General features: G+C 36.6%; 1 protein-coding gene and 2 long non-coding RNA genes across 5 annotated transcripts; 2 read left to right on the top strand and 1 right to left on the bottom strand.

The window, feature by feature from the left end:
• Positions 1-18966: 18966 nt before the first annotated feature.
• On the top strand, positions 18967-20630 carry LOC107079360 (uncharacterized). The gene is made up of 3 exons (XR_001480316.2): positions 18967-19221; positions 19366-19402; positions 19760-20630. It is a non-coding gene; the product is annotated as an uncharacterized lncRNA (long non-coding RNA).
• A 35724-nt stretch (positions 20631-56354) lies between these two features.
• adgrb3 (adhesion G protein-coupled receptor B3) lies at positions 56355-238233 on the top strand. Of its 3 annotated transcripts, XM_006638700.3 has the most exons (31): positions 56355-57197; positions 59705-60470; positions 130167-130277; positions 133247-133408; positions 137565-137729; positions 138928-139092; positions 140414-140578; positions 141558-141659; positions 142529-142635; positions 145154-145348; positions 146802-146870; positions 158288-158396; positions 170775-170921; positions 171017-171092; positions 178009-178111; positions 179814-179857; positions 193009-193135; positions 195149-195252; positions 195616-195718; positions 216434-216584; positions 219275-219344; positions 220254-220320; positions 223670-223755; positions 224051-224149; positions 224518-224689; positions 225774-225869; positions 227351-227390; positions 233419-234050; positions 234268-234303; positions 235437-235541; positions 236871-238233. In XM_006638700.3, the coding sequence occupies exons 2-31, from the start codon at positions 59720-59722 to the stop codon at positions 237057-237059; spliced, it is 4548 nt and encodes a 1515-aa protein (XP_006638763.2). In that variant the 5' UTR covers positions 56355-57197; positions 59705-59719; the 3' UTR covers positions 237060-238233. The 3 variants fall into 3 exon arrangements, with proteins under 3 accessions (XP_006638763.2, XP_015218393.2, XP_015218394.2); XM_015362907.2 differs by lacking the exon at positions 130167-130277; XM_015362908.2 differs by lacking the exons at positions 130167-130277; positions 133247-133408 and having other exon boundaries at positions 56356-57197.
• LOC138223901 (uncharacterized) lies at positions 195012-198116 on the bottom strand. Its single transcript, XR_011182329.1, has 2 exons — positions 197940-198116; positions 195012-195289 (listed from the first exon to the last, which is right to left on the bottom strand). It is a non-coding gene; the product is annotated as an uncharacterized lncRNA (long non-coding RNA).
• Positions 238234-243793: the final 5560 nt, after the last annotated feature.

The following is a 243793-nucleotide window of genomic DNA, read 5'->3' on the forward strand; positions in this document are numbered from 1 at the left end:
TATACAATGAAATTGAGATAGTTGAAATAATATTATCTTTATGTATAGTATGTAGATGGAGACTTCAATACTGACAATAATACTGTTCTACTATGTAACAACTAAGAATACTAAAGCACTAACCCATCATGGTGATCATAAAAACAATGTAGCTGTATAGTGAAAGAACAGCACATTCATGGAAAATATATCAGGCTAAACTAGTATAAATGTTCATTGAAAGCACTTTAGTGAATTTCTGTTTGTGCTACAGTTTTCATTTTAGTAATTAACATTTTATCATATAGAAAATTTGTATGTTTTTAAATTTGTAACTGGAATTCATAATTGCACAAAATTAAAGTTTCTACAACTGAGCAGATTCTTGAAACTTTCACTCTATTGCTCCTCTGAGAAATATTGCAAATCACAAAACAAATGTAATGCTGGTATCCTGTCTGAAAATTCGAACCTTTAGCAATATCATTGCAGCAAAAGCTGAGGTTTGCATGCATAAATACATGTGCTCTTCAAAAGCAAATTTGCACTTCCTTGACAGCCAAGGTTCTTCAGAGCCTGCAGACTGTAAGTGGGTAGGAAGCACATCTCCTGGACAGCAGTCTGAGTTGTTTGGATGAAATACAGCAGAGAATAATGGAAGAGAACCAAGACATCTACCTATGTTGGAGTTCTAGAACCCTTTTCTCATTCCAGAATTCCCAGGTTAGTCTCCTATGCAATAAAACAGGAGGAAAAAATGGGTGTACATTCTGTCTTTCTGTTTATATGATCTTACATTTACATGTTTCCATGTTTCTATTGCATCATCTTTCCATTGTTGTTTGTTTTTTTATGTACATAACCAAAATTTAGGAACATATGAAGGAAAGAAATATTATTATTTATGCTATTACTAAATATTATTTAAAATGTTATTTAATAAAATAGTATAATGTTAAGGAACAAGTAATTCCATGCTGAAAAGAGAAGACAGAAAACACAAGATTTTGGCTGTGGTGCCTTCTTTGTTGACGCAACTACCCACCTGAACTAATGTTATTAAATATTATTATATGCATATTTATTAAACAATCATGTTTTATTGCATTTGCTTGTGGAAAAGTAAATGATTACTAGTCATCCGAAGCCTAAGATTTGAGGCACACTTTATTTACTCTCATTAACAAAACTACTAGTCATAGATTGCTCATGGTAGCCTATATCCCCAGCATGGAAATCATAGAAAACATTAAGTACTGATTCTCACAGTCCAAGGAATTTCTTTTTAATGATCTTAACGTGTATGTGTAATACTATAGCCTGTGGCATGGTGCATTTTGTACATGCTGTTTATCTCTGTGTAAAGCTCTGGACAGAGTTCAAATTAAATTATCACCTGAAGGAAAATAAAGGTAAATTATAACAATATGTCCATTTTTAAAAGGGTCAACTACTTCAAATAAAAAATCATGATTTCTAATCCATTTGATTTCCTGCAGCTACTGTATGTGCAAGAATTAAACTCTACTGACTTATTTCTTGATAATACATTTTTCTTTAACACAAGATGTTAAAGATATACATAAACATTTGTTTTTTCCTAAAACAGAGTTCATTTTTCAGTACTCTTTGCTCATTATTACATGTTGTTAAATGCAAATGTATTTCAGACATTGTAATTTTGGACCTGAACAGTCTGTGATTATGTTCCTTCATTGTCCTAAATTGTGTTGTGGTGTCAGAGTCATGTTTCTGTGGCCACTCTGATGAGAACAAAAGAATGTGGACTAAGCAATTTGAAATTTAAATGGACAAAGACCTTTGCACTTTATCAGAATACAATTACATCATTAGAATTTAAAGTAGTAAACAGGCTTTGCTGGTAAATGGTAATTCATGTAAATTTCATTTTGTCATCTACCATAGTTCTCTAAATTAACATAAAAGAATGAACATAACAGAAGCATTGATAACAAGATTACTAATACATACAAATTTTAGGAATGATCAATCTAAAATAGGGAAATGCATTTTCATTAAATAACTAAATGAGAAGCCAATTTCTGCTCAGCTATGCCAACATCCTCATTTACAACTTTTAACCTGTATAAGATTTCCTTACACAATCATGGCCTGTCTGAAATTATCTGAAATTCTCAAATGAGAAGCACTTCCTGGAGAATACAGAAACATTTGCTATTTATAATAACCTGACCCATCTGTCAAAGTGTTTACACTGTTCTTGTTGACAGAAAACGAAACAAGTTTAATTATAACTACTGTATCTCAATTGTTCACACAATTTGTTATCTCAGGATGCAACCATAGTTAAGAACACCAGTCGTGTTATAAACATCTTTAACTACTGTATGTATATCAGATCTTGAGAACACACATCTGTTGTCACAGTCTCAAAGCCTGTAGTAAACTGACAATCTGCTCTCTGTAATAGAGCGGAGAGAAACATTAGTGCTTTAACTAGCATAAAACATACAGTACAGTATAAGCAGGCAAATACATACAGTAATTAATGTAAAAGTAAAATAGGAAAACCTGTAAAAAGCTGTAGAAAACCTAAATTAATTAAGGTGCACAAATGGCAATTACCGTAACAAGCCACACAATTAGTTGAGTGGGCTCTGTCTTATAGTTCTGCACATGTTTCTGGAATAAATACATCTATCTCTATAAATTTGCTTTGTTAGGCCACGCATTTCAAGAAAATATTCAATCATGAAGAGAACGGAGATTTCAACACATCTGAGAGACAAAGATGTATAAACTAACAGATCAGGAGAAGGGTATGAAAACATTTCGAAGACCATCAATTTCTCTGAGCATTTAAAACTCAATCATTCAGAAAGGCATGGGGCATTTCAGAAGGCATTTCAGATCATGACTTCAAACTGAGCATCCAGGTAACTGGTCAAGGATGCAACTGTGAAGCAAACAATGACTTTTAAAGAGCTACAAATTTCAATGGCTACACATAAGAGTCCCACATGCAGTTTGCAATAAAATGCTTAAGGTTACAGTACTTTAATTGCAAAATTGTAACTTTTTTATCTAAATGCAAAGCATTACATCAGACACAAGACCAACAGAGTAACCCAAATTACAAAGTCAAAGTTAACAGGAGTGGTTTAAGAAAAATGAATGTCCCTGAGGATCCTAAGATGAGTCTTACTGAGAATCTGTAGAAAAATGTGAAATCCGTTGTTCACAAATAATCCTCCAGCAACTTGAGAGAGCTTGAGCAAATCTGCCAGACACAATGGGCAAGAATAGTACTAAACTGGTATGCAAAGTTGACACTTAACCCTTTGAAAAAATGTAATTTTTTCCAAAAGTGTTTCCACCGAATTTTATTTGCATGTATCTAAATGCTTATGCAATCATTATATTTCAGGTTTATGTTTTATTTAGTTTTGTAGTTCTAATTAGACATTTACTATAAATGTTCTTATTCTTACAAGTCTTCAGTTTGAACATACATGTTTGAATAAAATATTAATTTGACAAAATGTGTATGAATCATTTTTTTAATTTCACAAAATGTGCGACCATAGGAAGGGTATGAATATTTTTGCAAGACATTGAAGGTATAAATATAGTCTGACTTCAACATTCCAAAACAGGTTTTATTTACACTGAAATGTACATAAAGAAGTAGTTATCAGGGAAGATTTAAATTTTTCTCACATAGAATAGTGAAAATCATCAGGGATGTCAACTGCTGAGACGGAAATGGTACCATTGAAGCACTTGGAAGAAATATAAACAATAACATTAGACATCAGATTTAGAGATATCTGAGTGAATATTGCTTGGTCTTAAATAATGCACTACTTATAATAGCAAAAAAAGAGCTGAACAGTGTTTTAAATACTGCAAGCAATGAAAAAGGATATCAGATTGATGAAACAAACTACTTCAAATCAAGCCATACAGGTTGAGTGCAGCTCCTGGCTCTTAAGTGTATCTCTTTCCTGGTGACAAAATTAGTTAAAACACCTTCCATTACTGACAAAGCGGAACATTAAATTTCAGACTGAGGAAATAACCGCATTAATGTTTTTTTCATTGATTAAAGACTAAACAAAGTACTGAATGTGTCACCACATTAGTTAATGCTACTGTAAAATGGTAACCACCAAAATCAATTAAATATGATATTGTTTACCATATTCATTAAAAGAACAAAATATTCTGTTCTTGTCTGGTATCAAATCAATTACGGAAACTTCAGCACTTCATATATACTGTATAAATATTGTTTCCATGAGCGTTGTACAGGAAAAGCAACCAGTGAAAATTGCCTGAGGGGAGGGAATCACACAATGCTGGAGGCAGGGTTTGTAAATATCAGATTTAAAGTAGCCAATCAGGATATGGCTGACAGGAAACTGTAATGTCTTTTTGTGAAACCGATAAAAAGCATGAACACAAAAATTAAGTTTGAGGTAGCTGTACAACAATGAAATAATGTTAACAAATATTAGAAGCAGTGCGATTGAACCCAGGTCCCCAGTGCAGCAAGACTTGGAAAAGTATAAAATATTGCAATTACAGATAAAATTCTGATATAAACCTGATTTCTTTCTGTGTATAAATAATTTAATGTTGAGTTTTTCTTTTCCTTAGGAAGTCACAACTCATCTCACAGCTGTAACTCTCAATATTCTAATTCCTTCTGTGTAAACATTTCTTTAACCTTTTTCACACTTTGTTTATAATCTGTTCATCACAATAAACCTATCTCTCAATAAAACAATGCAATCATGAAGTGCATTTTGATTTTCTTGTGTTAAGTATTGTGCTAATTATCATATTAGCCTTATCATTACAGAATCATTTAAAAGGTGGTGTGGTAATTATCTCTAGACTGCAGGACCATTATCATACCAGGTCTCTGTTTAAATTGGTTTTCAGTGTCTGCATAGAAAACCCCATGATGTAGTTCTTGTGTTTGAAAATGCTTGCAATGGGATTTAATGTTCTAATCAAATGTGGTACCCCCTAGAATATGTAAATAATCGACTGCAGATTCAAGCCATTCATTCTAAAATACATCAGATCCACAGTAACCTGAAAAGAGTTTTAATCCCAAAAGAATCAGAAGAAGGCCAGCTTTCTCTGTTGCAAAATTTAAAGTCAGTAGTGTTGATTTTGATCAAAACTGATAGTGCACCAAAATAATCAAAAACAGGATTAGAAGACTTTGAGAACATATAACTGAGACAGTTTATAGATATGCAATGTTGAGTCTGTTCAATGAAACAGGGTTAGATTGAGAGATAATTTAAGACAGTGGTTCCAAAGACAAGGCAAACAATAGAGTTGAAACTGCAAACTCAAAAGAACACTTTCTGTTAACCCAACTGATGAAGGATTTTCTTAAAGAATTAAGTCATAGTAATGAAACCTGATCTCAAGTCCATATAATCTAGAAAGAGCCTTAGGTATTCTGATTTACCCAATGAAAAGCATTTTTAGAGTCCAATGAAATGTCCTTTAATTCCTGAAGTCTGTCTGACTATGGTGTGCTTACGAAGGTCTGCTGTCAGAATGATATCACCTTAAGATACAATTAGGTGTCATATCAAAAAGACTAAATATTATGTCAATAATATAATATGAAATAATATTATTTCAATAATATAACAGTATATTAACATTCCTCCAAAAAGAGCTTTCATTGATGATCATATATACTGTATCACTTCAATAAATCAGACTAAACAGGGCATAATAATCAGCTAAAAGTCAGGAAGAATACCATAAATACAAAGAGATGTATATGATATTATATATATATGATAATATATATGCTAATTTCTAAATCAGTAGCATCAAAGTGAGTTGTTGAGTACATGTACTGTATGTTCTAAGAATGCCAAATTGGTTTAAATTTCGATTATTTTACTAGGATGTTAATCCTAGATTACATCCAATAGAAGGCAGGGGGCAGAGTATGAGCCATGTTAAAAACAGGAATCTCCAATTTGGCTTGAAACTTGCACAGGAAATGCCAATATGTGTACTGTATGGCACAATAGTAATAGTGAAATGGGTTGCATATCTGTGGATAAAATATGTGTGTCAGAGAAATCTCCAGTGAGATGGTCACTCTGCCTATATACTCTTGTTCATAAGACCTGAACAAGACAGGCAGTGTCACTCCAAGTCTCAGGTGAGGCAACACAAGAGCTACTCAGAGTTACTACCCCTGTCTGTCATCCCGACCTTACCTCGCTGTGCCTTCCCTGATGTCATTCTCCAGATACTTCGGGTTATACCGTCACGCATAGGGTCCTTAAGAACAGGCTCCACGGGAGTCGCATTCGGCCCTCGTGAACAGGTGAACTGGCCCTCACCACCTTCATCACAAATGGCTTTCAGAAAAGCCGGAAGACAGGCATAGTGTTGCTGGAACTCTGATGTACAGCAGATGATCCAAAGTTCATCTCAGACAGGAAGCTAGTGCATGGAAAAAACAAATGGCTCTCATTCTGTTTAATCTGCACGTCTGTCCGACCTCTCAGAATTTTTTTTTCTGTCTTGAAAGATAATTTTTTAAAATGTTTTGGGTCTGCCAAATGGATGAGAATGCTTCTAGGCCTTGCCCTAGGTGTCTACTAGCTTGGATAAAAATCTGGGACAAATTGATTAATTTTTTAAAAGTTCTACATAATTTTTTGTGAGGACTGAACATGGAATGAAATTTCCCCCCTTAAATTTTAAAAAATATTGAAAGTCAATAAAAATGTGTAAAAGCTATTGCAATTGCTATAAAAGACTTTAGGCACTGCTAAAGAGCCTTTTCTGCTGTTACGCATTGACAAAAAAATGGCCTTCAGGTGTGAAAAAATGACCACTGATAAGAATCTGATTGATTACCACCTGCCGTGTCAATAATTGACAGCGGGATTACAGCCAGAACAGAGCCAGAGGCTCCCAGAGGAAGTCCCATTCCTTAAGGGCTCTGAATGGTTGAAATTATAATGATTGACAGCGTTTTTCACCAATCAGACCAGCCTTTTCGAGGCGGTCCGTTTCAAAGTTCAGTTCCTATAGCCCATACCTCTCGGTTTCCTCCAGGTCTGGAGATGAGTAAGGTTGGCGTTTTGTGGATATATTTCTGGTCCTGCGGATGCCCCGAACAAGGTAAAAACATGGGATGTATTTTTTTTTTTTTGCTGGTTTTTGCCTTTTTTGGTCATGTTTTGCTGGGTTATTGATTGCTTATCGACGCACTTTTGGAGTTTGCTGAAGTGTGTCATCAAATAAAATACTGTTATTGTGATCGATTGCCTCGGTGGATTTCGGTTCTGAAAATGGTTTTGTGAAGCTCTGGTTGTTTTTTTTTCGATTGGTATAAGGTTTTCTTTTTGATTTGTGGGTTTTGTTGGTGAAATTGTATTAAATATGCATGTTGTCTTAAGTAAATATTGACTCGCCCCGTCCCTCGGGCGGGTCCTGGGACAGCTAGGAAGAACCTTCCTCTGCACTATAAAATAATATGAGACATAAAGGTTTATAGATCTGTAGCTACAGTAATTAATTAATAATATTTACTCAGACTGCCTACAGGATTCACATAAAAGTTGTTGCTGGTGATAAGGCAAAACGACTCAGGAAAGCAAACCTGTAAAACAATTCTGTGAAAAATTCCTTAGCCAATACAGGCATATACAAACAACGTACACACTTCAAGACACTGTTTTACTCAAATCAATAAAAAAAATGCTAAACGACTGCAAATCATACTCTGAAGCGGCCAAATGTAAGAACAATCTTCAAGTTTGTGCTGACATGAAAGGTGAAACCATTGTCCATGAGACTAATGTTTAAGTGAAAACTAACTTGAACTGTGCCTGAAGGAATAAAAAAGTACAAGAGAGACCAAAAACTCATAACTCAAGCAAAGCTAGATCAAAAATAGCTCATGTATAGCATTTTGTGAGCTTCCCTGCTGTCCGCACAGCCTCTTAAGAGCAGAGTGTCAGCACCACCGAAAAGGGAGCAGCATGGTCTGAGCGACCCCAGCCATTTGTTCACCTTTAGCAATATCACTGTCACTAGATTCTGTGCTATGAATGGCCGCTTTTTCTCTTACATTGATGACTGAGTGGAGTGTTTTCCATCTGCTGTAGTCTGAGGGGAGACAGTACCTTTTATTCTTCAGGTCATTGTGCAGTGGAGGTAAGCGAAAGAAAAAGCCATCTCCCATTGCACATCCTGTGACTTTTTCAAAGAAATGTTTGTACATAACATTAACTAATTTGTGCCTGAGTTATTTCTATATTCCTACTGATTTGTGTTTTTTGAACTTTGATTGATTGGAGAAGTAATTCTATGTTGCAGACTCAAGCTGCCAATACAGTGCCATTGTAAATGAAACATCCCCCAAAACTGTTTGGGTGGAGCAGTGGCTCTGTGGCTAAGGATCTGCGCCTGTGGCTGGAAGGTTGCCGGTTCAAATCCTGCAGCAACTCTACTCTGTTGGGCCCCTGAGCAAGGCCCTTAACCCCAACTGCTCCAGGGGCGCTGTACAATGACAGACCCTGCGCTCTGACCCCAGGCTCTCTCCCTGTCTGTGTGTCTCATGGAGAGCAAGCTGGGGTATTCGAAAAGACAATTCCTAATGCAAGAAATTGTAAAGAGTTAATAAAGTGATGTACATTATATATAAATTATTATTATTATAATAATTATTATTATTAATCAGATAAAAAAAAGGAAAAATTAAGCAAGAAATGTGCTAAAAGGCATTGATGTAGGCAATAAACTATTTAAACTGTACAAGGCAGTAGCTTCACCTTGCAGAACAGGACTTGTCCTGATTAAATGCACCTTTGAAGCAGAGTTCTGTTTGTACAGTAGTTAGCTCTAGAAAGATAAATGTATATACTGTAGGAAGACTTTCCTTTTTGCTGACCATAAAATTTTGGGAGTACGTTTTGCAATGGCTGGAATTGATAATTAGCTGTTTTGGGGGCAAAAAAGCTATAAAAAAATAGTATCCCATTAAAATATATGGGGATTTGAAGAATTAAATCTAATTTAATCAGTGACAACTTTTTAAATTGAAATTTAAAATATTTTCAGAAAAGGGTCGTCTTAGTAATTCTTTAAGGTATACCTGTCTTGTTAATCAGAATTATCCATTCTAATTTTGAAAATACTCGTATCGCCTTTCAGATGTCTGTCATGAACTTATTTTAAAGTTCTGTGATGCCTATATATTCAACATTTGTTGAACTTTCATTTGTTCAAATATGTCGATTGTTTTTATGTTTTCTTTTGCAGTTTGTCTAGGAATTATGTATAAACCACATGGGTGTAGACATTTTTGCTACTAGAAAGATAAAGATATTCTGATTTTACAACAGTATGTTTCCTAATTTTCAAGTACTATTGACCATCTGTATCCATAAAATGATAAATTTCAGGAAACATTATTATTTTTTTGATATTATTTCTGTTCATAAGTAAAAAAGGTTTACATGCATATTTTATTTGCTAGAGTCTCACTGATAATGTTGAAAGCGTCTGTTAAAATAACTGAAAAATAGCTGATGGATCTCAGCTAAGATGGCAACAAAGTTAGCATGTTTTCACACTTTTTAATTTCTTTTGTAATTAAACTGAAGTTCAGTGTTCATGGCTGAATTGCATGATTCAAGTCTGTGAGAAGTACAGTGTGACTCGCCAGCAGTAGAGCCCGGTGTCCCTCCCTCCAGGGCAGTTCTCACCTCACAGACACTGTAAACGCAGACACCATGACTCACGGGGGGAACTACCCTTTCTTATTCACAGTTCAGCTCACTGAGGCATTTTATCTCCCGTTGCCTGAGGGACTCTGAAAACTCATGTCTTTGCTGACATTAAATCTATGCGTACCACTCTGGGGACCATCCAGCCTTCCCTTCAACAGTTGGAGGGAGGATTGCAGCTGCCCTGTCGTCAGTTGACGACAAAGCAAACTGGTGTCTATTCTTCAAGTGACATACAGTAGCACCAGACCCCTGAGACCATCGGAGTCAGAGGAGCTCCTGGCCCAGGCACCTGCTACCTAAGAGGTGAAAAGCCATCAAAATGGCTTCTACTGTATGTGGAGACCAGGCATAGGTTGCAGAAGAGGACAGTCATATTAATGGCAAGCCTTACTGGCCAGCTCCAGGATCTCTAAAGTCATTCATCTATAAACTATTTTTGCATTTTAAAATTTCTAAACCAGTGACAAAAAGAGTACAATTTAAAGCGGTCCTGAAAACATGCCTCGTTATTAATGCAGGGTTACTAAATGGTTTTGTTAGCGACTATGTATTGCTTATGCTTTAAATCGAAAGAAAAACATACCATAAGATATACCACAGGTCCTGCTAAGAAACTACTATTCTGCAGTTAGACAAAGAACAAAAATGTAACTTCCAGATGATTAAGACTTGATATATGGCTGCTCTGAAATGACAAATTAGATCCTCATTGGTGTTGGTGCAGAGTTATTAATGCACAAAACTGTAGCTGATCATTTTTGCTCTGCAAACCAATACAGTGTATGAGAGGTGTGCCAGGTTACAGAATGGAAATATGACAGTGTTGTAAAGTATATTATATTTTTTACCTGTGATTTCTGGTAAGCATTGTGGCAACTTGAGAAACCAATTGGAGCCAATCTGGGAAGCAAGGGGCTCAGATTAGTCCTACATCCTTGATAGGACATCTGTCTGTTGCTGGGTAAGAAAAAACAGGTTTTCTCTAATTTACTGTTAGTAAATTAAGCAGGTAAAAATTGATATTTTGGGGCAGTATTCAAGCAATTAGCAAACATGCTGAAACCACATTTTTCACTGTAAAATCATTATATTACATAATCTTTTGCAAATTATATTGCACTTTTTCCTTGCAAATTGTGAGGTACCCATATTGAAGTCATGTCAGATAAGCACCCAAATGATTTTATTATCCATCCATCTATTTTCTGACTGCTTTATCCAACACGGGATGAGCTGGAGCCTGTTCGGCAAACAACAGGTGCAAGTCAGGGTACACCCTGGACTGGACACCACTCCATGGCAGGGTACAGACAGAATTAAACATGCACACACTTACTCCAGGACGCCAGTTAAACTACAAGTCTGTCTTTAGACAGTTTGAGGAAGACAGAAGCACCTGGAGGAAACACTTGAACACAGGTAGAATGCAACCTCAACGGAGACAGCACCCCAGGATGAAAACCCCAGAGCTGCAAGGCAGCAATGCTAACCACTGTGCCACTGTGTCTTAAAGTTTGTGTTTAGTTACTGTACAATTAAGTGTAGGGTAATAAATGAATACAGGTTTTATACATTTGTTAAAAGTTAACTATCTTTCACTAAGATTTAATGTGCTGTGTATTTTTATGTGTATTGTACTGTATGTTTGGTGCAAATGAACAAGTAAAGGTTTCTTCTTTGCTGAATATTCAGCACCCGGATGAACACAAGTACTGTTAAAGGTTCAATAAACCCTGCTGAACCTTTTGCTTTCCTGTTCCTCCTTCCTACCTCAGCAACGCGTTTAGGGAATAAGGGAGGATGGCTGCAGTATCATGAGTGGTAATCCTCTGCATGTGATCGCACAACGGCTTAGAAAAGGTGACTTCAAATGCATGTAATATTCAGGTTATGTAAAAACTTGCAGAACAGAACTCTTATGTAACCCAGAAGTGTGTAAATTAACATTCTCTAATATGGATCTTCTTTTTTTAGAAAGAGCAGTATTTCACAAAATTCAGGCAGCACCACCTCAGGCATGATCATTGTGTTCCGTCTTCAGCAGTATTTGTGGGAACATTGCCTCTTCTTTACATTCCAGGCATTTTGAAAATACTTTAGCAGAACATAAAAAGGTGATAAAAACCTTGCTAAAAATGTAATTATTTTGATCTGGTTTTCATCAAGGGACAAGAGGGACTTCTAGTTCACAACGTTTTGCAATGATTGCAAGTCATGGTTATTTTTCCCAAAGCACTGCTGTAGGAATTCAGAATAAAACATCTTGCCAAAACAAACTACATGGGCAGCATAATTACTGAGATGAGCATTTGAATCATTGGTACCTTACTGCTTGTAAAGTGAAGCATAAGCTACCTAAAAGAGAATTTGAAATATTCTTCCTTTTAAACACGTGAACCTATACAATATCACTTAAATGAAAAGAACCCTGCTGAAGATGTTTTAATTACAAAACTAGTTTTTCTGCCATTAAATTAATTTTCACTCTATGTGTTATTTTCAATGTAGTCACTGATGGGAGAACACTATATGATAATGAGAAATTTAACTCATCACTGGGGAAGCTGTCACTGTTTGTTTCTCTAATGGGATACTGGAATTGAATCTTTGTATTTAAACGTGTTTACTCCAAAGTTGCATTTTCACATTGAAACAACAAGCAAAGAAATCTCTACTCCATGATCTGGGAACAGGCAAGACTCGGATGATCAAGCCAGGACACTAACATTACTGACCTTGAACTTCAGAAAAGGCACACATTCAGAGATTGTTGTGCTATCCAAAATGTAAAAAGATGTATTCTTAGGAACACGGCGCCTCTAGTATGCATCACGGTGTTGAGAAACATCAGCATGCGGTTTCCTTGAAGCTGAGGTGACTGACATTGTTTGACAGGTTGTATAGGCTCCTAGTGTGATGGTACAACTCTGCTTATTATACCAGCAAAACAGGAAATCTTGTCAGATTCAAACAGTTTGAAAACAAACTTAAGAATAGGGCATATGTGGTCTTATAAGGAATCCTAACTGTACATTCCAACAATAAATGTGTTAATTCATCAACACAACTCATAGCTTAGGACATGGTGAGTTAAAGATGGCTTCAGCTTTCTTGTGCACAGAGGAAACCTTTCTACAACAGATGATGGATTGCATCTAGGTGAGGAGAGCAGTAATCTGGGGAGCTCCTAAACCAACACCACGATGCAAAAGCGTTTAAACTAGAATGGAAAGAGAGAAAATCCAAAGAAAAAAAATTCAAAGATTTCCACAGAATAAAGCCTAAAAAGAGCCAAAGGAGAACATATAGGACCTGATAATGTCCCACAGTAAATGCGAGGACTTTTAAACAAAATACATGAGATATAAGTGGAAGAAAGACTAACAAAGTGATGGTAAAAAAATACAATATTAGTGGATACACTGTTCTGGAGAGACGGGGAAGATGGAGACAGGATTCAGTAGCATTACACATAAAAATGAGTACTCAGGCACAATAATTAATACTAGAATTAAACACTCAAAAGGTACAGTGTTAGGAATATGCTGCAGGACTATGCTATCAAATTGAGATAATGCATTTAATTTAGAATGAAATTAAGAAAATATTTTAAAGCCTCAAATGCCAGAAGCAGAAACTGACATGGCAGGCATGACTAAAGACTGCTTGTTTGAACAGTTTCTCAGAGTATCTACAAGAGGGAAAACTTGTATTGATCTAGTCTTTTCAAACATAGAAAATAAGAATAGTTCACAGACATTGCAAACGTCCTGTACATTTAGAGGAAACCAAACTACTTTCAAAACAGACCGCTGGCTCATAGAATGTGCACAAGCCAGTATCGGCCAATACTGATGCAGATTGTTTCTGGTCGTCTCTGTCACAGATGCGTGTTTTGGGAGTGTTTTGATTTCTAGAGTAGTTTTAGGTATGAGTTAAGTAATGTACTTTGAAATATGAGTGGTGTCACTGTGCTCGTTTTTATTGACAGTTCCCAGGTTAATATGCAATAATCTTCAGGCAAAACCTCTCTTGTGCATGAATTTTTGTGGATTCTTTGTATGTTAGATCTTTCACAAGGGTGATGTTTTAACTGCATATCCTTAAATTTGCCCTTATTTGCATTTGTCTACAAAAAATATCTTATGGAAACAGTGTCTGGGCTAAATTTTGGTATTGAAAAATGTTTTCTCATTTTTGGTACTTATCCCTTTTTTTATGTGTCAGCACCCCCTTGTCTTAAAATGTAGATGAGAAAATGTTAAAATTAGTCTCTTTGTTGTTAAATTGTTGTAAATGGGGAGATTACATTACAAATAGTAATGTAACTTCTTAAGTGTCAACCTTGTTCCAAATCTCACAGTATGTAGAGCTATAAAGAATATCAAAACTAAAAGAAAAGTATCTGAGTACTTCTCGTCTTTTGAAGCAAGGTACGCCCTACTGTAGATGGGAGGCCAATCGGCTGCAGTGGTGACGTATTGTTTAAGCTAAGTAAAGATGTAAGGTTTAAGAGTGCATGTGAAGTATGTTTTTGCACAACTCTAATCCTGTCGTTGCTATACAGTATGTTAGCACAAACTGCAGTTTTCCTTTGAAAAAAAGAAAATTAAAGATTTGTTCTAATGAGCGAATAGCGCACTAGTATATACGACAGGTGTTGCATTGTCTTGGCAAATGAAACTGAATCTTGCAAAGCAATCTGTGCCCAAGGTGCTTAGAATGCTCAAATGTATGCCATATGTTTTACCTGCTGCATCTCCAGTTGTTATAGAAATGACCTAAAATAAAAGGTTTAGCCTCCTACCAATTTATTAAGAGTTATACAGCTGTCCCTGGCTGGTTGCTTAGAAATCCAATTATAATAGACTATTAGAATATAGGCTCTTGAATGCAATTTATTGAGCATAGTAGTATCTATCACTGTAAGAGTAAATCCTCACCATCACACATGTATATTAAAATAACATTTACAGTCCTTTTACTATTAAAAACAATAAGTAAAATGGGGTACCTTATCACTATTAGCATTAAACTATGAGTTTAGCTTAAATTGAGGTTAGCTTTACCTTCGCTTCTTTACAGAAAACAGCTGGATGAGACTTTTTAATATTTTGGATTAAGTACTTACTAGCAACCAGACAAGCAAGTACTGTAATCTTTCTTTTTCTTTGTTCTTACATATTAAATAGTCTGTACAGAGAGCAGAGATTATCTATTTTTTCAGTATCCTACAAATAAAAGCTCTGTAATCTTATAGAAAAGTTGGAAGAAGTAGAGAAAGAATTGTGCATAAAATATAAGGAACATGATTTGGAAAAATTATCTGCTGATAAAACATTAGATAATAAAAATACTTGGAGGCACAGTGGTTAACATTGCTGCTCAACAGTGCTGGAGCCCTGGGTTTGTTCCTCCCAGTCCCACATGGTCCAAAGACACGCTGGGAAGTAAGTTGGCTCATGGGAATTTGGTATGTGTCTGTGCGGGACTGGTGTCCAATCCAGTGTGTCCTGCCTTGGGCCTGTTACTTGCCAGGATAGGCTCCAGCTCCCCTGTGACCATATAATGGATAAAGCAGTTAGAAAATGGATGAATGGATTTTATCCACATGCATTGCTTTTGGATGGATATAATACACCTCATTTATTAAGTGCAATTTTTTTGGTCTGAATATAATCAATTATTTCAGAGTTTGTGTATGTTGGTTGATGGTGAAAAACAACAAATGTTACTGGTTCCAATACTGATCTGTTGCATTTATGTCACTTCTCAGCATATAAGCATTCACAGCAGTCAATCTGATTTTTTGCATTTGTTTGTAGCAATGTTTATAGCAAAAGGAGTATACTTACTAATACTTCCCTTGACCGCCCTCAACAACCATCCAGACCAGGCACTTTCCCTTGCAACAGAGCTCGCTGTATCACCTGCAAGTACATAGCCACCACCACACTCATTCAAGGCCCCTCAGGACAATTCCGGATCACCCAGACAGCATCTTGTACCTCCAGCAACCTTATTTACTGTAGCTCTTGCAATAAATGCCCAGCCATCTACATTGGAGAAACAGGAAGGAGACTCAGAGACCGCTTCAGAGAACACGTCAGGGCTGTGCAGATTAAAGATCTCTCCAAGACCATCGTTTCTCATTTCACCTCTGACGGCCATGACCACTCTAATCTCTCCGCCTGTGCTCTCAAAGACGGTTTTCCGAACTCATACATCAGAAAGACCACCGAAACCAAAATTATTCTGCAGCTAGGATCACACATTCTCCCTTCTCTTAACGACAGGCTACTGTTCTTTTAAATTTTCTCCATTCATTGGAAGTTTCATTTCACACCTCTCTACACCTATTCTGACTTCACACCTCTTGATTGGCCTCTCTTTCTGTCCCCTGCTCCCACCTCTCACTCCTCCTCCCTCCCAACCTTTGTTCTCCTGCTACTTTACCTTTGCCTACTGCCCTGTCTCTCTCACACCTGAAGAAGGCTCCACGGCTGAAACGTTGTGTTCTCTTTCTTCTTTTTTTCAGCATGGAATAAACCTATTACTTGTTCCTTTGCAGCCTACGCATGCTGACGCAGCTACCCACCTGAACTTCATAATAATATAGTGCTTTACTGGACCCTATTACTTGTTCCTTTACTTACTAATATTTTCTGTTCCTATTTGACAAATTAACATATTAGCACCTGTTAAGATGAATTCACCGAACTGAATCCCAGGACTTCCCTGAATACAACAAGGACTTCTTATGATTGTTTCAAGCTGTTAGTGTGTATGATGGGTGATAATTTTCTCCTTCACTCTTTTCAAACTGATGAGTAAACACATCAACATCACCTTAAGGCTACATTACATCCCTGTAGAGTAAAAACCTTTCATTCCTTTGTTTTATTATTAAAACATTTATTCATTTAATGTTGGAGGGACATTTAACATTATTATTGCTTGTTGTGTTAGTCTGTTAAAATCTGGTCAAGGCTGCAAAAGGCTGGTCTTAAATAACATAAGACACTAACTGTTTACATTACAGTTCGGATTGTGAATGAGATATTGGCAGATTGTCAATGCCAGTGTTTTAAATTATTCATAAACTGCTCCTAACAATGAATATATGGTTGATTCTGAAAATCCATCATTTACTAGTGACTGATGCAATAACTGTATGTCTCAAACAGAAACTACATCCATGACATCACAAATCTACAGACTTGCCATTTTACCAGCACAAACTGAAATGCAACATCATATTGTTGTCCAGCCCCAGAAAGGCTTTATAGGGGTATTTGACCAGCAGATGAAAATCACATCTTAATCTTAATTGATTAAACCCATAATTTTAATTGAATAACTGTGAGACTGGTTAGAATGAGAACCAGATGACTCTAACTCTTCAGCATCAGATCTACAGCCCATACTGGATAGAGTGACAGTGTATTTTTAAAAGCATCTTAAAAACAGCATTGTTTTTAGACTCAGGTATTCACTAGTGTCTTTATTACAGTTTTCCTTGGGTGATTCTTTTTCATTAAATAAAATTACACCTTTTCACAGCTGTACATGGATACTGCTGACTCAGTGCAATAAGATAGACTGACATGAAAAAGGATTAACATCACACATTATTTGACTCCAAAGAGATTGGATTCTTAAATGCTGACTTGTTTTCTTATCTGCTAATTTGAGTAATTAGAATAGCAGATTTTCTTAGTATTGTGTGCAGCTGAAACTAATTATTTTAACATTGGAATTTTAATTAGCTATATCCAAAAATTTCACATACAGCTGCAAGTTTCTTTCAGTAACTTCTTACTGTTAATTAGATATTTGTATCAAAACCTGGAGAGAAAAATCTTTGCCTCTAAATATTTATCAATATTTAATCTTCACACCTTTGTGTACTTGTACTTGTAGAGAATATCTAAGTATAGAACCCTGTCCCTGTCAGTCCTGCGCCAGCACATATGACAGGTGTAGTCAGATAAGAGATGTTTAAATAAATGTTCAAATGAATTTCAGTTCAAGATTTTGGAACAATCAGCTCTTTTGTGATTTAATTCATTGATCTGTTTCAGACAGTTATAGCATATAGTCAAGCAGATGGATGTAGTACTGATCTGCACTAGAATGGATCTGATATTTGACTATGCACACCCTATGTGAGATAGACCCAAGGGAAGTTGGTCTGTAATATCCTGGCTCAATTTAATTTTCTTTTTTACAAGCGAGTAGCCTAAAATGTCTGTGAGGGTCCATATTTATATCCCCAGACATCTGTGATTTATTAAAAACACGTCATTTTTTGAAGATACGAGGTGAAATCTGCAATATGTTTAATATGTTTAACACAATATGCTTGTGTTTTTGATCTTGTGTGATCACTTCCAATCCTCTTTTAAGATAAAACATTTCATATTTGATTATTTTACAGCGTTGTCTCAGGCTTCTACTCTTTAAATAATTACTTTGTCCTGTAAATGATGGGTTACAACACACAAATGCTAATCAATCTCCATTGTGTCCACATTAAATATCTGTTTATATATTCACAAATGTACTTGATACTCATTAATAGATTTATTTATGCTCTACCCTACTTTCTGTGATGGACTGTGACTAATTGGACAGCCTAATTAATCTTTTAATAGCCTCTAATGAGAAGGACTAATATCCCTCAAATTAATATTTTACCATATACATGCTTGTTTTTAATTTTATTGTTTCAGATTAGTTTTACTCCAAGTTCACTTAACATGAAGAAAAACTATGGATCATCTTGACATTAGAGTTGATTTTGGAATATATTATCCAATGCGGGGTCGCAGTAGCCTGGAGCTTATCCTGGCAAGCATCTGGGACAAGGCAGGATACACCCTGGACGGGGCACCAATCCATCACAGAATAATATGAAATGTGGGTAAAATATATAAATATATCACACTCTGTCATTGTATTTTTTATGTTTGTTTATGTTGTTTCAGATGGTAATGCAGTATTATTCCACATGGGATGTTCTTCAGGACAAGTTCCTCCCTGTTTTCAGGCCAGTTTATTTTATTCTCTAGGTCTGATTGAATTGAGATTCAGACTCTTTGGAAGCCTCAGCATTAATTTTAATTTTTCACCCTCCATCTTGCTTATTGTTGAATAAAGAGTACTTCCCATTATGTCATAGTGCTTTGAATTATTGCAATTTTTAGTTCCTGTGGGTTTAAGATATGAAAGAGTGTCAATACCACACAATAGTGAATCATGCACTGCAACTTTCTCTCCAATAGGTCTCCAAATAACATCTACTTTTCCCCAACAACTCCTAGTGCACTTCCCCCCTTCTCCCGGCAACAGTTAAAACAGATCATGCCCATAAAGTTAACAGAAGGCCTCTCATGCTTGTTAAGGTCCCACCAATCATGGATTTCCTTGTTATTATTTAAACCTGAAGCAACCCAAGGTCAGTACCATTGACATTACAAGACTTGATCATTACTTTACCAGTAAAATAACACATCAATGGGGATATGTTTGTGTACAGGTGCAGTTTTTATGTCACTGATTATGTGCCTTCCTCCTTTTTTCCACACATGGCATCTGCCAGCAACGAATCTGTGATGACAGTGTGACTCAGGAATCAGGTGAGGATGAATTTATTCAGGTGTTTTTCTAAACTTTACTCATATTTCCCCCTTTAGGTAGCTCAGCCAGGGAGTCCGTACATAGACTTCACCCTCAAATGGAGGAGATAACACGGCCCAGGAAACCGCACGATGTTAATCCTTTTCACTTTCTGTGCAGCGGTTGAAGTCCCCAAGCTTCTTGGGGGGCGAGCCGACATTGAAACGACCGAGGCTGTTACTGGACTACCGAGCTGTGTTTTTTCCTTGCGTTTTATTAAGGATCTCACCCTGAGATCTTTTAAGAGCTCACTACCTAAAGTAGCTGTGAGGGTCTTCTTAGACAACCACTTGACTTTTTCCTTCATGCTTTTATAGGGAGTTGGCGTCCCCAGGTGCAGCCAATTTCCTAATTCCCTTGTGGAAATGCGAAATGTGAATTCCTGGAACTGGCCCAATGTCGCCCTCTGGCGGTTCGAGCTGGTTATAACCCTTCCGGCTCGTTCGCTTTGCTGCTAAGTATCTTCACATTTCTACTACTTGAGAAACTGTATCTTAGATCCATCTGCCCATGGGTCTTCATTTCAGGCAGAAATGTATGCATTTTCTCATACAAGTTTATAACCCACCCATCAGGCCTATGAAATGGGTTCTTCTCAGCATGACTATGTTGTCCAGTTTCTTTTAGTCTATAATGAACTGTAAAAGCAGATGTCGCGGTTCCATTCAGTCAGATAATTTATCAAACTCTTCTGAGTTTCCTTCTAACTTTGAAACTTAAAGCATTCAGAAATTGTTTTTGAGATTTAGTGGGTTTCCTCAGGCTTTCATCTTTATGGTAATGCTTCAGGATGAGACCATGACTTTAAAAGAACATTTTCTGTTTTTTTTTTTGACAACTTTGCAACTATGCAATGTTCATCTATAAGGTTTTATGTCTCCATAGCCATTTCTTCACTTATTTGACTTTGGAGCCAAGATTCTTATAGTCTGGAAAACTTTTACTTTAAAGCAACAGTTTGTGTTGAACCTGATTACCTTATCTGACTTGTTAGTTGTTAATTGTTAAGTAATTATTTGTAAGCATTCCATTCGTTACCAATTGCTCATTAATTTTTATCCAAATAAAATTTAGCTCAAAAGCTCATTTTCTTTTGTAATTAATAAAGGATGGCTATTTGATCTATGATCTATGTTCCATGCTGACAGGAGGGCCAGAGTGTGGAGGAGGAGGTGTTGCGTTTTGTTTCCGCCATCTATGAAAATTGATTTCCATGCTTAGTTATCCTGTCGTTGGTAAATAATTTCTAAGCACTTTCTTTTTGCTGTACCATATATACAAGATTATTAGGCTTTGCTTTCCTTTTACTTTTACTTCTCTGTCATGGAAAGAATAAATTATAAAAGCTAAAATGAAAGGCTGGCATGCGATTTGTCGGAAAGATAATTTGTTATTGTGTGCATCCTGAAATGATGATCACAAAGGTGACCTCTGATCTCCTTGATTAACAAGAACCTTCATTTTCTTCAGCAAGCCTGCCGGCTGCCATAACGATATTTCAAACTACATGTTCAGCATAAATCGTGTGCCCTTCAAAAATGCCTTTTCTAAACGCTGAGAGTAAAGAAGAAAATTGACAAAACCTGGGTTGTCCAACACCTGATTTTTTTTTTAGTAGTAATGCATCATAATTCATAATTCTTTTCCACAAGATTGTGTAATTCTTGTGTTTTTTTTTGGCAATATTACCACATTAACTAATTAAATTAAGCCAAATTCCCTTTTCCTCTTCATAAATACATTTATAACCCAATAGATAATTAGGGAATTATATTTTCTCGTGTAAATTTTAATGAGATTGTGTTAATGATATACATCCATTGCCATGTAATGATAAACACATTCAACATGATTCAACACTGTTTGATGGCTAACCTTAGCAAAATGTTCTGCTGCTTAATATGCCATTTTCAAGTCTTTATAATCAATTTTTCAAAAATTAACAGAAATATGTGGGACTGTCTGCAAATAGAGAGGAGCTTTGGGTAACAGATTTTTTCTAGTTTAATAGCCTTTTTTATTATGATTTATTTTTTTCTAGTACAAAAAGTGAAATACAAAATTGAGAACCTAGACCATAGTACTAAATTGAGAACAATACGCTAGCTACTAATAATATATATATATAATTCTAAATAATATCATATTTGTAGAAAATATGCCTTTAATTTTTGATTAATTTGAGCAGATTATCCGTTTCCTAGAAAACGTCATACAGTTACAGAGCTTTATATTTTCTTAAGTGTAAGGTTTTAAAGCATATTGCATGTGTAAGGCATTAAAAGCAGTCAACGTGTATTTGTATTGAATATTGTGACAAGTTTAGCCATAAAAATACGATTTAGTTTTACTTTGTGAAGTTTTTTTAGTGACTGAAAGGTCAGACTTATAATCAGTGAGCTTGTAGAGATTACTTGTCTGGGGAAACATGACCTCTCTGATGATCAGTCAAAGTTTCAGCCATTTGACTGCAAAAATTTTCATTTTGTTACTTCACAGAGAGAAATGTCCTTTCTTTTTTCTCCAGCTTTGTGATTCTTTTACTTCTAGTCCCATTTGGTCTGTCTTAACAAATCCCAAAGTAAAAACTGCCTAAATGTAGAGGCAAAAACATGATTTAAAGATTAGTTCCACATTTTGAGAGTTAAGCTGTCTAGTAATGGGTATGTTCCTATTTGAGTCTGGAAGAGATAATGGACTGGCGTTAACTGACTGTAAATCGGAAGGATGGGATGATCTTACCTCAGCATTTCTAGAAAGTCATCCACAAAGGTCTTAGGACATATCAAGTCTGAAGACTTGTGTTCCATACAATGAAACATTACAAAATGGGTACATTCCATCAGGTTTGAGAATGAGGACAGGACTAGAACAAATTTCATCGGCAAATTTAATCTTGTTTAGCTTCCCATTTCTCAGTACAGTGGTACATAAAAAGGGCAGTCTAGGTGCAGTCTCAATATGATCCTCAGTCATTCAGGTAATGACAGTATGTCAGTATTGTGTTGTAAGAAATGGAGGACCATCTCTCTTCATCCAGCAATTGTGGTAATACCTCCGCTGCTACTACTACAAGGACAGCCTAAGTACGGAGAGGTGAGAATTTGGTTTTGTTGTTGGATTAGAATCTTTCAGGAGATTGAAGTGGTTGATTTCTTCCTTCCTATCCCGTTTCTGCCATCCTTGATCTTAAGCATATTGCTAGGAATTCCCGGTCTTGAGAAAAGCTATAAAAGCTCCTTACAAATGTTTTGCTATACATGTTCTGAATAGGGAGAATTTCAGGATAGTTGTTAGTGTAGAATAAATGTATGACATTGGAGTGTTTTCAGTAATTGACCTACCACTTCTATGCTTATGTTAGTACATTTTTCTCAATAAGTGGTGGTTGGACAGGATGGCACAATTTCGGTTTTTGGGCAGGTTCTACAGTACTCCTTTATCCTTTTCCACACAAAATAGTTTTTTACCACAGTACAATTTAACCCTTTAACTTCTCTGCTTTCCTGAAACCATTAAAATGCTTTTAATGATTTTGAATACTTTCTCCTAGTTTTCTCTGTGTAAGAGTAAAAAGGTTCAGTTCATTCATCCTATCAATTATAGGACATTTCCTTAAGCCCCATAATATCTCGTTGTTCTTCTCATTTTTCTTGGGGCAGGGCAGCTTCTTCAATACTCCGGCAACACTGGGTCGAGAGCCGACTATTCTTGGATTTAAATATACTTCGATTTGTTTTCCTTCATCTAGACACATCTGAACTTGACAGCTTTCAGGGGAATTAAATCTCTGTCACTTTAATGTGAATTTTTAATAAGTAATTTTAATTTTTAATTACTTTCTGCTTTGCCCTTCTCTGGAGGAGGTTCCCTGAGCATGAGGTGGCTTAGGGTGTGGTTTCCTAATTTGTTCCCGTAAAAATGCCTATGACAGGCTGAACAGAGAGGGATCAGTATTGCATTGACTCTCTTCTGTTGTTGCCAAGATTAACGGGTGTCTTTTATTGAAATTTATTAAAACTCACAGACTGGGAAAAAAACAGAGGTTTTGTCCCAAGCTGTGGACTGTCTGGCTAAACCTATCTGTGCAGCATTTCTGCTCCCCTGCATCCTCACAATGCAGGTAAAGCATGTGTTTTAAGTAGACGAGGGCCCATCTTTGGCTTGTCAGGGGGCTTTAATTACCCACAGGTGTGAGGTCACAATGCCCCATAAGGACTCCCGTCTCCCCCATCTCCATGGGTTAAAGAGTGCTGTGGTTAGCATTCCTGGAGTCTGATGCACTGGGGAAACAGGGCCACGACCCTTTGCTGGCAGTACAGACAGGCATATGTCTCTGGCTAATAGTTGCCTTTCCAGAAGCAACATAACTTTATCAGCTCTTTCCATCTATTTGGGCAACACTTAGTCTTGGTTTTGCTGGAAAGTGACACAAATAACAATGCAATTTCAACCCTTCCAGAAATTGGGCAGATGTCTGATTTAATCAATAAAATATAATTTAATAGTAAAAATTTTACACAATGGATACTTTCTTTCTATCAGATGTTTTTGCTTTACACTATTTTTGAATACCTATAGCATAAGTAACATAACTTAATAGTTATTTATTCTGCTCATTTTCAGATTTGAGTATATTGTCTATCTTTATATAAAGCACAACTATTCAATTGACACATTATATGTATGTTTCTGATTATTATTTTATTTCCACATTGTCTGTGTTACCATTAAATAAAACAGAAGTGTGATTAAGTTTCAATAGCCATGCTAACATACATTACTGTTAATCTACATGCTTATGCACGTACATTGTAGTAAAGAACTGGATAATTGAAATAATTAAAATATTGTAATGGGATGATTGTTTAATAATTATCTTTAGATGATGGTATATTGACATCTTGTCCTGGGGAGACTGGAATACGTGTTAGAAAATTGTCAAGAAAAACTTCAAGCCCTAAATGTAATAACATTAGAAAGGTTACATATCAGAGAAGGCCATTAAGCACATCTCGTTTGATTGGCTGCTAGTAGTTGACAGGAGGATATCATCCAGGTTTCTTTCAATTTTTCTTGAAGTCTGATTCAGGTACTTCCCTTTACTGTCTATCTGTCTACAATATAAAGAGCCTGTTACAGGCTCTCTCATCAGATTGTTTCAGGAGGTGTGGGCAGAGGAGAAGGAGCTTTGTACAGTGAAGACAGAAAATGAGTTATATTGACAGGTCACTTTTGGGCGATGTTTTTTTTAATCTGTGTTACTATTTATTTTGTGTGGGTGGGGTTTTTGTTTGTGCTGATTTGTTTTGTGTTTTAGTAGAATAATGGCCTTTTTGAAACCTCAAACCTTTTACTGATGCTTAGCCAGCTGTTTGGGTAGTATGAAAACTAAGTGCACATTCAACAAATCTTTCTTATTATGGTAAACATTCATTTGCTGAAGGCACAACCAGAGCAGTCAGCTGTAGTCAATCGCTTGCAGCAATCTAAAAGAATGTGCTGAATCCAGCAGTTTGTGATGCAGCAAGAGCAGACATATTGATTGTAATTGAATCTGACATTTGTGTCTTGTAATATTTCATTAAAACAAATATGTTAAAAAAGGTTTATACATTGTTTTATAAACTGGGTCTGACTTTGCAAAGCTCTATTTTTTATTCACATTGCTTCAATTGATAGTTTGGTTGGTATTTTGTTTGCGCCAGTTTCCTTTTTAATTTACAATATTTTATTTATTGAACTTAACATAAACCATTCATTGCTGCTTCTGATTTCGTTACTCTCAACAAACATTGTCTGTTGCTTTTTGGGTTGTTTGAATTTTGTGTATTTTATGTCTGAATTAAAGGTCCATCTATGTGTTAATCCTATTTGCATATGTGGGTTAAATTTGTTTTATAAGGCACAGGGGTAGTTTTTCATTTGAAATTAATCTCCTTAAATCTCCTAAACACCTCAAACAATTTTCACTATTAGCTTTCTTTTTGAAAATACAATTTCATTTTTCATGTAATGACAATTGTTCAAACATATTACAGTACAGTTTAAGGTGTGATTTAAGAACCAAGGGTATGATTATGAATAAGATTTTCCTCGAATCACACAGCTACAGGACACAGCTTTAAATTGCTCCCAACTTTGACTTATGTGCAAGAATGGAGAAAGAAGGTGTAAGGTAGTTCAAACACCTGTAACATTGTATTTGGACAAAGAACTAATTCAATTTTACACCCATGAAAGATACTCCAATGTGTTTGCGATCTTTTCTCTTCATGTTCTAGGAAAGTTTCGGATTACCTTTGGGAAGATTTGAATGGAATTAAGCTAATAATTGTCTAACACTTATAAGATGATGGTTTCCCTCCAAAACGAACATTTTTTACTGTTATTTATTATATGAATATGCTGTACTAAAGAAGCAAGCAGGTTACAACTCTTTCAATGCTACACACTCAAGGAGAAATATCAAATCAAGGAATTAGTTATTCTAAAGACAAGTGACCCTCAAAAAAGAAATGGAAAAACAATTAGTCTTCTCCAGAGGAATGAGAGTTTTCAGTTCTTTATTCTGATGTGCTGAAATAGATCTACACTACTGCAGGTGTAAATTTAAAGACACCAACTTATAACTGATCATTTGTAGAAGTGTGAGATTGATCAGGGTATATAGTGACTTTGGAAATGACAGCCTCTAACAAGGCACAGTAACTATGCCTTCTTTTTTATTGTGATTGGAAGATGGCTAATTAAGAGTTAGAGAGGGGAAACAAAGACAGCTTCAGACAAATGCAGGGAAATGTTTTATGAGGGAAAAAAGTAAATACTATTACAATTCTTTACAGTGTAAGACCTAAATAACTGCAGGATCACATCATTTTAATCTAATGCCACAAATCAGTGGATATGCAAATTAAGAATGCATCCCACTCTATAGTCTTTCTCAGTCATGTTCATTCACATTCCCACATCATGATTCTGTTTGTTTTGTATTATTTTTATTATATTAGCAGAAGTAGCACTACAGTCAATCCCATGGTCCACAATCCACCTGAATTCAAGGATTCATTCTAAATGTAAACTTGAAAATAAAACTTTAATCTTTAATCATAGAGCACAATCAAATATGTATGTTAAAAATGTTGGTATTGGAAAAGAGTCTCTTGGAATATTTACAAACCTGAAGAAAAGGGTCTGGAGAAAGCTGGGCTTTGTAAGTTTGCATTGTGATCAAAGGCAAAAATGAAGGCCCATGGGATTCACACAGGGCAATGCAACATCCTTTCTGAGAAAGAAGCACTGCTAGGTATGAAACACCTTGATTTAAAATTCAGTTATTCATTCTCAGGAAAAAAAGCAAGCAGAGATGCGAATGGAATAAAAGGGAGGATTGAAGGAAGTCTGCTTGATGAACAAGATGTCTTTATTAATATATTTGCGTAGGTCAGAAATTATGTCAGAGCGAGGAAAGGCCATGGGAATGTAAATTGTTGTTACAGGTGACAGTGACTAGGTACTAATTATTAATATGAACAGTGAGGAGATTAAAAGTATGTTCTTTGAATTGAGCAAAACATGCATCACAGTGAGCAACATCCTTGAGAATTTCAAAGGCTACAAGTGGTACAAAGAAGATGGGAAAATTGGAGGGGGATAGTGATGTCAATGATAGTCCCCATGGTACTGCTCTAGCTTCTAGAAGGACTCGGCAACCATTTCTAACCAGTTTGGATTTTTGGTTTTATTATAATTATCTCTGAATGAAATAGCAGAATCTGTATGTGATTTAGACTAAAAATAAGTAAATTATTCTGAAGATATAATAAAGTACAGGAAAGTAAGGTGCGCTACCCTTATCCGTTCTTCACTGGAAAAGCAAAGTATGAGCATTGCTTTTTCTGTAGGCAAATGTTCATAATAGCAGTAGTATTTAATTTAATTTATAAGAAACATCTTGAAAGAACTTTTTCTACACCTTTTGATAAATACTGTGTCCAGTTGCTTGGGAGACAACTTTACCCTATTTTTATTGCAACTGTGCATCCATTTCTGACATAACTGCTTTAAATTTGTGATACTCTTTGAAAACTAAATATGTGTAATATCTTTGTTAAAGATATCACTTCTTTTTCTGATATTCACCAGGACTAGCAGACCAATCTAATTGTTACAGGTTGGAGTTACAACACCTTAGATATATTTTAAGAACAGTTACAGGGTAGCTATACTCTTTTTAGTTTTGAATGAAGAGAAAAACAATTAAGTCAAATTACTTTTGTACAAAAAAGGAAGGTTTCCTTATCAGTCCTTGATCGATGGACTGTGGTCACAAAATGGATCTTTTGTCATGCTCATTGATCTCAGAGGTTCAGTCTCCATCTCTAGAACTCTGGCTCTCCTGCAGAGTCCTGGTGTGAGGTCTCACTGCGGTCTCTTTGGCTACCTGACACACCTGCTGAGAAGACTCAAGCCATTTTAATAAGGAGGAGCTCTGCTGTCAGTTATCAGGAACTTGACTGGAAGCTGGCTTCTCTTAGGGAGTGACACACAATTTATAAGCATTGTAAGTTATTAATTACAAGAGCAACCTGTGTTTATTGTAGAAGACTCCCTAAAATCGATATTCATGTGAAATGGGACACAATGTTTCCGTCCAAACTGCAAGTGTGACTGCTCTAAACGACACACAGAACCATCTGTCAAGACAGCCTGCTTATGAAAAGTTTTGTGTCCAAGTAAAGTGAGTTTGATTGTGTGCAAAATTCGCCTATAAATTGGGAAAAGTTTCTGATCCATTAAAATGTTTCCGCAAATAAGTTAATAGCTTTAGAGAGGCCGAGATAGTTTGGTTAGCACTATATATGGAATATGAAAACAGGGAGTTAGAAAATAGAATTTTACCCTCCTGTATGAATGACCTTGATCATACAGTATGTCATTGTTTAAGTAATGCAATAAATACAAGAAATTGTATTTAGTGAGAAATAATTTTCAATGACAGTAGTTTCAATAGTGAAAATATCTGACAGTGTTTTTTATTAATTGTATGTTTTTATTTACCTATATTTTTTACTTACTGTATAAGCAGAAAAACAAATGTCAGTCAATTTATATAATTTCTGCTGGAAAGTCTGGCTTCGCATAAGTTGTTAAAAACTATGCTTTGTAAAAAAACACATTGGAAAAATGATTTAAAAGATATGCAGACACGCTACAGAAATGAGAAGAGAGTTGAAAGTGGTATCTTAGTATTCCTTTCTGAAGTGGAACTGTAGCTGTTGCTTTATGGACTTTTCAATATGGCTGTTTGCTGTATTGTATTCAAGTTAAGCAGTAAGCAACAATATTGCTCATTAATTCCAAAAGGGAAAGAGGTTAACTGTATGAATATACTGTAGGTGCATACATTCCTGAATGAAACAAACTCTCCATTCACATTTCTGTAGGAACAGAGAGGCATGAACAAAGGGTTTCACAAAGAGCTGAAAGGCTGAAAACAATAGAAGTGAGGGACACAAATTCCAGAGGCATGAAAGCACTTCAGATAAAGGGAGGGTGCTGAGAATGTATCCACAACGCTAGTGGCAAAACAAGTCAAGGTAGCTTATTGTTGCACTTGAGCAGGATAACAGTGACTGTCACGAGCACACTGATGGCATGTGGGGCTGCTCATCAGGTATCATCTGTATCCAAAGGCCAGACGCAGCGCAGGGCTGAGTCAGTGTTCTTCATGGCACAATGGGCTGACAGCATGTGTGCTGGTGTGGACAGTGATGACTGTGAATCCACTTGCGAATTGTGCTTGTTGACTAAACCTAGACTGGTTGACCATATTTTAAGTTACAGCTAGTGGGATATAACAAGAAATAAAGGTTATACAGTTGTGTGAAAAAGTGTCCTGATTTCTTATTTTTTTGCATGTTTGTGACACTGAAATGTTTCAGATCATCAAACAAATTGAAATATTAGACAAAGACAACACAAGTAAACACAAAATGCAGTTTTTAAATGAAGGCTTTTATTATTAAGGAAAAAAAATCCAAACCTACATGAGTTCAATTTCTCTAGCCACACCCAGGCCTGATTACTGCCACACCTGTTCTCAATCAAGAAATCACTTAAATAGGACCTGCCTGACAAAGTGAAGTAGACCAAAAGATCCTCAAAAGCTAGACATCATGCTGCGATCCAAAGAAATTCAGGAACAAATGAGAAACCGAGTAATTGAGATTTATCAGTCTGGAAAAGGTTATAAAGCCATTTCTAAAGCTTTGGGACTCCAGCGAACCACAGTGAGAGCCATTATCCACAAATGGCGAAAACATGGAACAGTGTTGAACCTTCCCAGGAGTGGCCGGCCGACTAAAATTACCCCGGGAGCGCAGTAACAACTCATCCAAGAGGTCACAAAAAAACCCACAGCAACATCCAAAGAACTGCAGGCTTCACTTGCCCCAGTTAAGGTCAGTGTTCATGACTCCACCATAAGAAAGAGACTGGGCAAAAATGGCCTGCATGGCAGAGTTCCAAGACGAAAACCACTGCTGAGCAAAAAGAACAAAGGCTCGTCTGATCTGAGGCTTGATGATCCCCAAGACTTTTGGGAAAATACTCTGTGGACTGACGAGACAAAAGTTGAACTTTTTGGAAGGTGTGTGTCCCATTACATCTGGCGTAAAAGTAACACAGCATTTCAGAAAAGGAATATCATACCAACAGTAAAATATGGTGGTGGTAGTGTGATGGTCTGGGGCTGTTTTGCTGCTTCAGGACCTGGAAGACTTGCTGTGGTAAATGGAACCATGAATTCTGCTGTCTACCAAAACATCCTGAAGGAAAATGTCCGGCCATCTGTTCGTGACCTCAAGCTGAAGCGCACTTGGGTTCTGCAGCAGGACAATGATCCAAAACACACCAGCAAGTCCACCTCTGAATGGCTTAAGAAAAACAAAATGAAGACTTTGGAGTGGCCTAGTCAAAGTCCTGACCTGAATCCGATTGAGATGTGGCATGACCTTAAAAAAGCGGTTAAGGCTCGAAAACCCTCCAATGTGGCTGAATTACAACAATTCTGCAAAGATGAGTGGGCCAGAATTCCTCCACAGCGCTGTAAAAGACTCATTGCCAGTTATCGCAAATGCTTGATTGCATTTGTTGCTGCTAAGGGTGGCCCAACCAGTTATTAGGTTTAGGGGGCAATCACTTTTTCACACAGGGCCATGTAGGTTTGGATTGTTTTTTTCCTTTAATAATAAAAACCTTCATTTAAAAACTGCATTTTGTGTTTACTTGTGTTATCTTTGTCTAATATTTCAATTTGTTTGATGATCTGAAACACTTCAGTGTGACAAACATGCAAAAAAATAAGAAATCAGGAAGGGGGCAAACACTTTTTCACACCACTGTAGTTTATTATCTGCAAACTGTGTGTGTTCTATTTTACTAAAATAGTATGAGGTAAATTGGAGTTTAAATTGCAAGTGCTTGGAGAAATCTATTTGTTGATTTAATTCATGCACACATTCAAAATCAATGTGAGATGTGATCTAAAGAGGTCTGGTACACAGCATGTTGTTTTTATCTAATACACCATGTAATCTAATGTTCCAAACATTTTACAAATGAGTTAATAGTTATGTTTTATTCTGTCTTGAAAGCTCTGTCTGACTTTTCAAATTGTCATAAGTGTTTTATGGCATGTTCTGTTTCTTATTTTATTTATACAGTATGGTTTTCCTTCACATGACAATGATGCTATATAGTAGCTTAGCTGGTGATAGACGTTTGTGTTGTACATCTAAATAAAGACACCTCAATTGTGTTTTTGTAAAATAAACTATAGCCTACATCTCTCCTTTATTGTACTGAGAAATAATAAAATGGTCTGTCAGAATAGTTTGCTCCCTTGTTCAGACATTCTTATTGCACTGGCAGCCTTTGCTTCAGTGTAAAAAACAAAACCATTGTTTTAATGGATAAACCTTAATATTTAAAGACAGAAAAATACTGTAACGCAACGGGGGCTCAGGTGGGCGCCCTTGCCGCATCTGGTCGGCCCAAATTATAGGTGGCTCGAACCCGGGACTTCCGCGTCTCTCTGCAGCGACCTAGCCCCGTGAGCTAAAGAGAGATCTCTCCACAGCCCAGTAGCTGTGGTCCTGCTATCACAGGGAAGGGCGGTGACGTCACCTGCTCTGGTACGCCGGCTCTTACACACACTGCTTGTCGGCCGTAAGCGTTACACTCTCCCCCGCTTAAATCGCCGTCCCCGGCGAAGGGCTATCCCATCCCACTTCTGACACCAATGTCACGCAACGGGGGCTCAGGCGGGGGCCCTTGCCGCATCGGGTTCGAGCCCCGGACGGTGCAGGGGCCGACCAGATGCGGCAAGGGCGCCCGCCTGAGCCCCCGTTGCGTTAAAATACATAATCACAATAGCAAAAAAATGAAAAACACTTCATTTACAATGTGAAACAAACAGAAAACTTACAGAAAAAAATTACTTACTACAGAAAAAAAGTAGTCAAGAATGAATTTGTGCTGATAAAATAAATTTTAATAAAATGTTTTTTTCCAGTTACCAAAACTGAAGAAAAACCATTGATCCGTATGGTAACTTTGGGGTCTATCTCAAATATTAAATTGTAAATTATATTTTAAAACATTGGATACGTTCTCAAACCACTTATTTCAGATTAAGAAATAAACTAAAACTCAAGTTAATGTGTATTCTGTGCACAGTCTTAGTTTTACGACTACAAAATTCTCCTTTAAGATGAAATCACTGTAATCCACTGGTTGTCTTTATCCACCTGTAGTACACAGAAACAAATTGAGTATTGTAAATAGTGTGTACTTGCTAGATTTTATTTGTATTAAGTCGGGTAAATGCTGACTTATGAGGCAAAAGTGATAAAAAGCAGTCCATTAAATGAAGTATACCTAAACATCAGAATACCCCTTTCTTTGAACTTGACCCTGTTTTGAAAATCATGTGTTTGAAGTTTAACTGTCTTGCTTCTATTGACCACTGCTTTTCTAAAATTATACAGTATAACTGAATTTTCAACTCAGTCATTAAAGGTTTAAAGGATATTTGAAAAGTTAATTTATTAAGGTCACAATCACACAATAATTCTATTATATCTATTCCCTCAATTTTACCCAGGTTGTTTGATACTATCTCTCAAACAGGATTAAGTAATCTTAATGCATTTTAATCCTATTACTTCCAGGTTCTGTACTTTCCATTGCAATACAGTATCTCAATTTGTGTGGATAAATGAAATACGCTAATAGTATTATGTAATGTTCGATACATATAGTAAAGCATTTCATCATCTTATAGTAAACTATTATGCCTAATTTCCACTATGAACAAAATAGATTCTAAAGTGCTTCTACTCTGTTGCTTAAATTCCCCATCTTGCAGGTTATTTTTGACGTATAGACATACCCTTACCTGTAGCAGCAAAGCATATTGTCACACTATAAATAAAGTAATATTAAAGATTTCTGATGCTCTTGCTTCAACCAAACAATAACCCAAGCAGGTTAGGTCTTTGTGAAAATCAATAGAAATGCAGCTGAAAGAGGCCTCTCTGATGAGCAGCACATCCTGGTCGTCTGTAACTCAGACTCCCACAAGATGGAAATACTAAACCATAACAGATACGCCACCATGTTTTAGGAACAGGCAGTGTGGGCTGAAGGGTTCCTTTTGCTTTCTTCAAACATAAACCAGTCCAGATGCAGGAAAGAGTAAAAAAACTATTACTCATTATACCAGGACTGCTGCTGCAGTTTGACCTTAGTTAAAATTGGTTTCTGAATGGCAGCCCTACCATAAATACCAGCTTTGTGAAGCTCACGATATACTGTTTTTGTTGAGACTGAATCACAAAGCTGTAGATTATTAGTTAATTCATGTAACTATTGTTTTATGGTTTTATCCACTATCCTGCTAAATGGTTTCCCTAATGATGAACTTGTGACCACTCTTGCTGTTTTCCCTTGTTTGGCATATGTAATGTCATGATTCTCAACAAGTCACTGACCCACCTGCACTTTAGGGCACCAGCTATTTGATGTTTTTCCAAATCTGTTCCATCTCTCATGTTGCTTTAGGAACGTGCATTTTAAAGTGTTGATTTTAAGACAAATTAAATAGTGAAAACATAGTAATCAGTTTTAATATGAAATGCATGGCATCCTTTCAAATGTCAATTTATCCACCCATCTATTTTCTAAATAGTTTATCAAATACAGGGAACTGCAATTCAGTTACTTCAAAATATGAGTCCCTTTTCCATAGGTGTTTGTATCTTTGTGTCCACCTCCTGTGAGTAACAAATAAATCAGTATAACTTGGAGTTATAGAGAAGAAAACAACACCAAAGATGCTGCTGTAAATCTAGAAGAAGAGAGTGTTGTTGCTGTTATCATTATAGACTGCCAGCTTTACGTGCGATCTTTCTCCATAGCAAAAACAGTTCAGACAGAGAACATGGACTAGCCTTGTCTGGCATATAATTCATGACTGATCTTTAACTTAATATTTGTCTTTGACTAAAGATCAGTTTTAAATCAAATTAAGACCATCAATGGTTCACTTTGATGATGAAGCAGAAGAACCCAACTGAATACATTTATTAAGGATTGCAGTTTTTCGATTTGATGTCTAATGGGTATAGGCAGAAGGCTATAATTGTACATTAATTGGTAAGTGGTGTGCTGTTTTTTCCTTCCTCCTTTGTTTTCCTCTGTCACTCTATTTCAGTATTCACTCTATATCTGCCCTGTACCCCTACTCAGCTTATGCACCACTCCTGTTTCTGTATTTAATATCTCAACTGTGAGAGCACAGAAGAGAACACAGGAATGTGAAAGAACATAGCTTGTACAACCCTAAGAACAGGCATATAATTTTATCTTTGCTTTTTTCCTGGAACAAGTGTCTTTTGCTAAATAATTTTCATTCAAGTATCACTGGGAAACCAACAAAAAGACCCTTTTGCAGACTGTATGGGATATCCTGGGGCAAACATGTACATGGTAAATGTACATGTTTGCCCTCTACTCTGCAAAGTGCTTTTTAGGTCATGGAAGTAGGCCTGTTTTAGATTTGAGAGGTTTTATCCGTATTTAGATGTCATCTTTGTGAGATTGTTAGAATTATCTTTATCTGATGTTTATTGGTACTGTAGTACATTTTATTACTAAGGCAATATTGGTTTACACTCATGTAAAATTATCTGTACATTTTTTTTTCTTACTGGAGAAAAATGCCTGTGGGTCTGAATGCTTTGTTCCTTACCTGCTGATGACACCAAATAGTAAGATGACACTGATACATAAATCATGAATTGCAGTTCTTAGCCAGCATAACTTTGATTTTTTTGTGTTTTAGTGGAATAAACCCCTGTGGGTGCCTAGATCTTCCAGTGATCTACTTTCAGGAGAACCTGCCGGGTCCACTGTTTAGCTGTTCTTCACTCAGTTTTTCATGTTACCTTGAAATTTACTTAACCTTTTCATACTCACCTTCCATAATGAAACAATGGAGCATAATACCCAGGTTCAGCAAATCACTTTATCTTACTTTCTTTAATTGCTTCCTAATCATAATCCTCACTAGTCTTGACTCTTGACACTAATCTGTCTTCCCAAAATCAAGATCTTCAAAAGATCTTCAAAACCACCATTTACTCATTCGACTACACCTGCTGATCCTGTTTAGCCAAGGACACAGTTTTTGGACTTCATTAAAAGCCAGTTGCGCCCCTGACACGGCAGTAGCCAGTCTGATTGCTCAAACATGTCACACTTTCTCCCCCATAGAGGGTTCAGACCAGTCAGCTGGTGCTACAGTACAGGGAACAGGGAACCATACTATCAAGACTATTTACTCATTACTTTCTAGAGCCTGGTCACAGACCCATTACCTGTTTACTGCTTACTGCTAATATACCATACACCAGCTCACTAATCCTTGTATGGAAGTACACTAACTCGGGTTACCAGTTATTTAATTACACCAGGTATGTCTCATTTCAACCTACTTTTGTTTTGACATGTCTCACAGCTGCTGACAGCCATGTCTCAATGTTTGCAAGGAATCCAATTGGAGGAGCCCTGTGTTTTCTGGAGGCAGGCAGGGTTTGCCGAGGAAAAGTGAGATGGCTAGCCAGGAAAATACTGACAGGATCAAGAGACAGGGCTGGACAGGCAGGTAAGAACACTACAGGAAAGGTTCTGGTAGGACAGGATGCAAGTAGGTTTTGGTCTTCGGATCTTGGGTTTCACATTTACAGCAAGTGTCTTAACTGGTTGAGGCACTGTAGAACTCTTTTATTATCAGTTTTCATGTATCAACAAATGTCTAATTTCCATTTTGTTGAAATGCCTGACTATCAAAAGCTGAGTAGTATACAATTTCCTCCATCTTGGTATACATTTAAATGTGCTGTTGGGTAGCATGGATGTGTGAAGATTAGTACAGGTGCTTCACAACTCCAGGGTCATGTGTTTTTTTTTCCCCAGTTGTGAGCATCTATGCAGAGCTTGCATGTTTTCTACAAGGTGAAACAGGTTTTTCTGTATTTCCAAAGATATGCTAACTAGGTTTAATTGGTTATACAGTATTATCTCTCTCTCTCTACAGTCTTGCAACAGACTAATATCCTGTCCAGGCTGAGAGCAGTTATGTGCTCATAGTCCCACCTTGCATGTCTGGGATAGACTGTTTCATTTAGACACTATTCACGATAAACTGCTTACTGATAAAGGATTATTAATTAATAGGATGTTTATTTTAATCAAAGTAGTGTACATTTTTAACAAATTATTAAAAAGTGTTTGCTCAATACTAAATATGAATACATGTCATGTATTTCAAATGGTTACACTAATTTAAATGAAAGATCACATTCAGTTTAAATACAAAATGATGTTAAGTTTTAAATACTAGTTATTTTTCTCTTATAACCCCCTTTAGTTTGCAATATAGTTTACAGTTAATCCATTTGAACAATCTGAACACTGCAAAGACCATTGTACAGCATATTTCCAAAATGTGCCTCTTGATAACCTTTCAAATTCCAACAAGACACAGGGGTCTGTATGATAAACCAAAGCTAAGTCACTGGACTCCAATTACGCTTGGAAAATTCTGCCACGCCATCTAGGGAATCCTGGTCAGTCTGCTTATAACAATACTCCGACTGCACCATGGGGTCAGCCTGAAATCTGAATGACCAGCTTTACTGGTTGAACAGTTGGAGAGCACAAGGTTAATACTTTGTTTCTGATTCCGGTTCTTGATCTCTACATTCGTTAATGGATATCTTTCACCTCTTGAGAAATCTTACAGGTTTTCACTTTGTAATAAGAATTGTGTAAGCAAATGTTTTCTGTTAATTGTTGCACTAAATTGCTAATACTCAGACTAATGTATTTTATAATTGTAACCCTGACTGCATTGGTAAGTGTGTCAACAAGTCATTAACGGAAGATAAATGATGTACCTCATTCCCTTTATTATATTGAAAACAAATACTTGAAAACATCGATTCCCAGGAATGTGAAATAGTTGCTGTAAGCTGGACATATTACCCTTTTAATTAGGACTGCCTTTTTTTTCCCCACTGTTTGTGTTACAAATATGCTGAGGTCCCACGTAGACCTAAAAATAATGTAAGAGAACACATTTTTAAGATGCAAATCTTTGAGCAATGGAAGATATAAAATTAGTTAAAAGTACAGTGCACAAAAGTTTCAATCATTGGCTTTTGAGATGAATAACGAAAATGTTATATCTAATTATTTCGTGCTACTATACTATTTCATATACATGAAATTTTTCTTTGTGATTGGTAAAGAAGTCAAAACCAGTCTGAAGCAAATGTACCAACACTATGTGTTATTCACATAAACCTAATTTAAATCGGTATCTGTGAATGATTTCTATAACAATCAGATTACAATAAGATGCGTTGCAGGTAGCCACTGAAAATAAAACCAAATAATATTTTTTTTCTTAGTATTGTTTGGTTAATTTAGATTGGGTTTCTCTATATTGTAACACAATGGGGTTCAGGGGGGCGCCTTTGCTGCATTAGGTCGGCCCCGCACCGTCGGGGGCTCGAACCCGGGACTCCCGCATCACTCAACAGGGACCCAGCCTGGTGAGCCAAAGAGAGATCTCTATACAGCCCAGGGGCTGTGGTCCTGCTATTACAGGGAAGGGCAGTGACGTCACCGCTCTGGTAAGCCGGCTATTACACAGTGCCTGTCGGCCGTAAGCGTTACAATATATAACTGGCTTTGCTTTATTTTTGTGTTCTGCTTTGAATCGTCTCCAGTATGTCTGCATCGCGGCAGCTGGTGACGTCATCGTGAACCCGTCTCCCTTTGCCGCCCGCTGCAGAATCTGATCAGCGGGAGAGCCGGAGCACCCAGAGTCAGTTTACGAGCTGTTCCAGGTGCTCTTCAGAATAAATACTAGGACCTGAGAGAGTCTGGGGCTCTGTCATTGAGTTTGAGCTCTGGGCCCTTCGAGCCTCGTCTCCGGGTTTGTTCCTGTGTTTAGCTTTGTTTGTGACGCCTGCTTTGAGTCATGACGGTGTTCCCAGGTCACCCCCTCAGCTTCGTTGCTGTGTGTCTCTCAGCTTCGACCCTGGCTTTGAACTTAGACCGGCTCTCGACCTGTCTCCCCCGACATCCCTTTGTGCATTCCTACAGTGTCTCTCCAGTTACAACCCTTGCTTGTTCTGGATGTGGACCCTGGGCTGTGTTTACTGCTACTAGTCCCCAGAGTGCGTGTCCCCCACTCCCTCCGGTTTCAGTAACGCACAGCTCGGTGCAATTCCCTGATTTCTTGTGTGCTGTTTGGCAGGCTCCCCAACACACCTGCTTTCTTGTCCAGCAAGTGGGTTTTCTGACACTTCTGATGCACGTTTTTGCATCATGCAACATGTTTGTTTTATAAATTAAGCATCTCCCCAGTGCTTTATGAATGTTAACATGATGTATAAATTGCCATGCAAAATACTTATTTTGTCTCTCCACACAGTTGTAGATTTCCCAGTGCCTTTATTTTAAAATAAAGTTTATTAAAGGTTTGTGATATATTTAGCACCAGTTTTATTAAATAAAAATTGTTTAATTGTCAACAAAGAATGAGCAATTCATCCCATCTCCTCTGAAAAGCATCAAAGTGTCAGAGATAATTCTGCAGACATCCACAGAGCAGGAGAATTAAATCACAGAGAACGAAGCCTCAGGTGAGAGCCCAGTAGACATCCTTCTGCAAATAAGGCACAGATATTCATGTCTAAGTACGTTATATGCTTTGCTAGTACAGATGATGGTTTTACTCTCATGGAAGTCACCCTATGCTGAGGTGTAATCTCTGACTGCAGTTATACATCACTAAGGTTGTATGATTAATTGTTGTTTAAGTTTGTGTTGTCCTTACTGTGTAGTGCTGTAGGAGGCAGTAAAAACAGGTTACCTTTTTTTTAATTGCTCGCTATCCAAAGAGCCACAGCATCTTGCCCTGACAATCACAATTAACCTTTTGACTGTAGAAAATGATCAATAATCTTGATAAAATATAAATTGTCAAAGGCATTGCCATATCTTTTTCATCTTATTTTTGTTTTTTAACATTGATTGTGTTATGTAATCAGGAACAACTACAGTATATACCTAAACAATTAAAAAGACACTACAGTTTCATATCTTATTTCTTAGCTTTTTACAGATTTTCCTTTCATATTTTAATTTCATATGAAACTAGCTATTCTTACACTGAAATGGCTGTGACCAAACTGCCCATCCAAGCAGATCTTTTTATGACTGTGATGTCCATTCACCATTAAGGCAGCTTGCTTTGTGAGCAGAAGTTTTGCAGTCAAGAGAGGCAATGCAGTGAGTGCAGTTCTTTCTTCGAGTCCTCACTTCATTGTCTAAGTGGCTATGGAGTAGCTTTTGTGCATTCAGTGACTGTCAGGAAATTAATTCCACATGACTGAATCGCCACTGAAGCTTGGGAGGCACTTTCCCTTTAACACTTATTTGATACAATGATAAAAGTAACAATGCTAGAAAACAAAGGCAGAAAGTCATTTAGTTATCCTTTTTTTTGGACAACCATTCCCTTGCTTTTCCACATGTATACTGTTCTTTGTGTCCATAGCTTCTGATCACTTTTATCTGCTTTCTGAAGAAATACCTATCCATGTATCCAGTAAATCTATCTATCCATCACAAGTCTGTGTGTCCACCTACAAATCTGTCAGATGTGATTACAAACATGTAGCAGAAGGCTGGAAGTACTTCAGTGGAAGAATGTTTAATGAGTGACTTGTCCAGATCTTGAAATGGTGTTATCAATCAATGCATGCTGATGTCGTGGGAGCTCAGCCTCACTGAAGCATGAACAACAGAAGTACACACAAGCATTGTAGGCGAACATATTGGAAAACTCTGCAGTGAAGAGTTCATAAATTTAATCTTTTACTGCTTATTTTATAACGTGTGTTTTTGCTGTATTTTATTATATCCCAGAAGAAAACCTGAAAAGGGGCAAGGAGCTTTTAGGAATAATAAGAAAATCGTTTTTAAAAACTGACTTCTGTTGAAATAATAAACAAAAGTTTACTTGAAACAGAACCTCTTTTAAATAACAAACCATAACAGTAAGAAAATGCTTCTTTCAGACATGTTAATTCTGCAGAAAAAAGGCAATCATCACATTGTAATTGGTCATGTTTTAAAATTTACAACAGTGTAATTTAATTGGTTAATGTTTTGTTTTAAGTGAAGAATTTGTTTCTATCTGCTGTATTAATAAAATCAAGTGTAATCAATTTAAAGGATAACCCAGTGGCAGTAAAAAGCTGTGCAAGAGGCTCACAGAGGTTCAGTACACCACATTGATTGTGTTCATTCATTTACAGAGGCAAGTCCGACAGCAGTAATAATTAATCTTTTCAGACACCAGCTCATTCTTTATTTCACAACCCGCTTTCTTCCCATTGGTCTACACAGTGTATGCTGGAATATTATCTCAAGCAGAGCTGTGATGGAATGTCAAAGTTGCCCTTACATTGACTTCACTTAAATGCATTGCCGGTCCCATGTATGGTGCAATTTTCATTGTAATTTTTTCACTTATTGGACAAAGAAATCTGCAGGCTGTTTAAAATGATTCATCACTAGATGCTATAACCTATTAATATGTTAAGAGAATTAAGCCACAGTGGAAGGAGAAAACTAACAAAAGTCTAAACAGCCTGTTGTGATTCAGTCTAGAAGATTTTCAAGAGCATGAGAAGGGAAACAGTCCCCACTTGAAGGTAATATTCAAGAAGATGATTTCTCCTCACTATACACCAGGTGAGAACTACCATAAGAAATAATCTGTCCAGGAGGATCTGCCTCTGATGCTCTCACAACCGTATTTATTCATAATTATTATATATAAATAGGCTACATAACTCTGTAGCACAAAGGATGACAAAGGTTTTTGGGTCTACTTAGCATTAAGACCTTGTCAAGATGCTTTCAATATTTTCCTTATTTACCCTGCAGTGTCAAGGGTCAGATACAGAAGTTAAAATCTTTCATTTGAGTCTCCTGTAGAAGTGGATAGTACTTGGGGAGTGCACTCTGGTTTGATTCTCTCTGCATGAGTATCCACAGGGATAACATGAATACAGTTGTAAACAGTTTTTTACAGGTTATCTGGACAGTAGAAAAGCTCATTAAATCCTTTTAGTTTGGAAACCTGGTAGACCTTCACTGTGCTTTGCATTTTAGAATCAAGGGATGTGTAAGACTAGCTGGATTGGGGCTCTTCCAGATCTCAGATGGAGACTCCTATGTTATTGTATTGTTCATTTCCCCATGTAAAAAAATCAGAGCTGCTTATAAATCGATTGTTCATTAATCACATTTCTTAATGTAAAATAAAGTTCTTGATGTGAAGGCAAAAACTGATACAAATGTAATTCATACATAAAGCTGTTCGGTGAAGTTAGTTATCTTATGTAAGCCATAACTCCAGATAAGCATCATTATGTTTTCTTTCAATAAGGAAAAAAATGGGTATTAACCTATATATCCTAATTTAGGTTGCCCTTTCTATTCATTATCAACATTGAATACAAGATGTAAATATCAGCATAAGCACCTAAGCTTTTCTCATAAGTAACCTATTGTAGCACAGCATTTCCAATTTGTATTTTTGCTACCTGAATTCAAAACCAAAACCACTTGTCTGCAATAAGTCTCCTACCAGGTGTTTACATAGCATTGAATGTTATCTAAATCATTTTGAATTTTATTGACTTGTTTTAGTGTTTGCTAATACTTCTGTTTTCATATCTTCTGCAAACTTGAGTCAACTATAGGAGCTATGTCAGAATCCAAATAATATATATACATCTATACAAATCAGGAAGACTAGTGGTCCTAGTACAAATACTGTACCTCTGGTACTCCAGAACTAAATCACCAAGAGCACAAAACCCTTATCTGTGATCTCTCTCCAAAAGCCTTCTGAAAATCTGCACCATATTGTGTGGGTACTCTGTGTGTTGCTTGTTTAAAGAACTATGACACATTATTTAAGCAAAATCTCCATAAAGGGTGTTATTTTTATTAATCCGATCCTGTAGTTTAGTTCTGATTATATTTCAATAACTTTACATTATTAGTAAATTTGAAGTCAAACGTTTTGGGCTATAATTATTTATTTTAGTTTGGCCACCTTTTTTATGGATGAGTACCACATTAGCAATTTCCCTATTCCATGGATATTTCCCCTGTCTTGAGTGACTTTTGGAAGAGTTACTTCAATGACTTAAAAACATGTCTTCTTTACTTCAGTGGAACTGGTAAGATACCATCAGGCCCCTGGGATTTATTAACCTTAAGTGCTTAAATGCCTGAAACACTTCTGCCTCTTCTATACTAATGCTATTTTCTAAGGAACTTTGTCCTTCCATTGCCTGAGGCATGTTGTTGACTTCTTTCTTAGTGAATACCTGAGTGAAATACTCATTTAGTATATCAGTCATTTCTTTGACTTTACTGTCCTGGAAACTGAACAGATGCTTGTGTACTGCAACTCATGCAAACAGGGAAAATGTAGAGATACCAGGTAACCTAACTGGCATGTCTTTGGAAGGTTGAAGTTAATCAGACCACCCAGTGGAAACCCATCCAATGTGAATGAACATGCAAACTCCACACCGAACACAATGTACCCAGCCTGGAATCAAATCCAGGACCATTAGACCATTCAGAATTGAGCACTGTTCAAAGGAGAGGATGGATGTGTTCTTAAGACACAGTACAATGCAAAGACACACTAACATAACAGAGTGAAGCTATTTTTGCTTGGAAGTTAAACGTATGTTTTGCTGGGAGCCTGAATGCAGTCATGGCCTAAGATCATGTGATTAATGGTCTTTCACCCTTGAAAAAAGAGACATTATTATGAGGCAATACAAAGCATGTTGGCTCTTTTACAGTCTGAGAAGCTCTTTCATTCATAAAATCAGGATAATTCTCAACACCCAAGTAAGATTTTAAAATATTGATTTCATAATACTATTTGACTATTTTAATACTATTTAGGTTTATTTTAGATGAAAAAAAACTACTTCAAGAATGGGAACTTTTGTTTGTCTAGTATAATCATTTGAAATAATTTATAATTTGTTAAATATTGTACAAACAGCTAAAAGATAATTAATACCAGGATTTTGTCTAAAGTAGGTTATGGATTATCATATTTTATTGTTGCGTTCTCTTCCTTTTTTGAGATGAGGGCCTCCAATAGCAGACTAGAGATTATTTTGGTATGGAAATACACCATGTTTATAAGTAGCTGGTTATATAAAAGTGACAGTCGCAGTTTATAAAGCAGGGCTGAAGCAAGGAGACTGTTATTTGTTTGAATATGATTTATTTAGCAATGAATAATTCAGCAATCATGAACTCTAAAATGTCACATTCTTGAGATGTCAGATTGAAAATCTACTGAAAGATCAACTGTGTTGCTAGGTGGGAGACATGACTAATATATTAATTTATAGAACTTGTCTTAATAGAAATCAATGGTCAGTAGTGTATGCTTTAATTTGTATTTGGAAATATTCAAATTGTCATTTTTGGTTGGCTATGTACACATAGGTCTGTTTCCTTTGCAAGCTCTCAACAGGTAACAGATCAACAAGTAACATGTCTTGTGGGTCTTAGTTCAAAAGAGCAAGAACTTGTCATGATGAAGCAAGGGGCTTAGGTAGTGATAGAATACACTAAATTAAATTATCTACTGTAACTGTTACAGTTATTAAAATCCAATAAGTATTTCAAAGTCAGTTACTGCCATATTACATCATAATAATTAAATATAATTTGTTTCAGAATATTTTGGTCAAAATTGGTCAGAAGGAAATGTATACACATAAAACGTTTAAAAATTACCTTAACATGAAAGATTCAGGTAAACAGACACGTTACAGTAGATAATTTAATATGGTAAACACAGCTGCTAATTTTAACATCCTGTATGAAGGGAAGGAGACCTCTGTCCAGAGTCAGCCATACAGTACCACTTACTGTACAGGGAGCTCATAATGGTCTTTGAACGGAGTCCACAGCTGCTCAGTGGGACTGCATTCGGTACTTTGCATCATACATCTCCATTATCCCTTGCCTAATTCATGTGGATCGAAGACACAACTAGACAGGTAATAGAAAAGAGGAATGTAACCTGCACAATATGCTTCAAACACTGCCCAGATAGGTAAGGCAGCCATGAGAACCACAAGGTGTTTTCCCCACAGTATGACACATACTGTATGTGAGACCCCAGATGAGAGCCTGTGCAAAGAGTATCTTTATCTGAACACCTACCTTTAGACCACTAATTTTAACTTTTATAAGAATGTAAGGATAGATGACACTACTATGTTAGAAGACAAGGCCACTGTGCTCATTATATTGTTCGGTAACTAGACAATTGGTAAGTCTCATACAAAGTATACAGTAATTCAGCATTTCAGTGTTGTGTGTGGTTCCCAAATAAGACCCATTTCAGTTTTTATTTACTTAAGTCAGATGTCTGTGTACATAAAGCCACATGCATTAGAAAAAATCTGAGTTAAATGGAATTCTATGCACATATCTGCAAACCAACCACACTCTAGAGCTCTGCTCCACTGTGTGTGAGACACACTGTTCACAAGGGGAGGCTCAACTGCAATTAAACGCCTGTCTTCCTGCAGACGAAAGGCAATATCCTGAGACCTCTTGGTTCTGACTCTCTGGCCCTTTCTCAGCGGTTATACCACATTTACTAGTAAATCACACCAATAAATATCAGGAGTATCGGGAGAGTTTTCAAAAATAAAAAGGGCAATTTTCAAGAGAAATCTGCCCACAGGTAACATTATTGACCCCAGTCTTCTGTAGATTTAAAGGGAAGGATAAACTTGTTTAACTTCACATTTTATCTGATCTACTTAGAAAGAAACCACAATAACCTTTAATGTATTACTAATTAAACGTAAGCATAGGGAATAAATAACTATCAGCAGCAATTAGCAAGTTTTGTGATCAATAATGCATGCACTATCCTGGAAGGTTTTTTTTAAGAGACTCATTAAAGAAAATGAAAATATAGTATTTTATAATAATTTTCAAGTCAAACCCTGAGTTTCACATAGCTTGATTCAATTTTGAATATTTTAATTTTGCTTTTTTCATTTACTTCCATTCTTTCATATTTTGAATTGACTAATTCTCAGTTAAATTGCTTTTTATATTTATGATTTGTTCTAAAATTATAGAACTCCTAAGGCCTTAATCAACCCTGCAACATCTCTGGATCCTGATCTTTTAACTTTTGCTTTTCATCTCGAGGAGTACTGACAAGGGTGAAGTTGTTAGAAGTAAAATATTTTGCCTTGTGCAAGAGAAGATCATTCATTTTCAAGAGAAACGAAGTGTAATTCTGTTGTTGTTTGATCTTTTGTGGATAAGTAAGTGTTCAGAGTTGTTGGTGAACTTTTTATGGACATTTTTTTTCATATACTCAAGAAGTCTTATTTTTAACAAATTAATGACAAATAATATACAATAAATATGGAGTTTGCAAAATCTCTGAATCATAGTTCTGCTTTTGTAAAAATGTTTTTAGTTTTAATGTAATGAAACCTGCCATATTTTATTTGAAGTTGATCAGTTGACTTAATTTGAAGTCTAGCAGTTGCTTATATCACAGGACTCCATCATCACAGTCAGGTATCCGTCTTGGTCTCAGCAGGAGCTCCTTTTCTACATACTGTATGCCTATGACTATGTATGGTAATTACATATTGTCACTACTTAACTGACACATTTTTGTAGTTAATTGACCAAACAGTTTTTGTACAGATGTTTTTTGTTATAAGGGATGTGTATCAGGAAAAGAAGACAATGGTGATAAGGCACTAATCCTGGGATATTTCACTATGTTGTTATTAAAATGATACCTACCAAGTTTGGCTTTATTTGGCCAAACAGTTTTTAAAGAACTGAAGCTAAAGGGTGGGCATGTTTCACATAGGCAGCGATGATCTAGTGCTGCTGTACAATTCTGGATCAGGACTGGGTGTAAGAAAACTTGCCAAGACTTGCATCAACTCCCAAGACAATGAAAGTTTAAATTTTTAAAACAAAATGGCAGCCTTTGTTGTCTTGTGCAGCAAACACATGTGAATATGCATTGTCACTATAAAACTAGTTTTGGAGCTAATTTGTCAAACAGATCTTTAACAGGATGCTGCTTTTACCAAGAATTCAACCCAGTGTGTGTTGGAAAATTATTATGGCATCTTGTGAGCTTGCAAATCAGAGGTAGATCTATGCACAGTCCATCTTCAATTTAGTCAGTGCAGGGGTTGCCTAGTAATCTTCATATATTCAAAAAAATGAATGCTATTTAAATCTAATGTTAAAACCTACTGAAATTGGTTAATCTATCCACTCTTACACCCACATCACTTACACATCACAAAAGTAAGGATGTTAAACAATCAATAAACTAAATTCCAAGAGTCTTTTCAAGAATGTTGGGATCTGGCATTTTCTTTGATGTCTTGATGAATCATGGCAACCTCTTTGTAAAGATTCATGTGGGAAAGTTCAAAGAAATCTCTTCTGTGATAATTATGCAATTGTTCTTCCTGAAAAAATAAAAAATGGGACAGTTTCTTCAAGAATACACAAACTATGAGTTAAACTCTTTACAAGCTTTAAGATTTATTGATGCAGATTTAAATTTAGATGGTGAATTTAGTGGCAGACTGTTAAAATAACATTTCTACTGATACTGTAGTTGTTCTCCCGCATACCATGCATCACTAAAAATTAGAGCAATGTGTTCTGTCTATTGCTTTTACACAGTTACCATTGAAAGGAAAAAAATAAATTCAAAGAAGATTAATATCTTGTCTGACATCTGAAATGTGAAAGAAAATTGGGTGTAAAACTTTTAAAACCACATAATACAGTATAATGTTTTATATGACACAAGCCTCATCTACTTATGTCACTAATAAGCTTTTAATGAATGAACTATTTTTAGTAATATTGTTTGTGTGTAATTGATTGGTCTTACTTGACTTTGAAATATGACATGATGTAGCCCCAATTGATTCTGGAAAGGGAATAACCAAAGGGCTACCCAAACCTCCAATCAATCATCAAGCCAATTTCTGCCCTATAATGTTAACTAGGTGATAATTAATATGAATCTCACAAAATAATTTTGGCTAGAGGTAGGCTATCGCAGGAGTGGAATAAAATTGAGGCTCCGTGTTTGGAAAATTCATGAAGTAAAATATGGTTATTGAGATTATATGCAAATATAACATGACAGCCTATTTATTTCTTCTTATGAGTACAGACAATTACTCATTTTCCATACAGATTACACTATGTCTCTAAATTAATATTTCATATTTATATTCCATTTGGGTTTCAAGAGATTGACCCAATTTATTCAGCAATATAGCGTTTATGATACACTGAAAAAATGTTCTACATCTCTGTCTGTTTCACTTCATTTTAGAAACCATTTGCTCAGTTTGGTGAAGACGTCTACAGTTCATCTACAGTGCCTTGCGAAAGTATTCGGCCCCCTTGAACTTTTCAACCTTTTGCCACATTTCAGGCTTCAAACATAAAGATATAAATTTTTTATTTTATGTGAAGAATCACCAACAAGTGGGACACAATTGTGAAGTGGAACGAAATCTATTGGATTTTTGAAACTTTTTTAACTAATAAAAAAATGAAAAGTGGGGCGTGCAAAATTTTTCGGCCCCTTTACTTTCAGTGCAGCAAACTCACTCCAGAAGTTCAGCGAGGATCTCTGAATGATCCAATGTTGTCCTAAATGACTGATGGTGATAAATAGAATCCACCTGTGTGTAATCAAGTCTCTGTATAAATGCACCTGCTCTGTGATAGTCTCAAGGTTCTGTTGAAAGCGCAGAGAGCATCATGAAGACCAAGGAACACACCAGGCAGGTCCGTAATACTGTTGTGGAGAAGTTTAAAGCCGGATTTGGATACAAAAAGATTTCCCAAGCTTCAAACATCCCAAGGAGCACTGTGCAAGCGATCATCTTGAAATGGAAGGAGTATCAGACCACTGCAAATCTACCAAGACCTGGCCGTCCCTCTAAACTTTCAGCTCAGACAAGGAGAAGACTGATCAGAGATGCAGCCAAGAGGCCCATGATCACTCTGGATGAACTGCAGAGAACTACAGCTGAGGTGGGAGAGTCTGTCCATAGGACAACAATCAGTCTTACACTGCACAAATCTGGCCTTTATGGAAGAGTGGCAAGAAGAAAGCCATTTCTCAAAGATATCCATAAAAAGTCTCGTCTAAAGTTTGCCACAAGCCACCTGGGAGACACCCCAAACATGTGGAAGAAGGTGCCCTGGTCAGATGAAACCAAAATCGAACTTTTTGGCCACAATGCAAAACGATATGTTTGGCGTAAAAGCAACACAGCTCATCACCCTCAACACACCATCCCCACTGTCAAACATGGTGGTGGCAGCATCATGGTTTGGGCCTGCTTTTCTTCAGCAGGGACAGGGAAGATGGTTAAAATTGAGGGGAAGATGGATGCAGCCAAATACAGGACCATTCTGGATGAAAACCTGTTGGAGTCTGCAAAAGACCTGAAACTGGGACGGAGATTTATCTTCCAACAAGACAATGATCCCAAACATACAGCAAAATCTACAAAGGAATGGTTCACAAATAAACGTATCCAGGTGTTTGAATGGCCAAGTCAAAGTCCAGACCTGAATCCAATCGAGAATCTGTGGAAAGAGCTGAAAACTGCTGTTCACAAACGCTCTCCATCCAACCTCACTGAGCTCGAGCTGTTTTGCAAGGAAGAATGGGCAAGAATTTCAGTCTCTCGATGTGCAAAACTGATAGAGACATACCCCAAGCGACTTGCAGCTGTAATCGCAGCAAAAGGTGGCTCTACAAAGTATTAACGCAAGGGGGCCGAATAATTTTGCACGCCCCACTTTTCATTTTTTTATTAGTTAAAAAAGTTTCAAAAATCCAATAGATTTCGTTCCACTTCACAATTGTGTCCCACTTGTTGGTGATTCTTCACATAAAATAAAAAATTTATATCTTTATGTTTGAAGCCTGAAATGTGGCAAAAGGTTGAAAAGTTCAAGGGGGCTGAATACTTTCGCAAGGCACTGTATAAGCTTTGTAATATAAAGATTTCTAACAAACTAACATTTTCTGAATGTTCCCAGGTGCTGATAAAAATCCTAATTGTGCTGCAATTGGAACATTTTAAGTTGTACTAGACTTGTGCCCAAATAGCACATTCAACAGATGCACTGCACTTGCAAATATTTTCACAAAGGACAGGCACACAGTATCATTTTTAAAACAATTTGGTAGAGAGGTACTTAAAGTAATTTAATTTCTCAATAAAGCTTACCAAGCAGATAGTGCTCTCGTTCCAATTTATTTGGCTAAGCCGAGCAGTCCCTGAGCACCCAGCCCTTCATTATGGACACAGCATGTGGGATGCCTGTAAGTCAGAGATGCTCCACTGTGAGAGTGAGGCAAGAGATTCTGACACAGACCATGCTAAAATAATATCCTGCAAAGAATGAATAAGATAGTCAGAAATATCTTAAGCACTATAAAACTTGCATGATTTAAATTTATACACTTTCATGTATAAGATTTTAATGATATTCTCCAAATGAAACATCAGCTGCAAAACCAACTACAAATAATGCAGACATTTGTCCCACTGAAAAACCTTTCCAGTGAACCTCTGACTATTTCAGCCTAGATATACAGTATTTTAAAGAAAAACCTCATCATGGTTACAAAAGCATTGAATTAAAGTTCTTCATCCAATCGCATTTCTCTACGTGGAATGCAAAGTTGGTAAGAGTTATATTTGCATGTTTTGATCAGATAGAGTTAATATTCAAACATTTATTAGGCTTGAATTCTAATTGAATGTTTTTTTGCTGTTGAAAAACATTTAGGTTTAGAAGCATTAGTATAGCTAGTTAGATATCTCTAAGCATAGGCCTTGTACACTTGTTATGCTTGCAATTGCAAAATGTGATGTTAGTTGACTCTGATGACTGAAAAAACAGGCTCATGTGTGGAATGGTCTGAGTCTTCTGTCTTTTGTGACTGTGGGATTTGGCATTGATTTCTGTATTTTTTTTAAAAGCCATCATAACTGCCAACTCATGTTCTCTGTTTTGTGATTCAATGTGATGGACCAGTGCTGTTCAGCCTTGTCAGGTGTTGCACTCCAGCTCTGAATAATGACAATTGGAGACACAGGCGCTGTCCTCTGAGGCATGTTATCAGTTCTCAGACACAATGTAAAACTACCTTTTAAAAATATATTCAAATGCAATAATATAAATGTTACGTTATTTATTAATGTTGAAAACATGGTAGAAAATAATGTGACCATCAAACAGAGTAATAATATTTTCCTTTACAATACTTAGCATAATTGGCTCCTCATTATCCTCTACAGTCATGAAAAGTGAATCTGAAAGATGAGAATTTCTAAACTGTCTAAAGGTGTAACAGCCAGCTACTGGAGTCACTGGAATCTGGCAAAACAAGGAAACCCCAGCTAACACCAGTCTGCTGGATGTCACCCCTTCTGTCATTCTTGCATAATGACACAGACTCAATTCAATTCAATGCACTGAACTGCAGGGCTTAGCTCCTGTTCCTTTTAGAGAAAACACATCCCATATTACATACATACATATCTCAGTACTACAGGGACTTCGTTCTCAAGGCTGGACCACTTTCCTGAGAACAAACATTTTAAGGATTTTAAAGATAAATTTTGCAAAATTATGTTGCACAAAATGATTTTCTTGCTGAATAAACATAAACAACCAATATTTCTTATTGCATTGCTCTGATTACTAAAGGTGTACATGCTCCAAGGGTCTGGATGAAATAAAAAATATATTGGTGGCGTAGCATTATTAAGTATCAACTTTACAAAACGGTTAAAATCAAATGTCTAAATTATGTTTACTTTGTACAAATTAACCTTATTTGTAGAGATAAGTGAAGAAGGAAATGTATTTAATTTGTTTTTTTTTTACTGAGACTATAAAGAACAATGGTGACTGGACATTGGAAGATGGATTTTAGATACCAAATTTACAATACCTTTTACTTTGTTTGTTTCAGAGTTTCTTTCACAATAAGTAGTATTCCATACATGCATTACATTATAGATACACCTTCAAACCATGAAAAAAGTCAAACTGAGGGATAATAAATATTTAAACTTGCTTGGTAGTCAAACAATAAATCCCAGTCCTGTTTGGCCTCTAGCCCTGGTCTAGGAGACATATGTGATCTTATAGTTTTAATCTCAATCCATTGATTCCAGGCTCAAAACATGAGGAATTGGGGCTCTACTAGGGTTGAGACCAGTTACAAACTAAAGGTTTGTCAAGCTCCCTGACAAATCTTGCTTGATGTTTCCTTTTTCAGGCAACTGAGACAGAAATCCTATATTTCTGTCTGTAAAAGGATACAGACATAAAAAACACTTTTTTAATTTTTAGAGTCACTACTTTGTGTTACAGAACCCAGTTTGGAATTGCCTGTTGTGTACTTTCCATGTCTTGATTACAAACCTGCAACCACACACTGGGGAGAATGAAGAAGAAATCAAGAGTTTATATAGAGTTCTCTGACTCGCCCATCTGTGATCGGGCCATCGGGCCGTGACATTAGCAGGCAGCCATATCGCCCTGCAACTCACAACTGGCAGCCCACTGAAGCTCAGCAGGTGTGAGCCTGGTCAGTACCTGGATGGGAGACCTCCTGGGAAAAACTAAGGTTGCTGCTGGAAGAGGTGTTAGTGGGGCCACGGGGGGGCGCTCACCCTGTGGTCCATGTGAGTCCTAATGCCCCAGTGTAGTGATGGGGACACTATACAGTAAACGGGTGCCATCCTGAGACGTAAAACCGAGGTCCTGACTCTCTGTGGTCATTAAAAATCCCAGGGCGTTTCTCGAAAAGAGTAGGGGTGTACCCCGGCGTCCTGGCCAAATTTCCCATTGGCCTTTATCAATCATGGCCTCCTAACAATCCCCCTCTATGAATTGGCTTCATCACTCTGCTCTCCTCCCCACTGATAGCTGATGTGTGGCGCACTATGGCTGCCGTCGCATCACCCAGGTGGATGCTGCACGTTGGTGGTGGTGGAGGGGAGTCCCCATTACCTGTAAAGCACTTTGAGTGGAGTGTTCAGAAAAGCGCTATATAAGTTTAAGTAATTATTATTATTATCTTTAAACAAGCTACACAGCCCCATGCAGGAGGCTCCTCAAACACTGGAGGTGACATGCAGCTCTGAGCTGCAACACTGCGAGTCTGCAAACGCCAGGAAGCCACAGGTGTTGCCAGGAGCCAAGAGAGCCCTGGCCAGGTAATCCTACCCTATCCTTGGTGCCCAGCCAGTTGTGATGACTGTGCTGAACTGGGGAGTCCAGTCATGATCAGGCAGTGACATGACCCGGGCTCAGAGCTGTGATATCTGAATCATAAATCTCAACTTGCAATCGAAAGAGCACCTTCACTGGTTGAGCTGCTCAGGAGCCATGAATGAAGTGGTTTCTAAGTTACATGCTATACCCACCAATGCATAAATGGCATTCAGTTATATCATTTTAATACCAACTGGAAAACACTGGCATGTCTATTCATTGTCCACTAAGGATGTTTTAGATCACTCTCATTAATACGCCACAGGGAAAGGTTTTCATGTACCATACTTTTCTTCATTGGTTTTACTCAGATCTTAGATTTCCCTAATTAATTAAACCCAAGATTATCTGCAAAATACTGTATACACAGTATCTGAGGAAATAACTCTTGTTTACAAACATATATTACAGTATTATTAATTTACCCTAACTCTAAAAATAAAAATGCATTTTTGTTTTGCTTATTTGATCAACAGCTATGCAAATCAAAGTGTGCATGTTATTAATTTGTTTAAAGCCGGATAAATAAAAATATTGTAGCTACCTCCCATTATGACTTAAAAAATGTTTAGACTACAAGTGGTATGCTGTTTACTTGCCAAACATCTGTAGTCAAACCTGCCAGAATAATGCAGTACAGTCAGTACTGAAACAAACACAGACATGTGTTTGATCGTAGGTGCAACATACTGTATGTCTCTTACTGCACATGTACTGTAGGTCTTCCTTGTAGTGTGGTTCCTGCATTACCTCAGCAGATCCTGTACTTGATTACAGCCTCAAAATGAAAGACATCTCCAGAACCATTTTCCCCAAATCTCATAGTTTGAAAAAAGTGCATGAATCTTTAGCATAAATCCTAGAAAAATATCAAAGACCCATTAGATATGCGATTCCATATTACATTAGCAGAAAAGCTTAAAACTACCACTTTTTTACACGCTTTTTCACATGTTAGTTAAAGACTTTGATGCTTAAATGTTTAGGGAGAAATGGAATACTGGTGTGTATTTTTTCTTTCAAGTACTGATTCCTGGAATCTGACTGGCTGACACCCTTCTGAAGTGGTTCCATAATATCTGGTATACGGAAAAGAAAGTGTAGATCTGATACAAGTATCTTTTAATATAGTCTTTGTTGTGCTCTTGAGGATCCTTGTGATATTTTGAGCTCTGGTTGAATGATAAGTGTCGCAGTTTAAATAATTTTCGTAGTTAGAAATTATGAAACGCTCTGTTAAAAGCAAGGGAGTAAATGTGCTAAAGAAATTAGCAAAAAAAAAGTCATTCCTTTATCGTATTGGCTAGCTAATATCCTGTCCTCGTTAGTTAGATCAACGAAATGCTGTCGTGTTTGTCCAAGAAAAAACTAAAAGTATTTTCGTTTAAAATGACAGTTAGAAAGAATGTGGACCAGCGTAATATTTTGAGTTTACAGCTTGTCCAAAGTCATTCATTATATATACTATTAGTAATATCTTCGGTAAAGGCTTTGATGCATTAAATATTTCTGCATAATTAAAATATTTCTGATAAAGGTAGGTTGTGTACTTTTGTCCAACTGAGCAATCTTGCTTTCATAAAATATACCAACTTTTTAATGACTGATGATTAACATGCTGTAATACACAGTTTAAATTTAAAAGCTCAAATGCTGTACATGAGAGGTTAAGCTTTATTGGCTCCTCCTGGCGGTTTTACAAGGTGATTCTGGATACTTTCCGGCATGGTGTCAAATGACGCGATATGCATCTGTATTAATACATAAGCATTTAAGCTTGTATGAAAATGTTTATGTTTTGGAACTATTCACAACGCTAGCAGAATGAAAAGACTGTAATACTGCACTACTGCAATTATGCAAAGCAGCAATGAGTTCACAGATGATATGACAAACAAACACAGTCTTTGGGATGGTAGGTCATATTGTCACGATGTGTGCATGACAAAAGTCAGGTCCAAGGGTATGGATGGAGGTACTGACCATGGCCCAGGTAACCCGCAGGACTGGTAATTAAACCAGTAAGATTACTGGTACATAATCTCTAGACTACGGTGAAGACCAGAAAACCCTGTATAACCTTGACTCTCTATCTAACTTTGTACTGCACTGGCAGTGTGAGTTAAGGGTATTGTCTCCCATAAAAATACTGCCCTCTGTGGATGGATGCCAATAGGCACATACTGTACAGATAGAAGCCCCTTCTAAACTACCTAGATGTCCTGGGCAGAAATAATGACTTTCCAATGGTCCCATGATAGATCAATCTGTTCTGTAGGGAGTACAGATATTTTATTCACAATTCTTACATATACTGTATGCGCTTCTACATATACAAAGACAAGCATATCTACATATCAATCATTTCGAAAATGCACAATTTTGGAAAAGCACATGTGGTAATGAAAACATGGAAACGCAGGTGTCATTAATAGTGTTTAATGTCATGTTATTAGGTCACCGTTAGAACAATAAATTCGCGACTTGAACTGCTGTAATGACTTATGTTACTTGAGAAAGCGCACAAAAAGAAAGGTTACGAGTTCATTCATTAATACAAATTAAATGGTCACTTAATACTAAATTTAATACTTTCGATATTTAAGTACATTGTAAGTGAAGAATGGAGGACATAGCTAAAGAGAAGCAATACTTGCGAACGACAGTAAACTGTGTCGTTCAGATAAGACCTCCCCATGCATATAAAACATTCTGTTTAAAAACTCCAACTGAAAAGCATATATGTACACATTTTGAAGAAAAGAATCAAGATATTTATAGGTTTTCAAAAATGTAACAGCTCATGACACGACTAATGTTATTCCAGATAGAAGCAGCTATCTGGAACAATCACCGGCACGTATGTGACGGCTTCTGTACGAGGAGAACACCGATCAGCAATAATCAATGCCATTGTTCCGTGTTACAGGATTTCCAGGAGCAATCAGTATTTCGTGACTGATATTAATGCACGGGTTGAGCCTCAGTGTTACACACTCTTGACTAGACAGGCAGTTACACGTTTGCCAACCGCACAGCTGAATGACAATTTTGTTTTATACTGAATCAAGAAAACTGGAAAAAGCGCTAGAATTTGGTGAAGACAGTACACGGTGAGGATATTTTGCACTGAGTTAATAGCATTTGACTGACTTGTAAACTATTTCATTTTCCACAATCAATGTTATTAAAAATTAAAGTTTTATAAGTTATTTATTTTGTACAAATTCCTAAATTAAAATAATTATCATCTTGGATTGTAAGTATTCCACATCTGTTCTAGCACAAATTAAGCTCCTTTTCGCAGACCAAAGTGTTCTTTTCCGGGTGCACCAGCACAGGGGAATGAGATAAAACCTTCATGTCTCACCCTTTGCTAACCTCATGTCTCACCCTTTGCTAAAAACTGTACAATCTACGCGTAACAAATTTGTTTGTAAGCCTGTGTTTCACATATTCTGAGATGCGTAAAGTGCAAAATAAATAACATCCGTACTATTTTATGGGCATGGAAAATTTCACGTTGAGATAAGCAAAGGAGCTCTCCTTTCGTGGCATAAATCTGCTCTTTCCAATTGAGAAGTCTACATACCTTGTCACAATGTCAAAATGTATAAGACCTGCGTTGAGCAATGTAAACCTGCCCGACATTAAACACAGCAGCACAAATATTCATATTTTACTCACAGAGAACACTGAATGCTGATAAAGCGCAATGTGGAATAAAATTAAAGTGACATTTTTTAAATTAAAGCCTTCTTCACGAAATTCCAACAAAACGGGAAAAAACACATAACCGTAACCTTTGCCAAGTGAACTGAGCCTTGAATCCCATTCCAGGTCTCATTAAAACTGAAGGATATCACAAATCCCGCACACCGACTGCAAACCTTATCTGAAATACTGTACACCAAAATAGTCCAGTCCTTTAGGGCGACCATGAAGGTACCGATGCTCATTTAGGTTCCAGAACTGGCAGGTCTGAGGGCGCATACCTCTGCCTTCTACAAAATAAAATGAAAACGCTGAATGAGTGGCAAAAGGGGGAAAAGAAGTACCAGACGCAGCAAGTAACGTCCATGCGTGCTTTATCTCACTGGCTGTGACGTGATATTGCAGCCCCGGTCCCGGAGCCCGGAGAGCGAGCTGGCGAGAGCGGTTCCCTGTCTCACTCCACACCACAGCATTCAAACATCTCCCCTCCGTCAGCCAGGGGTTTCTCCTACCTGCTGCCCGTCTCCTCATTTCTCTGGAGAAAATCGGAGAGAAAACAAGCGGGGATAAAAGGTCCATCCCTTTTAGTTTCATATCATTGTCTGTATCTTTTGGTGAAGCCGAATGATGTTCTCATTCTAATCACTTTTAATTCGAGGCGCAGGTTTTTTTTTGCCTTTTTTGTGTCGGGTGATTCCTATTACTTGTGTTGGTGGCGTTTTGGGTGAAAACATTAAAGGAAATGTGCCAGACTGGAGTCTAACGCATTTTTCGCCTCCTGACCGTCTTCTTGTTGGCACTGGACTTTTATTGTGGGCAATGGGAAGTATTCATTCGCACGAAGGCTGCTTATTTTGTTTTTATTTCTGAAGATTGCGTGCAAGTATGTTGGAGAAATAGCCATAGCTTCCGGAGTGCAAGGTAACATTATTATTATTATTATTATTATTATTATTATTATTATTATTATTATTATTATTATTATTGTCGGCCGTATGCGTTACATTATTATAGAAAGCGAAAACCTTAAGCTTCAGACAAATGTTTAGGCTCTCAGTCGTGCCAGTAGATTCAGACGTAGTTTGAAAGTTCAAAGTCTGCAATAAAGGAAAAAAACACCTTCAGAAACTGGACCTCTTTCTTCTCTGTGCAGATAGTTTAAAACTAACAACTGCGATGCAGCCTATGGTCACAAAATGTACTCAGGCTAATGGGAAGTTAAGAGGTGAAATTCTGTGCGTATTCTGTTCAGAATTCGCTAAGAATGGAGTTATGGCGCCGTCTAGGTTCCATTCAATCCTCCTCTGCCAGGCAGGAGAAATTATCACTTTTATTCTTGTGATACAGTTTTCTGGAAACTTACCTTCGATTAACAACTCACCATAATTTTACATTAGACTTTTTTTCTGCATCGGTATCACAATAGACTTGTATTAATGAAGTAAAATATTTTAAAAAATGAACATATCTTTATTAAAACGTAACTACATCTAAATGAAGCTAGCCGAATCTTTTTTAGATTCCGTACGGGATATTGTGTGCTGCGTCCCAGATAAACTAACCTCGCAATACACGCAAAAAAATTGTCGGCCTTATAGTGTGATAGTAAATGCTCTGCCCGTGCTGTAGATGATGAAAGCCAGCTCCTTCCAGTAAAGATAAAGATGCAATTTTGAGGATTTGACGAGTCTCAAGACACCATCTTCTTTGCATTGGATTTCAACGCCTACACACCACTGTGACACTGCATACAACTGCATTGCCTGCAGGATTAATGCAATCAGGGCATCGCATTACTATTTTTTTATCCGGCCAGATTTGTTTTTTTTTTTACTCAGAAACATTGTTGAGCAAATATGCACATATGGATCCAGCTAAATGACGATGTCCAGTGACAACTAACACAACGAGCTTCACAATCCGAGTTCCTGGTTATTTAGCGTTGGGCGTACTCCGGGGCCCGGCGGATTAAAACGTGAAGCTACTGTATCATTGAACTCTTCCCACTGCAATCATTTCCATTATCTCAGAAATAAAACGAAATTAGACAACGTTGTGCTGCGACATTGAACCAGACAGTCAAGCTGTGTTATTTCTTGAGTTTTCTCAAAGATACATGTTGCGGGGGCCTCAACATTTGTTATGCATCATGGAGCAGTTAACAGCTGTTTAGAAACCCCATCTCTTAGCTCCTAGAGGCAGTTTTAACATTTTTAACAGACAACTCATTTATATTATTACTTATTAGTTTGGATGCGTTCACTTACAGACTTCTAGAATGTTTCCTGTACGTGTGAATGCTGTATGCGTGTGTCTGTACAGGCACCTTTCCATTTTTACCTCGTGCGATGTTCAGATGAAGTTCTCTAGTCCGAGAATGATTCAAACTGGAATGCCCTTTTCAGCAAAAATATGGAAGCAGTTCGTAAAAATTCTTATTTTAATGTGTGCGAGCTCGTCCCATTCGATTAAAATTCCTCACAGAATGATATCCTATACTTAGACTGATTCTCAGTGCTTCTGTCTAGCGTATTATCAAGGTTAAGAAACACAAGTTGTTAAGATATTGACATGTTTTTGAAAAGCAAAGTGATAGAGTACGTGACCAGTTTTCCAGATTACATAAACCATTTCTGCTGGAACCTACAGATACCTCGTTACCTGCCGATTTTTACATTCTAGATTTTGCTCCCTGCGCAATCTAGTCTATTCAAAAACTCTTAAGCTCCTAATTACTTCACGGTGATATAATGCAATTGCAGATTCATACTCGTTCTGGTCTATTTTAGGCAGTGAAATGAAAGGTGTTAGAAGTCGGGATTAATACAATAGCAGGACAAAAACAACCCTCAAATGCAGCATTTTTAAGCTAAGCAAATCACACATTTTAACTCGGATGCTTTTGATTTATTTAAATATATATTTTTAACCAACGCATAACAACCAATATCTCATTAAAAATTTACACAACTTTCCGTATGTGGTATTCGGAGACTGATGTTTTAAATGACAAACCTAATTTTACATTTTTTAAATTAATTATAGGGAAGCTTACATAACAAACATTTAAAATGAGTCTCATGGATCTTTTAAATCAAATTCTTTATGAAGTGATTTTTTAAAAAATAGGGTCCACGAGGTGGCACTGCTTGCCCAAAATTAGTTTTATCTTTTTGAAAAAAATCTATATTAAAATAGTGTTCAAACATTGTATTACATTGGAAGCATTCGGGGAAGATAGTTTTTTTGTTGTTGTGTTTTCCTGGAATGAAGCCTAAAGATATTAGCTCTCTTAAGGAAATAGGATGCTCAGCAAAATAAACTCCAATCTGAAAAAAGGACCAAATATTCCGTTTAGTGCGATGTCTAAGATTAGGTTTCTTGAAATCCGTTAGTGTGTTACTTGCATTTTTATTTCCATCTTGCAGGCCAAATGACATAGGATGAAGGCTATTCGTAACCTGCTGATTTATATATTTTCCACCTATCTCCTGGTTATGTTTGGATTAACTGGTGCCCAAGACTTCTGGTGTTCCACTTTGGTCAAGGGGGTCATTTATGGATCTTACTCTGTAAATGAGATGTTTCCCAAGAACTTTACCAACTGTACTTGGACGTTGGAAAACCCAGATCCTACCAAATACAGCATCTACCTGAAATTTTACAAACGCGACATGAGCTGCTCGAACTACGCTCTGTTGGCTTATCAGTTTGATCATTACTCGCACGAGAAGATAAATGATCTTTTGAGGAGCAACGAGTCTATCGTGTACCTTTGCGATTCCAAGAATATCTACATATTTTTGCAGTACGACAAGAATTTTGTCCAGCTTCGCCGGGTTTATCCTTTTGATTATCCTGGAGTGACACACAAGAGAGCGGAAGATCAGAGGTCAGAGCTGGAGTTTTTGGTTTTGAACAAGGTGAGCCCCAGCCAGTTCGGCTGCCAGGTGTTATGTTCGTGGCTGGAGAACTGCCTGAAAGCGGAGAAGGGAACCGTGGAGTCGTGTGGGATAGTGTACACAAAATGCAGCTGCCCTCAGCATTTAGGAGATGGCGAGTCGGAAAATGCACTTGTGCTGAATAACGTGGTCCTGCCCTTGAACGCCCAGACTGAGGGGTGCCTCACTCCGCAGCTCCGAACTGCGCAAGTTTGCAACCTTAGCGCTGAAGTGAAACGACCGTCTAAGGAGGGTAAGTGTGATTACGTTGTTATGTTCAACATCAAGTGAGAACTTAAGTCATTTTTTAATTTATATTAATACATAAGCTTTGTTTTTCTTTTAAATATACAGAACACAATCTACTAGTATCTGAACGCAAAGTTTTATATTGCTGTTTTTCTTTCCATCTCTACTACCCTTCCTGCCGCCGAGTGTGTGCTGAGTGCTTTTGAAAAAGAAAAAATGCGTCATTGGTAGAGCAGATCTGTCGCTGAGAAGAGGAGCAGATCTCAAATTCCTCCTGTTTCCTTACACAGAAACCCAATTGGAATCGAACAAGATGAATTCTTTGGTGTATACAGAAGAATGTCACGACGTCTCAGTGTGGTCTTGAAGCTATGCATCCTATTCAGTGTAGCTGGACTGATGTTGTTGCACCTCCTCAAAATGATGATGCCCGCTGTGCCTTTTGAAAGAGTTTTCTTAAAGTAATTATTTGTATAAAGGGTCATTGCGGTGCATGGCTTTTAGATCACATTAACATTATCATTTAAAATGGCAACAACAATTTAACAAGCCTCTCTCTCATGGATTTGTTGTTGTCTTATTTTAATGGCTTGTTTCTTACAGCCTTCATGCTAGAACATGAACATGAAATCTAAAAAATATGTATGCAAACTTTCTATTATAAAAGCCTTAAACAAATATACAGTATTTGATAAAAAAATATTTTTTGCCTACCAAAGATATACTGTAGAATACTCCCACTCTGTCAGAAATGTTGGAAAATAAGAGGATTTTAGACTATTATGATGCATTCTTTATTATTAGCAGTTACTCATTCTTTCTGACTATGCAGACACGTTTATTTTCTATTTCCCCCGATAAGCTCATCGTTCTCTTGCTGCTGTTGAAAAAGGGCAAGCCACCATACTGGAACAATACAACATGCCACTGACCTCCCTTCTAGAGGAAGGCACAGTACAATAGGCGGTAGGACTGGGACTAATGCTTTGTTATATAATACCAGATTTAATTAAACCATTAAGACCGAGTTTATGAGGTAGAGCCTGCGAAAAGTCCAGACCTGTCTGTCCCCACCAGCTGTGCTTTCCCCTCTAGCCTGAGAAGCTCAGGGAGTCTTTGGACATCACATTAGCATCTTCCCTCCCTTTTCATTTTGTTTTGGAGTATCCTTTAAGCTGAACCGGTCAATTTAAATTAGATTTAAAAGCACTTTATTACTTTTTATTAATTGGTTCCAAGAATTCCTTCAGAGAGACAGATGGAAATGGCGTCTCATTTAATGATGTGCACTCTTGAGTACTTGTGCTTGTATCACCTGTAACCACTTCCATGCTCTAGAATGCGGTTTAATAAGCCCAAAATGGAAGCCCACATATATATATTTTAAATTCCAGTACAATCAGCCTTAGATAATAAAACACTTAATTACTTGCTGCCAAGCAATGACTCGGGAATTGTGTTTCCATTCATTTGCTCACAGTTGTGAAATTAAGGCACTCTTGGGAGTAGTTCAAGTCCTCTGATCAGATGGAACAAGGGCATCACAATTACTCAGGTTCACTTGAGCTTAGCCTCCTAAGCTTTCTCTGTATGTGTCACATTCAAATTCAGTATTTAGAGTGACTGGCAGAATGAATTATATTTTCAGAAATACCCACAGCAAACATCAATCCAGGGTTTGGAGATTTTCACTTTTTTTACAGTAGAATCATCAGATATAATCTCTTTTCATTCTGTGGTAGAGCTGGAGTTAAAGTTAACATTTTGCAGTCTTTTCCATAATGCTATCAGGGTTTTAAGAACAATCTGTCATGTGATGTGACATACAGTATGAATGTAAGTGATGTAGCTTTTGATCGTGCATTAAAACTATGTGTTGGAAAAAAACAAAACAAGATACCTGAAGGCCTCTTTTTTATCATTTTCACTGTAAAATAACTGTAAAATAGTAATGTATTTTCTAATATGGAGTATTGTTAAAGCATTCTTGTTCATATGCTACTGGCAGCTTATGAGGTCCAACAGTAGCTTATTTATTTTATAAAGACTTTACTCCAAGCTTCTATTTTTAGCTGAAGGTTTTAAATCCTTGTTTTTATCTGGATAACCACTAGATCACCAGCAGCTGAAATGAACACTCTATCTCTTACTGCATCACAGTTTCAGCATAGAGTTTTTCTGATTAGAAGGCTGTGACTGCTAACAGTTCACAGGACTGCTGCTTGATAAAATGGTTGACTTTGATCTCTGTTAAGCATAGCAACAGAACCTGCCTTCAAAAGCCCAACAACGAGATCACCATGGGTCACTCAAGTTTTTTTGCATGTGAAATCCTTATTTAGGCAATCAAGATTTAGCCTTAAAATTTACCAATGTCTTACGAGTGTGATTTGAGTAAAAAATCAGTCACAGCCTTTTGTTTGTACTCTTGTGTTCAGCTGCAGGCGAAATGCAACACAGTGACCAGTCCAGCCAAGCGTAGTTCAGCCATTTTTCATTGCTACTTTACCTTTGAGTTCTGTATAATTTATTTTGTGTATAAATGCATATATAATATGTACTGCAATTATACACAACTGTACTCAGTTATTATTAATAATTGTGGAGTTGCTTTCACTAACAGTAAGCATGGATTTAGTCAAACTATGACTTAATATGAAACAAAACAAATTAAATGAAATATGGGAAGTTATAAAGCAAATTAATAAAAACCTACATTACTACTGAATAAATCTACCTTGTGATGAAGATCACAAAAGCTGTTTGTTCTTGTGAAAATAGTCCATTTATTGACAGAGATGGGCCTTTATGAGAAATGAAGGCAATGCATTTCCATTTTGGACATTGGTGTCGGTGACTGGATTTTGAATAACATTAAGTTAATTAATTCCCAAGTATTCAGGATTTTTAATGGCTTTTAAAATGCATATTTTGTCACATTTTATTAAATCCATTGTGACTTTTCGTGAATTATGATCTTAAAAGGCGGAAATAATTTTAAATAAATTTATGATAAAAACACAAAATTCCCCATGAATTAATTTTTGTTATGTTAGTAAACATATTTTTTTCTTTTGAGTTTGTAGCCACAGTGTTTTAAATAAAGCTAAAAAACATGCTAAAAAATTTTTTTAGATAATGACTTATAGTAGCGTCTTTCAGCAGTGTGATTTGGTCTTGCAAATACCATATTGTGGAAAACTGTAATATTCAGACATGTTTTTGACTTCTTTGGCAAAGCACATGGTATACAAGCAGGGGATCTCAAGTCAATGTTAATAAACCTTTAAGCAGACACACCTACACCTACAAGCTGTACCTTATGCTGTTGTCTCTAGCACTGCATTGCAAGAGGCAATTATTCAATTACTTGGCTTGATAGCCCAAAGGTAACCAGCTCTGACACCAGTCTGGAGTTCAGTGGAATTGACTTCTGTTTCGAATTGGTATTGATTCCTGACAGAAGGGTTTGAAGAAAAGATACTATCCTGTGATACATGATTTATTTATATAAAGTTTAATATAAAATTGAGACAAAAACCCTACTGAATTTTCAAACAAACAAAATCACCAACTCACTGAGTTGCTTTCAATATCCATAGAATTTGTATCAACACAGTGAACCCTGTCTTGCCCCAAGCAGGAGTTTATATTCAACAATTATAAAAGTGTTTGTGTAGTAATGTTTTCAGCAAGCAGATAGAGCAGAGGTGCTGCTGTTCTTGCATTATTATTTAACGCAGCTGGTGCAGAGCAGCAGTCAGAGGATCACTGTTTATTACTGCTCCCCTCAAGTTCCTCTCCGATGCTGCCCAAATGGATTTAATCATTGCTGATAGACTCTGACGATCGATGTCTTGGAGCAACCTAACAACATGACTGGCCTTGTTAGTCTGCCATCTGCAGCATTATCATTTCTCTTCTGAACATTGTTAGACCCTCGCCTGTCGCTCTGTCTCTTAAACCTGTTTGTTTTTGAGGATTACACTGCTTTATCATGCTGGATTGACATGTCACATCACATGATCAGTGCTATTTTCATTAGGGTTTTGCCAGACTCGACAGGAGGACAGGCCGTCCTTATAACATCTAATTTCTCTGGCAACGCGTGGTTTGGGCAGGAGCAGGATGGGTCTTTCCCTGAAAAGTGTTTTGTTTTAGCAGGCAATGTAAAAGGGTGAATATTTAAAATTAACACATAAACTCAAGTCCCGTATAAAACCTTTTTTTTAATTACAAGCCATGAATTATCTTTTCTATTGTGTTTTATGTATCAAGGAACTATTTTACAAGTCTTAAAACAAGACTGGTAAATGATTTTGAAGGACAGTTATGCATTATGCAGGGTTCTTCTTATTATATTTTTTTGTTCTTTTGCCTGGTTGCAACTTGTTAAAAATATAGTCTTAATGGAAAACTAAAGTGCACTGCATTGCCAAATGAAGAGTGTGATCAGATTTCTGATAGCTTGTCACATAGTATGGACGTTTCCCTATTGCGCCTTGCACAAAGTCAGGGCTTGTTTTCAGGCTATGTTTTCAACTATGGTAAGCCCATAGTTACACTGCATTAAATACAACCATATTGACTCAGAGGCCATCTTAGTTTCATTAACACATTCAGGAGAGGAGGAGGTAGTTGATATTAAACGCTTAGTGAATGGGACATTTTTTTGGGGTGATTTTCTTCTAGACTTGCCACGGATGGTTCTTTTCTCTTAAAAGAGTGACTGTTATATTACATGGCCTTTTTTACTTTTAAAATTATTAGAACAATTAATATTATACTGTATATATATTTCACATCCTGAATTTCTTGTGATTGTCTTTCTAGAGTTGTAGATGAAGGCTGAGGTTAAAGTAATTTCTCAAGGCGTTAGATTCCATTACAGCACCAGCCTTATCTTGGATGCTTTTGATTAACATGTCAGAATTACAGAACTCCATTCATTATTTAATGAATGTTGTATAACGTGTACAGAATTTACAGTTTCATTATGTGCCCTGAAATCAATTAGTTGAATTCACAAGCACATTTATGAATGGCATGAAACCTATGCAGATCTGTGTTGAAATATGACACTCCATTACCATAACAAGCATTTCTGTTTATTCTTTGAGCCATGCAACACAAAGCTCATTTACAAAATCAACCAGTTGTGCACTTTGTGAATTGCTTAATGTATGCACAGCGCAGACAAAGCCTGCAGTGCCTTATCAATGTGATTCAGCCCTGTCCTGAACATACCGCCCAGCAGGGAGTTATAGAAGATCCATTCCTTGCAGTTATTAATATTTGAAAAAACACAACTGAAGCTGCCCCAGTTCACTCAAATGTGAACTGCTTTCTGCAGTGGTGAACTGTGTCTAGAGCTAAGATGGGAGCACTTAAGTCATTTTGCCAGTGACCTTAAGTACATTTAAACCATTTATGCAAGTTCAAAGAATTAAATGGATAATGAGCTCAACAACAGGACTATGTTAATCCTTTCCAATGTGCTTTCTTTTTATGTTTTCTCTCAAACACCTAGTTGGATATTTGGTCTCTATCTCATCTCTCGTTTATTGTATTTTATTTTAAGTATGTGGAATGCAAATTAATTTAAAATATTCCCTCTTTAACAATAATTGTATGTAGTACCTGTTTATGCAAATCTGTCACAGAGGTGCATCTCAGTTATCTAAATCCCCAGCTGTTGGGTAGATAATAGTGGTTTATTTTGTTGAAATCCTCTTCCAGATTACATAATTTCTCAGGGGCAAAAGAACGGCTTTTACTTCTGTGCATGACAAAACATGAAACCTACTGTACTTTACCTCTGTGACTGAATTCATGGAGGTTATTATTATCCTTAATAATAATAATAATAATGCATTTTTTAAGTTATACCAAAACTAAATCTAGCATACCTCAAAATGATTTGGTTTCAAATACCTTTGCTTGAAAAAACAAATCAACTTAAATATGAATATTAAGATGGGTTTTCACATTTTTGTAGTTTTTTTTTTAGTTTTTCATTTTCTCACTATGAGCTAAAAATGCAATGCACATATTTTTGTGACTCTCTTGGTAAATGATTTAAATTACAGTAATTTAGCAGTCCAGCAAAGAAAATACCAGAACTTGCTCTGATTCACCCAAAGGATGTTCTTCTGAGCCCTGGGTGTTTTATAAACATTTCCATTAACAGGTGATTACAGCTTAGTGGAGTGACGCACTGTGTTTGATCATTTTTCTGTGGATACTGCGCATTGTGGGTCTGTTTGTGCCAATACATTCCAGGTAGATAAACATGTTTAAATGTCAATTATGTTAAAGGGGAGTTACATGTCTCTTGAAGAAAGTTACAGTTACATATTACACTGAACGTGTAATGAAGTAAATGTTTTAAGTAAATGTTTAACAGATGACTGCTATCAAACAGCATGCTCTTTAAATCTGTCAGCTGCCCAGGACTGAAATTGTGCACTACTGCACTGTGTGTGCATGCATAGAGGTGCTTTAATTTGCAGATAGGGGTGGTATGTATCTGCAAAGTTGAGCATTGTGATGTGATTGCTACCTGCTTCTACGGATGGTAGAAAGGAGCATGCTTCTGCTTTGTCAGATGATCCAGGTCTCCTGTTGTTAACAGATCTTTGAAGGCAGTCTTTGAGGTTGCATTTGCTGGCTTAGACTACCATACCTATTTCTCTAGCATTATGTTACTCTTGTACTGACAAGGATTGCTGTCATTCCTGTAACCAAAATATCTTACACACATACAATACGTAATGCTGTATGTTTAAAGTGGCATGTTGGTTTTCACAAACTGTTCTTTATTCTTCCATGATCTTGTATAAAACCGCACATTAAAATACAAACACGGTACTAGGAGTTGCCGTACTTTGAGATGCTGAACAGTATGTGAGAGCAGAGGTGTAAAAGTTGACTAAATTCTAAATCGTGTGTATACAATCTGGCATTCCTAAATTTCCCCGTAAATTCCAGGAGTAACGTCACTTTACAACCTGATCTGCTGGGTACAGGGACTGCTGTAGAATAAAAGCTGCTACATGCCATCTAAGTGGGTGCTGTACCTCATTAGTAGTTGAAGTAGATTCCTTCATAGACCTCAAAGACTCTGTGATCTTTTGAGATAAAAAAAAATCAAATCACACTTTATAGCACAAGGTATTTATTTTATAATGGAAATGTCACAGCGCAGAATCAGCGGTGTTGAACAGGGCCAACATCTGCCATTAGTGGCTTATGACCTGTAGTGTGGTGCTTAAATAGGCCAAACAAGCAGGAAGGATAGATCTGCACACCAGTCACACAAATTGAATCATCATTATTTTCTGATGACAGATTTAATATGTTAACTTAAGAAAGGTTACAAACGAGAAGAGGCCTTTCAACCTAACATGGTTGCTTGGATGCCAGTAGTTTATTCAACCAAGAACCTCATCCAGTTGTTTCTCGGTGCATCTCAGGGGATCAGCTTCAACAACATGATGGCAGCTTCGTTTTCTGAAGGGATGTTTTCCACCAAATGGCTACAAGTTACAGCCAGTGGAACTGTAGGAACTCCCACTGCCTGCTTTGGCATCATGAAAATTTGCTGCTGGGTTTTGCTAAGGTTTTCTTAGTTCCAATTCTAGTTGTATGCAAATGCATTTCAGCCATTACCTTTATTGTGGCTCATCTGCAAATAGAAGAACATTTCGTTATTTGTAACAATCATACCTGCCACCCTTGATTGATGGTTCACTTAGGAACACTGCATGGCACAAACTACAGGATCAGTTAGAACACGTTTTCGCAGCATGGGCACGGATGACAAAGTATTATGAATAGCTTCCCTTTTGTGAGTTTACAGGTGATTTTTCTTCTGAGATGTTCTCTTCGCAAGAAAATATTTATTAATTCCAAACTTTCTCCGCACATCCGATGTAGATTTTATGCTCATTTAAAATTAACCTCAAAGTATGTGATTCAAAATTTGGATTACTCTAAAAAAATAAGCCTACGTAAAAAAGCATTAATGTCTTTATTTTTCTTTTCTTTTTTTTTTTACAGATTTATAGTTTGATTTAAAAAGCTTAGATTTTGTGGGAGCACAAAACAGAAAACCCAGACAAACACAGGGAGAATATGTAAACTCCTAAAAATGCCCATCTAATGTATTTACTGTGGAGTGTGAAGCTAGCCCACTAGTAAGAAAGAATAATTCATGAACAACACTAAGCAGTAAACAGATACTGTAAATAATAGTCAAAAATATTTGTTTTTAGATTTTGTTTTTACTGTTCTATATCCCATGGCTTCAGGAAGGATTTTTTTGTGCATATACATTGAAACGTATATCAGTAGCAAAATAAATGCATGTGATCAGAATATTTGTGTTGGCACATAAGAGGGTTTCTGACATGCCTGCATTAGCATGAGTTATGTAAACAGTATGACAGTTACTGTAAATACTGTACTGTATTAATACAGTGTATGTTTTTCTGTTGTATCTCTATATGTAATAAATGTGAAAGCGATTCTGGTTTCAGTGATGTTACAGATAATTTCTCTTTGGTTGGTATCTGTTGTGTTATAACAATTACAACAGTTTTCAAAATTCAGATATATTGGTCAATCAGTCATTTCTATTAGCAGAATCTGAAAACATTTTACTTGTTGTGTATGTGAAGGTGGAGCTTAATTATCAGTGTAACAACGTACTAATGTATGAAAAAAAGGAAATTAAAAAGACTGAAATATTCAGTAGTTGTACGAAAAGAAAACTTCTAAATTATTTTTCTTAGTTATGATCCAATAAAAATCAAATCATCAGATTTTAAGCTTGATGCATTTACTTTCAATGTTATTTCTGAACAAGCTATCATATAAGTAATTCAAATTAAAAAATGAATAAGCACTAGAATTCCTCAGATATGAAAGAAAATCCTGTATTGTATGTATATTGCTACAGTTTGCTATGAAGGCAAAGTGCGGACATAGTCAAATTCTAATACTCTCTATTTACATTTTCTTTTGCTGAAGAAAGATAATGGTTTACAGTATATTAAACAGTAGAAGCATAGATGATGCAGCTGTGTGACGCCATCTAGAAGCACCTTAGATAAGGTTGTTCTTGATGGTATTCTGTTAATTATACTAAATTATAAAGGGAATGGTATTTATAGACAAACTCCCTGCAAGAGACACTCTAGATCAGGGTAATATTCATAGACTTTCAATTTGCTAATGTATCACCCTTCCATAAAAATTATATGAAAATTAAACCAACAAATCATAGACCAATAGGTTCTATAGTCTTGAAGAGACAATAATTAGAATCGAACTAGAGCATTTTATGTACTGCAATAGGATTGTAGGGGATGCATAGCATGGATTTAGAAAATGTACAGTAGGCCTTGCAGCAAAGATGGATACAAACAATATATTTCATATGGATTATTTCAAATTTAAGAAGTCATTTTATACAGGATAAAAGGTATTTGGTCTGAGAATTAGGTAATGTAGATTAGAAAGAAAAAGGGGTGAATGCTTAGATTGTGGTGAAGTATTCTTCCCTAATTTGTTTCAATGATCTAGATAAGAATACAGTTAGTAACTTAACTTTTCTAATGAACAAAAATAGGATTAATTAATTGCAATTACTTAATATGTTTTATACAAAAATAATTGTTCCCTAATACTTCAATGTCTTCTTTTGTAGGCCATGATATCACATTGTGACTGACAACCAGTGACATTGTTGCATGTTATTTTAACTGTATTGAGTAACATTTAATTTAATACAAATGCTATTGATTTATGATGCAGAATTTGTAATGTTATACAAAGTCTTTTTTTTTGTCTCCCTAACTTTTTCCAAAACTGTTATGCGATGTAAGCAGACTTTCAACTTCTCACAGATTCACACTCAATTTTATGTCTCAATTAGCTTAAATACATTTTGAGAATGTTATGCATTTGCTACTGTTCTGGTGTGAATCATAGTTCTGGGTCAGATGAAGCTGGGGTTATTCCTTTATATGAATTATTCAGTTTGCAGAGCAGTACAAGAGATTACAGTAATGTATAATTTAATAGGTTAAACATTTTTATTCATCAATAAATAAAATATATGAACCAGATGTGAACTCTCTGTGTTTTAAAATGAGCTTAAGTTGGTTTGAGTTCGCTATCCAATTGATAAACTATTTTACTGATTTAAAAAAAATGTTGTATTCATAAGGTAGCTCTTGTATTTCTTTCTTCCATGTGTCTTTTAAATATAATTAATGTTTAAATTAATATAACCTATGTCTGATCATTGTTATTTGTTTGTTCAAGGACATTGTTTAAATAAGGCTTGTCAAATTTGATTTTTGTTTCTCAGTGATATTTTGGAATTTTCTAGATTCATTAATTTGTTAAAAATAAATGGTAAAGATGTTTGAGACCTTTAATTTAATTTATAGACCGTTACTTTGCTGTAATTGATGCATTTGGAAAGATTACCTGTTTCTAAAGCAGAATTAAAGATGCCCCCACAAATACTCCAATACTTCGCTGTGTTGCTCATCTGCTATGAAGCACTATACTCGGCTGATTGATTTGTGGGTGTCTTGGTTGTTATTTGGGGATGTAGATCTACTTTTAGCACTGTTTTTCATTTCCAAGAAAATCTCCTACTGTTAAGCAGTTAGTACTACCCTCTAGTCTTGCTTTAGATTGAAACAATGCACCCATGTGGATTTCACCAACGTGGTATTTGAGTGTTTGTTGGTGCAAAGCTCTGAAGAGGTGCTTTCAATCCTTCATGTTTATTTAATACTGGAGCTGTGCTTCAAAATATTTAAGGGTTTGTCTATTGAAACATGTTCAAACATTTTAATGCTATTAGAATTGCTAGAAATGTTAACATAACAACTTGAAATGTTAACATAAATATGAGATAAAACAGCATATAATGTCTTAAGATACCAAAAATATACATTTCAGTGGAAATATACTGGGAAGCACAAATTAGAAGAGGAATGTCATGTCACTTGCTAAACTTCTTTAGACCATATGGTGTCGTGGGAAGCCAGAGCCTACCCGGCAAGCAACGAGGGCAGGGCGGGGTACACCCTGGACAGGATGCCAGTCCATCGCAGGGGAAATACGAGCCAGTCACACATAGGGACAATTTGGAGGCCACAAGGTTGAGGGGGGAAATTTGGCCTGGACACCAGGATAACTCCCTCACTCTTATTGAGAAATGCCCGGGGATCTTTAATGACCACAGAGAGTCAGGACCTCGTCTAACGTCTCATTTGAAAGACAGAACCCACTACAGTATAGTGTCCCTGCCACTATACTGGGCCATTAGGACCCATACAGACCGCAGGGTAGGTATCCCACTGGTCCCAATAGCACCACTTCCAGCAGCAACCTTAGCTTCCCAGGAGTTTCCCATTCTGGTACTGACCAGGCTCAACGCTACAGCTTCAGTGGGTCCAGTTGAGAGCTGCAGTGTGATGGCAGCTGAGCAGATGAGGAATGTAATCTAATCCCTGTGTAAAACTATGGAAAAATGTAAAACTGATCCCTAAACTCCAGATGTGCTTTATCTTTCATCAGAAATACATGTCTAAGAAAAGACCCAGCTTTGAAACAACACTGAATTTTTTAAAAATATTTGTTAAAACTAAGGTGTTAAATTCTGTAAATTAACATCACAATGACATTACAATGATGAGTTAGTGCTGTGATTTTTTAAGTGACTGGGGCTGATACAGTGTGTGAAGTTATGGATAAGTGGACATTCAGAATCTAAGCAACAGTCAGGATTGCTGTGTTCTCATTTGTTTCCTACTTCAAAGACAAAATGGAGTGAATATATTCAATTCAATTCAGTTTATTTTTATATAGCTCCTTTCACAACAAGGTTGCCCCAAGGCGCTTAACAATACAATTGATGATACATTTTGTCAATACAGAACAGAAGTCCAGAAGACAACGGAGGAGAGGCACCAAAAACTCCTTATTTAGGAGAGAAAAAACCTCTAGGGGTCCAAGGTCAGCTGGTTGCCCAACCCCTTTGGGCATGCTAACATTATATAATTTAGAAAAGGAAACGATGAGGGTATTAATCCATCCAGCCATCATGTCTTCTGTGTGCAGATCTCTGTAGACCAGTAAATTCCTCCTAAATGATAGGTATATCCACGATGTCCCTCTTGGATCCATGGCAGTTATGCAGCATCCAACTCAGAAGGTGCCCGGACATGTGGGGAGGAGAATAGGATAGTATACAATATACAATCATTTATAGTAATCAGGCTTCTGCTTCTTTATTATACAAGTAACAGTTTATACCATAAGGTTCCTAACATAAGGGAAATGCCCTTCCTATGTATTTAGCTAAATATATGTATATATATATCACTTTTCCAAACAGGAAAGATAAATATAAAAAAAAAATAAGGAATCATTTATAGAATTCTACAAAGGCCACTGTCTTTTTTTTGTATCTTTTGCATGAGTTACAGGTTTTTTAAATTCCTTAGTCACGAACAAGTTCTCATTTACAATGAAGACTCACTGGACTAGAGACAAATTTATACAGAAGGGCATTTACTGCGGCAATTGGAGTGAACTACCTTGCTTAAATGCAGAACAGCCGAAGCATCCCTCCCACAATGCTCTGGTCATGGTCTGGCCAGATCCCCAATCACTACTCTTCATTGCTGCCTAAAGCTAGTTTTCACAATACAGTCCTGTTAGTTACCTCTCTCCTGTGCAAGCCACAGTTGCAGTGTCTGTTGATTCAGCTGATCCATCAGAGGTGGATATGCTGCAGAGAACAGGAAATATTGTGATGGTCTCTCAAGCTGTTCTCCTTTCAGATAGGTGGCTTGGGGTGTTTGTCTTGGACACTGCACTAGTCATTGTGACTCCACTTTGTGTGAAGTGAGCAAGGAGTGGTCTGTATAGTATAGATATGCCCTTTTCAATTGTTGCCTCTTTACACTCTTAAAGACCATATCATATGTATCATATGGGTATCATATGTTGCAGGGCAGGATACTGTGTATAAAAGTGCTACAATTTACAAAATAATTGTAATTTATTCTTCTAGATTTTACACGTTTCCAGTTATTTCAGGACCAGTGTGCCGTCTTAGTGGAAGTCACACTTTCCAGTTTCAGGGACAAGGGGATTTGGCTGAATGCTATCAGGCTTTACTCAGATCTTGTGACATTTGGTAAGGATCATGTTGTTTGTGGTATACAATATTCATTCTGCTGCAAGAAAACGCATTCCTACAGTGTCATTCACTTAAGTTCATACCTAAAGTGAACTTCAAAAGTCTTGAGCCAGAAGCTGGAAAGATATGTGTGCAGTGATGTAGTAGCAACACTCTGTCCCCCACCCCTGTAAAATGTGTAAAATGTCTTGGGAGTGTACCGCAAATGAGTTATTGATGCTTTATGTCCTTTGAATACTTCTGGAGCGGTACTGCAAAATTATGTATTATATTCACTCTTGCCATTTTGCAGATTTACTCAGTAAATAGTGTGAAATAGGTAAACATTAGTAACAGGAGAGCATGTACACAATACTTGTAGCAACAGAAGGTTTTTGTGTTTACATCTGTTGATTTCTTGAGATACAGTACCTTTTTGATAGTGACTTAAAACTGCAAAAGATACTAAATAGTGTATTGCACGTCTGCTGTTTATACTGTATGAATTTATAATCATGTATACAATTTTTAATCAAAAGCTTCTTAAGATTGCTAAGGTTATGAACTAGATGTGACCATTTATTGCCTTTGATGAGCAATGTGTCAGGCAAAAGCATTCCACACAAAAGATTTGAGTGTTAATTTTTTTATGTGATCTGTAAGTAGTAATTATACAAGCTGACAACAGTAGAAAAAAATGAATAGTTCTCCTAAGTGGCTTGTCTGTACTTTAATTGGCATCCGAACAATTTAGAAACCGTATTTGTTAATATAATATGAGATCTTGGAGGAAAACTGAAATGGACATAAAGTAATGAATACCATATAGATATTGACTTTCATAACAGATAAGTTTAGTATTAGTGTGATTTATTATTTTTTTATCACAAAAGCAGCAAGAGCTCATTCTGTCTCAAGCTTATTTTGTTACTTTTTTAATACAGTATGATGTCCACAATGAGGACAACCTACCAAAAAAACAACAACACTTGAAACAGTTTCACCATTAATAAAGGAAGGTAAAAAGGGAAACTAAAAAATAAATTGGGTCTGAATTTATATTCATATTTTTCATAGATTTACAAGTATACCTTTCTAAAAATACTCAATTCATCTGCATAAATATAATGCATACATATTCATAACGTTTACAGTGTATTGTGGGAGTCATAATAAACTAAACCCAATAATTAAATTAAAGCTACAACACAGGGACAGACATACAATGCAATTCTTCAAGCTCTCTGTTGCTATAAACTTCAGAAAGGATAAGCAACTTACTAATATTAGATTAATAATTATATATACACTGGCATATGTAAATTTACATATATAAGAAACATCTCAAATATATGAGTCATGCAGAATATAACAAATATAACCGTGAAAAACATTTACATAATATGAGAAAAATCGCAAACATTTTATAGCAGATACATTGACATTTTGTTGAACAGACATAATACAGGTTCATTATACTTAGTAACATGATCCAAAAGCAGTGATGGGGGTCTACAGTAAAAGTCACAGGCTGGAACCATGTATTGCCACTGTTTGTCACAATTGTCATCCCTCTAGAGGACGCTCCTACCCTTTTTCGTTGTGTTCCCAGCTTTATTTGTCCCAGCTGTGTCCTTTCCCCTTTTCCCTGTTTAAGCCCGGCGTCTCCGTAGTTCTAGGCTCAGCTTTGGAAAACGGACGCCCGGAAGCCCGCCTACCACCGGACACAGGAGTGGCCCGAGGGCACAGGCTTCACCAAGGCGTCCTGACCTACTGAGTCCAGGGCTCAGAGCGCCTTGTCCCGTCAAGCTTTTAACTATCCATGTTCCTAGTTCCCTTTTCCCGAGTTCGTCTTGGATGGATCTCCCGGCACCTGGACCTTGGACTGCGCCCTGATTTTCCCTATTGGACTTCCTTTGGACTCGTTCACCCGCGCTCCCCCCATGCACCAGTCCACTGCCGTCACCACCCCAGTGTTTCTACCTGACCCGATCCTGCTGTGTCTTCCCTGATGTCCTCCTCCAGTCACTTCTGGATCATACTGTCTCGCATAGGGTCTTTAAAAACGCATTTCACGGGAGTCAGAACCGGCTCTTGTGACTCTGTTGGCTGTACATCTGTGACACATAGTTTGGATCAGGTTGTAGATGCTGTCTTGTGAGGTTCTGTGCCATTGCTCTCATACAGCCTTTTCACAGCTCTCTGAGCCACAGTCTCTACATGCTGTTCCATCTTATCTCACCTCATGGAAACCTGTCGTAACACAAGCAGCAGGAGGAAGTGTGCTGGCCTGCAGGAGGGGCAACGAGTGGGCGAGTTGGATTAATGTAGAGCTGTGCAGTCAGGTTGCCATCACTACGTCACTACAAGTGCAGTTCCCTCCCAGTCCTGCCCAGTCCAAACACTTGGACCAACTGATTGCTCTTTTGTAAAGAAGAAACAAAAATGGTTTTGAATGTCCATGCCACGCTTACTGGTGTCCATCAAGGTCTTGATTCATCACTGATGGAGAATTCACCTTTCATATAGATTGTAATAGCACATTAACCAGAGTTTCAAGGTCATTGCTGGGGACACAAATTAGGAAGGATTGGAAAAATACATGCAGCATTATTGTGACCCTAATCTGAAACAAGCCTCTAAGAATGTCTTTGGACTGGGGGAGAAAACTAGAGCACCCGGGAGAAATCCATGCAAACACAGGGAGAACATGCAAACTCCACAAGAATTGAATCCAGTGCCCCAGTGCTGCGAGGCAGCAATTCTAACCACCCCCTGCATGTACAAGTGTGTTTAATAAAATACCAGTTATTTATTGAGATGTGCTATATATAGATACTGTATGTACCATTCAATATCTTGTATCAGAAGATGGTCGTCACTGCAGCTAACTCAGAGATATCACCCACTGAGCATTTTTTCATGCACCTCTTCCTCCACCCAAAGTTCAGCCTTGCATTGGATCTCTTTCCCCTCAAAATTACTTCACATAAAATTTAAATGAGCTGTCCTAGAATCCCAATAAATCTCACCGCTCCGATTAATGCTTGACCAAGCTACTGAACTCAAAGTTATTATCAGGAGAATATATGGTTACAGCATGACCACATTCAACTGGACACAATGTCAGGATGGGATTTTAAAACTGACCTTACATTGAAGAATGTTAATTTGTGAATTTCAACACCTTTAATGATTGGCAATTGCCTGTCTAGTAAATGTGTGATACTGATCAGCTGTTCGCTCTCAGTCCCAGCTAACAGGCCATGTGGGCAGCTGAATAGTGTTACTCATTGGTTTGAAAAAGTTTCATAGTTTTATTGTATTAGGTTTCATAGAGAGCAGTAGATCAGAATTACAGCATATTGCCAATAATGACTATTTTAAAAGCTTGAAGATAAGATTACAGATTAATGCAATTTAAGGACTGTTTTAAAATCCAGTCCTGTTTCAAAGTCCCAGTGAGAACAAAGTCATTTTTGTAGAACGTACAAGGACATTTAAACAGACGTGACATGAGTGAAAACATTCTGCTGATTAACATTTTTCATGGACAGGTGGACTAATGTGAAAGTAAGACTGGGGCTGCCATAGGGAGCAATGCCAACAAGACATATTTTTCCTGCAGGAATATAATCTCATTGGGATAACATTCTAGCATGTAGAAAGGCCCCAGAACATGTAGGAGTTTGCAGTCAGACTGCAGTCAGTCCTACAAGTACAGATCTGAAGAGACTAAAGACTTCTGCCGAGACTGGCACACTTATACCTCGTCACTAAGTGGTCTTGTACAAAAACAATTAGTGTTTCATTCTGCAGATCTGTGCCACCTTCAAGTTCCATCAGGTTGGTCTACACAAAAGCTTGATTCATTCCTGTAGAGCTGCTGCTGAACCTACCTGAGACCATGGTGTCAGTGAACATTGGTCAGTAGTTGTCATCTAGACTGTAAATGACCATTTAGCTGCCTCCTCAAAGATTAAATGCTGATGCAAGGATTGTTGTAACTTTGTGTTTCTGATAGTTGAGCTGGCAGTGCAAAAACAATCACAAAGATGGAACATGATTATGTGTCAATCTTGCTTATGTGTCACAGATTGTAGCTTACTGTATATTGATTGACCATTTGGCTACAACATCTTTCCATTTTACAAATTGTTAGCTGCGAACACCCTAGGTAGTGAGTGAGGGTGCACAAATTTAGCCCAGCCTCTAACACATTATTGGCACAAAGGCATTGTTCTCTTGTTAAGCAGGGAATATTGGTTCCTTTCTACATTTTTAACCCTTTGAATGGTGAAATTACTTCATCACCTCTTAGTACTTAGACATACTTTATCATGGTCAGTCATGATCAATTTATGATCAATTAATCAAAATTGTGCCAAACATTGATCAATATTAATGTTCTGAATTTTATTTTTCTGGGAACATCGCTATTTATGTATGTACAAGTTTTTTTTTATGCCGATTATATAACAATACATTAAAAACCTAAATTAGCTTTGAAACTAATGACACTTATTGCATTTTTTATTCCTCTCAACATATATAATTGTTCTGTTTTCTTTTGGAGTCTCAGAGGAGATTATGATAAGCATTAGTAACAGGTTCTCAATATCATTTAATATATTCACATTTTCTTGGAAAGGGTGAGAGATTTTAGGTTACAGTTCCCCAGAGATGTGAAAGGACAGAACCTCAAAAACAAACCCAGCTGCAGGTAAACCAAAAAAACAAAATCCTAAAATTAGTGGTGTGAATCTCTGGTTAAATGACACCAAAAATGGCACAGAAGCTAGCTCCGTTACAAATGTATTTAAAATTCCCAAAGCACTGATAAAATCAGTCTAGTGGACTTCTTTAGAACCTAACATGAAACAAACCAAAGGATACAAGAGAAAACTATGTGGGAGTGAATTTAAAAATGGGAACAGGAGGCGCTTACACAAAAGCTTTTTTTATGTTTTAATGGAATGATAACCTGCAGACAAGCATCCCTTACATATTTGTGAAACATAGTACAGATGTTTTGCTCAACATACTGTATATTAAAGAATTCATAATAACCCATGTTGCTGTAATCTACACTTTTTATGTAATCTGGTGGAAAAGCTGTTACTCTACCGCAGACTATAAAGTCACATGCTTAAGCTCCACCTATTGGTACAGTAGTTTGGCCAATAAATGTGAAGACTTCTCCTAACTCCATGACTGGCATTAATTAAATTGGAGTTAATTCACTTGGCTGAGGGAACAGTTGTAAAGACGAGGCTGGCAGAACACCAGATTGTGTGAGGAATGAGCTAGGGAGCAGCTGCAAGGGTGGTAATGGTGTGGAGGTAAGGGTGTAAGGGAAGATGCATGAATGGGAACTCTGCAGTTGAGATATTTTTGAGCAAGTGCAAGAAGGCAAGATTTAGGTTTGGCTACCTCCTGAACTTTTATTTAAAACTCCTTGAGTACCAATAAAACATGAAAAGAAGATTTTTTAATTGCGACTTTGGATCAAAGAATCGGATACATTGCTGAATATTATAAGTTCTTTTTTAAATAGGCAGATAATTACATTCAGAGACTTCAGCAGTTGTAATGTTTTTTTGCTTTTAAATAACTCCTATATTTATAGTACTTACATTTTTGTAATATATGCTATTGAAGTCTTAATCACCATTGACAAGTATGTTGAGATTTGGTAAACTCATTTTAATATTCTGAGATGGCAATGTTAAGGTGATTTTTATACAAAAATATCTTTTTGTGGAAAGGAAGTGAATTTTTAGAGTAATGTAACAGAGCAAAACATTGAAATATGAAATATTTTTACATAAAATGTTCTATAGCCAGCAATTGCTTAACAGAAATTCATCTGATGAAGTATTTTATTGGAAAATGATTACAACATTGACTTATTAATGGAACTAATCACTAGTGATAATGACATAGTATTTGCTTTTTTCATCTGCAAATTAAAAAAACCTTAAGCACCCCAAATCCTGGCTTTCTCAAAACTGTCTTTTACAATTGTCCATTGTTAGTAGTTCAGACAACCCTGATTAATGTTTCAGTCTTATACATCTCTAGATCTAGTCATACATATCAGCATCCACACATTTATTGAGTTTAATAAGCCATCTTTGGAAACTAAATTATATTGCGCACACTTTATTTTAAAGAATAATTTCCTATTTACATTTTTTCCTGAAAGTGTCTGTTTTTCTAAACTTTAATTAGAGGAAATTGAAAGTGGAAGGCTCTACCTCATAAGGCAAAGTTGCCTGACACAGAGCTGCCTTTCATCTACACCACTTTGTATCTCTTGTTTCACTGCATAAATGAGTTTGAATTTGAAAGGAAGTGCATTTAATTCTCTGCTGTGGTAATCAGCTGCCATTTGAAGTGAGAACAAACAGATGTAGCTTTGATTACTGTTCTCAGATTTATGAAGTACAATATTTTATCCATTCATCAGGCTTTCTCATCTGTTGTCCCCCTGTGTAACACCAGGGAGTGCAGTGTAAAGACATGCAATTTGAGAATCAGTTAAACTAATCAGATTATTTGAAATAGTTTGTTCCAAATTACATATTCTGAATTTTCTGTATTGTTAATACTAAAGACATGCATGTTATAACAGTTTTGCAGTGTTCTGCCAAAGTCTGTGTTCTGTAGTCCTTTAAATGTGTAACTTAAAATGGCTAAGGAAGTCTTCATTCACCCATTTATTTCTGCAAATCTGAGTTTCTTCACATGTACATGAGGTTTTGTTTGTTTTTTAAGGTATTGGTTTTAAGTAAAGTGTTGATCTTAAGTAGAATATAGAGTTGCTTTACTATTATAGGATTTAATCTGTTTAAATTTTGTTCTCAAAAACTTACTGTATGTACAGTATGCTGTATTCAATAAAGTTTTTTTTAATTATGTCACATGAGGTCCAAAAAGCAAAGGCAAACAAATGCATATATTTTGATTATTCTCATTTAATAAAAGATGCCCTGTAGCTTGTTATATATGGAAAAATATCATGATCTTATTTTTTGCCTTCCTTTTATTTTTCCATTAACTTTTTTTAAATTGTTTATTTTATACATTTTGCTAAGTGGAATACTGGTCACATCAATAACTCTTGCTTTGACAAGTCTCTGCACAGCTAGAAAAAGCCTTTACCATAAAAGCACTTCAAGTCTTGAGGCAGTATAATATAAAGTACTGTGCTGTGCTGAAACACCTTCCCTGTTCAGCATTCTTTTTCAATTCTTCAGCAATTTCAATTAATAACTTAAAGAGGTGTTATACATCACCTAAACTAATGCTGTTGCACTGTGTGTTATCTGTTGTCATGTCCTTTTTTCTAAAAAGCTTTTGTAAATATATACAGTATGTACTCCTTTTAGTCTGTATGTGTGCTGAATGTGTGTGTGTGTTTGGTGGGGGTCATATGTATTACATGTATTGTTTAAAGGCCAGTGATAATCTAGCTTTTGCTACTGCTTCTTATTTAAAAATATTTCTTTACTCATACAAGCTGACTTTCACCAAGAAAGTAATGTCTATTTAATGTCCCCATTAAATTTGCTATCTATCAGTTAATAGATTGATAAATAAAAGTATAAAGGAATTAAAACAGAGGGTGTGTTGATGGATATACATGGATTGTAGTGAATGTGTCCTGCAGCAAATGCCTGGTTTTATATACACTATGATATTTCGGATGCTTGCTTCCTGCCTGATGTCATTTAGCAGGAGTTTATTTAGTTGGATGAAGCTATATTTTCACTCAGACCTCCCCTGAAGTCCTGGCTGGTATAAATATCCACATGCCCAGCTACACTGTAAGGTTTTGTAATTATTTGCATAGAAATAAGAAGAATGTAGCTGACAGCCTGTCTAAATTGACTGAGAGTGACAGAAATATCAAGCAGTTTCTTGTGCAGTATTTCGGCAGAGTGCAAGATGTTTCCAACAAGAAAATGTAATGTAATGTGACAGACAACTCTGAAGTATTCTGGAGGTGGACCCAGCCCACAGAATCAATATGGTACCCCCCCTCCCACCCCCAGACTGATGCTATTCTTTATGCCCTTAGCCTTTGCATCCTGAAAAGGATTAAACACTGTATATAATGATTTCCTTTGAGGTGTCTGGGAACTGTAATTACTTTGTTTGTCAATGTGTGTTGTCATGCTGTGTTTCTGTAGGTCGTATCTGTTGCTTTACATAACCTTATGAATCTGCAGGTTTCACAGCTTTTTTCAGGACCTGTTAATAAATTTAAACATTCCTTTAGAAATTCATTATTAATAATCTCATTAAATTAATTAGATTAAAAACAAGCCATTCCCTTCGTAAGATTTACCGATACTAACTGTAACATTTTTAAATTGTTACATCAGCCAATCCTTGGCTGACTGGCTTCAGAGAAAATGCTTGTGGTCACTACATTCCTGATGCACATGACTAATTAGAGTACAGGAGAAGGCATTTGGATTGAAGAAGATGGTCATGATAATAACCACAAGAACCATACAAAATGGAGGAGAGAAAAGCACCTTTTAAAAAAGGCAGTTAAGAAGATATTATATTTATTCCTTAGTGTTGCTCTTCAGAAACACTTTGAAGTATTTTCTAGCCTGGTACTGTATCTGCATAGTTCATTGTAGTGACCAGAGCTGTCATAAAGAATTAAAACTTGTCATTTTTGTCAGTAGGGGGATTCCAAGGACAAGATAAATGATTCATTTAAACCGCATTTTCACCTAGAAAGGGACAGAGGGAGAGCACTCACAGAAAATATTGCCAGTCTATGAGGAAATACCACAGAAAAAATGATTGACCAGGATAACTGCATTTTATTTGTGGCATATTTTACTAAATGGTTTCTCTATTTTTAAAGATTCTTCAATTATTCTGATTTTGAAAATTAAAAATGCTTTCCAGTTTCAGATTGAGTGTTTTCTCTCAGTTATTCATGTTATTGTCAGCCTATGCTAGATCTCTTCCTTAAAGACATGTTTTATGCTCAATTGTTTTTAGAGCTGGAATATTCAATCTCATTGCTGCATTACTCCCATTCTGTTTTCCTCTAAACCTCAAGTGACAACTCATTAAAAATAAAAGATGAGGCTGCTGAGAAAGCCTAGTTGCACAAAGATTGACAATATTTTTTTCTAATTTAACCCCGTTTCACATTAATGCAGCTCCATTTCACCACAAGAGCCACAGTTAAATAGCTCTGAGTTACTATTAATATCCGTGTTTGATATACTGATAGAATTCACTGAGATTATATTGTAAGTTATTACAGCTCTCAATTTTGTGTGTTGTAAAGATTGTTAAACGTGCTAAGCATTTTATAAGTTGGTATCTAAATTTAGAGTATTTTCATTTGATGTGCCTTTTATTTTGTTGCTGTGCTGTTGCATAAATGCTCACTTCAAGCTCACATCATTTCTTCTTTCAAAAAATGGCTGGCCGAGATCAATTAGGTACAAACAACCTAACGTGCCAGATGGGCTGAATGCCCTCCTCTTGTTTGCAGCTTTTCTTATGATCAAAATGTTGGGCCCCTGTGGATCATATCAGAAACAAGATCTGTAGCAGTTATTTTTCAGCCAATGAATGTGGCAAACACATCAATCAGTGTTGTGCCGAAGAGCTTTTAATAAACTCAAAAGTATTTTCAGAATAAGCAAGGACACAAGAAAATATTTATTTTTTGAGGACACAGTAACACAACCTCATAGCAGCTCAGTAGCAGAGGGCTGCTACAGCCAGTGTGCAATTATGTTAACAGCAGTTTAATTTGCAGCTCCTATCAATCCATTAGCACAGGGCGCAAGGCAGGACTGCACTGTGGATGGGTCGCCAGAAGAGCACAGGCACCATGTAGACATATTGATTAACCTAACTGGCATGTCTGTGGTTGGTGAGAGGAGCACTCTGCAAAACTGCTTGCTAACACCTTGTACCCTAGTTCACACTGAAAACCAGGACCCAGGAAGTGTGAAGCAGCAGTGCCAAACCCAAGCCACTGTGCAGCTCTAATCTGCAGCCTGCCAGCTACTGTAAAAATCCATCGATGATGCTGAAGGCTGGCGAAACACTGCTGATCCCAGGTGCTCTTCTACTGTGCACATCTTGCGAGGGGTATTTTATGCTATATTGTCATTCTGTCTTGAAATGCAGTCATTCGCATGTCTAGGGATCGGAGGCTTCTGGTGTGTGTGCTGCTCTTCATCATTGAACACTTCTGCTGCCTCTCTGAATATATGCTTTTCAATAACAAAACAAATTGTCAATGTCTTTGAAGCCAGTTCTTCTACATTTTATTCAAATTCTTTTAACTATAGAAGTTACTCTAGCAAAGACTCTTACCTCATTGGCATTCACTGTCATTATGAATTTTCTTAACAAGTCTACTTAGTTATATGTACATTTGAATTCAGTTCTACATAATGCTGTTTTTTACTTCTGTAATACAATCAACACTTGAATTTGCTATACACTATACATGGTATACATGTTCCATAATGGTTTCGAGTAATAATTGAGTATGAGTTAAAAGAAATATAACCTAAAGCTTCAATGTGAATTTCCACATAATTATGATTCATTTTATTAAACAGAATCTTCTTAAAATCCATCTGTGTTTTATTTCACTCTATAGAGATGTGTAATTTATGGTTAGTTTATTATCAATTTCTGGTGGTAAACATATACAATCGAGTCAAATATCTTTTCATCATCTAGCTACATAGATATAAATGTGTGGAGATAAATATTTTTAATTATATTAAATATATTTTAAGACATGCCACCATGTACAGTAGCTCCTTGCTGTGGCATTAGATATGAAATACATTATGCTCAAACTGGTATAGCTGAACAGCAAAACAGGCTTTTTTCATCTGCTGTTCCACACTGCTGCCCAGAAGCTACAAAATTAAGTAGAACTGCTCTTCAATGATTCAAGAGTCTGGCAACCTGGCTTTCCTACATGTGCAAGAAATCCAAGAACGTCAGAGCCAGGAGAGAGAAAGCTCGTTGACAGTGTCTGGAAAATCACACAGGCGTGACGAGAAAAAGAGAAGACAATGAGGAGGAAAAAACAAAAGAGTGATAGTTAAGAAAATGCAGATAAAAGCAATTCCATGTGTATTTTGTGCACTTATCAAGTTACTGAATAGTGGTAAGTGGTTACTTTTAAACTTAACAGGAGAACCAGCCTTACTAAATTAAGAGGTTAGCCTTTTCTTTAACTGATCATGTGTGATACTCTGTTCAACCAAAGAGCTAAAGCAAACTACCTTATATCTCACACTGTTTGGCGGCCTGAGGTTTTATCTGCGGTGTAGGTGGGCACCACACTTCAGTGGAAAGACTGTGTGTGAAGGCCCATGGGTACAATAAGGTCTCCATTGATGTAATTATTCAAATAGAGGACAGTCATGATGCATGGAGAACATGTGCTGCTTATTTAACTAGAGTTCTTTGAAAAAACAACATCAGTAATAAAGACACAGAGCATACAATGTGGCATTATTTAGATATTCAGAAGGATTTTGATAAAGTCCCTCATAAAATATTGATTATTCACAGGTGATAGGCATTTAGCAACAGGTTATAGTGTTTGTACTGAAACTCTGTTAATGGAAAACAGAGCACAGATAACAAGTGACTGCTGAAATTACGGTGATTTAATTAGAGAAGCACCACATTTAAGTACAAAAGAATCATAATTAAGAAATAGTTAAAGTCTGCAGATCATATCAAAACAAGATACATTTTGATTACTTTTTGAGAAAAAGATGTTGCTCTACTGGAATCAGTCCGTGCTGGAGGTGAAATGTGGTGACCAAAGTTGTGTACAATATCCTTAATCTAGTGAGTTAAAAGATCCTAGAAGATGTAACAGATTTGTCAACTTAAACACCTTTTTCATGTGCAGCCTCTTGTTGAACAGACACTTTCGAGTTCCAATATTGACAGAACTATTAAAAATATTGAAAGGTATTGACAAAGTCAATTCAGTGGAATTCTTAGGAGTGAAATGTGATTTTGGAAATGTAGATATAAAAATATACAATTTTCATATTAATATCAAAGAATGAAATGTAAAACCAGTTCACATAATCGGTTTATGTTTATTCTGCGATAAAATGCTTTGTCTGGATTTGGTTCCTTTGCTCCTGTTTTTATTTTTGAATAACTCCTTTTGCTTCATGAACCTTTCAGTGTTCCTTTATTGCATTGTATGAACAATGCTTTCTGTAACACTGGTCTGAGAAAATAATAAAGGAAAGCCATGTTTCACAACTTCTCATGGCTTTTACTTACGGTATGATTGTTTAGTATTGTTCTAATAAACCCACTTACTGTATACACTATATTTTTTATTGTTTTTTTTAAGTTTGAAATAATTTATTATATATAGGGCACAGAAAGAGAGAAATCGGTAACATGTCCTGTTTCATATTCCTCATATTGCTTATTATTATTGCAATATAGCTACAACTATAATTCTATAATATATGATATAATATTGTATTATACAATTATCGTTATAGTATTGTTATATACTGTATTGTGTTATATAACTATAATTGTATAAATACAGAGGATTTTATTAAATGTTTGTGCATTGTCTTCAGATTTTTTTTTTCTTCTCGTTTGATACTACACAGGAAACAATATGGTTTGCATATTGATTTCAGACTCTTAATTCTGTAAATTGTTACTGAAAGAAGTTGCAAAAAAAGACCAACAAATATATCCTCCATCATTGCAATGCATGTGTTACTGAAGAACGCGCTTACAGTACATGTGTTCTGTTAAAGTACGGCTTTCTTCCCACCCATTTGCTGTTTTTATTTCAATATGGTTCTTAAACAGGCATCTATTAAGCATATTTCTTGGGAAGATCTGCAAGCCAATCATTACATGTTTACAATCTTGCAATCAAGTTGATGCAGTGGTTGAAGGCTTTAGTGTTTATATAATGTGAGTTGGGTGCCAGTGGAGCACAGTAATTTGCAGTATTTTATTGTGAGTTATGGTAATAAGAAATGGGAATAAAAGATTAAAGCTGATTGCGATTTCTAGTTTATACTATTCCATTTGGTGTGATTAGCACTAAATACAGTATGTTGTGTGGGTAAACCATACGGTTTGAATTAAACTCTTAGAACTTAGATCTTTTATATGAATTTATATATCATTTTAAGTTGTAGATCTTCACCATAGTTTGGCTCTCAGATGTTGGTAGCACCCTTCTTTCTCAGCTAAAGAGGTGATGTAGATAGCACTCTGACCGTACCGTACCCAGAAACACACACCTGAAAGACTTATTTGGAATTATGGTTTTCAACCGGCACTAGTCTGTCTGGAATATTTAAAGTGGATTTTATCCTCCATTTGACAGCGTGGCTTATCTGCGTCTGTTTAGGTGCACTCCTTTAAATTATATCGGCTGTGACATATGTTGCTGGCACAGCAGTAAAATATGTGTTATGTAAAGTAATGAATTACAGCTTATTGGAGTGTTGGTTAAGCACATCAGCGGGATGAGGTGGCTGTATTAAAGGAGAGAAATCAAGACACTGTAGATGACGAGCTGTGATGCACTACTCTTACTTCCACCACTTCTTCTGGTACTTTTTAAAAGCACTCTGGAAAATTTATGTTTTTTAGTGTGTCCTTTGTTCCTATCTGTATCTGCACATAAAAGAACAGACCTTGTTGTTAGTGAAAAGTTTACCAACGGTTGTCTTTTTTTACTGAAATGCATAAATTCTGTTCTTTAGAAATGGCTAGTTACTGTAGTTTTAATTTATTTTCTCGTACTAGCAATCCTTGCCAACTAATTCAAAGATAGTGTCAATTCTTTCTCAGTAGACATATGGAGAACCAGCAAACCCCTAGAAATGTAGAATAATACAGAATTCAAAATGTTTGTTTTGTTTCTTCATGTCTCGGACAGGTCTGATTTGCCTTCAAAACCATCTTTGTGTGCCTTGCATCTCACAGTTGTGAAAAAGAGAGCGTCTCGTGAAGAGAGAACACTGTTCGTGTTGTTTGCTCATTGCTATGCACCATAGCAACCTGTAACTGGTGAACCTTACTAAAAGCCTTTTCAGAGGCGCAGTGAATAGTGGCTCATTTTAAATTCTTCTGCCATGCTGCTCAAGAAGTATCCACCCTCCTTTGTTGTGCTGTGTTTGTGCAAATTTATACTCTCACAAAAATTACCTAAAGATTTCCAAAGAAATTTCTTAATTATGTACCCAGGTCATCTGTAGGTTAGTTTCATAAGGATTGTTTTTTTACTGTCACCATGGGAAAAAAAGTTAACACTTATTTTCTTTTTAATAGAATATAGAACACTATTTGTACATTTCTTATCAGAAATGTGGTAGGGGCTGTGGCAAACTGAATAATGTGCAAGGCAGGACTGAGAGTACATGGATGCTCTCCCCCAGACGAGACCCCAGTACTTCACGGGCTAATAGAGATTATGCCAGCTCCACAGGGGCTGGTGTTGAAGGACATAGTCAAACAGAGGACCCTGGAGCTCTGAGGCAGCAATGCTAAGAGTCACACCACTGCACTGCAGTATTGACTGTATAAAGTATTAACTCGCCCATGTGTGTAAAGGCAGATTGTCCTGCGGAATATCTTGGGTAAAGCATGGTAACTGTTAACTAGTTGGGTACCTGGTTCAGACCTCTACAACCTGTTGTGTAAAAATAACTATCTACTGTATGCCCTGTGTAGTCACAAGAAGAATGTTGTTGAAGCTGAAGCATATACTTGTAGATTCCTCAAAATTTGCAGTTGCTTATGGTTATCTATTTCAGTCCCAGTAACCACATGGTTTCTGCATTCTACTTCTGTGTTGTCGAGGTCAAAATCTGTGTCAATATATTGAGAGAGGTGCCAGCAGCTATATCACCCTGCAACTCACAACTGGCAGCCCACTGATGCTAAGCAGGTGTGAGCCTGGTCAGTACCTGGATGGGAGACCTCCTGGGAAAAACTAAGGTTGCTGCTGGAAGAGGTGTTAGTGGGGCCAGCAGGGGGCACTCACCCTGAGGTCCATGTGGGTCCTAATGCCCCAGTATAGTGACGGGGACACTATACTGTAAACAGGTGCCATCCTTCGGATGAGACTTAAAACTGAGGTCCTGACAATCTGTGGTCATTAAAAATCCCAGGGCGTTTTTCTTAAGGAGTAGGGATGTTCGTAAAGATTTGGTATCCTGGCCAAATTTCCCATTGGCCCTTACCAATCATGGCCTCCTAATAATCCCCCTCTATGAATTGGCTACATTACTCTGCTCTCCTCCCCACTAATAGCTGATGTGTGGTGAGCGTTCTGGCGCACTATGGCTGCCGTCGCATCATCCAGGTGGATGCTGCACATTGGTGGTGGTGGAGGGGAGTCCTTTTCTGGAGTGTCCAGAAAAGCGCTGTAAGCAATTATTATTAAATGTTTTTTAAATGTAAAACATTCTATAAAATCCATTTGTAGGTGGTGAAACCATGACCGGTCTTGCATAATGCAGAAACTGAATACATACTAACAAGGGATTTAAAACAGTTATACCAAAAAACTACATGAAGTATAATTTTTTTATCGATGCAAATTTGGTAGGCAATGATTAAATAATGACGGGTGTCTTATTTCTGCAGTCTGTGGTCATATTTCAGAAAATTTCTTTCCTATGATAACACTGGTTTCAAATGGGTATCGAAAGAGACTCATTACATCCCATCAAAACACAGCTGTTATGTGTAATATACAGCCTAGACTGTGTGGATGCATTTAATCAATTGTTAAAGATCTTTTTTTGCTTTACAGTGCAATGTTTTCCTCTTGTGATATGCATAGTACTTCTGGAGACAGGAAGTTAAGTGCCAATACCCTGTTGGACCATTAACCCTTGACTCTTAGCCCTCAATTCTTGGTTCTGAAACCAAAAATGTTGCAGATTTTGTTACATAGTAATAACAACAGTCAGAATTGCTGCCCAACAGCTCCAGTCTTGGGGTTAATATACTGTATCACCCTGAGGCCCTCACAACTGACAACCCACTGAAGCTCAGCAGGTGTGAGCCTGGCCAGAACCTGGATGGGAGACTCCTTGGAAAAACTAAGGCTGCTGCTGGAAGAGCTGTTAGTAGGGCCAGCTGGGGGCGCTCACCCTGAGGTTTGTGTGGGTCCTAATGCCCCATTATATGGATGGGGACACTATCCTATAAAAAGGCGCCGTCCTTCGATTGACACATAGAATGGAGGTTTTGACTCTCTCTGGTCATTAAAAATGTTTCGAAAAGAGTAGGGGTGTTACTTTCGGTGTACAGGCCAAATTTCCCATTGGCCTTTACGAATCATGGCCTCCTAACAATCCCCATCTATGTGTGTGGTGAGTGTACTGGTGCACTATGGCTGCTGTGGCATCATCCAGGTGGATGCTGCACATTGGTGGTGATGAAGGGGAGTCTCCATTACCTCTAAAGCTCTTTGAGTGGAGTGTCCAGAAAAGCATTGTATGCATGTATATTATTGATACTAACTTTATGTTTGTGTGACTGTGCGAGTTTGCTTGTTCTCCCTGTTTGTGTGGCCTTTGGCGGAGCGTAAAAATTGGGTGTTCTGGGTGTTCTGTCATCCATGCTATGTGCTTCACTTGGTATCCTGCCTAGAGGAAGGCAACTGAATACACTTCATCCTGCTGCTAGCAGGACAGACTGCAGCTTACTATGATCTTCAGCCAGTGGCTGCCTGAATGTTAAATTGCAAGAAATATATTGTTTTCCCTCTCAACAAAAAGAAAAACATACACATATCACTAAATAAAATGATAACTTATTCTTATTTTACTTTTGGCAATGAATCGGCTCAAGTTGCAAAGATGAGACCTGATTTATAGCTGCCACGATTCAGAAGAACAGTGAAATTGTGTTTTAATGCAGAGTAAGCCATGCCTTTTCATAATGTTCTCTGTGGAGAAGCTGTTTGCCCGTATAGTATTTATGAACGTGTTTTATTGTGTGCTGACAACTTTTCAATATAACTAATATTGCAGGTATAAAAACGGATATGTTTTCAATAAACTCTGTATGTGTGGATTCCCAGGTGAATCTTCTTGAAATCCTCCGTGCACATTTCTTATTGAAATAATTCAGGCCTGTCACTTAGGCTTTTTTTGAATTTACAGCATTTTGAAATGTACGGTGAAGGATAGTGAATAGGGATTGTTTTCCTGAATATTTCCAAGTAATCTGTAGTTAGAACCAAACATTGTTACATGCTGTCAATCATTGCTCTTCATATTTTTTTCACCTTTGAAAGAAAATGCATGTTGATGGGAAATGGTTGTGAGGGTTTTTAAGTTATCTGTTTAGATAACCTACATATGAAATGAAAAAGACTGCATGTTTTTTTTTTCTTTCATGCTGAGGATTCTGTTTAAATCAATACACCTCCGAGAATACACCTTTTTACTTTTTCTTCCAAAGAAGTAGTATTTCATTCAGTTATTATATAATAAAAAAAAGTTTTTCATAATAGACCTGGGGAGAACTGTGTAATATGAGATTGTCAGTAATGAAGTGTACAGAATTGTTTAAAAAGTTGTTTACGAAATGCTGTCGCCCAGAATAATGCCGATCAAGTTTGAACTTTGCGTCACAAGCTGCTATGTGAACTACATTGCAATGACATGTCCTAAGCATGTCTCCAGTGTGTTCAGGTTCATCCCCAGAGTCTCAGTGTTGTGTGTTAATCTTGAAATATCTGTCCAATCCTTGAAGTAATGAGTGGGAAAAAGTGCCAGTGATAGTGGTGGTGCTAAAAGTGAAAAGGCATCTTAGTATTGGTATGGATGTCAAATTAGATTGATAAAGAGATATATACAGAACATGTAAAAGGTGAACTGTGTAATATGAAATTGTCAATAATAAAGGGCATAACTATATTAAATGTTGTTTACTAAATGATTGTATTTAAACTATGTGTTATTCAAGGTGTAAGTGACAATTCTTACCAAAACCATTTCATATTTATGATCTTTAATACATTTCCATGATGATACAGAAACTGAAGTAATGGTTTTAAATGTATTGATGTACAGTACTTTACCCTATGTACTGTAATTGATACAAACACTGCATTACTATCACTGTTCATGTTTTACATTCAGGAGCAAAAACCTGCTATATTCCATTATCCCATGGTAAAAACATTCCCATTTAAGGTGTATTTGGCACAATTTATGTTTTTTTATATATGGTCCCTAACTCCACTTTATTACTTTATTTCTTATGGGACAAAATTACCAGATTATTGTTGTTTCGATTAGCATCACAATTTTCTGGTCCCTAACCCTGATGCTTAACAGGGACCCCCTGTACATTTACACATACTGAAAGGTATTAAAATGCAACATGACTTTTAAATAAAAAAAAATCTAAACTAGAACATATTATATTCTTGTAAATTTGGTATAATGTGAGGGATAAGAATATTGTTTTTACGGCGTTCTCTGAAACATCCATAAACTATTTTTAACTGTGAATTCCATCCAAAATGTATTGGAGCCTACAGTACTGTATACTGTACCACCTATATGTGTTTGGCAAGTTTCTGTTGGAATATGCTCAAACATAACACATTGCCCTATGTCAGTTATTCAGCACCAAGTCGATGTGTATGGTAGGCTCTGATGTCCTCATCGTGAAGTTGTTTTTTTATTATATGGGAGCCGATCTGGTTATGGCAACGTCTAGGTGTGCCTGCAGCAGTCTGGATACAAGACGATGGGAATCCCAAAGATGCATTAATAAGATAGACCAGTCTTGTGCAGGAGTGATTGACATATGTCTGTCTTAACCACTTCAGGAGAGGAACCCTGTCTGCATGTATTGTGTCGGCAGGTGTGACTGTCAGCTGGGACACACCAAAATCTCTGTGACTCCAGTCACCAAGACCTGTCACACTTTCTTCTTCCTGCTCCATCGCTTCTTCCTCCTGTTCATTCACCAGAGTCTAAGAACACTGTACATATTCTGGCACAGAGGGCAAATTGTCATCACCTTTCACCCCCTCTTTTTTAAACTACTGGGGGTATGTTAGGTAACCCCTCACCCTCTTCCTTTGTTGATACAGGGCCCTCTAGTCTGTGGCAGTTGTGCCGGCCTCAGAGGGTTTTGCTTCAATCATTCTGGTGCCAGGGTCTCGTCAAGGCAGTAGTGTTCAGTATTCCTTTGTCATTCTGGTTCTTCTCAACTGTTGGTTCATCAATCCCTTCTTCAGCGTTGCTTAACCTCTTTTAGCTCTGTCCTTTCATGTACAACAAAGATACAGACACAATGAACTCATTTAACCCTAACACATGGTACATTATATCTATTATAAGCATAAATAAAAAAAAATAAAAAAATCCTCTTGAAACTCTAAGTCTTTGAAACCTCACTTTTGTTGGCTTTCTTGTGCTTTTTTGATCTCTCACAGAAGCCTGCAATTAATCGCTCCACAGTTAATCAGGTGATAGAAGGTGCCAAGTCATTCCTCACCATTTTCTGGGTAATGTAGTAAAGATCAGATTTATTATCTTGTTTGACCGTAATGTACTCTTACAATATATGAATGAATGGAATTAATGAAATGATCTTGCTCTTTTGTATGCAAAGGTGAATTAGATGCTTCACCCCACATTTGCAAAGAGAATACACAAACTCATAATGTTTCAAAATAAGGTAAAATAAGTTAAATGACTCCTAATTAATCATAGATTAGTATGCTTAAAGATCACATGCCACCTTTTTATTGTTTGTTTTAAGGAGAAAACAGGTGTTCAATTAGTACAACCATAACATAAAACAGTTGTGTATGTTGAACCCATCTCTGGTATTTTTATTAAAAATTGTGGCCATTTCTTTAATACAAAAGACAACAAACAGGATCCTCTCAGCTTCTTCTGTTGACACATTCATTGCTGATCAAAAATACAGTTCCTCCTCCATGGACAGGATAGTTTTTGAGCACTTTCCTAGTCCCAGCGTGCCTGAATGAACCAGCTCAGCAGCAAAACCAGCCAACCATGAACACGTGCGGAAACAGATATGGGATCTTCACAAATCAAACTAACTGGCTTTCCAATAAGGCCATTCAGCACTGAAAGACAATGGACAAAAATACAGCAAATATCTGTAGTTGTGTGCACAAATACTGTGCATCTCTTAATATGGGCACATAGTTTCACGATAAAAGATTTTTAGATGGTCTTCTACAAATTGGATGGAACCTCTCTATTGAGCTAGCTTACAGAATGTTGTCGTTTAATCCTTGTTCAGTTTTTTATCACTAGTGTGAATTAAAATTAAATATACGTTACAATTTTATAAAAAACAACGAAGCTGCAGAGGATTAGGACTCTCTGTGTATCTTAATATTCTGTCAGGACTCAGAAGTGCAGCTTCTAATGTTTTTTCAAGCATTTTAGTGTCAAAGGGTGCCAAAGGCAACATTTTTTGGCAGTCTGTTCACTTCCCTGATCAAATATTTAAGACTGATGGATTTAAAGGTTGTTCCACTTAATATACTGATGACTTCAAACCCTGTCAAACAGTACTACTGTGGATTAGGGCACAGAGTAAAATCTTGCCTGAATGACACAGTAGTGCTAATCAAAGCTAAACACTGTGTTAGATGCATACAGTGATGTGACTGGCTCCCATTAAGTGTGTTTAGAATTTATATATGGCAGTAATACATCTGGAGAATGAAGCTTTGGCCATGTACACCAGTTTCACAGAATATATAATAGATACTTGGCAATGCTGAAGTACAATGTAATCATATTGTTTTTACTCTGTGACCTGACATTACTGACTAACCTTTGTGTCAGATTTTGTTCTCTGATTCTAGCAGCATTTATATGCTTCGGCAAGTTAAGTACATAATATGTTTATTTTATTTTTTAAAATCAGTCAGTACTTGAGTTCTGTGCTCGATTTTGGCCTGGTGCATTCAATGTGGAGTTTGCATTTTGTCCTTAATTGGGTGGGTTTCTTCTGGTTGCTGTGGTCTCCCCCTGAAGAAATGCTGGTTAGGTTAACTAGTTGTTTGGGTGCTCTTGGAGGAACTGAGGTCCCATCAAAGATGTAGTGCTTCTGGAATAGGTGTAGCGTTGCCATGACCCTTACTAGGAATAAACAGTTTTCTAATAACACACAGAACACATGTAAGTGGAAGAAGGGTAAATGGAAATATCTTACATTAATCAGTTTACTGCTTACAGGTTCATCCCTTTTTTATAATCCATTACTAGTTGCACATCATTTTGACAGTTTTCAGAGACAGTGCTAAACTTTTTGCAGTTGTTTAGAATCACTGAATTTTATGTCACACTGTCCTTTTAGATCTAAATTCATTTTGTTTCATAAGAATTTTCTTATCTCTAAATGACTTGGATGTCACTGTGTACATAAAAGCTTAACTAATCCCTAAAAAGGGGCAAGACTTGATTCCTAAAACAACAGATTATGTTAATTGCTTCTGATAGGTCCATTGATTAAAAACAAAAGCTAGATTTATAATAGGTCTATCTTCCCCACTGATCTCCAGAACTGTCATGTTTAGTGAAAGGAATGTTGCTCTCATGAAGAACCTTTTGATATGCATTTTAGGTAATTGCAGTGAAGTAGCTGATGAAATTGTATATCTTAATTGCATCTTTTTGTTTTTTTGAATTGAATTAGTTTGAATTGTTTTTTGTTTAGGTAATGGTGTCATAGTACAAAGCGCTATAGATTTGCTCTATTATACAATGTGCAGTGTAAAGAATTATATATTGATGAATTTTTGATTGTGGCTGTAGACAATTCCTTTGGCAATAGTGACCTATTCTGGTTATTGGTTATTTTTATGATGAAACCTTTCTGGATCACCGAAAAACATTTATATTTACAGTGCCAAGGAAAAGAGTATAAACCCCCAATAAAATTATGGGAAATATAAATTCTTACAATGATACGCTTGTTTAATGGAAACCTATATTTTATATTTACCAATTCATTGCCTTATAAGATGCAATGATGTATGAAGTAGGAAAAATTAGTTAAGAATCTTTGTATGTGAAGTAATAAGTGAACCTGTAATTTACTTACACAGTAAAGAGAATCAGGTGCTTAAATAATAAACAATTAAATGAGCAGTATTTATGGCCTTTCTGATGATAAATGATGTAAATGGAGCAGCTTCTTTTATCCAACTCCTATTTTAACAGTGGATCCAGTTACTCCTTTGGGTAGTTTTTGCATTATTTCGACATATTTTGCTATTTTGATCTTGCGTAATCAAAGCTCAATACTGAGAGACCATCTGAACCTTACACATGTTGAATTCAGTTTATATTCTGACATTTTCCGGAAAATACAAATTCCTTTTAAAAATCCCTTTTTAGCTTAGGGCATGTAATTCACTAATTTAATGTCATCTGTTCTAAGACATTGTTATCTGTCTCACCTTTCAGGTAAGCTTGTAATCAGGGTAAAAAATGTGATTTAATTGTATTTACAGTAATAAATGTTGTAGTTTCCCATTCAGTTCCTTGCAATTCTTTACCAAAAAGCAGCAGCAGCCTGTGAGGTAAATATTAAATCAGATTTTTAAGACAACAACATAATAATCAATATGTGCTACTTCTCCTCACTGGCCTGCCACTCATTCTCATCCCATCTATAATAAAAACTTTAGTTTCCCAAAGTATTCCCCTTTACTGGCTTCAGAAAGCACAATGTATTACCCAAGTACAGCTAAGCTTTATAATTAGGTTATGAAAATGCTTTGAATCTGTAATAAATAGTAAATAAATAGTAAAATATTGTATAGTTTTCAAAGTATATTTAATCTACACGGAACGAAAATACGGTTGAAAATATTAAGCAAATGTAAAAAGGTAGCAGTGGTGTACTGTGCATATCTGTTTCCTGGTTCTCAAGGAAAGTTGGTTAGTTACAGTATATTTGTGATTCTCTTCATGTCTGTATTCAATAAAATTAGATTATTGTTAAAAGCTTTTATATAAGCACTGTACATCCTAGTTAACTTCAGAAAATGGAAGATCTTGCACAAATACAGAATTATGCTGTACTAAAACCTGTTAAAAAGGAACAAAAAAGGATAAAAAGGAACATCAGATTGTGGTGTGAAATAATACTTAATGTTCTACCTGATGAGTATTCAGCCCTGTAGAAATCCAATATACTGAAGAAACAGGAAACTCAGGCTTAAAGAACATCTGAAAGATTTTATCATTTTCCCATTATGGGTAAGTGTTACAAGATTAATGTTTTTCTTGATGAATCACATTTGTCAGCTCCTACCTGGAAATGCCAAATGAGATTTATATTGTTTCACTTAATAAATAAAACTCTGTATCTTAAAGTGAGGAAAACAGCTTAGTAAGTGACAGCAACTATAAATAATTCTCAAATTGAGTTTTGATGTGACTTTAATGCACATGCACAGTCTTACAAAATACGTTTTAAAAGTTAATGGTTAAAATAGTAAAGCCCTATAAACCCTACTGTGTTTTTTGGGAACAACTGTCTTATATCCTCCATGCATCCATGTGTAGAAAAACAGCAGTGGCACTAGAAACCAAATGTCATTAAAAATAGCATTGTTCATTTGAAAACCCTGTGGCTTTGATGAGATAAATTAAAATAATGAGTTTGTGGCTAGCTGCACTCCAATAAAATTTCCTTACATGAAGATATTTGCAGACTGGTGACAAGCTGCAATATTTGTTAACCTTCAGTTTTGGAGTATCTTCTCTATGGGGCTGATGGATGCCACTGAACTGTTTACTTTTGGTGAGGAACTGGAACTGTTTAAGTATTTGAGTTGAACCAGTTTCATTCTTGAACCAAGGCATACTACAGCACAGTTTGTACATAAATGCTGTAGTTGCCATGTGCAATTGTAATCTCCTAATCTACTGTACAGTATGTACACCACAATAGACACATATCTTTTACTTTTCTTACATTGAGAGTAGACTTCAATATGTAGAATGGCAGGAACTGTTCATGAGAATGAAGCAGGAACTAAAGTTGGCTCTGGGATTAGACTTTAGCTCACAGTAAATAACTGTAAAACATGTTAAGAAGAACAGCTGTCACTGGATTCTGTGTAGACTGGCATCCCTTTTATATTACTGTGACATTAGAACAGCTTTGTGGGAATACTCCCAGGGGCATTAGAATAATTTTTAACAAGGAAGGATGTTTCATAAAGTATCACCTTAAGAATTCTGCATTGAAAAAATGTGAATGAATGGCTTTAATTCCATTAGCAGAAGTAACATGACAGCTTTTCAAGTGTCAAAGATTAAATGACAAATGCCAGACGTGTACTTAACAATGGACTTTAATAATGTAAAAATATATGCTAGGGAAATATCCTCTTTAAATGGTATGCACTACACGCTAGCATTTTGGGGAAAAAAATGTTTTGCCAATGAATATTGGATGTGTTTCATGGGTAGCCAGTATTCTTCTACATTCTGATAAGCCTCTGTGAAATTTGTTTCTCTGCATATTAATGCAGTTGTTAAATAGACGTTTGGGAGGAGGTCAAATTATTATCCTTCACCACTGCTCTCCAATGTATAAATACCCAGTTGCTATGCACCCTTTTGTGTCCAATGTTTTCCAACCCCCCCCCCCTTCTTCCATCTTCACCCTTATAGCAGCCTCCCTGGTTCATTCCTTACGGGTGAGGCGGTTTTGTCTTGACCTTAGAGCCAGGGCTTTCATTTCATTTCCAGGTGAGTTTAAATTCGGACACTTGAATTTTAATTGCATTTATTTTCTATTCTTCATGTCATCTTGTTAATTGTAAATAGAATTTGAACTTCTGAAATAAACAAGTGATTCAGTTGCTAGTATTACTTATTTTAAATTGGAATATTAGCTCTCTGCAAAAAACATCTGTAGAGTAAATAAAAACAAGTGACCTCATAGAGGCTTCACGAATTCTTAGGTTTATTCCATTTGCTTATTCATTGCTTTTCTCTTTAAATATGGCTGAACAGCCTCCACTCCTCTTTTTAATTAGACCGGCTGCTTAACTTTTGTGATTATAGTACTATAAATATTGACATTTATATGGACATCATTAGTGTAACATGTTTATTCTGGTAAGGTTCTGTAGAGCATTTATTATATTTTATCTTTGACATTTTGGCATGTTGTCAGGGTACTAATTTTGATTAATTGGTGCATCATCTGGCTGACAAAGAAAGCGCAGCAGTTCAACTTGTTTGAATGAAGGGTATTTAGGGGTCATATTCTGCATAAACTATGAATTCGATTCAGTTTGAACCTTGTCCCCTAAGTTTATTCTTCCTTTTCGTCTTATCATTCTATCCCTGTCTGCAAATGGATCAAAAATAAGCATGAATTTCATTTTGTCTCTTTAATGAAACTCAATTATTTATATGCAGTATGCTCCTGCACTTTTGAATAGTCAACTGTGTCTTTACATTGTGGTTCACTGTGAAGACTCCTCAAAACCACCCCCTTGAGTCATTCATTTTATGACATGCTATAAGCTGAGCAGTGAAGGAGGATCAGTGCAGAATGGAGGAGAGGTGCATCCTTCACTGACAGCACTCAATGGCTTCAGGCACATATCCATCCATCTTCTAATCACTTTATCCAATAAAGGGTCACAGGGGAGCTGGAGCCTATTCTGTCTGCAGCGGGCGCATGGCAGTATACACCCTGGATTGGACACCAGTCCATTACAGGGCACACACAGACACCAGGGCCAGTATTCCCAGAAGCCAGTTAACCCACCAGTACGTCTTTGAACTGTGGGAGGAAATCAGAGCACCAGGAGGACACCTGACAGAACACATGGAAGATACTATATATGTAAGAACCTCCATGCAGACTCCACACAGAATTGAATTGAACCCAGTATACAGCGCTGGGAGGCAGTAATCCTAATCTCTGCAGCACCATGCCTCCCCTATAAAATATTTATGTTGTTTATTCCTTTCAAGTATAGCAAGTATAGCTGGAAAGGTACAGTATCTGCTTACATATAAATTTAAATCATGATGGCTGTGGGCATGAATGTGATCACAGGGGATGATCCAGATTTGCCAAAGTCAATTATAAAAGTTTGAAGATGCCACTTAGATATAGATATGGGATTTTAAGATATCTGTATTTGGAGAGCACTACACCACATTGATTAAAAACCTTTATTTTTTGATTCACGTTCTGCTGCTTTGTTGAGTTTTCCTGTGTTTTTCAATTAAGGTGGCCTGTGGCAAACGTAAGGGCAGCTCCTGCTCCCACACGCCCTTCAGTGAGCTTGACACAGGGAATTCTAGCACAGGTTGCCAGGCTCTGCGTTTCCAATGAATAGCCCTTTTGAGTCCCATTCTCCCAAGGACACCCTGCTGTGTTTCCCTGAAATAAATAGAACAGAGCTGTCATCCTCCCCTGCATTTGGCTGGTGTGATTTTGGCTGATGCCTACAGCCTCTTTGTCTTCCACAGCCCTCTTCTGGAGATTCCTGTTTTGTGGCCCCTGTTTTCTGGGAGCTGGCCCAAGCCCCCGCCCCCAGTTCGTCTCTCCAGCTCGCCTGGTGAGCCTGAGCTGGCACGGCTCAGGTTGTAGGGAAGCTGCTCTCTATGCCTGTCACACCCGCCTTGAGATGGGATGCTGCCTCTTCCCTGTTGAGCTCTCTGTTGCTTCAGCCCTTCTGACTTGATCTTTGGCTCTTTTTCCCAGTCATCTGTCCTTCTTGACTGCAGACTTCTAAAAACTGACAAATAACCCCTTCTCTGCTGAGCCAGTACAGTGGAGGAAGAGGCCTGTGCGCCTGCTGAATGTTGTTGCCTAGTAACAGGGAAGTGCCCATGAGAAGCGGCAGTATGTTTTAAATTTCATTTTATTTTATTTTGCTACAAGATCCATGAATCTTGTAAGTTGATTGATAACAATCACAACACAATTTTACAATTAATGCAGTACCACAGTAAATTTAGTTTCTCACAAACACCAGCCACAGTCTTCAGTAAATTCAACTGGCTGAATCTTTCACAGATAAGGCATTTCATTTTGATGGATGGCTTAGATTATTTATTCATAGCTATCAAACATTTATTCAATAAAGGTATACATTTTAAGATAAATTGCACAAGCCGTAGATATTGATCTACCTAACTTTTGATTGATTGACAATGATGTTTTATTTTTTTTTTTCATTTTTCCAGAACTGTGACTACTGAAGCTACAGTATCTAGTGATTGTAAATAAATTACTGTTAAATTGTTCATTTAAAAAATACAAATATCAATGTAGAAAAAAATATATAAATGTTTCAGAAAACATGTATTTTAATGAAAATTCTAAACAGTTTTGAGCTAAAATGAGTGCCTTTTTTAACCTTGTTAGGAGTAATTTGAATTGTTGTTATATGGGCACTTTTCAGACATTCACAGTTAATTGGAAATAACTGTATTAATGGATTTCCATTACACTGTTCTATTCTGTTCATATTCAGTGGAATCTGTTGCATTTTGAAATACATTAGCAGACACCGTTTAAAATTCTGATTTTGATAATAACTGAAGCATATTGTAAAGAAAAAGAAAAAAAGAGCAAATAGCTCATTTATTAAGAACAATGCTACAAGCCTAAGAAGGCAGTGATCTTGAATTAGAACCATTTATCAAGAGATTAACGGGTAGCTCACTAAAGGTCTGAGTGACTAGTGAATTTGAAACGTTTAAGACTCCATGCTTTGTCCGTGCACAGTCAGATACATATTACGTTATTGAAAGGAAAGTCACCCAATGACACTTAACAAATGGTTTCTTGCTCTGAACAGTTGGGAAAAATGTGTGGATCCAGTGTGTTCTCCACAGGACATCAAGAAGGTCAGCAAGGTCCAGGAACGATGGACGTTCCACACTGTCTTCAAGCTCTGAATTCAAATTAAAACATTAATATATAACAGATGCCACTTGACTTCTGCTCCCGAGTGCTGCAAGTTTTAAAAATGTGTTGATCAATTAAATTGCTGCACCAGTTCTGAAAGAAATGGGTGATTTTGGGCGAAGGGCTAAGAGCCAGCAGTGAGGATGGAAAGACATTTGAAGACAAAGTGTGTAACAACGACCTGGCAAAGAAAAAAAACTCATTGTACACTTTCTGCACATGACACTGTGGATAAGCAGGGTGTTAAAAGAATTCTATCATAATGTAGATATGGAACTTGAAACACTAAGGCTAAAGCTTCGAAAGGGAAGGAAAGTACTTGCAATACAATTCCTTTTAGTACCGTAGTAAGTAGTGGCATTAAAGGAGTTCTTCTCAGGGTTTCATACATGCATAATTGTAGCTGATAAAGTTTTATTGTTATTGCAAATGCAGCCCATTAAACAACCAGATCTTACATCCCTTTGAAATACTTTTCTTGAACTGAAGCTATTGTCTCTCCCTTGAGTCTTTGTTATAATGTAAAGACTTCAGAATAAAGGTTTGGAGACAGGCACTTTTGGCTTTTTAGCAGATTTGAGAGAGAATAAATGCAAATTACCAGAATTCATTCTATTATCCCTTTTATTTTTCTTTACAACAAAATCTTTGGGAATGCACCATTTTTTACATTTAAAAAGTCCTATCTGTATTGACAGTTTTTAAAGAGGCTTTAAAGTCAGTTGCCCATTTGAGGCCGGGGAATGAAACTTCACTTGTATATGGTTTGTTTCTCTCATGCTATAGATTGTATAAAACCAATTGCATAGCAAGATTACCCTGTTTTTGCAGAAAGAAATTATTCAAAAACTGACAAAAAGTAAATAAATGTAAAGAGTGACAGCTGGGTAAAAGCATACTTTAATTTATGTGTGTATTGCTGTATATTTACTCATATTTATTGTATTCTAACAGGGCAAAATAAGAGGTGTTGAATTGAACATTGCCCCTAGAATTTAATTCCATACATGTATAATTTCCAGTGCAGGAATATTCATGTAATCATGGTAAAGGTTAGGTATGGGAAGCATACAAAGTTAATTAAGCTTATGTTAATAATGTATGTGGATAAAACAAATAAAAAACCCTGGAAGCATCTTGGGGAACTTTTGACTTCCCTCAAGTCTAATTTGTCCTTTATTAATTTCCACATAACATAATTTTCATGGAACATTAACATAACTAGATGAAAATAGATGCAACAGTTTTTCTGCTGTCTGTTTCATCTTATTTTCTGGTTTTGAGAACATCAAATGTTTATTTTTTGGAAAACTCATATACCTTTCAGAAAACAGTGTTTTCAACAGACGTGTTTCTTGCCTACTGTATGTCCCTGGTATCAATTACACGATTTTCAGCAAGACATACTGTTCTGTCTGGTGAGCAGGTTGCAGGCTTAACAAGCATGCTGTGCAGATTCTCAGTTCTTTCTCTGGTGTCCTCAAAATGCTATCATTTTTCTTCATTTTTCAAGAGTAGCACAAGAAGCAAACAAAAGACGTAGATGCATTAGTACAATGCTGAAGTTTTTTAAATATTGCTGAGTTAATAAGTCTAATCAACTTTAGAAAATGAAACCAGACAAATTTAACCTACTTTCTTAAAATAGATCTGTTGCCAGTCAGTATCGTTTATTCCCGGAGTATTTAATATAATGGTGCCCGTTCTAATCGGGTTTTTTTTTCAGAACAGCTGCACTGAAGTCAGTGAATGTGGCAGGTTCATATTTTCAGAGCAGTGAGATATTACAGTGTATGACAATTTTCATTGTACTTGCTTAAATATTTTAAAGTTATTATTTTTTAAGTTTATATTTGTGAAGTTTTTATTGCAGTTTTGATCTAAAAAGAGCTTCAGGAAGATACAATAAAAAAGACTGTGATAGATGATTAAAAATAAACAGAATTAAAAAGAACATCTGGGATGCTCTACAAAATAAAAAAAAAATATTTCCATTAGGAAAGATTATTTTCGCCTCCTGTTTCAGCTCTGCCAGCTGGACAGGAGAGACTGATTTAAGCCTTTCTAGTGACATGAGAAATCCCTCTTCCCTCTGTAATCCTTTAGCAATAGAGTTTCTGCCTGGTGGGTAAAATATTTAAGGTGGAAGGGTGCGTATTTTGGGCAGCATGGCAGTAAGCATTGCTGCCTCACAGCACTGGGGCCCTGGGTTGTATTCTGAGGGTGCTGTCTGCATGGAGTTTATATGTTCTCTCTGTGTTCATGTCTGGTTTCTTCCCACAGTTCATACAGACAGACTGGTAGGTTAATTGACTTTTGGGAAAACTGGCCCTGGTGCAAGTGTGTATCCTGCCTTGTGCCCCTTGCTTGCTAGCACCGGCTTTTGCTCACCTGCATCCCTGTATTGGACAAAGTGGTTAGAAAATGAATAGGTGGACATGCACCTTTAAAAAAGGCAGTCTAGACCTTTGCTACATTTTGTTTTGTTTTGAGAACTTGTATAGGCAGAATAAAAAAAATTCAAAACACTGAAGATTTTTATAGTCTTTTCAGATGGTGATTATGAATTTGAAAAAGAACTTCTATATTAAGCATAATAGACGGTCTTCATAGAACTAGTGCAATAACCGCTGTTGGGAAAATGGATTAAAGGTTGACTGACAGGCTGCGATACTGTTAAACACAGCCATGCCATGAGTGAGGTGGGGAGAGGATTAGATAAGTGCTGCTGACTGGCAAAAAGTCAGGTTTTTATCATTACACCAGAAGGACGTAGGGTTTGGCAGAAGAACAGCTTTGAAGAACTGTGAAACGGTCTTTATGGTAAAATCGTATGGGAAATCTGTGATAGTGCTATCCCTCCCCATGGGTGTTAATACCAGGAAAAGGACAACGCCATGTTCTCACTTCTTTGTTTGAGACCTTTTTACAGATACACTCATGTATATGAGTATATTCTGTAAGAGCAAGCACAAACAAAAATATGTAATAAAAAAGCAAACTTTGCACAAAAAGCTGGCTAGACCACGAAAATGAAAAAATGTACAATACAAGGTGTTCTCATAAAAACTTGATATCGATGAGTTGAGGCAACTGAAGATAAAAGTCCGTGGATTAATGAGGAGACAGATGTATATGAATTAAATTATAATGATGACGATTGTAGTTAAGGCATGAAAGCCTTTTCTCTTTGTTGTGCTCTTAAAAATAATGTTAATTTAGATACAGTATTACTCCTCAAAGGGAAGTCCATAAGCTACTTGCTGTAGATGTACGGCTTCCTTAACCACATTCAAAGCACTCGGCCGTGGAGTGTGCTGGTGCCTGTGTCAAGACTGCAGCAGGGTGTGCCGCTCTGCTGTCGTCATGACCCTGAGTGCTATTCTGGGGAAGTGCAGCCTGGGCTCAGGGGCTCGTTCAGATCTGTGTTCCACAGTACCTCCGGGCTCGGGGCAGAAATATCCATGTCCCACACAGCCATCTGCATCAGGCCTTAAGCTAAAAGCCACAAAGCCAAGCTACCAAATACAGATGTGTCTAATTCTCCATTCTGTGCCTTTAAGTTTATTTGAATGTGATAAATGTATTTGTCAAACTACTGTGTTAAACTCTCTACATACAAATCTAGGTGCATGTGCATGCACTGTTGGTAAGTGGAGGTACTGTAGGTGCTGTTATGTTGTGATGAAAACATGATCTAATGGTCTGCTCTGTAAGATTTTGTAAATCAATAATTTAATCTTCTTAAAGACACCAAGCGAAACAATATTAAATACACATACTGTAATCAGATATATGGTGCTCGAGTAGGCATCCCTGCTCCTGGAGATCTTTATCTGTTTCGGGGTTTCATCGCATCACAGACCTTAATAACGGAATTGAACACATTAAGTGGGTGTTTTTCCCAGGTCTTAATGATGTGCTGAGTGAAAGGTGCCTCAACACCTGCTGGATCCCAGCACTCAAGGACCTGGGTTATCCAGCCAGGGGGTACTGGGTACTTCTGAGCCCTCTAATTACTATTACCTGTAAAACAATACAATTCTGTGAAGTTCACGTAGTAGTTTGAAACATATATTTAAAACACTTTAAAAATAAGGAATTATTTCCATATCACATTTTTGGCAAATATACAGTATATTGTATTATAGCTACTGTATTTCTCACTCTTGGTATTATTGTTTCCTAAGAGAATAAGAGCATAAAATACTATATTTCTGATATAGGACCTGCTAATCATTCTCAAATGCAAAAGATCTAATTGGCAAAATTGTTTAGATATGATTAATTATTGGCTTAATGTGTCACTTATTGCCATCTGGAACCCATTAATTATTCAGCTCCAAAATGCTCAGGCTAATGATCCATTGTGCAATCTCCAATTTACTAAGAAACTCCACATAAATAAAAAATGTTTCCTATGTTTTACTAATATTGGTCTTTCTGAATCTCAGAGCCTGGAAGACTGGCAAAAGATTAAACAAGTGATTTAAATGGTCTCACAGATTGCTCGGTCCACAATTAAACTCACACTAACACAAGCACTTGCAAATATACATCATGTCACATTAGAATAAGCAGCTATGTTTGGAGGTCAGAAAAAAGAGCATCATCATTGGCAGAATTCTTCCCTTAGCCCCTGTTGGTGGCTGAGCTCATGCAGGTTGCCTGTTAACATGTTGTTTCAATATTGCCATCTTACAGGAAGTCTTTGGGTTGTTTTCTCTCCTGGGATCCATTTCAGTATTTCCTTGGCACAGCAATGGTTGATTCTTGTTACTATTTGTCTTGCCAACTGGCTGTTCATCTCTTCATGCTACATGCATGGCATTGTCACACTCTTATTTGTGTTGTAAAGTTCCTGTCTTTTCTTTGGATCCTCCACAGTTTCTGTATCATTTTTTTTGTTTTGTGTGTCTACTTCACATCTACTGTATATCTTAACCCAGAAAGCATACATGACTGTACACTTAGACTTTCTATTGTTGATCCATATTTGACAGCTGTCCACCTCCCTTTATGCTTTATTTACCTGCTGAAGAAAATTGAGCTCCTAATTTTAAAAAAATCCACCCAAAACTAAAATTGTGTAACTGCAGGGCTGTGAGTCAAAGGTGCTCAGGAATTAGTGATCGGTGCCACCTGTAAAATCAACTCAAGGGCTTGATGAACATCAGTGATGTTCAGTGGAAAGCAGCTTGCCTTGGTTTGGAATGAGCAGAGTTTTAGGACTTTAAACAGGAAATCAGAATCAGCTTATAGTACAGTAGTTTGAAAGAATGGTATGTGATTAAAAGTACAAGTACAGTCAGTTTTCAGATTTAGAACCACACTTGGTCTTCCTTGATCCACAGGTCAGGCTGGCTCTTTTAGACCTGTGGTTTTCAATTGATTATACTGATTGAACTCCTCTTACTGCCATTTACCTCACTTCTTCATATTTGTGAAAGTGTCCCTCCAGACAACCCACCGTTTTGGAAACACGCTCTTGTGTATTTGAGAGGTTTGTGTTGTATCCTTTTTACGGACACTTTCCTCAGTGTAGTTATATTGTTACGCTTGTCTGTCATTTCTGCTCCTTCATGCTGTTTATATACTATACTGTAAGTGGAGGCTTCTGAAATCTATCAAAGTATGAAAAATACTTTTCAAACTATTGAGGTGCTTGCGCTTGAGTACAGTTTAATAAATTCAAATTAGATAGAAAAATACCCTGAGAAAAAATAGCTTTAACACATTGGTGATTAGTGTGAAAAATATGCATACAGTGGACGTCAGTGCTTCAGAAAGCTCATTAAGGCACTCCCTAAATAGAACTGCTGTGGAGTTTTCAAGGAAGAAGATGTAATGCACAAACCAAGTAATAAGTTGTACTGGAAATTTCTCTGATACTGATAACGTTTCTGGATATTTTGACTAATATTTTATCATGTTAATTACTCCTGTGACGTTTTTATTATAAATATACAATCTCTACCTCATTATAAATACACTAAATACACTATAAAAAGCCTCACTAAAGCATACAAAGCTGATTCGCCTACCCCTATTCAACTGCCACAAAACTATAGAACACCACTGATATTCATGCCTTCTAGACCAATTTAAAGGTATGCTATTCAAAAGATGCCATTTATTTTATTTTGCATTTTACTTAGATTTCTCACATATTTGTCTAATTTTAGTGTACTGTACTGCGTTTTTTGTAAATACATACAGTAAAGCAACCACTGTTCAGTTCATATACCTATATAACATTATTATACTAAATGTATATTACTGTACACATCATTTATTTTTTTCTTCTATTTTGCACTTTTTTAAGAATTAAAAAATAAGCCCATTGATCGGACTAGCTACTGCTTTAATTTACTTTGTTAATGGGGGGAAGAGCTGGTATTTCTGACTTCCATCCTTCCATTTTCTAACAGCTTTATCCAATACAGGACAGGGAGGGAGCAGGAGACTATCCTGGCAAGCAGCAGGCACCAGGCAGGGTACACTTTGGACAGGCTGCCAGTCCATCGCAGGTCACACACAGATACAAACATGCATGCAACCACATCTGGGCCACTTTTCCCAGAATCTACTATATAACCTTTCAGTTTGTCTTTGGACTGTGGGAGGAACCGGGGAGAGCACCTGGAGGAAACCCACAGGAACACAGGGAATATACTTACTCCACACAGACACCGGGAACTGAACCCAGGGCCTCTTCACGAAGCAGGAATGCTCATCACCGCGACACTGTCCACCCTACGTCTGATTTTACAGACACAATTCCCCTTTTACAGATTCTGTCCATTAAATCTGAAGTCTGTTAGAAAAATAAAGCAAGGGTTTACTGTACAGTAGGATCTTGACATCTGGAAATTTAATATCCGTGGCTTGTTCATGTTGAGGTGTTGGATTGAAGAAGAGCAGAGCGGGATGAGACCAAGCTGAAAGTTGTTCTGCACATCTTTCAAATTAGTGAGTGAGCCCTTCCCTGCCCCCTGCAAAAAGTACCCACTACCTGTCTCGCCATGGTCTTGGTTTGGTATCGTAAGGAATGCTCCTGGTTCTGTGGCCATTCTGTGTAAATGACCGGCTTGAGATGACTATACAGGGTCACTGGCAGTTTTACTGCGCTTTTCATTACAGTTGGTCTTGCTAATCACATAGCAGTGCAGGCAGAGAGAAAGGGAAGACACCTGCTTTGTATATGCTTGTTCTAGCTTTTTACTATAAAATTTGTGACTACAGTTGTTTTAATTGATTAGTGTTAAGTAACTATCAATTTTAGGCTGCTCCACTTTTTATCGTGAGCCTGATTTGCTTTTTTTAAAATGCTTTTTAGAAGGTGCATTTATCGGTGTGATGTTCTATTTTCCTCATAGAGAACAATCCAAGAAACATGATCAAAAGACCCAACTAATGACATTATTAAATCACAATCAAGAATGAAACTAAGTATCGAAACTGTCAAAAGCTTGCCTTGCTGCTGTTTAATGCACAGTAAGGCAAGAACTACAGTAAGATCATCATTACATTTGCATTACATTGTAAAAATACATTCGTATTGCATTTAATTTTGTACAGGAGAAAAGTGTTGGATAGTTAATTGGATGCTTTAATGGTGCATGCACATTGGGGGTGGGGGGTGATGGGTGAGTGCATTAAGAAACAATTAATTCTTAATACTTACGGCACTCTTCAGTGACTTTTGCCTTTCAATAATGAGTAAGTGGCATTGATAACTCATTTCACACTTCATTAGGAAAGTGCATGACAGGCGTTTTGGTTAAGAGCATGAAGGAATGCTGGCAACAGGAGAACACAATGCAGATTTTTATCTAAGTGTCAGATCTAATGTGAATACCAAATGAGCAGGGTATGTCTGATTTTTTGTTTATTGTAGAAAATTGTTTGTTTCATTATATATTCTTTTTAAGAAATACTTATATTGTATTTGTGATAATAAAATAGTTTGTCTGAATCACAAAGTTATTTACATATCTGTACTTTATTTGAAAAAATAAAATGGAGACAAGACCATGTACAGCAGGGAAGTGGCTCGTCTGGTGGTGTGGTTTGGCAACAACAGGTCTCAAAATGCTATCTGACTTTCAGAGAAACACTCTATAACCCATCCCCCTGGAAACTGACAAGGCCGTAGTGAGTATTGTGGAGTCTTTCAAGTTTTCCAATTTTCAAGAATAACCATCTCTAACACCCTCAGATGGGATGCAGATGTTATCAACATCACAAAGAAAGTGCACCAGAGATTGTATTTCCTGCGTCAGCTGAAAAGCCTCTCAATGTTTCCCAGTCCATTCTTGTTCAGTTTTATAGAGACAGTATTGAGCGCATTCTCATAGCTCCTATAACTTCGGTTTGGCAGCGCATACAGTATGTTCATTCTGGAGGCAAATTACAATGCATTGTCTATTGTGCAGAGAGACTCATTGCTCCCATTTGACATCTCTTGAGACCCTGGGGCGGAGCAGTGGCTCTGTGGGTAAGGATCTGCGCCTGTGACTGGAAGGTTGCCGGTTCAAATCCTGTGGCTGGCAGAGGAATCCTACTCCGTTGGGCCCCTAAGCAGGGCCCTTAACCCCAACTGCTTCAGGGGTGCTGTACAATGGCCAATATGTGAGCCGCTTACTCTCCGGCAGGTTTTGTACATGTAGTTTCCTTTTATGCTTTGCTTCTTCATTCTGACAAGTCTTCCTCCATATGGTTTGAGATTTTTCCAGTTAAGTCCATGTTTATCCACGTGATCATATTGATGTCTTATTTCTTCAAGTTTGCTTTAACCAAATCTTTAAAATTTTCTTCAGGACCTCTCTAATTTATGACTTTAGCAATGTGAATATCCCAGATACACGAGCATGGTAGTCTTAGGTCAGAGCTCCTGGTACCACCCCCTCCAAAATTTGAACCTGGCTTGTACGTGATAACTGGGACACTGAAAAGGTTATTCTGACTTCCCACATCTCCTCCAAACAAAACAGAAGAAGAAGTTATTTTATCTGCTCTGTTACCCCATTGATGACGTAACACGATTGGTGAAAAGTGGTCTTCCTGATTGTTGCGACTTAGAAGAGCCCAGATGATAATTATTCAGATTTAATTTGCTCACCTGGACTTTCAGGTGAACAATGGGCACAAAAAAGATACCGAATGCCTTCACAACAAAGCTGTAAATCCTGGAGCACAAAGACACAGATCTTTTAGATCACTCAAACTGAGATTATGGGCTTGAACTGTGGACATTACTGTTGGGATCAGAAAATGACAGCTGGTTCCTGGTCAAAGCAATCCCTCTGCAGTTTTCACATTTGGCAGAGCAAGACTTATAGAGGACAGGATTTATTGAGAGGACACTTAAAAATATATACAGGGATGATTTCTCTTTGGGAGGCCACACCTGGCATTGGGTATTTACTGTATTTTCAGGGGTTTCTGGAGAACAGACAAGTCCTTCTGGAATAAAGCTGGCAGTTTGATCCCATTCTCTTGGTGGAAGGGTCTGTGTTGCACTTATAACCTTATTATAGTCTAACAAGAGCCCCTCAGAGATCCACCTTTGTAGGAATAAGATCAATAAAGGGAGGGGTCACTCTTTCCTGCTGTACTCCACTAGGCTTAATGTCCTCTGAGCTAGTGAGCAACATCTTTTTCACTTTGGTGAGTCTGAATGGATTGCCTCTCCATTTCGCATGGAATTAAAATAAGGATTTTATTTCCTGTGATGGTTGCTGATCATATATGCCAATTATTAATTTGTTTTTCTTACAAAGAAAACTGTTTATTGGCTGGCTAATTGTGGGGGTCACTGGCACTTCGCCATTGGGACTTAGGCTTTACTTGAAATAATTCTGCTGTATTTGCTTCACAACTGTATAGATCTCACTTGTGAGAAATTGCTGAATTGGATTTTCTAGAACATGTTCAGCTACTATATGTCTGACATCATGGTATTGAAAATTAAGCTTCTAAGAAACTGTATGTACTGTTTAGTAGGCAGAATTATTATTCTAATAGTAGTTGACCACATAACAGTTCTGAGAATCAGCAGCAATCAGTATTTTTCTGGGATTCTTGCCATTAAATCAGTATAAGGAGCATTGATGTCATCTTCTGTGCAGTTAAAATCCACATTTCACATATTTCACATATTTTATTCTAACTTACTCAGTTTAATCACAGAAAGTTAATTTATTGCAAGTTTTTTCCAATCTCTCTTCTCGCCTAGTCTTTCTCCTCCAGAAAGAAAATGGCCTGACAAGGGTAAATCTCCTGGCATTGATGGTAATTTTCTTTATCTTTATTTTGTAGTCTTAGTATCTCCTATTTTGCTTTACATGATAATACTATTATTGAAGAAGGTTATTATTCATTGAAGCCAAGAGACCTACAAGCATGTTTTTGGACTGTGGGAGGAAACCAGGGCACCCAGAGGAAATCCATGCAAACACAGGGAGAACATACAAACGCATACCACAGTGAGAACCACTGCAATAGACTTATTTACAGTAAAAATAAAAGTATCTCTATGCTGATGATATATTGGTACAGTATATGTAGACAATGTCACTCTATCACTCCCTCATTTGATAACAATTTCAACAGCTTTAGTGCTCTATAAGAGTAGATAATCGGTCCATTACTCCCATTATCATTTCGCAGTGGACAGCTTGTACGTTGGTCTGCCTCCGACTGTGCCACTGGTCTTCATATGCCATCTCAATCAGCAGCTTCAGTAACACTTTTAAAAGGGTAGAATGTGTTCCCTTATCCAAATACTTAAATAGTTAATCCCTCTCCCCTTTAAGTCTATTAGGATAGACTTCATACTTCAATTTAAGCATTCATATAGAGAGGAAACATTGATCAAATAGTACACTCTACTGCAGGAAAGGCCTGGCTTTGACAACAGTCAATTATACTTTAACTCCAAAATGTCTGGTTTACTCTGACACACCTGCAACTTAGCATCCACCTGAGAAAAGTTTGGTTTTCTTAAGTTTGATTTATACTGGGTAATTTTGGCTGATGTTTTGGCCCAATAATTTAGTGAGCAGTAGCAAGACACAAAGATTTCCCGTATTTGTATTTTCTGCACTCAAAAACGTCTTGCAGTACATGCAATTCCCTTTTTCCTGTTGGAATGGCAAAGAGTGCCTTGAGCACCTTTTTACATATGTCTTGAGTGTGTAGAGGTGGTCATACCCTAGAAATGGGTGTCTTTGCCTTTTGTTTTGTGTCGGGATATTATTGCTAAATGGTATTTGTGCTCAATAATGACTAATCCCGGCCTTTTGCAGTGGCAGGATGTTCTGTAGTCAGACAGGAAGCCGATACACTGCTGGGAGTCTCAGCCCTCACTCTGCCGGCATCACTGGATCCTGGCCTGTCATGATGTATTTATATGGAGCTCTCCGCTCCTCAGATCCATGGAGCCAGTGGAGGCTTGGAGTGCTGCTGCTCCTGGTACTGTCAAGGGCTTGTTATAAGAGGCTTCGGTTCTGTAACTGATCTTGTGATGTAGGTCCTTGGTTGGTTGTTGAAAACTCTGGGTGTTCAGAATAACAGTTTGTTCTGAAATATGATATGAAACACTGATAATATATAAAATGAAAACAAAAAATGTGTAATTTAGAATTTAAACATTCAGTACATACAGGCCTAGGTACTAGACTGAAGTTGATCAGTGTAGGGGCTGAAGAAGGGATTCAGTCAAATCTAGGAATGTTTTTCAAAAGCAAGCATATTATTAAATACATGAAATACTACACATTTATTGTGAGCTTCAACCTTCAGTTTTCTCTGTATTATTTGAAACTGAGCAGATTTAAGTTGATACTGTTAACATCTTGTCAACAAAAATACCATGTGACCCATTTCCGTCTGTAGTTCCAGCCACATCTCCTAGCGACTTCCTCTCTGGACTGTAATTTTGTAAGAATGATTTTTATCTAAACAATGTGTTAATTTTTCAACCATAAAAATATCCAGCACAATAATAAAATTTAAATGATGATTATTTCAGATTTTCTTTAATTACATCTGTGAAAATCTGACTGGCATATACTCGAAAATATAAAAAAACAGCTTGTGAATACCTTAGATGTTAAACCAAACAACTTTATTTTTTTTATTTATTAAAACTCTATTAAGTTATTTCATCAAAATATAAAGAGCATGGTGAAACAATTGTTTGTGACAGGATAAACACATTAGTGAAACCATGGCCAGTGTTCAGAATTATTCTAAACTACCTCACTCTATATTGTCCCTTACAAATATTGTATAATGTAGTATTCAAATATATTGTCATTTATATATTGTAAGTAACCTATTTGCTAAAGCTTAACAAAATGTAAACTGATTTTTAATGGCTTATTCATTTGTGCAAGGGGTGCTGTAGTTTATAAGCAATGAAAGTCTGAATGTAAGTAACTGCATAGTGAAGTATTTTCCTAGGCAGGAGAGCATGCTCTTCGTGTTATTCAAAATGCTTTGCAGTTTCAGTACCTAACATCTTTCATACTGGAAATACAGAAGTGCAGATCCATTTTAATGTATAGAATGAAATACAAAATGTTAAATACTGTTAGTAATAAAATTAACATAAAAAAATACCATTTAAAAACTTGCTGATATCAAATTGCAGTGATTCCCGTAGTGGAGTGCCATCAGGGTGGGCTAGTTACACTTCACAGGTAGAGCCACATGCAAGAGACCCAACTACTGTATAATGCTGATACTATGGCAACACTCAAGTAAGGGCTGGATGAGATCCTTGGATCAATTAACTACTAAAAACAAAATAACTAGATGGCCCATTAGCCTCCTATCATTTGTAGCGTTTCTTATGTTCTTGTGAGTTGAAACAATATTTTAAGAATTAAAGAAACGCACAAAACTCTTCTGCAATTTAGAATGTGTCCCTAGTCTGTAACATCAAGACTTGAAGTAATTTCCATATCCAAGCCACATCAGCCCAGAGATGATCTGGTTTGTGTGTCTTTAATGAGATGAGAGAGCACATCTCCCTCCTGATGGGGACACTGGTCTATCATAAGCATCACTCCCAACAAGTCTGGTTCCCACTTCTACAGCTGACTGTGCTGGAGCAACTGGGGTGAAGTACTGAGACTAGAAAATTAGTCACTGCGCTACACCACCCCCATATAAATGCTGTACAGTAATTAACAAAAATAACTTAAAGAAGGCATTTTTTTCCTTTGCCCCAGAAATGTGAAAATCCAGTAATTTGACATAACTTGTTAATGTTTTATAAGTATTTAAATCGCCAAGAAGAACATCCTCCAGAGGACTAGAATTTAATGAACCTTTTGGATTCTTACAGTCAGCATTTTTCTGACCTGATGTGGAGGTTTTAATAAAGCGTAACGGAGGTTTGTTATGATTTCATACATATTTGATGTACTTACTTAATTGTGTGCGGTCTCCAGAATGACTGAAGCAGGCAGTGCTCACCTTGTCTTTCAGCAGATTGGCAGCTTTGAAAGCAGGGTCACATGCATAAGTTACATAAAAGGTGCATGTCTTCATGTTGCTACAACCATTGCTGTGGTCCAATTTAAAAAAGCTTTTAAACAATTGAAATTACATTCTAGAACATTTCAAGAGATCATATTGATGAAGCATTTTTATATCAAATGATTTTTAATGATATAAAAAATTATATGTCCCGAAAAGTTCAGTTGAATTCTTGTAGTAATTGTACATGGAAATCTATTTTTCAAGCATACACACAAAAGCCTTGATAGAAAAAGGTATGTTAAATCTAGTCCTCTGACAAACTGCTCTTCATTCCACTCTAAATTGCAGTGGTAGGAAACAAGTGGTCTTGTGTCATTGAACAGAAGAGCGATAAGACTAAATAAAAGGCCCAGACAGAAAAAAATAAATTGTATTCCACACATCAATCAGCATAGGAAGTACTGTATTTCCATGCGCAGTTCATAGATGAAATGTTTAAATATTTTTTTCCCTATCTCACAAGGAGAGGATGTTTAAGTGCTTCAGCTATGGCTGAGGTTGTTTCCATTAAACTGCAAAGCATTAAGAAGGGGCTGATAGCACATCTATGGATTTTGTGGTCAGACACATCACTTGGTTTCTCTTCCACTGAGGGAGAGGTAATACAATCGGAGAGATGCAGGAGTAGCCATTTTTAATCAGAGAAATTTAATGAAGTGTTTAAAGTGTTTTCGTTTTTTTCCTGTTTGTTAAATGTTGCAATCATGGTAATCACCAGCAAAGTTCTTTGTTCAATAATCCGTGGACAGGAGCAGTGGGAACTCTGTGCCCTTGGTTCTAAACATTCATTAGCTGGCAGTCTTGTCCTGCCGAGACACAATAGCTGACAAAATATGGGATGCACAGAGACATGAAATTAGTTAAGTTCATTCTCGGTGACAATTGAAAACAATTAAAGATCTCCTAGAACATTTTTACCCAATCTGACAAGATTATGAAGCTTCTGAAATGTGAAAATTCAGAAATTCTCTTTACTGTAAATCCAGATATTTCAAACATATAACTTATAACATTTTCTTTGGCTGACTTTTGAACATGTCCCTGGTTAGAAGGATGAAGGCCAGCTAGCAAAGAGGATTGCGCTGCAGAGCGCGCTGTAGTCAACAGGTTGTATTGTAGGGGTTGCGTCTGTGTGTCTTTACTGTAGGAGCTCAAGGTGACCATGTCAGCTTTCCACTGCTTACCAAAAACATGATACATTCGCTACCCTACTTTCCACAGCGTGAGCTTAGTTCCTAGTCTATAATCTATATCTAAAGTCCTCGAGTACTGTATATGTCTCACAGTTTCATAAGAAGAATTCACAGTACAGAAATGTCTCAGCCAGAGTTCTAATGTTCAAATCCGGTAAGTGCTGAAGTGAGTTTAATTTCAGTGTTGAAAATGGACATGAAGTGCTCTCCATTCTGGGTGTAAAAGTGAAGGTGTTAAAAACATGTGGCATGCTTCACATGTAGCACTTGGCAGTGTGTCTCCGTGCTTGGCTGGCACCACAAGCGATCTTGTGGTGAGTGATTGTTCCAAGCCAGACCCTGGAGTACTCCAGCTTTTCCAGGCACGGCCATAAGTGAAGAGCTCACATTCTTATCTTATGCTTTTGTTTTTAGTAATAGACGAATGACATATTGACAAAATGGCATCTTTTATGTAAATATTAAGTTTATTTGTCAAAAAGGCTTTAATTTAATCAGGAATTGGAGGCTGAAGGCTTGCGCAGAGCAAGCCAAGACGTGCAGCTCTGGTTGCAGGACAGTGGGGATGGTCTGCAGAGCTCTCTAAACCTGTTGAAGGGTCTGTCAGTGGAGAGAAAATCCGACATCTGATACTAAAATAAATGAAAGGCTCCATAATGATAAATAACCCAAACAATCATCTCAACCATTTAGAGACATACAAGTCTTATTTCAGGTATATACATATATGTTTTTAAAAAGAAAACAATATTGCAAATAATTGAAGAAATAATTAAATGGGCAAAAATGAAACAGAACGTCCCTTTCCCTCTCATAAAGAATATCATGTCCATTGAATAGAAAAAAGTATAAAGAGAGACACCATTTCTCTACACAGAAAAAAAAATATTGCAATATAATTTACATGTATCATTTAAGAAGTTTTAATTTAAGCCATAATGTCTGTTTAGGGGTGAGGAAACTCAAGTTTTCAATTGCTTCTGGAGTTTTATTAAATATTAATTAGAGGGTTCCGTGCATCAATGCCTACAGTGTTAATCCACAATGCTTTCACTGTTGTGTTTGATTGCTTGTTTATGTGCTGTCATTTACCTTTCAATGTCAATGACATGTGTCTTCTACAATATTAATAACTTACACAAAACAAGCAAAGGTACCAAAACATTAATACACCTGACCAGTTCTGAAGAACTGTTAGTGTGATAAATGCACAAGATGTTGGAAGTATTCACTGATGATATCATATTTTGTTGAAAATTAGACGTTCAGTGATGTTTTCTTGAATGTATCCTGGTAGGTTAATAAAAAAACGAGAGAAAAAAAAGTTCCCCGTGACAGAGAAAGCATACTGGTTATTTAAGTAGAATAGAACATGGTTTCTCAATGCAGCATTTTGATAATGTGAGAGCTCCATCTAGGTTGTTCCATGTGGTACTGCAAAGTATTTATTTCCAGAACTGACCAAATAGATTTCCCCACCCCCATTTTAGATGAGATGCAACAATGCAGTGGTAGGTGGTTTCTTTATCTCACAGTATCATTTCCCACATTTGCTATATAGTGTACAATGTGCACTGTAATGTGACTGTTTCATCAGCTGTTTAACTGGACCCATTCATTCATCCTGTTACTCTCATGAAATTAACATGAGAGTACTTAATGACTTTGAACATGACTTAAAGACAAATGAAAACTGAATTTTTTCTCTTTGAGAAAGGTGTGCGTGTGTAGTGAAAAAAAGTTATTCTTACTCTTATTCTTTTCATGACCACTATCAGCTATCAAGACTAAATAGAAAATCTATTGTATGTCATTTTTCAGCCTAGAAGGACATTCAATGAAATGCAGTGGAGCTCTAAGGCCATTCCAAAGTATAACCAAGACAAATCATTATGCTTGAATGTAATGCCCCCCTAGTGTGCTTTTTCTGTGCTTTCATTTTCTTAAAGCTCCCCTTGGAAGGCAGTGACAGGCTCACCAATGATTTTCTTCCCTCCTTTTTTTTCTGAAACAGCTGGAGAACTGCAAATGTAACAGAAACCCTGTTGAACTGTGTTGACTTAGCAGCTCGAAGTGCAGTAGCTGTAAAGGCAACATGGATCGCAGCGGCACTTGTTTAGGAAGCAGTGTTCTCTGTTTGCGAACAATGAATAAATACATGACAATACATGATAGGGAGATCAAATGGAAAACAAAATAACATAACATCACTTTATTAGCCCTATACAATTTCTTGCATTAGAACTTCATATTTTCGCATACCCCAGCTTGCTCTCCGTGAGACACAGACTCGGAGAGAGAAGCTTGGGGTCATAGCGCAGGGTCAGCCATTGTACAGCACCCCTGGAGCAGTTGGGGTTAAGGGCCTTGCTCAGGGGCCCAACGGAGTAGGATTCCTCTGCCAGCTGCGGGATTTGAACCGGCAACCATCCAGCCACAGGCACAGATCCTGAGCCACAGAGCCACCACTCCGCCCATGAACTGCTTGGTGTTTACTGTTAGTTAAATTTTAATAAACTATTAACTATTTTAGTTTATAAGTATATTAAATAGTAAAGCAAAACTGATTTATGTTCAAAATTAGATTTTATGTTTTTCTTTGGTACAGAAGATAAAATAGTGACCCTAAAAACTCCTTTGTGTGAACCATATATTTTTTTGCTCTGTTCATCTCAAGAAGTACTTTATTCTGAATTATTCAAGACGGTTACACTTTAAATAATATTGATCTGCTTGTTTTTATGTTTTGGCCTTACAAAATAATTTATGAGTAACCTGGGGAATAAGGAATTAAGATTGGTGTGTACTTTATAAAGTTAAAGTAATGACACACAAGGCCTTAAATGATTCATACATAAATGTGAAGAGAGTACAGTGGTTTGATTATAGAGTTCCACTTACAACTGAAGTAAAATTGGTTAAAATCTTAGGCCTGGATCTTAAAACCCTAAAAGTAAGTATAAGTAAATATGAACATATTGATATAATGGTTATAGTCAGTGACATGTTGCATTTTCAAGTTTATTTTTGACTTACCCATGTTGGTCTTTCACATCATAAAAACAAAGTATAGTTAAGGGTTTGAATTTAAGAGGAAGAAATTAGCAGTTAAATTGAAAAGGCAGCTTTCCTGTTGTCATTTTTTCACTAATTTGGCATAAAATATCTTTGGCTTGTTTTATTACTCCCATTTTGCAATCACCAAATTATTAATTAGCACTGCCTTCCTAGTAGCACTGAGATGAAGGCAGCATATGCCTGCATGCAGCTGTGGGGCTGTTGCCACTTTCTCACATGAGGAAGGAGAGAGCTGGAGCTCTAGGGAAAAGGCAGATGGACTGCTCAATAACTGTACGAGCTCACTAGTGACACCACTGTGCAGAACAAGGGGACAGGGGACAGGGACCAGTTCAAGCCCAGCCAGCCAGCCCAGGAAGTGCTTGGCCAGCTGTGTATTGCTGCTTGAAAAGTCACTGATTCCGACCTGATTCCGACCTGCAATGCTGGGGCTTCATGGCTCAATCTGCTCTGCTGAAGTGCTGCCTTCAGAGGCCAAGATACATGGAAGTCCCATTTAGTAAGACTGAGGAATATTCTCTTAAGCCTGCACCACAAACACATCTCTCCATAAGACATGATGGGATGAGCCAAAAGTTCAGTTTTGTGTGCATTCAGCATGAAACATGATGTTTATCTTTCTTCAGTGTGTGAATACAGTAGACAATATTTTTTAGATCATAAAACAAAAAGGACACCATGGTTTGTGTATTGTACAATACTTCAAGCTCAGGCCTAACTTGAATATTTGGTTGTTGTTAAAGACCTCCATCAAAAAATAAAATAAAAACAATAGAAACGGTGCGTGATAAATTAAGACTGTAGGATATATAAATATCCACTAATTTATAACACTTCTGTGGTATTAGCTCCTTGGATGTTAGCAGTCTCAGATTTAAAAAGGTAATAGATAAGACTATATTGATCCCGAAGGGAAATTGAGGGGTTACAGCAGCCCAGCCAAAGACAGATCAGAATACACAAAAATTAAAATAACTACAGTAATACAAAAATAAAATAAATAGGGAAAAAATAGGTCTGCAAAATATACTGCTAATAGTCACTGTAAAACAATAAAAGATGTGCAAAATACACAAGGGTATATACAGATTGAAAAAAAAAAACACAGTATAAACAGTATATTAATTCAGTGTCATAGATTAGCAGATGAAGGGCTAGCAGTCCTAGCCTAGAGCAGTCTTATACACCCTGACAGCCACCAGGAGGAAGGACCTGTGGAAATGTTCCCTTGAACACCATAGCTGGAGCAGTCTGTTACTAAAAGTGCTCCGCTGACAAATAACAGTCCCATGTAGCAAATGAGAGGCGTTGTTCATGATGGCTATGTGTTTGGTCAGCACTCTCCTCTCCACCACCACCTCCAAGAACTCAAAGCTCAGCCCAAAAATAAAGCCAGTCTTCTTGATAAGTTTATTGAGTCTATTTACATCTCTTGCCAAGATGCTGCTGTCCCAGCACACAACACCATAGAAGATGGCTGCTGCCACCACTGATTCATAAAACGTGTAGCAGTGTTCCACATACTGTACATCAAAGGACCTGAGCCTCCTAAGAAAACAGAGTCGGCTCTGATCTTTCTTTTACAGGGCATCAGTGTTACCAGACCACTCCTGCTTATCATCCAGGTGTAGCCCTAGGTACTTGTAGGACTGCACCACCTCTATGTCCTCACCCTGGATGGAGACAGGGTTCAGCAGAGACTTATTCCTCCAAAAGTCCATGACCATTTCTTTAGTCCTGCTGGTGTTGGGCTGGAAATGGTTAAGATGACATCACTCCACAAAGCTGGTAATCAAGCTCATATATTCCTCCTCCCTCTCCTCACTAATACACTCCACAATAGAGGGTGTTCAGAGGACAAGGAAGATATACTGTATGTACAAGACATCAGAGATGAAAGACTGTCTATGAATTATTGTGTCCATTGAAGTCAAGTCTCAAAAGTGAAAAAAATAAGTACAGAGCATGATGAGTTTCCCTGCTATTGTGTAAGAAATCATGAGTAAATCTTTCTTTGTGACTGTATATTTTAAAGGAACTATTGGAGAACATGAAAAATAATTTTAAAGCCCCCAGAGACGATAGTAACAAAAGACTGGGAAGGAAGCCATCGTTTTGTGGGGGGTTTTTTTATCTCTGCTTTCAAAGTGCAGAACTAGAGAGCATGGTAACGAAGAGCAACTCATTACAAGCTACATGTGTGACATACTTGCAGGCAAGCATGCATGAGAAGTGGTAGATTCTTGATTTAAATTCTCTAGATGTTTCTAAGTATAGACTCATTTCATGCAAGGTTAGACACAGCAGTCATTTTACATGATATTTTTTCTTTAAATACACTTCTGCTCAAAAACCATACTGTGGTTGAAAGTAGTACTCATTTAGGGTTAACTTTAAATAAAAAGGAATCCTTTGAAACTAATATAATCACCAACACTTGATCTCCTGTTTTCAGAATTTGGCAACACACATAGAAATTAGAGAAGGAGCACATCTCTGTAACAACTGAGCCTTGTTACTCATTTATTTGCACCATTGTTGGTGATGGCATGGAAGTTAACACCACTGTGTCAGCTCTAGGGCCCTGGTATTAACTGTTGTCTGGGACATCTTCCTGTATAGTATATTACAGTATGTCTGTGTTCATGCTTGGTTTTATCCATTTTATACTTGGAGAAACATCTGTACCCTTTGCCTGCACGCTTTAGAAAATAATTAAAACTGTTTTCAGAAAAATAATAATGTATATGCAAAGCCATGCTCTTTTTTCAGGAATTATTTTTAAAAAATCAAAACAAAAACTATATTTTATAGATTCACTGTGCTCCCACATAACCTATTGTCTTCACTTAGTATTTCACTGTTTTATATATACAAAACTTAATGAATGTACCAGCGAGATGGCCTCATTCAAGATCATCAAAAAGGACAGAGCTAAGTATTTGAATCTTGCTGAGAGAGCTTGCTATTCTGTAACTTCTAGGGAACATGCCTGAGTGAACAATCCCTTGGTTTAAAACAGCCTTCCCTGCTTTGCGGGTGCATTTTAGAATAAGGATATAGACTCCTGTTTATTTTGCGGCATCCACGATCGAGAAAGTGATTTAATCATAGGTTGTATTCTAATTAGGTTAGATGCCAGCTTATCTCTTCTTTAAGCCTCTGTAGGCATTATTTAAGAGTCAAATACTTGGTAACAGTCGGGAGTTTTCCCTGGTTGTCTAGACCTAATGCCTAGTCTGTAGGAATTTAACGAGGGGATGGGGAGCAGGTACATAAATGTGTTTATTCCAGTGAACCTGAATTATTACTCTTTTCACCAAAGCTGTGCCAGAGAACAAAGAATTAATGTGCTTCTAACTACAGTATAGTTTGAGAAATTCTTAGTTGGGGAGTTATGATTATTTTATTTATTGATTGAGCCACTGAAGCAGTTCCTATTATTCATAATTTTCATAACCACCCCATTTGTAATAATATTCATATCTCTGAATTTAGTTTTTTTTTCAGAGGCTTATATATTAAGTATTCTTCTCCCAATGTAGAAAAGGTGAGGTCTCAATTGAGTTTCTGCAGCGAAGAAAATCTTAAATTGTCGGAGATATACAGTACAGTATTTATATAAAGTCATTCAACTGATGAGGGGGTGGGGAGCAATACCTGTTCAGTTGTGTGACTGAAATAATTTTCAGACAGTTAAACAATTCAGCCTACCGAAATAACTTATGAGATCTGTGACCTCAAAGTCAATGAGGTGCAATTTACGGCTGTAAATTGACTGTCTGTGCTCTTGATTGACTAGAGTCCTCTGCAGGGTACCATCCCGCCTAGCTCTCTGTTTCTAGGATAGGCTCTGGGCTGCCGCAGTCTTTCTCAGGAATAAACAGCTTTCTAATGATGACTGGATGAATGGTGCAGTACTGTATGTCATGTAAAAAATAGAAGGTAGTACATAGTGATTTTACATACAGTATAACACTAATAACTACTGTATAGTAATTCACCAGTTCGTACAGATAATATAGTGTGCTTATACAAAGCCTTCTTAAATAGGCTCCTTACTCTTTCGTTTGTTTTATTTCCTTTGGACAAAGTTTATAAATTAAAAATACACATCCTTTATATCTTCATGTACCCATTTATGTATCTAGTGTATGTTTCTATGTAAGAAGGAGAAAAAGGAGGGTATCTTCATTATTTCACTAATGAAATAGAGATAAAAAACATACAACAAAAAGATTGAAGACTGTTTTTCCAAAGGACACATCATCCAATGTCAAATTGTGATCTTAATTGCTTTGCACAGACCACATCATGTCTGTCATAAATAATTATAGTCCAGAAAATGTGATGGTCAAATGTATTCATGGTTCTGTAGTTAGTGTTTTTTTAAATCCTGCTCTGGCAGGGATTATACTGACAAGATGCCTCTACTTGTGAGCTATAAGCTTCCAGCATCGAGAGGGGATTGATGGCCATTCCTTACAGCAGAACTGCTCTAAATCCTTTAGGCCCTTCTGGAGATCCTTTTGTCATCTTCAAACCACAGATGTTCAATGGATTGAAGTCTAGGGACAGAGTTATTGTGTGCAGGTAACCACTTTGTTGTCTGCTTGGATTTATTTTGGATTGCTGAAATGCAGATGTTTATTTTTAGCTGAGCTTGAGCTTCTTGGTAGAAGGAACCAGCTGTTTGACAAGAAGGTCCTGTTACATTTTGGAGCTTGTGATTTTTCCCATCTTAAGGGGCTTGAGAACCTTTACAACAAAACGCCCCAGAATAAAACAGACCTCCTTCGTTTCCCACAGTGATGAAAAGCCGATGTTGGCATGCGTTTACAGCTTCATTTTGTAGCCTGATTTCAGTATATCCCAGAGGATAAGCAAGACTATACCTGGTCAGCACTAAATGGAGAGATCTCCAGCGAAAACCAGGTCACTCCTGTAACAGGTGATGGAGGACCAGTAGTTGGTGCTCTTGCAAACTAATTCCCTCACCCCTTAAATGCTTTAGCTAAAATCTGCTTGTCTCGCATACTCAGGCTTAAGTTAACCCTTAATTCAAGTGGTGAACCAGTATCTTATTTCTCCACTTGATGCGGTGTGTAGTGGAGCTGCAAAGATATAATGGCTGCTATGTGTCAACCAGATGGTTGTAAAGTGTTTTGGGATGAGAAGTGCTGTTAACCATAAATGCAAGACATTATTTTTATTACTTGTTATACTTAAAATAAGTTTTCTTTGATTCTCTGACCAATACAACAACAGTAAAAAAAATGTAAGAACTGCCCTTATATTGATTTCACTTAAAGTACTTCCCTTTCCACAGGCAAAGTTTAACAATTTTATGGATCCCCCTACTCTATCAATCTTTGGAAGCTAATAATTGATCCATAAAATTGTTAAACTTTGCCTGTGGAAAGGGAAGTACTTTTATCCATGCTAGTAGACACCTGAGGCAAGGCCTACAAGCCTTTTCAGCATACTGGCAGGCCTAAAACACGAAAAGGAATTGCCTGCTGTTTTTTGTTGTATTTTCTGTATATTTTTGTCTGCTGAGTGGGCACATTAAGAATAAAACGTAATGCCAAGGGCGTTAGCTTCAATTTAAGACCTGAACCAGGCTTCTGCTACAGTATGTTCTGTTGCAGAGATATAACAAAAAAAGAAAATTCCAGGCGGAACTAGGCTCAGGGGGCCTGTATCATTAAGGTGTTTAATAACCTCCTTATATAATCATTTTAAGACCTTCAGGTTTGCTACAGTATATTACTAATATTTTGTTGGAGTTGCTTCAAATCTTAGTAATTTTTAAAATATTTACTAAGACCTCTCATCTTAATGGTCTATTTTTTGCTTTTGTAGGCTATATTGAAATTAAATCACACCTGAAGAAGGCTCCACAGCCGAAACGTTGTGTTCTCTTTCTTCTTTTTTTCAGCATGGAATAAACCTATTACTTGTTCCTATATAGAAATTAATATTAACAAGGCAGCTGTTACACCATGAAACAACAGTTTGACTTTTAACCACAGATTTACTCCATGTAATCATACTTACAGAGTCTCGCCTGAAAGCCATGCATGTACTGCAGTAAAATGTCCCAGTAACCCTTGGTCACATCTTGTCGGAGTTTAGTTCATTTGCACTTGCCTGTATTATGTAATTAAATTCACCAGCCCAATGAAGTGTTTCTCAGCTTTTTTTTCACTTGTATGTTGTTTCGGTTTGGTGAGCAGTGCAATGTGCTGTTTTTATTTAACGCTCTCCAGCTGGATCAACAGCTGGGCCTTCCTAGTTAGGCTTGGAATGAACTCACTGAGCTTATGACTTATTGCCTAACATTTCCTGACAGTTTCTTGAGCAGTACCTGGAAATTACTCACACTTTACAGCAGGAAGCAAACATACAGAGTAACATAATTTCTCTGACAGATTGTGCTCCAGCATTTTCAGGACTTCTAGTTAAATATTCATATTGTGATTTCTTCTTTTATATACTGTATATTCAACTTAATTTTGTTTTATATTATTTTGTTAGATTATTAGAGTTTTCTCATGCAGATGCATGTATTGGTGTTTGTGGACTTGTAGGTGGCACTCCTTCATGTACACTAGAGCAGAGTTTCCAAACCAATGTCCCCTGTGCTGTGCAGGGAGTGGCTGGGGCACGGCTGCTGGAATCTCCATCCCGTGGACAGACATTACGCTGAGGTCCTTATCACTTGGTTATTAAACATTCCAATGCAGTGTTGCTAGAGTAGAAGTGTTAAGACCAGTGTCCTGACTAAGCTTGTACGATCTGGCCTACTTAAAGTTTCCCCTTAATTCAATTGGTGAAGGAGGAATGAAATGGAGGAGCTGTTAGCTCATACTGTACAGTAATGGCTTCCACACGTCACCGGAGTGGATACTGGCTTTCAGTGGGGAATGTAGAGGGTACCCTACTACATGTAAGCATTTGGGGATTGTTTGGGGTGAAAGTACAAAATGCAAGGAATTATTTTTATTTGTATTATTTCTATTTATCAACTAACAATATGTTTACTCCAAACAGACTTTATATTACTCATAATTTAATAATATGAATGATATTACTTGTGTTATTAATCTTCAGTAATAATAGACTGGTATGCTATAAAATGTAATAAGATCTGTAAATATTTTGATACTACTGCTAGGTGTTCAGATTTTGGCCCTTTCAGATGACAGCAGTTGACACAGCTCTGCCTGAGGTGTGGGTAATGGTGGCTCAAGAATGTTATCCAGCTCCACTGTTCCCTTTAGCAGAGCCTGCTTTCCCATCGCACAGCTCCTGGATGGGAAGTAAAACAAAAAAAACAAGCTAAAGCTTTACAGTCCTCAGGAATCATCAGACAACCGTACCAAGTGCTCTTGATTGTACATTTGACAATAAAAACAGAATACAGAGTATGCCCCGGTACGCAGTCCCATCACCGTCACTGACATCTCTGAAATGAAGTGAAGACTGCTCCTGCATCAGCCCTTGCCGACTTGATGTGCTGTTTACTGTTTGTTACATCACCCATAGCAACCCAGCTCCCTTATGCTGCCACAGTGGAAAGTGACTTTAGAATTTGTTTTACAGTAACACTCTAGTGCTAGTCCTGGGCTGCTTAGAAAACATGATGAATCTCATGAGGAAGTTTGCAAAAAGAGAAAATCTGCTCATCTGGGTACTCCAATGACTTATTCCGGTGTGAGCATATTCAATTACAAGAAAAATTAAAAAATAAAAAAGAGTGGACAACATGCATCACACCAAAATGTGTATTTTGGTCTGACACAGAGAAGCAAATTTAAATATTTGTTCCATTCATTTTCCCATTAGTATTAAGCATGTCTCGTGAGTTTGTTCCCTATATTTATATATGTCACCACAATTGTATCACAAGCATTTGAAAAGCATTGTCATAAAACAAACTGTATAAAGAATTTTGACGAGTTGTAAATGTACGTGTGTCTCTGTGTGTTTGTGGGATTCTCCTCCATGCTTCTCACAGGGAAGAGTCCAGCTGTGGAACCGTTCCAGAAGGATTTTCAGTACCTGCAACTGGGCTTCCAAGAGATATGTAATCTCTTATAAGACATGCAAGCCTGTAGTTGCTTTATCTGTGAGGAAAATAGTGATTGGCCTTGCTGTCCATCTGAAAGCAATGTACAGAAACTGGAAGGATATACCTGTTCTGTAACAATAGAAGAGCAACGCCTGGTATCATCCCCACGTGCTACTGTCACCCGTGTCTGTCAGAGATTCTGATGAGTCAGTGCTGTTCTTTTAGATACTGCTTTTGACTTGTCCTTATACTATACTGTAGATCCCTAGACACTGAAACAGCATCAGAAAAGCATAACATTTCTTTGCAACTGCTAACATACTGTGCTAGTTCAAGAAATCATTCCCAATTAATAAGATTCAATTTTTGTGGAATTAAACATTCCAACATGCTGGGGAATAAGGTCTGTATAAATAAGGACACTTGGAAAGGAGTGGTTCGATGTTTTTCTTTTGATTTTTTATTTCTTTTTAGTTTTCTGTTCCCTAAAAGCATTAAAAAGCGCTCTATTCGTCCTTGAAGAAAATGTGTTGTGGAGAATTAAAATGTGTATAGGACATTTTACGAAAAGGAAAAGAAATGCAGATACAGAATAATGATAATCCACCCACACAACCACAATAATTCTGTAACTGACAATTTAAAAGGCATGGAAAAACATATTGGATCAGTTGGTTGAATAGTTACTGAACAGATGTAAAAATCACTCTTTCATTTCAAACACTGTTCAGATGGAAACCTTTCAAGAAATAACACGGGTAAGAGGTGTTTAAAATTCAGACTAGCTTTTATTTCTAATTGTTTTTGTACCATGGAAGTCACTGTCTATCTGTCACCAATATTCAATTCAGAAATATAATTTACCTAATATTAATGCAATACTTTTTCCATGCTTTAAAAATGTGTCCAATATATTAAGGGATACCTCAAGGTTCAGGCTGTGTATGTATATGCCAAATGTGTTTTCTAGAGTCTGTATACAGTATATAACATCTTGTTGCCTCTTCATTTCCGATGCATGGTTATATAATTCCTTTTTCTCTCCTTCAATCAAGTGCAATGTGTTTTTTTCTGCACAGTGGCCTAAAAAGAGAAAGCTGCAACAGCATGCATGTAAATGGATGCTTATCCAAGCTCTGAAGCTCACTAAAGCCTAGTGACTTTGTTAACTGATTAATTGTACAATGTTTGTATTCATAGTACTTCATGAGAATGAATCAGTAATGACTTAATTTATGTCATTGGGAGTATCTAGATAAAGAACCCACACAAATTTTCTTCCTTTCCTGTAAGTAACGTGAAAGAATAAAGTGTCAAAAATGAGAAGATAATGTTTTATAATGCTTGTCTTTCATGCATTAAAAGATAAGGAACTCAAATGAGTGAATTATTTTTTTTCTAGTTGGTGATCCTAGGGTGAACCTGCTGGAAGATATGTTTGGACTACCAGTATCTGAAACATTTCTGTAATGTACTCCACATTCTGCTGAATCAGTGTGTGTTGTTCAGTGAGTTTTCCTAGGATTGTGACCTTTGATTGTAGTACTGTATGTGATGGCATGGAACATTCTCATGTTCTGCTTTGTTCATTTAAAAGACATCTTTCAGCAGCATAGGACCTCTTACTTCACCACAGTATTTCATGGTTTTGTTTTTTCAGCTTCTCTTTTTAGAGCCACTGGTGTAATCTCTGAGAAATGACCAAGAGATACTGCACTGTGTGATAAGAAGACTTTGTGTCATGTGATGCAACCACCAAATGCATTTTGAATGGCCCTGCCTTAATTTGAAAAATGACACTGTCAGAATGCAACATTCAGATTTGTTTTTAACTAATTGGTTTTTACTCTGAATCTGGGCCAAGCAATGTTTCAGTTTTGATGTATTAGACATGGCATTACATTAGATTTCCTTTTGCAAATTATGTGTTATTTAAAAATCACTATCTTAAGACTTGTTCAGTACACTCTTTAAGGCACATAACAGAAGAATTTGCGATGTCCAATGTGTTGTGTTTAAAGATAAAGGAGAGAAATCAAGATTTAAAATCCACAGCTCAGAATACATTTGTCAAATAATAGATCTTATGATACATTTAAGTACCACAACAACTTATAATTTAAAACCAACCAATGCATTATCTGCATCCAATCTCCTTCATTTACAGACTAATTACTGAAATCCTGAGTTTGTTCCAGAAACAGTGGATCAATAGGATGTCAAATTCGTGAAGCTCCTCTTCTATGGCTTATTTTAGAAATTCCAATGATTCCAGATGATTTATACATGTTTAGAGGTGGGGGATGGGGATTAACTCCTTGTTAAACTCTTTGTGGGTTGGTTTGCATGTGTGCTATGTGTTTAAGCTGTGCTTTTAATCCCATTTAATATTCAACTCACATGATAAACAGTTTTCAGCAATGCCAGTAAACATATGTGTGTACATTTGTTTTAGCCATGTACTGCAGTTCTTAAACCATCTTGACAAAGAATTGTAAAACCTTGAAGTTCTTGTCCAAGCATAGCTTTCATAAACCTCTATTCTGTCTTTAGAATTTGGAATGATCGGAGAGCATACAATAAAAAGTCAGCGGCCAAGATCAGTTCATGAGACACAGGTCCCTCAGGAGCAAGCTGATTCTGCTAAATTTATGGCACAAACTGGTAATACACTAGTTATATTTTTTCTTTTTTGTTAAATAAAGTTAATTTCATCTAAGGCACTGCATGCTTTCTCTCTGTAATGCACTTTTTCGTGACAATGCTTTCGTCATTTTGTTTTTTCTTTTTTTATTGTCGTCACCAGTTAAAGTCCATATATAAAAAGTAAAAGCTGACACGTTTGAGTAAAGATAAATATGGTGTTCACCTCAATTTATTAACTTTGAATCAGGGATTTAATTGGGGTTTCTAGTTTCACTTTGTTTAATTATAACACATTTAAAATGAGTTTACTGATATATTATTTATTTTTCCCGAAAGCATTAAAACATTAAACTGATGGGCAAACTAGACCCCTGAGGCTTGATGCTTTAATGACTTCCTGGAAGAATTGTTCCATTAAAAGCTAAACCATTTGGGAGAGAAATAACACTGCACACCAATGAACAATATACAGTAAAGCTGCTTCAGTGAAGTACCCAATATGCAAAGCCAAAATATGTACATATTTAAATTGTTTTAATAATCTGATCTAATTAATTAAAATTTAGTATAAAAAATAATCAAAACCAACTAAGAAAGAAACAATCACCCTTGACAGTACGACTTATTTGTACTGTACGAGATATTTGGAACTTTTTTGTCCAGCTTATAACAATGTTATGAGTGACACACACAGTACATGCATGAAAGCTTTGCAAACAGGGCACCCTTATAATGCATTGATACAGTGATTGGTCACATTTTAGAAACTCATATGTTCCATCAGCTTCCCACTTGAAAACAAAATATGGCAAAATTAACATTCTGAAATATTAGACTTTTAACGGAACTATTAAGATGTATTGTCAATTTCAATAAGTGATGTTTTCTCTTTTTTTGGATTGTTGATTAAGATTGTTAGTTACAGTAAGTTTCATTCTTCCAGTAGTATTAAGATCAAGATCTTTAACAGTTCTGGGGTAGAGCTGCCATGACTATTTGCTTTTTAGTCATCGCTTTGACAGCTGTAAAACTGTGGTCATGACAGGTTTTTCCCTTTTAAGTTCCAAAAGGATGTTTTTTTTTCACCAAATCTCTTTTCACATGACATCCTTCATTTCATATTACGTAGCAGAGTTGAGCTGTTAGCTATTATTTGCCTTGTTTGAAGCATTTATTAATATGCCTTTCAGTTCATTTTCTGTTCTGATTTTTACTAATTTACTGTTTCCGTCTAACTTCATATAATAAATTGATCCACATTTCAGTCTGGTGCAGTCTAATTTATAACCAGCTAAATAAAGTTAGAGCTTTGATCTCTTTTAGATTGAGTCATTTTGCCCTCCAGCCTTTTTATTTCAGAAGCAGCTTGGTAACTCAATGCTTTATAAAGCTTCATAAGATTTCAATTAAATGTGAATGTATTCAGAGCTGAAATTACAAATAGAACTTAATTTATGAGTGCTGCACTGGGCAATGCATGTCACTTTATGCATATGAAACCTATGCATGAAAGGTGAATTTCATTTTTTAAAATGTCCAACGAATAGCATTGCCCAGACCTCAGACAGGAAATCTGTAGTAATGACATATCTAATTACATTATCTAACACACTGGAATCTTTGGTGACTACCATGACATTTTTCACCTAGAATTAAAGGGAAGAATAACTGGGTTGTGTGTATTAGAGAATAAATTGCTGCAGTCTCATGCAGTCACCAAATATTTCTTGTTATGAGTTCATTTTTTTTCTATTGCTTTTTTTATTGTGTACGTAATTACATGACATTCAAGCTATGAGTTATTAAAATAGGTGTTGTTGGGACTAGTGGGTAAAACATTGGGTTTTCAGTTCTCATGAAGCATCAGTTCTCCCTTTATTCAGCATTTCAGTTTCCTAATAAAAATGAGTGGATTTTTAAGCCCATTTCAAAAGGGATATTAGTGTATGAATTATATACATATTCATTTAACTGAGGTTGTTCTTCTGCTGACAGCACACTCTAAGATCTGACTGCAACAGGATGTTATATAAAATATATAATCTGCTTTGTTAATGAAAAGAGATAATTGGTATTCATTTAGAATTATTTACACTTACACTTTCTGTTGCACTTAGAGAATGTCTTGTTAATGCTAAGTTCTTCATCGTAGCCACAGAAAGTGTAATTCCAGTGTAGAGGGAGGACTTTCCAGTATATATTCATACAGTATATTGTATGACCTCTACACACTTTCCACCATCCATTTGTGTAACAATTGAGGAATATAATACTGATGGTGAAAAAAACTTTACATTTTATATTTTGGGTACTTCTATATTTTTTGTTTTTATTTTCTCAATATACATCCATGATAGTCTACAGTAATTCTTACATTCTGCAACGGTAAATCAATTCAAATTGCTCCTGTCCTGCTGAATATAATGGAGGATTTTTTCTCTTTTCTTTCTTTTTACTGATTAAACTGGTGACTGAGTTTGAGAAATTAGGTCAGATGAAACAGGTGTTTTGTGATCGGTTGATCATGTAGTAATCAGCTCCACTATGTTAATGGTGGTTCGTTTTGCTGTTGGTTCATGTGACTTTCTAGAATTTACCATAAACTAACATTAGCTGTTTCATTTTTAACTATTCAGTGTCCTCTTGCATGTGGTCTACATTTTATGTTTGTTTTGTTTTTTGGCTTTTTTGGTATTTCTTATTTATATTATTAATTGCCAAAACCACTTTGGTTGTTACTGCAGGACAAAGAGTCATAATACGTTTCAGTATTCTCTACGTAAGTGTATGATGTACTGTATAACAATTAGAAATGTTGCAAAGCAGCCTTAGAAATATTCTCAGTAAACCTGAACAAGAAGAGTGCAGCTGATCTGTGGCAGGTTGGCTAGGCATGCAGCACCTTACTGTCTCTTCCTCTCAGAGCGCGTAGCATGCTGCTCTTGCTGTGGTGTCTGATTAATTGGTGTCGCCCTTCTCCCACGCAGGTGTCTCTGGTGCAGAGGAGTGGTCCCAGTGGAGCTCATGCTCAGTTACATGCGGTCAAGGGTCGCAGGTGCGAACAAGAACTTGTGTCTCACCTTACGGAACACACTGCAGCGGCCCTTTAAGAGAATCAAGGGTTTGCAATAACACTGCCCTCTGTCCAGGTAGTGTTAGCAGCAGATGGTTGAATGTTACATCATTCTGTGTTACTAATGAGAGGAAATAATATGCCAATGATTTAATGTTTTTCTTTTTAATTCCTTTGTTTTGTCTTTACCCCGGTATGTTTTGTATTCTTATTCTTATTATTATGCTATTTAAAAATTCCCTGCTTCAGTTCTTTGTTTTCCTTCTATTGTTTTTCTTTTGTAGAATGATTGGATTTCATCTTCATCAAACCGCTGTTTCAGAATCTGTGCCATATCTCTTAATGCTGTGCTCTGAGCTTTCTGGCATCACTGTTTAAAGCGCTGAATGGGGATTCTGCTATATTGATTAGACCCATTGTACCTGCTTAGGTAGGCTGGTGCCAAGAGAGGAATTCTGTCTCCTCTAGCAATAAGTGTGGGATCATCTCTCATATGTCCTTTTTAACCTTACCTCTCCTAATCTCAGATGTGATTGAGGGTCCTAGCAAGACAAGAGTAAATGTTTCATAAATGTACAGTTCTTTTTATGCTTGTGTGTGTGCGCATTGATATATGTGAGAGTGTTTAACAATTTATCTGTTTCAGGAGTCTCAGAGAAAACTACTGGTTTGGTTGCCATTTTGTATCCTGCTTAAAACAACGGCACCCATTCGCTTGCTTTCCTTTCCCGCAACCTCTTTTCAGACCTCAATAAAATAAAAAAAGGGGGTTCATTAAATTAATTGAAAATTATTATCAAGGCATAGGAGGAATATCATTTTTACTGGGAAGGAAATAGGAGAGTGACAAACATTTCCCTCTCACGAGGTTAGCTTTGCAGCACTTAAGAAACAGTGTCCAATTTACCCTTAGGAATGTTTACCGCGGTGAATTTATTATAGAAGATGCACACAGTTTTGTGGTTATACACTGCATTACTTTAAACCGCTTTATCAACCTTTCACTATAGTTACCTATGCGTATACCCTGCCTTCACGCTGCAACGCAGTAAAACTTTCTAATGAATGTTAGAAACTATATTTTATGATATATCTTGATATTCCAATGTGCAGTACAGCAGAGTACAGTAGAGGCATGATATCATTCGCATTCATAGCCAAATTAAGGTGAAAATACAGTAGACATATGGAGTGCATGGCAAACCTTCATAAGGGCATGTGTTTCCTGTATTTTCAAATAATAATAACTTTGGAATTCTGTAATATTTCAGTAGGGAACTGGCCCTTTGCATGTGCTACAGAGATGCTCTTTTGAGCTGTCCCACTGGGTCATGTCTTTACAGGAATTCTAAATAATTCCTTTGAAATTTTCTCATAAAAAAGACACTCCGGGTGAGGTTTCCTTAACTATAATACTAGTTGTCTTATTTTCACATTGTCCAGTTATTTAAAGAATTCAAGATGCATTATTTATTATACCATCCCCAATGTTCTTTTGTGTTTTAAAAGCAAGAAAAACAGTGACAAATTATTAAAGCCAAAACCTGAAGACATCAGTAAAATATTTTGTAGTAGTTTCAGTAAAATGTATTATTGTCTCATTGAGTCTTTTTATGATTGTTGACTTCTGGAATCTTGAAACAGAATCTAAGCATCATTTTTTAAGTAGAATATGTTAAACATGTTTATTTATAAGGTAATACAGATGATCACAACACATTAGAAAACATTATTAGACGAATACAACATATAAAATGTGTTTGTGTTTGTCATGCAAACTGTAAATCTCTCCAATAGATCGTATAAATATACTCACTTCATGCCCAATGGGCCTTGGAACTTTTCATCTTGTCTCATTTCTTCATTTGTTCTTCAGCCTGTTCATATTTCCAGTTCTATGGATCTTGAGCCATAGAAAGGGGGTTTGTTAATCTTATAATTAATCATAAAAACTACAGCAGATGTTTAGATTGCTTGTTTCATGTTTCTGAAGTTTGTATTATTCATATGTCTGGAAGCTTTTCAGATAGTGATGCAGATTGAGGTTCTTACAGCTCTTTCTGGGAGAGAGAATTAGTTTTCTTTTAACCTCAGCTAAATGCTATTCCACTGGTTTGCGTTATATTTAGTGAATGAAGTGTTGCACATAAGAATCTAGTAGGATATAGTGGCAGGTTAATCAAAGCTTGTGAATCTAAAAACAGTGCTCTGACGCTTAAAAGTGAAGAGGGTTAACACATGACAAGCAATCCCCTGCATTGCATCACAAAACAATCTTACAGGCTACAATAGTTGTTTGAAAGCTGGAATAAAAAAAAATAATAAAGCATCATTTGAAATTACTTGTCATGCTCTACTGTTCTGGTAGTGCTGTATGTAGTTTTAATCATTGTATAGAAATAACGATATGGAAAAACGTTAACATTATCTTAGTATCCTTTCCTGCAGCCTGTAATATGTGCCTGGGGAGGCATCAGTGACAGGCTGAAATGACTGCAAGCATCGTTTACAGACCTTCTAACTTTATCCATACAGTCTGCTAAAAAATGCCTCATGCTTTCTCCCAATCCTGATATGAGAAACAGCAAACTCCATAGTACAACTATTGCAAAGTGAACACAGAAAAAACATTGAACTTTTGTTTGTGCTATGGAAACTATTTTACATTAACAAAGGAGTCCCGTTAATTTCTGGATTTATACATTGTCCGTTTATTGAACAGTGGAGAAGTTAATACTAAAACCAAGACCATGATGATTAGGATTTTGCAGTGACAAGAGTGCAGCATCAGGCCTTAGGATATGGAGAACCGTTTCAAACATTTTCAAATGCACCACATATTCTGTCACTTTGTATATTAATTTATTCTGGATTTGTCAATAGTTTTGCAAAATCATTTTTTTTTCTTTTTGTTAAAATAGATCAAACCATGTTAAATCTCATATTGTCAGATGAAAAACAAATATTTTTGTATTTTCTAGCTTTTACTGTACATATAAAGTGCCAAGTTTGTTTTTTATGTTCTTTAGTAAAAATACAATATAAACTGACCTTTGTTGTGTAGGTCCCTGTTGTCTATCATTTCTTAGAATTTTAGAATATTTTTGGGTGGGAGTTAAGAGCAACAGAGCAATGTTTAATGGTGTGAATATTGCTTAGCTCTTTATCGAATCATGATGCTACGTAAGACACAAATGTCTTACAACTTGTCATTCCTCCCTTTTGCACACATTATCAAAGTTAGCAGCCACGCACCCATCGTCCCTGTAGCATTATGATTGTACAAAGCTAATTAAATTTCATGTAACCCGATCTTTTTGTGATCTCATCATATTTTAACATGTTATTTCTTAGAGATTAAGCAATAATAGCTAAATTTTCTATTTCCAGCTTTAAAAACTATGGATCTTATAGGATGATAAACCTTAATATAGTAGTTTTAAATCTTAATTCAGGATTGTCAGCGTCTTAAAAAGAAAGGGGTGGGTTTGGCAACAGAAAAAAAGTAATTACTCAACTCCTTTTATGTATGGTAAGTTTCTATAAGAACAAGGAGATTTTTTTACCCTAATTAATACTGTTTGTGGAAATCATTTTTTTTTTCATGATGCGATTTGAATATCAGTAATGCAAATTCACAGTAAAGGTCAGAACAGGCCACCTTCTACTTACACTGGTGACCTGGTAATATCTTATTTTATTATTCCTGAATTCAGAGTAAAATCAAGCCTGATTGTGTTACAAAGTACAGTGTGCAAGAACATACCATATAGGATAAGCAGAGAAAATTGCGCTAGAGGAGTTTACAGTCCCAGTGCTATAGATAAGTCAACACTGTAACATCGTGGTGTTTTGACTAAGACCTTAAACTGGTATCGTTGATAAGGCACGAACAGCATATGAACTGAATCAGTCCTAAAGTAGCCCAAGGAAGTAAGCACACGGTGAAAGAGGATCGTCCTTGGTTTTATTTCTCTGGGGTTCTGGTCTTACTTCAGAGATGCACTTGGCAGAGAAATTACATGATCCTGTTTTCATTTCCCAGACGTATACTGGCAATTACAGCAGTGCAATCAGGAACTCCACATGTTCGCAGTAGTCTTGTTATAAGCCTGGGGTTTTTTGTGCTCTTGGCAAGCCACACAGTCTTGTTTGGGTAATCATGATCCTATTTGTGAATGAAACCCATCCCTCAAGCCGTAACTGTAAGGTCTGCTCGTGTCTGTTTGCAGTGCATGGGGTTTGGGAAGAATGGTCTCCCTGGAGTTTGTGCTCATTCACGTGCGGCAGAGGCCAGCGGACGAGAACGAGGTCATGTATTCCGCCCCAGTACGGGGGCCGAGCTTGTGATGGGCCGGAAACACAGACCAAACTGTGCAACATAGCGCTGTGTCCAGGTTTGTATCTGCGGTTCTTCTCTTTTCCCTGCGGAGCTGTGCTTTTCTCAGATGTGTGGAACAGAGAGAGGAACAACAGCTATGCATGATCTGTTTTTATCTTTTCAGACTAAAACGTTGTTTTAATCTTGGCAAAATACTTTCATTAATAAGATTATTGAGTTTTAATAATACATTGTTAATATCAGTATGCTTTAAATGTTAAAATGCTTGTATGAATTTAATATTTAAATGACTACCAGTGAATGGTTTAAGCAATATTGTACACATTTTGTACAGCAAAAAAAAGTCTAATACTTTGATCACTTGAAATCAAAGAGAAGATGGTTGGGTTGTTGAGATTCCTGTGATACTAATTATAGTTGTAGCTGGAATCCAGTTTTGCTACACAAACGTTAGGCCTAATAATCTTAATAATAATAAGGATATGACACCCCTCTTGAACATCCTAGACCACAACCATTCAGCTGGGCATTCACTAGATGCCCAAGACTAGAATCCTTTTTTTCAATACATCCTTCTGGTAGGGGTCGGGCAGTTGTGTTGACCTCTGATCCTGGAGGACCTTCAAAGTCTCTTTGAAGCAGCAGCTTTTGAGATCTTAGCAGGTCAGAGTTATCAGGCTTATTGCATTTAGAAAGCAAGCCCAGGACTTGGAAGCAGTCAGTAAAGAGATGTAGGAGTGATGCCATAGTACTATCAGTATTAGAAAGAAAGTTTATCATTTAAGCCTGCCAGAAAACTGCAGAAATCTACCAGACAGTTACTACTCCAAAAGTGTATTATAAATGCCAGTCTATTTTTTGCCCTTTTTTTTAGAAATGGAATATTGAGCGTTTTACACATTAATTTAAATCCAATACTGCAGCTCTAGGATTTTTTCTTTAAGAATTTACTTCACAAATTTCTAAAATTCATTAACCACATAAGAGACTTTAGCATTCCATCTTTTTTCCGTCTGGATTTCTTTCTCTTGTCAGCAATTTAAAGGATTTATTCAGAGATACTGTACCTCATATTGAAATATTGAAATGTTCCAGCAGCGGCATCAGTCGTGCTATTTTAAGTACCAGCAGCCCGCAGACCTGTAAGTCGTTTTAGGAGGATGGCAGGGACAGATGAAAGGCTGTGAGCTGCAACAGTAACTTGTTCTTTCCCCGTCTGTTTGCCTCCCTCCTGTAACTCCTCTTGGCCGCAGTGGATGGCCAGTGGCAGGAGTGGAGCCAGTGGACCGAGTGCTCAGTGACCTGCTCCAACGGGACTCAGCAGAGGAGCCGCCAGTGCTCAGCGGCGGCACACGGCGGCTCGGAGTGTCGCGGCCACTGGGCCGAGAGCAGGGAGTGCGCTAACCCAGACTGCACCGGTACGCCAGGCCCCAGCGCTTCCTGCACGGGACACCGCCCTGCGTGGCACTCAGTGGGAAGCCCACACACTGCAGTCCTGGCACTTCTGTTACCAAACCAGTGAATCTAGGTTTTGTTTGCATTTCAACACTTTCATTCTTATTATCTAATGAAGTGTTATATCAGTTTAGCATGTCTTTCAGGTCAGTGAACACCTCTTTATATTTTATCAATCACTCCTACAAAGGCATATCAAAGCGACAAGACCTGTAACCCTTCTAGAATATTTGCCTGTGGAACTGACTGTTCATTTACAGTGTAAAAATAATGTAACACTGGTCTTCCTTTCGTTTTTTCCTCTTTTCCTTTCTTCACACTGCATAGCTTGCTTTGTTTCAACAGCAATGTCCAAGAGTTATTTGGTTTAAACCTATGCAGTGGTTACATATTGAGAAAACATATTTTTTTTTACATTTTCTAAAACAATAGCAGGGTCAGTCCTTGCATGGAGGACTGTAACAGTGATAGATATGCTCATGGATCTAGATAGCTTGCTTTTCCTTCTTGCTTGATGGTGGTACTGCTGGGACAAGGACATTCAATTTACAGTACAGAGGAAGGACAACATCTGTTTTTTATGCAGAATTTTTACAGTATTCATTACAAGATAATAAAAAAGCTACAGTGCTTTATTATAAAAAACTTTAAATGTATAAAATTAGTTCAACAAACTTATATAGCACTCTAAGACAACCTGAGAAATTGAGAAAATATTTTCCAACCAAAAACCTAGTTTAAATTGTGAAACAACTATACATTTATTAAAGAGTTACAATATATCCCTAAATAGCGTGTAGCTATGAAAAAAATTAAACCCACAGTTCCCCTGAAATTTGGTAATAATACAACATAATTGTAATAACATTGGTTTCCAGCAGTTGTCCTGCAGAATTACAGGTTCTTATGCTTTCAAATGTTAGCTAGTTAATTGAACAGAGACTTGCCTAAAACCAGATTACAGGCATCTCTGGTTACTGATTGAAGATCAGTAAAGTTGAAGATGTCTGCAAGCACTGAAAGAAATGGTTCTCCAGCACTAGAGCTGGCATTTACTTGGTGCACATTCTGTAGTACATACAGTACTGTACTTCCAAGACCATATAATTATTTTTTTAAAACGGGACACTGGAGAAATTGATTTTCAGTATTTAGCAAGATTACCCCAGCACTGGTATTTGTTTGAATAAATGGTAATCGGTGCAGTACACTGTGATTGTTTATGCAGCAGCGTCTGTGATGATCCAGCCAAGAGGAGTGGTCTAATGCGTGCTTGTTCTCCAGCCAACGGGCAGTGGAACCCCTGGGGGCACTGGAGTGGGTGCTCCAAGTCCTGCGATGGGGGCTGGCAGAGGCGGAGCAGGGTCTGTCAGGGAGCCGCGATCACAGGGCAGCAGTGCGAGGGCACCGGGGAAGAAGTGCGCAGGTGCAGCGAGCAGCGTTGCCCAGGTATCCCTGGACCAGCTCTTAACAATCAGTTATCTTTGAGTTGGCAGAGACTGTGGAACCAAAGCCTAATGAAACAGTTGCAATTAGCTTTTGTTTTTAGCAGCCCACAATTTTTGCTTGGGATTATTAATGTCTACAGCAGTGTATTTCACACCTATGTTGAGAAAACAGGCTGGTACAGGGCCTCCATACATATGAAAGGGTGGCTGTGCAATGAGGCTCCTTCTCTTTTGTCTGTTTGAAAAGATTCATTGCTGTCAGCTAGTGATGACATTGATTTTTCTACTTAGTTATTGTCTCCATGGAGATTCCTACTATTACCTTGGTGAGGTTCACAGTGAGGAATGGTCACCTTTACATCTTTGTACAGCACAGTTAGAATTTGCTTTAAGCTAGGAAGGATAACATTTTAGGTCTGAGTGAAACTGGATAGGATTTGATGATCTACAGTATAATGAAAATGCAGTAGTTGCTTTCAATATGTAAAAGACGTTAAAAAGCAGAAAACAAATTACTGTATGGGAAAGATAGTTTCTTCTCACTCATTTACATAGGTGATTAAAATGAACAGTACATTTGTATGAATGTATTTTTATAGATTCATTATGCTTTCAGTCAAGCAGACTATTTGGAAAAATCACTGCTTCATTGGAGGTAGTCCACTTGCATAAGGGCAGGTATTGGACAACTCACCTCACATTTCTTATTGGGAGCCCAATTTTCACTCATCTTTAGCAAAATCAGTGTAGAATCTGAGTCCTATTTAAGTCATCAACAATACAGTAACTACTTTATTTTATCCAAAATTCATTGATGCCATAATCAATTTTACAAATAATTCTGAAAATATTAAAGACTATAATCTAAATTGTTATATAAAAGAATGTTGGCCCTGTTGTTTTTAACATTTTTTATTGATACAAGGCCATCTATCAACAACAGTGTGAAGCCTATAAATTTCACGTCTTCATTTTTACAGCACCGTATGAGATATGCCCAGAAGATTACGCAGCATCCATGGTGTGGAGACGAACCCCTTCAGGAGAACTGGCATTTAACAGGTGTCCATCAAATGCAACAGGTAAAGCATCAGCAGTTGATAAGCATAGAGGACAAGAGGCTGGGAATACTAATGTCAAACTCAGAGGCACACAGACCATTCTCCATTGAAAATCAACAATGAAGATGACACATTTTAATTTTAAACAGCAATCTGTGTACTTTCATCTGTCTTGTACTGTTAAAGGACTCAGATCATCAATCAAGCAGTCAACTAATGTGCTCCTGAACTTTGTAGAAACCAAAACATTACCAGGACTTCTTTCCTCAAGAGAAAGGCTTGGGTAGCAGGTTCCATTCATAACTTCTGCAAACAGATCCAAGGTCTGTGTATCCCAAATCTCTGCTCCTAAGCCTGACATACTCAAGTCATCTTCTACATTACTGTTACATCGTATTTGAAATCCAATATGCATATAAAATATTACAAGCAAAAATTAAGTGTTAACATTAAAAACATTAATTTATAAACACATTTGAAGTGCTTCTGCCATTATTCTAATTTTAGATTTGATTTACAATGCCTTTGTCCCTAAATATTAACTAACATCTTAAAATGTGTTTCAGACACATAACCAAACACATCATACCATTTTCTTTACTAAAAAAATAACGGATATTGCAGTTAAAACCTCTTTTAAATGTGCTGTAACTAAATATATCCCGACATCTGCAAAATGAGATCACCCCTACCGCCTGAAAATCATCTTTAACAGCACAACAAAAGGAGAACACTGATGTGACACTGACTGGGATGCGACAATGCTGTAATTACAGCTCCGCATTGGACAATAAGTGACGGGACCCCCCTCTCGCGGCGCTCTGCTGTGTGGTCTCAGTGTGATGCTCCATGCGGAGGTGTGCTCTTGTGTCTGTCTTTGTGCTCCACAGGCACCACTAGTAGACGCTGCTCTCTCGATCACCGCGGAGTGGCCTTCTGGGAGCAGCCCAGCTACGCCAGATGCATAACAAATGAATACAGATCCTTGCAGCAATCAGTAGGTGCAAAGTCAGCTTCCTTGCTCTGGCTCTGTCTTGCAGGGTGCAATAAATTACGCCATCCTGTGTAGCAAAGATTAACGGTTTTAAATAATGAACCAAATTAAAACACTAATATTGCAGTTTTCCATAGGTAATTGATTTTGTTGGAGCCACAAGATCCTCATTCATATAGTTTATATTGTAATTTATGATGTTATTTTTCCTCATTTTAATTCCAAGTCCATTTTTTATTTTGAAAGCTTTTCTGATCTCTAGTATTATGATATGATTATATTTGTAATGTGTTATTTCTGTGTTTTGGGAATTAAATAAATTAAACCTTTTTTGAGTGACACCCATAGATAATCTAAGCAGAAGGTGATTCCTTTGTTAATGGAAAGGGACCTGTGCTTTAAATGTAGCATTTGACTTTTAAAACAGAACCAATTAATCCCTATTTGTCAGCCTCAATAGATAATACATACATTATACTGTCAATGTGGTCTAAATCAATGGTTAAATACCTGTACACAGAGGTATTCAGCATCAGTCCTGCCATTGAAATTGATCTGTTCTTTACATGACTGAAAACATCAAGTGATGTAATCTGTGTGCAGTTACAACCTTTTGGTTGGTTTGGATGTTCAGAAATTGTTGAATTCCATCCCTCCACTTTTATTAAACTTAGAAGGCTGTGGTGAGGCAAGCCTAGCGCAGAAGGCACAGGGCGTCATTAGTAATGGGGTATCAGTCCAGTGCATGGCATATACACACACTCACTCATACACACTGACAAAGGACAATTTAGGAGACATGATTAAATTGTACTGTATTCTTTGGACTGAAGAGGGTAACCGTAGTACCTAGGAAATCATGAGAGCCCACGTGCCATAGGCAAGTCTCAAATCCAGGACCCAAAAGCTGTGGAGCAGTAGTGCTACCACGACCCCTCCAGGTGAATATTTTCACCACAAAATGTACTCTATTTGTGTGTTCAGAAAACAGCCCTAATCCTCCCCCAGTGGTAGGGGTTAGGGAAGAACACGCTTTGTTCTGCCTAATAATGCTGTACATGAGCTACACACTTTGCAGGGTTTTTGCTATGCAGCCTAGACACCCCCCCTCCTTTATATTCATCAGGCTGAATTATATTTGCAGTCAGTGCTTGGTTATGGTACTCTGAAACATGGGGTTGCGGAGGATCTGCCACCAGAGTAATTTAGTAACTCCTAATAGCCAGCCATTTTGGGGCATCACTAATCATGTGCAGCAGATGATATACTGTAACATAAGGTTACAAATAAGAGAAGTCAATTTGGCTAATCTAACTCTTTTGCCAATTAGCAGCTACTTTCTGAAGGTATTACCCAATGTTTTCTTAAAAGAAGTTTAATCCCTAAAAACATAGCTTTTAAAAGGTCTTTTAGTACTCAAGTTTTGTAATTCAGTGCGTAAATGTACAGAGCATTCTGTGCCTTTCTAGATAATTTTACATTTGTACATTTTAACATAACATCCCTTGATTTAAGTTCTATTTTTTTTAATGCTGGTACTCCCCAATTTACAGCATGTAAATCCAATGAGTAATGGAAATGTACCATTCAAGAGTGTGTTCCAACTGCATGTAACACTCTACAGTTGGCTATATGGAATGTCATTTACCGGGTGCTTCCCAGTTCCCAGTTTTCTGTGCAGTTTCTTCAATTTGCAGATACTCATATTTTGATATAATACTGCCTACACTAGAATCTAGGTCATTGATATGAATTAAGAAGAGCAGTGGATCTAGTATAGATCCCTGTGGTACTCCACTAACTGCATCAACCAAATTGGAGCTTTCACCCTTTATCTCTATTTTCTGTTTTTATGCATTGGACAATTTCCTACTCAAAATGTGTACTAACATGATACCTACTGCCCACAATTTAATTATTTATTTTTTATGATGAACTCTATTCAGAGAAAAATTGAACATACAGTACCATGTCATGTGCTGTATCAATATTATTGCTGTGGTTTCTAGTATGTAAACTATCCCCTAGAATCATAGTACTTTACAAATAATCCTCTAGTGTAGGATCATTTGTAAAGCACAATGTCTCTCTCACACCTGAAGAAGGCTCCACGGCCGAAACGTTTTTTTTTTTTCTTTTTTTCAGCATGGAATAAACCTATTACTTGTTCCTTTGCATACTCTAGCGTAGCTGTAATGATCAATTCCTTAATCTCACCACTTCTACCACAGCAATGTGAATCCCATGTGTATGCCAGAGCTGCTATTAAGCAAATATGAGCTTTCACACCCTAACCAGAATAGAAGCTCCAACACTTGTCACACTCTATGTTTATATGTTTAAGGTCAAGACTTAGACCTTGAAATGACAGTGTTCATCTAGTTTAGTGTATCTTTCAGCTGGTGTACTGCCTTGTACTTGAACAAGCCCTAAATTCTTCAACGTTCCTTCACTTCAGGATTATATTATGACATTGAAGCAATGTCTGCCACATGTTAACATATAACTCTGTTTATTATAGATTAAGGGGTACCTCGCCAAGGGACAGAGGATGTTGGCAGGTGATGGAATGTCTCAGGTGACCAAAACCCTCTTGGATTTGACCCAGAGAAGAAATTTCTATGCTGGCGACCTTCTGTCCTCTGTGGAGATCCTCCGGAATGTTACAGATACATTTAAAAGAGCCAATTATGTCCCATCCTCTGATGATGTGCAGGTAAGCATGCCATTGTCAAGAGGCAAGAAAAAAAACTTAATCTCCTGAGACAGAAGTTCCTTATAAAAGGAAAGTGGATTTTAGTGAAATGTCAGATGTCATTGCATATAGGTCATAAATGGTTTGAAGAATGTGGCTTTCTTCATCTTCCGTCTTCATTTCTTTTATTTAAAAAGGAGTCAGTGACATTTTTTGTTCTATGCAGGCATTTTACTGCAGGTTTTTTCTGCAGAGGAATTACCACCAGAGGGAGCAAACACATACATGGTGAAAGCAAGACAAACTCAAGGGAGAGCTTCAACTCTTAATTGTTTGATGTGACTTGTGTCAAAGAAGCATCCCCTGATTTTTTTAAATATTTCAGTGATCTACAATAGTTCATAGTGCGAGCAGATTTATATTGTAAAATATTTTCCTTGATGTGGTTACACATATTGTATAATATTCACAGCATGTTTGGATGTTCCAAGAATATAAATAAAATAAATGATGACTAGTTTCTCAGAATGTAATATTTTTTCCAGTCGAATAAGTTAGCATACATTTAAGTTCATTTTTGCTGTCCTCCCATGTCCCTTAATTGTCTTTTTAAGATTTCAGAATTTGATTATTAGTGCTTTATTCTTGTACATCCTAAGGAAATTCTCAATGACAGATGCCTGTCGTTCCTCATTTTAAAATTGGTCCAGGTCCACTCATGTCTGTAATAATGCAACATTACATCCAAACGATTATTTAAAAAAACTGCTTAGCTGCACCCACTGAGACTTCAACTTTTGACTTGTGTGACCGGATTTTAAGAACTGCAGTGATTTATCTCATGGGTTAAAAACTCTTGAGGTGTTTCTGTCTATGAGGCATCATCCAGCAAGTCATCTCTTATGTGTAGCAAGACTCTCCTGGGTCCATCTGAAGCAGCAGAAAAATATTTTATTCAGCAGAGAGCATTCAGACAAGAGGTATCCCTGGAGAACAGCTTGACGCATCTCCTATTGTTTGTTGGAATCCAACAACAATGCAGGGAGGATTATTGATTTGCTTTATTCCTAAATGGTCTTTTGTGATGCTTAAAATAGGTCCCATAGACATTACTGCTTCACAAGCATATCTGTTTTGAGATTGCTTACAAAAGCTGCACTTTTTTCTCCTCTTGAAATTCAGAAGTGTAACTTGTTCTCTCTGGGCAGTGTGACTAGGTCTTATTATTCCAGACAGCTCCCTCCACCCACCCCACACCCAGCTGTCAAGGGATACGCTGATGAAAGCACATTTAGTGCAGTTGGAGCACACCTCAGTGCACAAATAATACTATAACAGCAATTAAGTGCTGCACACCTGTGGTCATATAATTATTATTTCAAGGAGAAAAAGGAAGACAATTAATGACACACCTCAAAATGTGGTTATTTACAGCATGTTACTTACTACAATGTTGTCAATTTCTTTGCCACAGAACTTTTTTCAAATTATCAGTAATCTTTTGGAGGAAGAAAACAAGGAGAAATGGGAAGATGCCCAACAGGTATGACAAATTTAATGTTTTTCCATTATTCTTTGATATTATCGATCGCTATTGAATTTGGATATCAATACCGAAAACATATTCATGTTCAAAATGTTTAATGGTTTATTGGAAATATTTGATTACTACAGCCCTTTTTAAAATGCATATAAAAATGTTGATTTAACTATTATTTAAAATAGGCACTTTTTGCAAATTTGCATTATATGAACTACATACCTAAACAAAGGACACATTACATTAATTCAAGGCTTAAGCATTCACCTGAACAAACCAAAGATGTCTGTAGCTGAAAGTCTGTAAAACTGGAATTTGTCACATATCTCAAATAAGCTCTGTTCTAGGTACAGCTTTGCCATGTTTTGAAGCTTTAGAAACTGTGCATTAGTCCAGGACAGGGAAAATTAAATCCCTGGATGTGAATTTCTCTTAGCCTAAATACCCCTGGGATCCACAAGGGGGCAGCAGCATCGTCACAGCTGATTATTAGTTGCATTACAGCTCTCAGTACTGAAGATTCGCCATTGCTCAGCAACAATCGCTCAAAACCTTGGCACTGACATTTTTCACATTCTTTTCATATTTTCAAAGAGATTCACAATTTGTCAAACTCAGAAGCTTAATGTTTGAATCATGTATTCTGCAAATTAACATTACATCTGCAACACCTCTAATGAATTTTAGGTAGTTTATAAATAAACTCCCTACAATTTTAAAATTCCATTCGGAACTTGGCATCTGTTAATGTTTTTTTAAAATGACGAGTTGAAAACCTTTCTTTTTTAAAACAACAGAATGACCATTCTTAGTTATACCCTTCCAGTTTAGAAGACAAGATTAAGTTTTTCACATCTCGACTGTCAGCTATGAGCTCTAAGGTGCCACACAGGGGAGAAGGAGAAAGCGTAGGCAGGCACCTCTGTCTCACATCTTGTAACACGTTGCAGGCAACACAGCCCCGTGCGGACCGTTCAGTGCTGATTGCAGGAGAGGCCAGGGAGCCTGCAGGCCTTGCTGTGTCGCTAGGGACCATGGTGACCAATCCCAGTGGCCCTCCGTTGGGAATCCCGGTCACAGCTGCCTAGTGACGTGACCCAGGCTTGAACCTGCGGTCACAGAGCTCACCCTGAACTTGGGCGAGAGCTTTGGTTGTTTGAGCGACTGGTTGGCCTTCAGAAGTCTTCTTGATCTATTGTTTCTTTACAGTATATGGGAGTATCTCGCTTCTTCTTCTCATGCTCTAAAACTATGTAATCAAATGAGGTAAATATACGGGATCTGTAGTGCCACATTCATATGACATTTGAGATAGCTTTGATCAGGCTTGGGGTACTGATATCACAGAAGTTTAGAGCTTTGACTTTTAAGACAATAACATAACAATGTATCTGGGACACAGAAACTGCACATAGTCCTAATATTGGCAGACCGTCTTAAAATAGCCAACAGATTAAAAAAAACACACATTGTAGGTATCTGCTGCATGTGTGTGCTGTACTTTTCTTAAAGCACACATTAAACCAAGGAACTGAAAGAATATTCCAAATACAATGTGCATGTACAGATGTCACATCTGTTAAGCCCTTAGAAATGTGTGCAAAACCAAGGCATTTGTTGCAGAATCTCTCCATTTCATATCCTGAACAGCTGTGTCGGTAATTGCCAGGGGTTCAAGTGTGTTGTCATAGACATTTCCCATTATTCACAGTTCAGAAGCCCTTTCTTTTGCTCTACAAACTGAAAAAATACAATTCAGACCCTGAGCATCCTAGAGAGCAAGGAGAGAGAGGCTATCAACAGCTTCTTCGTCTTACAAAGTGCGACAAAAAAGTTAAACATTCATTAGTGGTGGATTTCTCTATGGATGTGGGACCATCAGGTTAAACTATTCTTACCCTTATAGGTGACGACATTGGATTTCAGCCAGTTTTTCCAATAATTTTTATACTTGTCCTTTTCGTCCTTTTCTTTCATTACAATACTATTCAGCGCTCTTGCGGTGAGGTACATATATCACTGTCTGTACGGAGATGTCCACTGAATAACTTTAGGAGAGTATAATACCAATGTCACATGGGAGCTAAAGTGCTGTTCTAGTGGTGGTCTTGCTACCGCCTCCTTCTGCAGACTTTACCCATTAAAGGGCTATTCTTATGAGAGTATAAAAGTATTCTGTTACCATGGCAAGTTATTTGATAAGAATTGTACGCAGTTCAGTCTCTCAGTGCCTGAAGGGCAATATGATACATTATTCTTCCAAAAAGAGCATACTGCCTGCTGCCTGTGTGAAACTTTTATGGTACACTCCAATAACAGAGCACAGGGCTAAGAGAAGATTTGCCGATGTTTAGTTTCAGTTTACACATACAGTATTGTGAAAGTTAGAGTATACTTTCTAAACATGAGACTATTTATACTCACAACAAAACATATATGAGTGTTAATAATTGAATGACTCCTGAAAGTTTTACTTTGCTCTAAATTGCATCGTGCAGTGTAGTGTCATTTGAACACTCATTAATTTTAAAAACAAGGGCAAGAAGGGCTGCCTTTTAGTCAGGCTAGAGGTATTATGTTTTTATTTTATTTTCCCATAGACCTTGTTTTGTACTGAAGAATACAAGCTTCAAAAACATCAGCTCTACTATGTGTTAAGAGCTTACATAAAAGCATCTGAGACTGAACATAAAGTAGGCAGGTGAGAGGTAAAACCCTGTGTCTGTGGTTCTCTAAAGTATGTTGCGAATTAGCCTGATGATTTTTGAACGGTATACAAACGCTCTAATAATACTAGGGCAAACGTTTTGGCTAGCATTATGTAGTAAGCAGTATAATCTACACATTAACAAATAAATAAGCAAACAATAATCTTAAAGGGGAATCACATCACTATTTTTACATTTCAAGGAATCAGCTTAATTCTTCATAAAGAATCAGCATTGAAGAGTTCTTTTCAAACCACAGTGAAAGTACAAAGAAGATAGATTTTTCCTGTTTTCCTATGAAGCAGTGAGATCACCCAGTCAAGTGTTCTCGTGTCATTGGTTGCTTTTATGGGCAAAAATGGTAGCAATGGCACCTGGTTGAGTACAAGATTTGGTTCAGTATCAGAAATCAAAATATATTTCATATTACAAACTGTCAGGCTTCATAACCATGTAAACTCTTCTTTAACATATCGACCTTGAGACAGTTTGCTGACAAATACTACTTGCTTGTTAACTCTGCTTGCAGATCATGTTGGAACATTTCTGCAGTTGGAATAACTTGCACTTATTTTCTCATAAATTGAGAAAGAGACCAAGACCAAGATTCCATTTTTGTTCTCAAATGACTAGTGAGCAGGAAAGGTTGATTTTATGTCACAATTCTGGCGAACTCTCGATCTCGCCTGTGGCAAGACCAGCGGTTTGCGACAACATGGCAATTTTGTGCAGAATCTGGAATTTGTAAACGTTTGAGATACCATCAATTAATATATTTTGTTACATAGACTTAATAACCAGTCTGAGGAATTAGGATTGTAGTTCCCTTTAAGAAGTGCATGAAAAAAAACTGCAGAAAGGTGCCAGTGACAGTAAATTATAAGTGAAATGAAATGACGACTGTGATAAAAACTTCAGGATCTCAATATATATGAAATGAGATAGATGATCAATTCTGCTGAATAAAGGTCTTCTTAATGTGTGTGCCAATGTGTAGCATTAGGGGAGCCAAAGAATTCTGCTGATGAGTTTCTTCATACAGTACATTGTAAAGTCTAATGTTTGTCTTAGTTTAAACCTTGTATTTTAAAATAATTGCATTTTAGCATCGTGCCTTTGGATTTATTGAAAGATGGCTGCCCTTATCATGGAGGTTATTATTTCTACAAAGATCTTTTGATGTGCTCTGACACACGTTCTTGATAGCTGAAGTACCTTCTGAAAATAGTCGCCTGATCATAACAAAGCTGTCAGTCATTTTTTGTTTGGTTCCATTTATATTATTTTTGTGAAACATGATTTAGACATTTAAATGATGTACAAAAACAGAACAAAAAGAGAACTAAACAATACAAGACACCCCCCACGCACAATTTATCAGTAATCACCTCTGAGGTTCTCACAAAGTACCCCTTAAATATACCACAGAGTAAGAATATGAGTGCAGCTGCACTTCAATCCTTCCATGCAACCCCCTGGCACCACGTGTCTGAGCAATTGAGAGCTGTATATAAATCATATAGAGTGGTAGCAGGCTCCCCACAGAAACCCAGCATCTTGGTAAGAGCAATCAACCAGCTCCTTCCACGCCGCTGTGTAATGTCCAGATAGGCATTATAATTTAGCATGAGTGAGAGGCGAGAACAAGGAATGTGCTTGTTTACAAGGACACACTGGAAACTAACTAAACACGTTTTCTTAGCTTAAACGCATCCAGACTCTTCCACAATAAATAAAATGGTGCCCAGAGCATACATAAAAGATTAGGAACACGTTTCATATGATAGCATCTGAATTAAATTAAGTGCACTCTGTGATACAAAATTCTGTGAATTTGATGTCTAGAGTGATACAGTGGCACAGAGGTTAGCTTTTCAGTGCTGGGGCCCTGGGTTCCATTCCAGGTCTGGGGTTCTTTCTGTGTGGAGTTTGTATGTTCACCCTATGGGTGCTCCAGTTTCATCCCACAGTCCAAAACACATCTTGATAGGTTTCTGGGCTTTTGTATCACACCTGAAGAAGGCTCCACAGCATGGAATAAACCTTTACTTGTTCCTTTGCAGCCTACGCATACTGACACCGCTACCTACTTGACGACTAGTATTTTTGGAATCCAAATTTATATTTCAAATTCCTTTGTTTTGCCCCTGCAATCCGGCAGATTATGCATTGGTTGGCAAGACATTCTTGCTCCCCAGGTGACAACAGAAGCACACATTGCAGAGTGGAGATGTGTGCAACAAGGAGAGAGGAGTCAGGTACCTTGTACTGAGATTGCAAGTCCTAGAATGAGTGAAGGCCATTCTCATTAAAAATCTTGGCTAAAATATGAATTCCTTTATTTCTCCAATGTGGAAAAGTGAAAAAGGAATTGCCTGAGTTTATGATTCACAAACAAGAATGTTGTGAATCTTTCCACTAAACAAATATAATCTCCAGTGTCTAAGGGTAACACCAATAATGTATATACTATACCTTGAAGTGTATATATGGGGAGAAACTAGACTTTCTTCACGTACAGAAGATGTCAAAGCAGAGCAGTATCAGGACGAAAACCAAACAGTGATAATTTATCAAATTATTAATATGTCTTGGCTGAGCCCCTCAATGCTGCAGAATGGAGAATACACCTTTGCTGGGGTTCTGTATGAATTCAGAGATTGTGGTGTGCAATCTATCCCACTAACCTAATGGAGAAGGAAGAGGAATCACACAACTTAAAAAGCAGCGAGCGCGTTCTTTTCATTATGGAGACACATGAAGCTTGTCCAGTTAGCAACTACCCGTTTCGAAGAAGCACTGCTGCCTGTTAACACCACTGCTGAAGGCTAATAAAAATATAACTCTATTAATATATCAAGAAATTTCCACGTCAGCTCATCAAAACCCTTTTTTTTGTGTCCAAAAAAAGAGCAACACAAGGAGAGACAATGTGCACAGAAGTAGGGTCTGTATAACACAGTTAAACACACAAATGTTACCAGACAAACACCCTGCGAAAAATATCTATGATCATGGTGTGCTAATTTAATCGTTCAGGCCCCCGGCTGGGATGATAACACCTTAGGATACAGCTTGGCATTAAAGTAAATCAGAGACATAAGACAGTTGCTCTCTTCAAAATATGAAATCTTTATCTTTTTTTAAACAAAGTAAAGATGTAAGAGCAGTATTAACATCCCTTAGAAAAGAGCCTTCCACAGATGTCATACAGTAGATATATCATCAAGCACAAGAGGAGCTAATTGGGGCCAAAATGTTAGATAAAATTCAAGAGCGATGTCATGAATGTCAGGTTTGTCATGTCCTGGACCACTTACTTTCTATCTCAGATAGGAATATACTGTATAGTAGGTACCTCTTCACTTAATTAATCTTTCGTCTGAAGAGAAGGGAGAAACCTCATACAATGTTTCAGGTTAAATCGATTTTTTAAAGTATAATTTAGAATAACAAAAGCAAAATGTGGTGTTTTTCCATAAGGAATTCGACAGTGCTTTCGGAACTGTGCTTCGTAACTAGATACATCAGCATAAAGCAAATTAACCTTTTTTAACAGTTCTGTTCATCTCGCGTTTCAGTTTAGAGGAGTAGGAAAATGTATCTGTAATTTATCGGTTCTCTAGCAAATTACAAACGCTAAAGCAAAAATGAACTAAAATATATAAAGAACATTTTACCTTACCTTGAGAAAGTGATTCCGTTTACTATTTTAGTATGAGAATTCAAGAGTTCCTAAAAAAACATCTCAACAAAACTGTCTACTGAAGCCCTACAAATTCAAATCGAGCGGCTCTAGAAAGAAAGCTAATCTGATTGGTTCAAACAACTGTCATTCAGCGAATTTTGACCACTCAGGGATTAAACCCTCCTCTCTATAGCATGCAAGCATGTTTTTTATTTTGCTAAACCTATTTATTCTGAATACTGTATAAGACCATAAATACCAGAAAAGTGCAAAAAAATTAAGAAAATATATAAGATATATAAATACAAATATATGAAAACATTTAGAAACACTTTTTAAACTGGAAATATTATAAGAGGCCTCTCTGGGGCTGCTAAAACCGAAATACAACAGTAAAATGTATTCTTTTCATTATTTATATTACTTATTCTGAGAAAACCAATTAATGTCCTGTCTTCATTAAAAAAATCATGCACATTTTTTTGTATACAGTACTTGTTCAATCACTTTCAACTTTTTTCCACGGTACTAGACATTTTAGAGAAGACCTGGAAAAATACATTAACATCCTACATTAAGTGTCCCACCACTTCAGTTTGAAGACAAATAAATGGGAAACAGTGGCCCCAGCTCAGCAATCTGTATCATATCTCAGAATGGCCAGGATCACCACAGCTCATCCCACACTCCCAATCCATTCTCAGTCCATGACACTCCCATCACTGAGACAGTCTAGCGTACCAAATTCAAGGAAAAACATTTATAATAAGTCCTTTGTCCCCTCTGCAATAAAACTGCTCAATGAATGTATGTAAATATATATTACCTCCATTACCTATTTATTTAACCATTCGTTCATGTTTTACATACTGTTGTTGTGTTTCCATGTACCCCTTGTGATTTTATGTGAGGTGTCTAATACGTTTATGTGAGAAGGCAAAGACAAATTTCCACAGTAGTGGATATACTTATTTTTTCATTTTTAGAATATTTAAACAACCAGGATGTTTGGCAAGATACTTTAGCCTGTATAAAACATAAACATTACCCTCTTGGTATCAGAACCTTATTTAGTTTCAGAAGACAATAGTGTCTGGAGTGAATAAAGTATACACACCAGCTACTATAAACGAGAGATGATAGAAATACACATTTCTAGAAATAGAAATGATATACTTACCTATATTATCTATATTATATTAGCTCAACAGAGCACCACAGTCACCGCCCACTCCCCACTCAGTTGTTCAGTTTTTGACACTTGTACCATTGTATCACCATGATACAAAGTCAAAACACAAGTGCAGTCCCCCCACACTCACACAATTCAGTCCACAAAAATTGGAAAATAATCTTCCTTAAAAAAGGCATGTCAAAAACATCAATATAAAAAATCAGTCAATAATCAGTAAAAAAGAATACTGAATACTTATCTCGACCACAAGAAAAAACAATCATGCTATGCAGTACGTATCCAGCAACCACAAGAAATAAAATAAAGCTAATCAGGTATCATTTTAAATTAAAAAATAAATGTAGAGGGAAAATGTCAATGAGTACCCACACAATCACAACACACAGATCACAATGTTGATGGGTTCCCATTAAGTACATTAACATAACAACCTGACATCAGCCCATGCAACCAAATCACAACAAAAAAGTCAGCCAGAGGAGTCTAGTCACATTGTCACAACACAATACAGTACAGAACATTAGCTCTTTATCTGGGTTATTCTATTCAATCTCAGGAAGCAAGCCCTTTAGGTCTGTTGAACTCCTCTGCTTCCTTAACTTACATAAACAGTCATTGCCTGTCAGCATGGAGAACTATGAGCACCATGGGATATAATAAAAAGGACTGTATGTCATCTGCCATCAATGACTTCCCCTTTCCTGAAAAAGCACGGTTCGTCTGGCAATCAAGGAGATGAATTTCACCACACTCAATTCAGCAAGTGAACAGGGCCAAGTTACCTGTTTTCTCTCTGAAGGAGGTCCCTGAAAAGAAACGTGTTAATGATTCTGAAAGAGCAATCTCCATACATTCTGTGGAGTTGTTCAAATTAGGATTGTATCTGCTAAAAATGTAAATCCATTAGCACAACACATGGATGAGGACATGGTGTACAGAAGAAGGCTTCATTTTTGGCCATTGGAACCCTTTCCATGACAAACGCCATCTGTTCAGAGACGATGGATTATATGTGAATGAAATGGGCAGCAGTTGTCTTGGCACAAGGATCCACAAAGAAATACAGAAACATGCAAATGATTAGAATGGAAGAGGGGAGACGCAGAAGAAAATCCAAAAGGAAGTAAAATAGAAAAGAACAAAGGGGAAAAAACAAAAGATTACGTAATTAAATGCTAATACCCAAGTGTTAGGAGCTTTGAAACAAATTACTGTACATGAGATAGAAGCTGCCACATGAGCAGGTGTTTATGATGGACAGTAATCCCATGCCAGCCACAAGGGTCACAATTCTTAAAGCCCTCACAGCAGGAAAATCTGAGGCTGGTGAACTCAAGAGCTTATGGGGAAGACGGGGTTAGAGTACTGGATCTTACCAAGCACCTTCTTGGAGTCCAAGTGCCATTATACCTCAAACCAAGGGCTGCCACCACAACAGGTTGATCAGAAAGATGCTTTTCACAATGGGACTTGAAGCTTAAGATTAACAGCCACGCTGTAAGAGGTGGCTGTGAACACCACTGCCAGTCTGCAAACCTCTTTGTGCTTGAGTGGCTTTGAGGAGATTTTGTTTAACCCAGGACCACGTCTGATGAAGATTGAGTCCTGCCTCATCCACAAGTAGAGCAAATGTGCTGGAGGAGTCCAGGAGCTGGAGATGTGGCTGAAATCCATCAGCATACTGAAACACTGATGTCCCAGTGGAAGTGTTGGTTAGGATATTGTGGGAAATCTTGGCCCAGGCGAGAAGTTGGTACTAATTATGGTGAAACTCTCATACATGACATTGCTAGTTCTTTTCAGGCTCCTCATTAATTTTCTCAATATGACCATAAGAGATTGATTTTCATGCAAGGTTTTCTGCAGAATGCACACCAGAATCAAGATAAAAATTAAAGTCTCCAATAAGAGTTTTCTGTGGGTATGCCATGAAAACGGAAGACATGCCAGGCAAAACTATCCTTCATATACTGTATGGTGCAGTGGGGAGTTTCTTTAAAGGAATAAAATGTGCAGCCTTACAGAATATGTCCACCACCACTAATATAGAAGTGTAACCCTGGGATTTCAGCATGTCAGTGATTAAGGCTGCAGAAATGTGTCCACAGCTTGTTGGTCACAGGTAAAGATGCCAAAAGCCTCAAGGCTCGAGTTCTGAGTTCCTTAGGCTGGTTGCATTTAGGGCAGGCAGTGACACATTGGGCATCATCCTTGCCCCACGAAGCCCACAAAAGTATCTTCTGAGAAGAGTCTGTCTGTGTTTGATGCCAGGATGACAAGTAATTCTGGAGGCAGGGGTCATTTGAGAACCCCTATTGTGAATAAAAATCACAAACCAGGTGAGAGACAAAGAGAGCTCTTACCCCAAAATTCTATCCAACCATGCATGCCATGTAATCATGTAATCTATAATCTTATAGTATATTATTACTATATTATTGTAATATACAGTATGATTAACAATAGTTCAGCTTGTTCCTTATATTTTGTATCAATATTTGTCTGCTATTTTGTCCAGCAACCAAATCATGTCACATTCTTGGCTGCTAATGACCTCATGTCTCAGTCTGTTAGCAGACTGAAACAGTGCATAGAGGTTAATTCTAGAAATAATAACATACATTTATTATTGGGGGTGGAAGAGGGGGACTGTCTCGCAATAAAACAAAGTGCATCATTTTCAAAAATGGCTGCGTGCAAGTGGAGAAACGAGAACTCTACATATCATGTGATGCAGCACCTTCACAAGGACAAAAGAACAGACTGGAACAGGTGTAGGCAAACCTGGTCCTGGAGCATTAGAGTCCAAAAAGTCTTAAATGGCACCTTTAAATCAGCTGATTGTTAAGGCTTGAAAGAACTTGGGAGCTTTGATCAATTTAGTAAGTGGTTCCGTTATGTCAGAAATGGTCACAAGAGATCCTTTAGAGCTACGGAGTGTTGTTATACTGAACTTAAAAAACTTGTAGCTGCAAAAAATCTATATTTTTATACCAAGTGAATTTACATAGATTTGGTTAGGTAGATAGGCAATTTTATTATGCTGATTAACAGCTAGCATCTACAAGCTTTATCAAAAGGGGTCTAGTGTAAAGGTCACAGGATAGTAGCATGAATGGCCATCTCTGGAAACAATACAAGCTCTACATCTGCAGCATAGGCTTTGACTGGATTACAGATGCTGTCTTGTGGAACTGTTTACTGGTCTCTGGGCCCTAAATGCCACATTATCCTAGCTCATCTCACAGAGGGGCCCAAGTCTGGCAAGCAGGACTGCAGTGGCATAACTGTTACACGTAAAACCATCATGAGGACATGCATTGTCTTGCTGAAATGTCACATGATCCCATAGGAAGTGCAGCAAGTGAGATTTATGGTGTCCCAGTTTATGCCCTACTATTGACAGACTGTGTTTGACTGTAAGAGAGAGTCTTTATTATCCCCAGGGGGAGCAAGTTGTTTTACAGCAGCAGTGTTGGTGTACAGATAGAAGAAAAAAACACAAAGTTGGAGTTGGAGTTTTACCTATACAGGCAGAGCCTTTTTGGAGTATTTAGCATCCATTAGTGCATCTACTATCTTATCTTCTGCAAACTTTGTGATTCACTCAAAATAGTTTTAGAGGTTTCTGTATTTCAATGTGCTATACTTAGGGGAAACAAATATCACTTTCACATGAATTAGTTGTAGAGTTTAGTTTTGGATGCCATGGTAAAATGTGCCATTTTTAAACTTCCAAAGCCACTGTTAAAGTAGAAGGTTTGCTCTTCATTTTTTGCCAAAATTATCTGCTCTTGAAGTTCATCACTCCATGCTTTGTTCCACACAGATCTACCCTGTGTCTGTTGAGCTAATGCAGGTGATTGAAGACTTCATACACATTGTGGGCCTGGGAATGAAGGACTTCCACAACTCCTACCTGATGACTGGAAACCTGGGTATGTAGAGCAAGAGATTTTTTTTGCTGCTTTTGCTGAACTCTAAATCATTAATTCAGACATATAAGCATTAGGTCCTGCTCTAATGTCCCGTGTCAATTACCTGACGTTAATTAATTCGGAATTAATGTGCATAATGTCCAGGAAGTAATTTGCATAAATCAATAACATTAATTAAGCTTCATATTAAAATGTGCTAGATTGTTACAGAAATACTTTCATAAAATATTATACAATTTATCAGCTACTTATGAGTGTATAGAAGAAATTGAGTCTTTGTAAATGGTACGTAATGTATGACCAAGATTTCTCAAATGTAAAATACATTTAATAGTTTGATTACTATTAAACAAGATGAACTGAACAAGATGCCATGTGTAATTGGTACAGTAGTTCAAACAAAGATAAGCTTCACCTTCTTCAACACTATAGCATGTTTTTAAATAATCAAAAAGAGAATTACACTGTGCTGTGGATTCTTTGGATAATGTAAGTAAAAAACTGATTAAAAACTAAACTAAAATGCACTGAAAAAAACTGTGAACTTTATTTTTACATGTAAAGCTGGTACCAGTTTTTGTTTCCAAACAAAACATGGTAATTGTGGTAATTATTGCCCTTTTCCAAGAGATGACCAAGAGATTTAAAGTTCTGAGGTCTTTATTCAGAAGGATTCTAAGAGGAAAAAAAAAATTAAATTTGTTTTAAGAACCGCTGAGAAAAAACACTGTCAGTGAGTTCAGTTAAGCCAGAACACAGATGAAGTTTACAAAATGATACTGCTATTTATAGAGTATGTGATTTTAGTTGGTAAATACTGTATTTTAAAAGGTATACTGTATCTTAAAATGGAGAGACATAATAAAATATTATCTATAAATATACTTCTAGCAGCTCACTTACTAAAATTGCTAAAGATATTAAGAACTGCAGTTAAGGAAAATCTAATGAAAATCTGTATAGTGTCCAGAACAGTATAATTCTCTGAAGACTGCTCTCAGTAATATGACTTCTGATTTACAGTGCAGTACGCAGCACACTGATCAAAGCTGGACATTGTTGTGCGGGAATTCACATTATTTTCCTAACATTTCTGAAATGTGCAAATATGACTGAAGCCTTGGATAAAATTTTAGATTTCAATATTTTTGATTGTTTAATAAGTTACAATGTTGACAAGGTAAGCAAAGTTTAATAAGTTTTGAATAATAAATTCCTGACCCCTTGCGAGCTGGTCCAGAATTAATTTTTGTAGTGGAGTGTTATCTGCTGCGTTGTTTGGTGATATGTCATCAAAATCTAAACATGAATATTGAAATTAAAGACAAAAATCTATCCTTCAATAGACGTCTTCTAGTCACATTTGCAGAGCATTTCTCTACATAGCTATATATTGTACATCAACCATTTTTTCCATTCCTTTTTCAAGTCAAGCATTTTGACAAACACAAACCCTCATTGGCTACATCTGTCGAGAAGATGCCTTTGGGTATCACCTTCCTTAGACCATTCTCACTTTGTTTTGCTGTTTCAGCACTTAAGTTTTAACATTGTCCTGCTTTCATCTTATTAGATAAGATGTGCTGTAGTTTATTTCATAGTTTAATAAAGATACTGTAAAACAGTTACTATTGATTGCAAGAGAACCATTTTTCCCTATAATGTCTCATCTCCAAGACTCATAAAGAATCTGCCACAATCAACAAAAAAGGAAGTCATCATAATGATTTTGAAAACAAGAAAGGCAGAAAGCATTAAGCTTTCCTCCCTTTCTAACCAAGACCATTTTGACACAAAGAATCCTTTGTCACTCTTACCGCCTGCTTGTCCTTGCTCGAAGAGTTCTAATCAGAGCACTATTAAGATCAAACACTTCTAATTAAAAACAGAAAATGCATCATTGAATTTTCTGCAGACTTTTTTCTTATTCAAATCTGTTTCATCTCTGATTTTTTCTCACATTACAGATAAGTGCACTTGAAACTAGGCACTAAATATTAATAACTTGTGCATTTGTTTTATTTACGTTGGCAGCTGAAAAGGCAACAGTGAAAACAACAGGGACAAAGAAGTCAGAATGCCATGAAAGCAATGTTCTGTGTTGATGTTTATTTTTTGTTTTGATTTGTAATGTTAACAAAGCTGTGCACATTACATATTATCCACATAAATCAAGCTGTGGAAATGTAAACTTTAATTGAAGAAAAATATATGGCAGTGTAGGTTCTTTAGGTTCTAAATAAGATGTACTGTATTCCCATATACAGTATATAGATACTCCACACCAGTTTTGTCAGAGACATTTTACTCCTTAAAAAAGGTGGTGTTAAATACGAGTCAGAACAAATCTGCAGCTTTTAGCTGTGCTGTTAAATATTTCTGTACACATACTGTATGTGAAGGACTAAAATTGGATTTTTAATGTTAAAAAATAAAATGGACTGTTTGCATTGTCAGTATTAGTCTATGAAATGTAATTAAAGAATCACACATTTTAATTTGATGGGTGGAACATTTCAACATTTGCTTTGTAGCTTTCACAGTATTTTTTCTGCAAAGTTAACAAGTTACCATAATATTACAAAGCAAGATGAAGTGAAAATTATTTCTGACAGATCATCATTAATATGAAGCTGTCTCAACAGTGTGATGCATCAATATAGTTTTTTCCCTTGCCCTGCTAGCTCGAGGCTTTTCACATTTCTGCATTTGTGATGGATGAGCAGAATCCCGTACCCACCAGAAGTGGGGTCACTGCTGTTTATCATCTTTATTTTCTACTTATTCCAAACATTTCATTAAAATTTCAGGAGGTAAAATTACATTGTACTTTACATTGTATGAAAGTGTATGCTGTGTGGAAGAAATATGAAAACATTAAAATACAAAATAAATTAAACACAAGAAACTGTCAGAAACAAAAAACATCTTTAGCCCTACCTATATGAAGTGCAGAAATAGTTATAGCTACAGTATATGATATTAAGAACTGATTAGCTTCGTTGGAATGTACAGTAAACTATGTACCCTGCTGATTAGAGTCGGTACTGTGATTGTCTTTGAGCAACACAGTGGGTCATCGGCCCAGAGCTTCTCCTGGTTTCTAAGCATGAAGTGATCACAGTGATTCCTCCCAGCGATGGTGAGTCCCATGTACAAAGCTGGGTAGACTGGAGCCATTGGAGTGAGGTACCTTACTCAAGCTACATCAACAGGGGCCTGAACACACAGCCCACCAGGTGTAAGTTCAGATGTTTGGCCACTATGCTGCACAGACCCAAGGGTGTTCAGTAAGAAGGGGATCGACTCCTGTAGTATTGTGCACCCGTGAAGCGTAGGGGCGTGACGATATTGGCAGACTAAACAGGGGGCAGGAAAACGTAATAAACTAAAATACTAAAGGGTCGGAGCGCACTCAAGAGGAGGCATGATGATCATGACATGTACTGTACAGGTAAAAAAATAGGACAATGGAACTGTATTCAGTTTTAATTAACAAAGAAGAGTTTATTAAATTAACTACCAAAAACTTTTTTTTTCTTCAGTAATTCACCTAACAGAAAACTTGACGAATATTTGAGAAACAAATTTAATTTACTGAATTGTACTGAAAGACAGCATTTATAGAAAGTTTTTCCTCACTCAGAATCAAAGCCCCATAATCTGTTGTTGTAATCTGCTCATCTGCAGCTCTGCTCACTGCTGGCAGCCAAGTAATCTGAAAACATTAGGCAATTGTCTAATGGACAATCCCTGTGGGATTTAGTGACAAAAATGCCATCTTGAACTACAATTGCAAATTGAATACTCTAGCAAAATCCTTATCAGAAAAATGATTTTCTTTCTGCTTGTATAACCAATATATGTTTGAAATCTTAAGTATAAAGTTCAGTGTACTGTATGTGCCTTTGTCTGTCTTCATGCATTTGAAAATCGCTCAACAGATTTGGCACACAGGTACAGATGGGTAGGAGGAGGGTGTCAGAAGTTACATTTTCCATTACATTCTTGGCTTTTATTTTCAAAGGTGCAGAACATTTATACTATAAAATAATACAAAGTTATACTCCAAAAGAAAGGTGTTTTCAAATCATATTTAGATTTTTTTGTTATGAATATTGACTAATATTTACTGCAGCATATGCACATTATGGTACATACTGTACATTTTTCATATTAATGGTCATACTGTCCATTGTTATTTTTCAAACAAACTGTACCACATTTTGTAAATAGATGCAAGACATTTTATTTGTTACTTCCAAGGAAAAGTGTGGATGGCTGCAGTATTGTTATTATTACACTGTATTAACTTGAAAGCTCATGATACATCATTTTTAAAACATATACTGCATTTTTCCTATCCTGAATATTAACCAGGCAGCCATGCTTGCATATGGCAATGATTCCATTTCTGACAACATTTACAGATTAATGGCCTAACCATTAAATATCTGATACCTTCTCTGCACCAAATGTAGCACACAGGTGCAGGATTAACACGAAAGGATGTGTTTTTTTAACTAACTGTCACATTAACAGTTATACATTTTTAGAACTCACAGAATCTGCAGCAAATTCTGAAAACAGATGCAGGTTGTTTTGTCCATTTTCTTTCATGAAAATTGCTGGATACCTCAATTATTTTCCTTATAGAACTAATATGCTTTCATCTGATAACACTGATCACAGATTATTCCGTCTTTATTATGAATGCTAAGTAATGACCCCTGAAAATTCAGTTATGCCAACATAACTGACCTGACTGCGAAAGAAACGAAAACACTTCAATTCCCATTTTAATATTTTCACGTGAATAGATTTACCTCTATGCAATAACAGTTTTTTGCCGAAAAAAACCTTTTACTTCCATTTGAAAAGTGGAAAGCAACTGTTGGACTAAGATGTTGAAGCATAATTGAGTGAATTATGGCACTTTCCAGACATAGTAACAAATATCCTGCTGTCGCTACTGCACTGCCCTCAGTGGGGTACTTCAGTAAAACTGCCAGCCACTCTGTCCCTTCTCAGTGCATTAACCTTTCACTCAAACCATAATGCTAATAACTGTTCTAACAATAACTGGAGCAGAGCAGCTTATCTAAGATGAATGCACAATACGATATAAAAATACATACTTGCATGTAAAGGACTGTAAAATAATATGTCTAAAAGCAAATCTGTTCCTGGAAGATGCAGCTAATTGTCAGGTTCAAGCTTTATTCAACCACTAATTTAAAATCAAAATCCACTTATGTTATTTTTTAAAACCACATTACAGCATACATTTCTCATTATAAGCTTCAAGACAGATTTTGGTTAATGGCATACCAAGTCTGTCAATGTAAATCACTTGAACTTGAACTTGAACTTTATTGCCATATGTAACCGGTGCTGGTACAATGGAATTCTTACTTACAGAAAGTCTCTCGATTGTAAAACAAGTGTAAAAAACAAAACAAAGTGCAAACAGTGCATCAAGACAATGTACAAACAAACAATAGACAATGTGCAAGGAAACATGCAGACAGTTTGAATGTAAACAATACAGACGTGTAAACAATGACTGGAGACTTACAATAAATAAATTACAATGAGGTAGATGGTGATGGTGTAGGTGTGGTCTGAGGGGGATGGCTAAATGTGTTCGCCAGTCTCACTGCTTGTGGATAGAAGCTATTGAAGAATCTAGTGGTAAGTGTCTGTATGCTCTTATATCTCTTGCCTGAGGGCAGTGGGGTGAAGAGCTCATGCCCGGGGTGGTGACTGTCCTCTGTGATGGCCAGAATTCTACCACGGCAGCGGTCCTCTTGAGCTGTTTAATCTCGGTGAGACCGCAGCCGATGATCTTCTGGGCCATATTGACCATTCTCTGCAGTGCCTTTCTTTCTCGCGAAGAGGTGTTGCCATGCCAATATGGCAATACAATGTATTTCAGCAAGCAGAGCATTACTCTTTAGGCTTATTTACAGAACTTCCATGTCATAACTTTGAGTATGGCTCTATGAGCTGGCTTCTGTTTACATTGCTGCAGCTTCTATGTGTCAGTGTTGTACACCTCTATGAATGTTTAACATTATTCATACCTAAATGATTACCCATATTAGCTGCATCTGATACAATAGATGGATATTCATACAAAAAATATTTTTAAAGAAATTCTATCAGCAAAATTGCAAGGACAATTTAGGCTGGTGGTGGTCATTAAAAGTCCAGGTGTGTTTCTTGACAAGAGTAGAGGTGTTTCTCTAATTGGCCCTGACCAATTTTTATTTTTTTTTTACCAATAATCATCACTCTGTTCTCCTCTGCACTGACAGCTGGTGTGTGGTGAGTGTACTGGTACATCATGCAGGTGGGGCTGCACACTGGTGGTGGTGGAGGAAATCCCTATTACCTGTAAAGTGCTTTTAGGAAAGTATCCAGGAAAGCACAATATAAGTGTAAGGAATAATCATCATCATCATAATAATAATAAAATATGCAACCTTAACAATGAAAACATCACTTTTCAATGAATTGGGGGTCAGGGTTTTTTAACATTAATGTAATTCCTGGTAGGCCCTTATACATTCAGATTTTCATTTGAAAAGCACATTTTGTTCACATTGTAGGAGATTTTAATGGCCAACTGCTGCCGTGGTATCAGACCCACTATGACTGTAGAGTCAGAAGGTACTTAGGAATGAGGGGGTGGGAAAGAAATGCTGCATTGAACACATTTTTACACATTTCCTGACAGCCTGTGGACAGTGGGTTTGTTGGAATTAATTTCTTAAACTAGAAATCTAGTTTTTTTTTCTTGTATTTCTCTGTGTGGGATGCTGGTAATGTTCTGAAATTATTTTCATTCTGTTATTGAAGAGGCAAGCTATGAACAATTTCAAATATGACACAGCTTCATGACTCATTGCATAGTTAGTCATTGCAGAAAGCATATAGACAGCTTAATGCTTTTTGTGTGGTTTTTCCCTTTAAGGATTCAGTAAAAGGTATTGCTTCTGCTACTCCCCTCTTAATAGAGACGTTCAGTTATTCTGTATGTTTCATGAAAGAAAAAATCAAAACAGCTGAAACTGATTAATTTAGGCCTATCAGGATGCTGTCAAAAGATCTTTATTGGAAAAGGAGAGCACTCCTGCAATTCCTTGATTTTTAGTGTTCCAATGTGAAAAAAAAAACTGTTATTTTTTAAAGGTCACCAGTGCTGTGATTTGCGAAAAGTGACTCATATTTCTGTGAGTATTCCATTCCTTGGGCTATCAAGCTCTCTTTATGAGTAAGTTTATCATTTTACTTCTTCTCGCAGGTTGGGTTGATATAATAAGCCAAATAAACTATTTGTGATCACTTTTTTAATTTTAATAATTTTAGGGATACTCCCTGGAATAGGCTCTGGCACCCCAGTGACCCTGTATTTTTTTAAATGGTAAAACATCTAACTTTAGGGACCGTCTAATGTTTTAGTTCTGTGTACCTACTGTACTGTGTGTTCGAAGAGATTTTGCATCAGTACAGTATTTTACATAAAGAACAAGATCGTTAATTACTGTCAACGTATTTTTGGGGGATTTCCAGTCTTTCCAGACTGATAGTGAGTCTCAGGTGGTAACATGATAATAGTGCTTGATTTATGCAAACTGTTTCTGCATTTAATTGCTTTTACCTAATCCACTAATGTTTGGTTTTGTTCTATTTGTTTGTATTGGTTCAACATATCAGTATCTATAATTCATTTTCTAATCTCTTTATCCAATACTGTGGGAGAATCCTACCCCATACTGCAAAGCAACAGGCATGAGACAGGATACACCCTGGACAGGATGCCAGTTCATCACAGGGTGCAGACATGCAACACTAACATGTGATATCTCAATGTAATATTTTGATTTTGTTAAAAAAGGTCCCATGCAGGGAGTAAAACATCAGGTACTGGCTTCACTGCAAAAAGTCTCCAGCCATTTTTGTTTGTAATAGAATTGTGTTGCTTTGTTATGCAGGGAATACAGACAGGTAAACCACTGTAAACCAAACAAAGAAACTACTTATTGCAACAGGGTTCTTTAGTTGTAGGTACTGTATTCTAATCTACTTGCTTCTTTTCATCCTGTTCATCCACGCCTTGCAATATACTGCTCCAAAGCTAACTTTCCTATTGTTATTCCTGAAACATTGCTCTCTGACAGCATTCAGTGACCTTCCCCTTAAAAACCTCCATTATTTGATCTGTGCTTCTGCTCATTGGAAATTAAGTTAGCTCTCTCTTGAATCCTTAGTCTTAATACATTTTAGCTTTCCAGATATCCAAACACCCGTGAAGGCCCTACCATACCTTTTGGTGATTTTTGAAGATTTAGTTCCAAATACAGATTGCTTTCTGAAAAACTCCAATCTAGAAAAGACTGAAAAACAGTGTGAGAAAGTCCTGGCAAAATTAAAGATAACCCATTTATTTTTTATAATCATATTTCCCAATAATGATTGCTTTTTAGCTTTTTACCACTAGCAATAAATACAGCTCATTTACCTACAGTCACCCTGAAAGACACTCATTTTTCAGATGCACCCCCTGCAGTTTGGTACAATATGCCTGCATCTAATGCTTTTGCAACCATGTGTCAGTGAACATCTGGTGCTTTGAACCTCCCTCTACATAGTAAAAGCATCCTGTATCTTCATAATATTCAGACTTCAATACCTCAATCCCCTGCAAAACATTCCCTAGGTTGAAAATGAATGCTATTGTGGCATTACTGGAGACAATATTTTTATTTTTTATTTACAATAAATTGAAAATTATTTTTGTTATAACCAGTTCTGTTTTTCACACCTTGACTTACAGCCACAAACCCCTCATCCACACGCAAGGGAGAGTGAGGAGATGTAAGCAGGCTTCTCTGGTCCACCCACATTTAGCCATACTTTGCATCTCTTAACCCAGCTCTGTACCAAAGGGTCAATGACAAGTGAAGTAGGAGCAAATACTGTACCCCTCGGGCAGTTACACATGCCTGTAATCCTGGCGCCTCCACAGGGTGTGTTTCTGTGTTTCTGAGAGCTTTGGTGACACTTAGCCAATTGTGTGCCACAGTTGAGGGAATCCTGATCGCAGTCGTCTAATAACATGACCCAGGCTCGAACCCATGGTCACAGTGCTCAACCTGTATCCAGGGAAGCAAACTAACTGGTTTAACCACTTAGGAAGATGCAGAATAGGGACAATATCATATTAAAATGAACCCTAAGAGCCTTGCATTCAACATAAGGAGCACTGGGAGATTAAAATACTTGTTATGGGAAAATGAAGACATAGCAGTTGTACACTGATATTTTTTGCCTAGGAGTGAGAGTGATTGAATGAATCACTCCGAGTTCGACAGTTTTCTCTTCCACACAGGCAGTTTATAGTCTGCAAAACTCCAAACACTGGCCTGCAGACAACTCATAAATTCTGTGCTGTTAGGAGAAGCTTGTATGAATCCCATTAAACCCAGGGCAATCCAAACTGTCAGTTCAGTGGCCTGCGCTGCTTAGTGGTCTCAGAGGGCGGTAGTGAAGATCATCAGCTCTGCAGCCAGTGCTCTTTTCAGACTTCTCTTCCATGTTTTCCAGCAAGCAATTTTCTCCATAAATATACCGTAATAGTTTTTGAAAGGATGCTTCTAACATGTACCAAAACATTTTTTTAAATGCAGTGCAAGTATAATTTCAAAGAAAACATTACATGGGATAGTTAAAATAAACTTTAGGCAATGATGTTATGTTCTTTAAACGCTTCATATGAGGCATTTTGAAATAAGTATGGGTGACATGGCGTGTTTATATGGGATACATCTTAGAAGGTGAACTGTAGCACATGTATCCATCATGTTACAGTGACATAGTGTAGTATGAAAGAGATCATCAGAGACATTCAGGCGTTACAATATACAGTTCGTACTGTACATTATAAGAAAGTCACATTGAAGAGAATCTTCAAATTTTTGTTGACAACAATTCAAGATAAAATGTACTGTTCATAAGAAGGTAATGTGAATTGTTGTTGTAAATTATATTTACCAGTTCAGTCTGAATCGCTCATTCACTCAGGACTCAGGACTTCATTTATGTCATTTGCCTCTCTCATTACATCCATAGAAGGCAACAGTTTTTATTACAAAGCACAGGTCTCTCGGGATTAACAAAATGGCTTCATGTTATAGTTGAAAATAGAATTATCCATAGCATTGTTTCTGTATAAGGAAAGAATTAAGTGAAAGTGTAGAATGCACAATACACGGAATATTCTTTTCTTTAATCTGTAAAGTGACAGGGATTACCATTAGCATTTGTTTCTGCCACCAAGAGAGCTTGGTTTGAATACACAGACCAAAGCAAGCATTATATGGATTCTTCTACAAGCGTGTATTGTGCAATTGTTAAATAAGACCACGGCCTAGGATTTATCAGAGAAGCTCAAGGCTGTCATTGCATTGATGTGCTGTACAGACTGAAGCACCTTTTACGCATGTACACGTTATGTTTGCTCATGTGCTCTAACAGGTACCTCTAACAACCATTTGTCATTTGCCATTGGCAGTAGGTGGTGCTCTTACCTCTAGACCAGACTTTCTAATTCAATGCCCCCATTCAGAAGGCCTGAATAAATTCCATTCTGGGTTTGTACAATCTGGCTTCTCTAAATTTTCCCAGTAATTCATTTCATGAAGCAAATGTATTAATGTATCATTTTTGCGTGGAACAGTATGTATTCAATCCTATGTGTAGATTGCTTTTAGATTCTTTACGTCGGAAACATATATACAGTTGCTAGGATTTCTTCTTATTATTGTAAGGAGATGTGACAGGGTGTAGTGGGAGGAGCCGCGACGAGCACGGGTAAAAAGTCAACTCCCCGGGTGCCTTTAGCAGGGAGCAAAAAGGCAAAAAGTACCGTTGTACTGCGTTACCTTCAGTCTGGTGAACAGGGCGCGTAAGGTAAAAACAAAACAAGAACTTAGTGCGTAACATAAATGCGTGCGTACGCCTTCCCAGGTGAAAGTGCGTGAGGGGACTGGATACGCCCCCCGCGTACTGCCGCAGAGGGCTACGGAAAAGAGATTGCAAACTGCTACATCTTCTAAGCATGTAATACAACCTCTCTATGTCAGGTTAGGCCAGTACCCTCATGAAAATGAGTACTACTTCTGAGCCTGTTTGTAACAACATTTCAAATAAACATTATGTTTGTGTTACATGATTAGAAAGGCAAAAAAACGTATTGCTTTTCTAAAGTTTTGCGGAATGTAATATACAGCATAATGTAAGTTCTGTGGACATTTACATTTAAAAAAAATTGGATAGAGGTACTAAAAACAGTATATAAGGCTTCCTTTTCCAGAAAATTAATTCCAGAGCACCTGCAATATCCTTATTTTATGTAGAGAGAAACAGCGCTTTTAATAGCGTTTCTGAGTGAGATTCTGCCACATTCCTCTCTCCATTTGACAAAGTTTGTAATACTGGAGGGACAATGTGTCGGTGCATGAATATATTGTGAATGCATAAACGTTAGGGTCTTTGTGTCTGAATTTAGGTGTTGACCTGGTTGTGACAAAGGGACCTCTTCCGTTAAACGAAGGGAAGTGTCAGGAGGAGAAATAAAGCAGAGCTAGTCAGGTGGAAGACTGCAACATGTACTGTAGGAAAAGTGCTGTATTCCTACGTGCTGCAGGTTTGCACTGAAACCATCTGCTAACACCTGTGGTGTTTTTTCAGTGCCGCAGGCATTATGTGAAGCAGTAGCTCCCACTATCTTGGCATAGAGAACATAAATATTTTTGTTTCCCTCTTATGGATCAGTTGTGGAGAAGAGTAGTGTTTGTGCTTCGGACCATATTATATCTTTCTTTCTACCCACCCACCGATCACAAAATACAATTCCAGCACTTGACGGGCACTGTCTGTTTTCCTGTAACGCACAGGGTTTGAGATTTGGCAGTGTGGACAGCCTTTGCCAGAGTCTTAAAGGTGCCAGCATCAGAAATACCCCTGTTGATGTAAATCTCTTCAATGAACTTGTATATGGTATACTCTGTGTGATACACGATCCCAGTGATTATTGATGAGCATGTAGGTTTGTTCGCAGTGATGTCAGATGTTTTAATCAATGTTTATTATGCAACGTGCTGGTTGTAAATATCCTGGTTGTGCACCTCAGTTTGTGACAGAGCTAATTCATTACCTATAGATAACTAATCAAGTGTATTTTTCAGTGGTAATTATGGGTTAAAGTTGTGTATCCTAAATTTTGTTTTCCTTTATTATGCTTGAGAACAAATAAGCATGTAGATTTGATACATCACATTTTCTAATCACTGTGTCCTCTTGCTTTCCCAGTGGCGAGCATACAGAAGCTTCCAGCAGTGTCAGTTTTGACAGACATTAACTTCCCAATGAAAGGCAGGAAGGGTATGGTTGACTGGGCAAGGAACTCTGAAGACAAGGTTGTTATTCCAAAAGGGATCTTCATTCCACAGTCTGAAGGTAACATGAAATTACTTTCCTGGACACATTGAAAATACTTCTCATGCAGTGCAGTTATCTCACCCAGTCTTACTGTTTTTTTTTTCTTTTTGCAGAACTCGATGGATCAACAGTGTTTATTCTTGGAACTGTACTTTACAAAAACCTAGGTCTTATTCTGCCATCCCCAAGGTAAGGCATTTAAGATACAGCAGAATGTTAAAGTATTCAAATATACTACATCACATATGACAAAGGGTGGCAATACAAAAATCATTACTTCTGACAAAATGCAAGGAGGATTTTTATAGAAGTGTGAGTTATCCTAAAATAAAAAAAAAGATTCTAAAGTCTTGTTGAAGCTGCACATTACATTAAAATTATGGCAATTCCTGCTTATAGTGTCAATTATGACATGAATAGATAAAGAGGTTACACCATCCTGCTGTTTTTTTTGTCCTGCTGAATTTCAACAGACACAGCGATAGCACTGATGTCAACCTTATAGTGGATACTGGTATATTTTTATATTATATTACTTTATAACATAGTAGTTTTTGGTCTGATTTATGTCTTAAAGCTAAAATGTTGCTCTGAAATTTTAGTAAATGTTGTTAGACTTAAAGATAATTATTTTTGTTGTTGAGAGTGAATGATTAATGGTTCATGTAATTTGCTCAGAGAAACAGGTTGCTAGATTTAAATTAGGGAAAAGCACAGAGCATCATTTAAGTTCAGAGAAAAAAAAACCTTTATTTAAAAGAAATTAATTTAAAATCAAATGTTGTACGTTTTGCACAATATGCATTAAATGCTTATTTTTATTAGTATTTTATTAAAATACTATTACAGCTTTAACATCATTATTTTTTTCAGTGATGATGACAAGTGTTCATATCTGTTTTTGATATCTAGTTGCTAATTTGTTAAAAACACCTATTCATTGCTAGACTTACTGGCTAGGCATTTGTAGTAGATGCAGGAATATAGCGATATTGTAACGGCTGTCTTCCTGAAATGGAAAATGAAAATTCTCTAGGGAAGCATGCAATGTTTTGAGGACAAGCCAACTGTCTGGCCTAATCCTCATGGCTGGACTGTCAATCCAGTCTTTCCGCCCTGTGGCACCAGCTTGTGAAGGTGTTAACTCAGAAAGGGCACCCTGTGCTGTTTCAATATTAACACATTCCTGTAGAAACCCAGAGGGATCACATTGACATTCTGAAAATAATTCTAACTTCAAGATATTCCAGGAGTGTCAGGAAATACAGTACATGTTTTGTGAAATTAAGAAAACAGTTTCCTTCCTAAAGTGAAATTTAAGAGAAAAGGATGTTGAGATTTCAGGATTGCAAAGAAGCATTCGGTATATACTGTACAATAGTAATGGCACCTTGCCTTTCTGTTACTTTGTTAAAGGCTTATCTTGGTCTTATCTATTCAAAACTCTCCTGTCTTATCTTTGTACATACAGTACAAAGCAAAGGAAGGATATGCTTCCAAGGAAGCACAAAGCATGGTAGAAGCAATATTATGACCTGGGTATACTTGGCAGTCTCTGTGGAACAATTTTACTCAGTCTACATTATTCTAGATCATGATTAAGATCACTTAATCTGTCCTTTTAAGGCAATCCCCTTTGAACTTTTTTTCTTAATAGTGCATTATAAACATTAAGTATAACGTTTCTGGATTTAAATTCTTCACCCCTTGCTGAATACCACAGCATTGCTTTTTTTATTCCTTTTCAAAATTGCCTTGACAAGCATATAGAAAAATCTACAGAAACACCTAAATCCATTTTATGTGTAGCTTTCTGCAATTCAGAATAACTAATATGATATGTTTAGTGCATGTTGTAACTACCAGTGTGGATCATTTTGCACTTATCAATGTTAAATATCATTTTCCATGTGTCAGCCCAATTCATTATGTTGTCTAAGTCTTCTTGCATTTCCTTAGCTACTCCTATTTTATGTCTATTTTTGTCTACTTTGCTAAGTATGTCAGAATCTAGTCTATTATCAATGCCCTATTATCTTGTTAACTATATATTCCCTCTTTTTAATAGTTCTTTTACTGTTCCAGAATTGGTGAAAATGCATTAGTTTTGTTTCTGATGCATTATTCTTTTCTGTCTCTCTTGGCAATTCCAATGTATTTTTCTACTCTGCCTGCAGCTCAGTATACTCTTCTATTCAACTGTGCCCTTTTACACAGTCTGCAGAGCGTTAGCTTCTTTTAAATGTTTCTCTCAGTATGTCGATTAAACAATTTAAGCCATACGTTTCTTGGCATGGATTTCTTTGTTATAGGAATGAATTCATTTTGAGCCTTTAACATTATGTTTTTGAAGCCTTTTTTAGGAAATCTCTATCAATCTTTTCCCAATTCACTTTCCATAAGCTCTACTTCATTCCTTCAAAGCCCTGTCTAAACTTATAAACCCCAATTTTAGATTCTCATTTTAGACATTGAAAGTTTACAACAACAGATATCATACTATGGGCACAATTCCCAGTGACTCTAAAAGGTCTATTCTTTAAACTGAATCCTAGTTTGAAAGGATTAAGTCTGTAAAACTGTTCTTCCAAGCTTTTACAATCTGGATTAATAAGAAGTCATTAAGTATCTCTAACATATAAATTTCAGTTTCTGTGTATATGTAGAAAGTCAAAATATCCCAGTAATATAATTTAACTTATTACCAATTTCATCAGACTTCATTAGATGATCTGCATGCACCTATTCATAAAGCTTTAGAATTTTTATTTTTCATTGTTGTTATAAAGGGTTATAAAAATTATAAAGTTAAAAGCAACCTTGCATGTAATAAGTAAGGCTTATTGGTTTAACAATTATACAGTCATTGGGCTTCATCTTTGTCTGGAACAACTGATGGAAGTGTTATATATTAGAAGCATAATATCTCCTTAAGTACAATTGGTAGAAAACATGGGAATGTACTGTATGTACAGCATCTTACATCATTTAGCTTACATGAAAGAAAAAGCATTTTTTATTTCCTTTAAATGCTTTTCAACACCTGTAACAGTTCTGCCTCCTCCATGCTAATAATAATTAATAAAGAACATTGTGTTTGCTGTGCCTAAAGCACATTGTCTGTGTATCCTTGGTAAACACATGCATGAAATATTCATTTCATACTTCAGCTGTGCCCTTTCATCATCTTAACATTTCTCTTTTTTTGTAAGACTCAGTGCATCTTTGTGAGAAGCACACCTACTGTAGATGTACAGTGTGTGTACTCTTGGTGCAGACTCTTCATTTTCACCACAGCCATTTGGTTACAGTGCAAACCGAACAAAGAGTTTGCAAGATGAATGTTCACGTCATCATAAAACTGCACAGAATTGCACTTTATCGCCTTTCAACATATATTGCGTATTAAGCTACATGTATTTGTTAATGAGATCTTTTTAAAAGTCAAAACTACACTAGTGTGAAGGGGATATGACGAGAATCAAGGGTTCCAATACAGTATGTGGAAATGCATGTACGGAACATAGTTTTGTTAAAAAGGAACATACAGTATGATGCATGATATTCTTTATTATCATATTCATTCATTTTCCTTCAGATTCTATTTAAGAATAAGAATCTTTTTTACGCTACATATTTTTGTAGTTCATATAGGATGGTGAATACGTTTTCTATGACTGTAGTTTAATGATGGTGATTATAAAATATTAAAGGGAATCTAATTATTCTTAGGGAAGGAGCTCTGGGATTTTTCTCTGCCAGTGCCTGTCAGAGCTGAGCTACCTTATACCATCTGCAAACATCCACCTCACCTAAACAACAGCTGTTGGATTTAATTGGTGTAAGATGAGACAGCAGTCCAGAAAATTATCACATCATTAGATTAAATAAGAGGCAGGGTTGTGCTGAGAATTCTGGAGCACAAGCTCCATTAGATGTGTTTGCATCCAGAATTACCATAACACGGTGTGGGGGATATGTATATACAGTAGATGTGTGCCTGTTACCTTTTTTGCAGTCTTATCAAGAAATCAAATCAAATCTTTCAAGTTAGTAACTCCATTATCAAACACTATATTGTTGTAAAATGTGATTAACTCTCAAATATGTTGGATGAAAAACAACTGTTATTTGTACAAAATGCAAAAAGTAAATAAATTATACAACTTGGCCAAATCCTATTATCTGAAACTTGATAAAGTGTGACAAACATCATTTAAATCACAGAATTGATCAAGATTCTCCCCTTTTTAATAGAGCAGATTTTCTGTGTTCTGAAGTAAAATACCAAAGTGGTAAACAATGCAGAAGATTTTATACAGTTTTTAAAACTACATGTAAATAGAAACATTTACATATAAACTAACATAAACATAAAATGTCAAAACTGTATATTCAACAGGATTTACAAAGTTGTGCCTTTGGTACTTTTTACACATGTACACATGGTACTTTTTAACTGCTTGCCTCATGATAAACGATCCAAAAATGCAAGGAATTATCTCGTGTGTTTCAAAATAGGGCTTTTGGGGAATAATTATAATTAATTATAATTGTTTACACTTATATAGCACTTTTCTGGACACTCCACTCAAAGCGCTTTACATGTAATGGGGATCCCCTCCACCACCACCAATGTGCAGCATCCACCTGGATGCTGGATGTTAGTAAAAGAGCCCAGTGATTTGGATGACACTCCTTCCAGCCTGGGCTGAGTCCTGGCTAGCTCACCACAGGATTCCACAGGGCAGCAGACAGGCCAGGCACCAGAGGGGGCTTCAGTAACAGGAGAGATATCAGTGACAGGCTGCTCCTGTAGCTCCTGCTGACACTCCAGTACACCGCTGTGGAGTGAAATTGTGCAATGAACATTTTTCACCAAACAAGCTAGGCTGCCTGTCCAGTAGCAGACGTGGAGCTGTGTGTTGTGTGATTATTTGTGTAATTGAAGGAGGAGTAATTGTGTTTCCTCATTGCCCTTGCTGCACATAAGCTATATCCATAAAGGGTTTATGTTTGTAAGGAAAGCATATAGTCAGACCAACTAGGACAATAGAAAACTTTTGTTTCAACTAATTAATCTATTTTTGGGGAAGTATTTTTCATATGTTGCATACACTACATTAAAAGTTCAAGTGAACAGGAATTTATTTTAATCTTTTCCTGTTCACAGTCTATACAACTCCCTTCAGCAAGGTTGTTCTAGGTGCCTTTAAAAATATTTATTCTGTAAATATTTGACACATTTATTTTATGGAGCAAATTGTCTTTTAATGGATAGTCATGGTAATGCATTTTTAACTATGAAAATGCTTCACATAAGACAAACACGCTTTATTGTTTTCTTTATACAATAATGGTTTTAGAGCCTCCTGGACATTTTTTATTAGCCACAAATAATGTTAAAAGTATAAATCTGAATTTGATTATTATTACCATTATGGGTTTGCAATAAACAAAATGAGTGCCGCAGGCGTTGAGTTTGGTAAAAATCTATTGAAATTCTAATTGAATAGAGAATTATGCATTGCTCAAAGACATTCCTGAAACTGTTTTCTTTCACTGTAACTCAGACAGCACTAGCAGGGTGTCATTGGTGTGCTTCATAAATACACTGAAACGTGTTTGTGGCTAACATCAACTGTTTCAGACCTGACGTTAGGCCACACACAAACTACACAATCAAAACCCAAGATCTTGTTCAGCCATGATTATGTTTGCCCATCTAACTAGACTATTGCATGATGTCTGCTTCATCAACACAAATTTCTTGCATAGTTTAAACTTCAGCTTTTCTGTATAAGACTCTGGGAGCTTTGTGTTTCGGATTATTTGAATTACACATCTGGTCATTTGTGTAATTGAAAGTAAAGCACATTGCATTGTGTTTAGAAGCTTAAAAGAGTAAGTGTTCCTCCAGGATTTGTATCCGTAATGATTTGTATTTGTTGATTTCATGTAAAAGGTTATCCATCCATCATCTGAAATCCGCTTATTCTTGGGATGGGTCAAAGCAACCCAGATCTATCCAGAAGCAGAGTGTGCGAGGCAGAACTAAGCCCTGGATAGGACCAAGTCCATCTCAGGCCACGGACACACACTCAGACAATTTACACACATCAATGAACATAGCCAGCAAGTCTGTGGGAGGTTGCAGGAAACCGGATCACCTGGAAAAAGTCACATAAACATACAAATTCCCGTCATAGAATAAATAAATCTGCCTTTTGGTAGCCCATTACCAAAACTTGATTCAAATTGTAAAGTTCATACCTATAGGGACAGGACTCTGAAATTCTTTTCCTTAAGATTTTAGAATCATATTTATAGGATTGTTCTACAGTTGTGACTACAACAGTTAAAAGTTATCTTTTGCCAAACAGCCATTCCTCTTTATGCTAAGGACAGATATTTCATATTTTGTGTCATTTCAAGTCTAGTTTAATAACCATGAAAGCATAAAATAAAAAACAGAAGAGCTATGGGTCTAGTCACTGCTATTTTTAGAAGGTTGGTCTTTTCCTTTAGCTGAGTGTTGGGGGAGTTGAACCTTGTGATGAATGACTGAAGTGTACTTAAGTATTGCTCTTGGGTTCCGGGTGCCTGGCAGTGCACTCTGAAGTGAGTCATACGTCAAGACAGTTCCCGGACTGCTCCTCTTTTCCAATCTTGTTTATTTCCTTTGCATGAACCGTGAAACCATGTCCTGCTCAGGTCTGTGCAGTAAACATCAGTCAGGCTGCTCCTGGCTGAAGCTCAAATCTGAAGTGCTCTCACCTGTGACACATTTAAAACTGTGTGATTGAGCCACCTGCTTTCAACTGCTTCTGCACTTTTGAAGGTATTCAGTAGGAACCCCAATAAGTTTGGGAAATGTCATGGTTTTCAATGTCTAAATCAGGAGAAGGTTTGTATCTGGATAAGCATTACATGCTTAAAGCCTTCAAGGTTTCCAGGAGTCCATTCATGCCAAATGTGTATCAGTGATTTTTATTATTTGAATTAAATGGGTCCTTTTAGTTATCATGGGTAGCATATTTATTTGCTTTATAATGTATTCACAAATATTTTAGGAGTGTTCCAGCATTTATTTTCTTTTTCACAGAAACTACACGGTTGTGAATTCCAAAATCATTGCAGTAACTGTGAGACCTGAGCCCAAGATTGCTGAATCACACCTGGAAATAGAGTTAGCTCATTTGGCTAATGTAAGTATTGTGATTATTATTAATATTTTCAATAGTTATAGTGATAATAATAAAATGGATTGTTATAGCAGACACACACCACCCTTGGAAATGTTTAATTATATTGTGTTCTCTGGGAGTAATAGGTCCTATTCAAAGTTATCCAAAGTAATGAAAGGGCTCAGCTTTTGGTACTGTACTGTACATTCCAGTGGCCATCTGTGGGCTGCGGGGCTATTGCTTGGTTATCGTGAACTATTGGTTCCCTTTGGCTGCTTGTCAGCATGAGAATGCAGGCACAAGTCTCGCTCTTGCTCAGTCAGTTCCGGGGGCAGGATGAACAATCAATCTGTTGGGTAAAGTTTGAAAACAAAGAGTGTTTAATTTAGAAAGAGAATAGAAATCTCAATTATGGAAATTTTTGTTTTTATTTCTTTTGTAAATAAATGCAACTTTTTTTTCCTGATTTGACTGAAAGGACACTGATCTTTAAGTCATATGTGGCCCAGCCTGGCACTTTGTCCAGATTCCTGAAGGATATAAAGTAGTAGCAAATATGTCCTTCTCAGTACTGTAAAATGTAAATAGTCAATAAAAATCAATAGTCAATAACCATTTTATTTGGGATCATGTACTTCACAACACTTTTCTGCTGAGCACAAATTATACTGTATACTTAACAGTACTGTTTATCAACAAAAACTGCCAGTGTGTAGAAAATAAACTTCTGGGGTCCTATGTCCAATGATTGCCCCCTCCAGGCATGATTATTATTACACAGGCCCCCAAAGACACAAGTTACTTGCTTACTTAAGTAAACAGCCCCCAAATTTTACATCTAGGTAATATATAGTATGGTGACCTATAAAATTAACTGGATTGGGTCTCTCCAGGATCAGGGTTGGAGACTCCTGATATAGTGAAATTGATACCATGATGGAGCATATTTTTTAGTGTTCACTTGCTTTCTTTACATTTTATATTATTGTAACATTGTAGAGTCTTTTATCATGGTACTACAATCAATAACTGAAGTTATAATAACTATATAGGGTATAGCAACATGGAGCTTTATATTGCAGTGTTAACAAAGCCATCAAATCAAATCAAGTGTAATATAATTGGCAAATTATAAAGATTATTTCTGTTGCAGTCAATATTTAGAAATCCCAGAGAAACCAATCTCAGCATTTCTTTGGATAACTTTAGCTTGTGATAATAAAGTTTTCTCAACTTTCCCAAGAATGCTCAGCATCCCCTTGTATTCCGGAGGACAAATGACTTTAGGTTTCTTTTTCTTCTTTTCTCTCATTATTTTATCATCTCTGCCATAACATACAGTAGGCATACCTGACAACAGGAGACGATCAATTAAAACCACATTAATCAATGAACAATGGACTGTAAGTGGTTCAATAATTAATATACAGCTGCTAGGGGTTGGGCCTTTCTGTCAAGAGTCTTAAAAGCACAGAAGAGCTTGCACTGATAATTAAAAAGGTAGCTCATTTATGATCTTGCCCTTTTGTTAATCTCTTAGATAAAAGCCCATCATTCGGGGACATCTTTCAAGGTTATTTTAAATGCTAAGGATTATTTGGACAGACACTTTAGCTTTATAGACATATCTGTAACTTGTTTGTTATTGAAAAATATAGTTTTTCTCACACCTTTAAAAAGCTGCAAAAAACACAGATTAACTTTTATCATGTTTTTTTTTCAGGGATCTATGAACCCTTACTGTGCTCTTTGGGATAGCTCCATGATGTAAGTTAAGAGATTTTATTTTTGTATGCAAGCAGGAATTTTGATACAGCATGTTAAATGAGAAAAAAATCCTGTTTTTATAAGAAGAACCTTTACATTTATGTCAGTTAAAACATAGAGATAGATTTTAGTTTTTTGGGCATTAATTAAGTTTATCTTAATTTGGAATCTATGACTGATGAAATGATTGTTAATTGGATACAGAGCTACGTAGGAGGAAAGCAAGTGCTTCTTAAAATAAGCTTTGGTAATGCTGTAATAGTACATCATCTCAGATTTACTGTTAAGGAATCTTATGTTGTTTTTTTTTAATTACTGCAAACCGCTTTAAGGTGATAAAATTAAAGCTTCTTTCAGAATATCATCATAAAATGAATGTTCTTTATTTTCATCCAAAGCTTTGCCATAGGCTATGCTACCACTTCCATGATCATGTCCTCTGGGCCTGACATTATTTATCTATTAAATTATTTTATGGCGATTATTCTGCTGTGAATAATGCTGTGAAAAGCAGTAGAGCTATGGGTATAGTTGCTGTTATTTTTAGAAAGTTAATCTTTATCAAAAAAATAAAAACACAGATAAGAACATTTGAAAGATTGATTCTGAAAATTAACTGACAGAATATATTTTGTAAGTAGGGGTAGGGATCTCAGTTCTAGTTCTCTGCTCTCAAGGAGAATATTCTAATGGCCATCAGTGTACTTGTTTTATTCTTCTTTTAAAGTTTTGCTTGTCCAGGCTGTGTTTTTCCACTGAAATTATATCCTACAATGAGTACAAATGCTGGTATCTAGTCCAATCTGCCTTAAAACTAAAGTGAAACAATTGAGATCAAGAAGTCAGATCTCATTCTGAGTCATTTCCATCTGGTCAAAATGGGCACTTTCTTAATTTAGGGTTTTGTATTTTTAATAACCTCTTGCAGTCCATTTTTAGCTTCCTCTGAAAGGCATGCCAGAAGAAGTGAACAAAGCTGACCCTCAGAAAGGCAGTATCCTGGAGTTGATCCACTCTGGTTCATCTCAGATTATGAACAGGAGCTCCTGTGTGTAGGTCCAATGTTTCAGTAAACCGGGCAATGTAAGAATTGCTCGTTTAAAAGGTCTTTAAAAGTCTGTTTTAATAGATATATTATGAATAGCAAAATGGGTTTAAATAGTATATTATTACCTTTTCTGTTTATCTTGATTTGATATTGCCTAAAATGACCTTTTTCCTGTATGATTCAGGTAAATGTTTATTTATAGACCACAGCCTACAGCTACAGCGCTGAAAGGTATCACACTCAGGAGTAAATTATTGTGTTCTTGACTTACAGATACTCTCAAGGGCAGAAAAGTTAAAGGTTGCCTTAGAAGAATACAGTTTGTGCAGAATATCCACAAGAAGTATTTCAATTAAAAGCTCCAGGTTCAGGGCACACACTGATCCCTGCAGTATAGGCACCCTCAGCATGACTCTTAGCCGGCTATGTCCAGACATCCCCAAGCACTGATTTTGCAGGAGTTGATGTTCACACTGCTGTAGGCATGGTGAGGCTTGATACTGTATGTGAAAAACAAGAACTGTGCAATAGGCGCACATTTTGGAGGAGTGCAGGGTGTTCATCTCTTACAAGTGTTACATGGGCTGTAGGGGGTCAGTTAATTAATTTATATTTAGGTATTAGAAATTAGGTGGAATCTTAACAATATTAAACTTTTTAATATGTTTATTGAAAAAGCAAGCTAAGCCCCCAGAGGTCAATGTCCTCATTGAGGTGGAAGGAACAACACACTTGGAAAGACTTGTGCTTTAGGACTGGAAGCCAATAGTGACCAGTGAACCCCAGAGTAATGTTGTCTGAAGTCTAATGCTGCTGACTGGGTCTCAAAAATGACCCTCATGCAGTTTCATAACTGCTCACATACTGTATCCGGTACTCTGGGACACATCCTTGGAGCCAGACCTGGTGATGTAATATAATCTGGCCATTTCTCTGAGGAGAAAGGAGTTGGAGTTGGCAGAGGAAATGGAAAAGTACCTCTAGATCAGCTCTGGTACAAGGGCAGTCTTTTTCCGGCTCCAGAGTGTTCCTGCAGGAGCAGCTCTGGGCAGGTGTGAAGGCACTTCAAGACCCTGGACTGAGTGCTGTGTAGCTGGGACGTGTCCCAGTGGATGAGGAGGTTGCATTGATGATTCTGGGTCTCAGAGAGTAAAGGTCTTACTGCACATTTGCACCTAACAGCTGTTCAGAATATTTTTTCTTCGTGGAGACGAAGTTATGTGTTGATTGGATACTACCAACCAACCCTGTAATTATACTGGGTAACTTCAATTTTCACAGGGGAATGATTGAGATTCCTCAAAGGTGTGATTGGGAAGAATATCCTCTCCAGTCTGAACCTTGTTATTACAGGTATTAGTCCTAATAGTTATAGGATGTTTTTGTTATTGTCTTGTTGTTCATAATTGAAGAAAACACTGAGCATGTGTTTACGTGATAAAAGAGCACCTCGGGCCAAAAGTCATTTTATATTTGATAGTTCTACCTTCAAACCATCATAGACTTTATATTTAAGACACTCAGGCGAAGAAAGTGGCAAAGCTGTCATCACTGCTTGACAATGAGATGGACACTGGCTGGATAGACATGGGAGGCCTAACCAATCAGTGCGGTTTGCTTGGGAACATTTGGCAGAAGACCCTCTGTGGAAAAGGAGAACTTTTCATGTGTCCTGGTTGAAGTCTTGGACATTTTTGTCCAAAAAGAAAATAAAGGTGATGCACGCTTTAATGTTTTGCTGCTACTGTATGTGTGAGGAGGCAATGATGAGTACATTTAAATCTGAGGTGATATCTCTCTCTTGGAATAAAGTAGTTTGCTTAATCTAGTTGAGGGAGGAGTAGCTGCCCTTAGTGGAGGTGTTAAAGCACTTTATGGTTTTGTTCATGAGACGTGGCAAGTAACAAGAAAGGCTGGCGCTTTTCAACACTGCTTCAAGACTGTGGACACAAGCAGTGTAATTAAATGTTTCCGCAGCAGGTTTGCTACCGTGAATTGAGAGAAACAAATTGAGCTGTAGGGCACCTGGTTAGGATACCGCTGGGAGCTTCCACTGAAGAAAACTTGAGGTCATCCCAGCACATGCTGGAGGAAGTATAACGCTCAGCTGGCCTTGGGAAGCTTAGGGCACCTTTAGAAGTACAGGTGATCCTTCCAATGTAATCCTTCTTAATAGCTCCAGTGCCGTTTTTAATTCGTTTTCTCTGATTTATGTAAATTCCTTGATTATTTTTATTTATGAGTCTTAATTTAATATGACTGCTATATAATTCATAATATCTTAAGTTTATCAAAGTGAAACAGTGCTGCTGCTGAAATGTGAGATACTGTAGGCAAAAGATGTCTCCCAGCACAACAGATGTATACTGATAAGCAACTAAAGAAAGCTCATTTAGTCTATTTCGTTTGTATTGAATAAACCTTCATTAGCCTGGGCGACCATGTATAATCTGAGCTCTTATACTGAATTTCAAGTTAGTGGATCTACTTGCTTTGGGTTAGAGGCAAAGTACAACAGGAAAATCAGACAGAAACCTGAAAAAAATCAGCTTTAACTATGACTTTTTATTGGATTTATGGTGCACATCTCCTGTTTCATGACTTTGATAGCTTTAATATAACAGCAGGATTTGTCTGATGGTTTTAATACAACAGTGAGACTGGATTATTGAAAATGTCTGATCCTCACTATTCTTTTCTCAGTTTGCTTTTTGTAGTTTTAATAATTTAATCCACAACAGAGGGCCATTACGAAACATAACTATTCTGGCCCATGGATTGATTTTGCAAGGATTTAAATACTTTTAAGCTTAACGTAATAAATGGTGTGAGCAGTTTTAAGCAGCCTAGGTTAGATAAACAATGTAAGGGATTGAATGTCTGCCAGATATAGAATTAACGGATTTCAAGATAAAAAAGCCCAAGGAGGCAACAAAGAAATGAAATGCCTAGTGAAACGACAAGCAGTTTCCTTTTTCTAAGTCCTGGAAATGCAGGGGATTTGAAAGCTGTCTAGTTAGATTACAGAAAGACTAGCACTGAATCTCTCTAACAACATGCTGGCATTTTTTTATTCCCAGACTGAAACATTAATAAGACATGGAAAAGTGTGTTCTTCCTTAACTTAAAAGGCATGAGGCCCTGCTTGTGTTGAGAAGAAAGATACTGTAACATGAGCTTGCTCTTTTAGGAGTTTTCCCAAGCAAAGAATGTGTGCAGCCTCTCAACAATTCTGCATGGTCCTTGCATCGTATTCTCACACATGCCTCCTGTCAGGAAAGAAAAAGAAGGAATAGGATACTGATCTAAACCAGAACCTTTTCCTTTAACCAAGCCTTGTTTTTATTTCTTCATGAAATCAATATCATATTAATAAACACTTAAGTTGATCTAACTTGGTCTTCATAAGGAGTGCCTAATTATTTATGTAACAGTGCTTCAGGGGGATTAATGATGTATACCAGCTTGCAGCAGACTACTCTTTAAAATGGATTCTCCTCTATGACAAGTGCCGACACTTCCATAAAGCACCATTAGGAAACTAGCAAGACTGGTGACTTATTAATATTCAGTGTGAATGCTATCCCATCTCCCACTGCTCTCCAATGAATAATCCAGCATTTCACAGAGTTTGTTTTTCTATTCATTTTAATTTCTTCAAAATCATTGTTACATTTTTATTGTTTCTCGAATGTTTTACATTCCAGTGTGAAATAAGAAATCATAAAATTATACTTAGAGGCATATTTTACTGTTCATAAAAATTAATCAATGAAACGTGTTGGAGTTCCTAAGCAGTAGGGTAACAGACACTATCGGTTCTGTCGTGCTATATTGAAACACCTACCTAATACATTTGTTTAAAGGCAACGTTCATGTAAAGCGCTCACTAATAATATCACATTGAGTTTTACAAGTGATTAAAATATTTTTAAATACACAAAGTTCCAAAATATATCAGTAGTACTGTTTTTGAGTTGAACAATTTTATTTTAAAGCTTTTAACTGATTTTTTATTCAGTGTTTTCTGTAACAATTTAAATGTAATTTAATTTGTTCTGAATAACCATCTGATGCTAAAGGCATTTTCTTTTGTAGCATTTGGTAAATTACAAAATTGATTACATACATTGTGATGTTACAATCACACTGATTGATATTCTCTGTTATGAAATCTGAGGTGAATTCTAGTTGTCTGGGAGTGAGGAACACATACAATATAGAGCCATAGATTTTCTTTCAGCTTGTAAATAATTTTCACACAACAGCATGTAGACCACAGCCTTTGCTCTTTATGAGAGGCACTGGCAGACAGTCTCAATCAAAGTGGAAACTGAGTCACTTAAGTCATTTGTTGGATTAAATGCTCTTTATTAAAATCTTGGTAATTTTATTTGCAGGGTACATGATTAATATTAAGGCCGTGAAAAAAAAATGAAAAAGCAAAGCTGACCACCAATGGTAGAAATATAATGTTTGATACAACACAATCCAATCTGACTCAGGTTTCACTGGGATTAAAACAGAGATAAATATTTTTTAATGAAGACTTTGGCTGCAGGGCTAACTTGAGGTTAAATTAGTATGTAGTAAAGAGTATGAGCATGTAGTATTAGTATGAGCATGTAGTAAAGAGTTAACTTACATATAGAAATATATTTTCTGTGGGGATACTTTTATACCTCCTGTAAATATAAAAACATGTCAAATCTTAACCAAGTCAAGGTTATTAAAATATAAGTACAGGTACAAATCAATTCTAATCTTTTTTTAAAATATGAAGATATGTCTTATCTCTTTTACTTTTCTATTTAATCAGGTCTTTTGTTGCTCAATTAACCATTGATTTCTTATTGAAGTAATCTGCTTCAGATTTCATTTTATAAATGAAATGTTTAATTTTTAAACAAAACTAAGATGATCCTCCGAGTCCTTTTGCAGAGTTTTCCATCATATTAAATGAAACATTATTTAAACGACAGCAGAATTCATTAAATATAAATGCAATAATGGTGTCTGGCTCAAAAGAACTGTGATCATTTTTCTCTTTTAGAAAGTATTCTTTTTGAACAGTTTCTTTAACTTGTGAACCAAAACATTAAGAACTCCTTTTTAAATTTTACATTTGATTTACCAAAGAGTAACTTATCTGCTATGTGATTAGCAATAACACAAATGATGATAACTTTTTAATTTCTTGGAGGACTTCCTCTTAAAGTTCCATTTAAATCATACAGTGCAGTATATGTAATTAAATGTATAGATGTATTCATCCTCACCTGTTCATTTATTCAACACCTTCAGTTAAAATCCCAGGTTGTACATTTCAATTTGTTTAGCTAAATGTGTATTATCTCCACCTACAATCTGTATTTTTTCAATACATTAATAATCCATAATCAAAACAAACTGATGGTTTCAAAGAGGGCGCCAGTCCTTAGCAGAGCTATGTCATAATATACAATATGTGTATATGATGAACTGTACTATACACAGTATATCACAAAAGCTAAAGTAACACTACTGTATGTATTATTTTTGAATCAATGCATGCTGTAGAAGAGCTGTAACATGCACAGTAGTATTAATATGGTTACACACTGAAAGCATGGTTAAATAATAAATATTGTTGGAATGGAAGTTCATTCTTTCATTTCCCCCTGTACGCATTGTAATAGTAGTTCAAGTAGGTAGCTGTGACAGCATGTGTAGGTTTCTTTTTTTCTCTTTTCAGCATGGAATAAACCTTTACTTGTTTGCAACAAGTGTTAAGGTTGTGTTAACTTGTGTTAAACCTTTGCAACATTGTTATATGGTTCCCCACCCTCTTGCAGGGTGAAAACGATGCCAACATAGAAGGCAGTAAACTTTCCTTCAGTATAATTACAAGTAGCTTTTTTGACTCAAGTCAGTTTTCAAGGCAAGTCTGCTTTCAAGACATAAACTCAGAAAATTATTTTTAGAAACTCTGAGAGGCCCAGAAATAGTGTCAAACTTAGGGGTAGTTTGCCTGAAGATAAGGCTTGGGATTTGAGGGGAGATACAGAAAACAACATTTACAGCATTAAGCAAAATTGCCTTGGAGACAAGATCCATTTTCAACATGAACATGCAGGTAACTACGGTATGTATCTTTCTCTCCTGTTACAAGAGAAGTGCCTTTACGAGGAGAGAGAATAAGAACACCTGATCTGATTTGATTCATTCAGCCATCACAGTGCTTTGCCTGACAGAGACTGACAGGGCATATTCTAGAGCAAGATGTGCCCATGTCTTTCATCGACTTCTGTCTTTTCTGTAATCCCTTTCATGTCAGCTAACAGCATGAATCATGATGCTGGGCATTATGCCTTATAAGAGGAAGAGTTCTGAGAGTTGATGAGTTGAAAGTGCCAGTGGTTCTTTCTTATGTGAGCTCTTTGCTTCTGTTGTTGGTCATTTGAGGGTGATGGAATTCTTTACAAAAATTAAATTTTCCTCCATGGGGCATCAGCCTGAGCTCTGCAGCTTGCGGGGCCGCAGAGTCTGTGGACTATCAATACCAGCACATGGCTGCCAAAGTCCCGCAGGTGCCTTTTGACACCTCCCAGTGACACCCAGGGGATGCTCAACCGCCTTTACTGAGCCTGTCAAGGTACAGTACATCCAATGACTGTGCAACAACTTGCAGTTTCGATGTTTTGTATAAGAATATCCATTGTTGATCTAGGGTATAAAAGCCATACAAAGATGAGTCAATGGTGTTTTCTTTTCTCCTAGCGTTATACACATAAATAAAGGTTTCTTATGTTGTCCACAATATTTAAATATTTGAAAAAAAAAATCCTCATATCCATAGAAAGAAACAGCTTTTCAGCTACCCAGGCATGAAATTTCTTTCAGAACAGCTTTAGAAGTACTTTTCCCAAAAATGTTCTAAAATAAATGCTTTTAAATGAGGTTTGTTTTTGTTTTTCAGAGTTTTGTTTTGTCATTTATTCATACTGCATTTGAAACCCGATGCAAAAACTATGTATGTACGTATCATATACCACACTGTACATTTATATTTACAGTAAATATTTGGAACTGAATGCTGAGTAATGATCAGTTCATTGTATTGCTTCCTTAGACTACCTCTGTAGTCACTGGTATTTAGATAGCTATCAAGATAGACAGTATTAACATTTAACATTTTTCATTTTTTTTAATTCAGTTGAAATACTGTATATAATATAATATTTATCAGCCTACATTTTTCTCACCACATTTTTACAAATTGCAAAACTAAGAAACAGTAACATCCCATTCAATAAATCAGCAGTTACACTACGAACGTCTAACATTTTAGGCAAATTCTAGAAAAATACAGAATGTCTATGATCAGTCCATATTAAGTCAATAGAAATATAAAACTGACAGCTGTGCATATACTGTACATATTTATACATTATATATGCACAGTTGTCAATTTTATATAGTGTACTAACCTATAAATTTTCAGCACTGCCAGCCTTCAGTTTTTTATATACATTACTTATATTGTAAATCAGAAAGAAGAAAATCAGAAGTTCTTTTTCTGTTCTTTATTCTTTATGCTCTGTGTACAGTACCTTAAGGAATTTGTAACAGTGGCAGATCTTTTTTTGTTTTAGGGATATGAATGCATAAACAATTTGCATAAACTGTTTTCTTAAATGCTGAAGGTTGAAATATTTCTGAACATGAGAAAGCAGGTATGGTAGAATTTTCGGTGCTGAGAAAGATCTTTGTCTGATATACTGTGAGCTCCCAGTGGGATGTTTGTACAGCAAGACAAAGATAACAGTGAGGAAATTACTGTACATCCCTCATGGAGCAGTTAAGATTTTAAACAGGAACTGGCAGATAGTATATGCAAAACAGTTCACAGTGGACAATATAATGTTAGCTACTTAAAGAGTCCACCTTACAATTAATGCTAATTTGGGTAAGAGTGCACCAATTAGCAACAAGTGGCAACAATCATAAAGCATAATTTGCATAAATTTAGTTAAGATTTGTAACAGGAACTGGCAAACAGTACTGTGTATGCAAAACAGTTCAGAATGTAAAACACAACATACTAGACTTCAAAATATCTTGTATTGAAACTGGAAACAGTGGGAAATTAATACGAATTGTTTACTGGAAATAGTTACATTTACATATAAGAGTAAATGTTTACATTAGCTTGTTTTTTGGGGACATAGCCCAGTAGGCCTCACCATGCATTAGCAGTGTCTGCTGTGACTGCGTTATATGAGCTAAGCAGAGTAACTAATGCTCATCGACAGGACAGGTGGCACTCAGGCCACTCTTCTCTAGACAAGGCCAAGTCAGGCCTTGCTGCAGGTGGGAGACTGGGTAGCTGGGGGACCCGAGCGCAGACACTGCAAAAGGGCAGCTTGTGAGGCAGACTCTGGAATTTGATGATCGTGTATTTGAAATATTGCAGTGTTAGACAGACAGACAAGGAGTATTGAAATAAATACATTTTATAACCTTACTTGCAAGTAATTTGTAAAAAATGCACTACATTTATTTCTGTTTTTTTTCTTTTCCTACATTTGAGTGTAGTACTCACATAATATGTACTAAGATAAGATATGCACTAAATGTATTTTATAAAAATTTCACATTTTAATTTAAGATGTGCTCTGAATTTAAATTTAAAATGTGCTTTGATTGAAAATTGAGACCACTTCAAATTAGGAACCTTCACAGCATGGTATCTTAAGTGATGTCTTATAGTATGTACCTAATAAATAAGGAGACAACACATTAAGTCATAAGGCTTGCTGACATTAGCTACAGGTAAGTAACCAAATGTAATCTATCTCAAGGCACTCAGAAGGGAGGGAATTAAAAGGAATAGTCATAGTGTTGATACAGTTGTGTAGATCTCTGTATATTTATTATCTTCTTCCTCCTGAATAAACAACATGTGTGTGCCTGACGTATACTGTAAATTATTTTAAAGGTTTTGTACAGTATGTGTTAATGTAGAAATAACAGCAATTTAATTAATTGAATTCATTTTTCTGAATAAAATATGATAAAAGTATATTTAAAAAATATAAACATAACATTTTATCATAAAAATATGATAGAAGTCTATTGTAAAACAGTGCATTCGATTATAAATGCAGTGCCAGCACAGTATTTCAAACTCTGTTATATCAATGTGATTACTGTTTGTATGAGGTTATGTTGTTAAAATAAAACTAAAATTAAGAAATGGGTTATAATATAGAAGACATCCCACATCAGTCCTTATTAAGATTCAAATGTGTTTCTAGAAAGTAAAAATTTAAATAATGTTCCCAGTGACATTATATAGTGAAAAGCGTAAGGAGTGGGATTGTGGTGTGATATTTTTATTTTTTCTGTTTACTACTGAAAATTGTATTTCAGACCACGTTAGAACAAAACTGTTTTTGTGTTCACCTCCCCCCCCAAAGGCTGGAATCAAACTGTACAACTGTTTTTTACAATTAATGCAGCATGGAGCACTAATTAATCATTTGAAATACAAATGTTATTAGTCCAAAGCAAAAATTACAAATGTCACTTTATTACACTGATACTTATGCTTTCCAAAGTCTATTTTTATTTCTTTAAAGTAAGGAAGTGTGTGTGTGTGCAGTTCCAGCACTGTCATTTTCCCTATGTGATGAATTTCAAATAAGAAATGTCTTTATAATAGAAAATTCAGGACTGGAAAATTAATAATAATATATATTTACAAATAAAGGATACACTTACCTTAGTATACAATATGGTTGTGGATAAAGGATAAATTGAAAGGGTATCTGTAAACATAGAATGAATATTTATTCCCTGATGGTGTCAAAAATGCCCTACAGTCTTTTGTTGGATATTTAACTCCAAATTGTTTAGTCACAGCAAAGAACTGCATGTTATGAAGTTGTTCAAGGTGTAGTGCAAAGACAGAATAATGCATGTTAAGTGATTTTACTTGGTACTGTATTATAAAGAAACCTTTCTTGTTTTTTCTTGAGGCACTTCTTTGTGTATTTCTGCCACTTATCAATGTGTTAGTCAGCTCATACAGGGCAGACGTCTTTGAGCCCACCAGGAGGTGTTTGTGGGGGAATTGTCACAAGTGATTGCAGTCATACAGTATGTTGTGAGTTTGAGTTGTTAATGTTGTGATATTTCGGACATTCTCTTTTGGGCAGTATTGTGTTTTAATATTGGACTGTCGAGTGAAAGTATAAATGAAATGATGGAATTTTGCTTTGCATCATGTTCATTTATTAAATGTTAAATGAAATACATAATTTGGTATGAATTCTGAATCTGTGCTTGCAACTTATTTTATAAGCTTGTGTTGCTGGTAATGACCTTTTAGAGTATATCATGTGATGTTGTGTGTTCTAAATAATTGCAGAAGATTTATATTGAGCTGAGAAACTGTGAAAATTTGTCAGCACTTACCTTGAAGTGGATTCTGGTATGGCACTATTATTTAAAGTGCCAGATAGAAGTTTGTGAAGTCTCTAATTTGGCACATACAATGTAATCTGCTCACGTTTTTTGAAAAAGTAACTTGACATATTCTACTTTTTTAAGTAATAGTGCAATATAACAGTATATGGTACAGTGCAATTGGTTACTACATTTTTGCATGGGTGTACTGTATATTATTTTAATACTTATTTAACTGTTGCCAGAATTTGAATTACCTCTGTAGTAAAAACACGATATCAATGATCCAGCTGTCCATGAACCTTATTTTTCATCTTGAATTGTACCAGTGTTGTGCATTGAAAACGCTGTAAATGCTGCTGCTTGATTTGGGGGTTGGATTAAATGAGTGTGCTATTAATAATAAACTAAAAAACGTCTAAATGTCTAAATCTTCAATAAATGTCGGTGGCTGTTTCTGGACACCCTTTTTACTGAAGAGGATTTTAGTCTTAAAACTAAATTTCACATCACATAAAGTCTGAAGACATAGCATTGCAAAGCGATATGCCATATTTTATTTTAATAGAGTTATTTTCAGAGCAGTGTATGATAGATTGTATGTCGATTTTTAGATGTTCTCACGAGAGTGCAGAATTTTAAAGGAGGGGAAATGATGCTTAATTGAATTTTGTTCTTGTGTATCAGAAATTTATAACACACGGTTAAAGTCTGTACAGCGTCAGGTGAGGATTATCTGTGTAGCAGTTGTTCAGACATATTTTCTCTGCGGGGTTTCGAACTGGGGAAAACGTTTCTGTAATAAATAGAAGAAACGTGTTTTTCTTTCATTTTGCGTTTGCTAGAGAGGAAAAAAACGGGCTGGTACCATCCTCACAGATTCGGTGGGGTGAGATATAGTCACGTTCTTCGGCTTCACAACGAAATTAAAAGTGACGGAAACACGGGGTATAAGACATAACTGAAGAGATATAAAACCTTTTTAGAATATGTATATATTATAGCAGATTATAGATAAAATAATAGATTAATAAAAATAAAAACATTTGTGCTTGATTATTTTGTTAGAATAGCCCTCCCCTCTACTGTAGTTTCAGCAAAAAGGAACAGAGTATCAATCTGATGCTGTCCGCCGTTTCCAGGGTGAAATTTTCCCTCAGGAAGCATCCGAAGGCTGCTAATTAGAACAGCGAGGGGAAAAAAAGATCAACCGGAAAAAAATAAATAAAATAAATAACAACACTACATCAGGTGTGATATTCAGAAGATTTCACTCATTTTGCAGCCAGAAATAATGGTATAAATAATGTCTTCCTTTAAGTAAGGCAAGATACATTTAAATTTTCTGTTGTTATTTCAGGAAATGGGTAGGTGTTGCTATGAGGACGCTGTATGGAGGAATTTAATCAATCAGCACCGCCGGAGCTGGACAGCTCTTTGCCTTTTCCTTCCATCTCTGGAAGCCTTTTCTCCCGTTTAAAATTAAAGCTTACTGCATATCATTGCGTGATTTTTTCTTCTTTTCTTTACTTTTTTATCTCGTATTAGATAAGGTGCAACGATGTAAATTATTTTAGTACAGGTAGATATTCGAAAGTACCGTTAAATCAAGCCGCCGTCAAAACTAAAGCAGTCTGCCTTCTTCTTGCAGTAACGATTCTTGGGGATCCTGGTCGACCAAAGGATGTAAGACTGTCCTTACCGATGCATCCCATACAAAATGCTTATGTGATCGTGTATCCACCTTCGCCATTTTGGCTCAGCAACCAAGAGAAATAGTAAGTATTATAAAATGTTATATTCGTTTGTAAAAAGGCTGTGAAAGGTTGTCTTGTAAACGTTTTAATTAAATGCTTAAAATAAGGTAGCTAAGCTGCGTGAAATGTATATTATGCACCGATATCACAGCAAAGAGGGAGAAACAAGTTTTACCTGATATATTTCCTTCTAATTTTACATATGATTTGAATGCTGATAAATGGTAGCCTGTTTATGTATTTTTATACAAATGCCTGCTAAATAACTACAACTATTATGGATGCATTTTAAGGGAACATGCTGTACACTTTTGCAGTGGGTCGTGGAAATGTGAGATATACAGTTAATAAGCAGCTGTGTGGGAGTGTACAGTATGTACAACTTGGTTTGATAACAAATAGAGCGGTTTGCTATAGAAGTTAGAAATGGCAGAAAAGGCCGTTCCATGCATTTTGAGCATCGGCTATAGGCAAGAGCACACGCAGGGTGATATTGAGGCAGAGGTCTGCAGCACCTCTGGGTCAAAATACCTCTTAGATGTTGTTACTGATGCTTTTGTTGTCTACCATCAGATAATCAAATCGTTTTTCAGGATTCTGAATAATACTGATTCTACTATGACATATTTGAACTGTTGCTACTTATTTAATTTTTGTTTTATTCAGTTAAGTCCTTCTGATTTCATCACCCATTTTTTCAAAGGCTGTAATGTTTTTCTAGACAATGCATGAATAAATTAAGATCAAACAAAAGCAGTGATGACAAATTTACTTTAGATGTGATAACAGTAATTGACAGAAGATAAATTAAAAACAAATTCCATTTAATGCTTCACCATTCAGTAGATCAGACATACTTATTTCTCTGAAGAAAGATATAATCCCGACAATATACAAAACCAATTAAACCTCTTTTTTCAACTGTTTTTAATTTAAGTTGCATTACTTCTTGTATTGTTATACCCATAAAATGATGTATAGGATCAAAGTACTAGTGTGTTATTTATGTACATTTCCATGGATCATGATCTTTGCTTAGAGATTCCACTTTGGGGTAGGCCTTAAAGAGTCTTGTTTAAATCTTTTGGCTAAGTTAAGTTAAACCTTTCGTTGTACGTTTTTTTTATATATATATGAAAAGATTGTACACAGAAATATTTACTTTCTACCAAAGTAATTTAAATTGTAAACAGAAGTTAGAAATGTATTTCAATACAATACCATTGACTTTAGAATACATTTTTGGTGCTCATAGTTATATTGTATCAGGATTATTTTTTATTGAACTCTTTCCATAGTAAAACTGATCATCACAAAGTGAAAATGTAATATAAGTGGTGTCTTTTTAATTATAGTAGCAATGTCTTTTACCAATGATATGTCTTTTTGAAAAAATATTTACGAGACAGTATCATAATAGAATGTCATGCAGAATTTAGCATCTTACTGAAAGTGGGACGTTTTGTGAAATATTAGCCCTCATTAATTTTTCATTGATTGAAATGTTTTCAATGATTTAGGCAGTGAGTTGTCAATTTTAAGTTTTGGTCAACTTTCCTTGTCCAGTCCATAAATCTAAATCAAGGCCTCTATATGGCTTGAAAAGTCCTGACACATCAATCTGCACAGATGCTAAGATTGCCTTTGTACACTCTGTACATGTTTAAAATGTGCTGAGTGTATATTGAGTGGTAACGTTGTGCTGGTGTATTCACAAGGCCAGAGTCACTGCTTTTCCAGTTCCCCTATAGGAGGAGGGAATAGATACAGTGCTGTATTTGAAATTGACAAATTTGGTATCTAGCCTTTACTAGTATGTGAATCTTGAAATACTACTTGAAGCTTTACATTTATTTACAATCATATGATAATTTAAAGATTGTCAACCAAGGTCTCATATTGTTTAATGTTTATTGGAATACCACAAGTGTTTATGTCTGTGCCTGAGACTGTAGCAGTTCTTTGATGCTTGTATATTTATTTCCTGAAATGAGCTGCTCCAGACACTCTCTGTGTGTTGCATTTGATTTCCAGACCATGGAGTACTCAGGTGTACCTTCGGTGACGCTGATAGTAGGCTGCGGCCTGTCTTGTATGGCCTTGATCACACTGGCAGTTGTTTATGCAGTGCTGTGGAGGTGAGTATGTTCTTTCACTGCACATTATGTCAAGTGCCTTAGAAAAAAAAGAAAAACATTTATATTTATTTTACCTCTTAATTATATATGAATTATATATTTCTTTGTTAAGAAAAGATTTATAAAGTGAATTCACATAAAATTAGTAAATTAACACATCAAATAATAAGTTCAGGTAGGTAGCTGCGTCAGCATGCGTAGGCTGCAAGTAATAAGTAATACATGGAACAAGTAATAGGTTTATTCCATGCTAAAAAAAAAAAGAAACATCAATACGTTTTACATTCCAGAGATTCATGTTACTTAAAATGATCCCTATTTATTGTCCTTAGTTTTACTTTTTTTCGTATTATGTTGTTTCAGGTATATCAGATCAGAACGGTCAATCATCCTAATAAACTTCTGCTTGTCTATCATCTGTTCTAATATCCTGATACTGGTTGGACAAACGCAAACACACAACATGGTAATACCTGAAAACTTGCTTTCCTTTTCAAATGGCAAATTTATTGTGACTTGTTTGTTATATATTTTATGTAATTATTGGAAATTATTTCCCCAGCAAATATAGCTGGAAAGGGTTAGCATGTTATATTGTCTGCTTCCTTGACATTTAAATTACTGGTGTTTACAGAGTGTTGTATTTTCAAATCTAGAACTTCCCAGATTTTCTTTAGTGAAAGAGAAAGTGTGATGTTTAACAATGATGGTGATGATGTAGTGTCTTAACAACTTTATCTAACAAACTGCTCTTCTGCTTAAACATGAACAATGAAAATGCAAGTTACTCATAATAACTGTTAGCATGTCTGGAGAACATGAGCAACTTTATTTCCATTTTTGAATGTACATGACAAACATAATCATTGTCTCCAACATAAAACACACTACTTTTAAGATTAACTTTCGCATCCTGGACTGAAGACTTTCTTCTTTCTTTTCCATGTTTCCTATTACAAGCTAAATGGCTCTTGTGTAGATGAGAAGTGACAGTAGAGGACTGGCTTGAGTTGCCTTATCAGAAACTGACTGCCTATTGGAACTTCTTTTGTGCAAATAATTCTCACTTTCATCGTGTGTTCATGAGAGTTGGAGATACTGCATTCATTCTTGGCTTAATTTCATAGTGAGAAACTCAGTTATGTCAGTTGACAGTTCATTCAGAGACAGAACCTGTAGATCTAAAACAATTAAGGTAGAGGTAGATGGATGAGGCAGAGACACAGTGCAGAAGGACAAGCTCCTCTGGGTTAACAATGCTTCTCTCTCCTCATCCTGGAAAGACACAATCCTTCACTTTTTCAAGGGAAATAAATCCTTCATACCTTAAGACTTTAAAACAGTGGGCTTGTCATACACACTGTGCTGTCATTCTCAGCTTCAGAAAGTAAGTCCCTTGTGAACACTTCATTAAGGCACCAGTGGAAAAATGGTTAGAGCTCTGGACTCTGAACTACTGGGGATGTAGGTTCAAGTCATGTAGGATATTGCTGTTGTACCTTTGAGCAAGGTAGTTTGATTGGTGTGATAAATTTCTTGTTTTATAAATAGGTTCTATTCACGTTGTTATTATAAATGACAATTTCATCTTAATTGAATACTGGCTTGTTTGATTAAATAAAGGATCGCACTTTCAATCAATGAAGCATCAGTTATGAATTATAAAGCAGGTGTTCACTTGTACAGTGGAGTGGGGGTTAGAAGTGTTGCCTTATACAGTATAGAGATATAGATCTTGGATCTCTGTATGGGATCTCTGTATGGGATGTCTTTGGAAACTTTAGTTGCATACCATCTTTCAAAAGCATGCAGGCTCTGTTTGACTGGATACTTTAAGTGGTGCCTTTCAATGGCTCTCTGGTTCATTCCTCTACCCCCTTCAAGACAGGAACTGGACACTGTCTTATATCTCTGACACCACACTGGCTGACACCTGTGGCTCAGGTGTCTCTCTGTCCTGTGGAAACCAGGCAATTTCAATATATAGAATAGTTGCTTAGAACTGACAAAACTATTCTTAGATTGTTTTTATTTTCATAAATATATGTACTGATGAGCAGACTTTTGGTGTACAAATCAATCTCAGCTGCAAGTTGATGCAGCTGATGAGGCTACTAGTTGATGAGGGTGAGACAGAACAGCAGGATAAGTTATTGTAAACCGAACCACACAACAACCCTTACTACTTCCAAATTTTTCATAGTGTACAATATACTGTAGAAGGATACAATAATGATCGATATCAAATGCAACCAGAAAAAAATATTACAGAGATGTGTGAATGAAAGATAAAATAAGATTGTATAATACAGTATGTCCTGGGATATTAATTACATACCTTCTTTCACAGAGAATGACTTTTATGTAAAAGCATTTAGGCTGCTTACCTTTATACTGCATATGCCCAAAATGATATGTTGATATGATAAGATATGAATGGAATGCATGTGTTGCAAGGGCAACATTTAAACTGGAAAAACATGTTGATCCTTTCTGTCCCTAACTGTGGCAAACCCCACACCGAATAAAAAAAGCAGCAAAGATGCCACATGTCCTAAAAATTACAGCCTTGCCTTTATTATTGTTTAAAACACTTATTATTTGGTACAGAAAATATATGACTAGCGACGTAAAATTGTTAAAAAAGGACAAATAAGTCATAATAGAATCACACCTACCACCCATACCTGAATTAAAAGCTGCAGCCCAAGTACTTGATGGCGGGTATCCACTGGGTAGCTGGCACAGCCTCTGTTGAACAAAACTTCACTGGGTTTCTGATGAAAGTTGTATGGAAATGATTATGTAACCCAGCCTAAATGTCAGAGGAAAGCCAGTCTTCACCAGAGCTTCTGCTGACACGATGTGAGGTGAACATACTTACAGTAATACCACTCCTAGTTTGAGAAACTGGGTTCATCTCCAGTGCAGCCGGTGATGTTCCTCATACCAAGTCTTGTTACATATAAATACAAACTGCATCTACCTGTTTGCAGACTGAGTTATTTTACACATAACTCCTTCTGCGTTATCTTTTAGCTGTCTGTTCAAATGCCATTGTGAAAAGTGTACATTTATTTTCTACCTTGGATTTGTGACTATAAATCTTTTGATTATGTCTTAACTAACTTACTGGAAACCTGTCCTATAGAATATGTCTCTGGATGTTTTTGTCTTGATTTAATTTTCACTATATTAAATAGGACGCCTCCATCATCCCCTCCTGTTTTTAATCTGTAACGAAAAAATTATAATCACTTATAACCATTCCTTGCTTTGTCATGTTTTCATTGCAACGTTTCCTGATTGAGTATTGCATTTCAAGGTTTTGGAAAGCTGTAGAGCTTCTTTATTCTTTTATTTTATTTGATGATTAATCATCAGTTGAATTGCTTTTTTAAAAAATAGTTTTCCATTTGAAAGCCTAAAAAAAGGGGTTGCTTGTTTCTTCTCAGGTGTCTGCTCCAGCCAATCCATCATTAATATTAAGATCTGCTCGGCACCACGTTGATTGGGTTTTAGTCTGGGTTGTTTCGTAAGAAGGGCCTGGGGTCAGCAGGGCGCCCTCTGTGTTGCCCTTGACTGGGGACGGTGTGTTGTGCTGTGACTGTCATAGATGCTGATAAGCCAGGGAAGGTTAAACAGCAGACTGCTAGACCCCGCTGGGTTTCATTAACTCTGCAAGAGATGTCCTTTAGATTCATTCAATCAATAAAGATGACGGGCAATGAGGTGATGAAATCAGAGGATGTTCTGCAATCTTTTGTCTTCCTGACTTGTGGGCAGCTTTCCACAGTACAGATTTGAACATCCTTGCAAAGTTACACATGAAGTGAGAAAACACAAAAGGACCCGTGACTCAATGAAATAATACTGTACTCAAATATTTATTCAATTTTTCAAATTAAAGATACACAGGTGCATCAATTGATGTATACATGTGTAGTGACAGTAACCTCAAGTGAAGTCTTTTTTTTAAAAAGCCTTTATCGTGTTAACATACTGTAATGGTGATGTTTATATCTTCACAGTTCCAAGGCAAACATTTGTCACAAAAATCAATATTGTTTATTCATTTTTATTTAGCCCTGCCCCAAGAGTAAATTGAGTAAATAGAATTTTCTGCTGCAATAAGCAAAATAAAACCAGAAAAACTAGCATAGATGAAAATAAAGTCCTATGTATACAGTAAGTGCCTTAGTAAGGCTGTTTTTAATATAGTAGAATTTTTTGCACTTAATAAATAAGAGTTATGAGCTGCTTGCTTCACACATTCAGAAGTTAAGGAAATTATTTATGTTTCTGCATTTCCCTGTTGCAGAAGTCCCTGCACAAGAGAAACATCCCAATAGAAATGGACCATGGAAAGTGCTCTGAAATCTATGTGCAAGTTAAGATTGAACAATTCTCTGAAATTTGCCAAGGATCTGCCCAAGATACTGTATTGGTCCAGTACTGGGTGGAACCGTATACAGTATATCATACCCAGAGAAGTGAGGTTACTTCCATTTCAGCTTTGTGTTTTCAGAAGATGTTTGTCGCTGACATTGTTCATTAGCATGTTGAAAATATGATTTTTTTTTTTTTAAGAATTTGGAGTTGCCAAGTATATTTTTATATCTCCACAATTCAGAGCTTGCAGTTTGCTAATTAACTCACCTTACTGTAGTATCCCTCCTACACTAGTTTCAATGTGGGAGAAATAACTCCACTGTCAGATTGTGTAGCCTTTTCTCTGAAATGAAGCCATCTGCTTCTTATTCACACTGTGGTCTGACAATCCCAACTGCATCAGTTAGCATCAGCTAAAGACGTAATGTGTCTCTTCCTCATAACTATGAACATTTATGGCCAACCATCAGTAGCAGGGTCTCTGTTCTCTGACAAACCAAGGGAATCCTGGTAACCTACAGTACCTGATGCTGGGGGCCCTTCACCACATGTGCCCTAACCTCAGAGACAGCTGGCTAACTTGTAGTTTGGATTCAGAACTTCACAATATGGTCTATGGATGGTAATGCTCCAGTATAGCATTTTCTCCCCTTTTCCTGTCTCCAAATGAAGCCCATTTTTTATTGTAAAACTCTGTAAAAAAGTGTCTCTTCTCAGTGCCTTTTGCTGTATTTGCATTCTTAAGCTTTTAAAAGTTTAAAGTTTTCACTATCTCTCCACCTCGTGCTGCAGTTTTCAGTTTTCTTGAATTTTGACTGAAACTATCAGGACCCTTTTCTAATTTAAATGTACCTGCAATCTGCAGCTTTGATACAAAAAAAATACCCAGTTTATACTTGCTTTCTTAAATCTGTGTTAACAAGAGGCTAACTTTAGGATTCCCTCCTTGTATTCTGTGATTTCATTCAACAGAATACTGACTGGTTGGTGTGAAACCTGCCTGTCAATGAAAAATAAAACATATTGATGCTCTGTGATAGGTACAACTTGTAGTTACATTACATTTTAATGTATAATAACGGCACATGATAGTGTTGTGGTATTGTAGTCTATTGGCTGATTTTAGTCTTATCTTTGAAAACACAACTAGTGTAAACCTGATACCATCAGGAACTATTAACTATTTATCTTCCAGCGGGTTTGAGCTCCTTGTTCCAGACATTATAATGGTTGTAAAAAATAACAAAAATAAAGGTAGTGAGTTTATTATGTGAAGCCCATGTTTCGTACAGTACTTAAGTAGGGCATGACTAGTTGTACAGTATAAGTATTCAGAGTGTTATTTTTCACTTTCATGTATTGGTTGTTTTGTGGAATTACAACTTTCTCTTAAAGGCACTCCAGCCATTTTATGTTTCTGGCTTTATTGTGGAAAGCTTATCAGTGGATTTAAAGTAATGCATAACTCAAATAATAACACTAAATGTAGCTGCCAAAACGAAGAAGTATATTTACAGACAAAAAATATACTAAAAGTGCTTTGAGGTGATGCAATCTTGATTCATGAGTCTTTCATCTCAGTAGATGTGTTTTTTTGTATGATTGTGCTCTCCAGCAGCATTTTTGAACTGCTGAAGAAAGCTGAACTGTTGACATTTTGTTATATGTCACTTGTATTCACCCTTGAGAGATTTCCTTTCTTTTATCTGATGAGCATGTTCACTGCTAGATGAGGAGAGATGTTGCCAGAACATTCTTCGAATTCAACAGTTTTGACATTAGATTCAGCAGCATTTTACTTCCTCTTTCATTCCTTTGAAGCCCTTTCTCTGAAAGGAGCTCTGTGCTCACAGTCCTGCCATGTTCACGTTTTGACTCAGCCAGAGGGTTGGATTGGCTCAGGAGCTCCTGAGGCATTGTGGGTGTCCGTGCACAGCAGGGTGATGACAGCTTCATTGTCCTTACCTTGTCACCATTCTCTGCGCTGCTCTCTCTCTGCAGTCGCATGTCTGTTTTTGTATGTACAGGACTCTTGTTTCTTAAAAATGGTCGGAATGTTTCAGGATGAAGGTTGTTGTTTTTTATTTTGGTGCTTTTGATAGGAAACCTAAGGGTATGACTTCAGAGAAGAAAAAGCTTATATCACTGCCATTTGGAATGCTGACTTGAACTGAAATGTTGTCTTTGTTTATTAGATTCTATGTCACATTTTAGAGATTTTCTTATCTTTTGGGACGTTTTGGATTTCCAGTGTTTGTGTGAGCAGTGAAGCAAACATAGACTTTACAGGGTACTGTATGTGAACTACAGTGATATACAGTACCATTGTTTTTAGTATTGTAATCCTGTTACATCAGAGAGACCCATTGTGTGAATGTCTGCAGTTTATTGTTTCATGCTAACAAACATTTTCAAAGTTTAAGTGTTAGGAAGGCTTGTTTTTTTTTTGCATGCTACTCAGTCTTATTAGGAGTACTGTCAAAATGAAGGTTTTTGTAGAAATTCAATGCTTAGATATGTAATTTAGTTTTTAGGGGTATGTCCTGAAAAACTGATCTCCTGCTATTTGAAGAAACATTCAGTGAGGTCTTAATACAGATCTATAAATACCCCCTAATTCCACTCTGCTCTGTTTACACACTTTGTTTTACTTTTAAGACTGTAATATTTAAACATTCTGAGCAACTTTCAATGCAAGCATGATTTGTAATCATACTACTGCCAGTGCTTGGCTTTACAGGGCCTGCTGTGACTCTTTGCTTTGCACATATTTTATCTTTTGGCTCAGAGCAATTAGCTTTTGTTTTCGCCTGTCTCTGTAGTACAACAGCTTAGAATTCCTGGGCCTTCTTTTCTTAGCTGCTATGTTGTAATAATAGCTGTATAAAATGAAATATACCCGCATGTATGTGCTTGTCAGCCTGAGGTTTAGCTTCAAAAACATTAGTTTGAACCTCCAGTTTTATTATTTGTGCTTCGTGTACCATACTATTTTTTGTAAAACCACCATTTATATAATTGCCTTCAGTGTTTCTAAATTCAGAACAGCGTGTGGTTTATTAGAATCCATCTCTTTGTTGTCAAGATATCCTGTGGGATTGGAGTCTCTGAGCTGTCATGTTGTGCTGTCATTTGTGTTTTCTTAATAGTGAACATGAAAAATAAGAAAAATAGCTCAGAAGCACTGTAATAATATTGGTGGATATTTTGTATGGTATGCGTATAATATCAAACATCAATTGCGACAAAACACCTCAAGATGATAAACTAAAAACAATTTCTTCTTGCAGGCTTCACTACTATTCCAGTAAGTACTTTATAGTTTCTCATAGTGTCTTTATTGGCCAAGAACTGGTACATGATGTCCATATGTGACTTGTTTTTCAAATGTTTTTCAAGATCCTTAAACAGAAGGTACTGTATTTAGAAGGTCAGGAGTGCCTTAAGTCATACTAGCATGAAAAATTTTATCTGCCCATTTTAATGGTACATTTATTTTATATCAATCCGCATAAATGCCTGTATATACTAAAGTTATTAAGTGATCCAGAATTTCTGTAATAAAGCAAGCACACAAACCCAAGCACATGCATTGTAGATTCATGATGCCATGTGGTGATGCCATCATGATGTCAGTATAGAATGCTCATTCCAAAAGATTCTAAAGATCCCAGTCTGAAGATCAAATTTTGCTCCTTTTTGTTTGAAAGAAGCATTTATGAAAGCAGGGAGTCACGTACTCCAGGTTTTTGCTTTGCTCAGTCTGCCATTTTGTCCGCTCATCAGTAAACATCAGCCAACATTTACTCGCTGCTGGTGCCTGCACCACTTCCACCTCAGGCTAACCCAAGCCAACCTCGGTGCCAATAGCTTCATGTTACTCCTTCCACGACAGCGCAGCATCTCCCACAACCCATCATGGAACTCAGGCCCTACCATCAATCCCTAGACTGGTGCTACTCCAAAACCCTGCATAACCAAACTTTCCCTATTAACCTGGAGCTTGCACACCAAAATCTCCTTTATTAAAAGACTCTGCATTGATATAACGACATTCATTTAGGAATCTTTTTGGGGTTCTTGTCAGCCTCACACTTATGGTCAGCCAGGCAAGTTACACCAAGTTTTCAAATGCTATCCCTTTAATCCATTGTCTTTACACGATTATTTAAAGTTTGATCAAACTATTGAATATATACATGTCTGGGTGTGGCAACAGATCATTTAGGGCCACAGGTAGGACATCTTGGTCTTTTGCATGGAAATGTACCTTTTAAAAATAGAAACGTGAGTGACCTTTCTCACTGCAGTGTATTGTTTTTTTCCCTTCATCTTAAATGAATGGAGGTGTTTTACAAATCAGTGCTGTGGCTTTGTCTTGCACTGTGTCTTGTAGTTTCCTGTTGGTTGGATGTTCTTCTACAGCAAACAGGTCATGATGATAAAGTACAGAGAGTGGCAAGGGAAACACAGAAAAGTCATGGACTGAGCCAAAAGTAAAAATAAAACACACTTGTAATATCACCCACAGTTTAACATATTATATGAGTGCTTCTGAGCTGCAGAAAGATACATAAGAAAGTGATGTAGGTGTTTATGTAGAGAATACAGTGTGGAATGTGAATCTAAGGACGCTTTAGCTATTGAGCCCTACTGGTAATACCCAGCTCAGTCTGGGTTACCATACCGCAATAAAGATTGTATTGGCTTAGAAATAATTCAGAATTAAAGTGCAACCAAAATGGTTCATGGTCTCAGTGCATGTTCACTGGGAGAACTAAATCTCTTTAGTCTAGAACTGAGGAGATTTAGAGAGGATTTGATCTAAGTATATAAAATCCTATTCAAAATGGGGTACTTGTACAGTATATAGCTAGGTTCAATCTCGGGCACTGTTTCACATTCAGCAGTGAAGCAAGGGTCACAATAAGACCTTTCAGTGGAACTATTTAGAGCAGAGAATTCAAAACACTTTTAAACTTTTATTCAAAGAATAGTGGGTATCTGGAACAGACTCACTAGCCAAAGTCTGGGCTCCTTTGCGAACTGTTTGGATGAAATATTTAGATTAACTTAGATACTAAACCACCTAACAAGTAAAATGTGCCAAACAGCCCACTATCATTAACAGACCTTTTTTATATACTGTTTTCTAATCGAGGAGATATTTTAGTGCATTTACACCTTCGGTATTGGAAATAAAAGTGTTTTGGATTATAATGTAAAAAGAATGAGATTTTCACAGTAGTGCTCTTCTTTGAAAGATTCCAATATTTACAAAAAAAACATAGAGCCCTTAACATATGGGTTTGGAATTATCATTAAGAAAACTGGATTTCAGTTCAATAGGGCAGGAACAGTATGGTATCATAGACACAGTTAATATATATCTGACAAAATAATCCTCATACTTAATCAGTCCCTGTGTACATTCATGTAATGCATTCATTCAGTATACAGCATTTTTGACTTTATGACAGTTGTTATTTTCAGGCCACTTCTGCCCTTATTCTGTATCTGCTAATATTGTATCTTAACCTAGAGCTACAGTATGGAATTCTGTAGAATAAGCATTGCTATGAACTTTCCTGTTATCACTTCCTCTTGACAGACCTTTACATGTTTTCTCAATTTTTCTGTTGGGACAATATCTGTGTACTCTGCATGTACTGTAAGTACATTTAGTCCTTACCAATTTATGTCTTGTGATCCATACATGACCATATAATAGGATCATGTGGGGCACATTTCTGTAAGTATTTCAGCTTTTGCTGTAAAGTGTTTTGGTCTATTGTTTGTAAGCCTACACTGTATGTGGTCCTTGTGGTGGAAATTGTGGCACTTTTTTTTTAAAACGTCCTGCGTAAATGATGTATCCATGGAAAAAAAACACTGTTTTCTACTGTCTTTAATATTTGCAGCATTTAATTTTTACAGTTTAGCTGATGCCGTTGTGTAATTTACATTCAAAATATGCAAGTTAACAAAAACTGAAATTGGTCAATAAAAGACACTGATAGACACTGAAAAAAGACACTGATAAATGAAAACCTATAAGTATACAGTGTACAATAAGTGAAACAGAGGAGACACAGGTCAGAGTCTGATTATGGACATAAAAAGCTGTCATCTAACTCATATGTGTGATATCCCATTGAGAATGTTTCCAAAATGCACATAAACTACACCAATAACAAATGATAAAACAGCACCCTAATGGGTAACCCAGGGATCAGCAGCATTTCCAGTGTATTCTGAATCATATCAAAGTCAATGTAAATTAGGTTAGTAGTTTGTTGTACATTATTTTCCCTCATACCCATATCTCTGCACTGATTTCCAGTGGTGATTTTAAGATGCACTGCTTTGATCTGTGGCAATTAAAGCTTTGGCAGGGATAGTGGTTGTTAAGTGCTTGGCTCCAGTCAAGCTGGGCTATTAAGGAAAGATTCAGGGATGCTTCTAGAATGGTATACCCAAGCCCTTGTGGTCAGCACGGACGATGAGGCAGAGGGTCCTGCTGTTGCTGCAGCTGCTGCTGTTTTCATGCTGGGCATGACTCCCAAACTAAAGCCATCACAATCCAGCCACCAGAGCAACACCTTCTCTTTGCATTTGTGAGATGTCAAAAGAGAATACAAACAGGATTTAATTGCACTGAGAAAATCGCATCTGAATTGTGGAGTTAATTTAGCCGGTGTCAGAGTCGGGATGTTTGTCAAACATGTGCTTGCCCTAGGGTGACACATGCTCCGCTGAAATGTTCTTGCTAGTTAAGTGTACACTCAGTCTTTCTGGAGCTATAATTCTCCCAGATGGAAATAACAGCTTAGCTTGAAACAAAGCAGGAGACTGATTCAGAACATCTTGTCCACAATTAATCAACATTCAAGCAAGAGTTGCTTGGATTTCTTTTCCAATTAACATTGCAGAGGTGCTGTATTTAGTGTGAAAAAATTACAGTGCTGGTCTCCCAGCTCTTCAGCTAGATCAGGACTACATCCTGCTGGTGACACCTGAAGCTTTGTGAGTGCTGGGGGACTGGACATCCCAATAAGCTCTTATTCTGAATCTTGGAAGCACAGCCTTGCAGAGTTTTCAAAGGGCACTGGAACAAAGTAATATTTTAATTTATGGCCCAGCTTGTAAAACATTTCACAAAAATGACTGGTGTTCTAAAGTGTAGTAGAAGACAGATTGTGAGAAAAGGGTTGTGATTTCAACCTCCTATCTCTGTTTTTAATGAAAATGTATTCTTGCAGATGTCCTGATGTTTTTATACAGGTATATCATATCAACAGTATTGGCTATAGCATAAAAAGCCAATACTGTTATGTTTTTCATAGGTTATATATTAAAATAAAGGGCTTATCACAGCATTGACCCTGAAGATCCAGCTTTATATGCTCTTATTGTAAAAAACTTTATCTTAAGAGAAAACAGTCATTACAATGTCTGTCTTATCCTGTATTTTATTATAAAATGTAAAGGTGTGTAAAAAAACTGTTTCATGCACATCTGTATTCTGTGGTGCTAAAGTTAGCATAGTCACTTTATCCCATTCTAACTTGAATTGAATTAATAATACTATAAGCCCTATCATTTAGTTCAAAAGTGGACGTTTCTAAAGAATGGTGATGTCAGAGCATGTGAGAATCACATTTATCAAACTACTGACATCATGTTTTAGAAATGTGCAGCTGTTTTAACAATTTCTCACCTCTTGTTTATGCAAATAGTAAAATCAAATCATGTGAGAACTAAAAGAATGTTGAGAGTTAAAATATTTTTATTCTTCTCAAAAGACGAATTAGTAAAAGGATTCACAATGCAAGTAAAATGTTTGTAAACCATTCAAAACGAACATGCTGTTCAATAGATACATACTGTAAATGTGTAATCTATGCTCTTTTCCAAATTTTGTATCAGTTGTTTTTCTTGTTTCCAAACTTCCTCTTGCTTCAGAGTTTATTAACAAACAAGCAGTTCTGTTTTTTCCACAGCAGGAGATACAAATAAGAAATGAAAAAAACATAAATTCCCAAGCACCTTCCTGCTTCTGTGATTAGTAGATTGTAGTAATCCCTAATTGGACATTAATACAGTGATTGAAGTAATTAAGAACCCCTGACCTATGGCACATCTCCTACTGCCAGGGAGCAACTGCATGCTCTGTTAATTTTCAAGAAGCATCATGCTCTTTATACAGTATAAACATTTTACTTCTTGTCATTGTAAATCATGTACATAGACAATTATGCCAGTTTTCATGCTATATCCCAGTGCTCAATGCAGATCAGCAATTGTTTAGTTAATGCTTTTGGTATTTATAAAGAGGGTTTATATGTAGAATTTTGCCCCAGGTTTATAATGTTGGGAACTATTTACAAACTTTAGAAAAGAACAGACTTTTTCCAGAGGATAGGTCCTGACATCAAAATCAGGATTAAAGTAAGTACAATACTGTAGAGAAAACAGCAACTTTATTTCCTGAAAATGTTATGTTGCAATTTTGATAGTGCTATGAGAGATACTATTAAAGTAGTGTTTCTCCTGGCAGTTGTTGTGTTTATTATGTTTGTAAACACCTGCCATCGACTATCAGCATGCACCTGACGGCCAATGTTTTCATCAAGCCTGCTTCATGACATGCAGATCAGTTGCTTTTCTGTGAAACTGCACAAGGGTAATCTAGGTATTGAGTGGATGAAAACAATTAGATTTGCAAATGCAAGATTAAGATTACAGCTAACACTTTGAGCATATTTTCTAGAAAGACACATTATCCAATCTGTAAATCTTTTCTGTTGTATGATGATTTTATTTCTATTTCATTGAGGGTGTACAGTACTGTATATACAGGCATGTCTGAAGTGCTATATATTGTATATACAACTTGATGACAAGGAATTTGATGTTGTGAAAAAGTATCCGTATCTCAGGCAAGCGATTTGCAATGATTGGTAATCCAGAAACAAAGGTACAAAATTTAATTCAAACAAATCTAACCTTTTTTAGCTGTGATGAAGCAGAAAGATCTTGTTTGCCTTGTCTTTTAAAAGCAGTCAAAGTACTAAAGTTCATTAAGGATTTGAGTAATGAATGTAACCTTTCTGAGGGAATCTGCTGAGAAGGCACTGTCTCGATTGATACTCAACTGCAGGGCTGTACTGACCCACCAAGACTCTATAGCTGAATGTGTATAACTGTAAATTAGCAATAACACTGACAAAATCATATTAGTGTCATATTAATCCAGGCGTTGTCTAAAGGGGCAATAGTTGGCATGAGTTATATAGGTATGATATATGACTAAATGGTCATATAAGATAAAACATATTTTCAAGGTTGGTTTTATTAATGGTTTGAATAAAACCATTAATGGTTTTATTTTTAGAAAACCCTTTGGCAGCATACTTCAGAGATGATCAATGCAGAAATGGAAATCTGTAAGAATTTAGATTTTTTTGTGTAGGAAATTAAGATAATTATTAAGAGCTACATCATTTGTTTCATGTAAGCAGTCATGCAAGTATCAGTGTTAGGGCCATTCCTACCTGATAAATAACTCTTAGAAATAGATATTGTAGCTTGTAGAGTGTGCAGATAATAATATGGGAGGCCAGCATTCTCCAGTAAATAGTCTTGATGCATTGTACAGGTATGTAATATTATATTAACATTATTTAGAAAAGATTTACAAATGGGCCGAATATGTTAAATGATATTTATTATAAATAAAACCTAATTTTGTTATGTATAGAAAAAAACAGTGCCTGACAGTTGACAGTTGTGCCAGCTTTTCAAACTTTTGGGGTTCCTCTTCAAAAAATGCATTCCCATTAACATAACATTCTTCTGCCCCCAACCCTTGATTAAACTAAGAGAATAAATCTACAATGCCATTATTGTAGATGATTATTTTTAAAAAATTAAAATCTAACCAATTGAATTTGTTACATTTAATGGTTGCAAAACAGAAATCAGCTTCAAAATGTCATGCTGTTGTTAGGGAGAATGTGTGTCTTTAATGTTGGACTCGTCAAAATAACGTTACTTACATCGATGTCAGTGAAATAGAGCCTTCTGAATATGGAGCACTGACATGAATTAAATATATTCTCGATAAATGCAGATTCTTACCTCTTAAACAATAGATCAACAAATAATAATCATCAAGTTGACTACAGAATCCGGGAAAATAAATTGTTAATGTTGCATTGTAAATGTGCAGTACAATGGTAATCTTCCAGTCACGTACAAAATAATAATACCTTTCCCCTGCTTTAGCAATAATATAATAAACAACTTGGGGGAGCTTGAGCTGGCATCTGTGATGCCTGATAAAAAATTAAAAAGGACACAGTGTTTAATCAGTGTCATTGTCCAGACAATGGACAAGCACAAAATAACAATCGGATACAAAGAAAATAGCTTTGAACACACAACTGGGTATGTTATATTGATACTGTTCAACACCCTTATTAAGAATAATGTGTAGTCTTAATCTCCATATCACATAAAACACATCAATTCCATAGAGCAGTAGCTCTCAGTCCTGGTACTGGAGAACTCCTGAGGCTATGGTTAGTGGTTCAACCGGACCTGTAGTCACTAGTGCTAATTTATTTCAATTGTCTGTTTAAAGCCTTTTTAAATTTGCATTCAGCTCTTAAAAAGCTGAGATTTATAAGTAGACCCTGTGCTAATTAATGCATTTCAGGATTTTTACTATTCAGGTGTGTTGGCTGAAATCTAACCAACTTGACTTCAACAAATAGAAAAACACTCACTGTTGGATTTGCCTCAGTGTCCTTCCCACCTGTGTCTGTTCATCATCAATTAATCACCTGTTGTGACAGAAATAAGGGAGCAAATTCTTAATTAATTAATTAGTTGAGGATAGACTGCATTAAGTTCTGTGTGCTGACATTGTTAATGAAGTGTAACTCAAGTATTTGTGAAACCCAAGACTGAGTGCAGTAAGTTTGAACCAACAAGCAGATTGCTTACTGGCACCAATTAGCACTGGTGATTAAGGACCCAGTTGGAACAAAAACCAGCAGTCACCCAGGAAAAGGACAATGAACAACTGAGATGGAGGATTCCAAATAACTTGAACCAGAGTCACTCCAGGTCTCAAGGGCATGTCTCATTAGTGCACTTCGAAAGAAATTAGTTTCTTTAGACTAAGTGAATGATAGCAAAAGACATTTGTTATTGTTGGATTTCGAAATTATTTTAAAGGAAAGAAATTGAGTTGTTGTTTAAACTGATTCTCACACAGAAAGCAAATAGAACCTTTTTAAAATCATTTCCAATAGCTGTGTTAGAAAAACACATTTTATCTCCAGAGAACTAGCAGAATGCACAATAAACATTCAAGCCATGTTGTAGAGGCTAAAACACAAATGACCTGATGCCATGACAGAATCAATTAGGTCAAATGAAGCTGTCTGTCTTGTTCCTGTAATGAAATATTGTTATGCCCCTATAGTTTGTACTGTATCTGATATCCCTCGGAAGATGTTAGGGGTAGTGCAATTGATTGAATAGAGACAGACCTGCTGTAGCGACATTCTTTGACCTTTTAGACCATCTTACACCTCATCAACAAACACCCAAACCCCATGAAGCTCTGCAGTCTCCCAGTATTATTTGTCTTTTCTTCAATGAGGAAGCAAAATGTTTTCTGCATATCCAGTTTATCAAGAGAATGTTTTCAGAGCTGGCAGCAGTTTATGAAAATACTCTTCATCCCCTTCAAAGCAGTACAAAGCAACATTTACTGTATGACTAGTGAGTGGCTATCTGGGGTTTGACTAGATTCAAAGCTTAATTTTTCTTGATTTGGTTTTTTCTTCCTTTTGTGTTTTAGATTTCAGTCATTTTATTTTATATATATAATGTGACTCTTAATGCTTTATAATTCAGCATTGCCATGGTAATACATTGTGTAATCTCTAAGCAGTTTTGCATTAGTCTAGCTAATTAAATTAATGACTGATAGTCTTAAAAGCCAACATTGCTACTGTTTTTATAAGCCAATACTGTGTGAAATATAATAATAGAGATAAATGTTTTTCATATTAAGATTAAAATGTATTTGACAAAAAATAAGCACGCATCTCTTAGGAACATTGTTTAGTGTTATGAAATTGTATTGGATAATACTATAAAATTACCAAATTAATTTGTTTTTTTCTCTTCTGCTTTTTGCTAATAGAAATAGATTGAAATTATATTTTTGTATGTAATGCTTTTATTTTATGTTCCAAAGTACAATTAAAGAGTCAAGATTCAAGAGTGTTAAGCAGTTTTTGCAAACAAAACAAAAAAAAAACTTGGAACCCAGTGTCAAAATGTGTGCTTTTGTCTTCTGGATTCCAATTGCTACTGAGAATCATGCCATCCCATACACACCAGAAAAGCCTGCAAGGTCATAATGCATTGCTACATTTTAAAATGTAAAAGACGAACGAGCAGAAAAGCTCTTTAAGCATATGTATATATTTTTTTTATATCATTGACAGTTTCCATGATTAATGTGTCATTACAACATAAAAATCTTTTATTCATTTACTACCAATTTACCTTATACAGTAAAAGCTCTGTTAAGGGGCATTTTGTGCTTTTAAAGATTTAATTTATTCTAGTCTTCTAGTGATTGCTAATGTAGGAGATGGAAAAATACGTGTCCTTTACAATAAAATGTTTGTTCATAGGGCGACATGGGTTGTTAGCATTTCAAAGCCTTATTTAGGAATGACAGCATGATGAGCACAGCAGCACAGTAAAGATTTAAGCGGGTGAATGTGAAAGACTTACAGGCTTTGTGTTTGTTAAAGCGTTCTGGAGTCATTGCTTCTGTCTAGCAGAACTGCTGCTACTGTATTTGGTACCAGTATTTGGTACTAAAGTCAAAACCTTTCTGTTGTTGTTGTGGCTTTCATGTTTAATTCCATTATGTAACTGTTTACAAGCGTGAATCAAACTCATCTGTCATACCAGTTTTTGTATTTAATTAATGCTTTTAAAAGAACTGCCTTATCAGGAATATAACATTTAATTTTAAAAAATGTTTTATTTTTTCTTCTACTGACGTCAGTTCTGTAATATGTTGAGGCAGTTTTTACCTCAGTTCCTGGGTTGCCATGGAAACTGAGACAGTGGGCTCAATAACAGCATCTTCCAGCAATCTGCTTTTACAAAAGGCACAATGCTAGGAGAATTTCATAGGAAAGTTATTTCAGTTCCACCCCTCCTCCACTGGCGTATATTTAAAACTAGCCCTGATTTGGAGCAAGATGTCAGTGGGGCTCAATGCCAGTATGACTTTCCCCAAAGAGCATGTAATGTACATTTGTATATCTCTCACACACAGTACTGTTGCGCCTGTGACATCACTCTTGTCTAAATGGTTCCTGGAAGAAGTCTGTGGGTTTAAGTGCTGAAATAGGAGAACTGAAATCCCAAACCATATACAGTACAGTAGGGTAAATGCAAATTTCAGGGCTATGTGGTAAGATAATAGTGGGAAATAACAGGATATAACAATATAAACTATATTACTTTAGATATAGTAATAAATGAATGAATTGATTAATATAGAGCTATGTTTATATGGTTGTGGCTATGCTAAAGTGCTTGTTTTTTGTACAGAATATTTGTTTTTAGTATAGTGGAAGATAAACTCAATGAAATGCCTAGTATCTCAGTAATAGCACAACTTCATCATTGTCTGCATGTGCTTGGAGACCTCTCTGCATTTACACAACTGGCAAGTTCACATGCATCATCATGATTCCTTTGCAGTCTTTACCATCCAGATCAATGCACTAACAGAACTAATGTGTCTTGCAGTGTTCTTTTGTGGAGTTGCTGCTACCTGATACCCAGCAACTTTCCTGCCTGCAGCCTCACTGCAGTTTTGCTCTGCAGTTACAGTGTGTACAGTATATACTGCATCTAGAATATGTAAAGAATATTAAAGACTGTGCCTCTGAATGTTGTCACTCCCTGATGCTTTATCCTGTCCTGTCGCCATGACTTAACTGGTTTGCTGCTATGTAACATAATTCCATTTTTTTGATGAATCATTGTAAACTTTACATTTTTGTAAATCATTGTAACTATAATATAATGGAAGTGTATACTCAGGATCTGAAAGCTGTGGTCAGCCTGATGACTTTAGGTATACTGCTGTGAACCTGGGAAACTAAAATCAAAGTCAAATTTAACTTATTTTGCTGTACTTTAATATTGGCCTGCAATTTTGTTTTACTCCGCTAAACACCTAGTATAGTACGACTTATTGATCTATAATTACGTGGTTCTTGGTCTTGTTTCAAAGATGCTTTAAGAGGATCTGATTCATAGCTCAGTTTTGAAAGAAGATGGGATACAACTAAAGTCTGGAGATTTGTTTATCTTAATTGCTTTTAGTACTGTAATTGTAGCTCTTCTGCATGTTATATTCATATTATTTAATTTAAAACTTTTCTCAGCATGAGACATTTTATTTTTTTCTTCTTTGGTAAAATCTTAAAAAACTAATACATAGCCATTTCTCTTTCATCGACTAAATGTTTCTCATTCCTTTGTTTCCAAGATCTTGGAATGTTTCATATGGAAAGTTTGCTTCACCTGCCTTTTCTTGGAGCTGGTCTGCTCTTTGGCTAATGTTCACCACCTCCAGGGAGAAAACACACTCCTGTTGACTCAGGGTGCGTGAAAGGGCCCTGATGACTCATTTGTTAGGGGATGTTATCTTAAGTTCGGTGCTCATGACAGACTGCTGTATTCTACTTCTCAGGAAAGTTGGATAACCTCTTCTCTGTGCTCTCTGTGTTGTTACTCTGATGGTTTTAGTAAGACATGGTGTGTACAGTATTACCAATTCCTGCAGCTCATGGAGTTAAGCATTTCTGAATCCTGGACATTGTAGGAAACATACAGTTAAGCTTTTATTTTCACCTATATTCTCATTCTTACAGCAAAAAAGCTGAAAACACATCAATAGCTTGTAAATAGTTTAAAGAAAACTTAAATGTAATGAAAAATGCTAAAAACTGAATGCCAAAAATAAACTTATATTAACAAAGTATACAGTGCAAACTGTCCTTCTATTTTAGATGTATGAAAAAATAGTACATACTGCATGCTCCAGTGCCTTCTTAGTTTGCTATCTTAGCCATTACCTAATTGGTGGTGCAGAGGTTTGTGTTTGTGAGTTATAGATCTTCACAAAAGAGTCGTTGTCTCAGGAATGTTCATTATTGTTGAGCAGATAATGGGAGTCACTTAAATATCTTCCCCCTCATTAAGCACTACAGATGAAATCCACAGACAGCAAGAGAGACCAGACAGGGAGAGGGAACCACAAGGGGGGCAGGCAGGTGGACTCTGTCCAATACTCTTTATGACCTGAGGTGAAGCAGTGGAGAGTTGTGTTGAAACATTTAAAATACTTGATTACTTGATCAGAAATCAGTCTAGAGTGTATATATATATATTTGAACCTTTAAACAGCAAAGATGGTAAGAAACTAGTTAATTTAACAGGATTAACAAAAAGTAAAATATGTACTGTTACATCTAGTTCAAAAGGAGTGTCATTTTTAATTGGATAAGTTATGCTTAAGCTTTTAGTACACTGTTATACAGGGTCAAAGATGCTTTAGGAGGACCTGATAGCTCAGTATTCTTTCTTTGTGCTTCTTTGCTTGGATCATGTCAGCTTAAATTTCAAATATGTCATGTAGGAAATGACTTGACTGGTGGATTTTAAACTGCTCATCATCTATTAACTGCAGTTTAGAACAGACAAGCTATTTACGATCATCACTCTTCATTATTAAATCCATTCAAGGCTAAACTCGTCTGTATTTTAGTCAGTTAGTTTATTTAGCTGTCTGCAATAGTCAGGCTTGAAATTATTTCCTTCCACCATCAGAATCCTTTTTGAATTGCTCTGCCTTGATATAGTTGTATTCTCTGGTCTAATCTTAATGAAATCATGCTTGAATAACCTTCCCCTTGTAACACACAACTCATTAAAATGCATCCACTGACCAGTGAGCAAATACAAGCCCTAGCAATCTCCTGAGCACATAAACGTGTTGTGGTCTTTAAGGAGAGGCAGGCCATGCTCTGTATTTCTCTCAGGAGATGTGCATATATCGGTTTGAAAATCTGTCTCTCTAAGATTTACAGATCACCTTTAGATTAAGGGCAGGATGTTTATAAAAGCAAATTATTGAAAAAAACTGGTGCAAATCTTCTTTTTTTTCTCAAGGTGTTATCTAAGGACATAAATGTAAATTTGGAATTCATATTTCTACCCAGGAAGCATGTTATTATTCCATTATGTACTCCAATTATGTCATGTAAAATGCTTTTATTTAGCAGCATGCCTGAACTGTGTAGGCCCTGGAATAGGGAGATGAAAAATGCTATTATATAAAACACTGTTTCGTTTTAGAAAAAAAACTCTTCTGAGCTTCACTCACAAAATGTCTGCTTTCTGTATAAAATGGCTGTATAGAAGGAATGAACTGCAAGAGAAGGAATATACAGTACCTACAGTAGATGGGCTATGTTTTAATTGATGTACTGTATTTGCTCGGAATGCAATCAATCAGTGTTATGATGATCAAGTTCATGTGGTTCCTGTTATGTTCCAGTGATATTATTGTACTCTGTGTTTCCTGTCATGTCATGGGTCCTGTAAACAGAATCTTCCATCATGATGCAAGCAATATGTCTCTTTTTCTCTGCTTTATTGACAGGGTGTCTGCACCATGACCACAGCATTCTTGCACTTTTTCTTCCTGGCTTCTTTCTGCTGGGTTTTGACAGAAGCTTGGCAGTCTTACATGGCTGTGACTGGAAAGGTGCGGACACGACTTATCCGGAAGAGATTCCTGTGCCTGGGATGGGGTAAGTGCCTGGAGTCTCTTCAACATGGCTCCTTGCTTTCTTAGAACAGGGAGTTTATTTGTAGTCAGAGCTAATGAAAATTTGCATTTCCCTAGAGCTGTTACTCCTACAATAGTCTTACTTAGCTTTAATGTAAAGAAAACTAAGAAATAAAAATCAAATATGACACTTCACATTATTCTCACGATAGTTTCCTCCTTTTCTCTTACACTCAAGATTTGTTCCATTGAGAAGAATAAAAGTCTGTTGTGTAACACAGGTATGGAGAAATCACATTATTCACTTCAAAAGCAGCATTAACTTACAGTAAATGAAAGAAAAATACTTAAAAGCGAATATCACTGAAACTGCATAAAAACTAAAATAAAATTGCCAGAAGCAATGAAAAGAAGGATCAGCAGACAGTTCCTCATTTAAACTGTATTGTTCTCCATGAGGACTCCAATACTTATTCTTACAATCCAGTTGAAACTTTTAAAAAACTCTACATTTCTAGATTGGACAGTCCTGATGACATCTAGAAATCTAGACAGTAATGATAATGATATATTTGAGCATCATGGATATCATCTAAGAATTGAGAAATATCAATTATGTTTTTTTGTATAATGAAAGCTAGATAAAGACATTGCACATCCTCACCATGCTTCCAGCATCATGCTTCTGCGTCACACACATTCTCAAAACTGATGTAGTGGAATATCTTCTGTTAGATAGTGGTTCATAGGAAAGATTCCAAATTAAACAGCACATCATGCTTTAATTGCCACACATGCAAGACCATCGTGTGTCGTGCATCAGCAGAAAGCACTTACAGGACACCTGCAAATTATGTGGCTCCTGTGAAGAATTTGGCCCAGATTTCCTCTCTCCACACACAGCCCATTTAGAACTTCCATATTTTTTTAACTTAAATAGTAATAATAATTAATATAAATAAATATTTTGTTGTTTTCTGCATCCATTATGTGTATCTTTATCTATTATTTTTTAGCTTCATTAGCATTTGTGTACTAATTCAGTGACAGCAAAAACCTTTGACACAGGATTTAGTGTGAAAGTTTTTTGTTTGCAACTTCATGAAACATATTTTAAAAAGTATACGGACACATGAAATAAGTAAGATGTGACTAGTGAAAAACATTACTGACCAGTCTTTGAGTGCCTAGCTTTGAGGGAAATGGACTGGGCATTTTAACATTTTCAGCCACTGAGAAAGTATCAGAGAAAATATTCTGATTTGAAGTAGAAATGTTATGAAATCCAAAAGGCAGTCTTTTCTGCAAACGTATAATATCAAAAAACAAGAGAACGTTTGTTGTTCACTTCAATCACTCCAGCAAGAAAAAGGCAGACCCACATTCATTTGTAATGTTTTTTTCAGTCTTATACTGTATGTTTGCTTCTGTTTGCTTCTGTTAGTGTCGTTTGTGATGGCTGTGCTTATTATTTTAGCTTTTATGCTATTCCACGAAGAGTAAAAACCATACCATAGCACCACTCCTTTGAAGTTTTTTATTGATCCTTTTCACTTTCCATATTCACTAGGAAAAACAGTCAGGATGAAACTACTGTTCTTTTTTCAGTACTTTAAATTATCTTCTGGGTCACGTGTGTTTCAAAGAAAATTGGTGTTTCAAAGAAAATTATATTTGAAACACCCCACCTATTGCATCCATCTTCTGAACACCATGATAGGAGCCATATTTAATGGATTGTGCAACAATAGAGACACACTCAAGGGTCAAGGGATTGCTACAAAAAACACTTTGTCTACCCTTTCTTTCCTATTCCTTACCACAATGCATAAAGATGCATCTGTTAAAAACACTGTAGAACTTTTGTGCAAATTTAAATGATCACTTGGAGATCTGAATCACTTTTCTCGTTGCCTAGCAACATAAAGGTCTTATTTGTGCTTGTAGCCCTCTGAGGCACACAAAAAAATACACACTTAGGCAGACAAAGAGAGACAGGCAGTAGATCATTGTAGAATAGTAGCTTATGTTCATCTGCTAATTTCTACTGAAGTGTAGTTAACAATGGGGCTTAGACCATGTGGTTGCTGGGAACAGATAAACTGGAATGCAGTTAAAATGTATTCTGCTCAGAGAAAAATATATGCAGTAAAAGTGCAATTCTACCCACTTGGATTTATATTAAATATAATACTTAACACACCATGCACAAATTGCCATTAGAGAGTAAGGAAAGCTTCACAAAAGGGCATTTTTAATAGGCATTATCCATCCATCCATTTTCTATCCACTGTATTCAATATAGGGTCATGGGGGAGCCAGTCCTGGCAAGCAACGGGTGCCAGGCAGAGTACACCCAGGAAGGGACACCATCCATGGCAGGGCAGGCTACACAGACACGCACACACTTGCACCAGTCGTTTTTCCTTCAGTGTTGCCATTATCTTGCCTTTCCAGTGGACGTGAATAGCTGTTGTACTCTTTATGCTGCACTGTGTAGGTGCACAGTACTGCACTTCCCTTGTCATAGTGAATATGTTTGCTACTTTGTGTAATGACCTGAAATCTGGAGGCCTGGTTAAAATTAAAACTTCATGCCAGGATTTTTGACCATTTGTGTAAACAGTATATGGATTTAAAGCGCTCCTGATGTCTGAGATAAAAGCTTCCTGTCTGAACTCTCTGTCTAACAACAAAATAATTATTTTTCAGGATTACCAGCATTAGTCGTTGCCATTTCAATGGGATTTACAAAAGCAAAAGGCTATGGCACTCCTCAATAGTAAGTTCACTTTATATATATAAATATAGTATACTATATACTGTATAAGCTTTAAGGCTCAGCATAATATATTGCTAAAGCATTGCTTTTGATTTTGATTTGCAGTTGTCTAAAACAAGGCTATTCACTAATTTATACTGTACATATAATCAGAACTCTACTTTTGTCACTTTGTCTATGATACACCTTGAAAATGTATATAACACTCATTTATTCTGGAAACTTACTATTCTAATGGATTGACTAATATTTGATACAAGAAGATACTTGCATCTCCCATGTGTCTCATGAGAGAAGAATTATTGAACTGTCAAAAGGCTTCTTTTAGGCCCATGGAGCTATTGGTTTATAATTTTTTTTAAATTCATAAGTGTTAAATGACTAATAGTTGAAGATATTTAAAACCCTGCAAGAAGAACAGCTTCTGATAGAACATTGAAAAGTGAACATTTTTTAGTTGGAGCCAGAAAGAGTAGAGTCATTGACTGAAACGCTCTGCCTCTGCACTCATTGACTTCCCTCATCTTTTATTGCTAGTCATTGCAGCTGACAGCCAGCTCTTTAAATAAAACTGAAGAGCTGGTGGTAGAAAAACACAAGATTTTATAGTCTTGTAGAAAGTCAGGAAGGTATCTCTATTCAAGTTCTATTAAAGCAACTTTTCTGTGTGTTTTACAGTCCCTAATCTCTTGTTATTTGTGTCCTTGTTAAATAGGAATGTATTAAATACGTTTTGTCAGCAATGTGGTCTCTTGTAAACCTTTTCATGTAGAACTAGACCATATGGCACTGTCCCCCAGATAGTAGATTATAGTAAAACTGTATAATATACTTGGTCCCTGCACCATTAATTTAATTCTTGGTGTTAATTTTTATGAGAAGGTTGTTGATGCCTTGTGTTCTTTCCAGCTGCTGGTTGTCTCTTGAAGGAGGTCTTTTATATGCGTTTGTGGGACCTGCTGCTGCAGTTGTTCTGGTAATTATATATTCAGTCTTGTCAGAAAGTTTTGTTTAATATAGTTTGATGTATTTTTTCAGTCACGGACACAAACGCACCTTTTGACTGCTTTTTCTTGCTTTGTCTTCATATAGTTTGTCTTTTATTGTATATTTCATACACTTGAGTACATGTTTATTTTTCAACATTGACTACATATTATAATAACATACTGTATAATGAAATAACTGCTCATCCAGATGGGACAGTCATATCAAATCATTTTAGACATTTTTTATGCAATTTATGTTAAATTATATGGCTTCTTGTTCTCTGGCAGTTTGGTAATAAACCAGCCAACAAACTTCAGAAGACTATATTTATTTCAACATCAAACACCAAAACACATAAGTTTCAGAGCCTTGCCTTGGAATGAAACAGAAAAACAGATCTCACCCTTTAACCAAAGCATAAATAGGGAAATAATTTATATACAGTAAATATAATATTATATATAAATATACTATATGTACATTTCCCTAAATATATATAGGGATAAAAAGGGAATGTGTATCTTATCAAATAAAATCCACTCAGGACTAAATTACTCCCCAAAACTGATGCCAAATGAATGAAACCTCTTTCTCCATTCCAAACAGTGCATCACTAGAGCAGTAATACAATTTAGATACCACAAATATGAAATATGTTTTTCTCAACCATAAGGCAACAGTCTTTTACTTTAAAATTCTTCAGTGTTTAAATTACCTGGAAGTTGTATATTATCTGATCTTCCAAATCGGGAGCCCTCTCACTGTGCTGATTCTTCTCCTATCTTTTTCTTCCTCTGTTGTGCCCTGTATTGACTGTATTTCTCAATTCATCCTGCCTTGAGTCCCAGTGTTCCATCCCTGAGAAGGCAGGCTTGATTCTCCACAAAGAATTATCTAGTCATTTTTTAATTCCAGTAAAAGTCTTGGCGACTTGGATTTTCAGTGCTCATGTCACAAGATAAGATAAGGGATAAGAAAAGAATGGGGTACTGTAAGAGGTGAAATATACAAGTAAATTTCTTGTATATTTAGTAAAAAGTACTAAATATACAAAAAGTAAAAGTTAATTTCTTTTTATTGCTTCCAAAAACTGTTTTGATGATGTACTGTAAATGATGTGACACTTAAGTCTTTTTCATAATTAGCCTCTTTGAGATCAGTATTTCCTAGTTTGTATTTATGTTTATGTTTTTGCTATGTAAACATAAATTAAAATACTATTTACTTGTGTACATTAAATTTTGTTTTCCAGATGTTTGTCAAGGCTACATATGATATGCTTGTCTACATATTTTTGAATTTCATTAGCTGCTTCTGAAGTGTTTGTTAAATATGAGCTAGCATTTGGTAATCATATGAAATGTCCAAATGGTTAGTCCTGATCATTGCTCAAAAGGTTCAGAACAAGAGGAGGGCTTTTGGTCCCTCTGGCTCTCTTGGTTGCCGGTACCTAATTGATCCAAAGATTGAAATATATCTTGAAAAACCCAGATGTCAGCTTTGACAGTTGACTACGTACTGTAGTTTGTTCCAGACACTAACAGCTATTTGTGTAGAAAAGTACCCCTCTTAATTAGCTTCTCCTTAATTTCCTCCTGTGTCCTGTGGTACATTTTTAACAATAGAATCTGAAAAAAATAGTCCATTGGTTGACTTTGTCAATGCCTATGAGGAAATTAAATATTTGAATCTTGAAAGATACAATAATTCAATAAGTTGTTACTATTTTAACTTGAAGCTACAAGGAATTATATATACACTTTATATTCCTGGAGGGAAGCATGAAGTAGTGACCTAGACTGCATTAACAGCACAATAAACATACAGGTCAGATGTTCAGGTTCGTTGCTCAAAGCTCTAGTGTATTACTTCTACTCTGGAAGATGACTTCATTGTGGGTGGTGAAGAAAGATATAAGATGTGAAAAAAAGGTGGACTGATTTCTTTCTGCACAAAGACATTCCATGCTTAAGCACTTTTGATTTATGTCAGAGTATGGGAGTTACTGTAACTGATAAGAGATTCCAAGTGCCAGATAGAGACTCTCTAACTAAGGAAAGATAAGACCTGGCCATTCAAAGTGTTCAAGGTCTTGGGAATGTCCAAACACAGGTGACCTCCCCCCATTACTATAGTTACAATTTGCTTCAGAAATGGCTGAAGTTTGATATATAAACTGGAGCTTTGTACCTAAATCTTTAAACAATTCTTTGATCATATTGTTCCTTGCATTCAATAAACTCAGTTGTTCAACTTCATCTCAGGGTCCCAGAATGTATTTGTTTGTTACAACAGTGGTTGATTTTCAGTAGCTACTTTGGTTAACTTTGAGTATTTCTTCAGTAGGTGATTTAACACATGTGAATATTACGGTTTACGGTTATTTTTCCTGTTATTTACAACTTTTTACCTATTACTAGGTCAGCAATATTTTCAAAATTGATATAAACAACATCGAGTTTAGATCTGGTCCTTAGCCATGTAATGCAATTTCATTAGTCCTTGTAGTGGAGAGTAGGCATCAAAGCTAATATTTGGAGTTGTTGATGCCTCTTTTTTCCTTAATGCTATCAAACAATTGCCTTTATGAATATAACATTTCATTTTGAAACAGAATGAACTGTGTTATTTTTAGATTGCAGTTTTAAAATAAGAATGGTTTTCTATTCAGTTTTCTTTAAAAATTCTTAGACCTGTAATACAATACAAGATTTTTATGAAAAAAAGTTTTTTTTAAAACTAAGAAACAGCAGTTTATAATATAGCAGCTTAGAAGCAGTTTATAGACGACTGGGACTTGAGAGATGTTAATTCCAAACCTTGCTTATTGTAAGTGGTGAGCAAGTTCACTGCCAGTTTTGAAAGGACTTGTTACCCACATGGATATGTTGAACCTGATAGTACCTTTGACATTACTGCACCAGAGCATTTTAACATGCTTATGCATTTACATTTCTGGTTTATTGATTCTTTATATTAGCTAGTGAAGGGAGGTTTCAAAAGGAGCAACCACAAGCCTACACGAATCAGTAATGCCAGAGAATTATCGGACAAAGTTGCACACACCTCTTAGCCTCGTTTCTGCTCTTCATTTCTTGAGGTTTCATTAATTTGTTGCTGTCTTAATTCATTTACAATAAATAGAAGTTAATAAAGAAGCTTTTATTTTGATAAAATAAAAATAAATGATTCATGATTTTATTAACCAAATTACTTCATTCAACAGGGACTGCAGATATCTTAAGATTATACTGTATTTACCCCATTCCCTGCCGTATTTATACTGGTGTTTTATAATATTATGATATGTACTGTATCTTTTTGGGGTTTTGCAGGTAAATATGGTCATTGGCATACTGGTGTTCAATAAACTTGTTTCCAGAGATGGAATCTTAGACAAAAAATTGAAACACCGAACAGGGTGAGTAGATGGCATGTAATGGAATAAATAGGGGATTACACAGCCATTTTCTTTTTTAAACCTATTGTGCACTTTTTGATCTATTTCCTTTTTTAAATGGAAATGAGGAAGATGCCTTAAGCTCTGAGTGGGAAATATAGTATCAATAGCTTTGCTTCTTCTAGAGGCAGAATGAGTTCATGATGAGAATACTTAACAGCTTCTTATTGAATCTGCCTGCTAATATTTACAATCTGTTGTGGGACCTTAACTTCAAATGACAGTTTGCCAACACGTTGTTTTGTCTTGTTCGCAGGCAGATGAGTGAGCCCCACACCGGATTAGCTCTCAAATGTGCCAAATGTGGAGTTGTATCAACTACAGCTCTATCTGCTACTACTGCCAGCAATGCTATGTAAGGGTTCATCAGCAGTGGAATTAGTCAGTAATGCTACAGGGCAGATAAATGGTGGGGAAAGCTGTGACTAGAATGCCTGGCTTATATAAATTCACATGTGTTTTCACGTGTCCATTAAATATTGTAACAAACTATAGGTATAGGTACTTGTATTTTCCAAAATATTTTTGTTGGTGTGTAAATACTGAAAATGTTTTTGATACCAATACATTACAAATGTGAGCTGAATAGTTGGTGTTAACAGAGATTGTTCATTTCTGTTGCAGCAATTGTAAGGTACATGTCTCTGCATTTGATTTCTTTAACTGTGCACTACAGACCACAAAACAGTTTCTGAAACACTTTTTCTCTCTGTGTGTGCTCAGGGCTTCCCTGTGGAGTTCATGTGTAGTTCTGCCACTCCTGGCTCTAACCTGGATGTCAGCAGTTTTGGCAATGACAGATAAACGATCCATACTGTTCCAGATACTCTTTGCAGTGTTTGATTCATTACAAGGATTTGTCATTGTGATGGTCCACTGTATTCTCAGAAGAGAGGTATGGATGAAAAAAAGAAACTTCAGTGATACTATTCCTTCACAGATGCACCTCACCAGCCAGACAAATATGTAGGCACTGTAAATCTCTTTTGCTGGGGCTTCCCCATTCTAGCTAGACAGATTTACCCGAGTTCATTTGTTTCTGGAGAAACCAGCACTTTATTTCCAGAGCTATCACTTACTATTATTATTTTACTCAACTAAATTACTAAAGTCTTAGAAATAAAACTGTTGAGGAGTACTGTAAATTCTCCACCCCAGCTCTCTCCCTTTTATGAACTTGCACACTGTATCACCGTACAACATATTATCAGCTTCTGTTTATTTTTAGATTTATATAGACTGTCCATGCATATCAATATCTAGTGTTGAAATAAAAAATGTCTGAAACTACCATTAACTTTTAAATGCAATGCAATTTAAAGGGGAACTACAGTACAACCATCGTAGACCGATCATCATCGGTAACAAATTAAATTCATTGACATTATAGAAATATTATGCCAATTTTTAATTAAGCACAAAATTGTGAACTTTGTGAAAATAAATTGCGATAAGATGCTGCCCTTCCTGCTCACTAGTCATTGTACTGAGTAATGTACTGTGATGTAGAGCAAATAAGAAGGTTGTGCAGCAGACATTTCACTGTAGAAATGTTCTGTGATCTACAGACAGAGTGAACAGGTAGTATTTGTTGGTAAAACTGTCTTGAAATCAAAGGCAATATTTCTATTGGATTAAAAGAGAAGCCTGCTTGTTTATAATGTAATAAGGCCGCAACATGTCACTGGAAGTTTTGTTGCCTCATTCTGAATCACAGAGCATGGTGCTGCACATACCTGGAAATTTCATCGATTTTGTTACTGTGTACTTTTATTTTGGTTTGAAATGCAAGAATCAACGCTGATTCTTTCTAACCCCTAAAATAGTAGTGCAGTTCCCCTTTAATGTTGCAATTTTGTTTTTGCTGTTTACCAGTAAATTACGATATCCAGTTGTTAGAAATAACTAGTTACACATAAGCAGATGCACTGAAGGATCACCAACATTCCATCTGCTTAAAAGAAATGATCTTGTCTCAGGTTCAAGATGCTTTTCGATGCAGACTCAGGAACTGTCAGGATCCAATCAATGTTGACACTACTGGCACATTTCCAAATGGCCATGCACAGATAATGGTAAGGCTTTTCTTTAATTTTATTTACTAACTTTACTAATTTTATTTCACCCTTTTCAAATCAGAGCAAACACATTTACTGGATTTCGCAGTTTTCCAATCAAAACAAAGAAAAGAGAGTAATATTTTAATAGAGATAATAACAGTGACAGAGAATACTTTCTCGCTTTTCCAGATTAATCAAAATATTGCCAGTCTGAAAGTCATATTTAAAATCTAATAGTGAGTTTAGGTAAAGGGAGAAGCCTGTGCTGGACTAAAGTAGCCACCAGGTGTGCACTTTGTGACTGGGAGGAAGGTCAAGATCTGGTTCAGTTTACAAGTAGCTCCAAGTCAGAAAGATTTGACACCAAAGGCAGAACCTGGAATCCCAGGATTGAATCTGCAAGCAGCTTTCAACTGTCTACTGGCAATGTCCTTGGGAGTGGAGGGAGAGCGGCCCAGAGTTGCCTTGCTCACCCTGCACAGCTGACAGAGCTGACAGCACAGGGTGGTCTGACGGCGCCTGCTCAGTCAAGTACATTTCCTTCTCTCAGAGAAAAATATGTTTGTAGGGGAATGAAGAGAAACACAATGTTTTTAGAAAGTTCAAATTCAGTTCTGCTTTAAAGCAGCTGTCATGTCATTACAACATTAATTAATGAGCTACCGATTTTTTCACTGTTGTTCCTTTGACCTTGATCTTATATTGATCTCTTTACTTAATGTATCCATAGCTTTTGCTCAAACTGAAACTATTCCTTCAGGTTAAGAATTTTTTTCTAAGGGTCTTATATCTTTTTAAAAATCTTTTATACATACTGTAACACTTTGTGTGAACGGTAATTGACAGCTTTTTATATGCTGCTCCAATACAAATAAACCTAGTTTTAGTCTGTTTTCTCAGTCATTTATGCTAATGTCTAAACTACGGTTTGATTGAACTTATTCATCATATTTTTGTCATACATCCTCACTCACTTTTTAATAATGTAATGTTATTTAAATGGCCTTTGAAATGAGATGCCAATCTCTTAATCACAAGATATTACACAGGCTTATGGCCATTACTATCTGCTAATCATATTCAAATTTTTCTCTTATGGTTTCACATTAATGGAATTGGAGATACATTGTAACACAGTAGTTCAATATGCTAATTTACTAGATATCCTTTTGCTCCACAGATTAGTGTTAAGATTCTGTGATCACAATTTTATATTGTATATTTAGTTGTTAAAATTAACTAATTAAAGATTTAAGCAATTGCAATATTAATTTGTCAGACTGTGTGAATTGTACATAATCTTGTGTTCTGTGGAAAAGAAAATAATGATAAATGTAATCCAACAGTAATAGTAGAAAAATAATGCAACTATAGTATGCAAATTTGTCAAAAAAAACTTTCCAACAAGGTATCTTACCAAACTTTTAAAATACAGCTGTCTGGCCAGTGAAGCAGGAGAGTGTACACCTCTAATGATTATATTTATCTTCCAACAGACAGACTTTGAAAAAGATGTGGATATTGCTTGTCGGTCAGGTAAGGAATAGATGTTTTTAATTAATGACGAGCTCTTTAAAGCAGGTTTCAAATACCATTAAAGTCAATCCATTAAATTGTATTAATTTGTTCGAAGCAATGTATAGAATATTAAATTTCTTTGCATTGTTACAAAAACCTGCTCCAGGTTTTTGTGTAGCTTCATATAAAAACTCAGTGTGAAATTTAAAAACAAAAACAACAAGAAAGTCTTTAAACACCAAAAAGCAGAAATTTTACAAACTAGGTGTGTGAAGAACTGTTCTCAGTCTAAAGCACAATAAGTTCAGTTTTTAGTCTCTGTTTACAAGGTTTCCATAATGTCTGTCGTGTTAGATTTTTCTTCAGAGAATGCAGACCAATTTCTCAGCCTAAATGAACTGGTCAAGTAAACAGAATGAACAGTTAGATACACTATAAAACAGCATGGTTTATCTGTAATAAAACCTGCAGTTTATTGTTATCAAAATCCAACTGCACCATTATTCTCTTTATCCTTATTGGTGTGCAGCTGTAGAGCAGAGTGGCTCATTCTTGTCGCTATGGTGATTTCTCAGTAAGCCTGCAACCTCTTCGGTCAAACAGTCACTGAATGTAGAAGAGGTTTCGTTCCAGTCATTATACCTCCTCTGTATATCTTTTTTATAATTTCTTCCTCTTTTTCATCTTTTTTTTTAGTTTTAAATATTTTGCCAGACACAATTTATTTGTATATAATTGTCAATTTCCTGTGTTCAGCTACAGTCATGGCTGAAAATGTCACCTTGGATCAGGATTAATATGGTGTAGCTCTTTAAAAGTGAGAAAATGCTGTTTGTCCTTCTTGATATCCTCTATAATTATTTGATTAACTTGCTGCATCAAAGGATTCAGCTGGGCAGTTGGGGGAATAATCTTGAATTAAAATATCATATATTTTCATTACTATAGTTGTAAAGGGTATAAGATGCAAACAATTATTATAGCTGTTTGTATATTTACAGTGGAAAACAGTTATAGTCCAGAACTATCTTGAAGATTTGAAATACTGTGTTTCATTGTTTTCAAGCATCAGTTTTCAGATCTGGTTTGAACAAAATAATCAAATAAACTATTGTGTAGTTTGTGCTATTTAGTAGGCAGTAAAAATACTGTGACATTCAGCTCTTACTGAAAACTAAGAACTTCATGATCCAGAAGTAATTTAAGCACACAAAAAAATAGAAAAAGAAACTTTAGTAAGTCCTTGCTTTTAATGAAAATCATCTCCAGTTCCGGTTTAGGAGGGCTTGTGTGTTTCTTCAGCTATTTAGCCCATCTCAGCTCTTAATGACCTAAATGAGTTCATTACTGGCTTAATTCCCTTGCTGGTGCTTTAAGGAGATCTAGAAAACCAACAGGCACACCAGCCCTCCTAAGCCAGGAAAAGAGACCCCTGAATTAGATCACCAAAGGCACAGAATGAATTAATCAAACTAACTGGAAAAAAATGTTTCATGCTGTAACATTTACAAATGTTGCTTAAGTAACATTTATATGTTTCAATGTGGGTTCTTGTTTTCTTCCATGTTATAAGAAACAATATTTCCATCACTGAACATTTCAATTAAAAGACTAAGGGTATGATTTGTGTTTAATATTCCCTGAACTACTGAATTCCTTTAATAATATGTAATTGCCATCATTTTGGAATATTCATTAAGCTTAAAACTATTCTGATTCACAGCCCTGTCACACCAGCTGGAGCCCAGCATTAATATCCTATGTGCTGCAGGAACTGGTCGTGCATTTAAGAACATTTAATAGTTTCCCAGAGTACTTATGCCAGGTTTAATGATCTTGAAAATGAAATGCTCTTCTGTATGTTTTTGTAAGAAAAGAAGCAATAGGTAAAACACAGTTCCTGACTAGAAAGCTTCTTTACTACTTACTGATACACCTACTGTTGAATTAATTTGTCAAAGGCATCCAATGGCTTATTTTTCATTTCAAGTGGTAGTTATCTGAATGTTTGGGAGGTTTTCTACATGGCTTCCAAATCTCAAAAATAAATAAGCAGCAGAAATTGTACAACATACAGTGCAATGTGTACTAATATAAAATGTAATTGTTTTCACTCATCTTTATTGATGATGTTACTAATGATGGCAGCAGCTGAATTAATTTGGATATTAATGGAAACATTTTGGCTGCTTATGAAGAAAATGTTACAAATACACATTATGCATCATACTTGGAGCCTTAGACGGAACAATAAAGAACACGTCAATCTCCAGACTTAAACTGAACTGAACATGTATTTTACATACTGATGAAGTCAAGAATAGGCAAGAACTCAAAGTGACTGTGTCAAAGACTTGACAAAGCATCTGAAATATTTCTTAGTTGGTGAGCTCAGTGGGTCACGTGTCATGTAGGTACAGCCTCAAAGGGATAGACAGCTGAAATACAGACTTTTACACTTCAAAATCTGCTTAATGTCAGTGTGTCCTTATCCTTGTGGTCAGTTGAAAACACCTCAACACGTGTTTTTATTAGTATAATCAATTATATGCATGGAAGTACCCAAAAATAAAATGTATATTATATTGTACTTATCATTCCTATTAACCTCAAAAATAAAAATTGCTTGACTGCAAAACAAAAATAACAGTTTTGACTTTGCTGTCCCAGTATTGTGGGAGGGAACTGTATGTACTCTGTGAAGACCACTTAAAGCTACTGCTACAGTGGGTTGTCATCTACTGATCACAACAAAATACTTTTTATTGAAATACCAAGTTATATCAAATTCTTCACTGAATACTTAAACTACTTTAAAACCTTTTTATTAGAGTAAGGAACTGATCCAACTTGGTACACACTGTTCTTCTATATAATAAAATATATATTTTTGAAGTTTTATTGTTATTTGGTTTGATAAATTGTAAATAATTACATTTTTAATTATCCTCGCAATTTCCAGAAATATAGCTTGGTCTTCATTGTGGTGTTACAACTCATGAGTTCTTTCTTGTAAGAAGGTTTGGTAATCGGGAACTTTGTATTAGCTGGTATAATGACCATTCTGTAGAACTGACTGTAATGTACTCTAACCCATAGTGTTCTGTAGCTGCTTCATTAGGTATTTGCTTTGGGAAGTTTAGGGCATGTGGCATACAGCACACGACCTAATTCTTGGCCTAGAAGTTACTACTGTAGCTATATAAGGAGCCTGTCTAGGGATAAATCTATTCTCAGTTCCCATTCTAGTTGGTTAATTTTGGTTGTAAGCTCTGTGTTTGAATGATTTGTTTGTTAATTGTGCATTAGTTTCCTGTAGTAAGTAGCTTGTATATATAGTAGAACTACAACTGCAGTTCAGTGAAGAGACAGAGCAAGGAGAACAAGTTAGAAATTATGCTGGAGTTTTTATGGCTTTAAAAGAAGATCCTGAATTAAAGGCACAGAAGCCTATCTTTGTTTTGTATGTATTAATATTTTTTAAATACGCTTTAATTGAAAATCTCAACAGCTCCTAAATGGTCAAAGCAGTAGCATTTTGCAAATAGGCAAAGTGTGAAAAGTGTGCACATTAAGTCTTATGGTATTACTGGTGAGACTTTGAACTTTACTAAGCACAAGGTAAAACAGCTAATGTAATATTTCCTTCAACCAGTTTACAAATATACAACATTGGAAAAGCATAAATTGTAATATAGACTGATGCAATCTGTGGGAACCATTAAAAACATTGAAAGTGAATACAATGCTTGGAATATTTGTGAAAAAACTATGGGTATGCATTTTTGTAAGAGTTTCCACAGTCAATTTTTTATTCATGTCTTTAGCTACACAGTATTGCTTTTTGGATGGTTTTTTAAACCACAGTCCCAATCCAGCTATACAATAAATATGGTACTTTACTGGAAGCCTTACAGATGATAAGCTGCTGACATATTCTGGGTAAAACATTAAAGTAATCAATAATGGAGAATTAGAGTTAGGTACGGTGTGTTTTTATTTTGTCGAGGTGAACAAATATTGATGCTTCTTTGCTGTATAGCTGTCGTGTTTCTCTGTCACCCTCCGCAGTGAGAATTCAACCATCTGGAATTTGACATGCTGGTAGAACTAATCAATAAAATGCACATATCTCAAGAAATCTCATCTCATATTCTCAAGAAACCAGACTTTCCATGTAAATTTCATTATGGATCTTGTCTAATATCCCCATAATTACAACATCCATTGTAATCTCTTCACATGCTGGTTTATTTGTCCTGTAGGGACTGGGGTTAGTTCATCATACAGTATTTGTGAAACAACACCTAATTGTTCAGACTATGCCTTTGCTTCCTCATCATTTCTATTTTTTATCCATGGAAAATGCCATATTTCACTTTCACTGAAATATGAAAATTGCCCATAAATTGAAAGACATGAGTGACTTAAAATTCAGAAGTGTGGTTTTGCTGAGATGAAAATTGTTTTTGAATATGTACAGTATGTGCAGTAAATGTGTCATCAGTGTCAGCTGATGAGTAGGGGTAATGACAGTTTAAGGAGATTTTTTCTTATTCATCCTGTTTTAAATTTTCAAATCTCAGTTCATACCAGTAACTATAAAAGGTTTAAGGTCACCAGAGGTCAGTCATCAATTATTCTGTATCCTGCCAATGAGCACAAACTCTTGTGTTTTTATCACATCACTACTGTCTTGTGTGCAGCACTTCTAGTCTCTCCTTGAGGAACAGAAGGAAGATTATCAAGCATCTAGCATAACACTTTACCTCAGTGAACCATAATACTCTAAACAAGACCTTTGCAGAACCTTTATTTCTCTCTGATTTCTTTTTTGCATCAACCATAATGCACAACAAAGCAAAGAGGCAATATAGTTTCTGCTTTAAACAAAACTCATTTAAATCATTTTGGTCTCGAATTTACCTTTTAACATTCTTTCTGTACTTCAAGCCATCCCTGCAATATTCACAAACAGCTGGATTTCAGCCAGTTTAACCACCTTCTGTTCTGAATAGTTAGTGTAGTTTCCATTGGACTTGGGAATGATTTAAACAAGAAAACACTGTTAGGGCATCTCCACTGTAAAGCACTATATCTGTAAGTATGCTGGGAACAGAGTATCATTTTAAAATAAATGGAACCACCACAGGACCCAAGACTGGTGTTTCTCCTTTTAACCCACAACAAAAAATCAGACTATATCTTATACCAGCAGCCATAGCAGCCATATCAGCCATATCAGCAGCCAGCAGCCATATCACCCTGCAACTCACAACTGGCAACCCACTGAAGCTCAGCAGGTGTGAGCCTGGTCAGTACCTGGATGAGAGACCTCCTGGGAAAAACTAAGGTTGCTGCTGGAAGAGGTGTTAGTGGGGCCAGCAGGGGGCGCTCACCCTGCGGTCCATGTGGGTCCTAATGCCCCAGTATAGTGACGGGGACACTATACTGTAAACAGGCGCCGTCCTTCGGATGAGACGTAAAACCGAGGTCCTGACTCGCTGTGGTCATTAAAAATCCCAGGGCGCTTCTTGAAAAGAGTAGGGGTGTAACCCCGGTGTCCTGGCCAAATTTCCCCCCTGGCCTTTACCCCATCACGGCCTCCTAATAATCCCCCTCTATGAATTGGCTACATTACTCTGCTCTCCTCCCCACTGATAGCTGATGTGTGGTGAGCGTTCTGGCGCACTATGGCTGCCGTCGCATCATCCAGGTGGATGCTGCACATTGGTGGTGGTGGAGGGGAGTCCCCATTACCTGTAAAGCGCTTTGAGTGGAGTGTCCAGAAAAGCGCTATATAAGTGTAAGCAATTATTATTATTATTATTATTATTATACAGACTTCAAGGAGAAATGGTCTAAGCTTTGAGCATCACTCTTTTTTATTTTTGTATGAGTCTGTGTGTACAGTATATTAAGGTTAGTTCCAGTTTGATAGGTACTCATGAAGTGTTATGATATCACTAGCTTATGAAAATATCTCAGTCTATACAGGTTTTTAACTTCTAATTCAGTAATCTTTTTTCTTCTTCTTTACTATAAGCTCTTCACAAAGACATGGGGTCCTGCAGAGCTGCCACCATAACAGGAACTCTTTCACGGATTTCCCTTAATGATGAAGAGGAAAAAGGTCCTGAAGCCATGAGCTACTCCACATTGCCAGGAAACATTATGTCCAAAGTCATGATGAAGCAACCATCCGGGCTGCACATGCCCATTGGAATGAGTGAACTGAGTGACCAGTGCATTAACGATAACAACAGTGACATGAGGCGAACTGTCTATTTATGCACTGATGACAACCTGAGGGCAGGAGATACAGAGATGCTTCACCCACAGGGCCAGATGTTGGAGAGTGACTACATTGTGATGCCAAGAGGGTCGGGCAATGTTCAGCCCCACATGAAAGATGAAAGTAAATTAAATATTGGCATGGACTCCTTGCAGCATGAAAGGTTAATGCACTATAAAGTAAACCCTGATTTCAATATCAACCCACCTGGAATGGATCACATCAATGTGAATTTAGATCAGCAGTTCGCAGCACAGGAACACATGCAAAACATACAGTTTGAACCTAGAACTGCAGTAAAGAACTTTCTAGCAGAAATTGAAGAAAATACAGGATTGTCGAGAAGTGAAACCGGTTCTACAATATCTATGAGCTCTTTGGAGGTAATTAAAAGCTTAATTTTGAGTTTAAGATACATTATCTGAAAGTGTTCATCATTAAGCAATAACCTGAAAGGACTGTTCTGTGGATTTTTATTTAGAAATTTAAAATAATTCTTTAATCCCATTTTGTAAAACTTTCTGAGAGAACAGATAGGAAATGTATTTTCCTGTGCACAAGAAGTTACTGTATATAATATGTTCTTTTTTGTTTTAACAGAGAAGAAAGTCACGTTACTCAGATCTGGACTTTGAAGTAAGTGATAACTATTAGACATGTGGTCCTATGAAAGACATTTAAATATTCATTTAACCAAAATAATGATGAAAGGTTTCCACTATATAGTATGTTAATAAAAGGCAACTTGGTGATTGGGGTCACAGGCTCACGAAAGCCACACCTCAGATTTATTAAGGAGCTGGTTAGGAGAGATGTCTTCAGAAACACTTTAAGAGACATGAGCAGGACAGACCTCTCTAATCAGACTGGCATCTAATGTAGTTTGCAATTTCCTGATAGATGGAAACAGAGAAATGTGACACAGAGGATGACCATTCTCTCAAGAGTTACACAGATTATTTTGCCCTTGAAAAAATGCAATTCAGTCATAATTGAAAGCTTACTTCCTGATCTGCTGTTGTCTGGTTATAATATTACAGAGCTGTTTGTTATGCTGAAAATTCCATATAACAAAATAACTAAAACAGAAGATTTATCAAAAGTCTTGAAAATCTTAGGGAAAACATTTTACTTAGTGTCAGGTTATTTATCAGTAGTCTCCACACTTAAAAAAAGGAAAATATGTACTGTAGCTAATTTATAAATTAAAAGCCTAATTATTTACAAAGTACATAGAAAGCATCAAGGGTTACTAGTACAAATCCATTAACTACAGGCATAAACCCTACAGTAGTTCAACAAATAGGTTTTCACATTTTAATTTTAAACACGAATTCATTTTCTATTGTCATTTCTGGTCAAATAAAGAATTTAAATTTTAAATTTCAGTAAAATGTCTCATCATATACATCACATGCATTATATTATTAACATCATTAATTATACAAGCTATTTAATGTGTTTAAGCCTTACAGCCTTTTGAATGTACATGTGGCCTTTCCTAAAAACAGATGTGCTTCCTTTAGATTGGTCTATTGCTCTGCTGCATACTGTGACTGAAAGATTTCCTCTACTATTTGTAAATCTTATACACCAAAGCACACCTCTTCCCTTTACAGTTATGTTTTTGTCATACTAAAAAAGAAAAAAAAATCCACAGTGCATTGCAGCTTAAGACAGTAGGTAAATGGGGAATTTGGACAATAAATTCACTTGTAAAGCTTAGAAGACAGAAGCATTTACTAGCTTCTCAAACATTCTCATTGCAGAAAGTTATGCACACAAGAAAACGACACATGGAGCTGTTCCAGGAGCTCAATCAGAAATTCCAAACCTTGGACCGATTTCGGGACATACCAAATATGGCCAGTATGGTGAGTGGAAGGAAGCTGCTTCTGGCAGAAGAAAAACAAAAATCCAATTTAAAGCATCTGCTCTATGCAGCCTTTATTCCTTGTACAACAGAGCAGAGTGATTGAAGGGTTTAATAGTGGTTTCACTAATGCACTCAAACAATAACGTGCACCTAACATGGTGCATTGTAGCATCTGAAAAGGTGTAAAAAAGCATGAATATGGAGCTGCAGGCGATCACAGTGACAGGGGCTGTACAGCTGTCCAGCTGCATATGAAACCACCTTTTCAAAAACAACCGCATTAAATTGTTTTTTTTATGGATAGAGAAAAGTGCTACAGTACGTGTTCAACTGTAGTTTATTTAAATGTGTACAGACCTCAGTGTGATGTTATTGACTCGTTTCACCGTTATTTTGTTTATTTTCATGATAAACTCTCACAAGTTAATTCTTCAATGAAAAAAATGAACAAAAAATGTTGAAATCATGGTAATTTATCTTCCTGTCTTTATGTTCAACTGTTTATTCTGCGATTATCTAAAAAAATGTTTAATTAAATCATTATCTAACAGTTTAAAATACATAGAAGTACAATAGATAGAAGCATTAAAATATCTGAATGTGATGGATTTGTCCTGTTGCTAAGACAATCAGCAGCTCCCATCTTTTTGCTCCATCCTCAATTCCAGTTTAACAACTTAGAAGATACTTTCTACAGACACCTGAATCCTTAAAAAATACTATTTTATTGCCCTTTAATTTACTCACAGACAAAACTAAAATGTATGTTTCTTTGTATTTCACCTCCCTAGATAGGATTTGGATGTAAACAAGTATTTTGTTTTACAAAATTGCTTTCTTTCGGGAAAAAATCCTACTGTAGCTCCTTTGAACAACTGTACAATTATGGATGCCATCTTCTTTCAGGGCACAGGGTATGATATCTAAGTGTAAATTATTGCTTTCATTTACTCCTAGGACTGTGCCTAGTCCTCTTCTCTCACATTTCAATCAGTCTTTCGGAAAATGTAATTTAGAGCCTGTTGCTTAGTAACCACTGCAAGGGCATTTGAAACAGAACTGATAGCCATGTCTTTTTTTTTTGTTTTTTTTTCTGAAGAACTCTGCAGCAAAACTATGTGTGGACACGATTAGCATCTTTAATGCATTCATGCAGGTTGCAGCATCGTTGTTCTCTTTCTGTAAAGAGTGTTACATTTTCTTAACGGAAACAAATGGGGAAAGCATTGGCACAAGACTGAGTCCAACCTTACCGTCCACATTAAGACAGGGAGCTGAAACACCGTCCGACATCGTTAATGTTGCCCCTTTCTGCTGCTTTTTGCAGGACAAGCCAACACCGAACAAGCACCCGTGGGAAAGCTACAATGCACCTTGTGAATACCAGAATTACGCCACAATGAATGTATTAGAAACAGATGCAAAGGATTCACTAGAAATGACACCAGCAGAGTGGGAGAAGTGTGTGAGTTTGCCTTTAGATGTGCAAGAAGGTGATTTTCAGACAGAGGTTTGAAAGCAGGGCAGTGGAATTGTTTGCACTGACAACACAAAAGACTTTTTGCAGCCTGGCATACATATCTGGACTACAGGAATATGGCAGGGGCATAATGTGCCATACGTAAATGTCAGTGTTCTTTTGTATTCTCACTAGTGTACTTAGTGGGGCTACCAGGTGTACAATATTTACCATCATGTGTTTAAGTACCTGTGGAATGAATTGGTAAGGTAATATTTCTAGATGAAACCTCAAGCAACAGCTCCTGTTGTTACAGCTTCATTGGGTTCAGTTTTTAAGGAACTTTACCCTGAAGCACAATGTATATATTTATGCAGGTTTTTAAAAGTTTATAACAGTCTGTTTGGCCATTACTACACTTTTTACTTTATAATATAAAAAGGCAAAGGTTTTTTCTGTCATTTAAATGAATGTTTGTTGAGCTACATTCTTCATTGCTTTAAATGCAATAAAGGTAATACTCACTTTTATATGAATAATATATTTCACATCTTTATTACTGCAGATTTCGCTTGAAAGCTTCAATAAGCTTTCTTGACTGCAGCCCTGTATAAAATATTTAAAATGTTGTATGGTGTAAATAAACTTTTGTCTACATATGTTTTACTTGTGCCATTTATTTTAATTAAAATGCAGACCTGATGAAATATAGAGAAATGTTAACATTTGAAAAGGAATGTAAATAAAAGAGAAAATATGTTCTTACTGCTTCAGAGGTTGTGTCATCTCAATGCCGAATTAATCTAATTCAAACTACTGGTAGGAGCTACAAGTGTTTACGTACAGAACAGCTGAAGATTTGCTCTATTTTTTGTTTTGTGCAGTCGTCATCCTAACTAGTGAAACTGGCAAAACGTGTGATTGGTGAGTTAGGCATCCAGGTGTTCACTGATTGGTTCTGCTTCAGACATGCTGTTTTTTTATTCTTGCTGAGAATACGCTTCAGTCCTCAGTGTTCATACTAGCAATTGTTTATTTGCAGATGTGTTTCAGTAACCCCACACCAATTAAAATAACCAGTCCCTTCTTAAACTAAAACGAGTCACATGTTCAGTCCTCTAATTTCATTTGCCTGAATATGTGGCAAATGAATTGTGATTCTCTGAACACTGGAGACAGAAATGGTTAATGAGAAATGGACACAGTTGTCTTGAATAAATACCTGAATCTATCCATTGTTCTGTATGTTTTCTTGCCCATAAAAGGGCTTTGTATGAGGTGGTGGGGTTGTAAAGTGTCACAGTTGGAAGCAATGAAACTTTCATTATTGATGTCAATAGCTGAGTCATAGCTGGGAAAAAAAACTTTTTGCAAACAAAAAAATTGGAAAACCATCTGCTATTCAATATCTTTGGGCAGGCCACTTTATCTTTAGTTTTTCATTTTGCAGTTGCAATGCAGATCGCATAACAATTTGACAAATGTTTTATGCAAACCACATAAAGTGTCCAGCTTTTAAAAATATTTGTATTGCTCTACCTGTTGATGACTACTGTAGATGCCTTGTTTTTTCTCATACACTTTCTTCACAGCCTCTTCTGGCACATGAAAGTGAACAGGAACGTCCTGTCAGGAACAAAACTCTGCATGTCTTCAGAAAATCCATTTGTTATATCTCAGTGTCTGCATTACAGCATCCCTAGTGCTGCTCTGCAGTGGGAAAAGCACTTGAACTCATCAGTGTGGGTAGAGTAGCATTGCAAATTTACAACATGCTGCTGTAGCTAAAGAACCTCAGCTTTCAGATTACAGCACACTCAGAGACAGGAAAGATAAACATGAGAGGCAATCACTGCTCATGCATCTTTAACCCTAGAACACCCAGGACAGAGATCAATGAACAAACTGCATTCTATTTACTGGGGGAAAACTCAATGCCTTGAAAAGAAGTATTTTACAAAATATATTTTTTCATCCAGTATGGGATTATCTTGTATGAAAATAAATTTAAAATTAGATTTTTTGTTTGGGTTTCAAAAGTGAGTGTGAAAATCAATTTTAAATACAACCGATAAATGTACTCACAACATAATTTTCTCACCTTGACTTTATTGATCACAATTTGGCTAAAAAAGGCTTTTTTTTTTTTTTTTTTTGCTTTTGAAAACTAAACCCACCAACAGAGCACCATAATTGACAAAAGAATTTTGAGTGAAAGTGATCTATACCCATGATTTGAGGAGTACTACAAAATTAAAGAGAAATCCCTTTGTGTAAGTACTGTAGGTGACGGTCTCTTCACGTCTGAGGAAGACAAAAAAACAATCTTGATATACTGTATATGAGACTGACAGCAGTCAGTGATGTGGAGACAGTCACAGTGAGGCTTGCTACATTACACCTCAGCTTTCCACATTAGTATGCACTGAACCTGCAGTGCTCCTCCTGAGGATCCTTCATTGTGTGTACAGAAGCCACATTTTGTCTTGTGAGTTTTAGAAAAATACTACATTTTACATTGCATCACATTAATGATGATCAATTGAGTTAATGTGAAATCTGCTCAAGTAACCTTCAGGATATGCAACAAAATATCTAGCCTCTTTTCTGGTTTATAGATTATTAATCTATAATCTTTCATTTGGAGTTTGAGAAGTGAACTCAAGCAAGAAGCTGGGTACATTTGTACAATTTTGCTGCTGTAAATGAGTTGCTTTATTCGTATACATGCTGTATCCCTATGTTTTCAAAAGTATTGTAGAGAGAAAGAGAGAAAGGCCGCATAGTGGATGCTTAGAGTTTGAATTATACAGCTGCTGAGGGTTGATTCTGAGATTGAAGAACAGCACGAGCTGCTTGTGGACACTAACAGGATTACAGCTAGGTGTGCCACTTGGAGTCATCATTTCAATCTGTTCCTGAATTTTAATGAAAATCTCTTTCTGTCTTTTTATTGGCATACTTTACCTGAGATAACTCATTACTGATACATCCATCCATCTTCTTAACACTTTATCCAATACAGGGTCTCAGGGCCACCATCTCAGTTGTAAATAACTTCCATAAAAACTGTGAAGATCTAAACCTAGAACGTCTGACAACGTGGTTGAAGCCAATATGCCTAGGTAGGTTAGGTCCCCTTTTCAGGCCATAAAGGCCCATTGGGGAATGGGGGCCAAGGGCCACCATTCCTCTTAACGATCCAACACTGGTCAGCATCACGCTCCAGTGGCCTGTTGCTCCCAGAAGGATTAACCACTGGTACTCATTTGGATAGCACGCTGAGTGGATCTGGGAGCTATCTGGAAGGAATTAGAGCAAGCTACTGTACATCGTTTGCCCCTACCTGGGATTGAACCAGGGACCTTCCCATAAGGAGCTAGACGCCCTTGCCGTCTGACCTACCGCGGTGCCTGCTGATTGAAAAATGTACCGGTGATCAGGCACTGGAACTACAGACACAGAGGTAAATGGCTCATGGCTGACAGCATCACACACCCCAGCAGCAACCTTTAGTACAAACTCCAGTCATTTTTACCCTCTGGCAATGGCTATCATTTCTGTCCTGGAACGCTCCACTGATTAATGCCAATCAATGCCGCATGCACAATGGTCCTGTGACCAGCTGGAAACACCATGTGCTATGTTTTAAATGCCAGGAAGAAGTGTGCTCAGGTGAAAACTGAATAATGATTCATGGATTTAACCTGAGCATACATTTACCCAGCCTTTTACAGCATGATCAACTATATTTCTACTTAGAGAGACAGGAGAAATTGGTTGAAATTCTTTTCCATGTTGTGTTTCAAGCAAAGGGTTCTGTAAAGAAGCATTAAGATCTCTTCAGTGAATTAGGGACCAGTCTACTCAGCTAAGTATGGTTTTGTTTGATGTTGGCCATCTGTTCAGTGAATGCTATGACCCAGTCCTGCCTCTCAGAGTAATGCTCAGAAAACTACAGAAATCTCTGAACAGCACCAGCCTGTTCCACAGAGGAGCCAGATTCTTTCAGTTGTCAGAATATATCAATATGTTTGTTGGAAGTAAAGAAAAAACTGGGCTTCCTCTGATAACATTCTGCTCTTCTAAATACAGTAAGTAGAATGAATGATGTTTTTGATATTTCTATTTTTATTTGGAATTTTATTCCTTTAAAACTACTTCTAGAATTTCACTAAGCTTTTCCATAGTTTGCTTCCACTGAAGAACAGTTTGAAATATTACATACAGAAGTACTCTAATTGGAAACAGAAAAATGTGGTATCCTCTTTTTCATTAGACAGCTTACAGAGGGTACCTTCACAGTGGAAGATAAACTCCATGAAAACTGAAAGACTAGTGACAGGAGCTATCAGGAGTGAATTACAGCCATGTGGTATCCCTAAGTATACACCTGGGTCAGTTTCATGAAAGAGGATTTGCAATCCACACCACATTTGTGAAAGAGGAAATCAAATACTCAGTTTGCAAGAGAATAAATTAAATGTTGAAGAACTCTGACGTTCGTCTGGAGGTTTCCCAGAGTTAATCTCCAGTAGATAAAAAAGCACTTTGAGGAGCCACCTTTAAAATCGCTATATAAAATAAAGTTTATTATTTTTATTGTACATTCTAAGAAAAAACAGACTACTACTAGAAGCTAGAGCACACTTCCATATTCCTATATGGATATAGATCTCTATGATAATGAAATTACACACTTAATAGGTGACCTTGACAAAGTCACAAGGCCTTTTTGGAATGCTTCCTCTGCACAAATCATGGTAACAAAATCAAGCCAGTGCCATCTTGGAAATTCACTGGCTCCACTGTTCTATGCTACTACTTCATGTGGTTTTTAATCTCAGTCATGCACAGAGAAGAAACAGCATAAGGTTTTGGAAGACAAGAAATGGGAAAGGATTAGGCATCTTGGCTGTCTATGAGACAGGCATATGGGACCATAGTATTGAAATTGCCTGGGCCTTTTACCATTATTAATAAACCACCTCAGAACAGAGGTCAATGTTTTATTTCATGAATACTTATAACCAATTTAAAGAAATGCATTCTATCCATTTATAATAACTTCAACTTATTTATAAAAATGTATTTTTTTCTTCTTTCCAATTTGGAGTAACCCAATCAACTATGACTCTCATACTGGGGGAAGAGCACTGCACATGACACCCTTAGACACATGCACTGCATATACAGTAGTTCAGTGCCTACAGCAGAGAGGTAGTGGAAGAGCTGATGCAGCTCTCAGTCTGATCTTACTGGCCAGTTAAGTTTGAGCCTTTTGAGGGTAGCCATTTACACATTAGTATGGTATATAAAACACATTCTTATTAATCTCATTATACAAAGCAGATCAGCATCAAATGGGTGTACATAACTCCAGAGCAACTATATCCACCATTTCACCAAACAACTAATTGTGATTAAATGCTTACTTATTTTCATTAATTTATAATCACTTGCATTTTTATAGTACTTTTCAACCCAAAGGGCTCCATGTATTGTAGTTGACCCAGTGTGGCACTGCTCTGTGTGATGTGCAGAAGTTCTGCACTTGCAGCCCCACTACTCAACACTTCAGCTGGAGAAGGCAGAATGTAGTTCACCAGAATTAAGGGGAAAATTTAGGGATGCCAGTCTATACAAAGCCTTAGCAGAATTAAACCATCTCCTCTGTTCTTTTAAAGTTTCATCTTTAACCACAAAGAATGTCAGGACCTTACAATAACATCTCACCTGAAGGACGACACCTCCTACAGCACAGTGTCTTTGGTCAACATACTGGGGCTTTTGGTTTGGAAATTCTGGTCCTGAGAGAAGAGCACCAAAACCTGGTCAGCCTCTACAGCTGCAACCTGCCTTACTTAGAGGAGGTCTCCCACCGCAGCACTGACCCGACCCGGCTCGGCTCAGCTTCTGATGACATCAAGCTACAGAGCTGCAATGCAAGGAGGGAACTGCCATCATTGACACACATTGCAAACGCTGGTATTGGAATATTTAATAATTACATGTAAAATGGGTGTTCTGTGAGAGAAGTAACAGACAATACAGCAAATTTGAGAAAAAAAATGTTTTTCTGTTCCAACTTTCCGTTTTCCCTTTCCATTATGTTGCATTGTGTTCAATGTAGATGGCATCAGCGCGTCATTGAATTCTATTACAAAGAAGAGTATATTCAGTAAATAAAATTACAGCACTGTATTAAGAACTGATTAATAATATAAATAAACAAACTAGCTTCTAAAAGCTCTTACTGTTGAATTAATTCATTCATCTGGCATTTTGTTTGGTTTGAATGCATGTCTCAGAATGGAGGCTCACTCCACCAGGTCATCATGTGTAAACAGCTTCAATTGTATTGAATGACATCAGGGATTCCTGCTCTGACTGGGTGCAGATACACATGTACTGTACTTAAATGATTATATGATATACATATTATAATGGAGCTGTTAGAGAAATCCAATAGCTGAGTTAAATACCGTACATACAGTACATGAATGGTAAATTTAAAACATGACCTTGGCAGTAATTAAGACCACATCACAGCTGCCACATCATGGAATAACTCACCCAGCCCGCACTGAAATACCTCTAGCTGTCAGTGCTTCTTGCATTCCCTCATGGACTCACCAGGGCAGACTGACAAACGTTCCGTACACTGCAGTGTCACCAAACACCTGGTAGTATTATTATAAAATAAAACTGAGGGTGTGGATGTGCAACACACTTGACAATAATAACTTAACTTAAGTTTTCTGGTATATTCGGTGATGATAAGATGAAAA

The sequence above is a fragment of the Lepisosteus oculatus genome, chromosome 17, assembly GCF_040954835.1.
Source record: "Lepisosteus oculatus isolate fLepOcu1 chromosome 17, fLepOcu1.hap2, whole genome shotgun sequence".
In the NCBI taxonomy this organism is placed as follows: Eukaryota; Metazoa; Chordata; class Actinopteri; order Semionotiformes; family Lepisosteidae; genus Lepisosteus; species Lepisosteus oculatus.

What these genes read in the sequence shown, in the direction of transcription:
- adgrb3 (XM_006638700.3), top strand. Translation starts at nt 59,720, where the DNA reads ATGAAGGCTATTCGTAACCTGCTGATTTATATATTTTCCACCTATCTC. An exon ending in GAAACGACCGTCTAAGGAGG is followed by an intron (nt 60,471 to 130,166) that starts GTAAGTGTGATT and finishes TTCTGTCTTTAG; the next exon opens with AATTTGGAATGATCGGAGAG. An exon ending in AAATTGAAACACCGAACAGG is followed by an intron (nt 223,756 to 224,050) that starts GTGAGTAGATGG and finishes TCTTGTTCGCAG; the next exon opens with GCAGATGAGTGAGCCCCACA.